This window comes from Euleptes europaea, chromosome 5 (assembly GCF_029931775.1).
Source record: "Euleptes europaea isolate rEulEur1 chromosome 5, rEulEur1.hap1, whole genome shotgun sequence".
Classification (NCBI taxonomy): Eukaryota; Metazoa; Chordata; class Lepidosauria; order Squamata; family Sphaerodactylidae; genus Euleptes; species Euleptes europaea.
Window position 1 is genome coordinate 50,854,105 of NC_079316.1, and position 288,358 is coordinate 51,142,462.

The 288,358-nt window shown below is 43.0% G+C and overlaps 3 protein-coding genes across 5 annotated transcripts; 1 reads left to right on the plus strand and 2 right to left on the minus strand.

The window, feature by feature from the left end:
• Positions 1 to 20,760: 20,760 nt before the first annotated feature.
• PLEKHB2 (pleckstrin homology domain containing B2) lies at positions 20,761 to 35,181 on the minus strand. Its single transcript, XM_056849493.1, is given in 8 exon segments — positions 20,761 to 21,002; positions 23,920 to 24,046; positions 24,362 to 24,460; positions 27,857 to 27,896; positions 28,750 to 28,852; positions 30,606 to 30,758; positions 32,239 to 32,284; positions 35,162 to 35,181. Coding segments are annotated over 7 exon segments (696 nt in total). The 5' UTR covers positions 32,276 to 32,284; positions 35,162 to 35,181; the 3' UTR covers positions 20,761 to 20,865.
• An 8,912-nt stretch (positions 35,182 to 44,093) lies between these two features.
• FAM168B (family with sequence similarity 168 member B) lies at positions 44,094 to 59,864 on the plus strand. 2 transcript variants are annotated; one of them, XM_056849490.1, is made up of 7 exons: positions 44,094 to 44,197; positions 49,762 to 49,842; positions 54,919 to 55,002; positions 55,672 to 55,814; positions 56,776 to 56,953; positions 58,056 to 58,180; positions 59,167 to 59,864. In XM_056849490.1, the coding sequence occupies exons 2-6, from the start codon at positions 49,773 to 49,775 to the stop codon at positions 58,166 to 58,168; spliced, it is 588 nt and encodes a 195-aa protein (XP_056705468.1). In that variant the 5' UTR covers positions 44,094 to 44,197; positions 49,762 to 49,772; the 3' UTR covers positions 58,169 to 58,180; positions 59,167 to 59,864. The 2 variants fall into 2 exon arrangements, with proteins under 2 accessions (XP_056705468.1, XP_056705469.1); XM_056849491.1 differs by having other exon boundaries at positions 56,779 to 56,953.
• Positions 59,865 to 69,648: 9,784 nt separating this feature from the next.
• Positions 69,649 to 198,953, minus strand: ARHGEF4 (Rho guanine nucleotide exchange factor 4). Of its 2 annotated transcripts, XM_056849594.1 has the most exons (13): positions 197,759 to 198,953; positions 195,027 to 195,347; positions 193,978 to 194,107; positions 139,233 to 139,366; positions 96,962 to 97,141; positions 94,351 to 94,545; positions 92,925 to 93,104; positions 88,613 to 88,845; positions 86,544 to 86,673; positions 83,101 to 83,232; positions 74,353 to 74,596; positions 73,128 to 73,205; positions 69,650 to 69,961 (listed from the first exon to the last, which is right to left on the minus strand). In XM_056849594.1, the coding sequence occupies exons 1-13, from the start codon at positions 198,794 to 198,796 to the stop codon at positions 69,804 to 69,806; spliced, it is 3,153 nt and encodes a 1,050-aa protein (XP_056705572.1). In that variant the 5' UTR covers positions 198,797 to 198,953; the 3' UTR covers positions 69,650 to 69,803. The 2 variants fall into 2 exon arrangements, with proteins under 2 accessions (XP_056705573.1, XP_056705572.1); XM_056849595.1 differs by lacking the exons at positions 139,233 to 139,366; positions 193,978 to 194,107; positions 195,027 to 195,347; positions 197,759 to 198,953 and adding an exon at positions 120,749 to 121,327 and having other exon boundaries at positions 69,649 to 69,961.
• Between the last annotated feature and the right edge of the window lie 89,405 nt (positions 198,954 to 288,358).

Consider the following 288,358-nt stretch of genomic DNA (forward strand, 5'->3'; position numbering starts at 1 on the left):
CCTGTGAACGGCCTCCGTCCCGGAGGCAGGCGGGCGGGCAGGCAACATGCCTTCCCCTCCCCTCTCCCGGGATAGACCTTGGAGCCAGGCCCACACCTCCAAGCCCAGGGATACGCCGGACGGACGGCTCCAGGGGGAGGCCAGCGGGGGCACTCCATATGCGCCTCGCGCTCCGGGGGGGCAGCTCGGTCTAGGGCAGCTGGACCTGCAGGGAGGGTTGTACAAGAGAAGGGGCTGTTGGCCTCCCTACCCGGGGAGAAGAGGGGGGATTTTTAAGAATTAGGATGGGGAAAATGTGCATCCTGAGAGAGCAAAACCCAAGGCAAAACTCCCTCCCATCACCTCTCTGAAGAGGGGCAGCCAGTCTGCTCTGGGTATCCCTCCTCTCTCTCTCTTGATGCACTGGGGCTGGATCGGGGCCAGTGCGCAAGCCAGGGGCCCTCTCTGCTCTCTCTCACAATGCACTGGGGCTGGATCAGGGCCAGCACTCAAGCCAGGGGCCTTCTTTCCTCTCCCCCTCCCATGCAGATGGGCTGGATCGGGACCGAAACGTCAGCCAGGAGCCCTCTCTCCTCTCTCTCTCTCTCGATGCACTGGGGCCGGATCAGGGCCAACGTGCAAGCCAGGGGCCTTCTTCCCCCCCCCCATGCATCCTGTGCATCCCCAACCTGGTAAAAGAATTGAACAAAGGAACTATGGAAATCTTGGAAAAGGGGGAGAGCAATGTGTGCGGCTCGGCATGCTGCGAAGGGAAGGCAAGGGAGAGTGTTTGGCCATTTATGCATGGGAGCATGGTAAATAGAAAAAATATATAAGGAAACCAGAGGGACTGGTGTTTTTTATTTATTTATTTATTTTGGTATATTGGGGGGGGACATACTCTGGGAAATCGCTTTAATGCAAGAGGTTTACAGTGGCCATTTATGCATGGGAGGTTTTGCCTTGGAATTGCCACTCTATAGATGCACCTTTCCCCCATCCAAATTCTCAAAACTCAGCAGTCAGCCCCCAGGCAGAGTTTTGAGAATTCGGATGGGGAAAATGTGCATCTAGAGAGCGGCAATTCCAAGGCACTCCTCTTGAATCGGCACAGGTTGGAGCTGCTCCATTCCCCCTTTCAGCTAAATACTTCTCTGGGCACATGGATGCAATTCCTGCCCCCCGCCCCCACAATCCTGCCTATCATTAAAGGGCAATGGGTTCCACACTTATAGAAAATAGAGGGAAGCTTTGAGGAAAGTGCTGCCTTGCCCCCCCCCCCCATTTGGAATCTGACTGTTCCAAAAGCAGAACAGAGCGAGGGTGGAAGAAAAATGGAGGAGACCAGAGGGACTGGTGCTTGTTTTTGGCGCTGGGGCCGTGCCCAGAAGTGAACCACATGAGGTAATCTGCTGGGCGGAGTTGGGGCGGAGTTGGGGGCGGGCATAAACAATGAGCTTGCTGGAATACAGCGTTTTTGTTCCCATGAAAAACCAAAACTACATCGAGATTGACGGGAATAAATCGCGGCCATGAAAAAAAATTATAAAACGCTTTATTTATTTATTTTTGCTCCGTGGCAAGAGAGCATCAAAATTGTCCGTGAAAAGTTGGCCTCAGGGAATCTTCCTTCCTTCCAGCTGACACTTTCTCTCCACACACTCTCTCTTTTCCATCTCGGCACCATGAGGGCATGACATGCATCCTGCATCTCTATCCATCATAGTTAGTTAGACTAGATTAGAATCCTGTCTCTACTCTATCGTGTCTCGAATGGAGTTCCTTACAATGAAGGAGTCATATTAGTTTGCAAAGATAAAGAGGCTCTGTGTAACTTTGTTTTTCAGCAGCACACACAATTATAGCTTAGCGTCAACTGTTGGATTTATAACACTTTATAATGCTCCTAAATTTTGTTATAGTTTCCTTGATTGACACTTTCTTGACAATGCACGTGTTGTGGACTATTCTGACATTTAGCTTCAGACCATGGATATGTTTGGCTGATTTTGACAGACAAGATTGACATTGTTTACCTCGTTGCTAAAATATAATTAATGCTCACCCACAAGCAAATATTTGCTCATTGAGCTTTGGGGATGATATAATTGCAGCTCTTGTTTTCCACTGCCCCAAAGTACACAAATGCACGTTTCCAGCAACAGGCACTGAGAGCAATGGCATTTAGGGGGATTTAGCCTTTGGGAGCTCACACCTGGTCTTTAATCCAGATAGAAGCGATTTCTCATTCAGAGTTACTGGTTTTATGAGCTTTAATCTGCCTGCTTAAGTGCCTGAAGCTATTAGTGCTTAATTAGAAATTCCCTAACAGGATTTGTCAGTCACATAACATTACATCTAGTAATAGTGTAATATTTTAATGCCATAAATAATTATAATGCAATCAAGTACAGTAACACTGTATATGTTAGAAGACTGGCCACAACACCCTGTCTGTTCTGTGGTGAGTGCTTGCACTTTACAGACAGAAGTAGAGGTGAGGTGAGATTCCATAGGCCTCAGGTTCATGAAGAGGACTGAAGAGGATACATTCCTGTGTTCAGAGAGTGATTAAAGGGAAGACATGGGCTTTGGAGGGGAAAATGGCATATTATGCATGTGTGAAGACCGTTTTCATCCTCTATACTTCTATAGTAGCCAGTGTAATCTAGCAGATAGCCTATTCAATAGCAACAGTCAACAATGGCACAATGGCTTTGGAAGGTGGACTCTATGGCATTATACCCCACTGAAGTCCCTCCCAAAAACCCCACCCTCCTCAGGCTCCATCCCCAAAATCTCCAGGTATTTCTCAACCCTAAGTTGTACCAATGCCATTGTTCACTGCCTGGTTTGTCTTGTCCATATGTATATGAAACATAGTGATTGAAATATTCCCCTACTTGTTTCCTGGACAGTCAGATTTTTAATTTCAAGGTTGTATCCACCATTCATTAGTTTAAGAAGTTAATCCCTACATAAGAGCATGTATATTGTTCAATGGCATTTCTGGCATGTGATGATATGCATTCAAAAAAAATTCTATCCTACTGCTGTATCAGAATGGCCTGTAACATTAAACACTACTCGAACACATTTTAAAGCACTCCCATTTGATTAAAAAAAAAAAAGACTACAGATGACACTGTTGAAATATGTATATGAATAGAGGGACATGGTAGTATAGCAAATATTAGGGCCAGAAATAGTACTGCTGCCATAGATCGTGCATTCACCGGAGGACAGCACTGAAAATGTTTGGTGGAAGAGAATTATGAACCACTCCCCTGTGTGTGTGTGTGAAGTGCCTTCAAGTCGCAGCCGACTTATGGCGACCCCTTTTGGGGTTTTCATGGCAAGAGACTAACAGAGGTGGTTTGCCAGTGCCTTCCTCTATACCATACAGATAACTTTCCATGTGTGTGGAGGTTCCTGTGCAAATGGCCAGTGCATGAAGGCTCTGTTTATATAATGTCTCCTTCCCCTACTTTCTGAGGGATGAACAGGGGCTTGCACATTGGCATATACTACTTTGGTGCTAACCTCGCACCCTCCCAGATGTGACAACTACTGAAACCACCTCTGTTCCCCACTCACTTCATGCACCAGTTTACAGAATTGTGTGACTATGATCAGATTTTTCACAGACTAACCTTATAGTTTAAGCTTTCTTGCCACTTTGAGCTTAAAGAGATAAGTGTTTATATATCTGGAAGTGAAACATGCTAGTGTCAGGGTTAGCTACCCCTCTTTGGAAAAGGATGATTCCCATCATCCTTTCAGAAAATTACAGCATCACTCACAAGTCATGCTGAAGTTTCAGGTCAAACAACTAACATCTAATGGGATGTTGCCATAAATCTGCACAAAGAAACTTGCTTCACATTTTTAAAGCAACTTTCCGCTGACTTATGAACAGCAGAATTCCATAACTTACTTTTGGAGATGCTTCTTGTGAGCCATTGTCTCCATCATTTCTATATACTCTATGGATGATTTCCTGCCACTACAATTTGGCTATTTTTATTTCTCTCTGCTTCACAGAATCCCAACCTATGTAATTATTTCATGCTTATTATTCCTGTTTAGCACATAAAAGGTAAATTCAAATTCTAATGCTGACCTGAACATTCTGAGGGAATTCTGTTACATGGTTCCAGATGAGGAGATATCTGGGTGGATTTTTCCAGGGAGGGGGAAGGTATATGAAACAGCAGGAGTTGTGTTCCACAGGGTGTTTCTCTCACAGATGGTTAGTGAATGAGGCTAATAACTCCCATGATATATGATGAATAACCTGTCGGGATCTGCTCCTTTGAGGGCTGCTAATTCATGTTGCAGCACAACTACACTGCTGAATGTTTACATCACTGGGTTGCAAATGATATGTTATTGACATATCAGCAGTGATTAGGGTTGCCAACTTCCAGATGGGAGCTGGAGATCTCTTAGAATTACAACTGATCTCCAGAGTATGCAGATCAGTTCCCCTATGGAAGATGGCTGCTTTGAAGAGTAGACTGTATGACAATATATGGTAATATTCCCTGCTGAGGTCCCTCCCCCAACCTTGCTCTCCCCAGGCTCTATCCTCAAATCTCCAGGAATTTCCCAACCCAGAGTTGGCAACCCTAGCAGTAACCCAGTGCAAGGTATTGGAGAATTAAATTTGCTATTTGCTGCTGGAAGAAGTGGCAAGAGGAGACAAAAAAAATGAGCCCCAATCTGATATCCTCACAACAATCCTCCCATCAGGTAGGCTGGGCGTGGAAAGACTAACTAGCCTAAGTTCACCCAAGTCACAGAGGATGATCTAAACGTTTGGTTTCCTGCCACAGAAAATACTGCCGTGATTACATAATTTGCATTTCTCTTGAAGGAATTAACTCATTGTCCAAATGTATATGGCCAAACCTTCAAAACAAAAAACAAAGAAATGGGAAGGGTTGCCACACAAGTTATGTATACCAAATGAATGACATCTGATTATTTTTCTAGGTTGGAAGGCTGCATACTGCCCTTCTTCATAACCCTGGATGTTCCATCATTCTAGACCTCTGGATTATTGATGAGTAAAAACGAGCCAATTTGCCCAGAATTCTTTAGTAAATGAAAACTTAAATCCTTTAAGCTGTCTGATATGACATTTAAGCTTTGGAGCAGGATGACTGAGTGGTGCCTAATACAACCTGCTTTAATGCCAGATTGTGTGTTAACTTTCTATTCTCTCTTTCAGTCAGTGTCAACTTTCATTATTTTATTATTTTCTTCCCCAATGAAGGTAGGTATGTATTCTAAAAATATTTCGTAATACAGAATCCTGGAAACAGATGAGAACTTCCAAGGCAATCTTCTCCAATTTATAAACACTCTCACTTTCTATTTCTCCGTAGTAATGTTGCTGAAATGCATATTTAGCTGCTTTGAGATACAAACGTCTTCAGATTGTAGTGTGCTTTTAGCTGCCTTATGAATTAAGCACCATTTCCTCAAGAAGTTCTTTTCCAGCTTGAAATGTAAATCATCTGAGCATTTAAAAGTCAGCAAAGAGCCCTGGAGAATGTAGTTTTTGTGCAGTGCTTAAGTCTTCAGTAGGGAAATCAGATGTCTTAGAAACTACAAGGTTTCTTGCATGTGGAATGCTGTTGTGAGAATGCTCAGCAGTGTCTTGCATGGGAGGACTCCCTGGACATGTTGTTTCATATCATTTCCAGGATTCTTGATGTCCCTACATACTCAAGTACTAACTATTCATGTACCCAGAAAAAAACTGTTTCACCATTTCAGGCAGTGATAAAGGAGTAGGGGGCTCTTGCGGGAGTTTAGGAAGCTCACGGGGACAGGGGAAGCTTTTGGGACCCATAATACTCCTTAGGATGTCATAAAGAATGTAAGAGGATGTTTTGGAAGATCCCTTATATTAACTGGGGATAGGTATGTCATATATTAACCTACTTCCAATGGCTCTGCATGCAGCAAATGGATGCTTGAATGAATGGATGTCACAGGTCAGGCCAGTAGATGCAACTCTGATCCCCTCTCTGCACATTTATTTCTACCTAAACAACTATGATTGACTCAATAAAGGAAGCCACAGCCTTCAGTTTGCCTGACCTGAGCAAGGCTGTTAATGGTAGGACATTTTGGAGGTCGTTAATTCATAGAGTCACCATAAGTAGGAAGCAACTTGATGGCACTTAACACACACACAGAGATGGGATACAGTGATGCAACAGAGAGGGGAAGATGATCCTTAAGGTATGTGTGTGTGCATGTATGTGTGCGCTGTGAAGTCAGAGCTGACTTATGGCAACCCCATAGGGTTTTCAAAGCAAGAGACGTTCAGAGAGGGTTTGCCATTGCCTGCCTCTGCGTGGGCTGAGAGAGTTCTGAGAAAACTGTGACTGGCCCAGAATCACCCAGCAGGCCTCATGTGGACAAGTAGGGAATTGAATTTGGTGCTCCCATTTAGAGTCCGCTGCTCTTAACCATTACACCATGCTGGCTGGTATGTAGTGCCCACAATATTGAGGAGATACCATAATCTAAGGGTCCTTTCCCAAGGGAACACACCATATGCCCAATGAAATGACGTGGCCAATTTGCTAGAATACTTAACCCAACTTCAGTTCTCAATTTGGGAGCTTGCGTAATTATTTTGATGTAGGCTACCTGGGGGGGGGGGAGTATACTGTGTCCTTTGAGTGACCCATTATCCCCCACATGCCTGGAGCCTAGGACTCTCAGGGCAGGGGAGCCACAAAGACTTGAGCCCCTGCCCCTCTCCATAAATTAAGCTCTGGTCATTGTTTTCATTTGCATTAGAAGGCTGCAGTAAACTGGTGCCCTTTGAGATGAGCTAGCAATCCCAGCTTGAAATGGAATTGAGCTGAAAAGCACTCCAATCACCTTACATAGGAAAAACAAATCCATCCCTCCCTTACAGAACAAAAGGGCACAGCTTCAACAACAATTAGTTCCACTGATAGCTTATCTGAATAGCTCCAACATTGCCATGAGATATTGATCAGAGCAAAGAGCTATTCCAAATAGTGACATCTGAAACAATTGGTTTTAAAGCAGTCAGAAGCAAAGATATTGATTTATCTGGGGATTGTTTTGTCCTTTCATGGTATTTTTTGTTTTGCTTTTGTAACCTGTCACTGACTTTTATATATTTTGCTGAATTTTTGAGAGCATTAATTTAGAAAGTGGTGGTGTCGCCACCTTTGCAGGAATGACTGGCTGCCTTCTGGGAAAACTTGTGAAAGCAATATGTTGTGCCAGCCATCTGTGATCACAGACACTTTGACCTAAGATTTAAAGGGGCATTCTGAACCTTACTGAACAAAATACAGATCAGGTATTCTCTGAAATTTTCCCCTAAACTAAAATTTCCAGCTTCTCCAAAACTGTTAGTATATAAAGCATTTTCGATTGTGTTTTTTTTAACTATCCGTAGCCTTAAAGAACATCAAGGTGGCATGTAGAATGATCACTGAGAGCGCAGAGAATTATTCAGCCAGTCTACAAATATTCTTAAAAGTTCAGCCAAGTTTAACAACTGGAAGAACCAGCCATTGCCTCTAAGATCTAATGGTGCATAGAGTCCCTAACCACTGGTCCTTTTCCAGAATGTGCTGACCATTTCTTCTCCTTCTTCCTTCACCTTTTTTGCACTGATGTGTTTTATTTCCCTGAATCACTAATTTAAAAAAAAAAAATCCATCCATGCTCAATCATGCTGAGCTAAAACACACATACAAACAGAACATTCCTGGCATGGGGAATATCCTCTATGTCATTGGCAGTCTACTCAAGAAAGCAAAATGTACAGAATTAGAGGAGATATCAATCAAATACTGAGTAAAACTAGAAGTTGAAACAGCAGCACAAAGCTTGCTTCATATCCAAACAGAAGTAAGTGCAGCTACTAATGTGCCTGATCTTTTGGAGTTTGTTTTTCCAAAAGCACTTGTGAGCAATTAGTTTGGCATAAGGAAGGCTCCAAGCCTCTTCTTTTCTACCTAAACGGAAAGTGAGTCATATGCAGTCATTGCAAAGGATGTTCAGACAGCTGGATCAAAGAAGTAAAAACATCAGTGGTAAATGATAGCAGTAAACTGGATCATTACAGTTCTTTATGCACAACACATGAAGTGCTATACAGGAGTCAGGTGAGGATGGTGTCAGCATCAGCTGGTGCATCAGTATATCCAAAAAGCCAAGAAATAGGGAAGATCAGTGCAATATAGAATAGTTTTTGTATCAGTACATTGGAAAGGGGAAGCACCCACTATTCTTATTTGCAGCAAGTACAGTAAACATCATCAGTACTCTGCATAAATCCTTGGAATCTTTACTTGCACTATAAAGGTCAAGACAGCATCACTTCATAAATACAAAGAGAGTAACAATGTCAATAAAGAGACAGAGGAGGGGAGAGGGGAAGTTAAAGAAACACAGATAGGATAAGAAAACGTTGTTATATTATATAATTGGTTAATGGACAAATGTAATTGAATATGAATGAATTTGAAAAAAAAATTATTAAAAAAAAAAGAAGACAGCATCACTTCAACTCGGCCCATTCAACGGCTCTGCATTTGCAGACAACAGGAAGAGGCTTTGCAGGCTGTCAGAGCAACAACAAAAAAGTCATTACGATGCACCTGCCATGTCCCAGCAGTTCCCTATTATCAAGGTAGAACATTAAATTAGCCTAACTTCTGTTGAAATCCACAGGGTTTGCATGACTTAACTTTCTTGTGATTTGGGCCCCCCAAAAAATTTCGAAACAACTAGGGATGAAATTGTACAGTAATAGGAAATGCATGACTGACGTAATCAGGTCCATTCAGAAGTGAGTACCATTTTATTCTGTGGGGCTTACTCCCAGGGAAGTGTCAGCGGCCAGCCTTAGAGTGACAAATAGTGAAATCCTATGCAATGAATCAGTCTAGGTCCGTGTTGGCGAACCTATGGCACGGGTGCCACTTCCGGCACGCGTAGCCCTTTCTGCCGGCACGCACGGTTCCTCCAAGCCGCTGGCCTTTCCGGCTCTGCCCCACCCCGGATGGGGGAGGCTGTAGCCCAGGGGTGGGGAACCTCCGACATCATTGGCAGTGGCCCCCGGACTCTCCCACAGAAGCTGCCGCCATTGCCGCCGCTGGAGCGTGCGCGGCCAGCCAGGCGGGTGGGAGAGCGGGGAACAGAAGCTGAGCGCTCACACTCGGCATGGCCGGCGGCTTCTCCGGCGCCCTCTGGCCTGTGCGGGCGGAGGGGCATGGCTGGTCGGTGGGTGCGAAGGAGGCGCCCTCTGCCCCACCCTGCTCGCCTCTCACAAGCCTGCCGCCGCGCCCCACCGAGTGGCAAATCCAAGGCAAAACCTCCCATGTATAAATGGCCTCTTTCTTTTTCTGTCTCCCTCTGTCCTTTTCTTTCTCTCCCTTGCTCCATTTCTTTCTCCCTTTCTCTCTCTTTTTCTTTCTTTCTCTCCCTCCCTTCCTTCCCTTTCCCCCTCCCTTCCCTTCTTTCCTTCCTTCCTTCCTTCTTTCCCTCCAGCGGCTTCTCCGGCACCCTCTGGGTCTGTGCGGGCGGAGGGGCGTGCAGTCCTATTCCACCTTTGAAGTGCCCACAAGCTATCCTCCAAACACCTTTCCATTTGTCTTGATATGTAGAGAGAAAACACTAAGGAACTAGTTGCCAATCTCCAGGTACTAGCTGGAGATCTGCTATTACAGGTGATCTCCAACCAATAGAGATCAATTCCCCTGGAAAAAATTGCCACTTTGGCAATTGGACTCTATGGCACTGAAGTCCTTCCCCAAACCCCGCCCTCCTCAGGCGCCACCCCAAAAACCTCCCACTAATGGCGAAGAGGAACTTGGCAACCCTAGCCTCTCCCTCTGGGCCCCCTCTGGGGGTGGTATTCAGGTTACATTGCCGCATTGGCACTCGGCGATAAATAAGTGGGGTTTTGGTTGCAGTTTGGGCACTCGGTCTCTAAAAGGTTCGCCATCACTGGTCTAGGTTCATTAACTTTAGTGAGTTTGGACTAGAGTGATTCTGCATAGGACTTGAGAGAAATAACTGATTTAATTAAACATAAAAACATAAGAATATGAGGATATTAAATTGTCTCTGTTGTGAGTAGGTGTTTGCTTGAAAGTCATTGTAGGTAGGGCACCATTCTAATGCTGCTGGATTTTTTTTTTTTTACAGAATTTGTACAAAATGTAGAAAATAAAGTCTCTGTCCACCCTGTGCTTCTTGAATTTAATGGCTTTTTGAACTCACAGTTAACCGTTTCACCCCATAAACATAAGGGCCCCTCTCATGAATCTGAATAAATGAGCTTTAGTCCATGAAAACTTGAGCTAGAATTTTTTTAATGGTGATCATTAAAGTGTGACAAGAAGTTTGTTCCAGTCTACCTCAATGGAGTAACACAGCAGCCCTTCTCCACTGGACACAAAAGGTTGGTCATAGTTCATACAATGGCCCTGTTTAACCAGACCAACTGGTTTAACCATACCAAATGTATCTCAAGAAGATTGTATTTCTTTCTCCGAGGAAAGCTTTCAGAAGTATGCATTTTCCGATTATGCCTTCAACTTACTCAAATAAACCAATATACTGAGAAAATCAATATTGGGTTGTGTCTGCGGCAAAGCGATCATAGAGGATGTTCTTCCCTGTATCCTGTTCTGTCTGCTATACCATAATCCAAGGAGATAGATTTGTCAGTGTTACTGAACAGTTATTCTGGAACAACAGATTTTGTAAAAATCTACTTCTATAAATACATCACTCATAAAATGGTGCTGGTTGCAATAGCAATCCAGGATATTGGAAGTAAACATCTTCAGTCTATTGTAGTAGCCTGTCATGGAGATAATTTGATTTAAAGCATTAAATGTCATGTAATGCTGCATCTAAAGATGCCTGACCATATTTGCTTTGACTCCAAAATCTGTTTCCTGTTGAAAGCTGTATTGGCTTCTGTAGGAATCATTTTTCTTTACGTGATATATTTTCTGTTTCTTTGATATTATTGTAATGACCAGTAGTTTTGAACTATAATAGTTTTCATGTTATTTTCCTCTACTGACCAAATTAATTTCACCCCAAGAGGTTCTGGCCTATGCGAGGAAAAACTGTATATACATTTGACAGATTTGGGCCCAACATAGAGTAGCCAACCTCCTGCTGGAGCCCTCCAGAAATTACAACTGATCTCCAGACTACAGAGATCAGTTTTCCTGGAGAAACTGAGGTGGACTTTAAGACGGCACATCCCTGCTGAGCTCCCTTTGCTCCCCAAACTCTGCCTTCGCCTGGCTCCACCTCCAAATCTCCAGGAATTTCCCTACCCGGAGTTGGCAACCCAGTTCCCAGTTCACTTTTTGGTAGTGTGCTCATGAAAGCACATATTTCTTGCTAGTAGGGTTGCTAACCTCCAGGTACTAGCTGGAGATCTCCTGATATTACAACTGATCTCCAGCCAATAAAGATCAGTTCACCTGGAGAAAATGGCCGCTTTGGCAATTGGAATTGGAATCTATGGCATTGAAGTCCCTCCCCTCCCTAAACCCTGCCCTCCTCAGGTTCCACCCCCCAAACCTCCCGCTGTTGGAGAAGAGGGACCTGGCAACCCTAGTTGGTAGTTCAGGAAAGGGTGCTGTTTTTATGGTCCCCGGGCTGGATTTCTGCGTTTAGCACTAGGGTTGCCAGGTCCTTCTTCGCCACCGGTGGGAGATTTTTGGGGTGGAGCCTGAGGAGGGCGGGGTTTGGGGAGGGGAGGGACTTCAATGCCTTAGAGTTCAATTGCCAAAGCGGCCATTTTTCTCCAGGTGATCTGCTCTCTATCGGCTGGAGATCAGTTGAATTAGCAGGAGATCTCCAGCTAGTACCTGGCAGTTGGCAATCCTATTTAACATCCAGGTCTAGACATTCAGTTCCCAGTATTTCATTAGGAACTACAGAAGCAAGCAGGCGATGAGTGCTGCCAGCTTTGATGGGGAGAGCAGTGGTGAATCCAAGCCCCATCTCCTTTCATGTCAAGGAAAGCTTGTGCTTGGCCCTCTTCCCTCATCCTCAAACATGTGATCAGCGCTGTAAAGCTCTCAGCTGTTGGATGGATAGGCAGTTGTACACAGGGATGCCAAGAAGGGATGTCAGGGGTACACATTTCTGGGGATCCATCCAGGTTGCCCCAGGGGTTTAGGAAGCCCCTTGAGGATAGCAGCAAAACACCTCTTCTAAACAAACATCCTGAGTGCGATCTTCTGAATATGAAAGAGGCCTGAATATGGTTTGGGAGAACAAAAATAATCTGTCTGGTGGCTCATGGGGACCCTCAGCGCTGCTTGCAGATCTGACTGTATGCACACTACAGTGCATGTGCAGTCCACTGATATACTAAAAGGCCTCTGGTCTAGGACCATTGTTACAGTCACATGATTCAAAACTTTGTAATAAACAGGGTTGCCAACCTCCAGGAGGGGCTTGGGGATCTTCCGGAATTATAACTGGTCTCCAGACTACAGCAATCAGTTCCCCTGGAGAAAATGGCTGCTTTGGAGGGTGAATTCTATTACATCATACCCTGCAGAGGTCCCGCCCCCTCCCCAAACAATGCACTCACCAGGCTTCACTCCCCAATTTTAAGGAATTTCCCAACCTGGAGTTGGCAACCCTCAAGAGGAGCTCTCCATTATTGGTCTGTTTCTAAATGGTTTAGAATAAAACATTTACCAGTCCATATAGTATGTAGCTTTACATAGAAGAGGGATTTCAGTCAAACCAAAGTACGTGCAGATAGCTATGGACTGAACAAACACAGCCTACTGAGGACGGGTTTGCCAGTACGAGTAAAGCTGAATGCTTCCCACACACAACAGCTTCTGTGTTGGGTGATTTGGCGTGTTGGCGTTAACAATACCCAGTAAAAGAGTCACTGAAGCACTACCGCGTGCATAACACGGGCGCTTGTATTTCCAGCGCACTTGTAATGCTCTACAGAAAGGGGTTACAGTAGCTACCCCCAAAGGCATAACGGAGCATGTGGGGAAAATGCTTGGCAGGCACAACCGCTGAACAGAGCCAGCCAGCAAACTTGGAGAGCAATCAACGAGCTTGAGCTTGTGCACCTGCCAGCTGCATTTCTGTTGCTCAGTGGCCTGCGTACGGTGCACGGTTAGCACATACAGATGAGCATTCTCTGGAAAGGGGGGAGACATTCTCAAGCCAGATGGCAGCATTAGAATGACCTTCACCTGCCCTGGATCCACGTGGAGCTGTATGGACAAGCAGAGCTTCAAAGAAACAATTTTCAAAAAGCGATGTCCCTACCACAAAGGAAGAAAAACCTCTTTTATTCTCAGACTTCTCCATACACCAGAGTTCAAAGTCTTGAAGTAGTCTTCCTGGGGCTCTTTGTTTATTCTTCTGTAATTTTGGTATTACTGTAGCATAGGGTTGCCAGGTCTCTCTTCGGAACTGGAGGGAGGTTTTTGGGGTGGAGCCTGAGGAGGGCAGGGTTTGGGGAGGGAAGGGACTTCAGTGCCATAGAGTTCAAGTGACAAAGTGGCCATTTTCTCCAGGTGAACTGATCTCTATCGGCTGGAGATCAATTGTAATAGCAGGAGATCTCCAGCAACCACCTGGAGGTTGGCAACCCTACTGTAACAGCAAATGTACCCCTATGAGTATGCTTGGCATTGGTCTCTCCTGGGCAAAAGCTACAACCAAAGGAAGAGGCAAAATGTCCTCCGTTTCATCAATAGGATTGATGTGTAAAGAAAAAAAATCCTTTTTTTTTTTACTAACGATTTAATCCTGACCATGTTTGCATCCTTGCATGGGTATTTCAAGTTCAAGTTTATTTGTATAGTCATAGGCCGTTACAAAGTCCTACAATATTTACAAAATTCAAAAAGGCTGATTAAAAGTTAGTTAACGGGATAAAAAGTAAAACAATCATACAGTAAAAGAATGCATGGGTATTTAGCTTTTCGGAACTGAGAATGCAAGCAGCAGCTTGATTTCTAAGGCAATTCCTACAGATTTCTTAAAATAATTTTTGTATTTCATCCTCTTCCAAACAACTCCCATTTTATCTTAACAACCATGTGAGTTACATGTTGCTGACTTGTATTAACTGGCCCCAGTTCAACCTGTGGATTTATAGAAAATAGGGATTCTACAAGTGGGAACCCATAAGGACTTGTAGGAGGCATCTTATTTCCCTTTCTCCCACTATTTCCTCTTTCCTTTCCTGAAAGCACCCATAGCCTCTCCTTTTCCCCTGCTTCCTTCTCACCCAACAGTCAACTTACCTGCCCCTCTATTGTCAGCTTCCCCTCCCCCAGCAGCCTCTACCCAGGAAAAGTATGGCCCAGTTGTGTGGTGGTAGCCACTGGGCCAGGCCCACTTACATGGTAGGGAAGCCTCAAGGACTTGTGAGGGGGTACCTTTCTTTCCCTCTTTCCCCTTTCTCCACACTATTCCTTCTTACCCTTCCCCTTGCAAACCCCATATCCTCTCCCCATTCCCTGCCTCATTCCCGCCTTCTCATCCATTCACCAACCTACCCTATCAAAAAGTGGGGAGAATGTCCTTTAGGACCTCCTCCTTCTCAACCAGCATTACTTCTGTCTTTTTAGAGTATAGTTTCAATTTGTTCACTTTTAGCCAGTTAATTATTGTGGCCAGGCAGCGATTCAGTTTCGTGGATGCTGTGGACCACCAAAAAGACAAATAAGTGGTTTCTAGATCCAATCAAGACTGAACTCTTCCTAGAAGCTAGAATGACTAAGCTGAGGCTATCATACTTTGGTCACGTTATGATAAAACAAGAGTCACTGGAAAAAACAATACTAGGAAAAGTTGAAGGTGGCAGGAAAAAAGGAAGACCCAACACAAAATGGATCGACTCAATTAAGGAAGCCTTGGTATGCAAGACCTGAGCAAGGCTGTGAACGGTAGGGTGTTTTGAAGATCATTAATTGATAAGGTCGCCATAAGTTGGAAGCGAGTTGGCACCACTTAACACACACAAACAATTATTTAAAGTACTTTTAAGTTTTCTGTAATAGTCTGAGATCTTCAGGACTAGTTTCGTAATGGGCCTTGAACCAACAGGCTGCTTACTACTGTATCTGCAGCTATTTGCATCTCAGTTACACAGGAGTCCAACAGCAACTTAAAGGCAATCAGAAATTATTTCAGGACCAGCTTTTATGAGTCAGAGATTACTTCTTCAGATGCACGTTAGTGTATACCCATTAATATATACTCAGCAGCTCAGGGCGGGGGTGGGGTTGCAAAGAAAGCTTGGTATAAAACATCCAACCAAAAGAGAAATCAGTTCATCAAATGAGATAGTGGAACAAATTAGTAACTATAAGGGGTTGGCTATAAAATGTTAGCACCTGTAGGGAGTTAAAAATCAAGGTCCCTGTTAAGCCCAGAACGGAGAAGTAAATTGTCTTGATTCTAATTCAGCACTTTCCTGTTAGATCCTACATGTGAGGTTCTTTTGAAGAATAGATTGTGTTAAACTGACATAAATAAAATATTTTAAATACCAGAATTTGTAAGCTTATTTTGTGCTGGTGTTTTATTTGCTGGACAAATGCTCCCCTCCTTTGTGTTCCATCAGTAAAATGCAGGAAAGCTGCTGCAGATGAAGTCCTATTGCAGGCATTGCTTGCTTTTGCCTGCCATCTGGTGGCTCAATTCAAACATGGATTGGAGCTCGCTATGTTGACTCATAGAAAAATTCCTAAAAAGACCATTGAATACCATTTTATTAGGTCCAACTAATTTTTTTACAAAATAGGGAGAGAGTTTTTGAATTCCCAAGGACATCCGACTGAATGTTCTGCACAAAAATCAAAAGCAGGGGGAGGGGTGCTTTCAGCCTGATAAAGAAGCCCCTAGTTGGATGTGACATTTGTAACTCTTTAAAATGGAATACAGGATGCGTTGCAGACTTGGATTAGGTGGTGGTGAGTGCAAAGCACTGATGCAATCCAGTCATTGTTTACAGCAAAAACAAACAAAAAAACCAGATAACCATTCATTTAGTGATTTTTCTTCCTCCAATGCAGGAAAAAATATATCTCCTTTAGCTGGAACAAAGCGCTGCTCTGCTAAAAACAGCATCAATGTTCATTATCCCCAATATTCCCATGTGGTTTGGTCTTAAATATTTAATACAAATGAAATGCTATAATTGCATGCTATATCACAATACTGAAGTCTTCCTTTACAAAAATGTCCAGGCAATTTTTTTTGCCATGATGTGTTTCCTTTTATGTTTCCCATTTCTTTAATCACATCTTTTCCCATTCTTGCAACAGACAAGTATGTGAAGTGACCTTGACAGTGTCATCCTAAACAGGTCTATTCAAAATCCCACTCAGGTCAATCCAACTGGGCTAACTCCCAAGAAAGTGTTCTTGGGATTGCACTGGGAGCAATCCTATTCACAATGCACTCTTAAGAACATTTTGGATACACATGCTTAAGGTTGCTTTCTTACAGTGCCATCTTAGAGTTACTCCAGTCTAAGTCCATTGAAGTCAGTGGCTTAAGAACGTGCCACACTACATACGATGGCACTATTACTTACCAAAGAATCCATAAACAGTAACTCCTAAACTGTAATTGCAATGCTATACAATCTGTGTTACAAAGTATCTGCACTGGAACTGTTGACTCAGGCAGATGATTGTTTTCTTTTCTTCCTATCTTGGGATCATTGCCTGTTGAGAGCCAGCATGGTGCAGTGGTTAAGAGTGGTGGTTTGGAGCGGTGGACTCTGATCTGGAGAACTGGATTTGATTCCCTACTCCCTCACATGAGCTGGGAAGGCTAATCTGGTGAACTGGATTTGTTTCCCCACTACTCCACATGAAGCCAGCTGGGTGACCTAGTCACACTCTTTCAGCCCCACCTACCTCACAGGGTGTCTGTTGCTGGGCGGGGGGGGGGGAGAGGGAAGGTGATCGTAAGCCTGTTTGAGTCTCCCTCAAGTGGTAGAGAAAGTCAGCATATAAAAACCAACTCTTCTTCTGATTGTTTAACTGCTCCACACATCTTGCAGCTCCATTTAATTCCTCAGTCTAAAAGTATGTTGTGGCTACCCATATACTTTCTGTCCATTCAACAGAAGGTTAACGTTGCCAAGTTTGATAGTGGTGATCATCTGTATGAAGAAGCGGGAACCCTGAAACCAATTTTTTTCCCCTCCCTCTACAACCGCAGCATCTGATTTATACGTAACAGTTTGAAAAGCACCATGTATTTATTTTATTTATTTCTGAGTCCAGTGGGGACTCAAAAGTGGTTTACTATTGTCCTTTCTTTCATTTTATGTCAACATGCCTACAAGGGAGGTTAGGTTGAGTATATGTGCCTGGCCCAAGTCTCCCAGTAAGCTGCCATGGCAAAGTGGAGATTCAAACCCCTATCTCCCAGATCCAACTCCAACATTTTAACCCCTACACCCCTCCGACCCTGCTTGGGCAATTCTCAATACAATTCTCTATCGTTAATTACTTCTAAACATGGTATTTCAAGACAATCGAGTTTAATGAGATTCTCTAATAATATTCTCCAGGTTCTTTTCATGTGTCTTCTAGCTAACTGCCATGCAAATAAGTTCCCAGAAATGTTCTCTCTTTTTTTTAAGTTCTTTAAAAAATCCCAACATTTCAATGCTGTGATATACTTCTGTTGATTTAATGGTGAGTGCCCTTCATACCCATCCCATTCCTCCTTCTTTCTCCCCATAATAGAATCCTTTGGCCTCTCCTCTTCATGGAATCTTTCTGCACAGAAAATAACCCAGAAAATATACTGCTTAATTTCTACCAACATAATAGTCAATTACAACAATTTATGCAGCAAAATAACACTATTCCCAATTCTAATTCCCATTCCTCTTGGATTTTGTAAGGATATACTGAGTTAACACAAAGCTTGATGTAATAGTCCTGGGGACGGGGGAGTTGTGGAGGATTTCAACATCCGGGTCCCCTTGCACTGTGTAGCTTAGAGCTCCATAGCTGCCATGACAACCATAAGGCCATCACATATACATTTCTGGCTAAACACATTCAGATTGTCATACAGTTGATGAGAAGAGGATGATTTGTGGATATGTTAAGCCTTTAATTAGACTTAAGGTGACTTATTAGCTGGTAAGAATTGGAATCACAGTAACTTGCAGCCTCCAGAAAGATGGCAAACTGTTTTTAAAATGGTCTGCTCTGAAAATTGTTGGGTCCAATGGAATTTCAAGCTGGCTTCAGCATATTCCCAGCTGACACAGCAAGCTTTCGTGCCATACAGTCACTGATTTCTGGAACAGGAACAGACCCAGATGGTTGGCGATGGCTCCCAAATGTCCTGGATTGAATCAAAGCAACCACCTGCCTTTCAGAGAGAGAACTGCTAGACATGGAACAGTTGGGATAATGGATAGACCACAAGTGGCGGAATACTTAGGACAAATCGAATCAGCCTAAAGACCGTTTGAAAGGCTGCCATCTACATGCCCTTCTAGAATTAGATGTGAGTTTTATTTATACTTACTGGAAAATTTGTACCCTGCTTTCCTGTGCTCAAGGTGGCTTCCATAATCATAACAGCAATCTACAAAAATAAATCTGTACATCTGTCTATTAGAATACCACAATGTTTAGATAATTAAAATGACCAAAAAGATGTTTCTTTGTTCCCTGCCTGCAAATAAATACCAGGTACAATCAGGCTGAAAGACTCCTTTTAATAAGGGACATGTAATAAATTCTCAAGCTTACCAGCAGTTCCAATACTACGTTTATTTTCTTTTTCATGATCAAATACAAATACATAGAAAGTAGCAATTTTAGGTATTCCTAAACAACTATACAGAGCAGCACAGAAGATAAGGGGCTCGTTTAAAAAATTACTCTTGACAAAATATAAATCAGAGTAGAAGCTAAGCCTGGCTCTAACACAGGGATACAGTGCGATCCTAAGCAGAATGTATCCCCTTCTAAATCAACTGAACCCACTGTATTTAGAAGGGCATAACTGCTTAGAACTCCACTGCACGTTTCAGTGATTCAAAGGCTTCACACATACTTGCACAGGAATTAATATGAGGGCCCTACACTTACAAAGCACTAAAGATCTTCAGTTCAGACTTCCTTCAGTTCACAGTATTGTTCATTTGCTCTAGACTGGTGAACAATCCATTTGTAAAAATAAACATCTCAACAGACTTTCAAATTCAACAGTTGTTGGATATGACTATGGTTTCTCCGTACTGTCTACTGAATAATGGGTAACATGATTACAAGGCTTAGCAAAAGTAATGGAAGTCTTCCCTCAAATGAAACAAATGAAACATGTGTGGCTCTTTTGCCTTGCGGGCCGCACATGTTTCATTTGAGGGAAGTCTTCCATTACTTTACTAAGCCTTGTAATCATGTTACCCATAATTCACTGGGAACAAAATATAATTGCATTGAACTATTTTGACAAATGGCTACACCAAAGTCTTCTTCATGCTGCTGTAAATGTTTGCCTCAGAGCACAACACAGGTATTTTAAAGAATCTTACCTACATCTCAGTTTTTAATAGGATATACATGCAATTGAATGTATAAATATAAAAATATCCTATGAATAAAGCTTTGGCACCCTACTCCACTGAAGCTAATCATGTTCTAATGAGAGCTTGCTCCACCTTGTTAATTGATTTGTGTCAAAAGCAGAAAGGGAAGAAGCTCAAGTAGACGAGTATGCAAGATCCGACATTACCAGTACAACATCTTAACGATCGAGAACAGATTTCATTGTGCTACACCAGAAAAAAACAAATAATCTTCTTGTTTAGCAGGTGCAGATGAAATGTGAGGAGTCGTTTTGTGTAAACTTCCACTCTACAAGTAAAGGGTTGCAAAATGTCTCTTACCAGGGGATTTAAAAATGCTCTGAACACTTTGAAACCCAGTATGACCATAGACCTTCCATTATGTATTTATTTAGGATGGGGAAGGACTTTCATACCCAGACTGAACCAGGTTGCTAGTAGATACTACCTCTCCTAGCAAAGAAGCCCACAGTCTGAAGGATCCTACCTGATATGGGGTTCAGATACTGATACACAAGGAACTAAACTGAGCTAAGATTTCTAGCAAACTGAAATTATTTACATTGTGACAAACCTTCCTTCTCTTTTCCAAACAGGGATGCTATTGTTTTTTGAAGAAACAGGAAAGTGCAAACTTTCTTGTTTAGCCTTTGGGAAGAGTTTGCACAGTAAAGCAATATATGCTGGGGAGTTTTGCCATTTTTGTCAAGCCAATAAGCTACAGAAATGTAAGACCTTTTAGAATATTGAAAAATGAATCCCATGGGTGTCTACTGAACCACCATTTCAACTCAAGGAACAGTAAAACAGTATCTGAGTCAAATAACCTGGAGTTCAAAGTACAGCACATTTTCCTATTATCATTCTGCCTTATTTTGCAGTTACTACATTCCAAGTCTGCAGCTGAAGTGATTTTAACAAGATAGTTAATTTTGGACTATAAAAAAATCAGTCATGTGTTGCAATTTATCCTTCATTAGTAATCCTTCATTGATATTACTGCTACTTACTAATCAATGCACAGAATCACAAACTCAACTGACCATGAGCCATTGGGGCAGTTAGGACTTAGTTAACAGCAGTCCTAGTGAGTTGCTAGCAATAGTATTACAAGAACTTATTACAAATCTGTAGATTCAACAGGAGTACTTTGAAAATATATATAATTATTATACACAGAATAAATAAAAGGTTTTGGATCTTCCTCACTTTATGGCTCTAGCAGAAACCTAGAATACCCAGAACAATGAGCCCAGGGCCATTCCTGTCGCTGCTCCGGCAAGCATGCCCAGGGCAAGGTCTCCATCACTATCCCGGTACCGTTCTCGAATGATGAAATGGTTTGTAGGAGGCTGCCTGTAAGGACCTGGAAAGAAGATATTGGGGGGGTATAAATGAGTTTTACCATCTTTGGGAGGAAAAATAAAATCTCAGTTCCTTTCTATTCTCTTACACAAAGAATGTACAGTCTCCTTAAATATAGAAGCCAAACACACACACACACTGGACTTCGACTTAAATAGGAAAAGAAGTATCTTGTGATTCATACCAAAGACTACACATCTGTAGAAATCTGAAAAAGGTCAGTAATCGAGTTCTCCAGCTTATACTAGATTGCTCCCCAATGAGTTGGGGGTGAGGAGAATCAGAGTTGGAAGGGACCTCCAGGGTCCTCAAGTCCAACCCCCTGCACAATGCAGGAAATTCACAACTACCTCCCCCCCCCCCCCAGAGAAAGAGAAGAAGAATCACTGGACAGGTTGGACAGAAAACTATGAAGTTGGGCCTACAGTTCAGCCGGCAGCAAACATCCTGCAACCACCAACGGTTATAGGAAGTTCTTTGGACTAAGGATTCTCTGAGAAGAGAGTTCTTAGTCCAATAAGTAGCTTCATACAGATTGTTTCCCAGCTAATCCAATCTACTGAGTATTTTTGCTCTAACTTATGCATTATAATGCACAGACCACAGGCAAAGAGACATCCTTGCCGTATTTTTTTTTTATGTACCACGTTTTTACATTTTCCTCCTCTGCTATATAAGGTGGTTCGAAAACTAGATTGGTTCTAAATCCAGAGTCTTTGTGACTGCCTTGAACATGTTACTGGATCCTGTCGCCTAAGAAATATTTAAAATGCAGTCAGTATCACAATGAGCAACTGTTCAGTCATGCTCCTGTAACAAGGTATATTTTGCTCCAAGCTCAGATTACAATGTTGTAAAGTGAAGGGGAGAAGAAGGGATGGATAAAAACCCAGGTTATTTATACTGCTAATACTGGAGGTGGAAAGTGGCTGTCATCTGCATTTCTGGGCTGCAGTGGAACCTAGAATACACACAACCCGGGAAATAACTATGCCTTATGCAGAGGGCTTGAACCAGAGGCCTTCTGGTCCCTTTTAAACTAGTGCTGATGAAACCCATAATTTTCTGGCTCATAATATGTATTTGCCTAGCACACAACGCTTGCATATATTAGTTGAATGTAATCTCCCTGAAAACTACTAAAATTAGCTCACAATGAGAACAAGTAGGACAATTTTATGCGCTAGCTTAAACCTGTTTTAGTTTGTGTGGAAACTTCTTGAATCTCCAAGAGAGCTAAGAAAGCTCCCCTGCAGGGCTCTAAAATTCTACAAAATGTACTGGGGACTTGGGGGCGGGGGGAAGAGGCTGTGCATCCCCTGACCAAACTCTGTAAAACTTTTAATCCCTCACACCCTATAGCTCATATCAATGTTTTATTATTTTTCCTCCTATTTGATTCTAGAGGAAGTTTGCATAACCTGTGCATTTAATGCAAGAGAAAATAGAAGACATTCTTTTAACCTGCAAAATACGTCAAGAGAACCTGGTTTTGTACGCATGGAACAGGAGACAACGTGACATAAGACTAATAAAAAAATTGTGAGGGAACATTATCTTCTCGTGCCACAGAACTGGAAGTCAGGCAACTCACACAATAAGGCAAAGTTCAGACACAACTCAGTAAAGCAAATGCAGCTACAATAAAACAGAAGTACAATCCTATCAACCACCACATGATCAAAGACATTTGCCTTGCCATATTTTAATTATGCAGCAGCATGGTCTAAGGTGGGAGGCGATAAGCCAGTCATGGCTCAAGAACTCAATCTGTGTTCTTTGGCTAAACAAGTAAAAAATACTTGGCCATTTCACATGTGAGGGTCTCAATACGGAATACATTAAAGAACATTGGTTGGGTCCACCCAACTTTTTCCACTCACTCTCAGTTCTCCTCCTAAGTACAGCCGACATCCCACATGGCTTTTTGGGTAGTGAAAAGAAAACCCTTTCCTCCCTTTTTCATACCAGCAGCAGAAAAGCTGGTTGGATCCAGTGTGATGAAAGGAAGAGCATGCCCAACTTAGCTCTACAGAACAATCATGTAGATTGTAGAGTAAACACGGGGTGGGGGGAGACACTCTCCCCCCTCCCCCAATCTTTTTGCTGACAATATCTGGAAGTAAATGAGGAGAATCTCTCATTATAAGATCAGGATTCTACTTTTTTAAACCTGTATATTCTTCAGATGAACTATCCTATCCTACCCTTTCTTCTTCTCTCAGATGCAGCAAAGGCAGTATACACGACTCTCCCCTCCTCCATATTAAAAGGTAAAGGTCCCCTGTGCAAGCACCAGGTCATTCCTGACCCATGGGGTGATGCCACATCCCGACATTTACTAGGCAGACTATGTTTCCAGGGTGGTTTGCCAGTGCCTTCCCCAGTCATCTTCCCTTTACCCCCAGCAAGCTGGGTACTCATTTTACCGATCTCGGAAGGATGGAAGGCTGAGTCAACCTTGAGCCGGCTACCTGAAACTGACTTCCGTCGGGATCAAACTCAGGTCGTGAGCAGAGCTTGGACTGCAGCACTGCAGCTTACCACTCTGCGCCACGGGGCTCCTCCATATTACCCTCACAAAAATTCAGTGAGTCATGTTGGGCTTAGAAAGTGAGACTGGTCCAGGGTCATCCCATGACCTTCATGTCAATGTGGGAATTTGTCACTCCTACTCTGACAATAACAAGTACACCTCTGTAGCTAAACTAATATTACAGCTTTATAAGTTGGGGCTAAGGATTTACAAAGAAGTGCCATGCATATGACTGACACGCTGGCTGATGTGATACTTTCCCCCCCTATACTGATTCACTCTGAAGTAAGAAATGAAAAAGCTTTTTTAAAAAAAGGTTAAAAAAGATAGAACCTGAAGTTTTAAATACACAAATTACATCGGAGAAAATACTATAAGTTACCTTGGTTTGGATATTGGTAAGGGATGGCATATGTCTGTCCATTGGAAGTAAAGATGACCTGAGCCCCCGGAGGTGGATAAGTACCATTGTATTGTGGGTAGCCATAAACCTGAGGAAATTACAAACAGTGTACATGTAACCAAACATACCTGAGGATTTTTTCTTCTATGGGGTGCTGCAATTCATGCTCTTAAACTGCAGACCTAGTTTAAGGAGCATACCTATTCAATGTACAGTGATATGTTGTTGGACGATACATGTTAATCATTTTATTCCAGCTAAAAATTATGGGCATGACGCATACTCAGAACAATTCAAACAAACTGGTGTTCCCTGAAGATGCTGGTTATTGGTTCATGACAGGTGAAGCTGTCAGCAAGCTTTACACATAGGTAACATTACAAACTACCACGCTCTACGGGTTTAAAATTTGCTCTCCCATTTTACTTGCCTCAGATGATGGTGTGGCATAAGCTGTGTATGGAGGGGGAGCTGAAGAGATTGACGAGTCATCGTACGTCACTTCAGAACCAATATAGGCCTAGGTAGATTAACACAGCAGTTATTCCCTCTCAAAATGGATAAACACCTCCCCAGGTGGTAGCTAGAACATTATATAATGAGCTATTCAATAAGAAACAAGATAAATTAGCCTCTTTTTAGTACATTATGGCTGCAATCCTGAAGGGGGGGCTCCTTAGGAGCCGGCATGACCCCATGTAGGCATAAGTGCCCATTTAACCCAAGATAAAGGGCACTTACACCAGCACATGGACGCCAGCCCCAGGATGCCATGCCACTGCATGGGGCTTGGGCGTCAGTGTAGCCTCCCGGCATATTTCCCCATGCCAGCATCCGGGGAGGTGTTCCTGGGGTCGGAGTGGCCTCTAAGCAGCTTCCTAACCACTTTCGGGCCGGGAACACCCCCTTTGCCCTTATTGTGAGTTATACCACCTTTTTTAGGTGGCGTAGCCCCATGGAACATTATGGGGTGGCTTCACAGGCTCACAAGTAAGAGCAGCTTTGTGGCTTCAGTGGGGGGGAGGTTGGATCCCGCTTTGGAGCCGCCTAACCCCCTCCCCCCAGGAATGGGCTGAAAGTGTCTCTCCTTTGCAAACAAGCCACTATTACTAATCACCAATACTTATGACCCAAAGCTGGACAAACGTAAGGCACAGCCATCCAGTTTTACCATCTATTCCATGTCAGGAAGATCAGAAATCAGAAACCTTTTAATTAGACACATTTTTAATCTCATACTTCTTCCAAGGAGCTCAGTGTAGCATCCATGTTTTTCTCCCCATATATACACTGGGACAAAAAGGAAACAGAACTGCAAAGAAGGTGCCACACAGAAAGTCCAGAGATCAACATTACTGGGACCCTAAGTAGCAGATCTGTCCTGATAATGGCAATGCTTTCCTCTGGCGCAAGGAGTCTTCTGTTGACTCTTGTGCCATTAAGAAAGCACCATTAACTGAATGGATTCCTGGTGTCCAAACTTGCAACTTTTCCCTCCCAGTATTCCCTCCCTATCCTCCTTAGCCACTCTCAATATTTTTTTTCTTGTTCACCATGCACAATTTTTGGTTACATCACAATGATACTTTTGCCATACAATAAAATTCCAGTCCAGTAGCATCTTAAAGACCAACAAAATTACCCAGGGTATAAGCTTTCATGAATCAAAGCTCAGTTTGTCAGATAGGAAGTTTTTTTGCCATGTTACTGTTCTTCAGCATTCCAATCACAGATGGATTTGCAAGCATGGCAGGCAACCATTCAGTCCTTTTCCCTGAGCAGCAAAGAGAGCATGACTGAGCTGTACCAGCTTTCTGTCCCAGATTTATAGGCTCTGGAATAGTTTATAGGCTCTGGAAAGGCAGCTGGAATAGTTCTACTGATATAATGAAAGTTCTGCGGCACAACACTTCTTAAACACACCAGGTCAGAGACATTCTAGTCCTACCTCAGGTTTTTTGGGATACAGGAAACATGATGGCAAGAGGTGTGAACATATACATGCCTAAGTAGAAGCAAATGCTATTATCTGACTGCTCATTAGGGAAAATTGCTATGTTAACTGAGTGGCACATGTAGAAATCTAAGTAATTTATACTTTTATTTTCTGTAAATATGACAAATAATACAATCTTATATGCTAACTGAGTTACAAATTATGCATTCTAGGTTTTGGCCTGAGAGGAAAGTAAGTATTGCTGCATATACAACAAAACCTTTGTTACCCAGCATTCATGGGGAATGGGGCCTGCCAATTAATGAAGGGCATTGGATACGCAAGCTTATTGCCTTGCCCCCTGTTCAAAGGAATTTGCAATAATCAAATCCTATCCCGTTGGGAGTGCCATGGCAACAGCTCCCATGCCTGACCACACACTTCCCCTGTCCTCTTAACCCACACAGCTGTCCTATGAAGTAGGCAGAAATGCTGGACAGTTGACCAGAAGCCCTCTGGAAGGGCTGGTTCCTGAAAGATAAGGCAAGATGAGGGGGAAAGAGGCACCCAAGGATGAAGTCACCTGTCCACACCAGCTGCCAAAAGCCCAGGAGGCATTAAACCGGGCAGCTAGAGAAGTGGGAGTGGGGCACATGCACTCCCATAGATGCAGGGCTACGGTGGCTGATTTACAGCATCATAGACAGGTGGTAAGAATTAGTTAGGGGATGCACACCTCATAACACATATACTCCAATCCTAATCTCCCTCTGCAGATGCTAGGGACTCCAGAAGACTAATTTCTCCTTCCTTCTCAATTTTACTTTTCTCTCTTTTAACTGTTACTCCATTACCCTCAATATCCCATGTGTCCTGAACAACAATTAATATGCTCGGGGCTTGGTGAACAGCTGGAGAAGCATGCATAATTAATGGTGCTGCAAAGAGAGCTATTTTTAAGAAGCCCCCTCTATGCTATTCCTGTTACTCCCAGAGGAAGGCAAACCCAGACTTTACCCAATGCCAGTTTCAAAAGGTATTTGTTCTGAAAAACTGTCTTGAGCCTTTTTAAAAAAAAACACCTTTGTGCAAGCAGGGAATGGAACTGCCTTTATTTCATAATGTGTTGCTTGTGAAGACTCCTGCTATGCAACTCTGCCCTGGGCTATTTTTTGTTCTCTTTTTCTACTCCTATTGTAGGTAGGTTACCACTCTTTTACAAAAGATGATGTTATTGCACCACACTTTTCAGCCAACTTTCTCTGCAGTTTCCATGCCCAAAGGCAGTAGAATCTGGTACTTTACTCCATCAGGTAGAAATAGAGATACTCAAAATGTAACCATCCTTCCTCTTGCAAAATAGACTCAGGAGGCTAAGCATGGATAGCGTGTTCCTGAACCCATTTCTAAAATTTTTAGGAGGTTCCAAATATTCCCCAAATATCTTTGCCCCACAGTTCAATCTCATCCAATGGCTGACCCTTGCAAAACACAAAGCCTCATCCTTCAAACTGGAAAATATCCCTGGTTAACAGGGTAGATAACCTTCCAAAGTATCCCTCCCTTTTGGAATTTAAGCTGCCCCTTTCATCAAGATGAGCAACAAGTGCTACTAAATGCTGTTAGCACCATCAGAAACGTCTAGTGTGCTGGCATTAGCTCCACTTGAGCTAAATGACAGATGCCCACAGATGTTCATTCTTATGGCCTGTCAGCACAGTGATGGATGATGTCAACCTCAGCACCAATCTCATCACTAGCTCAACACTTCTCCCAGGAGGCATAACACACATCTGCCAGCCAGCACTGGTCAAGCATAACCCATCTAGCTGCTTTTGAAAGATTTCTCTCCTGGAGCCAACCTAGAGTGCAAGTTCTCTTTCCACGAGGCAAAAGCATTATCCACAAAGAACCACTTAACGGAGCAAGGGAAAAGACGACCAGCATACTTTCCTTGTCACTATGAACAAAAATACTTACCCCACTTGTTCTGGAATCTTGGAGAGCAATTTCCCAAGCCCTAAGAGGAATGAACAAAACAGGGGGGGGGGGAGTTAAAAGCCACTCAAATGTGTTTGAGCTTACACAGCTAAATTGTACATGAGAAACTACACTGACAGCTTTAGAAAAATTGTGATAACTACTCCTGAATACAAGCCTAGAAAATGGTCTAGGGGGGAGAGAGAGAGCGCATATGCTTTGCATATGTACAAAGTCTCTAAGTTTAGACCCTGCATTGCCAGGTGAAGAAGAAGAGTTGTTTTTTATGTGCCAGCTTTCTCTACCACTTAAGGGAGACTCAAACAGGCTTACAATCACCTTCCCTTCCCCACAACAGACACCCTGTGAAGTAGGTGGGGCTGAGAGAGCTGTGACTAGCCCAAGGTCACCCAGCTGGCTTCGTGTGGAGGAGTGGGGAAACAAACCCGGTTCCCCAGATCAGAGCCTGCTGCTCCAAACCACCGCTCTAAACCACTATATTAAGCTCTCAGTTAGCTGGAAAACACCTTTCTGTGCTGAGATCCTTGAGAAGCACTGCCAGTCTGAGTAGATGATAATGAACTAGATGGACCATTGGTCCAGTTCAGCATATGTTCATATACCCGAAGTAACTACAGTTTCCTCCTTTGTATCAAGGTGTGCCAATAAAATCCTTAAGAGCCATAAACCCTCAACATCTCAATAGTACATTTTAAGTTTGACACAGTAATTTAAGTATACACATTACAACCCTACATACACTCAGATCTACATGGCTACAAACCTAGGTCTGTTAAAGGAGCTACTATTTAGAAGGGAGGTTCTCGTACTTGCAACAGCAACAACAACCAAGTAGAAGGAGCCAAGCAGTGCCACAGCCCCTGGACACTTACAAGCAGTCATCAGCACTTTCCGCACAAAGGTTGAGCACCTTCCCATCACGGCAAACAATCTGCAGCAAACAATCTCTAGGCTTCCCCTCAGGAGGCTGCAACCCTGGCCAAAAGAAGAGGCAAAGAGAGATACTTTAATTTTTGTGAAGAAGCTAACTGTTTAATAGTGTGATTCTATACAGATTTACTCCAGTCTGAGCCCACCAATTTCAAGGGGCTCGGACTGGGGTAGCTTTGCGTCAGATTGCACTGTAATTTGTGTAAAGTCAGATCCTCAGCAAAGCCTTCACTAAGGGAAGAGGGGATGAGCCTGTCAGCCAGCAGCTAAAGTGGAGTCCATAGCTGGCAAAAGGAGCAGGTTCATCTAGGGCTGAGTTTCCACAACAAAGTTCTTACCCACTCAAGAATTAAAGGGCAAGGATATGATGCATTTTCCAGGCATCTCAGTAGTTCATTAAGTTGCCATATATGGAGGTTTTCCTGACCACTATTCCATGCAGAGCCTTAAATAATTCCTTGCACAGAGCACACCTCTTCTGAGCAGGGAGGAGGAGTAGTCCACTGCTGCGCTGGGGCAGAATGTCACAAGGGTTTTTCAGAGCATATAATGACAGCTGCAGACTGAAGTGTTTAGCATCTCTGTTCTCCACTGATCAAAAAGCAGAATAGAAACTAGTCACAAATACCAGGCAACATCTCAACTACTGTTCAAACTCCAGGGACTTACATGGGAGAGAAGAGAAAATGAAATGTGAAAGTTGTCCCCACAAAATCAATAACCTGAGCTGCAAATAACTCCTTGGACAGTTACTAGCCTACCTGCCCATATATTTTCGTGAGACAGCCAGATGTCTTCCAACTTAAGAAAGGAACTGTTCACAACTGCTTGGAGGCAGTTCTTACTTGCTCAGGACAACTGAACAATTGGCTGTTTTACAAGCCTACATTATCCACTAGGTCAGAGTTGGAAACAAGCAGTAAGAAGGTCAAGCTCTTTTACATGGCCACTTGAGTCCCATTGAAGGGAGGTACTGCATTCCCCAATATTCATAGAACCTTCTTCCAAAAGAAGACACACAGCCAGATGATGCTGGCTTTTGTAGCAGATTCTCTTCATAAAGCAAAATACCTACATTTCTACTAGTATAGATGTTAACGCACAACAGAAAGCAGAGCTAGTAGACCCTCACGGGGGGTGGGGGGGAGCTACACATGGAATGTTCTATTCTTGAAAAGTTAAATTATCTGACCTAAGAGCAATATGGACATAAGAATTTTTTGACAGAATAAGAATTTCACAAATGACTTTCAGATCCGAATTATCAGATGACTGTTCAATAAACACAGCCTAGGAACATCCTGTTTTCTAAAAGACAGAAAAATGGACTCCAATAAGTTCTTCATATCTAACTAATCATAAACAGGAAATTCTATTCATATATGCATATTATGCAGGCTGGTTTTCATCATAGGCCAACCAAATACAGCTAACCAAAATTCAGCCATCCAGTTAAGCATAGACAGTCCTGTGGTCAGCACAGACTGAATACCTGCACCATATATGTTAAACTAGATTTTTAGAAGAGTCAAGATGAATTCTAATTACTTCTAGAAAACTAAGCAGAACTATTCTATAGAGGGCCACCCAGTAACCTCAACAAATCTACATTTTGTGGAAAGTTGGGGGTGCCTTGTATAGCTTACCTTTAGGGGAAGCTATCACACCAAGTAGCCGCCATTCTCTGGCATAAAGGTATGTATTATGGCACAAAGCTAAGTGGTGGTTCTAGACAGAGGCAATAGGTGCTTGCTTGTGGAGGGGAATAAAAAATAACTACAAAGCATGTCGTATTCACCTCTGCATTCATTTCCCACTCTGACATTGATGCAGTCAATTTTCATGTGGATTCTGTCTTCAAGATCCCGCCGATGATGGTCATCATAAAACAGTAAGTAACCATGAGACCACAGATCAAACCAGTTCTTCTTCCAGCGCCGTAATATAGTACCTGAAGGTATGAAGAAAACTATTTTGGTAATCACTGACAGGAAAATAGTTTTGGTCTAGCATGAGGTTCAAAAACTCTTTCAAGCTCAGGATGTGATCTCCTCAGATTTCAGGGGCTGATATTTTAAACAATAATGCAGTTTTCACCAAGAAATACAAGGACTATTTGTGAAACAGAAGCAACAGAACTCCCATATCTTAAAAACAGTATTAAATTCCACAAAGACTATTAATTTTGTACTTAGTGATACTTCTTGTTGTGCTGAGTGTACCAGAGATCCATGCTTAAACTGAGTACTCTGTGTATAAGCAACAGCTGAATATAAAGAAAGATTTCCTAAACTCTCCTTGTAGCATCCACTTAGTTTATTCTCGCTAATGTCTTGTAAGACATCAGGCAGAAAAGGATTACTTTTGAACAAGCAGTCTAGGGACAGAGAACTCGTGTGTTAAGTTTGCACCAAAACTACTACTCTTAAGGATTTTAGTATAACTCACAGTATTTTTTTAAGAACCAGTCCAAATAAGAATCTAGTTTATGTTGTGTTTTCTAACGCACAAATTGCATGTTACACTGGAGATTTGTGACTGGATCTCCTGATATATATTTATTTTTAAAGAAATACAACCATGGCGGGGAGGGGCTTCTACTGATAGGAAGAAAGTGGATTCTTTTGAAATGTGGTATTAGAGAAGAATGTTACGGATACTGTGGACTGCAAAAAAAAAAAAAAAAAAAAAGGGTTATAGATCAACTCAAGCCTGAACTGACCCTAGAAGCCAAAATGACTAAACTGAGGCTATCATATTTTGGTCACATTATTAGAAGACAAGAGTCACTGCAAAAGACAGTCATGCTAGGGAAAGTTGAGGGCAGCAGGAAAAGAGGAAGACCCAACAAGAGATGAATTGACTCAATAAAGGAAGCCACAGCCCTCAATTTGCAAGATCTGAGCAAGGCTGTCAAAGATAGGACATTTTGGAGGACTTTGATTCATAGGGTTGCCATGAGTCGGAAGCGACTTGACGGCACTTAACACACACACACTACCACACTGTTTTCCTGTGGGGTAGAAGGGTGGTAGCTCAGTGGCAGAGCCTCTGCTTGGCATGCAGAAGTTCCCAGGTTCAATCCCCGGCATCTCCAGTTAAAGGGACTAGGAAAGTAGGTGATGTGAAAGATCTCTGCCTGAGACCCTGGAGAGCCACTGCCAGTCTGTGTAGGCAAATCTGACTTCGATGGACCAAGGGTCTGATTCAGTATAAGGCAGTTTCATGAGTTCATGTGTGCTCACGTTTGCTTACCATTACTGGTGTGCCAATCACCCATGTATTTAATTTAATTAATTTATTCAATATATAACCTGCACCTTCTTCTCAACAGAGGACTCAGAGTGGTTTACAGCATGCACAAACATGTAACATCTAGTTTGGCCCAATAACAGTACAAGAAAGGAAAGCAGTCAGAATCCATTACTCACTTTGCCGATGCAGCCAGCCGCTTTTCACCAATGCCATAACGCAACTCTAGAAAGAAGAGAAGAGTGGAGATCCTTCAATATAGTACAATACCAGTGGTACAAAAGGGTCACATATTCAGGTTTGCTGTTCCCTTAGCACGTGACAGGCTTCCTCCCAAGACTTCTGCCACAAGGTGGGTTAGAGACGGAGATCTCCATAGAAACACGTTCATGTCTGTTACAGGAAGTTTCTCGTTATAATCGCACACTGGTCCAAAGACCCCATAAAACTTTACAGCTTCAGTTTCCTGCACTGAGAAGCCACCAGAGTATGGACATGCAGCCTTAATGAAATCACAACACATAGGACTCTTCTGCTTGTAAACAGCAAGCAAATTAATGGTCCCCAAAACAGACCCTATCATAAAATAAGCAAATGCAGCTGAAATAAATTCTTTTTCAGCTACTGAGTTTTCCTCTTAATTGCAGCTACAGCACACCCAAACAGCTCACTGGATGGGGTTCCTAAAAACACAGAAGTTGTATTTTGGTAAGAAACTGACAATACTACTAGTTTGCCCAGACACTGGAATTACTACCTTCACTTATTGCAGACAATGGCTAGTTAAAATACAGGCTGAAATTTGCTACCTAGCAATAACATGTAGGATTGGCCTTCTATCAAACAATGCACACATCAGTGTACTCAGAAGTAAATTCCCCTCTTTCAATGAGGCTTGTAAGCGAGCACACTGGACTGCAGCCTCAATGGGTAAAAAAAGGGGGAGGATTCAGCTGGTAAACACTAATAAACAAGCCAGCCAATGAAAGCAAGAGGAAAGTGTATGCAATATCAGTGGAGCACTGACCACACATGTGGGATTAAGACTGCAGTTTCAAGAATGCCAAGAATCAAGTTCCATCAAACTCAACAGTACTTACAGCAAAGTAAATATGTACACATGAGTAGTATTTTCTCTCTGTTAAGTATACTACAGCTTCTTTCTACCAAATAACTACATATCGCCCCCAAAACACAGTGTTGGTTATCTTTTACAGGTATTTATGTGGTCAGAATATTGAAGCCTGGATTGGCCCCCCTCTTTCTGCTCTCCATGTCTGATAAAAAGGTGAACATATGAAGCAGCACTAGGCCATACAATCTTGGGCAGGAATCTTTCCCAGGCCTGCTAGCAGAGATCCTTTTAACTGGAGATAGTGGGGACTGAACTTGGGATCTTCTGTACAGAAAACATGTGCTTTAGCACTCAACTGTTCAGCCATTTTACAACCTCCCAGTTTTAAGCACAGCTTACAACAACATTTTTAGGAGACAGATGAAGTAGGATCTTCAGAATCAAAAGAAGGGGAAGTTAAGAAGTTCTGGCTGAATCAAATTGAAAGAACATTGCACTTGAAACTGTTTTATAGACAGGAAGACATGAGCACACATCACACCCCAAAATACATAACCCTGAAGAGGAAATGACTCTATTCAAGGTAAACAACCCACAAATTCCTTCAAGCTACTCCAACCTGTCATCAGGTTGCATCTTCTTCCACAAACCATAAATAGCTGATAATTTCCCACCATTGCCAACCAGCTCAGACCTTAAATCATTACTTTCATTGTCACACTAGTTACACAACTATTAAGGCAGTTCTCCTATGCTGGGTTCTATTCATACTTCAGAACGGTGCTGACATGCTCTGGTCCAACAAATTTATACCACAGAACTTTCACACATAGTAAGCATTGCACTTTAGTTTTCAAGGAAGTAAAAAAATAAGCAGCAATATCACTACCATTTGGAAATGAAAGAAAAAGAAACAGCAGTTTCATAAACTCTACCAATAGGGCTGCTGGCCTTTTGTTTTCCTAGCAAGTATCCTGTGTCTTTAACAAATGCATAACAAAGAAATTCCTCAAGTGAATCTCCCCCCCTACATTTCTGCTGGTCATGCAGCTGCTAAAGGTCCATCAGACAGAGATCTTGAATTATACTCTACTGTCATTCTAGAATTAGTTCACCTTAGAGCTAGCCATCCAGAACTACAGGGAAACTAATTTGGAAAAAGTATTATTTTATGAGCTTTCTCTCCCCCAAAAGCTGTTGAGCTGGAATTTGTTCAGCAGTTTCACACCACGCCCCTCCACCAGCTTGAACAATTACTTGTTATTCCTCACTCGTTACAGCTAACTTAGCAAAACAGGGGACTCCCCATCTACGTTAACTATCTTAGTGTAAGGTATCTGAAGAAGTGAGCTGTGGCTCACGAAAGCTCCTACCCTGCCAGAAAATATTCTTGTTAGTCTTTAAGGTGCTACTGGACTCTGGCCCTTTTCTACTACTGCAGACAGACTAACACGGCGACCCGCTGTGAATTATCTTAGTGTAACTAAGTGAATTGTGTCAGCATTTTTCTTGATTAGATATAATAATTACACACCTCACGCTGAAATCCAATTTTGTTCTTTAAGATGCCACGGGATTGCTGTTTATGTACCCAAATCGAGGTTCACGAAATGGGAAGAGCCATGAAACGACCCCCCCCCGCGCCCCGAACTACCCAAGATTTAACTCTTCATCCTCCAAAGTAACTGTGAAGGCAAATGGATAAGAGAGAACGGTAGGGGAATGGGGAGGCAGGGATGGAGAAGCACTTGCTACAGGGATTACGGACCACGACGGCGCGACCTCCCTCGATTTGACCCTCTGTTGTCTAGACAAGCTGCAACCAGCGGGCAGCGGCCTCCCCCACCTCCACCCCCCAAGGCTCTCCCTCCTCGCCGGACTACTAAAGAGCGACCCCAGGCACATCGCCTTCCGCTTCCAACTGACCTGGAAAACACTCCAGCCCAGACCGACCTCCCCGTAAGCCCCAATCCCAGCCACTTTCCACCCAAAGGGAAAACGCAAGGAAGCTCCCTGTCCTCGCCTACCTGTTGCACTTTGTAAAACACGTACAAAAGCCAACAGATCCTGCTTTTCTCCTTGTCAGGGGTAAGGAGGGGGGGGGAATCATACGCTCCTCTCTCTCCCAGGTCTCTAACGTCAGCTCTGTCCCATGATCAACTGCGTCAGTAAATGCAACTGCACATGCTCGCGGGGCTTGATGGGAAGTGTAGTTTTTGAAAGCGGAAGAGGGTTAAGCGGGCAAAACTTCACGCACATCCTTGGTGAAAATTCACAGTGGGTCGCCGTGTTAGTCTGTTTGCAGTAGTCAAAAAGGGCCAGAGTCCAGTAGCACCTTAAAGACTAACAAAAATATTTTCTGGTAGGGTATGAGCTTTCTGAAGAAGTGAGCTGTGGCTCACGAAAGCTCATACCCTACCAGAAAATATTTTTGTTAGTCTTTAAGGTGCTACTGGACTCTGGCCCTTTTTGATCCTTGGTGAAGGACGTTACTTCCCTTTTTTTAAAAAAAAATATTATTTTTCAAATTGGTTTACAATCTTAAATGTCTTTCAATTCACATAATGCACAATATAAACGATTTCAATCTTATCTCTAAGCAAGTGTGTATATTTAACTTCCCCTCTCCCCTCCTCAGTCCATTTAATAACCACATTTCTCTCTTTGTATTCAGTTCTAATTCATTATAATAAACCATATCTGTCAATATCTTAAAATACATTTTTTTAAACTTTGATAACTTAATTACTTCAAACAATTTGAATTAGTTCAAGTCATATGCCTTAATATTTCCCAATTTAAATTCAGTTACACAGTATGTTGTCCATGCCTAAGGACGTTACTTCCTGATAGGATTTCCAACCTCCAGGTGGGGCCTGACGATCTGCCTTTATACAGTCAATCCATTTCTGCCTGAATTATAATGGACCTCCAAACTACAGAGAACAGTTCCCCTTAAGGAAATGAATACTTTGGAGGGTAACATCTAAAGCATTGTATCATGCTGAGGTCTCTCCCCAAACCCTCCCCGCCCCAGCGCTTTTAGAGTATGACTGCGGTGGTTTGTTTTTTTTAAGAGAAGGAAGGGGGAGAGGAATAGCATCTCCAAACAGGCTACCTCAATTGCAGTAAAATTTGGCCACATTTTGAGAAAAACCTTCACCAGTTTCATCTTTATGTACGAAAGCTGATAACCCTGCCAGTTAGGGTTGCCAGGTCCGCCCTGGCCACCAGCAGGTTAAGGGCAGGGGGTAGGGTTGCCAGATGCAGGTTGGGAAACTCCTGGAGATTTGAGAATGGAGCCTGGGAAGGACACGGAGCTCAGTGGAGTACAATGCCACAGAGTCCACCCTCCAGCACATCCATTTTCTCCAGGGGAACTGATCTCTGGAGATGAGGTGTATTTCCAGGGGATCCCCAGGTCTCACCTGGAGGCTGGCATTCCTACTGCCAGTCTACTCTAGCCTTTGGTACGACTGGCTAAGCACTTATGGAAGGCTAGCTGTGTGACAGATCAGATCCCCAGCAGCAGAATGTACATACATAGCTCCAGTGCAGCTGGAGCCAGCCTGGTGTAGTGGTTAAGAACGGTGGTTTGGAGTGGTTCTCTAATCTGAGAACCGGGTTTGATTTCCCCACTCCTACACATGAGCGGCATAGGCTAATCTGGTGAGCCGGGTTGGTTTCCCCGCACTTCCACATGAAGCCATCTGGGTGACCTTGGGCTAGTCACAGCTCTCTTAGAGCTCTCTCAGCCCCACCTACCTCACAAGGTATCTGTTGTGGGGAGGGGAAGGTGATTGTAAGCTGGTTTGATTCTTCCTTAAGTGGTAGAGAAAGTCAGCATATAAAAAACCAACTCTTCTTCTATACAAGACATTAGACTCCATACAAGACATTAGATGACTATGAGTAAGAGTGGACTCAGTGGTATGTCTCCTAAGAGATGCATCCTTCTATGTAAGAACCCCCAAGTGGCAGGAGGGAAGATGAGGTAACTGCAAGGGCATGTGTAGAACTGCGTGCTGTTTGCTGCTACTACAGAACACTAGTCATGACTGTCCTTGTGTCTCCTGGCTCTTTTCAGGCAGCCATCCAATATGGGTAAAGGCCAAGATTCCCAGTGCAATGCCAACCACATGACCAACAGCTCAGTGCGCACTGTGAAACTAGGCTCTTTGCTGTGGGATTGCCAGCTCTAATTCAGCTCCAGCACCACTGTATGCTGCTTGAGAGTTGTTTGACCTGCATGATAGGGACAGTCTGATATTGCAGTTTTGAGAAGCACAGAAGCCTTACCAGAATTCGATAGTGTTTTGTTGGAGTTAAGTAGACAGGGATTTGTTTTCAACCTCTGCTCCTGTTTGATTTTGTGTGTGTGATAAGTGCCATCAAGTTGCTTCTGAGTTATGGCGACCCTATCAATCAAGTAATGACATCCAAAACGTCGTTAACCACCTTGCTCAGGTCTTGCAAACTAAGGCTTCCTTTTATACAGTCAATCCATTTCATGTTGGGTTTTCTCTTTTCGTGCTGCCTTCAACTCTTCCTAGCATTATTGTATTTTCCAGTGACTCCTCTCTTCTCACAATGTAACCAAAGGGTTATTTAGTCATTTTAGCTTCTAGGAAGAGTTCAGGCTTCATTGGATCTAAAACCCACTTATTTGTCTTTTTGGCAGTTTAGTCATTTTAGCTTCTAGGAAGAGTTCAGGCTTCATTGGATCTAGAACCCACTTATTTGTCTTTTTGGCAGTGCACAGAATCCATAAAACTCTCCTCCAATACCACATTTCAAATGAATCAACTTTCTTCCTGTCAGCTTTCTAGGTAGTCCAACTTTCACACCTGTACATAGTAATGGGGAATACTATGGCATGAATAAACTTGATCTTGGTCGTCAGTGACACATTCTTACACTTAAAAATCTTTTCTACCTCTTTCATGGATGCCATTCCCAATCTCAGTGTCTTTTGGATTTCTTAGTTGCAGTCTTCCTTTTGGTTGATGATGGAGCCAAGGAATAGAAAATCTTGAACAATTTCCATTTCTTCATTGTCAACCTTAAAGCCAGCGGGGTGTAGTGGTTAAGAGCGGTCATTTGGAGCAGTGGATTTTAATCTGGAGAACCGGGTTTGATTCCCCATTCCTTCACATGAGCGGCGGACGCTAATCTGGTGAACTGGGTTGGTTTCCCCACTCCTCCACATGAAGCCAGCTGGGTGGTTAGTCACAGCTCTCTTAGAGCTCTCTCAGCCCCACCTACCTCACAGGGTGTCTGTTGTGGGGAGAGGAAGAGAAGATGATTATAAGATGGTTTGATTCTCCCTTAAGTGGTAGAGAAAGTCGGCATATAAAAACCTACTCTTCTAAGTTGTGTAATTCCCCAGTAATCATTACCTTTCTCTTCTTTATGTTCACCTGCCATCCTGTTTTGGCAGTTTCTCTTTTAACCTTTGTTAGGAGTCATTTCAAGTCTTCACTGTTTTCTGCCAGTAATGTAATGTAATCTGCACCAGTTTTCACTCCACCTTCATCTAAATCTAATCCGGCTTTCCTTATGATAGTTCTGCATTTCAATTGAAGAGATAGTGAGATAAAATACATCCTTGTCTGACACCTTTGCCAGCGAGAAACCATTCTGTTTCTCCATATTTTGTCCTAAGAATAGCCTCTTGTCTGGAATAAAGGTTGCGTATCAAAACAATCAGATGCTGTGGCACACCTATTTCTTTTAAAACCAACCATAGCTTTTCTTTAACTACACAGTTAAAAGCTTTGGTGTAATCTATGAAACACAAGCTGATTTTCTTCTGAAAGTGTGTTGTATGCTCCAGTAACTAACATAAATTAGCAATATGATCTCTAGTGCCTTATCTTTTTCTGAATCCAGTGTGAACATCTGACATTTCTTGTTCCATATATGGTAACAGTCTTTGTTGTAAGATTTTGAGCACCACTTTGCTCTGCACTGTAATATTAATCTGTTCTATATCTAAAGGAAAACATATCTGCTAGCCACAAAAATGCACACATATTGAGAAGGCTTAATTAACTTCTTTCAACCCATAGCCATACCATATTACAAGCTACTGTTGCTTTACTATTATATCCAGCTCCTAGTTCCATATTCAAGTTCTATTCACACAACCAGTGCATTCATGGGAGACATCCTTGCCTACCGTGCATTTTACAATGTATGGTTGGAAGGCAAATGATATAGTAACCTAGAAAAATCTGAGCAGGTTAAGCCTGGTCAGTGCCTAGATAGGAGACCTCTTAGGAATCTAGGTTCTATGGTGCCTGTGGGTTCTATGGTGGGGGAAAGGCAGTGCATAAATATAATAATATGAAACACATATGTATATGTGCACTACATGTTTCCAAGCCTGGAACTCTAAACAGTAAGAGGGAGCATCATGTATGTACTTTCCAGTGCAACTAATAATCTGATACATCCATCTGATATCAAGTTGGTGGTCACTGAACACAATCAAGAGGTGGTGAGCCTTGGTGGTGTTCCCCAGTTATGGAAACAATTGTCTGTTAGGTTTTGACAGATTCATTTCAATCCCTGGCATCTACAGTTAAAGGATCTCAGGTGGCAAGTGTTTGGGACAAACCTATCTTTATCTCAGGCACTGGAAAGCCATTGCCATCCAATTAGGCAATCTAGCTGCTAAACTAGATTGCTGTAATCTAATGGTCTAGCTCTGTATAGAGCAGTTTAGTATATTCGCATCTTTAACATGTATATGTATTATATAACATGAACACATGAAGCTACTATATTCTGAATCAGTCTCTTGGTCCATCCAGAGCAGTATTGTCTACTAAGAATGGCAGTGGCTCTGCAGGGTCTCAGGCAGAGGTATTTCAGAGGTACTTGCTACCCAATCCTTTTTTAGATGGAGATGCCAGGGATTGGACCTGGGACCTTCTGCATGCCAAGCAGATATTCTACCACTTAGTCATAGCTGCTCCCCAAAATGCTGGAAATGCTGAGAAAGATTATTTGAATATTTGGGGTGAGGTGCCACCAATATGCAGGTGACACCCACCCGTTTCTCCTTTTCATCTAATCCAAAGGGAGCTCTGGATATTCTGAACATCAACTGGCATTCCATCAAAATAAGATGGAGGTATTGTGGGTGGACTCATTGGGCCATGGAGGTGGCATTCAACCAGTCTTGTATGGGGCTGCACTTGAATAGGTTTGCAGCTTGGGGTTCTTCTAGATCCAGCTTTGCACAGATGGTATCAGTTAATAGTATGGAATGCGTTTCACCAACTTCAGCTGCATCCCCTTCTGGGAAAAGATGATCTGGTCACAATTAATTATACATGCCCTAGCTATATCCATGCTTGATTACTGTAATCCATTCTGTGTAGAGCTGTCACTGAAAAATGTTCAGATACTTCAACTAGTTTAGAAATCAGTGATCAGGTTTTTTTACTGGGATGTGTCACAGCAATCATATTTCAGTTCTGAAATATCTTTCCTGGCCGCAAGTTTGTATCTGGGTTCAATGCAAAGGTGGTCTCACAAGACCGAAACATTTTGGGATCAGGGAATTTAAAGGACCCCCTGCTCTACAACCAATTTGCCAGAATGAAGAATCTCTTCCCTAGCCGCCCTCACCTTTAGAAGTAAAGTGAGTGACTACTGGAAACAGAGACTTTTCAGTAATGGCACCAGCAGCTTAGGAATTCTCTCTGTAGGCAAGAATTTCTTATTTCTCCTTAGGGAAATTTGCCTGGTACCATCACTGTTATAAGCACCAGGATAAATCCATCATATTCACTTGGGCATTTCATAATAATTACAGTGCAGTCTTAAATAGATTTATCAATATAGCTCATTCTCAACATGGTCCCAACTGTGGATACTTAAATCTGGATACTGGGGCCATGGATGGACAAGACAGATCTTTCTACAAACCTGAGAAAAGCCCCAGGGTTGTATAAAAACCTGAAATCTTAAAAACAAAACATTGGGAGGGGGTTAACCCCCCACAAATGATAGGAGTGCCTGTAGCCTTAAGAAACAAATGCTCTCAATGGCTGTTGCTTGGCAACCACAACAGTATTGCCAGCCTTCAACCTTGGTTTCTGTCAGTAAAAGGCAATGGGATTGGGCAGGGACCTTTTGGCCTTTGTGGGATGACTCATCGGGACCAGGCCAGTCAGCAATTACCAGGCAACTTGCTATCTCCTGACCTGCATGGCTCACCCAGGCCTGGCTGCTTGCTAGGGTTGTTAGGTCCCCCCTCGGCTCCGGCTGGAGGTTTTTTGGGCAGAGCTGAGGCAGGGATGACGTGCGCGTGACCAAGCCACTTCTGGCTTACACCCAGAGTTTGAGTAGTAAAAGGCTTACACATCACTTCTGGTTTACACCCAGAGTTTGAGTAGTAAAAGGCCTGTTGCAATGTGGCACTTCTGGGTGTAAACTGGAAGTGATGTGATCATGTCATTGCGGCCATACGTGCACGCGATCCCCGCTTCCAAGTCAGGCACTGGTTTGGCAGGCAATTGCCCGCCAATCTAAGCGACTTGGCAACCCTACTGCTTGCTAATGTTCAACAGCAGCCATTCCATGGCAGCCAGGGGTGCCCTTTTGTTGGCCCTCCAGAGTAACTGGTTGGCTACCATGTGAGGCAGGATGCTGGACTAGATGGACCACAGGGCTCTTCTTTTGTTCTTATGGTGTAGAGGTTCGAGAGTCAGATTAGGATAGGAGACCCAAGTTTGAATCCTTGCTCTGCCACAGTGCTCATTGGTTGACCTTGGGCCAATCACACACTCTCAGCCTCACAGGGTTGTTGTAAGGATCAAATGGAGGCAAAAAGAATGATGTAAGCTGGTTTGGGCCCCCATTATAGAGAAAAGCAGAGTATAAATGAAGTAAATGCAGAAGAGGGAGGATTGGTAAATGGGAAGAAGAAAATGAAGCACAGAAAGGTGAGGATATGTGGTTTGCCATGAGAGGAAAAGAGAACATAAGAACATAAGAAAGGGCCTGCTGGATCAGACCAAGGCCCATCAAGACCAGCAGTCTGTTCACACAGTGGCCAACCAGGTGCCTCTAGGAAGCCACTAACGAGTGCAGCAGCACCATCCTGCCTGTGTTCCACCGCACCCAAAATAATAGGCATGCTCCTCTGATACTAGAGAGAATAGGTATGCAGCATGACTAATATCCATTCTAACTAACAGCCATGAATACCCCTCTCCTCCATGAATACGTCCACTCCCCTCTTAAAGTCCTCCAAGCTGGCAGCCATCACCACATCCTGGGGCAGGGAGTTCCACAATTTAACTAAGCGTTGTGTGAAAAAATACTTCCTTTTATCTGTTTTGAATCTCTCACCCTCATGCTTCAGCAGATGACCCCGTGTTCTAGTATTATGGGAGAAAAACTTCTCCCTGTCCACTCTCTCCAAACCATGCATAATTTTATAGACCTCTACCATGTCTCCCCTCAGCTGCCTTCTTTCCAAGCTAAACAGTGTGGGGAGGGGGATAGAGTGGAAAGTGAAGTCCCCCCACCCCACAAGACCTTGTGGGTTCCCCATTGTACAGCTGGGCCAAGCCCAGCAACTGGCACCATGCAACTGGGCCTGGCCCAGCTACATGACTAGAATCAAGCAATTTCCCCAGGAAGAGGCAGCCAGGGGAAAGAGAGGGCAAGATGAAAGTGGGGCAGATAAAGGTTGGGTGGGTGCTGGGTGGAAAGGAGAGAAGAAAGCAAGAAAAAGGGAGAGGATATAGGCTTGCAGGGAAGGCAAAGAGGAAATAGTGGGGGAGGGGGAAATGCGATGCTCCCTGCAAGTCCTTCTGGGTCCCCCACTTGTACCCTCCTAAGCGCAATGATTTCAGTAGGCAGAGGTGGGTGTAACTCTGATTACACGCTTTTAGGGAACAATTATAAGCAGATCTATTCAGACATGTCTGATTTTATTCAGTACGACTTACTCGCAGGCAAGTGTGCTACTTTAGTGCTGATAGAACCTATACATTGTATGTTAGAAAAGAGCAAGAGTCCAGTAGCACCTTAAAGACTAACAAAAATATTTTCTGGCAGGGTAGGAGCTTTCGTGAGCCACAGGTCACTTCTTCAGGTACAGCTAGAATGTAGATACAGTCATTCTGTAGATGTAGATACAGTCATTCTAGCTGTATCTGAAGAAGTGAGCTGTGGCTCACGAAAGCTCGTACCCTACCAAAAAAATATTCTTGTTAGTCTTTAAGGTGCTACTGGACTCTTGCTCTTTTCTTCTACTGCAGGCAGACTAACACGGCGACCCACTGTGAATTGTAGTGTTGTTGTTTTCTTGTTTTAGCGCTTGCTGCTTTTTAAACGAACGTTGTGCGACACATTGAAGGGGTTTTATTTTTTTTAGAGCGGGAAGGCAAAATGCAGGTTATAAAAACGTCGAATTAATAAACAAAAGAACACGAATGGCTGCGTTTGTTGACGGAGATCCCACACACACACTTTCCCTCACTTGTTGTTTCCTTCAGGCGGTGTTACTAGTCTGTGGGTTTGTTTGTTTTTTAACTCATTTTCGTTTTTCCGATTTTAAAAGCTGTTAACCTGAAGGGCGGGAGAGATATTTCTTAAAAAAAAAACAACCGGGAAAGGCAACCCACTCCCACTACTTCCCCGAGTGCACACTGAGGCACCAGAGGCAGGGCTCGCGTTATCCTGAAACCACGTGACGGGGGCTGACCCTTCGCGTTACCCCCCCCCCTGCACGTGATGGTGGTTTTCCCTTGCCTTTGGGGGCTTCAGGCTCGCAGGGCCGCCGTCCATCCTCTGCACCCGGCCGACGGGCGGATGTGACGTCCTGGGCCGCTGGGTTGCTGCGCAGTTCTCCGGAGAACAGCGAACGAGAGAGAGAGAGAGAGAGAGAGACTGGAAGGAGCCGCCGGGAGGGACTAGTCGTGATCGCAGCCGCCGCGGCAGCCGCTCCAGGCTCGGCCCCCTCCCGCCTCAGCCCCCGAGAGCGAGAGCGCCACAGCCGAGCCGGCGCCGCCGCTGCGACAAACCGCCGCAGTCTGGTAAGCGCAGGAGCGGAGCGCCGCCGCCGCCGCCGCGGCTCCTCCCCTGCACCGCTGCCCCCTTCCTCGGGGGGGGGGGCGCCAGTCGTTCTCCCTCCCGCCGCCCCCAACCTGGGGCCTACCGCGAGTCGCACCCCGGCGGGGTTCGCCGCTCTGTGCTCGGTGTCCCCCCCCCCGGTCCTGGTCGCAGCCCCTGCGCAAGGCCGCGGCTGGGGATGCGAGGCCCTGCGGTGATGCGAAGGCGCACACGCCGCCCTGAGGCGAGCGGCCGCGCTCCGTTCCTTTTCGCCGCTTGCCAGGCGATGCTTGGCGGGCGCGCGTAGCCGCTCTGGGCGCGGGGGGAGCTCTTTCTCCGGGCTTCTCGGGCCTGGGGGTCGGTTCGGCAGAGGGGCCCGCTGTGCCAGGGGGAGAGGGGCTTAGGCGGTGCGGCGGCGGCTCGCCCTCCGGGCCGCGCTGACAAAGAGCAAAACGAGCAAGCGGGCTTAAACCGAGCCTGCCGCGCAGGGAGGAAAATTGCACCCGTGGTGGTTTTCGGGAATGAGTTCGTTCAAAATACGGGGGGGAGGCTGGTTGGGGTTTGCATCCGTTAAGCCTGCGGTCCGTTTCTTTCCTGGGGGTGGAATCGGTGATATTTCCAAGGATACGTGTGCGCTGTTGGGCTACGTTGCTGTAAATCTGGGCACGCAGGTTTTGAATGAAAATTGCTGATCTGTTACCTTGTCAACCAAAAAGGGCTAAAATCCAGTTGTGCATCACTGAAACATATTCATGGTGTACAGGGCTATGCGAGGCTTACTACTTGGTTACAAAGATAGGTTTATCGTTAGCATTCTGAGCATGATGAGAAGTTGGTTCTTGTAGGTTATCCGGGCTGTGTAACCGTGGTCTTGGAATTTTCTTTCCTGACGTTTCGCCAGCAACTGTGGCAGGCATCTTCAGAGTAGTAACACTGAAGGACAGTGTCTCTCAGTGTCAAGATGCCTGCCACAGTTGCTGGCGAAATGTCAGGAAAGAAAATTCCAAGACCACGGTTACACAGCCCGGATAACCTACAAGAACCAATGAACTCTGACCGTGAAAGCCTTCGACAATATCATGATGAGAAGAGTTGGTTTTTTATACCCCAGTTTTCTCTACCTTTAAGGAGTCTCAAACGAGCTTACAATCATCTTCCTCTCCCCACAACAGACACCTTGTGAGGTAGGTGTGGCTGGGAGAGTTCAGAGAGAACTGTGATTAGCCCAACCAAGGTCACCAGCAGGCTTCATGTGTAGGAGTGGGGAAACCAACCAGATTAGTGTCCACTGCTCCTAACCACTACACCAATCTGGCTCTCGTATGAATGCACCACACCAAGATTATAGAACAGTCTGTCAAGAATATATATTCTAAGTGTTCTCAACAACCATACAGAAATACTAAAGGTACATTAGATATGATTCAAAATGTTTGAGCTTAGTTTTGCCATCAAGATACCATGTGTTTGTTGTGTCATCAAGTTGTTTCCAACTCACGGCGACCCTATGAATCACTGTCCTCCAAAATGTTGGTAAAAGTCTTGCTCACGTCTTGCAAACAGGGCCGTGGCTTCCTTTATGGAGTAATTCATCTCATCTTGGGTCTTCCCTGCTGCTTTCAACTTTTCCTAGCATTATTGTCTTTTCCAGAAAGTCTTGACTTCTCATAATATTGGCGGTCTTTATTCAGGCTTTGTTTTGTACCTAAGCAGTTTTCTAGAAACACATTTGGGTTTTTCTGGTAATGAAAGATCTGGAGCTGTACTTATAAATGGAAATAGTGTGAGAAAAGTTCAGCATTTATTGAGAATTCAAATTATGAGCCCAGTTTCTAGTAGTTAAAACTACCTGCCAGTGTTAGAAATCCAATTATAAAATGTTCCTTTGGTATGATTATCTGGCTTTTCTCTGTAGTCCTCTTGACAGAAACCTGAGATTTTATAAGACGTTAGGCTGGCTTGCAACTGATTGGTTGCAGAGTACCAGACCAGTGTGAGAAGAGGCTCTATAGTGAAGCTTAATAGCCAAGAATCGGCTTGCATTGTCTGGCCTAAATTATTACTGTGTGTGTACTATCCCAGTGTCATATCCGTAACTTAGAACAGGGCTGGAAATGTTCTGTGGTGGAGCAAGTATTGTTGTCTTAGGAACTTCTTTTACTCCCACCTTTCTTTGAAAGGGAGTAGGGTGAGAAATTGTTGTAGTCTTTTGGGTGCAAGAACATGCTTAAACAATCACAAAATTCCCTGTTTGAGGGAGTCTTTTGAGAAGACTTGCAGTACAATCCTACATGTGTCTACTTAGAAGAAAGCCCACTGTTTTAAAATGGGGCTTACTTCCAAGTAAGTGTGGATAAGCCATATCTTTTGTAATGTCATGCTATTTACGTGATATTCGAAGTGCCCTTCAATTTTGTTTGGCTCTGGCACAGCCTTGTGAAGTGGCTGCTGGGGGAGAGCAAGGAGTGCTTCCTTGCTGTTCTGTTCCCAGCTTTTCTGCTATGTGCTTCCTTGTTGGCAACTGTCTGAACATGTACATTCAATTTCAAATAGTAGAATGGCCTATTGCCCGGTACTGCAAGCCAGCAGAACAATCATTCTGATTTTCCTGATGGCTATATGTTACCTGCCCCTTGTAACTTTTCATCTTGCAAAGAGATTTACTGATACTGCAGGTTTTTTTGGTGTATAAGGAAAGCAGGATTCCCTCATACTTAAAAAAAAATAAAATCAATGTTACTGTCTGGATTACTGTTAAAATCCAGTCAAATGTATTGGCTTTTTATATTTCACAGAGACATGAGTTTAAATATGAAGTAGCATAAAGTGTTGATAGTAGTACACTTTTATATTTTAGAACACTTTTTAACTACTCAATATATAATCTTCTAGAGAGGTTGTAATTTTAAACATAAAATTTCCAGTGTATAAACCAACTTCTCAAGCAGTGTTTTGTATTAAACAAATGTATTTCACCCTTGAGGGTAGAAGGAGAGTTTGATTTTTGTATATCCTAGTTGTATCCATCAAACACCTGTAACTTTATTGTAAAACTGCAGGATAAACCGATCTGACTTTATTAAAATATTTTGGTACTGGGTTCTTCTTGAAAAGTGCTACAAGTTACATGCAGTGTTCAAGTTGTGTACTGGTAGTTTCCTAATTTTGAGTTTAATGTGTCAGACTTGGTGAGATTATCCTAGTGCCAGGTACCCCACCACGCACTTCTTATTCTCTTCAAAAGTAAGCATGTACCGCACTTGTTCTGAATTCTTCTATGTGTCACAAGGCTAATCTGAATGCTTCAAAATGTGAACATTCTGTTCTAAAAGCACCAACTGGTTCAATATTGAGAGCTGCTGAGACAAAAATACTATAAAGGGAAAAATGAAGGCACATGGGCGGAGCTGGCATTTGCAGACCTGGTAATCACTACTAGTATATTGCAGTCTTTTAATGCGGATGTGATCTTGTCATTGCTTACTCTTGAACAGTGTCATTGGTTTTCAATAAACTGCCTTTTGGTACCTTTATAGTTCAATCTCATGTAGAGTTCATTCTAAGTCTATTGGGATCAGTGAGTTTGGATTGGAGTAATTCTGAATAGGATTGTGCCATTAATCTCTGGGGTAGCAGCTAATTTAAGTGTAATAGTTTTCTGATTGTTCAAATATGGTAGTTCCATATTTTCACATGTGGCTGGATTAAATCAAGCAGATGTTAACCTTCATTCCCAAAATGAAAGTTGTAAGTAGTCATTTGAAATTGGCGGCTTGGAGCTTGTATTTATATAATTTATGATGGGTTGGTAGAAAATTTTCTGTGGAAGAAAGGGGTGATCTTTGCCAATTCCATCCTCCTACTGCATACCTCTGACTCCCTCATGATGTTTCTGGGGGTTCCTGTCCTACAGAATAAGCATTTTGGCCTGACAGGAGAGGTCAGGAATTCACACTCTGCTGATGAGAATTCCTTCAATCAGCAGGGATTTTCTGTGGGATCCAAGCCAGTAAATAATAACTTAAAGCTTTTTAAAAAGATCCAGAAAGCAAATTACTATTTAAAACCAAGAAGGGCTGTTCAGTGACTTAGGAGTGTGGATATATATCCCTGTTGTTGACTTTACACACATTCAAAGGGGCTATCCACTTACTCCTGCCTTGTAGTATAGTACAAGGAGCATGCCGTGACATTCATGGAGAGCAGTATCTGCAAAAGCTGAATATCCATGTATACCTGAAGCAAGAGAGTCTAAATATCTGTCCATGGCTAAAAAGTCTATTAACGTTCACTAGGTACAGACCCTGGAAAACGCTGGGTGTTAAGAGGACAAGTATTTTCTTCAACTGTGTTGCAATGGAGGGGCTAATGTTGTACCTTTTGTTCATTTATTGGTCACGTTTGAAGCTTGTGTATTTTACCATGAAGCTCTTGGCTGAAATCAAAGGAATTAAATGGATGGTGTGTGGGGAAATGAATGCAGAGGGATTTAGTGTAGTTGGGGAGAAAATAAACATTCCTTACTGACAAGTAGAAAGTATAAATTCATAACAAAGTTAGAATGGTATATGATAAAGAATCCCAAATGGCTAATTTTAGACACTTTGGATGTTTTTGTCTTTTAGCAAACAGTTTATTGAATTGATGTTTCATGTAGGGTGTTGAATTATCTAAAGAAATAGACACTGAGAATTTGACAGTAAGCGCTGCATAACTAAACCTGTCACTTCAGGGTTGGTCTCTGAGCTATAAAAGAGCTAAAAACTCCTGTTACAAGCTGCAATATATGCAGAAACATATTGTGCTAAATATCAGGGTAACAGTGAAGATAATCTTCCTTCAGATCTATCAACACACCAGTGACTCTTAAAAGAATCGGATCATCTGTTCCATAGGTTTGTTGTTGAGTTAATTCCCCAACCATACTCCTAAAGAATCTTCTGCATAACTACTGTAGACTTTACAGTTGGTTTGCTGTGCAGGGGCAATTTTGTATCTATCCAAAGAAGTATGGAGCATATCCTTTCCAGGGAGCTTTTTCCCTCTTAAGGGAATCTTTGTTCTCTGAAGTAAAACAAAACTATGATTATCACTTTTAGGAACTATTGTCAAAATAAGGTAGTAGGTGGTCTTCATTTGGGTCTGTGTGCATTTTCGTGCAATGGTTTAGGCCATAAGGCTGCACTGAAAAAATATTTTTAATATTAATTTCTGTGAAAAAGTATGGTAGATCAACAAGATTTCAGTGTATCATTTCAGGCTGCCATAGGAGATGTCAGAAATCATACTCTGCTGGTTGAAGTTCCTTACCTTAAGGGCAAAATGGCCTCGGATCCACCCTTCTTCTGAACAGTATCTCATATAGGACTAGCCCATATTGATCAGAGGATGCAATTAACAGTGTTAAAGCAAAGAAGAGCATTTGTTGCATGTGCAAGGAAGTGAGAATGTTGCTGATAAGAGTTGAAATTGGGGTACCTGTTTAATATTTTACTTGAACAATAGTGGATACGAACTTCATATTATTTTCCCATTTTCTTTCTTACAGTTACTGAAATCATGAATCCTGTCTATAGTCCTGGATCTTCAGGGGTTCCCTATGCAAATGCCAAAGGAATTGGTTATCCAGGTATGCAAATCACTAAACTTCTTACCTTGGTGGTGGTAAACAAACTGGATATTGAGTCAATTTTCAAGTTACAGTTTGGATGGAGTAGCAAGTTACCTTCTAGTCAGTGGATATCTGAATAGCAAACTAGTTGAGGCTTGAAGGTAGCCACATACTGCTGTTGGCTGCATGTGTAGCTCTGGAGAAACTGGTCTTGAGGGATGTTACCTCAGGTTGCATTCTTCTGGTATAAAGGGTATCCGAAACAGAAGAATTCCAGGAAGCTGGTTGTGCTTTCTTTTGTGGTTTTTCCAAAAGGGCAGGTAGATAACATGTGAAAATTGGTGGAGCTACACTGAGGCATCACGCTCCCTTGATGAGCAACTGTGCTACTTGTCTGTGATCTCAGAAGGCACAGAAAATGCCTCAGAGCTAATGTTGGTGCTTTATTTCCTGGGTCCAGAAGGCATGGAAAGGGCCACGCATACTGCATTGCTAAAGGTGGCCTTCAGCTGCTTCTGTTCTTGCAAAAGCTGCATGACATTGATTGAAATTGCTGAAGTAATTGTTTTGGCTTAAACTAATCTTTCCTGTGCAGCATCATACAAGAAATACTATTTCATGCAGCTACAGTTTGATCTTTTGCACTTTAGTGTACGTGTATAGGACTGTTGTTTTGGTGTTCAAAATAACCTCCATCAATTTTCACTCAGTTTTGTTTCAAGTAACTTGGATCAGAGGATGACTTGATAACATGGCTTAACATTATGCTTGGAGCTATAAAATGGTTCACTTGACAGGTTAATATTCAGTATCTGATCTTGCTTGTATCCTGAAATGAACTAACACTAATAGAAAATGTACTGCCATGTACTTAATGCAAGCTAAGGTTTCATCATTTTTCTTCTGGTACATGACTGTAAAGGATTGTGCTGCTCATCCTTTGTTTCTTCATGAAGAACTGTTGAATTTGCAGAAATACCCTGCTATTCTTGCCTCACTATAAGCATTAGTATTTCTTGAAAATACTTAGTATCTACAAAATGTTAATTCCTCTTTGTTTTTAAAGCCTTCTATAAACTGCTGTTAGGATCTGTCAGAAGTTAAAATAATAATTGATCCTTGTTGACTTCCTGAATTTCATTTGCTTTGTATTTCCTAGGCTTTTTGAAAATGAGTCACTAGTGTTTCCCCATTTTTCTTTTTGTCATCAAGTCACAACTGACTTATGGTGACCCTGTAGGGCAGGGGTGGGGAACCTTTTTCCTGCCAAGGGCCATTTGCACATTTATAACATCATTCAGGGGCCATACCAGGTGTAAATCTCCTGGTGGGGGTGGGGGGGGGAGAGGCTAGGGTTGCCAGGTCTCCAGCCACCACCTGGAGGTTGGCAACCCCAGGGGAGGCCACACAGAGAAGGCCTGCAGGGCGCCCCTGCTCCCCCCTCCAGGCGGGAGGGCAGCCAGCGGTGGGCCCGAGCAAACGAGGAACCAGGGGGGCGCAGACCACAGTCGATTGGCAAGGGAGGAAGGAAAACAGAAAAAGAGGAAAAGGGAAGGAGGGAGAAAGAGAGAGAAAGGGAGAAAGAAATGGAGGGGGAGAAAGAAAGAAATGGAGGGGGAGAAAGAAAGAAATGGAGGGGGAGAAAGAAAGAAATGGAGGGGGAGAAAGAAAGAAATGGAGGGGGAGAAAGAAAGAAATGGAGGGGGAGAAAGAAAGAAAAGGAGGGAGGGAAAGAAAGAAAAGGAGGGAGGGAGACAAAGAAAGAGACAGAAAAAGAGGGAGAAAGAGAGGGAGAGAAAGGAGAAAGAGTGACAGAAAAAGAGGAAGAAAAGAGAGAAAAGCCTTCCCTCACACACACACACACACGCCGGCCCCGCGCCACTGGGCCCCAGTCTCCCCACTTCCCCCACCCACACACACGGCGGCGCACAGAGCCCCACGCGACCAGACCCCAGTCTCCATGCTCTCCCCCCCACAGAGTCCACAAAAGCCCCCCGCTCAAAGCCCGATCGGCTCCCACATGCATGCTCTGCTGCCGGGAGCCGCCGGCCTCTTTCCCCGCCTTCCTCTTGCTGCTCAACAGCCGACAGGCAGCGAGAGGGGCTTACAATGTGCCGCGGCATTCCTGCACGCAGCGTCTGTAGGGGGCAGCCTTGGGGGAAGCATCCCTCCCCTCTCCTCTCGCTGACCAACAGCCGACAGTTGGTGAGAGGAGGTCCAAAGGGTGCCGCAGCGCCCCTGTAAGCCGCAGCCCCAGGAACACCCTCGGGGAGGGCCGCCCTGTGCCCCGCCTCCGCAGCAGGGCCCCAGAGCTCCTGAGGGCCACAAAAAATGTCCTCGGGGCCCGCATACGGCCCCCGGGCCTGAGGTTCCCCATCCCTGCTGTAGGGTTTTCAAGGCAAGGGATATTCAGAGGTGGTTTGCCATTTCCTGCCTCCGCATCATGCCCCTGGTATTCCCTGGAGGTCTCCCATCCAAATACCTGCCAGGGTTGAGACTAAAAGTATGTGACTGGCCCAAGCAAGTTTCCATGGCAGAGTGCGGATCTGAACCTGAGTTCTGACACTTTAACCACTACGCCACGCTGGCTCTCATCCCCACTTACAGCGCATTCCTGAAAGGGGGGTATATCTATGGCAACTGGGAATGGTGCAGCCGCACTGCCTCCACAGAGGCTTTCCGGCTTCCGAAAATAAAATGAAAGGACTTTAAAATACAAAAGAAGGAAAATGCCCCCATAGAAAACAACGGGCTTCCACTTCTGGGATTTAGTTGCCAGTGCAGCTCTGGCAGCGGCATGGCTTCCCAGCACCAGGATAAATGGACAGTTATGCTGGCATGGGGTCATGGCAGCTCCTGTGCTGAAGGCAGCCCCCCCTTTAGGATTGCACGGTTAGTAGGAAGCTATTAACACTACTGTCTGAAGAAGTGAGCTGTGACTCATGAAAGCTCTTACCCTGTCAGAAATTTTGTTAGTTTTTAAGGTGCTACTGGACTCTTGCTCTTTTCTAACACTAATGTGTAATCTTAAAAATTATGCCAATGGATATGGTCCCATTGACTATAATATAAAACTAAAGAGTTTGTTAAACAATATGCAGTGCAGTCCTATACATGCTTACTCAACATCAAGTCTAAAAATCTGTGTAACACTGGGCTTTCTTTTAAGTAAGTGCAGATAAATGTTCTACCTTAGAGTTGTTAGCATCTTAGAGTATTTGGAATGCATTGATTTCAGCCTTGAAACAGGATGTTTAAGCATGGAGACTAGTGCAGTGGTTAAAATAGTGGCTGTATGTTTGTAGTTCAAATATCATCTTGGCCATAAATTGACTTGACAAGTTCAGACTATGTCTCAGACCCTTCCTACTGTAAGGGACAGGGCAAATAAGTCCACAAAGGTCACCAGCTAACAGCTGGTTACTAGATTACCAGTGTACAAATTGATATTCGATACGTTGCTTAAAAAATTAATACATGTTTTCTGTAAAGCTTCCACACTTAGTCTCATGGAAGAAATTCTTGCTCACTTCTGGTGACCAGAAAAGTGCTATTTAACATGTCTTTATTAATAGTGGCCTACTTTTCAGACTGTTGGACAGATTGAGAGTTTGTGTTGAACACTTTTTCTTGAACGCTTAAGGAAAGCATTAGATAAATAAGTTTTTATGATAGTCCAGCTTCTCATATCACTGTGCATTCTTGGTGTGTCATATTGTGGAGATGTAGTCCTTAATCTTTATACTTGCACACTTCACAAGTTAAAATAAAGTTCTGTGTGGAATTATCAGTATGAGTAAGCAAGTCCACATTTGTGGAATTAACAGCAAACTGCTTGGCAAGAACATTTCCCCCCAAAGAGTCTTGAGTGGCTTTTCATGTTGCAAGCTGAAAATAGGTGCACCTGTTAACCACGTGTTAATTTAGCAGGCAGCCACTACTGGCCACGGCTTCTGGACATATCCACTTCAAATGCGACTGTGTGCTTTACTTGTGCACATGGCCTAATCTTATTCAACACCATGTGAACAACCCTTAGGATGTTCTTCAAATGGCAATTCTGTTGCACAATAAAACAGGGTTTATTTCTGAATATTTTTGGTTAAAGCAGTTTGACTGTGCAGTACCCCTCCATCATAAAAAAATGCATGAAGCAGCTTGCCAAACCAGTTCTATAATTACTGCATAGATATCTAAAATTTGCCCCAATCACTTTGAGATCTGTGCTTTCTGTGCAACCTGGAATATTTTTTAAATAGCTTGTATGTATACTAACTGTGTGGGCTGAATCCAGGTTTCTGCTGATGGAACGTGAAGGAGTGGTCCCTTAATAAGACGGTGCTGGGGATCACGGGATCTGTGTGCACAAAAACTGTGTGGCCTGGGAGCTTTAGTAGGGAGGAATTGGTGACATTTATGGGGGGGAAATAATTGGATCCAACCCTGTATTTCTGTGTTTACATTTTATCTTAAAAATTAATTGATACCATTTAAACCTCAACCTGGGAGAGTATAAATTAATCCAATAAATATTGTGTTATTCCATTAGATTCTCTGGAATTAGTATAGATGTTTTGTGTAATTTCTGCTATACAAGCTGTCAGCCAAACAGCTTCACATATAGTTTTGGTAAGAAATGTTTTGAGAGGAAATGGGTTATCAACTGTTTTGACTTCTTTTGCTGCCATTAGCATCTCTTGGCATCAAGAGTGTGCTAGGCAATATACACAGTAATGGAATATTACCTGCTCAGAAGGCGGAAGACTGAATCCCATGACCTGCATTTACATGCTGAGATGTTTCTCTTTAAATTGCAAGTGGGGAGCTTGCAGGGACTCATGGATGAAAGAAAATGCCATTTCCCCCCTGCTCTGTCCCCTAACCGTCATGTTGCACCCTTTCCTCAGCCCCAAGCCACCCTGCTGGTCAGCTCATAGGGGCCACCAGCTTGGGGCTTGATCCACACTTATGGGGCAGGTAAAGATTTAGGAAGACAATGATAAAGTTGTTTTAATAAGTGTTTGTCTTGTTTAGAAAAATACTGTTTTGGTAGCACTGTCGGTAATAAAGTAACTTTTGACTGCTTCCTCTCAGCTGGATTCCCAATGGGCTATGCAGCTGCTGCTCCTGCCTATTCTCCTAATATGTACCCTGCAGCAAATCCTACATTCCAAACAGGTATGTATGCAGAAGCATTGTAAGAAGCTAAGGATACAGAGTGTACTGGGACAAAAGATATGAGAAATTATATATAGTGCATACAAATATGTATTCTATGCTTGGAAAATAATGATTGACATCAACTTTCTTCCACTGTCAATCCAGAGAGATGATTTGAAAACCCACCACCACCCCATATAAAAGCTTATGTAGACCATGCCCTGTGTGTATTTGATCAGTATCATGTGCGGTGTAAGAATTGGTTAATTAAAAAACCCATGGGCTAGGGTTGTTCCATTTTCTTTCCCACGCAAGCTGCCAGCATCCTGCCAGTAAAACTTGGTTGATGAGGCTTGAAGACATGTAGTTAAACTCCTTTCTGATTCCGGGCTGACTTAGCTTGAAATCTGTGGCTTTCTTATCAGCCTGTCGTTCATTGCTCACTGGTTTTGCTGCTCATGGGGCTATACAAAATTGTCTTCCTTAGATATTATTATTTGCTTTTTCATATCCTGACTGTTGTGAAGATGTTGCATTGAGTAAGTCTGTCATGAGATTCCCTATGGTACACATAGGAGAACTGTGTAATAAATACCTTGTAGACCATAAAGGACACATGGCTAAATTTGAAGGCAAGTGACTGTCAGTACAAAAAGATTAAATGTGGCTGTTTTATCCTTGTTTCAGGTTATACGCCAGGCACACCATATAAAGTCTCCTGTTCACCCACCAGTGGTGCAGTGCCTCCCTATTCTTCATCACCCAGTCCCTACCAAACTGCAGTGTATCCGGTTCGAAGTGCCTATCCACAGCAGAATCCATATGCACAGGTAAAAAGCATAAATGAGAGAGTTTTCATTTGTTCTGTAACCAATGGGAGGGTACAGTATTCTTCTTCATGAGTGCTTTGTGAATGTATAGCCAGTAGTTGACTCATTACATGTGAATAGTGTATTTTTCCTCTTGTTCCTTGTGTTTTGTTTTAGAAAGCACATCTGTGGGCTATCTGAGTTTGGGGTCATCATCATTCTTGGAAAAATATAATTCTGTTGTATCTCTCCTACATTTCCCATGACCATATCACTGTAAATATTTCAGAGAGAAGGTAGATAACTTATCATTCTCCATGAAATTTAGTTTTCTGCGTGCAGGGCAGTTTTGCTTGGGGGGCATACAATCACCTATAGCCAGAAGTAGTGCTGGTCTATTCCCATTTGGAGTGGGGGTATCCTGCAGTGATGGAATGTACATAAGATAGTTGTGGCAAAGTCAACCCTTTCTACAAACTAATGGGATAGGAACACCAAAGGCGTGTGTTAGTATAAGTAGCTGAAATACACATTCTTCCCCTGTTTATCCCTTCCTCTTACTCTCTTTCCACTACTTTTCCTTCTCTTTGTCTCCTTCAGGTTTTAGATTGTAAGCTCTTTAGGGCAGTAGCTGTTGTGTTTACTCTTAAGGGCCATAGCACAGTATAAATGGTCAAATAAATTCTGACTCAGTCGTTCATGCCTGGGGACTGAAAGCACACTTAGTCTTGAACATAGCATGATAATCAAGTTGCTTTTCTTTTTTAAAGATTAAGTATCCCTCTCAAGACAAAGTGCAAAGGGTGGGGTGGATTCCTGATCAGCTCTGGTTGCTAGGGGGAATTTTATATCTACCCCATTTCCAAAAGGAATGCCATGTTCTGCCTCTGATTTCATGTTTGTGTAATTGATGGCATTTTGAGGGAGCTGTTACATGTATGCATGTTCATCAGTGTGAAGAAGTTTTTTTTTTCCCCAACAGCAAGGCACTTACTATACACAGCCTTTGTATGCAGCACCACCCCACGTAATTCATCACACTACAGTTGTGCAGCCCAATGGAATGCCAGCAACTATGTATCCAGCACCAATTCCACCCCCTAGAGGAAATGGTGTCACTATGGGAATGGTGGCTGGGACCACAATGGCAATGTCAGCAGGTACAGCCATCTTTTTGTTGTTCTCTCACTGGGCATTCTGGAAATGCAGCTCATTTTTTGGCATTAAAGATTATTAATCTCTATTAATGTGGTCAGCTAGATGTCACATAAATTTTCAAGCATATTCAAGTGTATACTGTCTCGGAGCATGAATACTGCATTTTTTATTTACATAGTTTATAGCCACTCATATTAATCCTCTGTGTATTATCTTATATTTTTAAATGCTGTTTACTCTACCAGCCGGCAATCTTATCTGTGATGCCGAGTTTCATAAAACTGCTAACTCATTGTTAACCACTTTTTTGTGTGAAACCTGCCCATCTACTTCAGTCAGCCTTTGACACAGCACTTGAGACCGTGAATTGTAGGCCTGTTGAGTAATCTTATTTTAATACTATTCATTTGGTGTTTGAAATATATTTAGACAATCAGGAAAATATTTTCTGGTTGGAGATTTGCCCTTGTATAAGCCTCTGCAACAAAACTTGCCTGTTGTGGAGGGGTGGAGCGTGGTTTTAAGAGCAAAAGGAACATTTAGCTGATCTAGTATCAAACCCCCCTCCTTCCCATGGCTTACCTCCATTTGTTCTGTTCCCCATTGCTGCTTTTCTCCCTCTTAAGATCAAGATACGCCCCTATGTAATTATGGTAGACCCAAATTTAAAAGAGGGGTCTGCTGCTATCACATTGAGTTAAGCCCTGTATTCCCTGTCTGTGGTATAGAAATAGCATGACCTTGTGTTACAGGGTTGTAAAGAATCCTGATACATGTGAAATGCTAGGCTTTATCTGAGTGTTCTGGGGAAGTGGGAGTCCTTTGTGCAAAAAAAACAACAACATAGTTACGTAAAGCTCATTATTTTCATTGGTGTGCTGCTAGCTGTTTGCTATTGATAGTGTCTTTTAAATGCACTGGGTAGGAAGGCACAGTGAATCCAATTCTCTGTGCAAAAATGTTTTGGAGACCCTGGGTAGTAGCAAAAAATATCAACTGGCAAGCCATGTTCCTAACAATATATCTTGTCAACTTGGCTGCTTTTCATTTATGGATACTTGTTGTAATATTTAATTCAATACTGAAATATTTTTCTATCTTCAGGTACCTTGTTGACAACACATTCCCCAACTCCTGTAGCCCCACACCCTGTTACGATGCCTACTTATCGGGCCCCAGGAACTCCAACTTATAGCTATGTGCCCCCACAGTGGTGATTACCAAGCAGTGTAAGTAATTGGCACAGCTTGTTTTATTGTGTTGGCCTGTTTGTAAGTGGGCAAGTAATTGTAGCAGATTCCTCATGAGAGAATTGGCATAAGACATGACTGACTTCTTGCGGGGGGTGGGGAGTAGTTGTCAGGACTCATGCTGGAATTTGCCATCTTTAAGTGACATATATGTCCTTGTTTTCCAGGACGTTGCTTTTGTTGGAAAAATGCTCTCCAACAACTGTTACTGATATATGGTGGACATTCTTACATATGATGATAGTTTTGATTCTGTTTAAAATAATTGGGTGAGGACCCTAGGGTCTGAGGTCCCCCCCCCCCAGAAATAGTTTTACATGGGCTCCTACAGGATGCAGAATTGCTCTGTCTTACAAGGAGGTGCTCACTATGTCCTCTGCCCAACAAGCCAGCAACACTCCCAGCCAGCTAGTTTAACTAGCTATGAAAGCATGGGCTCAGCAGTTTTCATTTCTCTACTCCCAGTCTGTGTCCTCAAGCTCATTCATCAAAAATTAAAGGACATGAGTTTTCTTGCATTCTTAAAAAAAGACAGTAGATACATATGAGCAGTTGTAAAATAACTATATTTTAAGTAACTGTGATATTGGAGAAATATTTAAGAGTGGTCCAGAATCTTTTTTATTATTGAATGGTTCATCCATGTGCACAATTTCATCACATTAAAATTTCCATTCAAGTGAGTCACAGGTATATCTGGGCCTTCTAGTACAGCTTGGGTGGGTGCATTTCCAAAGTGAACCACATACAGTGCATTCAGTGAGGCAGAAGAACGGCTGTGCTGGCTCTAGAACACAAATGACGTTGACTCCTTTGCTTGGTAAGCCTGTGTAACGTCGCTGGTCTTGGGACTGAGGCTGCTAGTAATGTGCTGCATCTGAAATGGATCTGTATTGGCAACTCTTGTGGCAGTAAACCGGACTGAGAGGCTACTTAGGCTTTTTCTCGCCCTCCTTTGAATGCAGGTTTGAAGATGGGAGATATGCAATCAAGTAACTGAGGTTTAAAGTTGGTGCTGAAGCCCTCATGCCTCCAACCAGGACTTCTTTCTTCTGATGCTTGCAACCCTTTGCTAAACACTAATTCCAGATCACTGAAGGTTTCCCAGTGCTGCATATCTTACATCTTGGAACTCCAGCAGTTAGTCTTAAAGCAAATCCTGTTTTGTGGACTGTCTTGCAATTTTTTAGCTAATTATAATGATTAAAGGGAGTATAAATTTATTGATCATATCTAGTTGAATGCATGTTTAAGAAACACACAAAGCTTGCTCAATCTACCTGCTGTGACTGATGCAAAAACCGTCATATGCAAAATCCAAAGGAGCCGAGAAGTATTTTACAATTTGTTTTACTAATGCACTGTTGTAATGTATGCAGGGTCTTAAAAAGGTAGACTTGTGAAAGTGATTCTTTTTTCATAGAAAAACCATACTATACATTAGGAAGTGCTTTAACCTTTTAAGGTTGATGAAGGCACCAGTTGAAGGGGGCACCCTAAAAGTGATATTTTCCTTTCCTAATTCAGTGACTAGAAAAGGAGTTTGTAGTTTGTAGAAATCTTACAGAGGATCTGTTTACCATGCTTACCTATTCCATTTCCATTTTTTTTCATTCAGTGTTACATGGACATTCTTAGGGATAAGAATTAAATTGTACAAGAAATGTTGTAAGGTCATCAGTGAACAAAAGCAGCTTGTTGCTGTCTGAATCATCAAGGCATACTTTATTAGATTATTAGGTGGGAAATCATCTACATAATGGTTTACCTCCTAGAAAAATCACTGATTCAGATTATTGATGTTATGTCCCGAAGACTTCCATACTGCCAGTAGAATCAGATTCCATCTGGCTTCAAAATTTCCCCCCAAGAGAATGTACTAGTCCTTATCAGCTGAAAATGTTGTAATTTAGGCCAGTTTGCTTTTGTAAAATGTATTAATGCCAGAATATTTCAGTCAGTAGGAGGGAATTCAGCTATGTGTTCTGAAGTAAGCTTCCATGTTTAATATTTAAAGGGGAACAAACAATTTTAAACAGCTTTTTTTAATTGGCTTGGTTTCCTTGCAGCATGGATTATGAACAAAGTGTAGCCAAAGGGGTTGTCTGGATGCAAGAGAAATTTCCCCAGAAATTTGATACTAAATTAGAAAATGTATATCAAGTATAGAGGTATTCATTGGTGACAGTATTTTTTGGTGTAAAACTTCGCATAACTTCTTTTTTGCCTCCTAAAATTGCGTTTGGAAAATTGAATTAAGGAAGCAGATGCAGTATTTCATTGCAGAGAACCGCTTCTGAACTCTGCTACAGCTTGAGTTTTTACAGAAGTACCTCAGTCAATGCTCTGGGGATATAGGGCTAGTCTTGGAACCTGTTTGTGTACCAAAATCATTATGATTCTGTATGTGTGTTGTAGGTTTTTTTAAGTTTCATTGCTAAATGCAATCAAGGGCTTTCTTTAAATTGGCATCATTTAGGAATACAGTAATAGGACATGATTTTCCCAATAATTTTTGCCTACAGTAAATTTGTTCAGTAAATGGTTATAAATGCCATTCCCTTTTAAGGTTAATAATTTCTGCATAGTATTTTGATAGTACATTCACAAGGCTTTTTAAATTGTGAAATGTGAGTATCTCCTTTTCTTTATTTTGGGAAGATATATTGGGGGTGATTAGGCTTTTAATCAGATTTCGTAGCTACTCCTGTGTAGTGCGCATGCTGATTTTAATGCTGCTCTCCCAACCTTTTCTGGGGTAGGAGGCTTTTGCACCTCACACCCCAGTAGAGGTCAGAGCCTTGATGGCTTAATTTTTTTTTGTAATCATTCTTCATATTTTTTTAACTTTAGGTTTTATAGCTTATTTTCTATGGACACCCCCCCAGATCCAAAAGCCTTTAGCACAACAAAACAAAGTTACTTTAAATCTTAATCTTGAGCGCTTGTTGCCATTTAGAGCCTTCTGTACAGAAGACGGAAGAGCTTCTTTGCCCTACCATTTGAGTCTGTACTGCTTAGGATGAGTCTGCTTAGCTATTCTGTTTGAGAAATCAGTTCGCAAAGTGCTCCACAGACTAGTAGTGATCATTTGATATGGACAGGAGTCCGGTTTAGCAATTTTCGAGTTAAAAAACCCTCCAACTCTTGCCATATAGAATAATTGGGAGTTTTGGAACAAGGCTATACTGGGGGAGTGAAATGAAAACCAATGAAAGCCTCACCTCTTTCAGCCCCTCAGCTTAAATACCCTGAACTCCTGCTCATTCAGCACTTTGCGAATGGTGAGGACAAAATTATAATTTATTTTTCTCCTATTTCACGTTTCTAAATGCTTCCTCTTGCTCTCTGGACACCATAGTAGTTGCAGCCTTTAGGTGATCTCACGTGAGCACTTTCTTCTAAGTTGTGTTATGGAATTCATCTGCAAGGAAGGAATAGTACTGGTTGCAAAAGATATACTGCACCTTCCAGAAATTCTAATCTGTGGGTGGGAGGGAGAGGAGAGGGCATTTTACTGGAGGTGGCTCTGTGCTTCCAGTAGTAGACTCACTAGGGAAGTAACCAAAAGCACAGTGATGAGGGGTGTATATAGCTTGGTATATTGTTGCAAATAATAAAAAGCATGAATATAAAACTGAAAGTTTGTACTTCAAGTGGGGTGACAGGCAGCAGGGGATGTTGTCGATCTGCTGCTGCTGCTTGTTCCATTCCCTGTTTAGAGTTCCTGTGGGGAGGATGTGTATGCGTGGGCGTGTGTGTGGGTGTTGTAAAACCTCAGATTCATAGGATGTAGCTGTGTTGGAACTCCCCAAAAATTTCAAGGGGGAACCTAAGGCAGTAGAGACAAGGCTCAAATCAAGCTGCTGTCAAGTGAATGCAGCCAATATCCTTATCAACTTAGAACTGAATTAAAAAATCAGCAATAACAGAGAAAGCAAAAATTCTGGGCTTCACTTCAAACATTATGTATTTAAACAACATTGAAGGTATTAGTTTAGGAGAAGGTCATAAAATAGGTAACCCCCAGTGTAGTCTTATACTGAATTCTAGTCTAAACCCATTGAAATAAATGCGCTTAGATTGGAGTAATTCTGTATAGGATTGGACTAAGAGTAACATAAGTGTGTCTCTGGAAAAAAATGCATTATGTGGAACTACTGTTTGCCCAAGAAACTAGTAGATGTAGTCAGCAGGTGTTAGCACTAACCAAATAAGAGGAAGCTAATAAAGCCTCTATTAATCCTGGCTATAAGTGTTTAACTAAAAACTGATGTTGAGGATACACAGAAATCTAAGAAGTACTCTGAGAAGCTTATAAAGTAAGCATAAAAGGTGTGTTTGGTGTTGTGATCGTGATAATGGGGGTGGGGTTGGGAAGGAAAGGGATTCACAATGGCTGAATTCCTTAAACCGAAAAGCCACTTAGAATTCTAATCTCTCTGACTAAAACTCATGGTACAGCATTGCATTGAAACATTTCGTTGTCAGTTGGCTTCTCCAACCTGTCTTAATTTCTGTGGTGAAATTAGAATTGGCAAGGCAAATCATTTACTTGGTTTCTTTAACAAGAACTTCCCCCTGCTTGAGCACTATATTGTAAAGCAGCTTTAACTTTGCCCTGGTTAAAATGCAGGAATCTTAGAGGGGTTCTCTTGTTATAAAAAGAACAGAATATTTGTGAAATCTGCTTAGATGGAAACATCAAATTGACATTTTTAGACAAATATCCAGTATTTAGTGGCTGCTCTGAAAATAAAAAAGCATTGGTTAAAAATAAAAGCTTTAATGTTCCTGCTGGTCACTCATGTCACTATATGAACTCCCCAGTAGATGTGAGGATTAGCACAACCTTTTTCACTGGGTAACCCTGCTAGGAAACAACAAGGGATGTGAACCTGTCCAAGTAGTAAACAAATGCCTTTTCTGTCTTTGCATGTTGGACACGGCACCCACAAATCCAGAGCTTTGTGTGAGTATTGATGCACACATGGAGCTTCTCTGAAAAACGCTGCCTTTTCCAGTTGAGTTCAGTGAAGGGAAAGATTTTGTGTTGCCAGTTGCTTTCAATAAGTGAAGCTTTTCCCTGCCCACCCCGATTGAGCTCCATGTGAGCAATGAAACATCTATGAAGAATCCTTGTGGTCAGGGTGCACAGAGAAAGGTTAAGGTTATAACAAAGTTAGAAGCCTATTTTGCTTTAGTATCTCACATTTGGGGTTTTAAGCTTTGTCTTTTTCAGGCTATTTGCAAGGGTTTCGCAGCGAATAATAGGAAGTTAAGGTGGGAGAGACAGGAACATCCGACCCTTTCTAATGTGATAGGAAAAAATTGAGCATCAGTGTCAGAAGCCAACTTAACATATCAAAGTATTCTGAACAGATTAACCTCTAATTATCCAGCATCAGTGTCTGTGTGACTTGTTTCCAATCTGGTGTGACTTTTTGAGCACTTAGCAAGCAAACTGGGGAAGCTTCATTTAGCTTGCTGCTGTACAGACTTGTTTTTAGTAGAACGGATTTGTTAGTGGGATTTTATTGTAGTGCTATTATTGGCTGCCCTTGTGGGGTGAAAGGGGGGGAGTGCATGCAACAGAGGTTCAAGAGGCCCCAGTAATAGTGTTTGTTATAAAATAGGCACAGGTTTCCTTTTTTGATAACTTTTTTTAAGAAGAAAAAACTGTCTTAACAGTTGTATTGGTACTTTTTTCCAAGTTTAGGTCAATGTTGTCTTCCAGAACAAGTTTAAAGCATCACATCCGCATTGAACTATTGCATCAACACTTAGGAGTGGCAATTCCATTCTGAGCCAATTGTGTAAAATTCATTTTTATTTTTATGCAATCCAATGAGTAGATGAGCTCAGAGTTAAATTCTTAAAAGCACGTTTATGTAACAGGAATTGTTATGTATTAATACTTCAGTTTTCAATAAAGATTGACTGTGTTGCTTAATGTGGTTTTCTTATTTATCTGCCACAGCCCCCCCCCCAACACATACTTTCATACTCTGTACAAGCTGATCAGTGCAGACGGCCAGCAGTTAACATGTTTTTATTTTAAAAGTTTGAGTAATATGCAGATTTAGCCTGCACCACAGTGCAATCCTAAGCAGAGCTACACCCTTCGCTTAGAAAGTTGTAGCTCTGCTTAGGATTGTCCTGGTCATGTCCTGCCACCTAGTATGTTGTGGCTTGCTGTCCCTACAGATCAACACTACCTCAAAACCATTGCTAGTTTATTCAGAAGGAAACCACCGTGGCTTGTTGGTTATCCAGCACAGTTAACCTACTTCTGCTGACCAGATCAAACGTTCTGTATATTGTACTGATGCATTGTTCCAGAGAAAAGCACTGCACAGAAGCGTCAGCAAAGGTAGTGCTCTTCTGTAGAGGTTGGATTTCTTTCATGTACAAGCTTAAAATACAATACATCTTTCCTTATTCCGTTAAATTTTTGGATGGCAGCAAAACGGTTATGGGCAAGCACAGCTGAGGTACAATGGACTGAGTTGCTCAAATCAGGTTCCCTGTCAATGGGATAAGATATTTAAAGTAGCGGTCAAATGAAGACTCAGATCTATGTAGTAGCCCTGTTTCAAAGGCTGCTACCAGAGGTGTGCTAGTTTGCTCCATTGGCTTGTATGGGAGGCAAAGCCTTGCTTACTACCAAATAGGAAAGTGGTTCCTCTGCCTGGGTTGGATTCTACTGTGGTGTGTGCTGTTTCAAGGGAACAAGCATTTGTCTGAAGTATTAAGTCCCTTCATAAGTGATTTGAAAATGGGCTGGCTCCCTCCACCCTTTCCTCATCTCAATCTAAGGATACATAGTGGCCTTTTTAATCTACTCGGAGCCAGGTGCATGGGTGTGCACATGTGCTTTCTTTCTCACAACCCTTTCACAACAGCCCTATGAGGTAGGTTAGTCTGAAATAGTGACTGGCCCTGAGCTTAATGGCAAAGTGGGGATATGAACCCCAGGTTCCCCAGTAAGAATCTGGTATTCCAACACTAGGTCCCCATCAGTATTCCAAACTAGTGTGTTTCAAACAATGTATTTGTGGTAATGTGAGGGGCTGCTGCATTCTTTCATATCAAGGCTTGTCATCAAGGATTCTTGCAGAATAGTATATATAATGTTCAATGCACAGTAGATCAGTATAATGATGTGGGCTAATATGCTTCATTGCCCTTGCCACTTTTTAACAGACTGTGTCCTCTTAAATACATGCGCTCTTATCCGGCATTGTACAAATATAGCCCATGTCAACCTATTGCACCCATGCAGGTTTTTCTGCATTCCCCCCCCCCCCCCCAAGTGGGTTTGTTCCTAACTTTGCAGTACGGTCTATTTTAGTGCTGTCCCCCTTACCTTTTTTTTGGCCAGGGGCAGTGCTTTGCATATTCAAATAAAATAGTAGATAACTTGGGAGTCTGCAGCCCTCCCCCAAATCCTGATTCCTCTCAGGTACACGTATGTATTAGGAGTCACGGAACAATGTAGGGGAAAAGGAAAGGAGCTGCAATAAAACAATGCAGCCCCACTCACCTAGTTTGGAAGGACCCTCTTTGATCCCCTCACCATCCTGAATCATTGTGTCATGGCCACTTCCCTCCTTGCTTCCCATTCCAGCACTGGTTCTGATCCCAATACCAACCCATGGAGAATTACTCTTTACTGTGTCTGTTTACTGAATGTGTGGGAAGGATTGGACCTGTGTTTTGTTGATGATGTTTGAATTGAGTCTCTTTTACCTCCCAGGTTTTCTGTTGACATGTCTGTCTATAATGTTTGTTTGGGTTTTTGTTCTGTCTTGAATGTGGTCCAAACCACCTTAAAACAGACCTAGTAAAGAGAACAGGGTTAAAATTTCAGAGCTGCTAATGAAGTGGAAACAGAATAAATCAATCCCAGAAAGTTGGGGCGGGGGGAAGAGTACAAACATTTCTATAACTTCACCCTGGAATTGATGTCACATTCCCTTCATACGCCACACTCCCCAGGGCAGGCACTGCCCCAAATATGTCCCAGCATTTGCTGATGCAGGGCTGGCGACTATACTATATCTGCATGGGGGTGCAGAAATCCATTCCTCCCACAACAGCAAATGTCCTGTGCCACTTGCCGCCGCCCCTCCACTCCCCACTTCTCCCCTTTCCCATTGCACCTGTCCAAAACGTGCAGACACAATAGTGACTTCTGGAGACAGCCCCACCCAATTTCCTTACTGAGCCACACTAGCATTACAGCATGGCTCGGCAGGGAAAGCCCTTCGAAGGACGGGGTGGAAGTCAAACACAGAGGCAGGTGTGCTTCCTGCCTCTCATTGGTTAGTTGACAGGATTCTACATTCAGAGTAGAAGTTGGCTGTTATGACAAACGACACCAAGAGACAAACCGCTTTGGATTATTTCTTTTGTGCAGCTACCTTTGGTCAGCACTCTTAACTTCCCAATGGTCCTGGAGCCTGACCTTCAGAACAAAAGTCCCACTGGTAGAATCCACAGAGTGGCTGAGGAGGAGAGTTTGTATGAACACTTTCTCCTCCTTTGGTATTTTACAGTTAAAAGTGTCAACTGAAAAACTTTTTAATTACTGACTTGATGGGAGAGGGTGTTTTAAGAAATATTTCATTTGCTTGGCATATCATCACTGGGTACTGCTTTTGCCAAGTAATAAGCATACCCATTTCCGCAAAGGTTTTCTGCCCTAGGTTCAATGCTGTTGGGAAGCCGGGATTTTACTGCTTCCCCACGAGATTGTGGTGCATTCATGCAGCTCCCCGGGGTTTTCCCTGCTTTGTTGCAAAGTTTTAGGAAAGATCACAGTAAAACCTGGATGGCTGCTGTGAGGGTGGAAAGTTTGGATTTTCCTGCCCACACAGCAGCCATTTCCTTGACTCCTGTCACCATGACAGCCATTTCCTCTCTCTACTAATGGAGGCCTGTATATTTTTGTTTTAAAAAGGCAATTCAATATTGCTATAACAGCATGTGTAACTGGTTCTCTGAACTCCCAGCTTTCATTAAAAAAAAGTCTGTAGGCATTTCAATTGAAGAGATATTAGGAGAAAGATGTAGCTCCACAATGGAAGGAGTTAGAGACTTTTTTTAAAAAAAGTTGGGAATTCAGAGAACCTGTACATGTTTTTATAACAGTATATAGATATGATACTCAATTGAAAAAGTCCCAGTGGCCCAGGGAAAGGGATGGCCACCACCAGGGGATTGTGCAGAGAAGCTGCAGGGAAGCCCCGTTACCACGCGCTGTATCAGCAGATGCAGCAGCAATGGGGAAATCACACAAGCCTGCCCATGTGTGGGAGCCACCCATGAAACTACCAGGTCGGCCACTGGGCTGGAGCCTGTAAGAGGCAAAAGCTGGGAACCTGTTGCTGAGCTGTTCTATTTTGGGTCATATCCTCTCCCCCCACCCACCCTTGTGAGAATGGGAGCAGCTTCTGTGCATGCCAATCTGTGCCAAGAAAGAGTATCTGACCATTTCTAGCACAAAGTGCAAGAGTGATGGGGACATGCAGCATGGAGAAGGAGAGTGTGACCCCCATCCTTGCCCACCTCCACCCTGGTTGCTGCTGCTTCTGCAACAGGGGGGCTGTCTTAGTTCTCATGTGGAAGCAGCCACAGTGGGCTTTATTATTGCATTATTAATGTTATGAGTGCTTGAGGTCTCTAATTCTCCAAGCCAATTGCTTGTAGTATTTGCCTCAATAAACTTGAATTTCACTGTACCCAGATTCTCAGTATTCCTTCCAAGCTGGTAGAGGAGCTTTGCCAGCAGATCCCTTAAAGCTGCCTGTGTGGGGTCCACCACCCCGATTGGGGGGTATTCCTTTAAACCAGGGACAGGACCTAAGTCAGCAGCTCCTTTAGTACAGAAGTGAGAAGCAGCAGAAGGAAAACTTCTTCCATATACTCAGACTAAAGTTGTGTGGATCTTGGGTCAAACTGGACTGTGACACAGATCTAGAACACATGTCTCTTCCTGATCACTCATGGTAATATGCCTGGTCATCTGCTCAATAGTGGCCCACTCTCCAACTAGGCGACCAGATGCAAAGATGATGTAGTTGTGTTTCACATACAGACAAAAGTAAGTCACTTTTACAAGTTTCTTTATGAAATTAAATGTAGCCCCCTCCCATGGGAGGGGAAAGATAGTGCAAGAATGAATCTGTACATGCTTCTGGATTCAGGTGACCGGTCTTTAACCAACTACAGTTAGATGCAGCATCGCTTTCCTTCGGGCTGCTGAGTGCTCACTTCTCTGCAGTACTTTCATATAAGAGTCAGTTGGGGTTTGCCTTCCAACTTCACAGTACCAGGAATACCCCAAATTATGGGATCCAGTCAGTTATGGCTTCTAACTATCTCACTATTATAAGGCAAATCTTTTTCCTGTATCTAAAAGGATTAAATGGGTATTTTTGCCCATGATTTTGAGGTGCAGGTGCTTAAATGCAACCCACCCATACAAACATAGGAGCTCTGCATTCCAATCTTGTAGCACCTTTGTCTTCTCTGCAGACGTCAGCATGGGTGGCACAGCATCCAGTAATACTGATTTTTATGAGTGTCTGGTACATCTTAAATTAATCTTTAGACACTTCTGTGTGGCATATCTTTAGGTGTATAGGCTTACAAATGTTGGTCTTTTGTCGGGAGAAAAATAAACAGGCATCAAGTTAACATCTGACAAGACAGATTACAAACTTTTACAAAATACAGTTATCTGCACTTTTACCATAAATAAACATTAAAAACATTGAGAAAAATTTTCATTGGCCAGAAACTATGGCAAAGTGTTGGTAGAGAGTAAAAGTAATCCAAAGTTAATTTAGGCACATTTCCCCCTAACCTCCCCCCCCCCCATGTACATTAACTCAACTAGATTGTAAAAGTCTTCGTTGTTAGACATGCTTCGGGGTCTGTATTTGATGTTCTGGTTCATCATCAATAGTTGTGTCTTCAGCTAAGGATGGTTAAAGGTGGTTTCCTATGAATGTTATCTGAGTGCCAGCCAGGGATGATCTTTTCTTCGGGATTTCTGTGAATAAAGGGACTGGTGGAAGTGAGAGGAAGGGAATTGCTCACCCCAGCAAAGTGTATAAACAGCAGCAATATTGACCCAGTGTTCTCAACAAACACCAAGCAGGCAAAGGGGACTGCTCACTTTCTCATCATTTCTGCCTGGCTGAAACTGAAAGCAAACACCATTCCTTAGGGGAGGCACAGCCCAAGATGAATGTGACAAACTGAGGAAGATTTAAAAAAGGAAAGGGGAAGGAGGTTCAGACTCCAGTCTCTTGCTTTCTCTTCTGGGTGTTCAAAAGAATGTGCAGGGTTGATGACTCGTTTTCAAAAAGAAAGAGAGCATGAGAGACACACGCACACACACACACAACAAAAATGGTCCATGTCATCGTCTACACTTGAGCCCTTTCAGTCTGGCAGAGAAAATAAGGAAATAAAGGGTAGGTGCTGTCCCTCTGAAAGCCAGGAGGGGGAGCTAGTGCTTAGTTTTGCAGGGCTTGATGCATAAAGTGCTTTCTCAGAAGGTCTTCAGGCACAGGACAGCTGCTTCCGGCTATTTTCGAAATGGAGCCAGCCTGCTGATGTTCTGCCAGAAGTTTGAAGGCTTGCGCTTGGGCTCTGCCAGCATGAAGACTTGTTGCTGGGGGAGGTTTGTAGGCAAGGTAGGGTGCTTCTGGCGCATCAGGAAGTCATAGTACGTCCTGGTGACCACTGTTAAAACAAGGAAGTGAGCACGCTGAGTCACCGATAGGCATTTCCCGCACACTGGTTGGTGAAACTGACGCTCAACTGGACGGTTGCTATTGTTGCTTCTTAAAATCCAACTTCATAAAGACTTTTTAAAAAGCTATTTCAGACTCCGTTGGTGGAATAAAGCTTATTAAGAGATGCGGTCTTAAGTTTGTGCATATTGTTTTTAACAAATGTCCACTGGACTGCCTCGGCAGTGCTGAAGTAGTCCTGTGTCTCTAGGGTGCCTTGATCGGCTGGGAAAACTACCCACTCCAATCCAACGGGGTCGTTCATTAACAGGGATGGGTTAGGGTTAGTCATGTCATAAAATGGATAGTTTCAGGTTGGTAGCCGTGTAGGTCTGCATGAGAAGAGCAAGATTCGTGTCCAGTAGCACCTTAGAGACCAACAGAATTTCCAGGGTAGAAGCTTTTGAGTGTCACAGCTCCCTTTGTCAGATACAAGGGACAAAGGGAGCTTTGACTCTTGAAAGCTTCTACCCTGGAAATCTTGTTGGTCTGTAAGGTGCCGCTTGACTCAAAACTTTATGATAAAATGGACTTGACCATGGAGTTGGAGACAACATTACTGAGGATGTTTTCAGTCACTGGTTCCCACTATTATGGGGCTGGAACGATCTTTAACATATTCTCATCCAGCCTATATTTTAAGAATATTCATGTATTTCATTTTACCATGTTTCTACAGAGGCACAGGCTGGTGTAGTTCCCTATTGCTGCTATGGCTGCTGATCCTACCCAGCAGCAACAGGCCTTCCAAATGGGAGGTTTCCTGGCATCTTCCCTGCCCCATTCCCCCAGCAGCCACCATCTTCCCCTCACTGTGCCAATGGGGCTTTTCCAGGTTTTTTTTTTCTTTTCAAAAAACACTGACAATTGAATATTGTTATAATGTTGTAACAACTTGTGTATCAGGTTTGCTGAATTCCAAGCTCTGGTTTTTTTTTTTTTAAAGTGAGTCTCTAACCTCTTCCCCTATAGATATATGCATAATATATTCCCCCTTATATTGGCACAACAACTTGGCTAAAACTTACTTTTTAAAAAACGAAAGCTCGGAATTCACAGAACCTGATACACAGGTTGTTATAACAGTACAATGATAGTCAACTGCCAATTTTTTAAAGTCCTTTGCGGGGGGGGGGGAGAATGGCTGCTGTGCAGAGGAGAGAAGGGGGAATGGCTACCATGTAGGTGGGAGCAGGAAAATCCAGATTTCCCCACTTCCCAGCATAATTGATCCTGAGGCAAATAATCCACGCAAAAAAGGTCTGTTAATGCTTCGCTATTTACTTCTGATAAAGCAAAAAAAAAAAAAAAAGTGTGGGTAGGCCAGGAAACAATGTGCTCGAGATCATGTACAGCACTAGAAATATCACACACCAGCACTGCCACGTCAGAGCCTTGAGCATCTGTTTCAGAACGCAGTTTCCACCAAAACGTTCCTGTTCACCTACCCTCTTAACTAAGGGCTTGGTTTTTAAATACTATTTTAGTCTGGAAACTTATTTTAAGCTGTCAGTTGTCTGTTTTTATGGTCTATATTTTTATGCTGGGCTTTTTTTAATGCTGGACTTTAATTATTTTTTATTTTGTAAGCTGCCTCAGGAAAGGCAGCATGGTATCGCCCAATCTCGTCAGATCTTGGAGACTAAGCAGGGTCAGTACTTGGAAGGGAGACCACCAAGGAAGGCTGTGCAGAGGAAGACAATGGCAAACCAACTCTGTTTCTCATTTGTCTTGAAAGCCCATTGCTGGGTTTGCCATAAGCCAACTGCACTTTACACACATACATAAGCTGCCTCAGGAAGGTTCCTGGAGAGGCAACCTAAAAAAAATTCTAATAAATAAATGTTTTGATGCTTGAGCAATGTACTCTTCATGTGCGTTATGTTGTTTTGAACAGATTCATTAAAAACCAGATTGTTTTGGGTACCGTATATACTCGAGTATATACGCAGGGAAGGGGCCGCCACCACCGCCTGCCTGCGCGCCTAGAGCCCAGTCAGGTAAGCCTGCGGGGGGAGGGGGTGCATTTCCCCCTCGGCTTATACGTAGGTGCCTAATTTTTCCCCATTTTTGGGGTGAAATTAGGTAACTCGGCTTATACTCAGCTTATACTGTGTCTTTCAGTGCATAGCAGGAGATGAAAGGCACCTATACTCATCATTAATGTCAGAGTATAGGCTTGCATTTCAGTTTGACCTATCCTATTTTAGTGGCACTGCAATTTTGTGGAAGCTAGCATCTTATGCTATTAAAACAAAATCCAGATTCATATTTTTTGCAGACAATATAGGTATGTACTAAAATGCAAGAAGATCCCAACAGCCTTTTGATTGCTGTGCAGCTACAGAGGCTGAAGGGGTCAGCCTTCGTGGTCCCAGCTTTAAGGGCAAGGGCAAAAGATGGGCAGCAGAGCAGCAATCGCTGAATCTTGTGCCTTGCACAGGCACAATACTGCTGTCCACGTGACCCCCCCCCCCGTGTGTTGACTGAATGTGCAAGGAGGAACAGTGGGTCGGGGGGGGGGGTATGAGCATGCTGGCCATGCCCTCCCCGATTCAGCACAATATCTTGGTTGTCTGCATGGTCCAAATGTGTGGCAGAAGTGTCTGTGTGTACACCTCTCTCCCAGGCCTGGGGATGCTGCTTTCTGAACATTGCCAATCGGGGGCGGGGGGGGGGGAACGTATGCTCAGACACTTCCTCCATGAGTAAATGCCATGCTCACGAGCTGAAGATCACAGGGAGGGGGTGGGGGGCAGGATGTTCCTGTTCCTCCCCTGTGTATTCAGTAAATGCACGGAGGGGTTGTGTGTAGAGAGCTAACTGGGGAGCTGAATGGCACTTGTATTGGGGACCTGGCCATAATACAACGATGTGTTTCCCTGCCATAAAGCACAGCCAGAGGCTCTGCTCTGTTTACCTGGGTCAGGTCTGCAGCTCACTTCACCTGAGGCCACAGAGGCTCATTTGTGCCACTACAGCAAGCTACACAGGTTTGGACTGTGGCTTACAGAACCTGATTATTCGAAGTATTCTTATTTTCCCATGTTGTTGTGCTATGACTGCAGGGGGGCAGGGAGTGTGTGAAAAACAAGGAAGAAAGCTATCCCGGTTACCTTTTGGTTTTCCAGTCTGGTTCTGTTTGCTGGCGTTAAGCATAGCTTGTTTCTTCTGAACCTCAGTGATGGAAAAACCTTGAGGATGAAAGAGAATTCGTTAACCAACTCTTAGGAACACTTTTTCCTCGTACGGGGGTGGGGGGTGGAATCAAGTGAAAAATCCCAATTACTCCAGCAGATTGATTCTATGCATACTTTCTCAGAATTAAGTGTATGAGGCTGGATTTCAAATAAGCATGCAGAGGATTACAGCCCTAGGTAGATGGTGATTTTGCAATCTTAGCTAGCAGGGAGGAAAAGATATAGGCATGTCTAGAGAATTTTCACAAAGGAAGGAGGGGTGATTTTTGACATACACACCCCATGGCAGACTCCTCGTGCTGTTCCTGGGGGTCCCCTGTACCCTAAGAGTAGCACTTTGGGGAGAGCATTTTGGACTGCAGTGAGAGGGGGAAGTCACACAACAGATGGAAATTCCTTCTGCCTAAGGAAACCAACTGGTGGATCCAAGCCATAAATTGCAAGGCAAAACCCAGAATTATTCTGGCTCAAGCTACACAAGCAATGGACTCCACAATCACTCAATGGATCCATGCAGCAGCTCCTTGTATTATGTCTACATCATAGGCCTCTTTGAGCAGCCGCCTGTTTTCAAAAAGATGTTTCTTCGTTGCCAGAGCGACCAAGATGCTGTACAGGTGATGCAACCTCAGTGCTGGGCTACATTTTACACTGGCCAAGATTAGTGGAGTGGCAGGATTAGTGCCCAACAGAATTAGGCACTGGGAGGGGGAAAGACACGTGGGAATGGGATGAAGGGAGGTAGACTAGACTTGTCCAAGAGGGCTTAGCAATCTGGGTCTAAAAGAAGGAGAAGGGAGTATCTCAATTAAAGGGGCAAGGAATGGAATGCTGATCCGGGTGCTAGAGTAGCATGTCAGAAGTCATGTGCTCCCAGGTAAACTTAGCGGAATCCCAGGCCCAGCTGGCAGCTTCAGGTCAATGCATTAATAAGACTAGGAAGACTGGACAGAACACATGGCCTAGCAGTAACACACAAGACCACATACAGTCTTTGATTTGCTACATCAATAGTGTAGTGGGAGCACGTTGAAAATTTAGATCAAGGTGGGATGGGTAAGATGTTTCAAGGGGGAAGAGTTCTAGCTGCACCATAGGTGGGAAGTGCCACAAGTAACACTTTCCTTCTGACTGTGCTTACCCGTTTCCTGGTCGAGCTGAACCTGCTTCCTTTCATTCTCAAATGCCTTGAACCAACGCTGCTTCTGTTCGGGCTTTTTTGCGCAGAACAAGTGGACTTCCTCTGTGTCCTTACAGTGCAACTTGAATGCATTTTTTACAGTGATATTGAAGTCTTTATCTTTGCCGTCTTCCACATCCAGGATCTCCATGTTGTCCATGCTGATTCGGCTCTTATAGTACAGGATATCGCGTCGCAGGAGATCCTAAAAGAAAAAAACAAACAATGGGTCTTGACACACAGCTTTTCTGATGTATTATCACCCTGCCAAAAAGACACTGGGGTTACCATGCACATGTTACAAACTAGCACCTACAAACTGCTTAATAAGATTTACATCTCTTACATACATGTGCAAAAGTCCATTTGTTGCAGTGTTTGGAAATACTGTCGTTTATGAGGAGGGCAAATACATCTAATTCTTTAACCTACATGTTGTACATCCTGAAAGGCAAACTAAACAATTTGACATGACTTCAGAGCTCCTTCCCACATCACACGTCCTTGTGACATAGAAAACATCTGTTCAATTAATGGCAAAGCTGCTAACAATATCTGGGAAAAGTCATGAGCAATATTAACAGCCTTCAGCTGTCACAGAGGGTCCTTCCTGTTATGTGATTTTTTTAAAATAAAAAACGACATATTTAGGCAATGAAATCAAGCAAATAGATATAGCAAAGTGTTCCAGTAAATTCAACATTTTCTCATTACACAAAATGGTACAACTACAGATCTTACACAATGTAGAGTAAGACTAATAGATTTTCTTGACCTTCCAAAATGAAGTCAATACAAAATTATGTGACATAAGTCATTTATGCAGGGGACGTTTGTGTTTGGTTTGCTGCACAGTTTTCTGATCTGAATTTTCAACCATCATATGCATGAGGGCTTCTCCCCCCAACCCAAAGAAATTCCAGGAGTACCTTGTGATCAATTATGTACCCCCAGTGAATCACGGAACTTCTGAGTCCATCCCCCTGAAAACGTAGCCTTGTTGCAGTTAACTTGGAGGGGGTGGGTCAACTCTTACTGCTCCCTGTCTGTGCATGTGCTTTTGCAAAGCTTGGTATTCCTCCCTCCTTTCTTCAACAGCTCCCTGCCAGGAGCCACTTTCCAGCCTCTCTTTAGTTAGTGTCTTCCTGCACATTTCATGAAGTTTTCACTCCCTCTTTTGTGCTTTGAGGGAAAGGGTCTGATGGGAGGGAGAAGCCCGAATGGGCATGGGGAGAGAAAACCAAAGTTAAGACTATGCATGGAAATGGCAGGGATTTGCCTTGCTCTTGCCTTGAAGCAGAATTTAAATTCATTATAAAACAGCATCATAGAACTGCAGGGGAAGAACGAGGCGGGAGTGAAGTGACTTCTAAAGGTTGGTAAAATCATGAATAATGCAAAGGAAGCCTTGAAGCAGTCCAGCAGGGATTGTAAGCTAAATACCCCTGCATAAATGGCCTTGGTAGTGTCTTGTTAAGTCCACAGCAAGTTCACTTGAACATGTTACACAAGCATCTTATTTATGCATTTATTTACAGAATTTGTGTCATATTTTCTGCTTGAGGTGGCTTACAAGTATAAACAATATCATAAAATCAACATAAACTATCACAATAAAACAAGCCATTAAAAACAGCATAGAACAACCACTGAGCACCTTAAAATATCCATAAAACAACTAAAATGGTAAAGCTTCTTGTCAAGAACCTCCAATCTAGGGGGCTCTTGTTATGGGTCAGGCAGTGTTCAAAATTAACAAAACACCTGGGGTGCAAGTCCTTGCACCTCAGTAAGGTAGCTGCCACCAGTCCCTTTCTCTAACCCAAATAGCCAGAAGCCAAGAGACAGACTTCCAACCTTCCTGGGTTTGACAAAAGAAAGTCATCCCTGTGAGGTAGGCCACCTGTGGTGTGAGTTCCCCCAATTAATTATCTGGTAGGTATAGCCCTTTGATCAAGGTACTGAAATTAGATTGAAGCCACCTGAAGACAGAAAAACTGCACAAATATAATGAAAGGAATGTATTAAATTGGGCAAGAATATTTCTAAGAGAACAAAAGCAAGTGAGGTGTTTAAAATAAAAAATCCTACAGCAAATAGCATTAGCTAAACAGTAAAACATTAATTCAAGGAACAAGACACAAATTTCAAGGTTCGAAATTCAAGATGTTACCCATCAAAGGTCCATGGAATCATCCATGTATCCAAGAACAAAACTGAATTGAAAATGCAATATTTTTAAGCCCATAAGATGCTGAGTTGGCTAGGGCCCTTAACCAATCAGTCTTTGGTTGATGATCCTAACTAAATGCATCAGCTTGTTATTGACCAGGTTATTGAAGGGGTCATCATGAGTTAAAAGTGGGAAGTCTTCTCTGCAGCTAAGAACCTCCCATTCTCTCCCATGTGACAGACTTTAATTTCTCTGTTAATTAAATGGAGTCTGTAGTGAAAAACTGACAACCTGAGAGGGAGTCAGTGTAAAAATCACCAAGCTCCCCACACCTGGAGTTCTTATCTCCGTTGCTAATAATTGCAGCTGGCTAAATTTCAAGCAATGACATTGCAATTATTTTCCTCTTTGTGAACTTTTTCCCATGTAGGAAGAGCCTAAATCAGAGAACAAATGTTTGAAAAAAAATCAGAATAAGAAACTTAAGGGGCTCAGTTTCTTTACACTCCTTAGTTAAAAGCCTGGGTAGAAAGAATTTGGCCTGGTGCTTGAAAGACTGTATGGGAAGTACCAGATGATCCTCAAGGGGGAGGGGCATTCCAAAAGCAAGGTGCTACAGCTGACAAGGCCTGGTCTCTAGTTACTACCCATCTTCCATCACTGATGATGGGAAAACTTCCCCAGATTCAATTCCAGATTAGAAACTGAGTTAATGAGCATCGTGGACTGTAATCCACATGGTGGAGCCAGTGTGGTGTAGTGGTTAAGAGTGGTGGTTTGGAGCGGTGGACTCTGATCTGGAGAACTGGGTTTGATTCCCCACTCCTCCACATGAGCAGCGGAGGCTAATCTGGTGAGCTGGATTTGTTTCCCCACTCTTACACACGAAGCCAGCTGGGTGACCTTGGCAAGTCACAGCTCTGTTAGAGCTCTCTCAGCCCCACCTACCTTACAGAGTGTCTGTTATGGGGAGGGGAAGGTGATTGTAAGCCGGTTTGAGTCTCCCTTAAGAGGTAGAGAAAGTCAGCATATAAAACCATCTCTTCTTCTTCTGATCGTCAATTTATACCTGAAGGCAAGTATTATGAGTGACTTTGTCCCCCCAAAATTAATTAAATACAATTTACAGCTTTTGTAGAAAATGTCTAATTTGCATCCTGATTTTCTCCAGAGGTCAGCTTCTTTCTTCCTTTCTAGCTTGGGCAAAACCAACTTGTATAGATCAGATTTCAGCTGGAAATCCCGCTACACTGGAAGAAAATGTCTTGAGACTTAGATTGTTGTTCTAGAATGAACTGACTGTCACTTCTACTGTGAAGGTAGGGCTGCCAGGCCACCCCACCATGGTGGATGGCCTCCTGCCAGAAGCCTTATTTACCCAGTGATGCTCTGTATGGTTTCTCTATTAATCAACATCCTACTTCTAGCCATGTACTTTGCAAAGATGTTTCCATTTACACGCCTGATCAGTAACACACGTTGGGGCTGGCAATGGTAGAAATTCTTGCATCCTGCCAGCTGTTAACCAGGTATGAAAATGAAATTTGTTTGAAGCTGTCATTCCCAAATGCCTTTTGAAAGCCAGATGGTCTTTGCTGAACTCAAATCCTCCATCATCCCTGTTAAGTCTTTTTCAGATATCTGGTAAGTGGTAAGCTGGTTCTGCCAAACATAATGCCAATTCAAACAGCTGGCATAAAGAAGATATTCTCCAAAAAGTGGGGAAACGGTTGACTAAACATGACTGGCAATTCTTCAAGGAGATAGAGGGGGGAAATGTGACTGCAATCACACAATCTATACTAACTGGGGTACAATCATCAAACAATATATTCCAGGTGCCAAGAGAACAGATTTGTCACATTTGTTTGCTACAGCATCAATATAACACAAAGTGGTATGAGATTCAGTGGGCATCTCAACACTTCGCCATGCCAACTTCTTTCAACTACAATTTACAGAATTCTCCCCATGATCTCTCTCTCTAGCTTCATCTGAAGGAACTTCCACTATTTTTAAAAAACCTTCCCTTCTAAATTTATTTTATTTAGTTTATTAGATTTATATCCCACACTTTTCTGACTATAGTCTGGCTCAGGGCAGATAAACAACCAAAATAATACAATCAGTTTAAAATAACATACAATATAACATATAAACTATAATTAAAATGGTTACTAATTTTAAAGTTCCAGTTAGTGCCCTTAACATTAAATAACAATGACGGTATAACCAGTCAAGGAGGGGGGAGGGAGGGGAAGGAAAGGCAGAAACAAAAATACCAAAAAAACAACTGAGGAAATGGAAATAAGGGTAGAGGTAGGGAGGGCAGCTAAGATGTATCTGTTGCTGTCCTCAACCATAGGCTGTGGAATTCAGCCAAGTCCTGCAGGGCCCGGTTCTTTCTTGATAGAGTTCTACTAGGCTGGTTGAGGACAGCCAGATGCTTTTTGGGCCAGGGACCACCAGTAGGTTATTACTAGCTGAGTGTAACGCTCTTTGGGGGGTATTGGGAGAGCCAGTCCCACAGCTATGATGGTCCCAGACCAGGAGTCGGCAAGCTCATTAGTCAAAAGAGCCAAATATCAACAGTACAACGATTGAGATTTCTTTTGAGAGCCAAATTTCTTAAACTTAAACTATATAGGTAGGTACACTTTTTATTAACTTAATACACTTTAATTAAAGTTTTAAGAATTAAACTATAGGAAAAGTTGAGGGCAGCAGGAAAAGAGGAAGACCCAACAAGAGATGGATTGACTCAATAAAGGAAGCCACAGCCCTCAATTTGCAAGATCTGAGCAAGGCTGTCAAAGATAGGACATTTTGGAAGACTTTCATTCATAGGGTCGCCATGAGTCGGAAGCGACTTGACGGCACTTAACACACACACACAAACTATAGGCACACTGAATAAAACTTGATATCATACTTAATAATCTTATTTATTGATAAAAATTAAATTGTAAGTAAGGTATTCCCCTCCATGGGTGGAAGTTCTTCTGTCTGTGGATATGCTCCAGTAGATCCAAGCCAAAGCCTGATGTTTCGATGTCCCTTGAAAACTCAGGGAAGAGATTATACAACATTAAGTTTAGTCTTCACTGCAGTCCTATGAACTCCTTCATTTGCCTTCCCGAACTCTTCGTATCCACAAGAACCTTACACAGTTCTAAAGAATGTTTACCTGGCTAACTGAATATACCAAATATATGAGAAAAGCTGCCAGCTCCTCCGCATCAAGTACAGCCTCTCCTTTTAAGTATCCTTGATTACGCAAGATTTCCATGGCAACCGAGTGTATTTGATGCCTACACTTGCATCAGTTGCATCCTTCTGGAATAAACCCCTTCAGTGATCTTGCAGCAACGATTCCAGATTCTTTGAGCACATGGGTTGCCTACATTTTTCAATATACTTTCCCAAAGACTTGAAAAAGCTTATTTGGAGACTGTTGACAACATTTGAGACACTGATACTGAACAGATAAACTTATTGTAAAGGTATTATTTCAACTTTATACAAATTTTTTAAAGATCTCTCCTTTGGCTCCTTTGTATACTAAGAAGAGGCAGAGAGAAATCTATTCTAATATCTCTGAGGATGACTGGACATCTATTTGGAAGATGTCTCCTCTTAAAGCAGCTTCTACCATCATTAAAGAACTAACTTATAAAATCAGTGGTATCTCACGCCCTCTCGTCTTAATTCATATCATACCAGGGCACTCAGGTCTATACTGGAAAGGCTGTGGCAACCCAGCTAATTTTCTGCACTGCTGGTGGACATGCCCAAAAGTTAGTTTATTTTGGGACAAGATCTTGCAAGAGATAGAATTAATCATGCAATACAAAGTCCCTCATGATGCCTTAATCGTCTTATTGAAAAATTTGATATAGAACAACTCTCTACCCAAAAAAGGGGAACTGATTTCGATTCTGCTACTGGCAGCAAAATTTCTGATTGCCTGATACTGGTAAAAAACTAAGATGCCTTTCACTGGGCAGTGGTATGAGAAGGTGTGGAATCTTTTAATTTTAGATAAGATATCTTCACAATTCAAAGTAGCAAATATCTTTCTCTACAAACCTTTTAAATAGATGGAGAAGGGGGCATCATGAAGTAAACAATGCCTACGAAACTATCATATGATTTACATTTATTAAGTTCTGCTAAGTGATACAACAAATAGAATGATTTCTGTAAAAAGCACCAATGTATAATGGACCAAGTATTGGAACATATCTCGACTGTACTAGTATAGCCTACTGTTGTTGTATTTTTATTTTTTGTTATTGTTGATATTATAAACTAAACTTAAAATAAAGAGTTATAAATATTAAAAAAAGCTTATTTGGATGTGAAATGCTCCATGTTGGCTTAAGAGATGAAGAGTAAAGGTGGAGGGGCTTCAGGAGTCCTATGGTGCTCCCAGTGACATCAATAGGGTTGTAATAGGGTTGTAAGCAATCAAAATTTGGTTTAGGATAGCCTAAGTTATTCCCCGCCCTGACCTGGATGGCCCAGGCTAGCCTGATCTCGTCAGATCTCAGAAGCTAAGCAGGCTCAGCCCTGGTTAGTATTTGGATGGGAGACCATCAAGGAATACCAGGGCTGCTGTGCAGAGGAAGGCACTGGCAAACCACCTCTTTTAGTCTCTTGCCATGAAAACCCAAAAAGGGGTGGCCATAAGTCAGCTGCGACTTGACGGCACTTTACATACACACACGAGTTATTCCCCAGTTTATCAGCAAATTGTTTGGTTTATCTGGGCCTGAATGTGATACAAGGTAGGGAAGGGAACTTGCCCAACTGTAGTAGGTACCAGATCTCCTGATGGGACAGATGGTTATTGAATGTTGTTTTTCCCCATTCCTTTCAAGTTGATTTTTCTTTCATGTGAAAATTCAGTGACAACATCCAGTGCACATCATGAGTTTCAATGCTTGCCGAATTTGAGCAGGACTGAACTCCTTAAATCATCCAGGTAATTTAGAGGACCATAAACAGTGTTCAATTGGAAGAAGGCTCACTAACATACTGTCAGTTTATATTTTATATATCAGAAGATATGTCCATACAATTAGCTTCAGCTTTCTACACAAAATGGTACTTGTTCCTGCCAACATATTTCAGTAGTGAATTTAGGGTGCCCGGCAGTCTATGGTGCTTAATATGACTCACATTTCTTGTAAACATTTCCAAAAGCTCATCTATTGCAATGGTTGGAAATGTTGCCACAGGAGGAGGGCAAACCTATCACAGGCTCTTGGACTATTAGTATCCATAGGCTAAAAAAAGGCTTAAGGCTGAGATCATTTTCATTTTGCTTTGGCATGACTTACTACCTTTGATGTTCATCCTCGCAAATAAAATTACCACCAGAGAAGGAATAATGCTAACTGGAAAAAATAAGGTATGAGATGCACTGGTTTGGTCATCTATATCTCCTTTTTCCAAATATTCCTCAAGAAGTTAATGAGAGCCTGTTTTAACTCTAATCTGTGGGCTCTAATCTGGAGAACAGGGTTTGATTCCCCACTCCTCCACATGAGCAGCAGATGCTAATCTGGTGAACTGGGTTGGTTTCCCAACTCCTACACATGAAGCCAGCTGGGTGTCCTTGGGCTAGTCACAGCTCTCTTAGAGCTCTCTCAGCCCCACCTACCCCACAGGGTGTCTGCTGTGGGGAGGGGAAGGGAAGGTGACTATAAACCAGTTTGATTCTTCCTTAAGTGGTAGAGAAAGTCGGCATATAAAAACCAACACTTCTTCTTCAAAAATGTGTTGGCAGCCATTAAGATTCCTGCAGCAAAATAGCTAGGCTTTTTTCATGCCCTTCCTCTGATGGCTCCATGGGATCCCACCCAGTATTTTGCTTTTCAAGCATAGTGGTTCACCCACCTTGGAGATTATTATCATGTGATGCACAGACTGGACAAGGAATATCCTAATATTAAGTTATCAATGAAGCCTTATTAGGTGCAAGCACGAAGAACCAGACACCTACTGAGAGGGTGAGATCCACCTACACTGCTATACAGATTTAAATGCCCCTGAATGATTGCCATGAACATTTGTATATGCAGCTGGAAGCACTGTTAGAATTAATCTGTTCATACAACCATAGAAATTGCACTGCTTTTTAGAAAGAATGTGGGTGGCAATTCTGACGGATTCTTTCAGTAGCCGTCTGTTATCGTATAAAAGCTAAATGCGTAACTTTCCTCCAAGACCACAGGAGATTTGCTCACAGCAGGGCTCTTTCTTTAACTGCCTGCTCAGAAATGCACAGAAGGCCAGCATGGAAGAAACTAAGGTCATGCAGGCACATTTGCAATAATATATCCTTTCCGTGATTTATATGAACAGTGACGCTTAGATTAACGCTATCGCCTTCACACACTGGGTGGCTCTTTTCTTTAGAGGAATGTTTGAAAGCCAAATGCAAAGCACCATCTGAAAAGGTGTAATTATGCTGTCACCAGGCACGTAAACTGGCAGAGGCAGAGTTGATGCTGGTTTGCTTAGCTTACCTTCTTGCAGCAGACAAGCTGATGATCAAAGAGGAAGAACATTCTCTGGTGGCTCTTGGCTTGAGGCTGGGAAATTTTAGTTAATTCTCCCGAGTAGATGAGTTCAGAACTCTTGACAAGGACATCTTCACCCTGTAACTCACAATACAAGGGACATGTCAGGTTCTCCCCCACAAATATGAGAATTAATAGTGATTTGACTCACCGTAGAGATACTCTGGAGTCTAGCAGGGTTGTTGTTGTTTTTAAACCAACCTCCTAGCCTTGCATCCTCAGATGTTCCCCAGCTAAAACTCAAAACACTCTCACACACATAAACTAGCAACCACATATGAATACCCCCCCTTTTTTTTGCACTCTAGGCATTTCAATTCCCATCATTTTTCATGGGAATTTTTTTAAAACTGCAACATAAACAGTCATGGGTAGGTGTGGCGATCCTGGCCTGGTTGAAAAAGCTACTGACATTTTTAAAGGATCAACTTCCATTTTAAGAGACATTCCCACCTAGTGCGCAAAGCTGTCAATCCCACTTGATATGTGTGTTCTTTGACTGCTACTTGGGAAGACACACCTGGCTCTTAGAATTCAAATAACTCCAAGAGTAGAATGTTCCCTGATAACTAACAGGTTGTGTCCTGCAGATTTTCCACAGAGGGGAGAGAGAGGAGGAGTGACCTCGGCCAACTCTCCTCCTCACTGTAGCCCCCAGTCTGTGTAGCTTTTTCTCTGTGGGGACCTCCTGCTAATTTACCAGGTCAAAGGGGGCTGCTGTAGGAAAGGGAAAGTGAGAATGATTTACTTGCACCAGTAGAATGTCCATGGGATATAATCCGTGTTCTTTTATGTGCTGAATTCCAAGTGATAGGATTTCCTAATCAAGTTTTCCTAATCATGTGCCTGTCCACTGACTTAAATGCTATCATGTTATATGCTACTGGCAAGCAGATATTCTGGTTTCAGATTTTCACCACAATCCAACAGTGAACATTCTGCAGAACCCTGGTTTTACTAGGATTAAATGCTGGCCAACATGTGGTAATCTTAAGAGAAGAAGTCATCTCTTTCATTCGGCAGGATTTGTGAAGCTGCAAGGCAAAGGTGGAGATTTCCCACCTCTGCCATGAGCCAACAGATCTGTCTGCTTGTGCTGGATATTCAGCATTCAGCAAAGCCACAGTGAGTCATATCACTTCAAGATCGAACGTGCAAAATAGTATTAAAGCAGATGGAGCCTAATTCAATCAAATACAATTTCAAAACAAAACTGGGCAGATTTGCTATAGTCACTGCATTTCTAAACAGACAATTTCATAACAGAGCTTTTCAGCCTCAGTCCTAAGCACATTTACTTGAAAAGAAATCCTGCTGATTTAAATACAACGTATTCCAAGTACACATCCATAAAATTGCAGCTTTATAATGTAATTGTCTTTCACACTGATGCTGAACAAATACCAGGTTCTGCCGTTTCAAGGATGCTTGAAAACAGCTTAGCTAAAAAGCAGGTCTACTGTAGTTTCATTAGTCATCATTACAGAGAGTTACGATTTAAAAAAATCTATTATGATGAGTAAAACATATTTTACATCTGTGTTCAGGGTTTGGCTTGTGTATGAAGCCACTCTGCCACAGGGCTAGTTTCTAATCCTGCGTAGTGGAATAATCACCAGATGCTTCATGGGCACAAGTAGCCCCATCTGTACTAGGGCTGTTGATTCGGTTCGGCCCGAACTGAAAATCAGCCGAATTTCCCCTGATTCGGTGGTTTTTAGTTCGGGAGGAACCGAACTCAAAACTGGCGGGCAACCGGGGAGCCGAATTCAGCGAGTTCGGGAGTTCGCGAATAAATCTGGCAAATTCGGGGCCGTCAGTAAGCATAACCGTCAGTAAGCAGCATTCTCCTCCCCCGGCCAATCGGTGGCCAAGCTGGGTCTTCTTCTGGCCAATCAGTCAGGATTGAGTACTGGAGGAATCAGCTGATGTGCGGCCCGGCCAGGGAGAGAGAGAGAGAGAGCGAAATCCTCGTGTGTGTGTGTGGGGGGTGCTTGTGCACATTCGCTCCTTTCTGTGGCTGCAGGGGGCGTATTTTTTGGGGTACAGACACAAAACTTTCAGTGGAGCTTCAGATGAAGCTTCTTAAGATACCCCCCAAGTTTTGTAAACATTGGGTCAGGGGGTCCCGAGATATGGGCTCCCCCCTTTTTCTTTCCATGGCTGCAGGGGGCGCATTTTTGGGGGTGCAGATCCCGAACTTTGAGCGGAGTTTCAGACAAATGTTCTTAAGAGACCACCCAAGTTTTGTGAACATTGGGTCAGGGGGTCCCGAGATATGGGCTTTCCCTTTTCCCCTTTCCCCTTTCCCCTATTGGGATGAATGGATCAGCCGATCCTGTGCATCTCCAGAGCAAAACGTCCCGTACCTAATTGGAATCATCTTGGATTACAAGTCCTCCCCAGCCCCTCCTGATGGAACAGAAGACAGCCACAGTAAGACCCCTTTGGGGGCTTTAATCTATAATTTTTCTCCTGTGTATGTGCGTGTGTGTGTGGGGAAAGCAGAGTCTGTGTGTGTGTGGGGAGGGAGCAGTTTCTGTGGATGGGTGGGAAGCCAAAGGGGGCTTTCGTCGGTTCTGCCTGGGGTGTGTGTTCTCCCTCGAGTCTCTCGCTCCCTGGTTTGAGGGGGGAGGTTTCAGTTGTGTGTCTTCTGGTTTTCCCTGTTGCAAAGGTGTTGTTTTACTTTGCAGTTGCTTTGCAAACTTTTCAGCTGTTGTCGGCGCTGGGAGCTTTGTGCGTGGGCGGCAAGCTCTGCTGAGAGATGCACATTAAGGGTGGGGGGACCCCTTTCAGGGTCCATATCTCAGCCCCCCCTGACCCAATCTTTACAAAACTTGGGGAGTCTTTCAATAAACGTCCTTTGAAGCTCTGCTGAAAGTTTGGGACCTCTAATCCCAAAAATGCCCCCCCAGAGCCACGGAAAGGCGCTATTGTGTTTTTAATGGCTTTATTCGGCCGAATTTTTTTCCCAAACTTTGAATTCCTGCCGAATAGAACGGACCCGAAGTGGGGGAGTTCGGACTTTGGCATATCCTGAATCTAAACAGGCCGAATTCGGCCGAATCCGAACTATACCGAATTTTTTTAAATTCAACAGCCCTAATCTGTACCAGTGTATGTTCAGCATATACAAGCCAGGCAAGGAAGGAGGTCTTCAGGGCACCAATGGTTTTGAGCTGAACCAGAAGCAACGTGGGATATTCAGGAGCTCTCTGTAGTTCTGGGTTCCACATACATATGATTGGTTGCACAGTGGAGCAGCTGCAAATCCATGTTATTAATTTGTTTTTGTTTTTAAAAGGAGAGATAAGCATGAATCCTTTTGGGACTGGGGCACTGCTCTTTCATGACGGAACATGTAGGGCTTTTTTCTTTTCTTTTTTTACCTCCCAATCCTCTATGGAACTCTGCCACTGAGCAATTTTGTCTGTGTTTTCCAAGCGCCTCTTCCTCTCATTGATGAGCCGTGCTACGTTTTTCATGGCATTTAGAGCATCTTCCACATCTTTAAAGTCCCTAGGGTTGAAATGGATTCCATTAGACATGTCAACACTCGATAGCCAGGATGGGGAGGGAGTGGGCCTCTATTGCAAAGTGCAGAGACTAGCAAACAAATCCATGTGGGGGAGGGGAATAACATCTACCCCAATATCAAAAATATATCTGATGTAATTACAGAGAGTTGGATCCCACCAGCTTTCCTATGGGTACAAGATAGAGGAAGAACACTTCTTGACCCCCTCACCCTCGCTGGGGATTGGGGTAGTTGTGCAAACAAAAAGGCTACAGAAAGGAGGGGAGTCAAATGAGATCACCCCTCCTCATTCTCATGTCAACATAAAAACTGGCAGGATCCACCCCTCAACTGTAAAGCTTTCCCCATCTGCTGAATGGAAATAATGTGGAACTGCAAGACACAATTTATTTCACTGACGCTTGGTGTAATGGTTCAGAGCAGTGGACTTTAGTCTAGAGAACTGGCTTTTGATTCCCCACTCTTCCACACGAAGCCTGCTGCGTGACCTTGGGTCAATCACAGCTCTCTCAGACTTCTCTCAGCCCCACCTACCTCACAAGGTGCCTGTTGTGGGGAGAGGAAAAGATTGTGATTGTAAGCCTCTTTGAGACCCCTTAAAGGTAGAGAAAAGCGGGGTATAAAAAACAACTCTTCCTTTTCTTCTTCTTCTTCTACAACATTTCAGCAATATACATCACTGGTGAAGCACATTTTCACATCAGCTGTGCACTAGACTGCAGATCAGAGTAATGACCATCAGCCCCTGTGACTCTACACTGCGGAGGATCTGGAGTGGTGCTAACCTGGAATCTTGCCCCACCATTCTATTCCCACAACTAGAGGCACAAAAGTACCTCATTATCCTTTACTTGTTCTTTCTGTCACCTCTAAGCAATAGTGGAGGGAAGTTCAGCTGATGTCTCAATAAGTGGCAGGAGGGACCTTCCATAACTAGCACCCATGGCTGGGCCTGCTATTTTTCGCTTCTGTCTTGGATAATTTTTGTTGCATCAACTGCAGAATGAACCCCCACCCTGTCCATACACACACATCTGCAAAAACGTTCCTACTTGATTTTCCATCAGGTTCCTAGAAAAAAGCTGCCTGTGTGTGACCTGGAAAGACAGCTGATGCAGGACTTTCCTTAATCTAAGACAGTCACCACATGCTATAACAAGGAAAGGATACCTACAAAACCAAAATGGGCCCTAGATAGGGTTGCCAGCCTCTAGGTACTAGCTGGAAATCTCCTGCTATTACAACTGATCTCCAGTAGATAGAAAATGGCTGCTTTGGCCATTGGACTCTATGGCATTGAAGTCCCTCCTCTCCCCAAACCCCGCTGTCCTCGGGCTCCACCCCAAAAACCTCCCACTGGTTGCAAAGAGGGACCTGGCAACCCTAGCCCTAGATAACGACATTGCCTTGAACCAAGAGATCCATGAAGTGGAGCTTATGGAACAAGTGTGTAACTGGCCACTCTCGGCCACTCTCAGCCTGACCCTGGCTAGTATTTGGATGGGAGACCTCCAAAGAATACCTGGGTTGTGCCATGGAGGCAGGCAATGGCAAACCTCGTCCAAGTGTCTCTTGCCTTGAAAACCCCACAGGGGCACCATAAATTGGCTGTGATTTGATAGCGAAACCCCCAAAACAAACCAGAGCTTGAGAATTGCTACCAGGGCCCAAGGTCACCCAGCAAGCTTGCATGGCTCAAGTGGGGATTTGAACTTGGATTTCCCAGGTCTTAGTCCAATACCTTAACCACTATACCACACTGGCTCTCCCAGCTCTGTTACAAATATATTTTTTCTTGTAACAGTTACAGTTTCAGGGGGAAACCTGTTCAAATGGCTGTAGAGGACTTCTGTACACTAGTCATAACAAAGAAGGAATGGGCTCAGATGAATGCATCCCCTGGTGTTTAATCCTAAATACCTATGTTGCGGGTTCGTGTACTTCAGCAGTTCTGCAAGCTGCAGTGGGTACTTGCAAATTTTCTGCACTGGAGTCAGGAGAAAGCCATCCAGAGAGATGTCAATCATCTTCTGAAGCAGGCGACAGGCTTCAAAGAAATAGACATATTTGCTCACTTTGGTGAGTCGGGAAAGCTCCGCGCAGGCATTGGGGTGGTTGTTGCAGTACTCAGAGTAGATCTGGAATTCATTTTGCTGAATTGGAAGACAAAAGATGATATTATAAGAACGCAAGTTTAGCCTTGCTGAATCAGACCAGTGGTCCATTTAGTCCAGCATCCTGTTTCACACAGTGGCCCAAAAGCTGTCCTGAAGAACTAACAAAGGCGGCATAGAGGCCAGGGCCTTCCCATGATGCTGCCTCCTAGCATTGGCATTCAGAGGTTCACTGTCTCTGGATGTGGAGGTTCCCTTTAATCGCCATGGCTAACAGCCGTCGATGGACCTATCCTCCATGAATTTATCTAATCCTCTTTTAAAGTCATCTATGCATGTGGCCATCACTACATCCTCTGACAATTAATTCTGCAGTTTAATCACTCGTTGAGTGAAGAACTTCCTTCTGTCCCTCCTAAATCTATTGCCTTCCAACTTCACTGAGTGCCTTTAGGCTCGACTATCCACTTTCTCTACCCCATGCTTAATTTTATAAACGTCTGTCATGTCCCCTCTTAGTCATCTCTTTTCTAAACTGAAAAGTCCCAGACTCTTTAGCCTTTCCTCATAGGTGCTCCAACCCCCTAATCATCTTGGTTGCCCTCTTCTGCACTTTTTCCTGCTCTGCAATATCCTTTAGAGATACAAAACAGAGAACAATGCAGAGTAATCCAGATGAGGCTGCATCCTAGATCTATACATTATAATATTGGTAATTTTATTTTCAACCCCTTTTCAAATAATCCCCCAAATGGGGTTTTTACTGCTGCCACACATGGAGTTGACATTTTTATCAAGCTATCTGCTATAAACCCAAGATCTCTTTATGTCAGTCCTGGCTAGTTCAGACCCTATCAGCGTACAGTTCATATAGCTTTGACTTGTTACTTGTTCCACAAGGAACATGGTACCTAACTATCCTTTCTTGTACTTTAGGTCACTTCTAAGCGGCACCAGAGGGAAGTTCTTCATACAAGCAAAGGCTTCTAGCTCCTCTGCCTATGTTACAGGTAAATAAAGGAAGAGGTGCAAAGGAAACAAAACTTTTAAAAGAAACACAGAAGAGCTATTCGTAACAAGCCAAAAACTCATCAGAAGTTTTAAGCAGGCATTGATAGGCAAACATTGATAGGTAGACATGAGAACTGTAGTCAAAAGGTCAGCAGACTGAATAAAAAGCACAGCTGAAGAGAGTTCAAAACTAGATCTGCTGGGGGCACGATAAACTCTGTGCAGCATGCACCATTGAGACGGTCATACATTTCAGCCTTTGGAAGGATTTTGTAATCAAAGCAAAGTCCTTTGCTTTTCCAACATTTTTAGACAACTGTGCCAAGGACTCTTGGTGGGCTGCTGAGCATTCCTGAAGAAGCATTCTGCAATTGGTGGGTGCACTGGTACGGATTTCACGGCAGGTGTGATGCTCTCAGCCCCTTGGAACTCTGCTGAATGAGCACAGGATATAGACTAGCTGTGCTGCTACTCAGTGCACAATCAGATGCTGGTTAGGACTGAGCTGCCCTTCTGTTAAGTGCCCCCGTCTTGTGAGTTGGACTGCACACAAACACTGATTTCTTGAATAAACCCAGAGGAGTCCAGTAGCACATTAAATTATCCCAGCATAAACCTCTGTGGACTAGAACCCACTTCTTCAGATGTAACAAAAGGCTTCTCACTTGGAAGCTCTTTTCCGTAGGAGGAATTTAAAAAATAATAATTAAAAACACTACTGTTGTTTTTCATTGCTCCTTCAGCAAGGATCTGCCTAACAAGGAGAGATTTGTTGCATCTGAAGAAGTGGGCTCTAGTCCACAAAGGCTTATGCTGGAATAAAACTTCTTTTAGGCTTTAAGATGTCACTAAGGCTCCTGTTTATTTCTGCCCCAACAGAAAAACTCAGCTCCTCCCACCCATGGCTTCTCATATGTCATTCATTATGCACAGATCCATTAATAGTTTGTGTGCCACTCATTGTAGTGCAAGCACACTGAAATGATTTCCAATGAGCACCCTTTCCACCAGATACCCACACTCCTTGTCTAAGCAATGAGTGAAAGATGGGGGGCTGAGGCCAATGCCAAGGTTCTGCCACACTAGCTGCCTTTCTTAGGGTTCCAACTTCCTCTCTCTGAACTTGTGCCTAATTCCTTGGCGTGCCAGATGTAAGCCTTTGAGCCTTTTCTGAAACTGTGCTGGTCTTTCTTGGAGTGCCAAATTCTTCCCTGTGCCCACTTTGAATACTTATTGCCTTTTGGGGCCCCCAATGTCTGCCTCTGCCCATTCTGAAAATGAATATTTTCATTGCCTCTAAAATTAGTACCCTTTCCGCTATCTGCTTGGTATTTGGCAGGGAGCATCCTGTGGGTGAAGAGTGCAGTGCCCAGAAATTTCATCCCAGTTGGATACAAAATGAAGACATTGCTGCCAGAAATGTTTTTTGCTCTTAATTGCCTAGAAAACTGGGACCCTTTCTGAAATTCGCCTGAAATTTGGCAGGAAGAGCCCTTGGAGGAAGAACTCAGCACATGAAATTTTCATCCTAATTGGATGGGAAACAGACAAGTTACAGACAACTGTATGTGTTTCCCTCTGAAAACTGATTCCCATTGAAACCAATGGAAAAAGTAAAAGTAAAAACAAATTAATGCAATAATGGGTAAAATGAAAATAAATATTCACTTCCAATTCTCATCTCTTATTACTCTCACCTGAACATGGCAACTGAAAAAGATTGTGTTTGAATTGACATTGGATGATATAGTAACTAATCTGTGATGGCTCATTCACACACATAAATAATTACTTGATGCTGCAGCCAACCAACGATTGACTTGCTGGAAGGTTCTCATGTAACCCCGTGTTGTTGTTATAATGAAAGAATACCTCAAGACCAGTTCAAGCACAATATTATCCATTGAGATCTCTAAATGCAAATGTGTATCTTTGCCAATGCTGTGACGTTCAACCCTAGGCAAACATTTATCAGATATTAGTCAATTATTTGTCAAATAATATGTCACATTCACAATTTAAATAAAAATTACTCTATGAAGTAGAAATAGCTGTACAATTTGCTAACAGATTCTTAGAGGAAAAACCACCAAATTATTTCTAACCCTTACTCACAGAAAGGCTATTTTTAAACAAAACTGCTGGGTCTTTTATCTAGGAAGCTCAGATTTTAGCTTCACAACATCACTGTGAAATAGGATAGCTGAAAGAGTGACTTGCCTCCTAAGGATTTTAACCTGGATGATGACAACGTTTGTTGTCAGTGACAAACAACAGAGCAACTGATACAGCTCAAGAAAATGACAGCATGGCAGCTCCCTGGATTGGGCTTAAGTGTTCTAGTGTTGGCACAACACCAATGCCATTGGCTACAGCTGCTCTTGATATAGTGCAAAGACATAACATAAAGACACCAGCTACAAAAAGAGGAGAAGGCAGAGATTTGGATAGCCCATGTCTTAGCCAAATGATTCTCAGGTTAAACCTGGAATCGAGGTCTAGGCTGTCCTTTCCTAGTTATAAGTGCTCACATGGTGTGTGTGTGTGTGGGGGGGATCTGCCATGAAGGTAAAGTGTGCCATTGATTTGCAACCAACTCATGACCCCATGAAGTTCCACATCATGGGGTTTTCAAGGCAAGAGATGAACAGAAGTGGTTTGCCATTGCCTTCCTCTGCATAGCAGTCCCAGTCTTACTTGGTGGTCTCCCATCCAACTATCAACCCTGCTTAGCTTTCAAGTTGTGACAAGATCAGGCTAGTCTGGGCTATGACGGCTAACTTTGTCATACTTGCAAGAATAACCAGAAATAAGCGGAAATAATTATTTGCACCCTAGGAAGAAAAAGTTTTTTTAACACACACACACACACATAATCATCAACTGGCTTCAGGCATGTGTGTGTGTGTGTTAAGTGCCGTCGGGCATAGGTTGGTGAATAGCCAGACCACCATTCAGCCTGTTCTGACATATAGGTAGGTGAAAGTGGTCACATTTTTTGTGGGCTGTTGACATTTTGGAACCCATCCACAAGGCCAAACTAGTGCAAAGGATTTGAGTGAATCAACAACCTTTTCATATTTGATCAAAGAGCAACAGTTACTTACATATTCCAGGAAGCAGGACCCAATCTCACTCAGGTGTGGGTAATCTTTGTTGAATTTTTTCTCCAATGCCTTAACAAATTTTTTCTGGCACTTGTAGATCTCTTCAATATTCCCAAAGATGGTTTTCAGCTGCTCCTCGGTGAACATATCTGCTCTTTTACGGCACTGCTTTATATAGCCCTAGAGAAAAGTCACATTTTATGGGCAAGTAATTTGGGAGGCAAAATCAAAAAGGAACCACAGCCTTGACAAATATGGCCAAACCGCTTGGTGGAGCACTGTCCAAGTTTACTTGCAGACACAAAATGAAACCAGTGGTTACTATGAAAGCAAAATACTACCCAAGAGTTCTCCAGTTCTGTTTTCAACACGCGCACTGACAGCGTGGAAGCTAATATCTCTGCTGACAAAATGTCAAAAACCAGAGGTCGCAATCGTATACATCTCTACTGAAGTTAAGTCCCACTGCTTTTGCACATCTGAAGGTTGCATTCAAAAGCAACACTCAAGAATTGCAAGGATCTCAGCAAGATGTAAAAAGGCATGAAATACCCATTCATATCTTACTCTGATCTGATAGCTTATAAAACCTAATGAGAACATAAGAAACATAAGAAAAGCCATGCTGGATCAGACCAAGGCCCATCAAGTCCAGCAGTCTGTTCACACAGTGGCCAACCAGGTGCCTCTAGGAAGCCCACAAACAAGACGACAATTCTTTGAGAAAAAATAATCAAGAAGTAGGACAAATTTATAGAATTTCAGCAGTGGCAGAGACACACATAATCTCACGGTTTTAGCAAAAAACCCTTTGCACTGCAGAAGTAGACAGTGTGGTCTTAAACAGATTTATATCCATCTAAGCCCATTCACTTCAATGGACTTAGAAAGTGTAAGTCTGCTTAGGAGGGCACTGTAACTGTACTATAGTCAAATTCAAATTTATTAATACGGTCAACTGACCAATCACATGCTAACACATCAACATTTCCTCAATAGTTTTGCACCGCAGAATCACAGACTGCCTGTACAAATGGTGTAAGATCAATAAAAACAACCCCTGGTTAAAATTATCACCTTAAAATAGATACAATTGTAAAATATTCTAACTATCATTCTCTAATAAAGTTCTGCATATTTTAATAGCAACAGCGCAGAATTTGGCAGTTTGGAGCGTAAGCTGAAGATCTTCTCCTAATAGGAGCTTCTTTGCCAAAAGCTCAACTGACTCTTCAGGAAATTTACCAAGCGGGGGGGGGGGGGAATAAACTTTGATCTAGCTTCATGGTCAACTTAACTAGCTTCAGTGATGATCCTCCATGTTCCAGTCTTTTACTGTTGTTCTAAATTATGGTGTAAACTGTTCTTTGCCCAGGATGCTTCGGCTGTTTTGTGCTATACATGTTTATCTGCATGCTTTTATTACCTCACAGATGTCCTTCAGGTGTTTGATGTAATCTCTCTCTGTGCTCAGGATCTCATTGATAACATTGGTCCTCATTTGATCCTTGGTTGTTTGCCCCACCCCATAACGGTGGACAGCATTTCGGGAGTCTTCTTCCCTGCCGTCCTCTAACTTCAGAGGATAGTCTTCCATTGGTTCATCCTGATTCACTCGGAGCTGTGCCAAATACAGGAAGATTCCCATGATATAATTACTTCAGGGGCTTTCTCCTTACACCTCAAATGGAAGTTTGTGTTCGGGTAATTCTACCGTCCTGACAATTATGTTTCTATTTCCTTTCAATGTCACTAACATTTCAAGAAGGCATTCTAATAGAAACTGAGTTCAGAATCCATTTGTAGACCTTCAACAGGTCTCTCAAGTCTCTCAAACTGGCCACGAGATGGCAGTGTAACAAGTGTAACAAGAACAGCAACCAGACCAGCCAGTGTTTTTAAGGGGGTCAGTTTTATCCAGTGATCTAAATCCATGCCTGAGGGATTTTTTTTTCTCCCAGTGAAACTTTCAAGACAGCTCCTTCACATTTGATATCTGTACTTCTCCCATAAGAAGAGAATTAATGTTCATGAAATTCAGTTTGCACACATTTGGAGATGTCCAGAAGGACAACTAGCCAGACATTTTGCTTCAGCCATTTCTTTTGCCATGTATAAAATGCAAGTATAGGCCTTTTGTGTATTACAGCAGTTAAACTTTTGAGTTAGGTACAGATGAGCCTCAGCATATATTTACTCTCTGTGCTTTGTTTATTCTATTTTGCTGTTTTATGGAACTTATTCCTCTTTTGTTACTGTTTTACTTTTTGTTTTGTAAACCATCCAGAGTGTTTTTTAAAGTAGAAGGGTGAGAGATCAATCAATCAATCAATCAATCAATCAACAGAAGTCTTGCAGCAGGGCCCTACACTTCTCTCATACATGCAAGCTCCATGCCACAGCTTGCAGAAGAGAAGATTAAGTATGTAAATGCACCTGGGAGTGAGCACAGGGGGCCTTACTTCTGGGTAAACATGCACAGGACTGCACTGCACAACTCAAGAGTGTTGGTCATTGCCAGAAATGACTGGCTGTCTATGTTAGACCTAACACTGATGCATAGGGTTGCCAGGTATAAGCCTGGCAATCCTAGGTGGTTTGGGGACAGGACATGAGGAGTGAGAGCATCACTCAGCATGGTAAGTGCCACAAAGATCTGGGGACATTCCTAGAACATTGTTCAGTGTGGTGATGCCAAATCTGGGTCTTCACCCAGAAGTGATGTCGCTGCGACATAAGGCTGCCAGGTCTCCTCTCTCCTCCAGCGGGAGGCTATGGGGCTGCGATGGGGATTGCACGTGCGCGTCACTTCCGGTTTACAACCGGAAGTGCCGCCTCGCAAGGGGCCTTTTCCTCTTAGTTTGAGTGGTAATGCGGCCCTTTACCACTCAAACTAAGAGTAAAAGGCCCCTAGCGAGGCAGCACTTCCGGTTTACAACTGGAAGTGACGCGCATGTGCGTCGGCGCACGTGTGCACATTTGCCCCCTGACCCTCAGGTGGTCAGCGGGCAGAGAGGCAAATTGCCGGGGTTCTGCCCGCCACCACTGGGAACCTGGCAACCCTACTGCGACACCATCTCCTTCCCTGTTTTTGCTTCCACTGCCACATCGAGCAGCAGAGGGGAACAGGAACATACAGGCGGAAGGCTGCCTGCCACAGTGGGCAACTGGATTCCCTCTTTCTCATGGTGGCCTATCAGGGGCCCCTGTAAGGCCCAGAAGCAGGGCATGGCGGCCAGAGCCTTCCTCTGGTGTTGCCTCCCAGCAACTGGTATTTGAAGGAAAATAGACTAAAGTGGTTCCATCCTGAGATCACGACTAATTGCAATGCAGAGGGAATGGAGTTGTTCACCAAGTCAGCTCTATGAATGGAATCCAAAAATGGAATTTTGATTGTGAACCCCCCGAGCAGGGAGTGACCTTGAATTTTTATTTTATTTTAAGGGGGTACAGCCGCTAGCTCCTTCATGGGCTTTAACAAAAATAGTAATGAAATAAGGGCAGCACTGCTCTGCTGATTTATTTCTTAAAAATGAAAATGTGGCTCAATTCTATGCTGTGAGCAGCAACTACTTCTCATGTGAGTGTCTCACACAAGCTGTAGTTCCAACCCCCAGAGATTCTTTATTGATTTACACACAAAAACCCTGCTTGCCCCTCCTCTTCCCTTGAATATGGGCTGCCTTCTCAACCTTTCCTCCCACTCAACCTGAGGAAAAAAGAGAAGGGAATGTGAAACACATGCCTTGCTCACCCTTCCAGCGCAATCAATGACATATATAAAGGGAGAAGCTATGCCGGCTTTACCACTCAGGTTCACAGCCACTGCCCACATGAAGGGAAGAAAGATGCAGTAATGGTTCAATCGGCACACATACCTACTGGCTGCTACAGATGGAATATTTTCAAATGTGTCAGAGCCTGGCAACTAGCAATTACTGGAACTGCAGGAAACATTCAGCTAATTAAAATGTCCCAAAACAGAGCTTAGCATTAACACGTAGAACTGAAAACACACATTACATACACAGTCTTACCCGTACAAAGCTGGCTGGAAACCAGCCCTCGCTGTCCATTATCCTGCCCCACCACCATTCTTTGTTAGTGGCATCCATTACTTCAATGACGTCACCAGCCTTGAAGCCCAGCTCTTGGTCATCCATGGTGACATGATCCCAGAGGGCCTCTGCATAGACCACACCTCCATCACAGATGAGCTGGAATAGAGCACCCAGACATGTTCAGACATTAGCTATGAAGTAGTCTTCTGGAGGAGAGAGACTGAGGCAAGAGACTATCACAAAGTGCAGGTAAACACCCAAGGCTTTTGGATACCCTGAGCTAGGAATGCAGGCCATTGGAAGAAGTGAAATCCCCTCTGCCTACCCCCAGTTTGTAACACATCTGGTTAAAGCAGCTGGCCTAGATTGATTTATTTTACTTCATTTATATCCTTTGTCTCCACTGATGACCCATCATTCTCTCCTCCACTTTGTCCTCACAACAATCCTGTGAGTTAGGTTAGGCTGAGAGACTGTAACTGGCCCAAGATCACCCGGCAAGCTTCCATGGCAGAGCTGGGATTCAAACCTGAGCCTCCCAGATCCTAGTCCAACACTAACCATTACACCACACTGGCTGACAGATTTCGTCCTAGGATCAACCTGAGAGGAATTTTCAGGTAATTTGGTGAGCATTGCCACAGACTTTGTATTCCACTAGCACCAAGGCTGATCCAGCACACATTATAGCTTAGAGGGGCAATCCATCAAGCACTTCTTCTTTGGCACTCTGGTTCATTTCCACTGTGTTTGTGTAACAGAGGCACTCAATGGATTATGCCACAGGGATGAAAGAAAAGAATGTGAGCAATTGATTACCGTTTGGGAATCTTAACCCTCTTCTTCTGCATCAAAGATGCATGCAACAGTTGCAACATTGGAGGGATTAATATACAGATACTGAAATTTCAAAGTTATATGAAACAAAGTGCCCCCATCCTTGGGCGTGACTGTCTTTCTCTGCCTCGTTTATCTTTACAAACAATTCACTTCATTTACCCACTTGATCCCCCCCCCCAAGTCTACCTGTTTACATGTACAAAATCACAGGCCTCATCATTCATTTTCTTTCTCCTGATCACTTTGTTGCCCTGTTCACACATTACAGCGAACTCACATACATCCTGCATGCATGTGTGTATATCAGTTTGTAAGAAAGAACCAGAGCATGTTTACTTTACAAATGAATTTGGGGGCCAGTATCTGGATAAATGTGGGGTTTCAATCACTCATTCAGCTGCACATGCATTGAATGTAACATGAGAGTTACTCAATGCATATATAGGGGGCAAATCAAACGTACAGTGTACACAGATTGTGTGTGTGTGTGTTAAATGTAACTTGTGAAGAGATCTTCTGCCTAATTAAACTCCTGTGGATTCTAAATCAGCTGGAAGGAGTAATTTTTATCGTAGTTCATTTTCCTTTGGGCAGACCTTTTCAGTCCTTTTTTTAAAAAAAATTGTGGTAAACTTAAATACTGTGGCAAAGAGATCTGCAGCAGGATTTAAAAGCATAACAAAAAAAGATACATACTGCACAGTAACTTATACATTCAAATAAACTTTTTACTAAGTGTGGGATTAACACTTGCAATTAATCAGAGAACTGTAATGGTGCCATTTCCTCTGCTTCTCTCTCATGGTTCAGTTAGCAAGGGTAATAAGAATGTACTGCAGAAAGCCGTTTTACCGTACAATCGTACCATTATGCCATAAACCAATTAAATCTCTGAGACAAACATAACTTAAGCCACATTTGAGACTGATGAAGTGAAGAAAATCTAAAAATATAGCACATTTTAAAGGAAAGGCACATGATGGATAGCCAGTATAGATAAGGTTCCACTACTTTTTTTAATTAAAGAAGAACTTATACATAAGGTACTTCATAAGTAAATATACTGTTCTAATATTAGACACATGATGAAGGCCTTTCTGGACAGCCACTTTATTGTGCAGGCCACATGCTATTGCTACCCCTTTCTTATAGGTCATGCAAACATGTTTTCCCTAGTAAATGCATTTGTTGTGGAAGGAATCCAAGCAAAAAAATTTCCCTCCTTCCAGATCTCAATTTGTTGTTGATGTGGGCATATGTACTGCACGACAGATATTGTGAGAGTGTCATGGTACCTGCTGGCTAGTGATTAGGGTCCCCATTACAACGCCTGCACAATTCTTCTGCACACAAACAATCCATGTCACAATGCTCCAACAGAAGCACTCCTCAAATCTTCTAAAATTGAAATCATGATAATAAGCTGGCATCCCTCAGCAAGGCTACCTTCTCCCAACAGCACACTTCACCATTTCACGAGCCTAAGGCTGTGTGTTCCCCCTCTCCATTGCTGGGGCACACGCAAATCATACAAAATTAGCATTGGGGAAAGATGAGCCTTTTCTTTGGCATCTAGTTTAATATGTGCAGGATTGTGTTTTGGGATGGAGTACTGAATTGTGAGCCAGCACCTGCAGTCTGAAGGAGTATACTCTACTACAGGTTTAGCAATTCAATAAGATCTGAATATGAAAAAGTGCAATACATATTGGTCTGTGGTAGGGATGCCAGGTTCTAGGTGGGACCTGGGGGTGCCCTGTAATTACACCTCATCTCCAGGCTACAGAGATCAGTTCCCCTGGAGAAAATGGATGCTTTGGAGGGTGAACTCAATGGTAATGCACCCCACTGAGGTCCCTATCCTCCCCAGGGCCCATCCCCAAATCTCCAAGAGTTTTCTAATCTAGATCTGGGAACCTTTTTACCCAGAGCCACATAGTTTCTTTTAATACATTTTGGGCTGTGCCAAGCAATATCATTTGTTCCCACGTGGATGAGCAAGAAAAGATAATAATCTGTGGGCTTGATGAGTCTTTCTACCCTTTCTGTCACATCCTGGATGTGTGTACCTGGTAGACAGCATACCTCTCGCAACTACAAGTCTGGTCAGCGCACTTCAGCTTCTACTCCTCTCAGTAGAGAATCCCCAATTACCAGGACACAGCTCCTCCTATATTGGGGAATAGAAGCGTGAGTCCTATCATCCACAGGGGCCTGAGAAATTTCCTTCAATCTTTGGGGAAACTGAGGGAGTAGCCCTTGTTCCAGTGGTCCAGAATCAATATTTATGGGGAGATCCTGAAGCCGATTGCTTAACAACAGAGGCTCAGAATGTCTGCTGATTTTCCTGCTCCTGTGGGTTATATTCTTCAATGTGCCCCCCTCTTCCTGTGTTGGGTTCTCCTCCTCCTCTTGCCCACTCAAGAGTGATTCATACATTCTGTCCATGAACTCTCCACCTTCCCTTATAAAATGGTGTGTGGAAAAGCATGCCTCTAGTCCCTGTATCTTCTCCTCCAATAGGGCTACCAACTTACACTTGCTGCAAGTGTAATTGCTGTTACCCTCAGGTTTGAATACGAATATGCCACAGCCTTTGCATGTCACTGCCTCAGCTCCTTCGCCAGCCACACTGCTGCGATCCATTGCCTCACTGCCTCACAAGACATCCTGCTTGCAGAAGCAAAACAAAACTTAACACATATAGGATGTAGAGCTTCTTACAGGGCCCCCAGGCCTGAACCCCCAGGCCTGTTGCTCTTTGGCTCCTGCCAAAGGCTTGCACCTCTAGCGAGGAGGAGCCTTACACAGTTCAAGGCTCACCCAGCAGAGGGCAGGGCCAGCAGGCAGCCCCAGGCAGAACAGACCCTCCCCAATCAACAACAGTCACCTTCCGCATTTAGCTGCAATCAGCACTCCAGCAGCTCTCTTTCCTGAAACCAAAGTCAACCAAAGGAAGAGGCCTTCTGCTTATTTCTACCAGCAGGGTTGCCATCCCTGGGTTGGGAAACTCCTGAAGATTTAGGGGATGGAGCTTGGGGAGGCTAGGGCTTGGGGAGGGGAAGGACCTCAACGAAGTGTAATTCCATAAAGTCCATTCTCCAAATCAGCCATTTTCTCCAGCGCAACTGCACTCTGTAGTCTGGAGATCAATTGTAATTCTGGGAGATCTCCAGGCCCTGCTTGGAGGCTGGCAACTATATTCTACCAGGTTTCCAGTTGGCAAGGAATGTGCCTGCAGTCCAGATGCAACATGTATGTCACTGATGCAAACTCTGGACTCTTACTGCAGGTGCACCAAGAGCTCATTAGCATTTTTACTCTTCAGCAGCTGTTGTTAATGAGCTGCGGCGGCATTCTGCCGCAATTGGCTTGCTGTGCCTTTAAAAACCCAGCTGAAACCCTACAGAGTTTCCTCTAAGTAGATGTGGGCTTACTACTGAATGTCAAAAAGTATATATAAAAAAGATACAGTAGAGGTTGTTGCATGAGATCATCTGAGCTAGAGCAGAACAAATATTGCCAAGAGGGAGAAGTAACAGCCACTCTAGGTTAACATAAATTACACCGAATCTAAGTCAATTATTCGTATGCAAAGAAATGCAGGTTGCCAAGTTATACATCTATACGCATGCTTTTTCATCAGTTCCCATTTGTCTAAAGCGGTTCACCTCAGCATAATTGCCTGTTAAGTTGGCAGGCTGCAGAGAAAGCTCAAGGCGATATTTAAAAAGATAAGAGATTGAAATATTTTGTTAGATGTGTCTTTTCTCTACATCTCATGAATCCTGGATGAAGACTGTTTCAGGACACATCCTTCCTGTTTAGCTTTTTGCTCTTTAGTGTGTAATCCTATGCAGACATGCTCCAGTCTAAGCCCACTGTAATCACTGGTTTTAGGAGCAACTCTGCATAGGACTACACTGTTAATCTATTAGCACATCACTGTAATATCCCAACATTACTAATGCTATTCATGATTGCAAAGAGCTGAAAAATCAGCCCTAATTCTACCATATGCATAAAGCAATTTTATATCTAATATGTGAGTGCTTCCATACACATGGATGGGAATGCAGGCAGCTCAGCCGCAATCCACAAATTCAAGGGGATGATTTCTGCACAAAAAGAGGAGCTGCCTACATCAAAATGGCCAAGTAAATAAACCAAAATGGTTGCAGCTGTTGTAAATATCTGTAATAGGAAACACAAATGAGGTACTTCCATTTCACTTTCTTTTTGGCCTTTACATTGTCCATTCATGGCAAACTCTCAGCATGGATTTTCAGGATCAAGCTAGATGTGGCACAAACAGATCTCTCATGGGTTTCCCACCACATGCTTAATGGGGGGTTAACTGGGGGCAGGTGTGTTACAAATGTTACAACCCTTTCCAACTTCAGTCACATATACACAGAATGGTATTTGCCCTAGAGGGAGACCATAAACTTACCATAGCAAGCAAGCTGAAACTATGACTTGCTGAGCCATCACAGAGGATGGAGTGTGTACCAACAACCATGACAACTATGCCAACGTAACATCACAAAAACTACTGGCAGGTCAAATCATTGCTCCAGGGCTAGCCTTTACTAAACAGACACAATGGCTCCAATGTTTAAGGTTATGGGGCAGGCTGAAAAGTTACACTTGACCAGGAACTATGCATCAAGGTCAAAATTGTACAAAAATCTCAAATTTATCATTCACACTTATGCAGTAAATGATTAAAAAGAAAAAAGAAAGTTAATTATCCTTGATGGTGACACACAACTGGAAGGCAATACCAAGAACTTCTGAAGATTAGATGAAGCATCCCTAAACTGAAGGACCAGGCCATAAAGCAGAGAAGGGACAATGGAAGCAAAACATGGAAAGTCAACTTAAACTGCTCCATTGCACATTGATAGCTCACAGCTAGAATATTATGTGTACCACATTTTAAGAACGTTTTCTGTTACAATGGAATATAGAATAAAATGCTGCATAAGAAAATTATGGATTCTGCCCTCCTGTTTAGTTTTCAACAGGCTACAGATACCAAGGACAAGTATACTATTCTTATAAAGGCCAGAAGAAGAAGAGTTGGTTTTTATATGCCGACTTTCTCTTACCATTTAAGGAAGAACCAAACTGGCTTACAATCACCTTCCCTCCCCCTCCCCACAACAGACACCCTGTGAGGTAGGTGGGGCTGAGAGAGTGTGACTAGCTCAAGGTCACCCAGATAGCTTCATATGTAGGAGTGGGGAAACCAACCTGGTTCACCAGACTGGCGTCTGCCGCTCATGTGGGGGAGTGGGGAATCAAACTTGGTTCTCCAGATTAGAGTCCACTGCTCCAAACCACCGCTCTTAACCACTACACCACACTGGCAGCATCTCTTCTTTTCCTCACGCATAGCATCTTATTTAATCTTTTGGCTAGTGATGAAAAGGGAAGCTTGTGAAAGTGGAAGCAGGGGACTGTCCGCAGGCAAGAGACTAGCTGAGTCTTTCAGCATCTCCGTGTTCTCTCTTGCAACCATTCCACCTCTTATCCAAGGAAGAATGTCTTTCACATTCTATGCTTTGTTGGATTTCTGGTCAGCAAGGGCATGTCGACTGACCTCACCGGTTACCCTGAAATTTCCCTGGGGACTTGCCAGAGCTCAACTTCGCTATCTTTTGGAAGTATCACGGGGTTTAAAAAATTGCACAAGCGTTGGCAGGCAAAGTGAAGAAAATGAGATTTTAGCACTAATGCTTTGTTTTAATCCAATTGTCTATGGATACTTTATGCAGCTGTTGATAATTCATTTTTCCCTCTCAATGAAAGCAGCTAATTAATATTTTATAGGCAACAGCCATGAAAATTAAAACTACTATTCTAACATCCTCACTGTATGCAATGAACACTGAAGACAACAAGATATGTATAGCCCGGAGACCTCCTGTGTACCTCACACCCTCTGGGAAGGAGTGAATGCCATAAAGATATATCCATAAACAACATGTTGCAAGTTTGTACTGCTTATTCAAATGAAACTATTATCTTCATTTAATCTCAAAATAATACCAATAATGAGACACTATAATTTTATTCATTTGATTAAAAGCAAGGGTATTAATTAATTACCAGTGCTTTCACTGACAGCCCTACAAAATAAGCATATTTTCTTCCCAACATGTTTAAAACACTTTGATAAATATGTGCTAAAACCCTATGACACAGAAAACTTAAATTGTCTAAAGCCTTAAATCAGCTTAAATGTTTAAGCTTATCTAAAACCCATAAAGGGCCCTAAACTGCCACACGTGATCTTCTGCCCTGAAGTGGCCTCGGTGTAGCTTAATATGCTATTTCCCACCCACCCACTCCCAATTCTTTCCATTCAGCATTTGGGATTAAGCAACGGCAGAGATAACAAACAGTGCCAACAAGCAGAGTCATGCCCTTCTGAGCCCATCAATTGACCTAGAAGAGCATGACTCTGGTTAGGATGGCACTGTAAGGTGTCTGAAGGCAGTACCCAATGGCTGACAACATGATAGCCCCTGATGTTTTGTCTAATGGAGCCTGGGGCAATGAGGAAGAAGCAGGGGTGCCCAGCCCCACCTACCAGCCCCACAACAAAAGCTGTTCCTCTTTCTCACACAGCTCCATCAGAACAACCAGCTGCAAAAGTCTTTTTTGGGAACAGATTTATTAGGGGAAATTATTTATTTCCTAATTCCAGTGGGACAGCCATATTTGCCCTGACCTGGATAGCCCCAGACTAACCTGATCTCATCAGATCTCAGAAGCTAAACAGAGTTGGCCCTGGTCAGTATTTGGATGGGCAACCTCCAATGAATGCCAGGGTCATGACATGGAAGCAGGCAATGGCAAAGCACCTCTGAAGGTCTCTTGCCTTGAAAACCCTACGGGTCGCCATAAGTCAGCTGTGATTTGGCGGCACAAAAAAAAGCCATGTTAGTCTACTACAGCCAAAACAACAGAAAGTTTCATAGCACCCTAAAGAATGTATTGCAAGGGAGAGATCATGTGAGCCTCTTTCACTTGATGCATTTTACTACGCATATGGAGAGAACATGCTATACTAAATTCTCCCAATGCACACAATCTCATATCCTTTTGGATAAAATGGCAATCACTCATATCTGGAGGATCATCAGATGTAGTGCCTACATTAGTGTCCAACTTAGTGACTGAAAATGACTTTGGACTTCAGGCATCTGAGCAAGTGGGCTCTGAGTGACAAAAACGTGTGCCACAATAAATTTGTTAGTTTGTTCTTAATTATTTGCTGTCTTCCTTTTTCTAAGTATGACCCAGTGCTGAATTTAATAATAAGTACATGGAAAAGTATCAAGTGGGCTGAGTTCTGTTGTATACTTTCTGTGGCACAAGCCCTCAAATTGAAGGGCTTAAGGTAAAACTGCCACACCAGACAAAATTAATTGTAAAATAATTGCATGAAATCTAGAGAGCTTGCAGAGCCTTTGTCCATCATCTTCCAGACCTCTTGGAGGACGGGAGATGTGCCACAGGACTAGAGGAGGGTGAATGTTATCCCTATTTTCAAAAAAGGGAAGAGGGACGACCCAGGAAACTACAGGCCAGTCTGTCCACTATCCCAGGGAAGATTCTGGAGCAGATATTAAAGAGATCAATCTGCGAGCATCTGAAGGACAATTGGTGATCCGGGGAAGTCAGCATGGATTTGTCCCCAACAGGTCCTGCCAGACCAACCTCGTTTCCTTCTTTGATCAAGTGACAAGCTTACTGGATTGAGGGAATGTAGTTGATGTTGTTTACCTGGATTTCAGTAAGGCTTTTGACAGGGTTCCCCATGATGTTCTGATGGGTAAACTAGACAACTGTGGACTGGACTTTAGGATAGTTAGGTGAATAGGGAACTGGTTGGAGATCTGTACTCAAAGAGTGGTTGTGAATAGGGAACTGGTTGGAGAACTGTACTCAAAGAGTGGTTGTCAATGGTATTTCATCTGTATGGAGAGAGGTGTCCAGTGGGGTGCCACAGGGTTTGGTTCTGGGTCCAGTACTTTTCAATATTTTTATAAATGATCTGGATGAGGGTGTGGAGGGACTACTCATTAAATTTGCAGATGACACCAAATTGGGAGGAGCAGCGAACACACTGGAAGATAGAGATAGAATTCAACGAGATCTGAACACACTGGAAAAGTGGGCAGATGGGAACAAGATGCAATTCAACAAGGATAAGTGCTGAGTTCTACATCTGGTTAACAAAAATGAGGGACACACATACTGGATGGGGGATACACAAGATTTTAGGGTACGGGTGGACCGTAAGTTAAATATGAGCAGCCAGTGTGATGAAGCGACAAAATAGGCTAATGCGATATTGGGGTGCATCAACAGAGGCATAACATCCAAATCACAAGATTTCATAGTTCTGCTATACACTGCATTGGTCAGGCCGCACCTGGAGTATTGTGTGCAGTTCTGGAGGCCTCAATTCAAAAAAGATGTGGACAGAATTGAGGGTTTACATTGAGGGTGGAAAGGTACCAGCTAGATATTAGGGAATTTTTTTTACAGTAAAAGTTGTTCGACAAGTGGAATCAGCTACCTAGGGAGGTGGTGAGCCCCCCCTCACTGGCAGTGTTTACACTGAGGCTGGACAAACACTTGTCAGGGATGCTCTAGACTGATCCTGCATTGAGCAGGGGGTTGGACTAGATGGCCTGTATGGCCCCTTCCAACTCTATGATTCTATGATCTCACTACTTCACTTAGAACAATCTTATTAAAGACAGAAGTTAAAACACCCTAGTATATTGACAGTGCAATCCTATATGCAGCTACTCCAGTCTAAGCCCACTGCTTTCACTGCATAGGACTGCAGTGTAATTAATTTTAAATTCAGTAACAGTTAAGTAGCACTACACAAACAATACACACACATAATGGTACTGGAAGTAGGGGTGCTTCAGGAAAGATTTCTCAAAATTATTGCAATCCACAAAGAATAGGTTTAAATCCAGGCCAACTCTGCTTAGCTTTCGAGATCTGATGAGATCAGGCTAGCCTGGGCCATTGATGAATAGTAGGTAGGAGAAGGGGAGAATGGCTTGGTATCAGTGATAAAGGACAAGGGGTTTAAAAACTTCCTCCTCCTGAAAGTTCTTCCTCAGCTGATCTCTTCTACTCTCAGAGGCGTTGGCTGAAACTGTCATAATTTTTTAGAACAATTCTCTATGATCAAGAGGACTAGAAACATTATCTCTTTTTAAAGTGAAAGTTCATATTCACAGGAACCTTATGCAGATTCTGGACAATACTACAATGCAATGTCAGCCTTCTGTTAATACTCTAAAATAATTAGCAAGAGTGTCCATATTTGCCTTTACTCCTTGTAGTGATTGTAGTAATTTAGAGGCATCTTCTGATGAAGAACATAAGAGGATGTCAATTTACAGAGTGTTCCTGATGGTTGTTGCGGCGGTCAAGATAAAGAACATCTAGAGAAATAGGAGAATATACTGGTTCTTGTAGGTTATCCGGGCTGTGTAACCGTGGTCTTGGAATTTTCTTTCCTGACGTTTCCAAGACCACGGTTACACAGCCCGGATAACCTACAAGAACCAATGAACTCTGACCGTGAAAGCCTTCGACAATAGGAGAATATACTGTTTGGCAATAAGATTACATTTCTTTTTTCTTTGTGGTATCCCTAATGTAACTGAACCCCTAACTTATTACTGTCCTGGTATCCTACATTTGTCTGTTTTTTAGATACAAAGGCTCATGACTAATGCAGCATCACGTCAGCATAGCAGGAATCATAAGTGTGAATTGACAAGTTAAAGCAGACCAGGAGCAAGCCAGGCTGAATGGCCCCTGCAGTGCTACCAGCCAACACTTGGTGGCAGAGCAGGGGGAGGCAGCAAGAAGCAGTTGCCCATCATTTGGCACCATTGGCCCGGGGTAAGCTTGGTGGCTCCTGCAGCACTAGAAAAACTATGGGGGTTTAGCTCTGCTTGTTCCTGCCTGCCACGAGCCCTCCATAGCGGTGGCTCACCAGGAATTTCCCCTGTAAATTCAATGGCCAGTCCGCCCCTGGCAGGAACCCTCCAGTGCTTTCAGAGAGACCCATGATTGCCTACTCCATGTTTGTGAAAATCCAGGTTTAGCTATTTGTTAGTTTTAAGGGACGGCATGTACGTGTATTGGGAATGTTAAAAAACATTTCAAGATCTTAAAGATCAGAAAAGCAAGCCAAAGCAGTTTAAAAGACCACAGCAATTAGCTCCATTATTTATGGCTTATTGTAGACTTAACATGCTCAGGGCTGCAGCACAAATATGTGTAGTTCTCATTTTGTATGTTGTGTCAGCCATGTCGTGAATGCTTTTACTCAAAATAACAGCAGATTCAAAGAATAGCTGATAGCATCATTTATTCATTTCAAAACGTGCTCTTCATGCATCCATCCTGGTTCCTTGGGGCTGGGGAATAAATCAGGAAGACAGCAGATAATGATCACGACTCCTTTTATAGAAAAGAGCTTAGCCTGGGAGCATGGACTAAAATCAACAAATAGCTGCTTTAGCATTCTTTCACACTTTGCAAAAGTATTCTGGGAATGGCTTAAACAAATGGCTCCTGGGACCAATTTTGTCATGGGGTGACAAGAAGAGGAACATTCCTCCACAGTGAGTATTATCCACAGAACGGCCATCATATCTTGGTCCATCCTGAATGCAACAGATGTTGTGATCCATCTGATCATCCTTAGTGCTTTGCACTTATCAGCAAACGCACACTAACCCATACACAATTTGTATACATAGGTATTCAGATTCTACTGTGCTCTCAATGTCCTTCTCTTTAAAGTGTTTTCAGGTGACGAACACCAGCAAAACTGCAAGTATCTGGTTCAATTCAGTCCAGATCCTGTGTCTTACCATACGCAGAGCTCCACATTTGGAGTTCTTGTATTTTGGTAAGTTAATGACAGGGATTTCAGTGAGGCTTGCTTCCACATAAGAGTTCTTCAGCCTGGGCATAAACATTAGTACTTCACACAAAAAAGTCCTTCATTGTATAGGAGCCACATACCTAAAGAACCAGCTCACACATACCAGCTCACACAATATGAACAATTGTGACAAAACAGTTCCTCCCTTTAATTCCTCCTGTCTATGCTTCCCATGATTCTCCAGTCCCTGACTCCAGTCCCCCACAGCAGTGCAGAAGCAGGAGACATTTTTGGGGAGGAAGTTGCAGCACTGCATAACTGGAAGTAACATTAAGACATCACATGACATCATGCAGCACTAGTCCTGCCCCCCAAAAGCTCCCCTACATGAAGCTGATGATCACTCAGCTCAGAGTTGCAGTCCTTTCCTGCTGTGGCCCCAGTCTTTTGGACCTCTCTTCTTGAGAATAAAACCTGAGTTCAGTGGCACCTTAAAAACACAAAATTTATTCCTGAATAAGCTTTCCTCAGTCAGAAATAAATTTTGTTAATCTTTTAGGTGCCATTGGACTCCTGATTTATTTTGCTGCTACAAACTAACGCATCTTCCTACATGGAATGATCTTCCTGAGGGTATGAAGGAAACACTCACTAGGAGGATTTTGTTAGAAAACTTGCAAATCCATGCTATTTAGGAAAGAATATGATGTTTCTGGCCCTGACCTGGATGGCCCAGGCTAGCCTGATCTCATCAGATCTCAGAAGCTAAGCAGATGGGGGACCACCAAGGAAGTCCAGGGTTGCTGTGCAGAGCTAGGCACTGGCAAACCACCTCTGTTAGTCTCTTGCCATGAAAACCCTAAAAGGGGTCACCATAAGTTGGCTGCGACTTGACGGCACTTTACACACACATGATGTTTCTGATGTTTTTCCCCTTGTAATTTTGTGTTGTATCCATCCAGTGGGATATTTTCTTCTGACCGCGGATGGTCAGAAAATACATGCATCATCAAAGCAAAGCCCCAAAGTAGTCGGGAGGGTGACAGTGAGGAAACAGCCCTGCATAAATGGCCACAGTGTTCCAACAGGCTGGGGCCACAGCCAAAAAAGCCCTGGCTCTGGTTGAGATCAGCCGGACACTTTTAGGGCCAGAGACCACCAGTATACACCTTCATAGCCCTGGATTATGCTTTAATTAAAAAAAAAATCACTATTATAATTTTATTACTAAAATTACTAAAAACCCTACTTAAAGAAGAAAAGCAGGGTATAAGTGAAGTAAACAAAAGAGTTTTGTGGTTCCTTTTTAGGATTTTTTTTAGGATGGCATATAGGAGGGGGATCGCTGCCCCAGCCCAGCCCCCAAAACCTCCCACCAGTGGAGAGGGAGCACCTGGCAACCCAAGGTAAGCTGCATTGCTCCAAAGCAAAATTCAAAAACAAAAACCATGTAATAACTTTTATTAAAACCAGTGTACAAACTTTCATGTCCTTCAGAAATCTTCATCTGGCTATACATTAAAAATAAACAAGAGAGGAGGAGGGGAGAAAAAAGATGTTTCAGGCCTCTTATTTGCATCCTGAATAGTATGCCAGGCAGATGTGAATAGAGTGGTGCTGGTGGAGCAGGTATCAAGTTGTACCTTTTGCCTTCTAGGAAGAAGGAGGAAGGGTATTGGCTGCCTCCAGTTGCAAATATAAAACCAGTGATTAACCAAATGTCCTTCAACTCCAAAAGGAACACACTAGACCCTTAAATAACAGAAATTAGGGAACAGGGTTAAAAAAACCATAATAGCCAGTATATTAACTCAAGAATAATTTTAGAGAAGAGATGTTAAAGCACATTAAAGGTTCAAAGTTAACCAGAGTCAGAAAACTGACACATACATGTTCCTCATATATCCACAGATCTACAAACGTGAAGAGTGGCAGTATGTACCCATATTCACTGTTAAGTGGGAAATCACAAAAGTGTCTGTTTTGCTGCATGTTTGCAAGTTGCCTTATGCGGGCCTTTGTAACAGAGCAGAGCCAACCTTTTTCTTTTTTCTTTTTTTGCAGAAAGCCTCCCTGCTGTTGCTTCCCCTAAGGTGAGAATTAAATGTGATTAATGGGAATGCTACCATTGTGTAGTCTGAGACAAAACCAACTTCCCTTGCCTCTCAGTCTCCCTCCCATTGTCCACCTACTCCACAACCCTAGAGTTCCTGGTGCTTTCTTATTCCCTTTGTATCTGCATTGATTGTTTTTACACAGAGCATCAAGAACATCTGCATGAGTTACAGCCTCTAAGGAGAGAGGCATTAATTTTTTGGGGGGAAGGGGGAGAGATACAAAGCTTTAAGACCAGCATTCATCTCACAAAGAGAGACATACAGTTGGTGTAACTAGCTGAAGAAAGGTGGGGCTTAGAGTGTGCATGGTTTAGGGAATTGTGAATTTACCAGCTTCCCCAAACCACAGGAAGATGCCACAGGACAGGGGAAAAGTCACAATGAGCCTGGACATTGATATCAGTGGAAACATTTGTGTCTGGAGAACCTTTAGAGTTGCCAGTTCTGATCTGGGAAATACCTGGAGATTTTGGGGGTGGAGCCTGAGGAGGGGAGGCTTTGATGAGGGGAGAGACTTCATTGGGGTATAATACCATAGAGTCCACCTTCCTAAGTGGCCATTTTTTCCCAGGTGAACTGATCAATGTCACCTGGAAATCAGTTGTAATAGCGGGAGATCTCCAGCCACCGCCTGGAAGTTGGCAACCCTAGGCACCTTCAATACTGAGGAAAATAAGTTGCAACCAGGGGTGAAAGGAACTTAAATTTCTTACCAATATTTCTCTTTCTTGGGAACTTAAAGCAGAAGATGGATGGCACCTCAGCCAGTTTCTTACTGATATACTGTACTGGCCTGTACTAGCTTGTTTTCTGTGCTTTTTGCAAGCCTGAACTGACCCTAGAAGCTAAAATGACTAAACTGAGGCTACTGTATATTGGTAATATTATGAGAAGGAGCCCCGTGGCGCAGAGTGTTAAGCTGCAGTACTGCAGTCCAAAGCTCTGCTCACGACCTGAGTTCGATCCCGACGGAAGTTGGTTTCAAGTAGCCGGCTCAAGGTGGACTCAGCCTTCCATCCTTCCGTGGTCAGTAAAATGAGTATCCCGCTTGCTGGGAGTAAAGGGAAGATGACTGGGGAAGGCACTGGCAAACCACCCTGCAAACAAAAAGTCTGCCTAGAAAACGTCGGGATGTGACGTCTCCCCATGGGTCAGGAATGACCTGGTGCTTGCACAGGGGACCTTTACCTTTTAATATTATGAGAAGGCAAGAGTCACTAGAAAAGACAGTCATGCTAGGAAAAGCTGAGGGCAGCAGGAAAAGAGGAAGACCTAACAAGAGATGGATTGACTCTATAAAGGAAGCCACAGCCCTTAATTTGCAAGACCTGAGCAAGGCTGTCAAAGATAGGACATTTTGGAGGACCCTGATTCATAGGGTCGCCATGAGTCGGAAGCGACTTTACGGCACTTAACACACAACACTTGTTTCTTATATGCCATTTTAAGTCAGAGGAATATTCTAGGTTTGCCCTTTTTCCCACCTGTGCTGAGTAAACCCCCATCCTCAGCCCCAATCTCCTGCCCTCAAGAAACTGAGGAGTACAAGAAATAATATCTGGAAAATGGCCTCCAAGGTGACACTCTAGGAATTTCTCTGTGTCTCTATTAGACCATCACATCCTTCCCCAAACGCCTCCCTCCCTAGGAACCACCCTCAAAATCTCCCAGCATTTGCTGAGGCAGTCTTGGCAACCCTAAAATACCCCCCAAAGAGATGTTGTAAAATCAGGAACTCTCCTGTACCAATCACATCCCAGTGGGAATTGACTAGTCATTTAACTTACAGGGAAACTGCCCTAGAGAACCAATGGTGGAAAGCAAAGGCAAACCCCAGCAACTCCGCCAATGCCTCAGAGAACACTACTTGGCTCAGATACTTCACTGGTGATGGCGATTGGTCAACTCCTGCTGCACTGCCACTAGTTTGTGGGAGGGAGGGAATGGGTAAACCAACTTTGATTGTTGAGGCAGCTGAGCATCATGGTCCTCCAGCACTAGCTTGTAGTTCATAGAATCATACAGTTGGAAAGGGCCGTACAGGCCATCTAGTCCAACCCCCTACTCAATGCAGGATCAGCCTAGAGCATCCCTGACAAAAGCTCTTCCAGTTGCTGTTTGAAGACTGCCGGAGAGGTGGAGCTCATCACTTCCCTAGGTAGCCGATTCCACTGCTGAACCACTCTTACTGTAAAAAAATATTTTCCTAATGTCCAGCTGGTACCTTTCCACCGATAATTTATACCCATTATTGCGAGTCCTATCCTCTGCTGCCAATAGGAACAGCTTCTTGCCCTACTCTTTCAAATACTTAAAGGGAGGAGGAGGAGGAGGAGGAGGAGGAGGAGGAAGAAGAAGAAGAAGAAGAAGAAGAAGAAGAAGAAGAAGAAGAAGAAGAAGAAGAAGAAGAAGTGGTTTTTGTATGCCGACTTTCTCTACAACTTAAGGGAGAATCAAACCGGCTTACAGTCACCGTCCCTTCCCCTCCCCACAACAGACACCCTGTGAGGTAGGTGAGGCTGAGAGAGTGTGACTAGCCCAAGGTCACCCAGCTGGCTTCATGTATAGGAGTGGGGAAACAAATCCAGTTCACCAGATTAGCCTCCGCTGCTCACGTGGAGGAGTGGGGAATCAAACCCGGTTCTCCAGATCACAGCCCACTGCTCCAAACCACAGCTCTTAACCACTACACCACGCTGGCTCCCATGTCGCCCCTCAACCTCCTCTGTTCCAGACTAAACATTCCCAAGTCCCTCAGAGTTTCCTCATTGGGTTTGGTCTCCAGGCCCCTGATCATCCTCATCGCTCTTCTCTGCACCCACTCCATTCTGTCCACATCCTTTCTGAAGCGAGGCCTAGAGAACTGCACACAGTACTCCAGGTGCAGCCTGACCAATGCAGTGTACAGCAGGACCATGACATCTTGCAGTTTGGATGTTGTGCCTCGGTTGATGCATCCCAAGATTGCATTAGCCTTTTTTGCTGCTGCATCACACTGGCTGCTCATATTTAACTTACGGTCCTGTTCCATTCTGTTCACATCCTTTTTGAAGTGACGCCTCTAGTACTGCACACAGTACTCCAGGTGGTTAATATTAAGTCAGGTATGGCCGAGCCCCTAGTGTAGCAAGTGCCACTCAGTTTGGCTTGTTCCAGGGCCATCCTAACTTCCCAGTGCACTTTTGCCTCCCAGCCTTACACCGCCCTAGATGGATTTCGGCAAGCCATAATCAATCAGTCTTCGTTCTCCTTCTGCAACATGGGGATGATAACCAAACTGGCCTACTTTGCAGAGGTTGTTGTATTTGCTACTGAGATCTTCTTAGATATGAAAATTAAGCCAATCTAACTCTAAAAAAGATTGCCTGATTAATTAGGGGAATTTTTTTGTTTATCAAAAGGTTTTAAACAGCTTTACTACAGGTACAAGGTTACTGCCCTCTCCATCATGAGTCTAGATCTAAGACTATTCAAGAAACTCTAAGAAATAATACAGGGCTACCTGATAAAATCAGTATCCAACGACTACTAGAAGATAATAACACACAAACTTCGAGATGTGTGGCCGAATTCTGTGCTGCTATCTATAAGGCCCGAAAGGATGTAATGTACAAATAGATACAATTTGAATAGATAAACATTTTAGAAGCTAGTTTGCTTACCTTTTTAGATATGGGATTTTATTGATATATTTTATTTTGTGGACTTTTCGGTTGTCTGATATTGTTTTATTACAATTTATGTAGCTCTTGATTAGAGGTTCTACTTTTGGTCAAATAAAGATTGATTGATTGATTGATTGATTGCAGGTACAAGGGAGGAGCTGCTTCAAATTTTTCTTCACGCCCAACAGAATGCAAAATCTTACCTGTAGCCTGGAGTGGTAGAGTCCAGGAAATTTACCACTTGACTGTGTTGCATTATTATGAATTGGATCTGAGGTACTTTAAATGCCAGCAGCATCCCTTGGTTAAAGAGGGAACTAGGGTCCTCTGTATGCTCTTGCTGCTGTTCAAAGAACAAGAGAGGTACCAAAGCAAACGGTGGTGACAACAGCCTATCTGTGCCTTTGAGAGACGGTCTGCCAAAATCATGCTGCTGCCCAAACTCATGAGACTCTTCACAAGTGGATATTCCAGCTAGCAGTGGCAGCTGTCATCCTTGATCTCTCATACCCTCCAGGATATTTCCAGTTGCAGCATCTCTTTCTTTAGAGACATTAAAAAGTTAGTGGAATTAATCTGCATCCCAAACACACTGTGCTATCATTGAGGAAACCAAAAAGTGCTAAGTTTCAAAACTACATTTCCCACATTCCCTGGCACCTTAAACACTGACATAACAGTGTTCGCCCCATGATGTAAAAGAGGACAGTGCAGCCGAGAAGGAAATCCTCCACCTGGTCATCACCATAAGGGATTAAATGTAAGAGAGGGATGTTGCCACCACTGGAGCAGCAGCAAAAAGTAGAAAGGAAGAATTCATCTGTGGCTGAGATTAAGATGTAAATTGGCAAAGAATTTGGGGCTGCAATGTTAGCCTTGCCCTGACCTGGATGGGCCAGGCTAGCCTGATCTTGTCAGATCTCAGAAGCTAAGCAGGGTCAGGCCTGGTTAGTATTTGGATGGGAGACCACCAAGGAATACCAGGGTTGCTGTGCAGAGGAAGGCACTGGCAAACCACCTCTGTTAGTCTCTTGCCATGAAAACCCTAAAAGGGGTCGCCATAAGTCAGCTGCGACTTGACGGCACTTTACACACACAATGTTAGCCTTAATATTGAAGGCCAGCATTATGAACTGCAACAGTTCATATTCTGAGCCTAGGAACAGCAAACTTTGGAACCATTATTATTTTAGAGAGGTACAGAATGAATTCCTTCCCTAAGCAACTACTCCTATAAGTTACTTCTTACCTCCTTAAAACACTAGCAATGCTCAGAGTCATAGTAGATGAAGGAGGGCTCCCCCTCCCAAACTCTCTTAAGCATAATTATAGTGCAAAATCTACCCTGAGGCATGAGCAATTATGGCTGGACTGAACAGGGTGAATGAGGTGGGAAGAATTTACACTGCCCCTTTTGCAAGGTATGAACCGCTACAGACTTTTTTTCAACCAAAAGAAACTATTCTGTCGCCAGCTAAAATCCCCACTTTATTTTCTGTTTTAATTTCTTAAGTATTGTAAATCAATGATCACGTCGGACACCTACTAGTCCAACTCCAGGTATTGACCATACAATTCAGGATTGTCTGCTAATAAAGCAAGGAAAATAACTTCATTTTGATGCCACACCACAAAAATTGTATTTAATCATCCTCCCACATAATTAGAAATTAGATCTTCATGTGAGATTTGATTTTAGCGAGACATAAAACAACTTTTGTCAAGATCAGAAAAACAAGGAATGGGAAAAAGATGGTGTTAGTGAATCCCCAAATGTGAGTGAATTTTAAGTTGGTAAGTGGAACCATCTTTATTTTCTGCTAGGTTAATCTCTGGCTAAGAATGAACCTTTTTACCCTAACAGTTTTCTGCTGGCTCTGCTTTTCTAAAAGATTAATTGCTAAAGAAGACAAGGCAGAACTGGTCTGTGTCTGTCCTTGAGTGCTGATAAGGAGGTACAGTGTAGAAATTTAACTAACCCTCCCTGCAGCTGCAAGAACTTAGATAAAGTTACTAAGTTGCATGTATACGTCAATACTTGCTTATGTCTAATTGGATGAAATACTTTTTTCTTCCCTAGTAATGCTATGATGTCATTAAACCTATGCAAATTGTATACATAATGAACTTAGCAGAACTTCCCTTGTCTTCAAGTTGCTACTTAGACTAGGGTTGTTTATGCATGGGTACTTTCACTCACATTCGCCCCCGTCTGTCTTGGTTGTTACTTGGAGTTATGCATGAGTTTTCCATCCATTAGAGATGACCTCACTGCCAGCCCTCACAAATCCCAGCACTTCTCATCCCTCTATTAACCCGATTCATCCATCTCCCCTGAGCTCAGCCCAGGTGAAATCCCCATGCATAAGGCAAAGCATAGGACACAGAAGCTTGGTTTCTCTCACAGCAAGCAGCACAGCCAGTTACAAAGCAGTGTGTCAAGGTGCAGGGATTCAAATGCTTCCTGTTTTCTCAGAGTTCTTTCTGAGCAAAAGAAACGCTTTTAAAAACTAGACTTGCCCCCCCCCAAGTTCCTTTCAAATAACTCCTTTTTTTGTTTTTGTTCTTAAAATGCTTTTTATGCGGCAATTGGGTTTTGGGGGACGACGAATTCTAACCACTACAGCCAATTACAAAGTGGCCTTTCAAGGGGCGGGGACTCACAAGCTTCTTGTTTTGAGCTTGGAGACTGCTCATGCATAGCTTCACAAGAAGAAAGTATATGTCCAGCTAGCAACAAACCTCAGGTAAAACTCCCATGCATAAATGATCTAGGTGAACTTCTCAGCTTGAACTTTTAATAAAGGATTACTTTAACAGCTGTTATGTATGGAGTGCATCATTTAGAACCCCTTTCTGGAACCTACAATAAATTTCCCCATCATAAGCATTCTGGAGACCTCACAAAATCCAAACCCAAAAGAAATAGCCCTTATTTAACTTTTGACAATACTATTACATGTTTAACATCTCTGTTCAAATATAACTTTTTTGGACGCGGGTTTTCTGGTAACGTTAATTTAGAGCAGAAGCTTTTCCCCACCATGGTAAATGCAGCTAAGGAATGGCAACTGGGGACAGGAAAAGCCACAAAAGGAAAGTTTCTTTTTGTATGTTTATGCTTAAATGAAATAAAAATATTAACACACACATCCCAAAAAAGGGAAAGTTACATAACTCTTCCCTTCAGAGAGACATTTGCCCCTTTACACTGCAACCCTTTTCTGTCCAGGTTGAGAATCCCTTATCCGAAATGCTTGGAACCAGAAGTGTTCCATATTTTGGATCTTTCCATATTTTGGAATATTTGCATAAACATAATAAGATACCTTGGGGATGGGAACCAAGTCTAAACACAAAATTAATTTATATTTTATATATGTTTTATATACACTTTATACACATAGCCTGAATGTAATTTTAAACAACATTTTAATAATTTTGTATACATTGAACCACCAGAAAGCAAAGGTGTGACTATCTCACCAGAATACCTATTTCGGCTGTTAAACAAGAGCAACAACAAACTAACAACGACAGGCTTTCAGTCCCCACCTACGATGCTGTATACACTGTATTTTTTTTTAGCTGAGAAGAAACATCAGAAGCAGTTGAGGGACCAGGAAGTGGGGTCCTCTAGGGATGAGGAGGCATTCTGCTGGATGGCTTTTTAAAAAGTTTCCTCCAGAGCCATCTGCCTCATTAACAATGGTTTTTGTCTTAGAAGTCTCTCTTTTATTTTATAAACTGTCATGATTTCTTGTTCTATTATGAATTCACGCTGCTCTAATCCTTCAATAAGCCTATCACACATGTCGGCTCAAAACCTCCGCTTTTGGGGTCATTCCGATTTCAGATGTCCGGTTAAGGGATACTCAACCTGTACTTGAGTATTATTGGCACAGCAGCCACAGAATTCATGTTGTTACTATTTTCCTTGGCTTTTCTCAGTCTGTGAAACTTTTAATTTTAATTGTGGGACTGCTGGCAATCTGGGTTGGCAGTAGATTCTCAGATCTATGTTTCAATCTAGATAAGACGATCTTCATGTATACGCAAGCTTCTGTGTACTTCTCACATGCAGAATAAGGAACAGGGGGAGTGTAAACCAGATTCACATGCACATTTCCATTCACACTCTGGTGCAACAAGGCACACAAGCAGTGGATGAGAGACCATGCTATGAATCAGGAAATCCTCAGTTCAAATTTCCCCTCTGCCACGAACTCACCAGCTGGTAAGATACAAGGTAATGTATGTGAAGCACTTCGAGCATTTGCAAGCATGCTAGTAAAGCTTTAAGTAAACAGACGGTTTTATAGACTGGAAGTGGATGGGAACAGATGAATCTGCCATGCCCAAGTTCAAACACAGCAGAGAGAAAACAGTTGTGTGAGTATTTTAAAAAATTCTGATTGTTAACATAAGCTGGCCCTCAATATGTTATATCTGCTACTGCAAAACAAAAATGTGATTGGTTTCTGTCTTTCTGACCTATGCAGCATGTACATTTATTTCTGTTTAGGATGTATATACTGCCTTTCCAAGTATGTTGCTCAAGATGATTAATAAATAAAAGCTGGCCTTTGGAGGCAATGTCCACTCTTCCCATTCTCCTTGTTGAATTTCTCATGAAATCACTTTCCCCCAAGCATCCCTCTGAAGTTATGTACCAATGTACATAATGAAAATGAAGATTTCAGCCAAAGAACAAAAGTCCAATTCTGGATTCTTCTCACACACCCCGCCCACACACACACACACACACACACACACACAACTTCATACCAAACTAAGAAAACAATTATCCTGTGGCTTTCTTTTTTTATTATTTGTTGTTATTTTGTCTTAACTGTTGATTGGGATCATGAGTTGACAAGCTATGCAGAAAATCAGTCAGAGGTGTAATTAAGAGTGCCTCTCAAGGCAACAGGGATTTGCATCCTTATGCAAGAAAGCCAACTTGCAAACTATGTCTTTTGTACTAAAAAGATTGAATTCAGTGTTACCAACCAGACCCATAAAACCAGTAAGTACAGAGAACAGTGTAAGGAACATGACACACAGAACAAAGGAATGGTTCTAATACTGGATCAAACCCCAATTAGGCATTAACATTAAGTGCTGGAATACACAGGAAGAATGCACCCCAAATGGCAATTGTCAAACTGCAACTGCATACGTCAAAAGAAAGTCTTGCTGAGTTTCTGAAGGTTTAGAGATTTGACTCAAAGGCTGAAAAAGCAGTGCATTAGACTATTCCCTCTGACAGCAAGTTACAGGATTTATTTGCACTGCAGTGTTTCTGCAAAAATTAATGGACTTTGAAGCTACCAGCCTAGATGCTTCCCCCACCCTGTCCATACATCAACATTTCAACTTTCTGATCGAACTAGGCTGGCAACAAAAATGTATCACCGCCACTGACAACAATCTAATAGACTTGGCGAGGGAGGGGGCTTTTCTCCATTTCAGCCTGTTTCAGCCCCTTGGAAGTTAGCTGTCCTACAACAACACCTTGACATTGAATTTCATCTAGAAAGAGAAGGAACAAAAGCAGTTTTTTGGTCAGGATGTCCCATCAGCCATTTTTCTACATGCCTCTGTACACGAGCACTCTGAAATCCTTAGGAAAACAGGATCAGAACCAGTGAAGACATACATTCCACAGTGAATGCAAACATAGATTCCTGATGTCCTCTAATGATCTGGGATTCATCAATTACAGCTAACTCACATCCCATTGCACATATTCTCAGAGCCCCAGCAGCCTCAAATAACGAGCACTCCTGGCTCTAATGGACGAGGCTTTTCACAGCAGCTGTAGATGGGTAGCCGTTTCCTTGTTCAATAGTTCATCAAGTGTACCATGTAAGAAGGCCAGTGTACATAGATTAGAGTCTGCTGAGCAGTCCTCTCAGCTTAAGAGGCGATATATGTGTCTGTGTGCAGCATCATTGTGATTGTGACCCATTGTGACAGCTGGCAGCTACTCAGTTAACCACGCCGGTCGCAGTACTTCTTCCCTTTCAGTGATGCGACGGTGCTTTGGATTACGAGGCACAGGCAACAGGACCACAAGCAGGACGAGAGATACTGTGCACCGATTAATAACAACGGGAGACATGCTCAGACACAAGGCTACGACGGAAGGCACGGCAAACCCGGAATCACACAATGACGAGCTGACCTGCTGATTTGTAGCCCAATCCTGGGAGCCCCCGTCCACCATTTGCCACGCAACCGCAGTCCGGCTGCTCAGTGAAATGCCAGGAGAAACATGAGCACAACATTAATGATGATGAGAAAGAGCAGAATGACAAAAACCACCACGCGCTGGGTCTCCGGGTTCATGTTGCACCACAAGAATGTGTGAAGTGCGCTCCATTTGTGCCTGCTCTGGTTGGACCCCTTCGCCATGTCTGGCAACGGCCTCAGCCCTAGAAAAACACTGGTTTTTTTAAGCACGTTAGCAGCGTTGTTTCTGGAAGGAAGCGTGGGGGAAGCCGAGGGAGGGGGACACAACAAAAGAGGTATTCAGCAGCTGTCTGGAGGAAAACCTGAATGGATTCAGCATAGCCATTATCAGCTTCCAAGCATAATGCATGCACATGCAAGAACATCCTCTTCCCCTTCCAAGCAATCCTCCTTATCTTTTAAAAAATGTTTTATCTCAGCAAAGCTCCAGCTTTCCACTTCATCTCCAGCAAAGTAACTGCCTCCATTGCATTAGCTGAGCGAAGACTTTGAGCTCCTATTGCAGGGATGCCTGCGTGAGTCCAGAGTTCTCGGCTGTGATATTGGCTTTCCAAAAAGCTAGTCAGCTATTTGCTAGGCACTGTAGCTAGGATACATGCAGGCCCCTAGCAACCAGGGAGAATCAAGGAAAACGTGGCTATTTCAAAAAGAGCTTCAGAGGTGGATGAGGCAGGTTTTTTAAAAAAAATTTTTACAGCTATAACACGGATAGACGGAAAACTCCACCCATTTGAAGATTTATGTAGGTGTTTCTCCCTAGATTAGTATTATATATAAGCATGCATATACAGATAGAAACTGATAAAAGGGGAGAGATGAACTCTCAAGGTAGGTAGTGATCTGGTTTTGAAATAAAAGAGATCTTAAGTCAATGTAATTCAGTCTAGTCAAGGGATGACTTGAGAGGAGCTCAGGCAAATCAAAGTCATTTAATTCTGGAGGAAGATTTCTATAATGAGACATTGGAACCTATCCTATTCATATAATGTAGATGCTTAAAAATGTGATTTTCACATTAAAAAAAATTCAATTCACATGACACTCAGAAAAAATTGGCAAACTCCTCCAAATTTACCATGGTCATGACAATAGAATCATTTACCACAAAGGAATTGTTTGGTGGAATGTAAAATCAAAGTTTGTGCTTGTGATCAACAACAACAACAACGATGCTGATAACAACAACAACAACAACAACAACAACAATAATAATAATAATAATAATAATAATAATAAACAACTTTAATTTATATCCCGCCCTCCCCCAGCCAAGCCGGGCTTAGGGTGGCTATTAACATAATTAATATACATAGACCTTTAATTACAAAAATTAAAATATTATAGTACGCTGCAATTCCTCTAATTCTAATTTTGGCAACCAATTTATCCCTGTAGGGAGAGATGTTATTGCGGTGAATATGGACTGTTGTAAAATATTGTCCATATATCATCTCTGGGCGGGGTGGGGGGGAGGTCAATGGACCAAGACTGGATAGGGCCTGTAGGAAGTTGAGAGTAAGGTCTCTCAAGGCCCAAAGGGAGCCAAGGGGAAGGGAAGGGGGGAAGGGGAGCGGAGGGGAAAAGGAAGGGGAGACCTGCATTCCGATGGTACCATTGCTGTTCTCAAGCATAGCCCTGATGGAACATTTCTGTCTTACAGGCCCTGCGGAATTCAGCTAAGTCCCGCAGGGCCCGGGTCTCACTAGACAGAAAGTTCCACAGGGCTGGGGCCTCAGCTGAAAAGGCCCTGGCCCTGGTCGAGGACAGCCAGACACTCTTAGGTTAAGGGATCTCCAATAGATTATTATTTGCCAATCGTAAGGCTCACCGGGGAATCACCTATAGTACAATCTGTGCAGGGGGAAAAGAACTCAACCAGGTATTAGAGTGGTTGCATGAACTGACCCTCTCGGGGGTGCCTTTCAAAATGTAACTGAATGAGAGGCCACTTCTCTTCTGGAACAATTAAACTAAACTGACAGAACCCTTCACCCCCTTACAAACTTAATTTACTCTTTCCTCATAAATCTTTATGAGTCCTGTTTAAACTCATGTATATTTGAGCTAACAAGAATGAAAGGGGTGGAATGCATGGGGCCAATGCTATTTGGAACAAGTCCATTATCAGATTGTGGGAGAGAATGCATCTTCAAATTTTTATTTTTAAAACTGCATACAAAGCAAAGCAAATCCCTTGGTTTAGCCCAAAGGAATGTGCCATGGTCAGATTAAGAGAAGTCCCCTTGGAATTTATTTCTTATTTTAGCAGTCCCAAGGCTTAATATGCACTCCACTTCATCCACCCCAGGATAGATTGCTACATTCCAGATCTCCAGGAAAGTTTGGACCAGGGGTGTCGAACTCATTTGTTAGGAGGGCCAGATAAGATATAAATGTTACTTGCTCGGGCCGGGCTATGTGTACTAAATAAATACCATAAAATGTAATGCCAGATACTGGAGATACAAACTTTATAAAAAACACAGGCAAAGTCAACAAATGATATTGTTTTTTACTTAAAACACAAACAAGATTACAGCAATAATATTCTTACAGCATTTTCTTTCATTTAACAGTCTTATGTTTGTATTTTAAGTAAAAAAAAGTTTAAAAATACAATAATTGATTGATTTTGCATTTGTCTTCCCTAAAGTTTGTATCTCTAGTTCCTGGTATTAATTTTTTTAAATTAAACTGGGGGTGGGGTGGCTGCCTTGGCTGGGGAGCCCACAGTGGACTCACCAGCCCAGATCTGGACTGGGGGGCTCGCCAGCCCAGATCTGGACTGGGAGGGGGTGGCTGTCTTGGCTGGCGAGCTCTCAGCGGGCTCACCAGCCCAGATCATAACTAGGAGGGGGGTGGCTGCTAGGGTTGCCAGGTGCCTCTTTGCCAACGGCAGGAGGTTTTGGGGGCAGGGTTTGAGGAGGGCGGGGTTTGGGGAGGGGAGGGACTTCAATGCCACAGAGTCCAATTGCCAAAGCAGCCATTTTCTCCAGGTGAACTGATCTCTATCGGCTGGAGATCAGTTGTAATAGCAGGAGATCTCCAGCTACTACCTGGAGGTTGGCAACCCTAGTGGCTGCCTTGGCTGACAAGCTGTCATGGCCCAGCCTGGGCTTAGTGCCAGCGAGGACTCTGAGGAGGAGGAGGAGGAGGCCTGTGGAAGCAGACCACAGCCAACTCCAGACACCCAGTCTGAAGAACAAGTGCAGGCAATCTCAGAGACACAGCAGCCTTCTAGCTCAGAAGTACCCCCTGACCTCAGGGCAGTGGATCAGCCTCCGAGCCCCAAGTCTCCAACACCCCTGGAAGCACGCAGGAAGTGGCTGAGAGAGAAATTGAAAGGTAGATGACGCAGCACGCCAGGAACTACAGCTGGAGAGCGATTGATTACAGGCACAGCTGGAGATGCAGCTAGCACATTCTCAGGGCGTGGCATAAAAGGTTTTGGGCAAAGAGCATTGGGTGTGGACACAACGAGTTCACTTCACTCTGACCTGTCTGATATCTGACCTGATTACTCTTGGAATCCTGACCTTAGACTGTGTCTGACCTAGCAATTCTTTCTTGCTTCCTTTTGACTCCGGGCACTCCTGACCACGTTTATCCTGAAGAGAGACGCTGAACCCTGACACCAGAGATAGTTGTAACACGAGCCCAGAGCCCTGGGAAGACCAGAAAGGGAGGGGAAGGCTGCTCGCTGGGCTTCCGAGGCTGGAGCGCCCCGGGAAGCCTAGAAAGTGGGGGTGGAGGAAGGCTGCCTTGGCTGGGCTCCCGAGGCCAGAGCAACCCGAGAAGCCCAAAAAGGGATGGAAGTGAGTTGCTGGGGGCGCACGAGGCCCAGGTGGCCTTGCTGCGCTTTGAACGGGACGGGGTGGGTTGCTGGGGGTGTGTGAAGCCCAGGCGGCCTCGCTGTGCCCAGAAAGGGACGGGGAGTGTGGGCTGGCTGCTTCAGCTCCGTGGGCCAGAGAAAAGCCCACCCCTGGTCTAGACATTATACATACAGAGATTTGATTTTGCTTCGCATTTCCAATTTTATGCACACAGATAGGTCAACACATCAACAGAAGAAACTGACATTACAGATTGATGCACACATTCACAGGGTTGCCAGGCCCAACCAGTGGGAGATCAGGGTGTGCGGGGACATGGGGAAGCATCAGCCAATAGTATAATATCACTTCCTGGGAAAACCTGGAGGAGTTTTTGGTGATTCCTAAAGAGGTTTGACGTCATTTCTAGGGGGAAATGACCATTGGCCAATGGCGTCATGTCACTTCTGGGAAACTCTGAAAGTGACTTCAACCCACTCTAGGAATGGCTGATTCCAAGAGTAGTGTGATGTCACTTCTGGGCTTCTCTCATGCCCTCCGATGAAAGTGCAGAGTAAGCATGTTTTCTCCCACATGAATGACATTGTTGGCCCGCATCACTCGCACTTGCTCCTGTGGACAGTTGAGCAGTTGGACTTCCTGAGAGCCAACTTGCCGCAGTTCAATAACCCAGTTTTGGACTTTGAGGGTGACTGAAGTGAGCATGTGTTTGTATCTGCATCCTCTCTCAGTCTGTATTGCGAAGTCAAGGTGAAACACTCTTCCTAACATTAAAATGTCACTTAAAAGCAGCAGCAGGGCACTTACCCAGTTTGATTGGAAGAACCCCCACATTCCTAATGCCATTCCAAATTCACCTGCACTGACCTCAACTGAACCCAAGTAGCTGTGCAGCACAGGGGGATGTCGGAGGTGGTGCTCACTCAGCCATCAGCCACCCCAAACCAAAATTGCATGCTGAAAACAATACAGCAGCAGCAAAACTGTTCTTCATCTTGTTGGAGATGAAAGGGATAGAGTAGGACAGGGACCTGTGTGTAGAGTAGGACAGGGACCAGCAGAACCCACACAAGAAGGTTTGGTGTATGTGGACTGGGCTGGAACAGCTGCCAGGGGAGGGGGCCAAGCTTTCAGCTCTACACTAGACTGGCAGCTCAGGCAGTTGCCAGGCCTCCCCTTGGACAGGGCCCGGGGGGGGGGGGCAGAGCCCCACCATGCTGAGTGGAGTGGGTAACCAGACAATCCTTGAACTGATTCCCTTGCAGGAACAGACTCCCATGGACCCATCATTTGCTAGCAGATTGGACATGAGCACCAGACAGGTGAGGGTATTTTGGATGGCATAAACCTTTGCCGGGGTGGTGGTGGCGGCAGAGGTCCACCCCAAGTGCTAGAGTGGACTCTTTGGCAACCCCTAGGGGACCAGTCAGCACATACCAAAGAGCTCTTGGCCCCTTGTTGTGGATGCATGTGTATTTTGTCATTCCGCAGGTGGCAATCCAACAGCGAGAGCTCTGGCTTGTGCCACACTGTACCCTGGCCACACTGTACATGAAGCTGCCATATACTGAATCAGACCCTTGGTCCATCTAAGTCAGTACTGTCTACTCAGACCAGCAGCGGCTTTCCAGGGTCTCAGGCAGGGTTCTTTCACATCACCTACTTTCCTAGTCCCTTTAACTGGAGATGCTGGGGATGCAACCTGGGACCTTCTGCATGCCAAGCAGATGCTCTACCACTGAGCAACAGCCCCTCCCCAGTATTTTGACTCTGTTCAGTAAAGCACCCCAGGATGCTTCACCTAACTCCCAGGACCAACAATTTCTATCTGCGCATCTATCTCTGTCAGGACCCAACTACATGTTACATTTTCCCCAGCAATATCCCTGAGTCAGGTAAAGAGGAGTGTTCTGAAGTTCCACATTTGCCAATTCAGGATCATGGCTCATGGACGGAGGAGGCTCAGACCTCCCCCCCCCCCCACCGCCGCCGCCATGCTGTTCTTGCAAAATGAAATTGTTGGGGCAACACAGGGGACAGCATATGTACTGATGAGCTCACATGACATTCTCACACCAGGGCAAATAGTGCTTCCAGAGTCTAAGCCTTCTCTGACTGTATCATTGTTCCAATCAGTCCCCACACCCTTTCCCACTTGATCCAGGCATGCCCCAAGGAAAACGAATGGGCAGTTACGCCCTATAGGCCTTTAGACCAAGCCTGTAGGGCAAAATCAGCCATAATTCCCACGTAACAGCATTTTTAAAAGACTGCAAATGACTTAAAAAGAGCATAATTAACATTGGGAAGGGGACACCCCATTTCGACTCAATGCTGCAAAATGTTCAATAATATACTGCAAAAAAACAAACAAAAAACCAAGAACAAGATGCGATACTTTGAAGTTAAGCCATTTGCTAGAGGATTCCTTAAATGTTAGTCTGGCTGTGAATGGCAGATGACAGAACGTTTAAATGAGCCAGTCACATGCGTGGGGGCCAAATGTATTGGTATTTCCCATGGAACAGGCACACACTCTGGTGGGAATGACAATTCTAGTGTCAGAAGCCACCTGGATGGTCCAGTCATTTAAATTTTATTTTGGACAGGAAAAAGCTTCCATGAAAAGCAGTTCCTAAGAACTAGGATAACACTTTGGGTTTTTTTAAAAAGGCCAAAAGGAACTTTCTTCGATTGAAGTCCCCATCTCACCCCAACCGACTATTGCCCCACAGGGGAAGACAGACAGGAACCAATGGGTACTTGTATGTTTCCTTCTACTGGGCAAACGGCAGTGGGGCGGCTCTTATGGTTTATATTACTGTGCACCGTTATGTAAAACCGAAAAAACAAAAACTTTAAAGATTTTTTTCCCTAGTGGCATTTACCTGATAATAATTAGCACTGCTCTGCATGGCATCTGTTAACATTTTTTTAAAAAAACCTCAGCACCTCCAGCGTTATGTCTAATTTGGCCCATTCTGACCAATAAATCCAAGATATGAAAAAAAAATTCCACTGTGATGGTTTCTTAAAAAATAATATCAAATAAATTGAGCGGAAAACATTCAGTCTACTCCTAAACAATAGATAATTATCTGGACAAAAGAGGCCTTTGTCCAAGATGAGTTCATCCTTCATACGAGCCCCACTGAGATGAACTGATTGTGTCCTAAATCACCACACTCTTTTGTGCTAGATTGTTTGCCACCTTTAGAGAGGCCTTGTGTCCGGCTGCAAAGATTTGTGCAATTTATTAGTCAGAATCAGAGAATAAGCAAAACAACCAGCTCTCCAGTGAGTGAGTGTAGTTCACAGTGCTACACTGGGGTATGCTGAGCTGCTGTATCTGTACATGAAAAATTAATAACACTAATAAATAGAGCCTATGCTTGTAAAGAAGGCAGGGAGCTGAAAAAACTAATAAAGTTAGAATGTCTGAACTGTGAAGGCACAGAGTAGGAGAGCCTCCAGCAGTACCACAGAACAAATAAACATAGTGTGTTCTCTTTCATCCTCACGATAAACCAATATTACAAGATCCCAAAGATAACTGACATTAAAAAACACATTCGGGCTACGTGCAGATAACAGCTTGCCAAAGACATGGAGGTAATATTGTACAGCTGTCATTGCTCATGGTGTACACATTCCTTTTTTGCATTCTTTGGTCCAATTAGCAACATAGTTTTTCACAGCACTCCATCCTCTATATGAAAAATCTGAAACCAAGCCAGTAGCATGATCAGCATGCCTTCAATAGACATGTACATATTTTGATGTGACTATGCACTCACACAGACACACACATGTTCAGGGCAACACTTGTAAACAGAGAACTACTTATAAAGTTTTGAACCGATATCAGATTACACATCAGACTACAATCAGGGAAAGCCATGTTCAGATCCCTACTTCACAATGAATCTCACTGGATGAACCTGGGCTAGTCTGAACCTCTCATGCCTCAAGGATTGATGTTCTATAGTTCTGTACTTTCAGTTCAGTTTATTTCAATTCCAGGACAATGACCACAGTCCACAAGTATTGCTGTGAGGACCACATGGGGGATGGGACCAAACACACACACACACACACACACACATGCAAGCTCCTAGGAGAAAAGAAAAAAAACTACTTAGATGAAAAAGATTATGGGTACATAGCCATATGTGCCATCCAGTATGGCCAGTGTAGTGTAGTGGTTACAGTGTTGGACTAGAATATGGAAGAGCCAGGTCTGACTCCCTACACTGCCATGGAAAGTTGCTGGGTGGCTTTGGGCCAGTCATACACTCTCATCCTAACCTGTGGCTCAGTGGTAGAGCATCTGCTTGGCATGCAGAAGATCCCAGGTTCAATCCCTGGCATCTCCAGTTAAAGGGACTAGGCAAGTAGGCAATGTGAAAGACCCTGGAGAGCCGCTGCCCGTTTGAGTAGACAGTACTGACTTTGATGGACCAAGAGTCTGATTCAGTATAAGGCTGCTTCATGTGTTCATGTGTTAACCTACCTTACAGGGCTGTTGTGGGTATAAAATGGAGGAACAGATAACAATGTAGGTTATCTTGGGTCCCCACTGGGAAGAAAGGTGAGCTGTGAAACAGTACAAGCTACCTCTACCTCTGAGTAATGCTCTGCCTTGCAGGAATATTGTCTAGACCAGAAGCTGTTTCCAGACCTTAGCAATATCACAACTCTGTTGACTTACAGCAAACGTGGGGAAGCACCTGCAACAAGCTACTGATGCTGACCAGCAGGGCTATAATCATAGTGGTGTATTCCACACAGGGACAGGATTCCTTGTTGCTGGTCTGGCTGCAGATAAAGCAGAGCAACAATGGGGCCTCCACACAGCTGACTTCCAACACAGTTTCCGTGCCCCAATCTTTTAGAAGTGGCTACCCCCTTCCCTGGGTTTTTGCAAATAAAAAAAAAGCACCACTAAAATATAGTTATATTGGTATACCATTGTAACTACAAGAGTAGCAAGTTCTCTGAATTCCTAGCTTTCATTTGTTTAAAAAGTAAATATCCCTTCTGCGAAGATATGCATTTTCCCTTAAATCTGCACAAGGGAAAGGGCTAAAGAATTAACTTTTTAAAATGAAAGCTGAGTATTCAGAGAACCTTCTAAACTATACTTACAATGTATGTGTGTGTTGAGTGCCATCAAGTTGCTTCCGACTCATGGCAACCCTATGAATGAAAGTCCTCCAAAACGTCCTATCGTTAACAGACTTGCTCAGGTCTTGCAAACTGAGGGCTGTAGCTTCCTTTACTGAGTCAATCCATCTCATGTTGGCTCTTTCACTTTTCCTACTGCCTTCAGTTTTTCCTAGCATTATTGTCTTTTCCAGTGACTCTTGTCTTCTCATAATGTGACCAAAGTTCGAAAGTCTCAGATTGGTCATTTTAGCTTCTAGGGACAGTTCAGGCTTGATTTGATCTAGACGCCACTTGTTTGTCTTTTTAGCTGTCCACAATATCCACAAAACTCTCTTCCAACACCGTATTTCAAAGGAATCAACTTTCTTCCTGACAGCTTTCTTCATTATCCAACTTTCATACCCATACATAGTAATAATGAATACTATGGCATGATTTAACTTTGCTCTTGGTCGCCAGCAACACATCTTTACACTGAATAATCTTTTCTAGCTCCTTCATGGCTGCTCTTCCCAGTCTCAGTCTCCTTCTGATTTCTTGGTAGCAGTCTCCCATTTGGTATAATGATATTCTAGCACCGATTTTTTAAACAAGCCCCCTCATTGGTGGCAGAGGGAAATGGCTTCCACAGGGACAGAGTCAGGCAAAATGGCTCCCATGTGGGCCAGAAAATCAAAATTTATTCATCCACACAACAACCATCCAGGCTTTACTGCAATCTTTCACAAAATTTCAGAGCCAAGCAGGTTTGAGAAAGAATGGAGAAAAGCTGGTGAAATTCCCTGAGGTTCACAAAATGCATCACAGTGCTGTGGATAAGTGCGCGGGGGGGGGGGGGGGCAGGGATGCTTCCCAAAAGCACTGAACTTGGAAAAGGCCCCAGTATTACTAAGGGATTAATAGTGCCTGTCTGCATCCTATAATGGTTGAAGTCTACAATTTCCCCCATCTCCTGTTGTCAGCTACAGCTTTTCATTCCGGGGTAAGAAAAGCTACCCCATGTTGAAATTCCCTCTTAGCACAACTGTTAAAGTATTGAAATCTTGACCTCCTATAATGTTACCTTCCACCTCTAACCTTCTCAGTCTGCATTGTTTATCTGATCAGCAGCTGTTTCCTGGGAGAATTGGTGCCATAATAAATCAGTCCCTGAGGCCACAATTTTAAGGATGTCTATTGGACTGTCAGACTCATGGAATTCACTGGGACTTACTTCCCTATAAACATGCATAGGTTCAGGGTTCCTGCTGCTAAAAATGTCAGCTGGATTCACACATTTCTGAGGTGATGAAGTTCACGCATAATGACTTGTCACCTCATTTTCACATGGTGGGACTATTTGTGTGAAAACTGCCCCATGTGAAAAACGGAAAAGTTACCTCATCAGATGAAGTGCTTGAAAACTTGAAAACATGGTGGGAGATTCACTGTGTATGAATCAGAATTAGCACAGCTGCTTCTCTGGAGTTTGTCTCATTGTTACAGAATAATTCAAAGGCAAATTTTGCGAAGTAATCATTGAGCCAGGCATACTTGTTTAAAGAGCCTGAAGCTCGAAGAGGTTTTAAATAGTGGGCTGGAACATTCAAACATGATTCTGCCCTTCAGTCTGAAGTGTCCAGATACAGATGAGTCTGTCAGTCATGTAGTTCATCGCCAAATTTTGAATCCTGTACTAAACGTTTTGTGGAAATGATTTTTCCGCCTTTCCCTTGGCAGGGCAATGTAGTTTTGGAAGTCCCTCCAAAAGCTTCTCCTGATGGCCAGAGGTGGTGGGGAGCAATTTCTGCCAATTCCACCTTCTGGCTGCAGTCTCACCTGTGCCCCTATTTCACACTGTTCCAGACTCCATGGCCATTTATTCATGGAAGGTTTTGCATTGGATTTGTCACTCTATAGATGCACATTTTCCCCATCTGAATTCTCAAAACTCTGCATGGCGGCTTCTGAGAATTGGGGGGCTAGAGAGGTGGAGAGGTATCAAAAATCCCTTCCACAAAGATGCTCTATTTGCAGTAGTATAGGATCCATCCCTAACTGTTGAAGAAGGGAGATGATGAACCGGAAAAGACCCTGCATTAAGCTGGAATGGCGATCATTAACCATCTGGTTTTCAAACAGGTGTTAAATAGGTGTCAGCTACCCCTTTAGGCTGAGATACCAGTATGAAAGCAGGCAAGGCTGGAGCAATGTTGATCCATTTTAAATAACATGCAGCCTGTGTAAGACCAGGCATGTCATCACTTCACTGCGGGCAGCTGGATTTGTGACAGCTTTAAAAAAAAATCCAAAACGGGAAACACGCTGTGAGCAATCCAGAGAAAACTAGGTTCAATTACATGCCATTTAAGGTGATTTCAAGGGATTTAAGCACAGCTAGCATTTTTAAAATTGCATTTATTGGTAGGTTGATCCCAGCAAACATTCACTAATTTAGTTTTGTTTTACAGGGAGAAATGGAAGCAGAATGGCAATAGACCTTTCAGGTAGGTAGGTAGGTAGGTAGGTAGGTAGGTAGGTAGGTAGGTAGGTAGGTATGTAGGTGTATGTCAGCAGGGACGCAGGAGCATATACAATAGAAATGTATGTCACTCACCAAGGAGTGAAATTGCATGGATCTGCAGGAGCCAAGGAAGAAACCAACAAGTAGTAATAAGGGCATGGAAGGCAATGAGGTGAACAAGTGCCTAGGGGGGAAAGAAGGCACTCTGGAGGTCTGTGCTTCTAGCAGTGCATGAGGGACTGTATTTGTAATTTTTTTAAAGAGCGATCCCTAAATTTTATTTGGTTTGTTGGATGGACAAAACAAATAAAAAGAAACAGACCAATTTAAACACTATACATTATTAGTGGAACTAATGACACACTTCAAATGTCCTGTAATATTTCTGACCCAGAATATAACATGAGAACAGTCTAACCCAAAATGCACTGAAGAAGCTGGTGAATTTCCTTCACTGTCTTTGAAAAACAGATCTAAGACGTTCAGTAATTATGGCTAAGGGCCTCAAAACCTGGCAGTGTCCTGGGCCTCTCTGGACCTCTGAGAGGGCCTGGTGAGACCAGTATTCTGGCTGGCAGTGGCTGTCTAAGGTTCGAGGAAGAGACAGCAGCCTGTTATTTGATGTTAACTGGAGATGCTAGAGAATGAACATGGGACCTTCTGCACACATCACATGTTATCTTGGAGCCACAGCCTCTCCTCAAAAGTTTCCAACATGTTTTGGACCAGGGACAGATGGGAGTTGTACTGAAGCTTGTCATTCAAGCACAGTCATTTTCCAATATGTGCCTGCGGCAGCTGTGCAATATTTATTGCCGTTTTATCCCACCCTTCCTCCAAGGAGCTCCGGGTGGCGTAGATGACTCATCCTCCTCCATTTTATCTTCACAACCACTTTGTGAGAGAGGTAAGTTGTGACAGAACAAGTGATCCAAAGGTACCTAGTAAGCTTCATGGTAAACAGGGATATGAACCTATACGCCAGTTCTAGTTTACCATTCTAGCCACTGCACTGCACTGGCTCTGCAAAACATACTAATAATCATAACACCACTGTTATTAGCAATAATATTTCCTTGCTCAAACAAGTCTGCTTCTGTTTTATGGATAACTTTTATGCTATTTATATCCAATGGCTTGTTTTTAAGGGCTTGTTTTTTTATATTATACTGTTGTTTTAATTGTAAACTGCCTTGCACAACAATCTGAAGAGGTGGCACAGAAATATCCCAAAGAAATAAATAAGGTAAAATAAATCAAATCAGCATGTGAATTACTGATCCCTCATTACAAATGAAATTATATCAGCAGCTGTCACGTGATGGTGGGGGCACCTACTGAATGCTGGACACTGACTTATAATATAGTCCTCATTCTGTATGGATACTGTATTTGTATACAATACTAACTATTCTGGTAAAAATAATAATAAACCAATATAAATTAATAAAGCAGGACACCATTGCTCTTGCATGCTAGAAGACTGGTAATTTTCCAAACACTGGGGCTGCTTTACTGAGGGCTTACCTCCTGGAAAGCTTTTAAAGAAGAGCCCCTGCTCAACTGCAATATGCATAGTTGCTGACTATTTGGGCTGTTTTTTCAAGGGATACCTTCTCCTTGAATCACTTTTTTATGGATCCTTTTCCAAATGGCGTTATCTGTACCTGTGTATCCTTAATTGTCCTTGACATCCATTTGGAGTGCCTATTTGAGGTCTTTCTCCCCTTTGTGCATTCTTCGTCAACAGCAGTACTGTTAAGGTCAGGTTGCCTAGGATGCCTTCATAAAATCTTAAAGCTCTTTATGCACTCAGTGACAGATCTGGTGTGCCTTCTCATATACTTCACTGTGGGTGAAAACGCATGGACACTTTAGCCTCCTTTATTCCCTGTTTCAGCCAGGGTTTAGCCAGGATCAAACGCACGTTCGGCGAAACGCATGCGTTCGATCCTGGCTGAATCCTGGCTGAAACAGGGAATAAAGGAGGCTAAAGCGACCGTGCGTTTTTGCCCTGTATGTGCTCACTGGCAGATTCAGTGTGCCTTTTTATTATACAGGTTGAGTATCCCTTATCCGGACACTGCATGTCCAGAATAACCCAAAAACCAGATCCTTTGAGCTGGCATGCAGGGAGATCTGTGCAGCCCAGCCTCTCCTGACTTCAGAGAAGTCAGGCGGTGAGAATCTGACTTGCAGCCATGCCACCTGGCCTTTCCGAAGTCTGGGAGAAGCCCAGGCGGCATGGCTGCGAGTCAGATCAAACTTCGACTGCGGCAGGGAAGGAAGCTAAACTGAAGTCTAGGCTCCCTCACAGTGTGTCCAGACTTCAATTTGGCTTCCCGCCCTGCTGCAGTCGAACTTCAGATCCAAAATACGGACAGATCCAAAATACGGACTGCTTCTGGTCCCAGGGTGTCCGGATGTGGGGTACTCAACCTGTATTAACTATTTACATCCCACTTTCCTCTCCAATGAGGACCCAAAGTAGCTTGCGACATTGCTCATCCTTCCCCCAATTTTATCATCACAACAACAACCCGGTGAGGTAAGATAGGTTGAGAGTGAGGGACCGACCCATGGTCACCCAACCAGCATCAGTGGGCAGAGTATTGGCTCAGACCTGGTTCCTAGTCTGACACTCTAACTGCTACACCATACTGATCTTATGCCCTGGATGTGGCACATGGGCAGGCAGGGAGGTGCCTAGAGTTGAAAAGGCACACGTGGGAAGTGTGGCAGGTGCTGGCAGGCCCATTGTGCAGGTCTGGCCGGAAGGTCACTTGCCGAGGCCAAGGCTGATTATGAGGAGCTGGAGACGTCTTGTCGGGGGAGGGTGTTCCCCTGGGATGGAGAATACGCTGAGAATGGCATGGGCCAAGGCCCCTTCCACAACTCCCAGGTGGTCAGCAGTAGTAAGGTATGGATTTAATGATGGGAACAGTGAGGAGCTGGGAGGAGGACTCTCAACGCTAAAGAGGGAAAGGAACAAACAGTCTAGGAAGGCATGCAGAGAGTTGAGGGAACCTAGGCAGCCAGGCTCCAGGAAGTGAAGGAACTACCTTGAGCAAGACTGTGAGTTGGACTGTGAATAGACATTCTTTCAGCATTACCTGACTGCCTTGTCAATTACTACCTGTGAGTATGGAAGGTTTCTCCCTTTGTGTAATTAATACCAGATTCTTCTAAAAAGTGGTTAAGTATATTGTTAATTGCCTGAGGTTCCATTTGGAGAAATTACCCCTTCCTTTTATGAACACTCGCTGAGTCATCCTGAACTACTGTGATGACAGCTGCTCTCTGACAGAGTACAAGCTGAACATCTATGCCTTCCCCCTTTTTAAAGTCTTAGCTGCTCCCTTTATGTATGAATTAATGCTATATAAGAATAAGGTGAGAGGCCTCCCCAACAGCATTCCCACCAAACTGCTTAAGACTTTTTAAAACCATGGAGATTGTGGGAGTAGCTTCCAAAAGGGAAACTTACAAAAATACAAATGTGTTAATGGATGGTCCATGCATTTAATTAATTCATAAATTTATAAAATGAATTATGCTCCACCTCCGGTGACCTGCTCGAGGCAGCTAGCGATACAAAAATAAAATAATTACAAATTTAGGTTAATACAACAGGTCTGTAAAACAACTCAATCAAATTAAACCCACCAGCAAGAAAACCATCTCAATCTAACAATCATAAAACTAACAACAAAAAAGAAAAATGAAATAGTACTTCTGCAGCATCAAGATATGTGAGAGTTAGTCAGAAAAACATGAAGCAGGTAAGGTCATAAATACACTAAAATAGTCAAACTAAAAGATGGGATAAAACTTCAGCTAAAAACTTTGGTAATCAAAAATGATTTAGCATGGCTTCTAAGTGGTGACAGGGTAGACAAAGTGTTCAAAAGGCAGGGTGCCATCACCAAGAATGCCCTTTCTCTAGTTGCTACCTGCATTGCTACCTGCATCACCAGTTCAGTCAGGGGAACAGAGAGCAGGGCTTGAGCGATCTTAACTGCATGAGGAAACATGAGACAGGAGCAACAGTTATACCACATAATGTACCTCTCAGCCACAGCCCTCCCACATAAAATACAAACAGAATTCATATAGTACCAACATTTACACCCTCCAATGCAAATGGTCATTAACTCACATAATGAAATGTATACATATTTTCTTAGCACAATCTAATGGGGCATGTTCATGAGCAAGTGAGTTTAGGAATGTAATCATAAGCAAAATGCTTTTCTATGTATCCAAAGACCCAAGGGCATCAGTGCCAGTATCAACACAAATACACTCTCTTCATTTTTCCTTAAATTTCCCAGGTCACTCCCATGACTATTATAACGGAAGGAAGGAATTCAGATGAAATGGACAGATCTTCACATGGGTTTAGAAACTTTAAATTAAAAAAAAAAAAGAAATTTGACAGTGTAATCCTAAAAACTCGTTCTTGGTTGTAAGCTCCATTTAATGAACCTAAGAAGGATTCTAACAGCCCATTTATGAAAAAATGGGCCGAAAGTCCTTAGGAGGAGGTGTGACCTCGCCGCCAGCTTAAGTGCATGTAATTGCGCGATGACATGTACTTACACTGGCAGCGAGGCCAGTCCCGCCGGTGGGAGAGCGCCACGGGACCGCACCTCATCCCTCCGCCAGTGCGCCTCTCTGTGGCGCTGGCAACAGCGTAGAGAGGCTGCGCCAGCGCAGGGGGGCATTTCGGGGCAGGGCTAGGGGGAGGAGCCGCCGGTTAGGCGGCCTCCTATCCCGGTCCGGCCGATTATGCCGGCGACGGGAACAGCGGTGCTGCGCCTGCTATTTAGCAGGTGCAGCCTCACTGTTTTCAATGGGGCTTTTGGCCCCGTTGAAAACAAAAAAAGCCAAGAAACTGCTTTTTTTGTTCCCGCAGCATGTGCGAAACGGCTTAGAAAGAGGCACCACTGCGCCTCTTCCCCGCCAACTCCGCACACCGCCTTTTCAGGAATGGGCTGTTAGTAGATTTGCTTATGATTGCTTTCTGAACCCTAGCCCCTACTGACAATTTAAACAATGCCTGAAAGTAGATTTTCATGAGGGAAACACATCTCAGAAGAAAAAGTTTAAAGAATATGGAAGCCCACAGTCCCTAGGGCATTGTCATAATCTGCATAGTGAATCATGGATTTATGGAAGGACTGGAACAAGTTCACAATTAATGTTGGGAAGGGAGACCTACACTGATACATGCCTCACTGGCAATCAGCGAGAAGTATGAGGAGGCCCATCTCATCTCATCTCTATCTTTCTGACTGACTAGCAAAACTAATCTACTGATGAGTACAAAGGAAGTAGAGTTGTGGAGCTCAGCAACCGTTTTCTTTGCACATTAAGAGATGCATAAGATTCCTCCACCACCTTGTCTAGCCATTCTACACTGGTAAGAAGGACAACCACCACCATGTGCACCATCACTTTGTCTTATGCAGACCTTCCTCTTTGTTCACTCCAACAAAGAAGAATACAAGACCTATAGAATGGACTCCTGCTTTGGCGGGAGACTTCCCATTCCCTGCTAGCTCTTCCTGTTGCCACTCAGCTGGCCAGCTGACAATGCTGAGAGAAATGAGGGTGGCAATGGGGTTGAGCTGATGCCATTATGTCACTTTCAGTGCAATCCAGAAATGATGCCATCATGTTGGGAAATGCTCTTGCCATAGAGTTTTGGCCAAATGCTAGAGTGTTGCTCCTACATAATGATGTCACTTCCATGCTGTGCCAGAAGTGACATCATTGCATCTCTGACACTGTTGCTGGTGAACCCCGCCCCCAAGGAGAGTCACTTGCTGCTTGCCACCTTCAGTCACATCAGATATTATCATGCCCTAGCTAGATATGCCATGCACAGCACGTTGGAACAGTCCCCCTGGTTCTCAGCAGAGATCAAGCTGTGCAATGTGGAACCCAACAGTTTTAAATAGATTAATAGATCTAATAATTTCTAAGCCAACATTTTTGCTCAGAATATTTAAAGTTAATTTTTTAAAAGACATACAAATTACTATAAAAACAATCTATACAGTCTTAAATCATCTCCAGAATATCCATTCCAATTTAATGGTTTAACAAATCTCTAGGATAGCCATACAATTTAATGCTTAAAATATTAAAGTACACTTTTTAGAAGGCTACTATTAACCACAAAGTTATAAACATTTTCCCCAAATGCTTAAAAAAGAAAAGAAAACAGAGGAATTACTCTCTAAACTTGGTGGGTTCTGGGTTATGGCAACTGAACCCATCCTCCATGAATCACCATAATTCCTTCTCTACCTGCAAACTGATCTTTAAAGAATATCCAAAGTGTCTTATGTGCTCTTTCACAGGAAACTGCCTTTGTACATGTTTCAGACCAACATTTTTGGAGGTAAATGGGTCATTAAGCAGGCATCTTTTAAAAACAGAGGGCCTAACTAGGCAAGAAGTCATAAGATCCACAATCAGTTTGCCCTAGCAGTGTCAAATGCTAATGACAGCTACATGCCCCCATGATTCAGATCTGTGGGAGATGAACCTCTTTTCCACCCTCTCATGCTTTCCCCAAATGTAACTGGGGTTTCCAACCACCAACTGGAAAATTCCTGGAGAGTTTGGGGGTAGACTCCAGGGAGGTGAAAGATCTCAGGGGGTGTAATGCAACTGAGTCCAAAGCAGCCATCTTCTCCAAGGGAACCGATCTCTGTAGCATGGAGATAATTCTGGGAGATCTCTAGGCCCCACTTGGAGGTTGGCAACCCTAGAATAACCCCCAGTTGTTATTAGCCCTGGAAGGGGGAAGAACACGCACCCACTTTTTGAGAAACTTCATTTTTTTTATCACTCATTGGTTGTATCATATTCCAGTGAGGCCCCCACAGTTGCACTACCTCATTAATAGCAAGTTGCTCTCCTCCGCCACCTGGGTGGCCATAGCGGTGACTGGAACTCCGGAAATCACCATACAAATCTTCCTCGCTTCCCGCATCATCGCTTGTCTTCTCCAGTGACCCGTCAGCAATTACTGAAACAACAACAACAACAAAAAATTTCACTGTTCTTGGTAAGAGCCAGAGTGGAAAGATGCATGGTAGTTAACCTAAATTCAGGTGTCAAGCTATGCATGGAACAGGTGCAACAGTAGAGGTTTACACATATCCTTCCCCACGCTCGTGGGGATGCTGTGCTATTCTGTTGGAGGAAGTGTCAAAAACATCTTACATAAAACATATTACATAAAGTGTAGCATGAGGCAGTCTGGGGTTCACCTGTATGAACATATGTGCAAGAAACAGTTTATCTGTACATATGATAGTGACCTATTCCCGACCACAACTGTGGACACACAGTTCCAAAGAATGACAATACAATACTAAGTATGTATCTTCAGACGCCAGTCTCATTTGCTACCCAGATATGGGGGACTTGAATATGGCAACCTTACAGAGGTGGGGAATATATCTCACAAGGTTGAAGTCTGCCCAGTAGATCAAAATGTTGGGAATGAATGCAGCAATCAACCTAAACATTCAAGCTTTAAGAACATAAATGACTGAGTTAGGGAGGGGAGGAGGAAGAATGCCTCCTTATATGAAAATGTTCCTTTTCCCCCAGCATGATACTTTATTGTTTCTTTCATGTTGCGTTTTATTTTTCCCTTACACACCACCTCGGCTTGTTCCATTACCAAGCTCTATAATTTTCAGCTTGAAGACAAATCTCTCCCTTCATCTTTAAAGCTTTCTGGGGGTTTTTTTTCTCAGTTGTGCTATGATTTGCACTTAGATTAAAAAAGAAAAGAAGGTGGTTATTTACAAAGTATTCCATCTCTGCTAAACCCCTTATAACCCATGTATCTTTACCAAGCACTCATTTGTTTGTGTACTCTTGTTCAGGACTCGGTGACATCCCTTTCACAGGCAGTCTTGCAGAATGTTATTTCATCCTGTAATAGCTACTCAAGCTCAGCAAAAGATAGCAGCAGATGCAGGTTTATGCCAAATGTTCTGCTGCTTGAAGCAACACTCAAAGTTTGGGATGAAAATAAGTAACAGAGAAGAATTTTCACTGCCTACAACATCCAAAATGCCAAAAGCCTCAGCAAGCGGTGTGTGTGAACTGTTAATTTATTTTTAAAACCTTAGAAATTCCAAATGCTCTTGATAATTCACCAAGGATCTGAAGATATGAACCTGTCAACACTTTTTTTTAACCTATTACTCACTACTGCTAGGACAGCAATCCTGTTTACACTCAAATAAATGGCAAAACTCAGTTTCCTTCTATTTGGGTGCCCAGAGAATTGAGCCCCCTGACCCAAACTTCACCAAACTAGTGGGTTCTTCTGAGGAGAGTCACCAGCAGCTGTGTTGCAGATTTGGTGCCTCTACCTAAAATAACTGCCTCCCCAGAGACCCGCAAAGATCTCCCACTGAATGCAATTGGAGCAGAACAGTAACTGAGCACACCCCCATTCAAGTAAATTATGGGAACTCAAGTGTGACATTGGCCATTATAGTCATGGGGATTTTTTTTTTGTGGGGCTCTGGGGGGCTGTTTTTCAAGGTAGAAGCACTAAATTTGCAGGGTAGCTGTAGGCAAGTCTCCTTAAAGAACCCCCAAGTGTGATGAAATTTAGTTCATAAAATTGGACCCCCAAAGGGGATGCCCCATCTTCTATTGGAAACCATTGTTGTAATGTTGTTAATGTTATTTTGATGGGGGGGGGTTCTTACCCCATATGTTATTTTAATAGGAAGTCAGGCTAGAGGTTTTCTTAAACAAATATGAAAGAGCACAAAATCTAGTGTACTATACACTTTATCAAAAATGTTCACAATTTATGTAGTATATAGAATTTTAAATATGCAAAAATTATGTATTTTTTCTCTAACAGCTAAAGGGTGGCTAATGAAAGATGTCATATCTGTTAACACTTCATATGAGAGCCAGTTATTTCTAAACATAAAGACAAGGAAAATGTTTCTAAAAAAGCATGCTGGAGAACCTCTTGTCTGGAGCTGAAATCTATTGTGTGTGTGTTTGTGTGTGTGTGTGTGTGTGTGTGTGTGTGTGTGTGTGTGTGTGTGTGTGAGAAACCCTGTAATAGATTTTTCTGCTGTTTCTTCTCAGTTTTCTTCACAGCTTTTTGGTTCCTTTGCTGTCCACTGCCACAGTCCATTAATGGGCATGTTCCATTGTCATAATAAAGCTGTTTGGGTGGTAACCATAACAGAGTGTTTCAAAATATCCACTCTGGCCTAAATATATGCAGGAATGTTTTATCTCTCAATTTCTGCTCTTCACTGTACCACATCAGTCATTACAAACAGTATTAACTTACACACAGCTATGCAGATGGAAGGATTTGTGGGCCCACAAACCTGAACAAGGCTCTTAAACGTACTATTAGGAGTTCTGAACAACAGCATCTATCTGTATAAATATTAGGCAATCACCATGATTGAAAGCCCTGTGAGAGCTCCAGTGTGAACTCAGAGCTCCAGTACATGCCAGGATGCCCCATCCTCTGATTTGATTTTAAAACTTTCTAGGCAGAAGATTGATTGGAGTGGAATAGATCTGTACAAGGAGCTAAGTGTGAAGAAGAAGAGTTGGTTTTTATATGCCGACTTTCTCTACCACTTAAGGAAGAATCAAACCGGCTTACAATCACCTTCCCTTCCCCTCCCCACAACAGACACCCTGTGTAGGGTTGCCAGGTCTTTCTCCTCCTCCAGCGGGAGGCCGTTTGGTTGAAAGTGAGAGTGCGCACCGACGCATGTGCGTCACTTCCGGTTTAGAACCAAAAGTGCCACCTCGCAAGGGGGCTTAAACCTCTAAATTTGAGTGGTAAAGCGGCCCTTTATCACTCAAACTAAGAGGTATAAGGCCCCTCGCGAGGCGGCACTTCCGGTTCTAAACCGGAAGTGACACGCACGGTATGCACGCAGGTGCACGTTTGCCCACCGACCCTCAGGTGGTCGGCGGGCAGAGGGGCAAATTGCCAGGGGTTTGCCCGCCACCAGCGGGCACCTGGCAACCCTAACTCCTGTGAGGTAGGTGGGACTGAGAGAGTGTGACTTGCTCAAGGTCACCCAGCTGGCTTCGTGTGTAGGAGTGGGGAAACAAATCAAGTTCACCAGATTAGCCTCCCCAGCTCATGTGGAGGAATGAGGAATCAAACCCGATTCTCCAGATTATCCACTGCTCCAAACTACTGCTCTTAACTACTACACCACGCTGGCAAGCAGTAAAAATGAACGTGAAACCTTTTCTGCAGAATACTCCACAAGTCTTGGGATCTTTGTGTATATAGCCTGAGGTGTATCATATTATTCTCTCCCTAGAGGGGAAAACCTATAATGGCAGCAGGCCGTAAAATAGTGTAGAAAACCATTATTTAAATCTAGTCTTACTGCCTAGTGATTTAAATCGATTTGATTTAAATCAAATCCACTCTGACTGTTCCACTTAAGAATAATATCCTGTTGGCATACAGTTTGCTACGTTCCAGTACTAGCACTCTATGGTTGTACAGGAGCACTTCCACTCAGTATTTATTAATGCCATTCTTTCTGCTCCTGACCTTGTTCATTTGTTTGTGGATTCATTCTCTTCATGCACTTCCTCCTTTGGGAATTAATTAGATTTTGGCCAATCAATTTGGCCAACAATTTGGCTCTCTTAGTTGTAGGACCAAAACTTTGGAACTCCCTCCCCAGGGAGATTTCTTCGTTTTATTTGGCAAACCCCCCAAAACGGTTATTGGTAGGGCTGCCAACCTCCAGGTACTGGAGGAAAAAATAGACACCACTGTACAATTATCAACAGATTTGGAAACTAGTACAGGAGCGAAACACGGCTTAAACAAAGTGCAAATAGGTTTATAAATAGCTATGTGCAATTACATACGGTATGAGACATTATATACAAAAAGACCTACAGGAAGTCATTCATAAACATTCATATTTTTAGATGTCCCAAAACCGGGTACACATTCTTCCACAAACTAATTTCATGTAGTACAATGGATGCCAATATTACAGCTGATCTCCAGCCGATAAAGATCAGTTCACCTGGAGAAAATGGCCGCTTTGGCCATTGGACTCTATGGCACTGAAGCCCCTCGTCTCCCCAAACCCCACCCTCCTCAGGCTCCACCCCAAAAGCCTCCCGCCAGTGGCAAAGTGACCTGGCAACTCTAGTTATTGGCCCTCCTCCCTGTTTTTAGTATTGTTTTTAATGTGTTTTAATTTAAGTATTATATAATTTTACTGTTGTTTTATTTAATCATTTTATACTTTTAATGTTGTTTTTAATTGTTCTAATGTTTTTGCGCCCTGCCTTCAAAACCCTGATTAGGTAGAAAGGTGGCATAAAAATGTTTTTTAAAAAACTGAACAGCAGTGGTAAAAAAAAATGGCAGGAACCAAGGCTGCTAAGAGGGGGCATCTTGGGGAACAAAATTCAAGGACTCCTGGTTAATATGAGGACATAAGGAGTTGGGAAAGTTATATGATAGATGACATTTTGGTTGGGTTTGGGTCACATGAGGAAGGATACAGGGAATCTTGGTCTGGGGTCCTGTTTTAGCTCTCGGCAGCCCTGGCAGGGTCACAGGTAGTTATGAACCCTTCGTGCCAGGGACCGTTCAGAACATGAGCAGGCATCACAATAAAGTAAGTAACTGTTTCAGGGGTAATAGCTTTAGTGCTTGACAACCCAGAAACAAAGTGCTACTAAGGACATGCCACAGGATTTGGTGCAGACTGCACAATATAGTCACAATATTTGCTCGAAAAAAAAGCAGTAAAATCAGATTTCACAGACACAAGGCATGCTTCTAATGAAAACCAACAGCAAACAAGTGTAGACTGTGAGATCTGGGAACGGTTTCCTGTGCCCAGCAGGAGCTGTGACATTAAAAGCAGGGCATTTTGCTTTTATTCAACTATTTTTTGCAGTGTCTGCTTCTCTTTCCTGCAGAAACTTTGATGACGTTCATCAAAGCATAGCAGAATCAAAACCACAGTTCCTTGCTTATGATAACTCTTTGTAATAAATAGACTCCAAGTTTGTTGGAACTGTAAATGTTGCTTGGGGTTGTAATCCTTATCTGATTGAATTTCCAACTGAATTAAAAGCTGTGTGAATTCTCATTAATATGTAGCAGACTTTCTAAAAAAATGAGCTGGTTCTCTTGGTCAAACAGCTCAGATTGTTGCATATGTTTCAAAATGTCAAGCATACAAAGGAGTCAATCACATTGGAACTTGTGGTTCCTCAAGAAGCAAGATATATTTCCAAACGAAAAATAATTATAGCCGAAAGATGAAGGTGGTATGACTTCTCACTTATATGTATGTTCTTCAAAAGGTGAAAAGCTCAAAATCAAAGTAAAAAGAGAGTCAATCAAATGAACAGCTGTCCCCCTCCCAAATGACCAACTGTCCCCCTCCCTAAAGTATAAAGGCTCAAAGAAATCAACCGTAGGCAAATATAATTTGAAAAGTTTTGCAGAATCTGTGTTTGGTTTACAGATCCCTTGGTGAATCTGCCCTGGGACACAGCTGCAAGTTTTGGCATATTTCATGGTATGCAACTGAAACACAAAAGAGTGCGAGATTCAATGTGGCAGAGTGGCTACTAGCATGTCAGACTTGCAATATATCAACCTGAGTTAGAATCCCTGCTCAGCTATTAAAATCTTTAAGTAACTTTGGGACAGTCACTCCACCTAGTCTACATTACCGGTATGTAGCTTTAAGGATAAATGGGATAACCTCCCACACCCCAGTCCTGAACTCCTAAAAGTAATTATGGGATACAACTGTTCTTAATTATAATTCAGACAAGCGGTCCTTTAGGCTGGATCCACATTGTTGAGCACTGCGCCTGTCACTGCACTATTGGAATCACCTTCTAGATTGTCTTGTCGGTGCAGAATCATTATAGAGCAATATCCCTGTATTTCACCTGCTCTCAAAAAAATATCAAATTGTAATGGTACTGCTGGTGAGACACAGTCATGGGTCGTGGCCACTGGTTCAAAGAGAAAACCAAAAACTGTCTCTGACAAGTACAATGTCTTGATACTGCGTGCAAAGAAAATCTGCCCAAACTGTAGCTAAACCCAAGGAAGTGAGACTTCTCTACCTTCCCTCTTCACTAGACCAGTCTTTATTGCTGCTGAGTTTCTGGCTTGATTTTTCTTCACACACATTTCTCTCAAGAGCTCTAATGACCTCAAAAGCGTGTCATTTTCTCTTATTTATCACAGATCCAGCCATCTCCTGGGAAGAGAAGCTGTCAGTTCTCATTGTGTTCAGCCCAGTGGCAGCGAGACAAAATGCTTGCTGCTGTTTTTGTTTATCACAGAGCAGAACATCCCAAGGGAAAATACATAGCAATGCCCATCTCTTCACAGCACAATGCTATACTCACCCTTAAATTCAAAAGGGTATCCAGGGGTTTCTTCATCCCTGTGCTACTCAGAGCAACCCACTCGTCTGGGATACATAAAGGCAAACATCTACATCTGGGGTAATCCAATTTTTTTTATTGAAAGGTGTCTAATTAATATACTGCAAGCATCTAGGAGTGGCACACTGGCATTTTGATTCTATGCCATCAGTCTCTGGCAAAAAATTATTCATATGTAGCATGCATATGTCAATTAAAGTTCACTTACAAATAAAAATGGCCACTGGTTCTTGTAGGTTATCCGGGCTGTGTAACCGTGGTCTTGGAATTTTCTTTCCTGACGTTTCGCCAGCAACTGTGGCAGGCATCTTCAGAGTAGTAACACTGAAGGACAGTGTCTCTTCAGTGTTACTACTGTCCTTCAGTGTTACTACTCTGAAGATGCCTGCCACAGTTGCTGGCGAAACGTCAGGAAAGAAAATTCCAAGACCACGGTTACACAGCCTGGATAACCTACAAGAACCAATGAACTCTGACTGTGAAAGCCTTCGACAAAAATGGCCACCTTTGAATGCTGGCTGTCAAATACTTCTGACAATTATACACTAATTAAAAAGGCTATTATTTCATTTCTCATGTACCTCCAGGGAAAGTTAACGTGAGCAGGATTGAGCTCAGTGGCTGGAGTCTGGCTGGGAAATAAATAACGGTTGAATTTGTGATAAAATAATTTATTTTTGCAGGACTGTAGATACCAGTTTTAGATGATAAACCAACATCATGCAGGCACCCTGCTTGCTCCACATTTACCTAACTCCTGACTTCAACGCCTCCAGTTCTCATACAGAGCATGATGAAAAGTCTGGCTTGAAACAAACTTTGATTACCCAAATAATCGGAATTTCCCCCACAACAAACTGGGATTCTAAATCTGGATTATATTGTGGTTTAGAATCCAGGGGCTGGGGGGAAAATAACTAAAGTTAACCCAGGCACCTTTTCCATACCTGATGAATAACTGGAGTTTGTTTTAAACCAAGAATGCTTCCTCACAGTTCATGCAAGAGAGGGGAAGAGACAGCCCTGAGCTCACATCAGCAGCATACCACCAGGGTAATCTTACTATCTAAGTATATCAGGTAATCTTATAACTCCTCCAATTCCTCTGGAAGCACGTGCATTAAAATGGTTGTTTTAAAATATATTTTAATATTATATATATAGGCTTGGATCCAGTGACATTTTTCTGCTTGCACTAGAGCTCTAGCACAAATGGAAATGCAAGAAAAAGACTGTGTTAGCCATTTGCACCAAGTCAAATGTATTGCATTCTCACTTGGGTTTCCACTAGCTCACGATCTTGTGCAACCACTTTCTGGTCAATATAACATATAGCAGGGATCCCCAACCTTTTTGACCCAGTGGTCACCTTTGGAGTACTGACACAAGGTAGCAGGCATAAGCACAAAATGGCTGCCTCAGTGGGTGGAGCCAGTCACAAAATGTTTACTAAGGAAGCAGAGCCACACACAAACAGAGGAAGCCCAAGTGCAAGGGAGAAGAGGGATAATTAAAAATAAGAACATAAGAACGGCCCTACTGGATTAGACCAAGGCCCAGCAAGTCCAGCAGTCTGTTCACACAGTGGCCAACTAGGTGCCACTGAAATGTTATTTTAGCAAGATCTTCAGTGGTAAATCAGAAGCCCTGCTGTGCAACAGCCCCACCCACTTCCTAAAAACACTTGGTGGGCACCAAGAAAGGTGTTGGGTGGCACCATGCTTCTCCTGGGCACAACATAAGAACATAAGAAGAGCCTTGCTGGATCAGACCAGTGGTCCATCTAACCCAGTATCCTGTCCCAGTAGTCCATCTAGTCTAGCATCCTGTCTCACACAGTGGTCAACCAGTTCCTCTTATAACATACATGTTACCATGTTGGGGAGGGAATCACTAGGTGTTGCACAAGATCTTATGCAAGTGGAACTGCACTACATCTGCTTATGTTTCTGCTTGTGCATCGCTGGATCCGAGTCACTGTATTTTCTTGTTTCTATGTGAATGTTTTTAATTACATTATTGGAAGCTGCTTTGGGCCCATTGCAGGAGAAAGGCAAGGCATGAATGAGGCAAATTCATACATAACCAAGGCTGTCACCCAATTAACTAGATATTTAATTCTAGTTCATTCCTTGCAGGAATTTTAAGTATGTAATTAAATCTGCAAATATCGTTTCAGGCCCTTTCTTATGAGCATTTCACCTTTTCTCACCCACAGCACTGAAGACTCTTTCTAAGATGGTACCATGCTTGCCTCCTGTATACTTGGGCATTTTTACAAACAGAAGTAAAATGGAAGAGGGTGCTTTGATAAAGGGAATAGGGTTGTAGTTCATTGCTCTGTTTATTTTATGTGCTGACTTGTTCTTACTGCATTTTTTCTAATTATTGTAATACAGTTACTGCATTGTTACCCTATTTTAATGGCACTGTTTTCTAATTTTGTAATTAAGAACATAAGAAAGGCCCTGCTGGATCAGACCAAGGCCCATCAAGTCCAGCAGTCGGTTCACACAGTGGCTAACCAGGCGCCTCTAGGAAGCCCACAAACAAGACTACTGCAGCAGCACCATCCTGCCTGTGTTCCACAGCACCTAATATAATAGGCATGCTCCTCTGATACTAGAGAGAATAGGTATGCAGCATGACCAGTATCCATTGTAACTAATAGCCATGAATACCCCTTTCCTCCATGAATATGTCCACTCTCCTCTTAACTAATCCATTTTAACTAATAGCCATGAATACCCCTTTCCTCCATGATTATGTCCACTCCCCTCTTAAAGCCTTCCAGGTTGGCAGCCATCACCACATCCTGGGGCAGGGAGTTCCACAATTTAACTATGTGTTGTGTGAAAAAATACTTCCTTTTATCTGTTTTGAATCTGTCACCCTCCAGCTTCAACAGATGACCTCGCGTTCTAGTATTATGGGAGAGGGAGAAAAATGATGCTGGTAGGGAAAGGTGGTTGTATGGGGTTGTCACTAATATAAATAGAATGAGTAACAGCCCACATCTGTGACTTGGTGAAAAGCATGGAAGTAGCAATGGATTCAATGCTGTTCTTAGAAAAGCAAGGCAGAGATGTGGTTACATGTGCTTTCTATTACCTCTATTAAGTGTGCCACCTGACCCCCTATCTTGATCATGCTGACCTCGATACACTGATCCACACCACTGCAACTTCAAGGCCAGATTACTGTAATGCATTACATATGGGGCTGCCCTTGAAAACAGTTCAGAAACATCAGTTAGTGCTGCTGGCCAGTTCACACCAGCATAATCATATTACACCTGTGCTTTGGCAGCTTCAGTAGTTACCTGTTACCATTAAAGCCCTTCATGGGCTGGGACCCACATATCTACACACATGAAGCTGCCTTATACTGAATCAGACCCTTGGTCCATCAAAGTCAGTATTGCCTACTCAGACCGGCAGCAGCTCTCCAGGGTGTCAGGCTGAGGTCTTTCACATCACCTACTTGCCTAGTCCCTTTAACTGGAGATGCCAGGGATTGAACCTGGGACCTTCTGCATGCCAAGCACAGCCTGTCCCCGAGTGGACTGCCTTTCCCCATATGATCTCATATGCCAACAAAGGTCATCAGGCACCTCACTTTTCACAGTCCCCTCTAACTGGGAAGCTGTTATTTACAGCACACATGTGCTTGTTTTCAGTGGCTGTGCCCACACTTTGGAACAGTCTGTTGGATATGGTGCAGCAAGCTCCCACACTCTCTATCTTCTTTAAAAGGTTCAAAGAGGAATTATTCCAATTCACCTATGGTGGAAGTAACTAATGAATATCTCTGATGGGCAGCTGGTGGTGATCTAAAGTATAACTGCAACTCCTGCAACAGATTGTGTTTTAGCTATGTTTTTAACTGGGTATGTTTATATTTTGTAAGCTACCTTGGGCAGTGTGGAAAGGCAGTCTATAAACATTTTAAATATATACAGATTTCTAAGCAGGCAGATTCTGGAAACATCTCATTGCAGCTACTAAACTCTGAGTTCAGCAACCTAGCAGTTAATTTGGGATGCTGATTGTATTTTCAGAGAAACTGAACTGTAATGTCCAAAAAAATCCAAGAAGAGCTTCAAAATTATATGTATTATTTAATTTACATTTGGGATTAGCTTCAAGACTCTGAGGCTAGGGAGATTAGGGTTTTCATTTCCAACTTGTTTAAGCAATCTGTGTTTTGGAAACACCAGGTCATAAAATGTCTGTGTCTTCTGCAGTCTGATCAGCCTGCAGAGTGATTTTCAGAGTCATTGGAGAAGACAGCTTTCTGTATGCTCTGATGATTTAGGCCACAACTAATAGACTTGCTGCCTTCCACCTACCTTCATGTGGATGAACATGACAAATGATCTGTTAGGAGAGCACTGACTCTTCCTGGAATCCTCCCACTTTCAATACAAATGCATGAAGTACAGGGACAGCAAAGCTTTCTATGATATAATCCCAAAGCTGCTTAGGGGGCAAGATAAAAATCAAATTGTCCCTGTGCATGTTTATTTTAATGCACAATAACATCTGGCATGCTGATGCCACAGCATATTATAGTGACCTTCAGCATAAATTGCTGAAAAGGATAAAAAAGGAATAACAAAAAGATACCTTGTTGATGGATAGTTTATTGTTCTTAAATAATCTCAAGGAAATGATAAAACCCGCACCTCAGGTAAAGTAGCATTTTACTTCTTCTAAGGCAGAGGCTCTATCAGGGATGCTTTAGGCTGATCCTGCATCAATGAAAAGAGCTCATCAGTAAAAAGAGCCAAGCTTTCCACATGCTTATAACTGTGGAACATAACCCACCCTTTCCCTTATGGCTGTTTACATCCAATGCTGCTCAACCACATCTGTACCATCAATAAAAGATGCACCACTCAAGAATATCACCCTTTTGTTCTATGCACACACATGTGAGAAGGCACAATTTTGCTCATTTTAGAGGTAGTCTGGAATCATATATGGAATTAGTCCTAATAAAACATGATCAGCAAGATCAGAGCAATACCCAAAAATCCTTATTTGAGACATTCTCTAGGTGGTTTTCAGATGCCTTTCCAAGGACCTAGTGGGGATTGTTTGTCCAAGAACCTAGTGGGGATTGTCCAAGGACCTAGTGGGGATTGACAAAACCTGTTCTGAGAACAGCTCTTCTTCTGCCTCCCAACATCCTGTTCAAGACTAGGTCATCACTCACAAGTAAGACTTTAATCTCCAGGTGCTTTTACAAGACACCTTTTCCCCTTTAAAATGTTAATGGAAGGTGCCAGCAAGTTTCCAATAGCAAGACCAAACAGAAGCTGAACCTTAGTGGGGTACAATAGACATATTCACCCTCCAAAGCATCATTTTTTTCCAGGGGAACTGATCTGTGTGGTCTGGAGATGAGCTGTAATTCCGGGGGATCACCAGGGCCTACCTGGAGGCTGGCATCCCTACCCTCATCTCACATACATACATACATACATACATTCATTCTCTCTCTCTCTCTCTCTCTCTCTCTCTCTCTCTCTCTCTCTCTCTCTCTCTCACACACACACACACACACACACACACACACACACACACACACACACACACAGAGAGAGAGAGAGAGAGAGAGAGAGAGAGAGCTCTGCTCCTTTTTTCTCCATTCTTGTATGCCATGATCTTGGTCCCTTGAAACACCACAACTACCTCATGAAATAGGCACTTCCTGTTGTAGTTGTTAGTGTTTAAGCGTGATGAAAACCTCTCCACCCCCTGATCTGTCAATCCTGCCAACTGATCTGGACCTTCTAGGATCACAATGAGAACTGCCCCCCTACTGCATTAGAGCTTGTCTTTTGCCAGGGATTCCAACTCAAAGTGATAACCACCCACTAACTGTCAGGTCTGTGAGTACCTCTAGAGAGCAAAAACATCCTCCTCCGTCACAATCCCAAATTGCAAATCAATTTGCATTTTGCAATTTACATTTAATGCTATATACTTTTTCCCTGTTGAAAGTTCATTGTTAGTATTTCAGGGGTTTAAAATTCAAACTGTTTCTGTTAACTGGTACCTAATTTTAATAGTGCCATGGAGGAGTTTTCACATTCTAACTTTTTTTTTTAATGCTGCACAATACCCAGCTTGTGGCTGAATAATTTTTTTTGTTCAGCAAAGACTTCCACACCAATTATGTCTCTGTGTCCTAATTTACTGGGGAATGGGTCATGTTTCTAAAGCTCATGTTTGTAAAGCTGAAATAATGCACTACATCCTGCTCAGATCAGCAAAAATAATGGGAAAAATACCAACAACATCTGTGATGGAGCAAACGGAAAAGGATTGCTAGCAAACGACAAAACTACAAAAAGAGTACTGTCTTCACTAGAAACACCTGGCAACAGGTCACTAAACTGATAGCATAATTCAGTAACTACTATCTCAGTATAAAGTGGCGTGTAGGGCCGGGCGCCGCTCCCCAACCGACGATGACGACGACCGCTAGCCTCTGGCCGCTGGCACAGGCCGCGGTGGCGAGCCAGGAGGTATTCCGGCGCCCTGGGAGGCGTTCCCGGGGCTTACCGGCACCGGCTGCGGGGCGGGGCCAACGTTAGTCGGCCTCCCAAGCACTTTCAGCTCGGAAAGCCCCTTTTCATTTTTGCTTTTAGCTGGCGTATCTCCCATGCAACCCTATGAGGGTTGCACAGGTTTTTGGCGCTGGGCAGGCAACGCCGCCAGTTTGCCTCCTAAGCCCGGCGTGGGCATTCCTTTCAGAAATGTGCTGAAAAACTAGTTCATCTGGAGAAGTCCACACATGATGAAAACATAGCAGAGAAACACAAGCCTTCTTCGGGAAGCACAGCATATTACCTGTTCATCTCCCAGTTCGTATCACAAGAAGCTCAGGTGCTACATGACTTTAATGGTCTGATAAGGGAAGATGGGGGGGTCTGGTTTTGGAGACATACTTTTTGTGTTAGTGATGGGTAAAGAAAGTTGGCCTGATAGGCTGAGTTATGATGACCCCGCAGGCCTAGAGAGGAATGCTCCTATTCTAAACAGCTTATCAAGAGCAGCTTTCAGCCTGTCAATGTGGAATCTAGTGCACGGCTCTAATTGCCTCCAGTTTTACCTCAGAACACTCTGTGCATCTAGCAAGAAGGAATTAAGGAGGAACCAGTTTAAAAGATAAGTATTAATGGCACCGGCTGGCTGGCAGGGCTTGGGAGTTTTTCAAAAGAAAGATAGCCTGACTCACTGTAAGTAACGAAACCCCACATTATTGTTGGGAAGTTGAGTTTTTCGGCTGAATGAAAAACAGATTTTAAGCCAAGCCTCCCAAGAACACAGTTATTACCAGTCTTACGAATTTTAGCTGTTATCAACCCTTTGATTAACCATTTCATGCAGTGATCTGTTTCTGAGGGGAGGTGCAAGCCAGGCTTAAAAAGACTAGCGTTTTAAAGGAGAAAGAAGATTAACCGTCACCATTTTGCTAACAAATCACTGATTAGTGTCTCGTTCTTGGTTCTATAAACCAAAGCATTCATATGTTTAAAACAGCATCCTGTTCAATTTCTGCAGAAGCCTTCGGTTCTAAATGGCCAGTATCTCATTCAGGTAATCAGGACTAGCCATTGATTATGACTGTAAACAGTACTTTACTCCCTAATTAAAAGATTAGATGTTTGCATAATGCCATTTAGAAGTTCTGAATGTACATGCTGGTAAGTTCAGGTTAAATTATGATTCTCAACAAAAGTGGTTACAGGTCACAAGCCAATGAATGTTTGGTCTCTGCCACGCTAAGAAGTCAGTTATTCCAGGGTTCAGCATATAAGGTCATTTTTTTCTCCATTTGGGGACCCATAAAATTGGACCCCCTGACCCAATCTCCACCAAACTCAAAGGTTTGTGTAAGGAGAGTCACCAGCAGCTGTGCTGCAAATTTGGTGCCTCTATCTTGAAAAACAGCCCCCTCCCAGAGCTCCACAAAGGTCCACTATTGACATAACATTGAGTTATGTCAGACCTGAAAATCACAGAGATAAATATTTCCCAGCATAATAAAACAACTGGGAAATCTTTGTGGGGCTATGGGGGTGATTTTTTGAGATAGAGGCACCAAATTTGCAGTGTAGCTGCTGGTGACTCTCGTTACAAGAACTCCCAGTTTCATGGAGCCCCATTTTTTTCTCCATTGGAAACAATGGAGAATGGATAGGGCACCCTCTTTGGGGGCCCATAAAATTGGACATCCTTGGATCTTTATCAAACTTGGGGGGTTCTTCTAAGGAGAGTCACCTGAAGCTATGCTGCAAATTTGGTATTGCTACCTCAAAACACAGCCTCCTCAGAGCCCCACAAAAATTCCCCTCCAGTAAAATGGAGCTGAAAAAACCGAAATCAATCCAAAACAAAATCTTTTTCCCCCCAGATTTGCCTTTTCAGCTCCACTGAAACGTTGCAGGCATTTCTCATGCCACGTGTGTGTGTGTGTGTGTGTGTGTGTGTGTGTGTGTGTAACGAGAAATGCCTGATATTAAAGGTGGATTTAGAAAAGGAAGAGGCACTAGAGATCATATTGCGAATTTACGCTGGTTACTGGTTACTGACAGAAAATAGCAAAGACATGAAACAGCTACTGATGAAAGTTAAAGGAGAAAGTGCCAAAGCAGGACTACAGCTGCACATCAAGAAGACAAAAGTAATGACTACTGGAGAATTTCTCAACTTTAAGATGGACAATGAGGAAATTGAAATTGTTCAAGACTTTCTATTTCTTGGCTCCATCATCAACCAAAAGAGAGACTGCAACCAAGAAAACAGAAGGAGATTGAGTCTGGGAAGGGCAACCATGAAGGAGCTAGAAAACATTCTTAAGCATAAGAATGTGTCACTGGCAACCAAGATCAAGTTAATTAAAGTCAGATCTCAGAAGCTAAGCAGGGTCAGCCCTGGTTAGTATTTGGATGGGAGACCACCAAGGAATACCAAGGTTGCTGTGCAGAGGAAGGCACTGGCAAACCACCTCTGTTAGTCTCTTGCCATGAAAACCCCAAAAGGGGTCGCCATAAGTCGCCATAAGTCGACATAAGGCACTTTACACACACATTCCCTATTACTATGTATGGGTGTGAAAGTTGGACAATGAAGAAAGCTGTGAGGAAGAAAGTTGATTCCTTTGAAATGTGGTGTTGGAGGAGAGTGTTATGGATACTGTGCACCGCCAAAAAAACAAATACGTGGGTTCTAGATCAAATCAAGCCTGTACTGTCCCTAGAAGCTAAAATGACTCAACTGAGGCTATCATAATTTGGTCACATTATGAAAAGACAAAAGTCACTGGAAAAGACAATAATGCTAGGAAAAGTTGAAGGCAGCAGGAAAACCCAACATGAGATAGATTAACTCTATAAAAGAAGCCATGGCCCTTAGTTTGCCTGACCTGTTAACAATAGGACATTTCGGAGGACATTGATTCACATGGTCGCCATGAGTCGGAAGTAACTTGATGGCACGTAACACACACATATTTGCATACACACTAATGCACATATGCTCTTGTACTCATAATTCAGTGCTCTGAAAAATGATCCATAGAATTCAACCCGTTATCATTACCAGTGTTTAAAGTGTAGGAGAGATCGACCCATTAGCTCTACCTACTTGCTTTAAGAGGTGTATATATGTGGTTACATTCTTAGACATGGGATATGGATAGCTGGATTATTTCAGATGTTTAGCAAATTACAGCTATTTCTATCAGGGTTAGTCATGTGCTTTGCATGTTCAGTTGCCACTGCAAAACCAACTTCTTAGTTTTATTAAAAAATAAAATCAGTTCAGAGCACAGATCTAGATGGGATGATTACAGTGAATGATCAATGCAATCATATTGTGCATTTCATGGCCTCACACATTCAGAACGTGAACCCTATTAAGTAGAACATGCCTTGAAAATGATGGTAGATGAAAGATACGTAATTAGCCTAAAATGATCAGAGAAGTATTTGCCGCCCCAATCATGTACAAGTGCATTAAACTAAAGCAAATTCTGCTTAGAAAAATTAAACCTATTCCCTGAATACGAAATGATTTTATATGGAAATCTTAAAGAATAGCAGGGAATAATATTCAAAGAAAAAAATCCTGCCTGCAGCCAGGTACTTATCTTCCGATTGGCTAAGGAATCAGTTCCTCAAAAATTTGCTCCTCAAAATTGGCTTCTCAACATAGTACTGTGTTAAATGGCTTCACCGCAATCTTTCACCTTGAGTAATGGAAAGCGATTGACTGGTCATGTCTATCACTGGATTCTGTTTTTATCCATTTGAAGCTTCTGTGAAATAACCTTGGTGAAAGGTTTGCAGTAATTGGCCTTCACCTAGTATTATGGAAGTATTACCAGACTCTGAAATACAATTTTCATTCTCTTTTAATGCCGACATGTCAAAAATAGCAATTGGCTTGCAGATAGCCAGAAGACTGTAATGTGCACATTTCAGACACAGCCTGTCTCTCTGTATCAGACAGTTCAAAAGTTGAGCAGGTAGGGAAAGGGTCAGCTTCAGAAAGAATTCCATTATTACTGTAACACACAATCTACATCCATTCATGCAGAAAACCTTTGCAAACTTTCCTACGTTGTCTGCTTCTGCCTGTACTTAAATGTTTCGGCATTTTCAATTCTATAACCTGGACACTCTACACTCCTCTCCAATTGAATTCACAGGAATCTCATATAATGGTCTCCTTCCAGGCCTTTGTCTAATATAGTTTTACTATTCTGTACTGCCCAAAAGTTTTATTCTTTGTTAATACACTTTTTAAGTTTGGCCTCTTCCCACACAATGCTTCAGTTGCCATGCATTTGAAATGAAGAAAGAAAAACTGTGCTAAAAAAGAAGAGAACGATAAGGAATGAACAGGCTACTGTGTGGTAAGTGGCTTATCTTGGAGAACTGTCAAGGGAGTTTGATACTGAATACATAAACTAGCAGCCATGTAGGGTGCGCCTGGGCCCACTTGCTCACTGCATAAACTCAAGATAGATAATGACGTCCAAATGTCATTTTTTGTAAGAAACCCATAGTATTTTCAGGGAATTGAGTCTTCCAAAGTAGTAATACTAGCTCAAAATACTGGGCATCTCTTAAGCATAACATAAATGACATCACATTATGCCTATTGAGCGCAGGGAACTGGATTTGATGCATGAGAGTGTTGGATAGAGTAGCCCTCATAAAACAAGTGGTGGAGTCTCTAACATACTGTGCCAACATCTTGGTGTTCTCAGGACCTAAGACGCGGTTGGCACTTAGGAAGTGTTTTCGTGAATTTCTTTGTCTTGAAGAGATAATTCGTTGGTTGTACATCACATAGCAGAAGTCTGTGACACAGTAAGAACCAGTTAGGGTTGCCAGATGTCCAGAACAGGCACAGACAGTATAGCACTCAGGATAACCTTCCTATAAGAGCCTCCAAAGGGTCCCGGTTTCCAGTAACAAAGAGATTCTAGCATGTTTGTATAACACAAATCCAGCATATATTTTTCAAAGGAGACATGTATGCAGTTGATGACAATGAACTTTAATATTAATTTTTATATTAGTATCACCAGAAAGCACCAAAAAGAATGCAGTGGAAGTGTGTTTGAAAGCCATGTTTTCAGTGTTCTAATGTTTCTTTCTCCAAAGGAGAGAGCACAGGTTTTAAACTAATGTTCTGGTGCCCCGTTTGGCTTCCTCTGTGTTGCACTGTGCAATAAAGTGCTATTTTGTTTCATAATATCCAACAATTTATTCTGAAGGGAAAAACAAGACCTAATGCATTATAGACATTTTGTCTATAATAACCGTACAAGGTGTAGGCTGGGTGAGTATAACTGTTTTAAGAAGAAATAACATACTCTGTAGTTTACATTCCTTCCTTATATTATCTTTCTCCAAGCATGCATTAATTTCAGGTTTACTAAAATAAAAAAAAGTAAGCCTTTCAAATCTTTCACATCGTCTTTCCCAAAGAGATCCATGTTAAGCACTTCTTGGAACCAAACAGCAAATTCATAAAAAAAAAAAAAAAAATCCTTGGAATAGTAAAAAAGCAAATGTCATTTATTAGGAAAATATCACAAAACAGCCTAGTCTGTACCATCCCATGTGCCTTGCAAAGCCCAATAACTTCAACAGACTTAGAAGGGAGTAACTCAACTTAGAATTGCACAGTTGTCTGCAATACATCTGTACAAGCTGAAGACCAGAGGATTTAATATCATCCTTGAAAAACAACTTTTTCTCCTCACTCTCCACACCCCCAGCTTAACATTCAGTCTGATGAACAGCTCTAGAGAACTCAAAAGCTTGCACACCATTTTGTGATATTTTGGTTGGTCCTAATAAAAGGTATGATCTGACTCTTATTTTGGATTTTTTTTCCTGAAGACCAACACAGATATCTATATCCTTGAAACTGTGGTTACTATCAGAGCAGTTTATACCTGTTACAGCCTAAAAATTAGAATTATGCTGTTAAGGAATGACAGCAAAGCAACCACATCCACTAGGAAATGATGCTTCTGGTAAACCAATCTACAATCCAGTTACTGAAGTACAAGAAGCTGACTGGTACCTAGTAAGCGCAAATTACAAGGTTAGCAGTTTCTTATCGAATTTCTTCCTACCAAAAATTGTGGTAGGCCTCAGAACCTTGACCCAGACAACTTTCTGTTTTGCTATAAATAATTAAATTTCATTGTGTTGCAGAAAAACCACACCAAAACAATACCAGGACACTCTTCTTCATGTCTACAAAAAACATCCTAAATCAGACAGACATAGTTTACACAAATACAGTTAACGTGGCATTTGGAATGGCCAACCTCTCTACTTAGTCATCAAGATCTTAACGTCATGGAGCCTTTAAAATCCTGCAACAAAAGAAATAGCAGCTGAACGTTTTTACTTAAATCACAAGCTTCCAGAATCTGTAATGAAGCACCGCGTCTGCCATATGGTGACCCCGTCTTGCTGACCTCAGTCATGTAAGACCCCCACTGGCATCATTTCAGCAAGTAAATGTCAATGCTCTACAAAACAATCTTCTGCTGAATGTATACTCACTGTGGCAGAGGGAGGTGAACTGAGCCTGCTTCTGAAGCCATGGTGAGCAAAGATGCTATTTCTTATGGGCATCAGACTGTCATTAGGCAGTCTTAGTGGGTGCTTTTGAGACAATTACCTGCTGTCAGTGTTCTATCCCAAGCTGTTACTCTGTATATTGAAAGTAACATTATTTATGTGACCATTTCTGCTTCTACACTGTATCAGGAAATCATCAGCTGAAAGAAAACAGATAAGAATAGACAGCAGTCCCTATACTTTGTTATCTTTAACCTCATGATGTTATTCCTGTGGGGCTTTTTCTGACTTCCATCAGAACAAGGCACAGCAGAATGCCTTAATGCATCATGCAATATGTAAACAAAACCACAGACCAAATCTCTGGAACCTAGTAGCTGTTAAATACATGGTCAAGTTTTTGAAACAGTACACATATCCACCTTTTCCAGTAAACGTCCTATTATTTTTACAAGTCCTCTTTACTTGTTCTTACATTTATTCTAGGTAGGAGGTCAAATTTTATGGAAGAGAAACTAAGCCTTGGGAGAGAGTGACTTGTCCAAGGGCAAAGCCTCCTGAGGGATGCTGACACTGGTGGCAAAGACTTCCCACACATGGATACGGCCAGTCCACATAGTGAGCCATTGGGATAGCCTGGGGGCTTCATATCTGCAACACTACCTCACCCTGCATACTCTCCAGTGGCAATTACGTCCCACCAATTAAGGCCTACTTTTGGTACCATCCATCAAGTCTGAACTTTGGCTGCACTGGCTAGGGCTTTTTCTGTGGCACTGCCAGGATTGTAGAATGGCCTTGCTGCTGTTAGAAGGTTCAGAAGGCTCAGGTTCAAATCCCCACTCTGCCATGGAAGTCTGTTGGGTGACTGTCCGCCAGTTACTCTCTCTCAACCTAATCTACCTCACAGGGTTTTTGTGAAGATAAAATGACAAGGAGTGAGCAATGTTGTAAGCAACTTTGGGTCCAAGATGGAGAGAAAAGATCGGTTAAATATCTAAATAAATAACATGCATACATGCATACATACATACACACACACACGTGTGTGCGTAAAGTGCCATCAAGTCACAGCCGACTTATGGCGACCCCTTTTGGGGTTTTTATGGCAAGAGACTAACAGAGGTGGTTTGCCAGTGCCTTCCTCTGCACAGCAACCCTGGTATTCCTTGGTGGTCTCCCATCCAAATACTAACCCTGGCTGACCCTGCTTAGCTTCTGAGATCTGACGAGATCAGGCTAGCCTGGGCCATCCAGGTCAGGGCACACATACATACATAAAAAATGACTTTCCATAGCCACTGCAGGATTAAATTTAAAGGGCTTTTTATTATGCAGTTTGCATTTAAGATGGATTTTGTCTGTTTTAATTCTGCTTTGTCTGTTTTAGAGTATTTATATGTAGTGTGTTTTATTGTAACCCACCTCAGGCCCTTTGGGAGAGAGATGGGACAGAAATGTTTTACATTAATAAATAAACATTTAATCCCCCCCCCCCTCTCAAACACCACATTTTTGCAAATACAAGATCTTACCCAGAAGGCTGCTTCACTGTAGTTCCAAAGGTCCACTGCTGTGGGAATGTTATTGCATTGGCTACTAAACGGGAATATGTTTGGAAATATGTACTGAATTGTGACAAGTAGCCTTTTTTTTGTATTTGTCTCTTTTGTTAGAGAAAATATCTTTGTTTCCCCAGTGTGGCACTCTTCATTGTGTTTCCAGACAATCACTCTGCAGAATGTTGCATTTAAACAGCTTGGAGGACGGGGAGTTGTATAATGACTGGTGATGTCTTAAAGGTTCTGAGGGCTCCCCAAAGCAAGAGGGAGGTAGGAAGAGAGATGGGGGGGGAGCTCTGTCCTAGGTGAAAATTTGCAGTTTCCCCAAACATAACACATTGCCTTTAACTGTGCAATCCTGAAGGGGGGACGCAAATGCAATCCTGAAGGAGGGCCACTTAACGGCGGCGTAGGGCCACTTACATCGCCCCCCTAGGCTGCAGTGACAGCACGACCTTGGGACACTGGCTAAGCCTCCCACCGGCATTCTCCCAATGCAAGTCCCCGTGCCAGTGTCCTGGGAGGCATTCCCAGGGTGTTCCAGGGGTGCGGAGCTGCCTTTAGGCATCACTGCTTGCAATGGGGCCTTTACCCTCATTTTAAGGTTTTTTTGTATTTAAACCCCTTTCCCCCCATGGCAGCCAGGAAGCCTCTGTGGCCAGTGCTGCGGCCGTGCCATCCCTGGCCGCTGCAGTTCCCAGGATCGCTCTGCCTATCTCATTCAGTTACCTGCTATATTTTTCCCATCCCTTGCTGGCAAATTAGTCTGAAGGAAATTATGACTCACAAATGTGTGGGACCAACATTATTATAAAAGACTATGGTATTTCCTTGCCAGTGGCTCAGTAGAGAGGTTCTGTCCTTCTGTGGTCAAATGGAAGTCACCACACAGCGTCTATGTCATTGTCCTGGTTTGCATATCAAAACAGAGAAGAAAATGAACACTTCCTACAGATGCTTCCACAAGAATAAAGACCACCCTGCTGAGATGAATTCCCAACTTTAGGAAGCTGCCTTCTACCAGGAATCCTCTTTGCTTCTGAACTTTCTTAGCTGACTATGCTCTCAGATGTTATAAATGGCTCCCAATCACACAGTCAAGAAGCGACTTGTGAACTTTTATTTATTTTTTCAGTTCAGTTTTTTCAGTTCAGGGTTAGGGTTAGGGTTAGTGGCAAAAAAGGCTAATGTGATATTGGGGTATATCAACAGAGGCATAACATCCAAATCGCAAGATGTCATAGTTCTTCTGTACATTGCATTGTTCAGGTTGCACCTGGAGTATTGTGTGCAGTTCTAGTGGCCTCACTTCCTAAAGGCTGTGGACAGAATTGAGTGGGTACATAGAACAACAAGGATGATCAGGGACCTGGAGAACAAGCCCTACGAGGAAAGGCTGAGGGACTTAGACTGGAGAAGAGGAGGCTGAGGGGGGACATGATTGTTCTCTTTAAGTATATGAAGGCCTGTCACTTAGAGGAGGGCAGGGAGCTGTTCCTGTTGGCAGCAGAGGATGGGACTCGCAATAATGGGTTTAAATAATGGGCAGAAAGGTACTAGCTGGATATTAGGGGGGAAAATTTACAGTAAGAGTTGATCAACAGTGGAATCAGCTACCTAGGGAGGTGGTGAGCTCCCCCTCACTGGCAATCTTTAAGCAGCGGCTGAACAAATACTTGTCAGGGATGCTCTAGGCTGATCCTGCATTGAGGGGTTGGACTACATGGCCTGTGTGGCCCCTTCCAACTCTACGATTCTAAACCTTATGCTTTGTTGGTGGGTAGGGCAGTGTTTGCTTGCTAAAACAGCCAAGCTGGAAAGGGTTCACCACCCTTATCCCACCACCGCTGCTTGGTTTGGATTTTCCCTCTGATAGCTCAGGAGGAGGCAGCTAACATCTTGGGGCAGTTGAAGAAGCAGAACACCTTGAACTTGCCCTGCTCTTTCCTTGTTATAGAACAAGCCTTACTGCATCATTCTAATCCCTCGCCATGACATCAAGCCATATTGATATAACTGTGTCAATGCAATTTCCATGACAACAGACTAGCATGTTCCAAATATAGATGTGTAAAAACTTCTGGGAAGGAAGAGAAGCTACAGATAAATAGAAAAGATTCAGATGGCAAGTGAGATAATATTGTTGTCTTTGTTTATAAAAACAATATCAAACACTATATAATTTTATACCTTGAAGAGCTCTGCAAGCCAGGTCATCTGGCCTCCCTCCTGCCATTATGAAGTTTTGAAACAGAGAAGAGTTTAACCCATTTTAGATATGGGGATACTTCTGTAACCTTGTTCAAAAAAATACATATAAATTGCTTCAAAATCCAACTAAATCTTATTTAGTCTAGTTAGTGAAAAACCACTGGTCATTAGGAAGCACAGCTGCCAGTGATGGTTTGAGCAAAATCAGCTCTTTCCATCTAGCCATCCAAGCAGAAAGTATAAAATACAGTCTGAGACCTTTGCTGATGCATGCTGGTGCCCACAGAACACGTTTATTCTCACTTATCATAGAGCTGTATGAGGAAGAAATCCTGTCATAATGGCGCTTCTGCTGCTAAGTTTCAAGCACAGTCTTGCTTGAAGGAGGTGCACAAAGCTGAGTAATATGGAAGGTCAAGATGATTAAGCTTTCAGAATTCCTCTCATGGACACCATCACTAAATTGCTTTTTAGTTAACAGATAAAGAGCCCCAAATCCTCAAAGAACTGGTTTGCTTTGCTTTGTCTACTGTCAAAATCAGATTCAAAATTACAAGGATGGGGGGGGGCATGATTAACTGCAAATATTACCTTCATTTATTTACTGGGTTATTCAGTCGGCATATTATAATTGCTATGCTATTATATATGTCCTTGAGTCTTTGCACCTTATGACTTCAGTCATGTATTTAAGCTCATGTTTGCTTTGGGGGATAAAATGAGAAATTGTCATGATCCATGGACCATTTTTCTTTCATCCGTCCTCCAAGTTCAGATTGAAATATATGGTTCCCCCTTCCCATTTTATCTTCACAACAACCTGTGAGGCAGGATAGGCTGAGAGACAGTGCCTGGCAGTGAGCTTCATGGCAGAGTGGGGATTTGAATGTGGGTCTTCCTACCTAGTCCAACCACTATGTCACACTGGCTCTCAATAGATTTTATTTGCATGAGTAAGTTTACTTTTCAACAGTAACAACAATTGCTTAAGAAAGAAAAGCAATGTTATTTCAAACTATTTTCAAACTATTTCACACAGGACATGAAAAGGAAACTAAGAAAAATGAACCAATGGCCTTCTACTCTATAACTTTTCATTAGACTTGGAAATCAAAGTATTTCAAGAGACACAAGAAGTCCCCTCTTTGTGCATGTCAGTTGTGAAGTCACAAAGTTGAACTAGTTGTGGCTAGAACAGAATGTTCCATTAGATTTGCTTTGGGGAAGGGTCTACATTATCACAGCTACTGGAACAAACATGTATAAATTCTTTATGCATTACATGCCTGATCACAACAAAGTTGCTATTGATGAAGAAAGCTGCTGTTTAAAATAGGAATTTCAACATAAGTATGGCCTTTGATATAGTTTGGATTCTGATAAATTACTTCTATAGAATGCAGAAAGGAAACAAGGAACAGTTGTGTTGTATAAGATTACTGTTGTTTTGTTTGTGTTGTGAATGCTGTGAACAGGGAGGAAAATATGGTCGGTGTATTTCTAGCCTTGGATTTACGGTAGTAATGGTTTTGGTCAGTTTGGGATAAGCATTTTCAGTGGTGTGGTCAATGTTGTATATAAATAGGGTTGCTAAGGCTGTAGTTTTCTGATGCCGTTCATGCAATTTCCAGTGTGATGAGATTTAGGCCACAGGCAGTTCACATTAGGACATCAAGAGATGAGTGTTTTCACAAGTCTCTCTTGAATCAAAACCTACATACAAATTCAATGGGTTGTAGCCTATCACTCTGTTTAACTATGTATGTAGCTTTCCTCCAGCTAGTAATTGTGAAACATGATCCACGAAACCCTGAGATTCCACACTGTTTGTAGATCTTTTCCTAATAACTACAAAAAGAGAGGTAATAGTTTCTGAAAATACTTCCTGGTCTACTAGAAAGCCTTTTACCATTCAGTTTGGAAGATCTAGAGCTCTGGTATTGCTTATTGGGGCATTATTTAGGGTGGGCAGAAGGGCAGCTCCTCCTGTCCTGTAGTTTATGTCATATGTGATTTATCTCTGATCACTATGAGGTTTAGAAAGTAATCCCACCATATAGTCTTAAAACACACTGCTTTCTTACAATATAATCTTTAATTTATCCAAGAGTGACCCTTTGATTCTTCCTGTGACTCTCCTTTCCTATGCCAGAGGAATATTTCCCCTGGGCTTCAAAGACGCACCCCTGATTGCTAATGCCAAATATTCACCAACAAATAAAAACACTTCTTCAAAATCATGATTTGAAGACCTCATGTATTTGGGGCTGCCATGTAGCTCCAGCTGGTTTGCCAACTATTCATATTTATTTTCACTAGCAACTGACAAACCTGTTAAGCTGCTTGATCTCAACCTAAATTGGCATATTCCCAAGTATTCCCAGTGAAATTTCTAATTTCATAGGTTTTGTTCAAGGGAATATGTTTGCATAGTGAAAAATCAGGACTGATAGCTATAGGGTTTAGTTTAGTTCCAGATATTCCATCCTTTCCCATAAAGTGGAGACTACTGTAACTTGCTCTACGTAGGGCTGCCCTTGAGACTGACCCATAAGCTCCAGCTGATGCAAAATGCCGCAGAGAGGCTCCTCAAAGGGATCTTGCTGAGAGATCACATTACACCAGTGCTAAAACAGCTGCACTGGCTCCACCTGAAGTATCGGACCAGGTTTAAGGTGCTGGTTTTGACCTTTAAAGCCTTCCACAGCCTACTAGGACCATCATACCTACAGGACCGCCTCTCCTGGTATGCCACCCCAAGAGCTCTACAAACAATAACTTGGGTGATCCCTGGCCCAAAGCATGTGCGGCTGTCCTCAACAAGGGCCAGGGCTTTTTTGGCCCTGGTCCCAGTGGAATAGTCTTCCTAGTAACATCAGGGCCCTGTGGGACCTGAAACAGTTCTGCAGGGCCTGCAAAATGGAGCTATTCCACCAGGCCTATGAGGGCAGTCACTAGCTATTCTAAGCTATCCATCGTACTGGCCTCCCTATCCCTCTACCTATCATTTGTGTAGGTGATTCTGATTAATGCCATCTTGTTTTAAATTGTTTAAATTTGTTGTGTTTTAATTATTGATTTTAATGTTTTATGGTCTTTGTTGATTTTAAAGGTTGTCACCCGCCCTAAGCCCCCCAGTCTGACTGGGGGAAGGTGGGCTATACGTGTGAATAATAAATAAATAAATACAAAAGAGAAATGGAATTTAAAGACAGGAGGTGGCTGTAGTTTGCCACGTATATGGTAGCATCCTCGGCATAAGGTTTCTTACATTTCTTTTTAGAAGTGCTTTTTATAAGGCAATAGTAGCATTCTGGCACCTTGCACATGTGCTACCACATTGCCATTGTACAGTGAGGCCCTACTTGATATCATACTGACACACAGCTACTGCCAACCTATGTCTCCTCATAGCACATACAAGCAGCAGCCAGTGATGGTGAGTGGAAGAGTGTGATGACAGTGTGGGAAGGATACGTTGGTCTCCCCATAATGTCCAAACCCCTTTAGGACACAATTGTACAAAGACTGTACAAGATTCAGAAGCACCTTTGACATATTTTCAAACTTTGTGATGCACATGCAATGTGTTGCTTACTTCATGAATTCTCAGTCTGTCCCTACTAGCTCTGAATTATCAAAGCAGGGGGGAAATGCAGCTTCCTGAATCATTTACACAAAAAAGGACAATGTGTCTCTTCTGACTGTGAGGCTGGGTTAGCTACTGCCTCAGATCACTTAATTCCTTTGAAGTGGGGTGTTACGGATATCAAATAAGTGAGTTTTAGATCAAATCAAGCCTGAACTCTCCCTAGAAGCTAAAAGGACCAATCTGAGGCTATCATACTTTGGTCATATTATGAGAAGGCAAGACTCACTGGAGAAGACAATAATGCTAATAAACATTAAAGGCAACAGGAAAAGAGGAAGACCCAATATGAGATGGATTTACTCAATAAAAGAAGCCATGGCCCTCAGTCTGCAAGATCTGAGCAAGGCTGTTAAGGATGGGACCCTTTGGAGGTTGTTAATTCATAGGGTCACCATAAGTCGGAAGTGACTTGACAGCACTTCAAAAACACACGCACACACACATACTGATAGAACAGGACAGAAACGCAATAATAATGACAAGTGCAATCCTATGCAGAGTTACAACCTTCTAAGTTCACTGATTTCAATGGATTTAGAAGCATGTAACTCTGCTTAGGATTTTACTGCATGTTTGCCATAATTAATAGCAACTATGTTCAACATTTCTATCCTATAATTATTTCCACAGCATTATCTCCTTGATTAATCTCTGAGTGCCAACAACCAGGCACACTTACAGTGAAATATTTGCCTGTATAATTCCATTCTTTTTCAGGACTGATGGCTCTTCATTTATCCGAGAAGCCACTGCACTTCGATATACGTTGTTGCACATGAAGATCAAATCTAATTTATGGTCCCAGAAAGAGCCCAGTTATTTTAAAGACAGATGAAGAATTAATTACACCCTTTAATGATCTAGAAAATTGTGAGCTTTTTTCACCTGCAGGCATGTACAAAAATCCAAGAAAAAGGGGGATTAAGAAATTCATCCAAGTAATTTATCATGAGGGAAAAGATGGATCCCACTGATGCCTTCTAATTCACAATATGCCAACTTAAGCATGAAATACAGTGTCTTTACTGGTATATGCTTTGGGGCACCTGCTGGTTTATTTTTGTCTTTGAAAAGGTGCCGAATACATCTTTCATCCATTCCCCGTTGTTCTTTCTTTCCAATTTCCTGTGAAGACCTGACCCCCATGGCACAAGGTCAATCAAATCATGCGCTGCAGTCCATGAACAATGCTACCCACACCAGCGCTTCGAGGTAAAGTCTAGCCAAAAACAACTTAAAGGGAAAAAATCTGACAGACTAAACAAGAAATAATCTAGCCATTTCTACTACTCTTGTAAAGCAACAATTGCCTAATTACGATGAATGATGAAACACTATCAGTTATTTTCCCGAAAGGCACCATAATGTTAATCATTCATTTTGCTAGCTAAAGGCTCTTGCTGCCTGCATTCAGACATCACTTCTAACCAACGTTAAAGTGTGATGCCCCAGTGCATCGATCCTATCTTCTTCCCTTTTAGTGCGAAGAATCCTAGTTAGACACTGTATCTCTGGTTGCCAGTGATGATACAGATGCAGCTCTACATATGTTTGCCACAGCTAACTGGAGTTAATTTCTAACTGGGATTCTCTGTATGAGAGAGGATGGAATAGGGAGGGAGGTATAAGGCACATTAATGGACCTGGCAGCATGACAGGTTCATGCATATTCGTTTGGAAGTGACATTTGAATGCACATTTGTCTATCAGCTGGTATAGGTTTCCCAATTCCTTTGGAGATGGTTTATTTCTTAGGATCATGACGATGGTCATAGTATTATACAATCAGAAGAAATAAGACAATGTCAAATGTACCTGGCAAGGCAGTTAAAGTTGATGACTGCACAGTATCTATGGGCTCTTTCTGTTGCCTTAAATTAGATTTGATCTTCATGTGCAACAACTTATATCCAAGCATCTATGACATAAAAACCCAAGTAATCAGTATATCTCACAAAGAGCAGGAGTGAGCCCATTCTAAGGTATGTGTGTGGAGCAGAGAGCTCCAGCTGACCCAGTCATTCATCTGGTACCATGGTTTCTAAAGAGTTACCTTTTCCTACTGCAGATTCAATTATTTAGAAACATTTTACTAAATAATCAACAATAAAAGCAACAAACATCAGTAAAAACCAATCATTTTCTATAATGTACTAAAACTTACATGCGCACACAGACTTCATGCTACTGATGTTTGTTTCCATTACTCAGATTCATGAGGTTACCCAGTGTGCAAATCAGATCCTACAGGCATCTGTTTTCACCACTGGGATGCAGAATTTACACAGCTCATACAGTTCTCAAGTTGCTAGTCCTCGATGAGAAGTTATCTTCAGCTTTATTGCACCCCCATAGGATGCAGACTGAAGACACAGAACCAGTATCAGAAAGAAAGAAAAACATTTTTTGTCGTATAAGCAGTCATTGATTATATAAAAAAAGTCATACAGTTGAGCAACAATTGAGGATCAGCATCTGAGCAAAGGGGAAAAATAAGCATTAAGACAGAATCCTCTGTCCTAGATCTAAAATATAACCCTCTTAAGTTAAAAATACAGGCAGAACAATGTAGAAGTTTCCAGATTTGTTGTTCCAGTTGTTTTGATATCTTTTTACCTTTCTCCAACATCCTATTGGCCTATTCTTTTTAGGATTCACTCTCTCACACATCTCTCCTCACATCCTGCATGTCTCCAAAAGTCCCTAAAATGTCTGATTCCCTCTTCCAGAGACTCTTTTTTTAATTCCTCTGAAGCTGCTCTCTGTAACTGTGGCAAATTACCAGAAAAGAAAAAAAAACCTAGAATTTCCTGCTAACTTCTACTGAAATGGAAGCCTTTATCAGTCACCATTGCTTATGTGCAGCTTGTGCTTATTGTATCTGGCCAACCTTTTATCCTTCTGGGCTACATATATTAACATATGAAATTATATCAGCTAAACTTAGCCGGGAATTTGGAAGGGATTGAGGGGAAATGGCTCTTTAAATTTTTGATTGCCTGGCTGGGTGGTTTCATGTTAGCCTCTGAGAGTTCACAGAGTGAAAATTCAATATTCATCTTTATACATATATCCAATGTCATTTCATCTCAGTGTATACCACACAGTAACATAGTCCTTCTCCTTACTAACTCCTCCTCCTTACTCAATGTCATCCAGAGTTGTCATTGACAGGCGTCTACTTTTCCACTCATGGCCCTACAAGGAAATTCCAATTGTAAGGTCAACCTTGGCAACCTTTATAAGGGCAGAAAGGTGGGTTATAAATTGTGTAAAACAAAAAATAATAATAATAAAGATGCAATATGATTCTTGTGTATAAGAAAATAGTTTGTCAGTATAGATCCTCCTACCCTCAGATTGCTTGAAGATAACCCAGTGAGCTGCATACATCTTGGAGTACAGCCTCAGCTATCAGGATTGTCTTTCAACATGTGAAATGGTAGGCATGGTTTACCAAAGTTTTCCACAAGTATTGTATACATCCACAGAACTCATTCCAAGAGATATCCAAACCAATAGAACTTGTCTTGAAAACCTATGAAGATGGCATTCATGCAGGCTACCATAAAAACTGAAAGAGGGTCACCGAAGATCTTCCAGTCTCTCTTTATCCATTCAGTATTTTATAGTTATTTGTTCCTCACTTTTCGCCCCAGCAGGGACCCAAAGCAGCTTACAACATCATTTTCCCCTCTCCCACTCTGTTCTCACAACACCAATCCTGTGTGGTAAGTTAGGGTGAGAGAGAGTGACTGGTCCATTATCACCCAGTAAGCTGCCATAGTAGAGTAAGGATTTGAACCTGAGTGCCCCAGATCTAGTCTAACACTCCCAACTGTTACAGCACAGGGGTACATCTCAAATAACTTTACATGCTTATTGCAGACGGTAATTGTATTCATGCCTGTTTGTCAAGGTTAATGTTCACCAGAAAAGATACTACATTTGATCTTAATCAAAAGGCTCCAGAGGAACCAACGACCAGGCACCCTTCCATCATGCTGGGGTCCATCTCCAGCTGAGAATTCCCCTCTCAGTTACTAACTGCCATCAACAAGGCCAAAGGGAGATAAGACGGCAGCCAGGAATTCTTCCTCTGTAGCTGATTTTTCTAAAATTTAATTTTAATTGTTATTTGTAGTAGATTTTAATTCCTGTAAGCTGCTTTGAAGGTTAATTTTGATTGAAAAGTGAGCTGAGTTGGGGACTACAGGCAGGGGTGAGTTTAAACTTTGTCTTTTTTAAAAACGCTGGGAAGCCTAACTAAACTGAGAATTTAATTGAGGTTTGCTGGGAGAGGGTTGTGATTGTTGTGCCAGTCGGTGATTAACGTTGATTGCTGCCTGAAAGCTTGATTGCTACCTTGTTAAGTGGGGTTGTTGTGATTGGAGTTTGTGTGTGAGAGGTGGGGGCTGTGAGAATTTAAATTCCAAGGCTCCTGCTCAGCAGAGGTGCAAGCCCTGTGGCTCTTAGCCTGTGGATTGTGGCTGGGGATCTGTAGGGTGAGTATAAAATCTTGTTATCTTGGCAGAGTAACTCTCTCCATCCAGTTGGAGTACCGAGCAACTTGAATATCTATGTGAATTAGCAGCAGATAGCTGCACGGCAAGGAACTTTGGCACTCAGTTCTTATTTGGTACAGGAAGAGTGCAAGAGAGTAAAGGGAAGGTTACAACACCAAAGAATAATATAATAATTAATTAATAAAATACCAGTTATGAGGGTAGAAAGCCAACAGGGGTCGGGGGGCTATCCAGTGTGCCGCATGGAGCGTCACATGTATGATTATCTGCCTGCTTGACAGAAGTCATGGGTGTGTGCTCGGTGCAAGGAGCTCCTGGCTCTCAGGAAGCGAATTCACTTCCTTGAGGCCAAGGTAGCTCAACTGGATGAGCTGAGGCAGGCAGAGAGAGAGGTGACTAAGGACTCTGGGAATGAAATAGTCACATCCCAGTCCCAAGGTGACGGCAACCTGCCAGTCACGGATGATGGAGCCCTTGGGGAAGGAGGCCATCTCACTGAGATAGGGGGATGTGGTACCTTAGAAGGGACCGCTTCCTTCGTGGATGAACAGATATCCTCTTGTACCGAGGATATGCCTCAGAGGGGAGGGGGGCTTCTTGTAGTGGGGGATTCAATCCTTAGGAATGTAGGTAGCTGGGTTTCTGTCGGGTGCATGGATCGCATGGTGACTTGCCTGCCTGGTGCCAAGGTTGCGGACATTACCCGTCATATAGGTAGTCTGGTAGATAGTGCTGGGGAGGAGCCAGTGGTTGTGGTGCATGTTGGCGCCAACAATGTGGGGAAATGTAGTCCAGAGGTCTTGGAATCCAAATTTAGGTTGCTAGGCAGGAGACTAAAAGCCAGGACTTCCAAGGTAGCTTTCTCAGAAATGCTACCTGTTCCACATGCAGGACCAGCTAGGCAGGCACAGTTGGTGAGTCTCAATGCATGGTTGAGACGGTGGTGCAGGGAAGAGGGCTTTAGATTTGTAAGGGATGGGCTCCACTTGAACCAGGATGGAACCAGACTGCTGGCGCGTAATATAAAAAAGGTGGCAGAGCAGCTTTTAAACTGAACCTGGGGGGAAAGCCGACAGGAGCTGAGAAGCATCCAGTTCGGGCAAACTCAATGCATACGGACAAAGGGAAAATTGCTTCAGATTGCCCACATAGGAATTACTTAGACATGAAAGGGAATGGGAAAACAATGATGGATAGCCACTTAAAGATGCCCAAAGGTGCATGCCAGGTAAGTCAAAAGAGAGAAACAGTGTGGAGGTGTTTCTATGCTAATGCTAGAAGCCTCCAAGCAAAAATGGGGGAATTAGAGTGCATGGTTTTAAGAGAAAACATAGATATAGTGAGCATTACAGAAACCTGGTGGAGGGGAAAGAACCAGTGGGATACAGACATCCCTGGTTACAAACTGTATAGAAATGACAGGGAAGGGCGTATTGGAGGGGGTGTTGCTATATCAAGGAAGGCATAGTGTCTAATAAGCTAGAGACCATAAAAAGGGCAGACTCATCCACAGAATACTTAAGGGTGACAATTCCGGGCCCCAAAGGAGATTTAGTACTGGGGACGTTCTATCGGCCCCCTGACCAAATGGCTCAGGGTGATCTTGAGATGGAGAATGAAATTAGGGAAGCATGTAAAGGTAATGAAGTAGTAATAATGGGAGACTTCAACTTCCCTCATATTGATTGGATAAATGTATGCTCCAGTCAAGCCAAAGAGACATCCTAAATGACTGTGCCCTCGAACAGTTGGTCATAGACCCAACCAGAGGGGAGGCAATCCTGGATTTAATACTCTGTGGTGCTGCCAGTGACTTAGTGCGGGATGTGGATGTAGTTGAGCCAGTTGGCAATAGTGATCACAATGGCATCAAATTTAATTTATATGCAAATGGGAAAGTGACTGGGAAATCTCACACAATTACCTTTAACTTTAAAAGAGGGAACTTCTCTAAAATGAGGAAACTGGTAAAGAAAAAATTGAAAGGAACAGTTAGGAGGGTTAAATCTCTTGAAAAGGCTTGGGGGTTACTCAAGTCCACATTACTAGAGGCTCAGCTAGTTTGTATACCGCAGGCCAGGAAAGGTAGTAATAAGTCCAAGAGGTCACCACCATGGCTAACGGGTAAGGTGAAGGAAGCAATTCAAGAGAAAAAGTCTTCCTTCAGAGACTGGAAGGTTTGCCCAAACGAGGCGAACAGAAGCAAACACAAACTTGCACAAAGGAAATGCAAGCAGATAATTAGAGATGCAAAAAAAGATTTTGAGGGGCATATTGCTAAACCCATCAAAACAAACAACAAGAAATTCTTTAAGTATATTAGGAGTAGGAAACCAGCTAGGAAAGCGGTTGGACCATTGGATGACAATGGGAGACAAGGAACTCTAAGGGAGGATAAAGCGATTGCTGAAAAACTAAATGAATTCTTCTCATCTGTCTTCACTGTTGAAGATACAAGGCAGATTCCTTCTCCTGAACAGAGATTTTGGAGAGGGGAAAATAAGGAACTGAGGCAAATAGTGGTAACAAGGCAGGAAGTCCTAGAACAAACTGCAAACTAACAAGTCACAGGGATCAGACAGTATTCATCCTAGAGTTCTTCAAGAACTCAAATGGGAAATTGCTGAACTTCTAACAAAGATATGTAATATGTCCCTTCAATCAGCCTCTGTACCAGAGGACTGGAGAATGACCAATGTAACACCCCTTTATAAAAAAAGGTTCCAGGGGGGACCCAGGAAATTACAGGCCAGTTAGCTTAACGTCTGTTCCGGGTAAATTAGTGGAAAGCATTATTAAAGATAGAATTGTCAAGCATATAGAAGGGCAAGGTCTGCTGGGCAAAACCCAACATGGCTTCTGTAAGGGTAGGTCCTGTCTCACTAACCTATTAGAGTTTTTTTGAAAGTGTCAATAAGCATGTGGACAGGAATGAGCCTGTGGATATTGTGTATTTGGATTTCCAAAAAGCTTTTGACAAAGTCCCCCACCAAAGACTGCTAAGCAAACTTCATAGTCATGGGATAAGAGGACAAGTCCTCTTATGGATTAAGAGCTGGCTGAAAAATAGGAAGCAGAGAGTAGGAATCAATGGTCAGTTCTCCCAATGGCGGGATGTGAGCAGTGGGGTGCCTCAGGGATCTGTGTTGGGACTGGTGCTTTTCAACCTGTTTATCAATGACCTGGAGTTGGGGTTAAACAGTGAAGTAGATCTGCCAAGTTTGCAGATGACACCAAATTATTTAGGGTGGTTAAAACAAAATCGGACTGTGAAGAGCTCCAGAAGGATCTCTGCATACTGGAAGAATGGGCATTAAAATGGCAAATGAGATTCAATGTGAGTAAGTGTAGGGTGATGCATATTGGGGCAAAAAATCCCAACTTCTTATATACACTAATGGGATCTGTGCTGGCAGCGACAGACCAAGAAAGGGATCTTGGGGTGGTAGTGGATAGCTCAATGAAGATGTCAACCCAGTGTGCGGCTGCTGTAAAAAGGCAAATTCCATGCTGGCCATAATTAGACGAGGAATAGAGAATACAACTGCTGATATCATACTGCCCTTGTACAAATCTATGGTGACACCACACTTGGAATACTGTGTACAGTTCTGGTCACCACACCTAAAAAAGGATATTACAGAACTTGAGAAGGTGCAGAAAAAAGCAACCAAAATGATTAGGGGACTAGAGCAACTGTCCTATGGGGAGCGGTTAAGACGCTTAGGGCTGTTTAGCTTGGAAAGAAGGCGGCTGAGGGGAGACATGACAGAGGTCTATAAAATTATGCGTGGTTTGGAGAGAGTGGACAGGGAGACGTTTTTCTCCCTCTCCCATAATACTAGAACACGGGGTCATCTGCTAAAGCTGGAGGGTGAGAGATTCAAAACAGATAAAAGGAAGTATTTTTTTCACACAACGCATAGTTAAATTGTGGAACTCCCTGCCCCAGGATGTGGTGATGGCTGCCAGCTTGGAGAGCTTTAAGAGGGGAGTGGACATATTCATGGAGGAGAGGGGTATTCATGGCTATTAGTTAGAATGGATACTAGTCATGCTGCATACCTATTCTCAGGATCAGAGGAGCATGCCTATTATTTTGGGTGCGGTGGAACACAGGCAGGATGGTGCTGCTGCAGTCATCTTGTTTGGGGACTTCCTAGAGGCACCTGGTTGGCCACTGTGTGAGCAGACTGCTGGACTTGATGGGCCTTGGTCTGATTCAGCAGGGACTTTCTTATGTTCTTATGACAAAATACAATCTGTTTCCATTTCTTGTGAAGTTATAAAATGTAGACAAACAATTGCTTTAAGTGTTTGTTGTTTTTCACCTGCATGCTGCCTTTCAGAACCTGACACTGACCATCTGCCTCGTTTTTCTGGAGGTGAAATGTCAGATAAAGTATAATGATGTGGTTCAGGGGTTGGCAAACTCATTAGTCAAAAGAGCCAAATATCAAAAGTACAACGACTGGGATTTCTTTTGAGAGCCAAATTTCTTAAACTTAAACTATATAGGTAGGTACACTGTTTATTAACTTAATAAACTTTAATTAAAGTTTTAAGTCTTAATTAAACTATAGGTACACTGAATAAAACTTGATATCATACTTAATAGTAATCTTATTTATTGATAAAAATTAAATTGTAAGTCCCTGCCATTTTCCCCTCCCCGTCCGGAGTCCTTGTCTGGAGACCTGGTCTACCGCCATAAAAGCCTATTGGTAGATCTGGCCTCCTGCTGAGTCCCATTGGGAGGCCAGGTCTACCCATTGGCTTTCTTGGCAGTAGACCTGGCCTCCGGAGGCCCATAGAAGCCAATGGGTAGACCTGGCCTCTGAAGGGGGACTTTTTCCCCTCCTCGGAGTCCAGGTCTACCGCCAAGAAAGCCAGTGGACATGGCCTCCCAATGGGACTCAGCCAGAGGCCAGGTCTACCAAAGGAAGCCCGCCCCGCCCAACAGCTGATAGGCGGGCGGGGGGGGCAGGAACCGCCAAGCCACCTGCCCAGCAATCGTGCGGCTAGAGGGCAAGGGAAAGGGGGACCTGGCCATTCTCCACAGCGGGGGGGGGGGAGAGACAGCACGCCCGCTCGCCTGCTCTCTCGCGCTTGCTCGCTCTCTCTCTCAGGCGTGCCGGCTCCGCAGCCCGGCTGCCAGCGCGAGCGGGCGTGAGAGCAGGGGCTCCGAACCAAGTTCAGAGAGCCGCACTCAACGGGCCAAAGAGCCGCATGCGACTCGGGAGCTGCAGTTTGCAGACCCCTGATGTGGCTAAATGCATCCTTTTGCATGTTTATTATCATATTGGTCACGTTGCTTCCAGCAGTTTCACAGAATGCTGGTAGAAATGTCAATACTGCTTCAGCATTTTTTCGTTCAGCGCAACTGTATAGAAAATTTTTCGTAAAACAGATTTTAAGGTACATGTAAAAGTCTGGTGTAAAGTTCAAAATGTTTTTTTCTCAAAATATTCAAAATATTACAAGTCCTCCCACTCATCTGAAACTGGCTTACCAATCATGTGGCATTAGTTCAGATGTTATAAATGTGGAGTTCCTTTTGACTTCTGAGAACTTTTGATGATTAACAGCTTAGTCTATTTAACACAAACTAGAAAGATCTGAGACCAGATTCTTCAAGGAGTGTGACCTTTAAGAAAAAAAATATCAACCATCAAGAGTTCTTCCTCTGGCAACAGCAGAGTTTGGACCTAACCTGAAAATGTTCTAAGCTTTCCTGCTTTGAAAACAGAGATGCCACGGGTGCCATGGCATGCATCAAGGCATGGATGGCAAGCTAAGCAAACTCCAGTAGGGAAATAATTGCCACGAATAGTGAAATGAGATGTAGGGAAAATCATTATGCCTGAAGTCACTAGATGACAGATGTCTCATTTCCTCAGCACTGCATGAAACAGATAGGTGCTCGATCTCAGCCAATAAAAAGTTATGATAAAAAGGTACTCAGAAGGTAAAGGCCATTAAAAAACTTCAGCTCCTAAACATAAGCAACAAAGTAAGCAAGCTCTTTCAACAGCCAGATTTTGCTCCAAGCCAAAGCAGAAAGTTATAATCATATCCAAAATCTCTGCCTAGGCAGAGAATGCATATTATACTTTCTTAAATAGTTCTCATTCAGTTATCATATATAATCACAAGGGAGGAAACCAGTTTTCTTACCTATTAAGCTCTAGGATAGTCTTTCCTAAATCTAAAATCTACCCATCATACACAATACACATCATTTCCAAAAGGTGACACTATGCTTCCTGGGACATAATAAGCCATAAGGTTAGTTAACCTTTACAGTGTTAAAAGAGAATCATTATAATTCCCGTACAAAGCTTTGAAATCGCAACAGAAGGTTTGCACAGAAGGGAGGAGGGACGAGAGTTACTTTTAAACAGCTCTTAATTTATAACTAGATAAACTACAGCTTCAACTCAACCCAGGCTCTTCAGCACACAGAAAACCCACTGGGAAATTCAGTCCCCTGTTATGCCTGGGCAGCCCCTTACCAAAACTAATCACAGGGAGAAACTTTGTTATTACAGAGTGGACAGTAAAGCTGATTAATAACAGCAATCAAAAACCCTCCGCAAGAAATTAAATATTTAGCTAGCAATAAAAATATAATTGTGCAAAATTCTCCCAAATATATTATGGTCACAGACAATACCTCAGAAATTAGCATGACATTAAATGAATGGCAAATGTAGCTGACTGAGCCACACTGGATAAAAATAATAAAAAAATAGTTCTCTAATAAGACAAAACAAATGTAATAAAACAAAGCAAATCTAAATCAGGCTGTGATGCCAACTTCCTCAATAGTATTTCATGTCAACCTTCCACAGCAGAGAAGACCAGCCACCCTGTAGGATTTTACAGCAACTTTGCAGCTAGCGGCTGAGAGCACAAGCAGTGTTTTCGAAGCCTGTAAATCCTTACTTCTGAATTCCCTGAAGCGTGATCTGCCACTTTTGCTTCTGCTACTGGCTTGGACACTGAGGCAAGGCACAAGGAGCAGATGTAAATCTTTTTTTAAAAAAATTATTTCCATTCAGAGACTATGCTGCTTAATTCCAATTGAAAGAAATGCTCTCATTTCTCTAAATGTTATCTGCCAAGGTCAGTGCAATAGCAACAACAGCAATAATTTAGCTTTCCTTACCAGAAGCTGAATGCAGACTCTCCAAGCTCCAGTATCGGGAAAGGATACCTCTCATCCCACCTCCGCCCCACACCACTCCACTGCTATCTGAATCCGAACCTGGGGACAGCCCAGAGCTGCCACTGCTACTGCAGTTTTCCCCACTGTGTGCACCCCCAGACTCGCAGCTGGAGCATTGCTGGGTCCTCATGCAGACAGGCAGAAGGGAGAGCCAGGAGGCTCTACTGTTCTGGAGGAAGAGGGAGACGGAGCACTGTGTGACAACTCCCAGGGCAGCGGCACCAGGTCCTGCTGTCTGAGGGCTGTGTTGAATTCCTCTCTCCTTAGCTGCCAGTTGCCTGCACGATGCAGCCTGACATCATAGGGGTCCACCAGGGAGGTTCCCTTCACTGCTGCTGAAAGAGCCTCAGCTACAGTTTGCAGAAGCAGGTTTGCTGTCTAAGCTGATTCCATGGAATTAAACAAACCAACGGCAGGATGGAGAGCTTAATTCCAAAATGTCAAATTTAAAGAAAAATGCATCACCACAGAAGAATGGTGTGCTTTTAAAAAAGACCCTAATGAGACAGATCTTTGGCCAGTAAAAAAGACCAAAGGCTGCCATACTATGTGAATACGGCCCACTGAATAAACGGTACTTACCTTTGAGTAAATATGAACAGGATTGAAACGCACATGTTTCCACAGTTTGGCAGTTTTCTGCCAATTTTAAATGAAAGGTTTAATAAAAATCAGTCCCATAGAAGAGGACTGCATCTCCAGAATGTGAGCACCAGTGCAGACAATATTATTTTTTGCAGTACATACAGAATTTGGTGATGTTTTCTATATAATTATTTAAAAGACTTCACTCTGAAGGGGTTTGTAATCAAGAAATTATTTGTGATCTTGATTTGTGCCTTGCCAGTGTGGTATAGTGTTTAGAAAAGAGGACTAGGATCTGGGAGATGCAGGTTTGAACAGCCACTCTACCTTAGGAGCATGCTTGGTAACCTTGGGCCAGTCACACATTCTTAGCCTCACCTAACTCACACAGTGTTGTTGTGAGGATAAAGAGGAAAACAATGTAGGCTACTTTGGGTCCCCATCAAGGAGAAAGGTGGGGTATAAATGAAGCGAATAAAAATAAGGAAAACTAAAAGTGAGGAAAATATTTTTAGGGAAAGGGGGTACAAGATGGTTCACAGTTTCATGCAGTAAAAACAGCCAGAATGGTGTAGTGGTTAAGAGCAGTGGTTTGGAGTGGTGGACTCTGATCTGGAGAACCGGGTTTGATTCCCCACTCCTCCACATGAGCGGCGGAGGCTGATCTGGAGAACTGGATTTGTTTCCCCACTCCTACACACAAAGCCAGCTGGGTGACCTTGGGCAAGTTACACTCTTTCAGTCCCACCTACCTCACAGGGTGTCTGTTGTGGGGAGGGGAAGGGAAGGCGATTGTAAGCCAGTTTGATTCTCCCTTAAGTGGCAGAGAAAGTCGGCATATAAAAACCAACTCTTCTTCTTCTTCTAAAAGGACAGCTTCCTGTGTGAAGGCTCTGGCACCCATGAATAAAATGGGGTTGCCCATGTCTCTTGTTCTAGCAGAATAAGGGAAGCTGTGCTAAACTGCTGTGCAATCTGCATGCTTCAGACATAGGGTTGCCAACCTCCAGGTACTAGCTGGAGAGCTCCTGCTACTACAATTGATCTCCTGCCAATAGAGATCAGTTCACCTGGAGAAAATGGCCACTTTGGCAATTGTACTTTATGGCACTGAAGTCCCGCCCCACCCCAAACCCTGCCTCCTCAGGCTCCGCCCCCGAAATTTCCCTTTGGTAGCAAAGAGGGACCTGGAAACCCTATTCAGACACCCTGGATGAGCACAGCTGAGACATGGTACAACCTCTGTGTGGGAATCTCTGGAGATGATAAGACATTTACTAGTGTGGTCCACTCTTTCTGGGATACCTCCTGTACCTCTGACACTCGCATCATAGCCAAATTTTAGCAGGAGAAACTCTTCCCATCACTATACCTGAGAAAAGATTAAGCTGCCTTTCAGGAAGCTATTAAAAACACGGAACACTGCCAGAAGATAGGTAACAGCCTTCAGTTTTGCTAAATTTCCAATTGATATTTTTTTTACACTTCTATTGTCTTTTCAGAATTACTATAGATAAAAGAGAAAACAGAAGCCAGGAATATTATTTTCTTGATAGAGCCAAGACAACTCCATTCATAATCACTCTAAGCAACAGGTTTCAGGAGAGCTTTTTTTTTTCAAAACCCCTGATAAAAAGGTAAACTTCTCACTCAGACATCCATTTTGTTTTAATGGTATACAAAAGCAAACATTTCTCCTTGCAGTAATCCATTGCTTTTCTCAGTGAAACAAAGACAGTACAAAATTGTATTCACTAAGCAAAGAATTCAGCTGTTTAAGCAGGGACATGCTCAGAGCAACAAGACTCTGCTAATATTTTCAGAATCAACAGCTTCTCCTGTGGGGCCCAAAGAGGGCAGACACACAAATGTCAGGCCTAAATGAGCCATGACAGAATAGGCGGCAGGTCTGAAATCTTAGGAGGGACACCTGTTTCCCATCAAATATAAGCAGATTTCTTTCATCCGGATGTTTTTTTTTTCATATCTCAGTAAATCAAAATCTGCAAGTAGGATGGAAGCCTCCATCCAGCCTTAAACATGAGCAAAGTCAGTTGGCATTCCCAGCAGACAAAATAAATCTCCCCAATAGCTTTTTTGGCCCCTTTTCTGATGAGCAGCATCATTCATAGAACCTCAGACACGCTTAATGAGGTTGTCTGTAATTTTTAACACTTGTTATTCTCAACCACACTCAAAGGAAGACGTTATTGTCTGAAACATTCTCCCTCTCCCTCTTTATAAAAACATTCTGGAGAACTAGAAAGTATGCACAATATTTTGTGAAATTTTGGTTGGTTCTAATAAAAAGACCATCTCTTTTCATATGTCCCTGTGTGCCAACTATGGTCAGCAGGCAGCCATCTGTTGGTAGGGTTGCCAACCTTCAGGTACTAGCTGGAGATCTCCTGTTATTACAACTGATCTCCAGCCGATAGAGATCAGTTCACCTGGAGAAAATGGCCGCTTTGGCCATTGGACTCTATGGCATTGAAGTCCCACCCCTCCCCAAACCCCACCCTCCTCAGGCTCCACCCCAAAAATGTCCCGCTGGTGGTGAAGAGGGACCTGACAACCCTAAGAATCTGGGATAAAACTGTTCACAGTGATTTTTTTGCACTAGTGGTGAGGAGGTTTGTGTGTGTCAGGGAAGCTGAGAGCAATACCCCAAAGGGTCTAGACTCTATGAAGAGACTAAACTCCTAGCAGAGTCACTCAAGACAGAATGGCCACAGCTGAGACACCAGACGAAGATGCTTCCACCCCCTTAAGGGATCAATGGCCACATCCGCAGAAGAGAACAGGCAGTTCCAATGGGGATGGGGGCAGAGGAATCCCTGAAGGTTAGCTACTGGGCAGCAGCAGTAGTGGAAGGTGAAACTGGTGGAGGATCTTTCATAGACAACGGCAGTGCCACTACAGCTAACCCTGGTTAGTACTGCGCAGAAGGCACTGGTAAACCACTTCTGACCAACGTTTACCTTGAAAACCCTATGATGAAAAAACCAAAATGAAAAAAGATATAGTGCTGGAAAATGGGACCCCCAAGTCGTATGGCACTCAATCTGCTACTGGGGTAGAGCAGAGGACAAGTACGAGTAGCGCTGTTCTTAATTATGCGATTGGACTAAAGCCGAAAGGACGTTCAGTGGTTGACATGAATAGATGCAAAAGGAAAGTCCGAAGCTGTTCGACGCATATAATAGGAACATGGAATGTGAGAAGCATGAATCAGGGTAAGCTTGAAATTGTCAAACAAGAAATGAAACGTATGGACATTTCAGTCCTGGGAGTAAGTGAATTAAAGTGGAAATGTGGTGTTGGAGGAGAGTGTTACAGATTCCGTGGACTGCCAAAAAAACAAATCAGTGGGTTATAGATCAAATCAAGCCTGAACTGACCCTAGAAGCTAAAATGACTAAACTGAGGCTATCGTATTTTGGTCACGTCATGAGATGACAAGAGTCACTGGAAAAGACAGTCATGCTAGGAAAAGTTGAGGGCAACAGGAAAAGAGGAAAACCCAACAAGAGATGGATTGACTCAATAAAGGAAGCCACAGCCTTCAATTTGCAAGATGTGAGCAAGGCTGTCAAAGATAGGACATTTTGGAGGACTTTCATTCATAGGGTCGCCATGAGTCGGAAGCGACTTGATGGCACTTAACACACACACACAGAGATAATATTACCCAGTTTGGGTCCCAATGACTCTTTAACTAATACATCATCTAAATTAATCTACAGCATTATTATTATAACGACTACCTCTTCAAAAAACACCAATATATTTTATTAGGACTAACCAAAACATAATGAAACAATGTGCATGTTTTTCAGTTCTGTCCAAATTGGATGTTTTAAAAAAAGGATAGGAATGAAAAAGAAAGATACTTTATTTTTGCCATGATGTTAAGGTCTCTTGTCTACCACTTGTGCAGGATGTACTGCAGACTTGATGAAATTAGGGGTTGCAGAGAGGACCTGGTATCAAGTTGCACCTTAGCATAAGGAAATAGCAGCCTCCATTTGAAAATATAAAAAATTAGTAATTGATGCCAGTGACTCTCTAGCACAGAACAGGTCCTAAAAAGACTGAGAGCAGAGTATTATAATGGGTCTGGGACATGCATTTCTGAGCATATGACAAATGAGAGTCCTTCAACACACCAAATTCCTTATTAAAGTTAGTGACCTCGGTCCTATGTCCTTTTCCACAGAGAAGTTTCTTCATAATGAACTTGGAAAGCAAAAGTCTGCTGTCTCACTACCGTTACTCCTAAGGGCTGCCACATATTGACAGTCAATCTTCCCCTCTTTCAGGGAAGCTTGGAGGAAAGCAGGCCTATTATTCTGCTTTCCCACAGCAGATGACAGAGAAGCAACACAGGAATTTTTCTTGAGACTCCGTAAGGCCTGGCAAACATGACAACATTAAGAGCCAAGAGCCCGGGAAAGCTGAATGAGAGACATGAAGAGGCCCTGGAGAATGCTAGGGCCTGGGGGCAAGGAAGGGAGGCAAAGGCAAGCCAAGCATCTGGGTAAGACAAAAAAAGAAGAAGTGTATTTACATACATACCTGGAAGCCTGACTATATGTCAAAAACAAACAAAAACAAAGAGGTGAAAACAAACAAAAATCCAGAACAGACTAGGTAACCAAATTTTTTTTAAAAAGAGATAAAATACCTATAGAGTTATCACAGTTACAAAAAAACGATAATTAACCAAAGATTGTTGTTTTGTGATACACGGTTTTTAATATTTGTAATCTGAATAAGGCTTATAATTTTAGCTTTTTTGTAACAGACAGTGATAACTCTGTTATCCCCCCCCCACCTTTTTGGTTACCTAACCTTAGTAGATGTACATGGGGCAATAGGTTGTAAGTATGTGTGTGTAAAATTTGGAAATATAAAGAAATTAATGTGTGCAGTTATTTTCTGTGTGTATCTATAATGTGTATATGTATATGATCTTTATGTGCATCATGGGTACCTGAAGGATCAGCTCCTCTCATACTGTGCAGCCTATTCACTAAAGTTATCTACCCAGTTATCTATCCCAGGTTGCCCCCCCCACCTCTACTCAGTTGGTGAGGACTCCCAGAACAGGGCCTTTTCTATGGTGGCACCATGACTGCAGAATAGCCTTCCTGAAGAAATTCACTTAGCACCATCATTGCTGTTTTATCAATGGTTATGAAAACTGTTTTTTTTTTGTCATTGTTATTAAACTTTTTGGTTATTTTTATGTTATTTATATTCTGCTGGTATGTTTTGATGCTGCTATTTATATCTCTTTTTATCTACTCCTAGTATTTTTACTGTATTTGTTTTATCTTATTAATGTTTACTTCTTTGGACCCCTTTTTGTAAGAATGGCAATAAACATTTGAAATAAACAAATGTGTTTAAATACTAACAAAAGAAAGTTGCAAGAAACCGAAACAAAATCATCATAATGGGTGAAGTACTTTGCAGTGTACACAAAAATGATACAGATTATTTGAATGTCTAGATAAAAACTTGACTTTCTGGCATTCACCTTTGTATTTCATAAAGCTAAGTGCTCCTCTTTAACCGCTTTGTAGGATGCCCTCAAAACATATTTTCTTACATTTGAAAATTCATCAGTCTGTTGTTACTTCTTGTAACTTAAATTGTCGGATTGTTGTTTTTTCTTGAAATTCTTATGTTTAAAAATCATAACAACTAATATTTAGTTATATTTTCCCTTAAAGGTAGCCCTTCACTGAATAGTAATGGATTTTGTTAGTATCAATCTGGACACTGATTCCATGTAAGCAACCAACAGATTTTTCATGGCTGTTACCTCCAGAAGAAGCTGTTTGAAGTCCTATATTATCTGGGGAAACAGCTGCAGCAGAGATGCAGCGGTTTTGCACAGTAGGAGTCTGCCCTCTCACAACCTGCATTTTGACATTTGAAGGGTCACACAGGGCAGGAAATGAAACAAGTTGCTTTAACTTAGCTTCTTTTGATAGGGTCACAGCTTCGTTTTGTGAACTTTTCCGCTGCCGACCTAATCACATATCAGTTATCCTTTTGCTTGCAACTGAGCCATGAGGCCACAAATGTACCATGTTATATCAGCAGGGAAAGCTACTTTGTAAATCCACTGACTGCCAGAGCTCCCTCGCAAAAAGGCTCTTTTCAATTGCCGAGTGACACTTTCATTTACAGAGCTTCAGGAGTCATTGGTGCACTCTGCCATGACTTGGTCACGTGACTTTGTTCCATTACAGAATGCTGTCAGAGATTCCCTCAATCTTTCTCGGGAAGGTACTGAAATGCGACTGGTTCAGTCAATAGGAGCGATGTAATTTATTACTGAGACCATAATTTTCCTGACCTCTTCAAGGCTGAGAGCCTTCCCTCTGAGAAAGTATGGGTGACTAATGCATCATGGCACCAAGTCTTGTTGACATTGATAGACTCCATCTGGTGATTAGTTCTGCCCATCAAGACAGCATTTTGCCAGGATTACTTCTTATTCTGCATTATTCTTCAACTGACCTCCCAGTACTGGCAAGTTAGAATTTCAAAGATACATTCTGTGTAGGTGTTTGCCTTTTACATGATGTGTTGCCATTTTTTTTATATTTTTTTATATATATTTTTTGCTACTCAGCAAATATCAATACTTTAAATAAATCTTGGACTCACCTGCACTGGCTTTTCACTACTCTTATATTAACCTAAGCCAGAAAAAAAGGCAATCTAAAATTCTGGATTCACCCCAAGCAAATCTGCATCCAGATCTCTGCTCAGTCCTTAAGCTGAAATTTGTTTTAAAATTTTCACTAGTTATTTCTCCAGCACTTTCAATACATTACCAATACTGCCATGGGTGGCTCCAACACTCCTTCCCAAGCAACAGCATACTCAGCTATGTTGTGCATTCAATATTTGAGACATCAAGAATGCTTCCTGGAAAATACACACCTCTCCCCACTTATTAAGGTGTTTTGCTTCATGTTCAGCTTCTAGTTTTTAGATTTCTGTTTGTTTTCAGATCTCTGCTGTCCAAACCTTATTGCTTTGTTTATTGCATATCCTATCCTGTTGACTGTATTTGACTTACCGTTTGTAATCAGCCTTGAGTGTCAGTGAGAAAGGTGGACAATAAATAATGTAACTTTGTAACTTTATTAAGGTTTGACCAGCCCATAGGCCATACGACAAAGAATTTAAAAAACAGTAATAACAGCAAAACTAGATTTTGCAACATCAATTGTGCAATTTTTGCGATAGCCACTTAAATAATATAAATAAATAAAGTAAGTAAGTCAATAGACTTCTCCCCACCATCCTGCCCATGCTGAAGTGGGATATGGACTCACACCCAGACTGCAGTGCAGCTTCCCTGAACAAGGAGTACACTTCTCTTCTTGCTGAGTTTGATCCTCCTACATTACATTGCTTAGCCATCAAGATCTAAACATGCCAAACAGTGACTGAATATAATGTATGAGTGAATTGGCACTTGGCATCCTACCATTAGGGGTGCCAACCTTGCTTGAATAATATTTACCAGATGGATGTTTATTTGGAAATATAGAACTGTAAGTAGAAATTATTTTTGCCTTGTATGTGTGTTTATGAGGATAATCATTGAGATGTTTATAAAAATAAATCATGTTATGTTCAATATAGGAATGGAGCTGAAGAAAAGACTTTGAAATGGCCGTCCCCCATCATTTCCCATAAAGTGTTGCTTTTGGGATCAGTGTACCAGTTATTGGACTCTTTGAAGAAATACTTAGAAATGTATACCTGAAAGACTATTGCTTTGTTACATTGACAGGGCATCAAACTTGTAATGTATATATTGTATATATTTCCACCCATTTTTGTCTATGTATTCCATTGTGTTGATTGACTGTCATATATGTTTAAGCACGAATAAGAATTTTGCTACTTTTGTACGTATAGTCTCCAGTGCAGTTTTTTCTAACCTCCAGTTGGTGGCTGGAGATCTCCCACCACTACAACTGATCTCCAGGTGACAGAGATCAGTTCATCTGAAAAAATGGCCACTTTAAAAGCTGGACTCTATGGCATTATACCCCATTGAAGTCCCTCCCCTTCCCAACCCCGCCCTCCTCAGGCTCCACCCCCAAAACCTCTAGGAATTTCCCAGAGTTGGCAACAGTACCTGCTATGAAGACATCATGTCAGGGATTTTAGAAGTAGGTGATTACTCAGAAAAGAAGTCCCACTGACTTCAATTCCAGTAACTTACTTCCAGATAAATATACTCGGCATTAGAGCTGGTTGGGAGCAGAACAGCATGCTGAGTACAGAAACTGCAAAGTTGCACTAGTAAGATTTAGCAAAAAAATTCTTATATAGAAGGTGTGGCTACTCCTTTTTGCTGCAAGATTTGACATTATGATTGAATTTCGAGGCCTGCTAAGCAAAAGGGCCAAGAGGGACTGTGAGAGTCCAGTTATGTTTGCTGGTATGGCAGAACCCACCCTGATGCATTCCTTCTTCAGTCCAGAAGGCCACTCTCTAATTTTCAGAGGAAATTTATTTGCTGAGGTTCCTTCCTTGTTTCGTTCTTTGCTTAGCAGCCACAGATGGCCTCTGTTTCTGGATCAAAGCCACATTGTGGGCTGCTTCATTTGGTACAGCAGAGACATGGATGCCACGAAAAACTGTTCTGCACAGAGGGGGCTTGAAGCAGCTGCCATAATATTATTTTGCTTATGATGTGGATCCATGTTAAACTGGGAAAACTCTCCCTGGCAATGCTGCACCTTCGCGGAGGGGCTGTTGGCACCAGTGTGAGCACCTTCCAGACAAATAGCACTAAGCCACATGGTGAATCTCTGACATTACAGCAGCCAAGAGGAAATATTTTGAGTGGTGTCATAGTGCTGCCATAACGCATGAAGGGGTCCTGGCTCGCATTATTATGTATGATTGGCGGGGGGTGGGTGGGAAATCAACATTATGAAATCTATGAAACTTTTCTTTGTTTTACAAATCTGCAAATCAAACTCTCTGTGATAACTATCTTCCAAAAACGAAAATACAGTAGAAACTTCATTAACTAGACAGAAAAAAACCAATATTTCGCACAAAAGCAATGACAGCAACACAAAACAATCCAAGAGCAAATGTCCACATACACTCACATCACTTGTAATTTTGTAATCCAGCTTTATTACTCTGCTCGTTGTATGTAAAATAGGGTTTCACTGTATTATTTGCCAATCCTGTAGTGCTGCTTAAGTGTCTGTATTAGTGTGTTGTTGTCTATGTGTGTAGTGTGTAGTGTGTTGTCGGTTCTATGTATGGTACTCTTTTTACTGCATTGTTTTTAGATGTAATCTGCCTTGAGTCTTAGCGAGAAAGGTGGACTATAAATAAAATAAATAAATAATACTTCCTGCAGTTTTCAGGTATAAAAGGCCTTTATAATTAAGAGTGCCCTGACCTGGATGGGCCAGGCTAGCCTGATCTCATCAGATCTCAGAAGCTAAGCAGGGTCAGCCCTGGTTAGTATTTGGATGGGAGACCACCAAGGAATTCCAGGGTTGCTGTGCAGAGGAAGGCACTGGCAAACCACCTCTGCTAGTCTCTTGCCATGAACCCCAAAAAGGGGTCACCATAAGTCGGCTGCGACTTGACGGCACTTTACACACACACACACACACACACAATTAAGAGTGCAGCAACTTAGGGCAGTGCAACTGAACTGGTGCAACTACATCATATAAAATCACATCTGATGTGGTTGAAGATGGGAGCATCAACTCTGAATGTCATTTTGTCTAAGTCAGAAGAACCTTGCAAGCCCCACTCTTTGTGCCACCAGTGCAATACTGCAAGTACAGAGCAGACCTGTGAACTCAAAAGCAATCAGTCACAGGCCACAGGGGCAACAGGATGCTTGCATGGAACAAGATACCAGCTAGCTTGCAGCAGGACAAGCACTGCTTTGGCATCAGCCTGGTAACAGCTCACAATGGACTGTGCTAATAAACTAAACAGCAATCTAACACTGCTCCTCACAGATTACTTGAGTTTCTTCCCACCTATTGTCAAATTCTTCACATTAGCTGTGGTCAAATGGGAGTTTTTAAAGCCTGTGCCTAGGCTAGCTTGATCTCATCAGATCTCAGAAGCTAAGCAGGGTCAGCCCTGGTTAATATTTGGATGGGAGACCACCAAGGAATACTAGGGTCGTGATGCGGAGACAGGCAATGGCAAACCACCTCTGATCGTCTGTTGTCTTGAAAACCCCACAGAGTCGCCATAAATCAGCTATAACAGGATGGCCAAAAAAAAAAAATGGAGCTGAGAAAACACAAAAAATATTAGCCGCACAATGGACCTACACAACTTCCTCACTTGAGAAAACACACGCAGCAAACACTGCTAAATTATTAAGAGGCATACATATGCCGGACAGGGATCCCAAACGTGGTGACTGTGGGTGCCATGTGGCCCACTGATGCCTTTCCTGGTGCCTGCCAAGTGTTTTCAGAAAGTGGACAGGACCAGGTGAGACTTTTGCCAAGCAAGGCTTCTGATTGGCCACTGGAGATTTGATTGGCTGTGCAGATTAAAAACAAACAGACATTGCTTTGGCAGCAGCTGCCACCACAGCACAAAGATCTTCACTGTGTGACTGAAGGTAAGCTGCTGCCGCCGCCATTTTGTTACTGTCTCCACCTCCTGTGGTGGCCATTTTGTGACCGCCACCACGCTGTCAGAATTCTAAAGGTGCCCGCAGGCTTTAAAGGGTGTTGGGGACCCCGGACGCTGGAGTACACTGGCCTCTCGTTGACTTCACAATATTGTTTACATTAAAATAAAATATTGCCAGATTCCCCAAGGCTAGAAGAATATCAACAAGGGCGGGAGGGACAAACTGCCGTTTCTGCCTGTTGTAGTGGCATTAAATTATCTCCAGTACAATTAACTAATATCTTCACCATCCAAGAATGGAGATTCAGCAGCATCCTCAAGCATTCTACTGCGCCATTCAACTATTCTCAAAGGTAGGAAAAACACATAAAACAAATTGCCTTGCGCACAATGAAAAAGCCTATAGATCCTTGTGTGTGTGAAATGCCTTCAAGTCGCAGCCGACTTATGGCGACCCCTTTTTGGGGTTTTCATGGCAAGAGACTAACAGAGGTGGTTTGCCAGTGCCTTCCTCTGCACAGCAACCATGGTATTCCTTGGTGGTCTCCCATCCAAATACTAACCAGGGCTGACCCTGCCTTACCTTTGTATTACTCTCGCTCAAGCACCCCTTCAGCACCAGGAGCACATGTCTACATAATAGAAGGGGAGGTGGTAGCCTTGCCACAGAAGAAAAGGCTGAACCAGTGTTCACGAGTTTTTCTAAGGCCTTTTATGTTTGGCTGCTTCCTCATGGTCACCCCCCACACACACTGCTTCGGGGCTTCGCTTCGATTATGCATGCATTTTCTCACCTCAGAGGTCACCTCGCTCTCCCCCCACGTTACCATGCATTTTGCCCAGGTTTTCTGGTTACTGGCTAAATGCAAATCCAGAAAATGCAGGCAAAATGCGTGCAAACATGAAGGGAGAGCAAGGCGACTTCTGATGGTTGGAAAATGCATGCATAATCAAAGCAAAGCCCCAAAGCAGTGTGTGTGTGTGCAGGGGGGTGACCGTGAGGAAACAGCCATGCATAAATGGCCTAAATCAGGAACCATGCACATTCCATCACTGCAGGGCAGCACCAGTTGGCTTTTAACAAAGGAAAAACCCGCAAAGCAGAGGCACTGCTGAGGGAGAAGGAAGAGAAAGCCTTACTGGTGTTCCTGACCATGTTTTAAATGGAACACATGAGTAGTCACCCTTTGAAGATCTGTTTAAAAACAAACAGTGTGTTCAAAATGGCCAGGGGGAGATCAAATTACACCAGTCATTGTGGGTGATGTCACAATCATCTAATACATACCTGGGGCAACTTGCTACCACATTCCATTTAGCACTAATATAAATAATGTCTTAAACTAGAAAGAAACATGCATATATTGTGGCTTCAACTGTTGGGAAATGTGTTATTTCCCCAACAGCAGTATTTCCTTGAAGACAAGCATCTGGATCGCCCATAATGAAAAAGTAACAACTACATTTTTGTTGTACTATTCACTTTTAAGCTGTAAAAGCTCTAATAGGTTGATCTAGATTTACTAAGAATTAAATGCCGTGGAAGTAAATGTAAACGTTGCTTGCTGTTAAGCATATTAGGGATTGCGGGATTAATCTCCTTTGCTGCAATTTAAACTCACTGCCTGTCCTTTCCTCAAGGAAATTAAGTAAACAACTATCTGAAAAATACTATCCCTTCCCTAAACATCCCCCATCTTTTCTATGGACCAATGTGCATTTTATACTTACCACATGGAGGGCTTTGGAACCGCCACATGGCTGCTGTTGCCTGCTGTGTAGGGATGGCCTTCTATTACGTGCTACAAGTTCTTGCAGCCTACCCTCTGCTTGCATATGATGTGTCCTAAATCATTAACACCCCACTCCTGTGCACGTTTACTAAGAATCAGGCTTCACTGAGTTAGAAGTTTTGCTCAGAGAAGTGCAGATAGGAATGTAGCCTTAGCATCTTTCTCAGTCTTCTCCATTTAACCTTCCATCTTTTTAAACAAATGAAGCAACACAAACCAGACACAACACATTACCAAGACAGAACCAAGAATGTGGGATAGAGATAAAATCAGGCACACACTGAAGGACACAAAGAAAAAAACATTTGGGGGGGAAAGCTTACAAAGTCCATGTGGTAACAACATTTTCAAATGTATCTCAGCAACAGAGTTGCCAGTTCCTCCCTGGCCATTAGTGGGGGAGGAGGGATCTTACCAGACTTAAAATGAGGCCTAGGTAGGGTTGCCAGGTCCCTCTTCGCCACCGGCGGGAGGTTTTTGTGGCAGAGCGTGAGGAGGGCAATGTTTGCGAAGGGGAGGGACTTCAATGTCATAGAGTCCAATTGCCAAAGCGGCCATTTTCTCCAGGTGAACTGATCTCTATCGGCTGGAGATCAGTTGTAATAGCGGGAGATCTCCAGCTAGTACCTGGAGGTTGGCAACCCTGGCCTCGATATCACCTGTGTGATGACGTTACTTCCGGAAGTAATGTCATCATGTCGCCAGCGATGAGGGAGACGCTTTGGTATTTGGGCAAAAAATTTATGGGAGAAGCTGTTTTTACCATAGGGTCTTGGCCTTATACTAGAGTGTCTCCCCTGTCATCGCCTGTGTGATGATGTCACTTCTGGAAGTGATGTCATCATGCCAGTGACATTGAGGCAAAGGCCTCATTTTAAGACCCCCGCTGGCCAGATGGACAGCACTGGGTGGGGGGGCCTTCTGGCAACCCTACTCAGCAAGCAAATTAGTTGGATATTTACAAAGCAAAACCATCCAGTGCATAATGTCACAAGAATCTTTCAGTGCCTGCTCTTTTGTGCTGCAGTTTCCATTCTGTGCAATTCCTGGACTTAGCTGTAGTATTTTTCCCCAGCCTCCCAAAACTTGTGAAGATTCCCAAATGGTCATGCTGGGGTCACAGCATTCAATAGTGTGATATTTACAGCTAATTTCAAAATGTTCTGTATACCCCTAAAGATACTGCATTCAATTATTTCTTTTTCCAGGGAACACCTCCAAGCTTTCCAAAACCTGGGGCACCACCTATTGGCCAATCTTAATATACATTTTTATTCTGCTAAAATATATCTAGTCTTTCTATTTAAACAATGTCAATCTAAAAGCTAACAGAAAATTGAGATGATTTGTAATCCATTCTACTGTACACTTGAAGGGGAGGCAAGAGAGAGAAACAGCTATTATAACAACCACATTTATGTTCCGTACATTCCTAAGAATTTTTGTAATGAACTTAATAAGATTTGAGAAGTACTATTATCTGCTGCTAAACCAGAGGGTTAATAAATTTCCTCTCCTAATACATTTTGGTAATTAGAAAGGGTTTGCAAGAGGCAGGAAAATGTTTGTGGGGTGGGGAATACATCTCTACTACCGTAGCTAACAGACCGATATGCAACATTGTTGCCTTGGCAATAGCAACATTCCTATCCTACTCCAATTTAAAGCTTTGGCTTTATTTATCCTCAGTGGCAACACCACGTAGCCAAAAACTGATTGGCTACGTGGCACTATGACAACCTCACATTTCTACATTAATCCCGCTTTAGCTGGCGTTACTTGGAGAACAAGAACTGGTACCAGAGAAGCAGCAGAAGATATGAAAAACAAGAGCTATGAATCACTATGAAAAGAAGTGTGTGTGTGTGGGGGGGGGTGTTTGGTGGGAATTGTGTCCTTAGAAAAGTCCCTTTTTGTCTCAGATATTTTCAAGAATGACCATTTGGCATAACCCTAACTGTAACAACTGCACATGCATGATAGAAGCAATCATCCCATGGGTCCTGCCACAGAGGATCCCAAATTCATACAGGTGCCTTCTATCCCAACTGACAAGATTCCACGGATAGAATTGCACCATTTCAACATAGTGCCACTTTCTGTCCACTACAGTATTGAAGTATCACACTCAGTACTTATAATACACTGTAAAAGTATGGATACTTTATAGTGAAGAACAAGTGGGCAACAGACAACTTTCTCTACCCAAAATGCCACATAAAAGTATTTACACCCACGAAGTGGAAAGCACTCTGCAAGGGGTCTTGAAGTCAATTCCACACACATTTCTCTCAAATCTGAAGACCACCGAGCAGGAGCAGCACCCAGTAACTGTGAAAATCTATGTGGGAAACTTAGTAGACTGGTCAACAAATCTGCAAACCTCCCCTCATCTGCCAGCTAACGCTTCTGCTTTCATTTGCATGAAATCTTCAAAGGATGCTTGTATCTATAAACTACCTCTCTTCTCTGAAAATGTTGTCAAAGAGACATACAGGGTGATCATATCACCCTTAAATCTCCATGGAAACATCTCATGAAAATAATGTATTCTCCCTAAATACTTCCCAAGTGACTGAGAACGTCACTGCACGCCAATCTCAGCCTGTAGCTTTAAAATGTCGATGCAGATCGAAAAAAAATTGAAAACTTCATATGGAAGTGTAAAGACAGTACCAGTTCAGGGCAACAATTCGAAATGACCATTTCGAAATGAACCAGTAAATAACAAAATGCTCTGAAACCAGGTGTCAACTGCAGTGGTGCTCCTACCTGGAAAGGAGATGCGCTGCCTCAGGCCCATACAGTCCAAACCTGTGGGTGTACTCTGGGAATAGAGATGTAGCTTGAAAGGGTGAGCATGGAAGGCCACTGGTGAAGTAACGGATGGTCGCATTTTAACCTATGGGGAAAAAAAGTGGCAGCCATGAATTAAAGAGTCGTTTAGCTTGGGCAGGGGGGAACCTCCGAAAAAAATTCCTTTTGTCAAATCACAAATAATTTTTTGCTCCAACAGATATTTTTGTAAGGTTATAAAGACAGCAAACAAGTTTTAAATCAAAACAGTGAACATTATGTTTGAGGAATGCAAGGAGTTCTATATGCATCCCTTGCACAGAACAAGACTTATAATGAAGTAACTCAAGAAATAACAGGACACCTGTCATTTAATACTGGTAGCACTCTAGTAGAATAATACACTAACAGTGCATTCCTAAGGAGAGTTACTCCAGTCTAAGCCCATTCATTTCAGTGGGCTTAGACTGGAGTAATTCTGCTTAGGAATGCACTGTAAGGTATCAATCCGCAGGGCCAACAAAACGGAACTCTTCTGACAGGTGTTCCTCCAGATTTAGGCCACTGGTTTGGTCTGTTACCCTCTGTGTAACTGCCGGCCAATTTGATGCCTCTGAGTCACAGTGCTGAATGCTGTAATGCTGGAATAAGTGTTGGTTTTTAATTTAAATTGTTGTGATATTTATTGTATTGTAAACTCCCCTGAGCTTTGGAAGGGAAGTATAGAAATCTAATAAATGAATGAAAAATGAATGAATCAATCAATATACTTGATACTCAGGGTGTGTTAACTTTTCAAAACTTGCCCATCTCGACTGCCAGCATATCATGCATGACAGAACAGATGCTACAGAAAACTCTCTTTCTTGAAAGAGACTCCATTCTCTTGATGCACGCTTGACTACATACACAGTTAGACACAAAGAAAGTGGCAGAAGTGGTTAAATTGTACAGCTGGGAGAAAGGGGGCAACAGCAGAGACAGGCAGCCTGCAAGAGAACACAGGATGGTCTTTGGTTCCTTACTTTTAACTGATCCTCTGGGGGGTTACTTGGTTCCATCTCTCTGTCTGACTGTGTTTCCTTCACAAGCGTCCTTTTCCGGTTCCTTTCCATCCAGGCATCATCAAAGCTAAAACGCTTGTACAAGGGTCTGCGTCTCTTCCTCTGGGTGCGCTCGTTTGCTCTTGGCTCCTGGACATGGAAGGGAAGCATCCAGGCTTTGTTCTCAACGTGTGAGAATGAGTGTGGAGACAGGGGCGTCTGAGGAGACGTTTTTCTGCCATGGAGACCCCGTTTCTCACCTGGCCGCTTTTCTGATGTAATTTGACTTTGCTGGATGCTCTCCTGTTTCATAAGCAACAGGTGGAAACAAAAACAAAAAAAACTTGATTGGTTTGCTTGTTAGGCAGCCGATGGCAAAGCAACTGAGCTGAACCTGGAATTTCTTGTTACAGTCTAGCCAGAACATTTGCCACTCTGTAGAGTAATACCTCCTAAAGACCTAAACCTTATTAATGAAACTTCTGTTGTAGCCTCTACTGAATCTGACGTATAAGTGCACAGGCTGCAGGCCAAAGGAAACTCAGCTATGCACTGACCTGTTTAAACTTTGTGTAGATAAACATAAACACATAAACAAAATAAAACTGATCTACTGTACAAGAAGATGTTTCTGGACCCAGGCCTCCTGCTGGAAAGGTAGACAGCAGTGGTGGCCCATGAGCACCATTGATCAATTTCGGCTGGTGAGCCAGCTGTGGCCATTTCTGGGCCATGGTGGTGCATGTCTTGGTAATATCTAGATTGGACTACTGCAATGCACTCTACGTGGGGCTGTCCTTGAAGAGTGTCCGGAAGCTACAATTGGTACAGAATGCTGAAGCCAGATTTCCTATAATAAAAGCAGCACCTGTAGCTTGAAGAAACAAATGCCCTCAGAGGCCATTACTAGGCAACCACACAGTATTGCCAACCTTCAAGCCTTCGTTCCTGCCAGTAAAAGAAAGGGTGGCAGGGGCAGGGCCCTTTCTAGGGCTGTTTTAGTCTTTGAGGGAGTGCTGCTTGGGGATAGGCCTACCAGCAACCAATAGGCAACTTGCTACCACACAACTTCCATGACTCACCGAGGCCCAGAAACCACCCTACAAAAGCCATTATAGTATAGTGGTTAGAGTCTCAGGATCTGGGAGACCCAAGTTTGAATCAACACTCTGCCATGGAAGCTCTCTTGGGTGGCATTCTCAGCCTAACATATTTCACAGGGTTACTGTGAGAATACAATGGAGGAGAGGAGAATGATAAGCTACTATGGGTTCCCATTGTGAGAAAGATGGGGTATAGATGAAGTAAATAAATAATAAATATATCTGAAGATGTGTGGCAGATAAAAGTAGGCTGGTGGGTGGGTGGGAAGGAGAGAAGGAAGCAGGGAATGGTAAGGGTGTGGGGGTTTCCAGAAGGAGTGAAAGAGGAAATAGTGTGGGGCAGCGGGTAAAGGCAGAAATGAGGTGCCCCCCACAACTCCTTGCAGGTTTCCCAACTCGCAACTGGGTTCAGCCTGGAAGCTAGGATTCCAAGGTAGTTTTGACAAAAATAATGGACACACTTAATTAAAAATTGTTGACCATGCAGGGACCAGCTGGCTTGGCAAGGCCAACCAGGAGGCAGAGAAAGGGGCATTTCTCGAAGTGTTATTGCAGCTGTGTGTGCGTCATGCCACACCAACGCTGGCAGATAGATCCCCCGCAGTTATTTTATTCCCATCCAACTCACTGATTTTAACTTGCCTTGTAGGATTATTGTGAGTATAAAATGGACTTTGGGTCCCATTAGGGAGAAAGCTGGGGTATAAATGAAGTAAATAAATATTTACACCAGGGTTGACAGCTTCCAGGAGGGGCCTGGAGATCTGCAATTTCAATTGATTTCCAGACTAGAGAGATCAGTTCCCCTGGAGAAAATGGCTGATCTGAAGAGTAGCTGCTCTATGGAATTATACCTGCCAAGGTCCCTCCCCTCCCCAATCCCACCCTGCCCAGGCTCGGCTCCTCCCTAAAATCTCCAAGAATTTCCCAACCCAGAGTTGGTAACCCTACTCACACCATTCAGACACATCCCACCCCCATTGCCTCTGGAGTGAGGGCAGCAGGAGTTTCAGAGGAAAAGCTACTGCTGCTGGTTGCCAAGGGAGGGAGGGAAGCAAGGGAAGAAATGCAGAAACAGTTCTCAGGGACACAAATGCCCTCTGAAGTGATTTTGGGAACTGCTGCACAGATTTTGGAACAAGGACAGCTCCACTACCTCCCAACCGTCTGTTCAGCCAGGAATGTCACCACAATTGAGCTGACAGTTATAGGGCACCCTCCACACACTCTTTTAATATATTCCCATGACCCAAACACACAAATGGAAACCTGAAGGCAGAACTGGTTATGCACTTAATTTTTCTGATGCACACTTGTAAACAGATCCTAGATTCTTTTACAGGTCCTGTTCGATTTAGCTGTAGAAAAGTTACATGGATGATCAGTTCTGATGTCACCTTTCCTTCTGAATGTATTCTTAGAATTACTTTCAAAAGATGATTTCACAAGTGCCGAAAATGACATCAGAGCTACTACACAATTCCATTCCACTGACTGACGTGCAAATAGCTACCTCTGGAAGGAAAACAGAATTGTACATCTTAGCAGGGAGAAATGCCACAGTACTCAAAACCCTCAAACCATGTCCCCACCACCACCAAAGCAACTCACCTCATCTCTGATGATATCACTCGCGGAGGAAGCAGTGTTTAAGCTGATCTGTGACTGGCTGCTTATTCCACTGTCTTCTCTGTGATAGTCATTATCTAATGAATGCATAGACACCAAGAAGCTAGACCTAGGCTTCAACGTCTTTGGCCTCTCTGGAGCTTCCAAATTGCTATCAATCATAGAAATGTTGCCCAGAGATATCATTGAAGTGGAACTCAATCTTCCAGGGTAATGGAAACCCTTTCGAGAACTGGTCCTAGGACTCTGGGGTTTGGGGCTCATAGGCCTGCATGGCATATCTTTCCGTTCATACATTGACAGCTGGGGGCAAGAAGGAGTGAAGTGAGAAAATGATGACTGCAGGTCAATTGGACTAACTGGGGATTTCAACCAAAACTCTTCAAAAGAAGCATCTTTGTCATTTCCCATTGCTTCTTCTTTCCCGTTGTAGTCGGGGCTGCGAGGACACTTTAAACTAAGTTCACAAGATACACCTTTTCTTCTCCTCCTGGCATCCACAGGCGTAAAGTCACTGGTCCCAGAGGAATCAGAATGCCCAGCTTCTGTAGAGGAGCCATTAGACACTCCTGAACTCAGACAGACTTGGCCACTGTGGCACTCAAGCTTTTCTTTGGATGATCTTCTAGCAAAGCTGCCAGGGCTCCTGTGTGTACAGGAACTCTGCTGTGTTGGAAGGGAACTAAAGGAAGACCGCTTCAGACCATCTGCCTCCTTGCTTTTAAGAAAGGCTTTCCAGGATGCTTGGTACAACTTGGCTTTTTCCTTTTCATTTTTCATTGAAATCTTTGGACTCTGTTCAGCATTTTCCTTCTCCAGAGATTTAGATTCAAAGAAGCTTGACAAAGATCTGTGGGCCAAGGCCAATCTAGTCCTGAATTTTTTACTCTCTGTGTTTTTGTTCATTTTGAAGTCATTCTCAGATGAGGATTTCCTCAGTTCAGGGTATTCTGTAGACTCACTGTCATTATTCTCAACAGAAGTTAGAATTTTTCCTTCACAGTATTTTGGTTTGGCCATTTTTGGAGTAGGGCTCACATCTTCCAAAAGTGTCCGGCTAGAGCAGGAAGCCTTTCTCAGGCTAACTCTGTTAAATGCTCCAACAGGTCTCTCATAGAATAAGTCATCATCATCTGAATACTCTGCAAGGCTGTGGTCCTTACTTTGGAAAGTGGAGTTGGATGAACTGTTTTGCAAAGGCTTTGTGTTGTCTTCTACCTCACCCTCTTCCTCTCCACCTGTTTCCTCTGCCTTGTTTTTGGTACTGCCTTGATTTTCAGCTGTCATTGGCTTGGTTTTCCTAAAGGAGGCCATTTTTGAAAAACCTAAAAATTTAGAATGCTTGGGAGACTTCTCTGTGACTCTAGTCTTACTGTTTTTCTGAACTGCCTTATAGAAACTGCTGTTACTACCCTGGAAGTTAAACACATTTTCATCCATCTCCTCACTGTTTGTGCTACCAGTGCTGATATTATCTAGACTTGCTTTGGAGGTAATGTCTTGGTTGTCTGTTTTCATTGGAGCATCATGGACACCCATGCTTAGTTTCTGTTCATGGTCTCTGCACCTGGAATCTCCCCACGAAAAGCTTCTGTTTAGCTCTGTGCTTGAAGAATTGTCACAATGCTCCATTTTTTTATCACAGGTTTTCATCACAGCATCACAGGTTTTGGTATCTTCCTTCTCGAAAATGTGTTTACCAGGCACATCATTCTCTAAGGTCTTATCAGTAGCAGCAACTTCAGCACAGAGGCCACTAATGCTATTACTTTTCTGCCTTCTTGCCATAGTCACACAAACATCTTGCTCTACATCTGTGGCCATAATTTCATCCATCACCTTAGGAACCCTTGTTTCAAACTGTAAACTGTCTTGTGCTGTCTCAAAGTCAGAATCAGCATTCCTTTTGCAGGGCTCCGTTTCAGCATTTATGACAAAAGAGTTTGCATTTCCCTCCTCACTCTGGTTTTCTATAGCGCTTTCCGAACTTAAATGACGTTGAAAGGAATCTTTCTCCACAGTTGTTCCTATAGAATTTGCACAGTCGAACAATGGTGGGAAATCTAGATAAGTGTCCTTGCCTTCTTCATTAGTGGGTTTTTCACTTTCTAGGGTAATAAAGAGCCCATCTCGACCACATGATATGACATGTGCTGGAAAAATGTCCTCTCCATAATTGGACTGTGCCTGTGGAGCTTCCTGTAACTCTTGATCATCTTTCAAGGGGATGAAGGGAGAGGCCGAATTCTCATGCTGCAGTGTCTCAGTGCTTAATCCAACCAGATACTTCTCACCTCCCATATTCTTTGTTTGAGGCCCTTTCTGTCCTAGGGATTGTGCAGATTTTAACTCTGAAACCTGCTCTGATTTTCCCTCATGACCAATGCAATGTGATTTGGATGCTGATTCAAGGGCAGAGACATCTTCCCCATCACCAGAATAACAATTCTCCCTTTCCATACCCACAAGATGATCATCTAGTCTCTCCTGATCAGACATAGGACACTTGAAGGCACTGGACTTCCTGCTCATATTCTGAAACATTTTTTCCCCTTGATGGGCTGTGAAGTCTTTTCCACATGATGTTAGAACACCATCCACAATTCCCCAATCTCTCCTCAACTCATTCACCCCTAAAAAGGCCTCATTATTTTGAGATTCAAGGCAGTTTCTTTCCATGTCCAATTGTTTACTAATAGTGGAAGCATGGATGTCACTGGAATTGTCACAGTTATCCATGATTTGCACACCAAGGTAATTTCCTTGGAATTCACCATTATGGATTTCAAAGTCAGAACTAAGCTCCTGGGGGAGCCCATGAATTCCTTTCCCACCCTCTAATCCAGATTGATTTGTCCTTAGTGTCACATTAGCATTTATATTTGTTGGTATATACTCCAGAGTGATCTCCTGTTTAGAATCACGCCCAGACTGTTGTGATAGTGCCACAGACTTGCTCTCAGGACACACATCTGCTCCTTTTGTTGTAAAGCCACAGGTCTTGAGTTCATTGTGTAAATTTGTACTGCTAACTTGATAGGTGTTTGCTACATGTGTTAGCGGGTTCTTATTTGAGTCCAAGTGAGTGTTAACAAGTAATCCTTCAATACTTGTATTATTTTCCATCTTTAAGAACTTCTGTGAACAATCATCAAACCTTTGCAAATTTTCACATACACATTCGTAATCTGACACTGCTAGAGCCAATCTGGAGCACGACCAACTTAATTTACGTCCCAGGCAAATACAGTCACTGGCATGTTCTTTGACCTCGTGAGTACTTATGTTCTCAGGAGTGCTATGCCATAATTTCATTTCTAGGTCCCCTGGCCTCTGGGGTGGCACATGAAATTTAGATTTTAAACATGGTAAACCTGTTGCCTTCAGCTTTCTGCCACACAAGTGCGGAACTGTGGTTTGCTCACTGTCCACGATACACTTCCTAGTACATTGGCTTCTAGGTATGTAATCTTCTTGATACTTAGCATTGAATGCCTCACAGTTTCTTTTCCAAGTTCTGTCGGTTTCTAAGTGAATATCAGGCAAACTATACCTTGAAACAGTTTCTGTGTGAACAGGTGTGCACTGAGTCTCAGGGAAAGTCAGTGAGCTTTCAGAGTTTGCTCTAACACAAGCAGTTTCTGTGTGAACAGGTGTGCACTGAGTCTCAGGGAAAGTCAGTGAGCTTTCAGAGTTCGCTCTAACACAAGCAAGCTTTGTTGCTGCTATCCCTGTGTTACCTTTGGCAACAGCACCTTCAGCCAAATGTTTTGAGCTGACTTGGAATTGTACCTGTTGATCTACAAGTTTTGTCTCCGCTACCAGTGTAGCCTCAGTCTTTAACACAGAGTCTTCTTTACTGGTTTCTAACCCAATGTAGGGAACCGGAACACTGTAAGGTAACATTTTTTCCTTCCCATTGTCCTCTTCTGTTTTTGATGCTTCTGTGTGTATCTCCAATTCACCTTTGTTAGGAGATCCTTGTAGAACTGTATGTAGATCCACTGCTTTCTTTTGCATATATCCAAGTTGTCTTGTGCACAGGGGCTTGGAAGGAACTGTTTCCGCTTTTGGTTCAAAAAAGTTAAGCCAGGGTTCTTCCATTTCTGAAGAAAGGCAGTGTGAACTCACACTTGTTTCTCTAGTGAAATCGCTAGCAATGGACTCCGAGTCTGATACACTTTCATAAGGCTCTGTCTTTATGTCTGATAGTGATTCACTCTGGTGTGACTGGGTCTCAAAATAGTCTTCATCTGTTTCCTGGCCTGATCCACGTATCTCCAGCTCTAATGTGCTGGGGACAGAAGAAGTCTGGTCTTCATCAAGCTCCCCTTCACTCGTGCAATTCTCTACAGGCTCTGGGGCCTACACAGAAAGAGAAAAGTGTCTGTCAAAGATAGATCTTCATAACAAAAATCTTACTATATAGAATTAGTGTTCTTTAATATTTAAATATTCTGGCTTGGTTCAGACATGTTTGGACCAGGGTGGACGTAGCCTTAGACTCAAATGCTCCTCCCTTTGCAGGTGGCCAGCTAATGAGTTATCTGCACTTTTGCAGCATATAGCTTGTTATAGTTAGTTACAACCAAACCAGATAACTTGTATTGCAAACTAGGATTCTGAACAGTTTGGTTGGAAAGTATGGGAACCATAGTTTGCCAGTTCAGATGTGAGAGTAAATGGCAATTGGATATAAAAACAGAAGCATCTAATTCAATTACCACATGAGCCCAAGAAGAAGAGGGATGAAGGAACATGTGAGTTTAAGGATCCTCCAGTCTCATTCACATGGGGGCAAACATGGGTTACCATTATGTTTGAACCAAGCTTGCATGTAGATAATCTTGTATACGGTGTATTATTATAACCATTGTCTTACATTTGCAGATGAATGCACATGCCCACTTACTTGCCAATAACCCCCTCCCTGAGTAAAGTACGTTCATCTTCTATGTAAATATACACATGGGAGGGCAGGGTTTGTGGAGGAGAAGGACCTTAGTTGGGTATAATGCCATATAGTACTATGCAAAGTACGTTCATCTTCTATGTAAATATACACATGGGAGGGCAGGGTTTGTGGAGGAGAAGGACCTTAGTTGGGTATAATGCCATATAGTCCACCCTCCCATTTTCTTCAGGCAAACTGATTTATGAAGTCTGGAGATACTGGGTGATATCCAGGCCCCACCTGGAGGTTGGCAACCCTATATTTTGTTATGGTCTGCCATCTGCATCATGATCTTTGTACATTACCCGTGGGACTTTGGAAAGAGTACCATATTGCTTGAGTACACCACAATGTTCCCTGGATTTTAAACATTCACCAGAGTGATATTCTAGCCTTCATGGTTGCACAGAAAAATAAGAAAATAAGTGGGCTCTCTGCTGCTTAGGGAACTATAACGATGCTGCTGCCCCCTCCCCACTCAGCCTCTGTTCACATTAAAATACAGTACACTAGACTGCCTAGTTAGGCTATCATCTTTATAACTATACATTCAAGTTCCTCAACAACTCAGTCTCAAATTTAAAATAAATTTGGAAATGTAGTTTAATGCCTCCCTCTAGTGACTAAATTAAAGATGCCTTCATAGGCCATTTATACATGGGAAGTTTGTGCTAGGTTTGCCGCTCTGCAGATACACAGTTTTCTGATCCGAATTCTCAAAACTCTATGCATGCGGTCTTTTTGCCATGAAGAAATTCCAGGAGTACCTTGTGATCAATTATGCATCCCCAGCAAAAATGTGGAGCTTCTGAGTCCCTCCCCTTAAAAATGCTGCTTTGTAATTGGCTGTAGTGTAATTTAAAAAAATGTCACCAGCCTACACAAGCCCTGCAGCAGAATTCTTTCATTTTAACTGAACCGAGTGGACATTTTACAGCCAAAGCAGAGAAGGGTCCAGACCCCCACCCCCAACCAATTTGTTTCTCGCTATCTCAATGCATGGACCATAAGCAAATTCCCGTTGTGAAACTGACCAAGGGGATCAGCCCAGCTCTGTTGGCTCCCTGATGTTTGGAAGCACTCGCTGTGAAATTGACCAAGAGGAGGGGGGAAGCAGCCCAGCTGTGTTCACTCCCCAATGTCTGGAAGCACCCGTTGTTGACCAAGAGGACGCTTATGAGGGAGATAGTCTTCTTTCTTCTGGTCCCCTCTCTGACTTTTCCTACAGTCTCTGAAACCCTGAAGATTCATTTGTTTTTCATACAGAAAAGGTACTTGGCTGTTGCTTTGGAATCATCAGAGATGCACTATAAGTAACAACTGGATAGGGAGGGCATCGTTCCAGTTGCCAAGAAACCATCAAGTACGTCATTCCCTCCATCTGGCCTGGTGTTACAGTGAGAGAATGACCTTGTGGGATTGTGGGCTGTAGATTCTGGCAGTGCCCGAGGTCGCAGGCAAGTATCTGTATAATCGAGCATTGCTAGTGGCTAATACAGAGCTAGTGTGGTGTAGTGAGAGCCACTTATAAATCCCTGCTTTGCCATGTAAGCTCGCTGGGAGATCCTGGGTCTGTCTGTCTGTCTGTCTGTCTGTCTGTCTGTCTCTGTCTCTCTCAGTCTCTCTCTCAGTCTCTCAGTCTAACTGACCTTACAGGGTTGTTGTGGGGAGAATAAAATGGAGGATGATATAACCCACTGTGGATCCCCATGGGAGAGACAAATGGGGTATAAATATCTAATTAAATAAATTAAGTGCGAACACAGCCCACAGAAATGATGGCCGACCCCATGCGTAAAACACCAGTGTCAGCCACCAATTGAAAGAACAGACTTATACCATCACAAGACATAACAGTCACATGATATTGAAAGGGTTTAACTTTTCAACAAGGCTACCCAAACTAGACTGAAAAACAGGGTGAGCCAGAGCTTCCTTGGCACACCCACGTGTGGTGATATTTTCACAAGTGATGAATTAAGAGAAATGGTTCTTCCCCAACTGGGAACCTGTTTGCAATGTGACTTTCTCAATACTAGCCAAGAGTAGGTGTATCTAATTCAGTCATGCATCCTCCACAAATTCCAGACATCACAATCATCTTGCATAGTTTGTAGTTCCAAGAGAAGTTCCAAATAATCAACAGCTCAGTTATTATTCTACAAGAATTATTGTGCAAAAACAAAAATACATTCCAGTGTCCATATAATTCAATCCGTCCAAGGATCATGGTTCAGTCCATGGATCATTTGGCACCGGGTATTCTGCTTTTCATGGCTAATTCTAGAAACATTTACAAGAACCTGAGGCAAAATCTTTAATTGTACAGTGTAGGGAAAGGATGTATATAGAAGTAGCCACAGTGCACTGTGAAGCACAGTTGTCAAAGCACATCCTGAAAAGACAGTGCTAACAGAAATGACTATAACTTAGGGTTACCAGCTCCGGGTTGGGAAATACCTGGAGATTTTTGGGGCGCAGCCTGAGGAGGGTGGGCTTTGGGGAGGGGAGGAACTTCAATGTCATAGAGTCCAATGGCCAAAACGGCCGTTTTCTCCAAGTGAACTGATCTCTATCGCCTGGAGATCAGTTGTAATAGCAGGAGATCTCCAGCTACTACCTGGAGGTTGGCAACCCTACTACAGCTGCCAACCCTGTGGGAGTAAGGCTCACTGCACTCAGCGAGACTTACTTCTACGTCAATATAAATAGGACTGGGCTGAAAAGGACAAAATCCTACAGCTTAATCTCAAATAGCAAAATGGTTTGCAGGAACCAAAATACGGAAACCTAGACTTTTCTTTCTCAAAGATCCTGTCTTACCAGGTATATTATGGAGAGTTTGCTTGAAATTTAATCAGCCTTTTTGCTTTTTGCCAATTTTGGGGATATATTGGTCTAAAAATATTAGCGCCTGGTCCAAAGGAGGCTCCTGTGCAGCAAGAAAATGCACTGCAGCCATGTGACGAGGCATGTGCACTTCATGCCTTTGTACCACACAGCAATGAAAGGCCCTATTCACATTCTCCAAGACAAGAACTAGCAGCAACTGCTCTAACTGCTCACTTCAGGCACAGTACTTTTGTATTGGTTGGAACCACCGATACATAAAGATGCCCATTTTCTTTTTCTTTCTGTTTTGTTTTTTTGTATGTTACTATTGTGAGTCTTTTCATTCCATGCAGTTTTACTGCTGGCATTCCTGGTTTGTTTTTATACCCCTTATGCATTGTATGCCAAAATAGTGCAAAAACAACAATAAACATTCTGAAAATAATTGATGTAGAGAAATAGAAAATGTCACAAAAAGAAAGGCTCACAGGTTTGACTTGCACAACGGAGAAAGAAAACTGAAATGCAGATTTTTGAGTTGAACCAGCAGGGGTGAGAAAAATTGGACCATCCCTAATTAGAACTAGAACTGTAACTGACTGGAAAGAAACAAATTTTAATTTAATGGGCAATCAATGTAAGAGAGTCATTTGATGGTACTGTACACCTGTAAGGTTAGGGGAAATGTTTAATGTACCTCAAAGCAAGAGGGTGCTGGAGATATACAGATTTCCTTTATGTTTGGGGGACTTCAGAACACAAGAACATAACAATGTATGAAAAGCCTTGATGGATTAGACTAGTGGTCCCTCTAGTCCAGCATCCTGTCTCACACAGTGGCCAACCACTTATTCTGGAAGGCTAACAACAGAGCATAGAGGCTAAGGCCTTCCCCTAATGTTGCCTCCTGGCACTCTTATTCAGAAGCTTGCTGCCTCTGAATGTGGAGGTTCCCTTGGCTAGCAGCCACTGACAGACCTATCCCTCATTAATCTGTCAAATCCCCTTTTAAAGATGCCTGTGCCTTAGGCCATCATTACATCTTTAAGCACCCATCATAGCAGCTCCAAGGGGACTTTTTAAACCACAGAAAGGAGTGAGTGGTCTTGAAACTTGAAATTTCTGAGCTTGCCCAATTACTGCTGACTTCTAGAACAAAATTCTAAAACATTCCAGGATGCCTCTCTTCCAATGGATCCTGAAACATTATTATTGGCTTATTTGAGTATTGTAAGAAGGGTTTTGTTTTTGTCTAAAACTAAATTGTTAATACTAACGTTCTGGAAACAAAAGAACACATACATCATCCTTCAGTGGTTAATTAAGATCTGGGAAATCACAAGCACGTTGAAATTAACCTACATAATAATATTCTGCAAAGGTTTATAGCAAGTCCTGAAGTACTAAAATTCTCAGGCAGACTGTTAAAACTCTCTTGGAATGCTAACAAATATGTGCTCGAAATTTCTTGTTGATTGTTTTTTCTATTATGTCTATTATTTTTTAAATTTTACTAGCTGCTTTCTCTGTGAAATAATGTTAGATACAGATGTGAAAACAATTCTCACCCATGCTGTTCTAAACATACCATCACTCCTGGAGATGGAGAAAGTCTTAAATTGCGGCAATGCTGGAAATTGTGATTTTGCTTCTTGCTCAGGTGGCATTTATTTCCAGGTACAGACATCAATTTTTCTTTCCCTTGGTTCAGCGATCCATAAGCCCTACAGCCCTTCTTTATCCAGTTTCTGTCACCAGTGATCTGGCGCTCCCATTGATCTATTACCAATGATATCCTATTGGGCGCTGCTTTGAATGCTGCCTCCATTTGCGATCCCAGCTCCACAGCCCTAGCCAGAGTCAAAGAACCTATTTGCGAAAACAAGGCTTCCCTAATCCGCCAGTCTTCTGCTTTCTCGATCAACTGATCAAGCACCAGCTCATCCTGCAGAGATCCAAACTCACACCCTGATGCCAGTTCCCACAGTGCTGAGGCAAAACTCACAAAGGTCTCCCCAGGAAGCTGCACTCGCTGCCGGAAACAGAGCCTCTGTAACCGCTTGAAGACACTTTGCCTGGATCCAAAGTGCTCTTGAAACTCATTGATGGTTTCAAAGAGTGTAACAGGTCCCAGCTTTGTAAGAGTCTTCTGATTTCCCCCACCCAAATGGTGGGGAAGACGATACTCCATGTTCTCCAGTCCAGAGAGGCTGCACCCTAGGAAACTCAGGAACTGGCTGCTCTCCTAGCTCTGGCAGAAACGAAGGAGGCAAGAAAGGCTGCAAGGAAGGCCACAGTGTGGTACAAACATGCTACCTGGCTTTCCAAATTAGGAGCATAGGCTTAGTCAGCAGAGACACATCCCCTGCAACTGACTTGACCTGTAATTTGCTTCCTCCGCCTTTTAACATTCATTGTTCCCTAAGCAGGGCTGCAGCCAGTATGTGTCATTGGGTGCATTCTCTCAACTGGAGGCTGGAGCACTGTTTCACCTCACTTAAGACATTTTTTAAAAAGATCTTTTAATTTGTGACACAGCAGTCTCCATTTAAAGAACAGGAGCTTGTTTTTAGAATAGCAACCTTTATGGTTAGCTGTTCCAAACAAGGGGAAACTAAAGGCAGGGACTGCCAAATTCTTCAGCCTGGACTGAATTTTTTCCGATCATTACATTGCTGGTCCCCACTCTGGAGGTCTAGCATCACCTAGAAATGCTACTGTCCCAGCTAATCAGAAAAGCTGCCTATAGCCTTGCAGTAGGGTTGGAGACAGAAGACAGGAAATAGGCAGGGAATAAGGAAGGCAACAGAAAGTACCGTAATGCCTGAAATCATTATATGCTATGGGAAATGTATTGGAAATGTATTCTTTGATTTGAAATATATTCTTTGTACTCAATAAAGTATATCTGCACTCATGAACACGCCACACTCAGCATATTAGAGGTGGCTTCTATAAGTTACACCAAGCACTTGCATATGTTACAGGCCTCAAGTATAAGAGGCCCACTGTTGCTCCTTAGTTAGAAGCTAATTAAAGAATTCATAGACGGCCTTAGTATGTTTTCATAAGCTGGCTTCCCACTCATAAGAGCCAGCTAGGAACCTCGTTAGTTAGCCTTGGCAGGCACCAAGGTCCAAGATAAGGATAGCCATGATTTAGGATCAAACAGAGAAGCACCTGACACTGGTGGGTCTTCTCTGCTCATTAGAGAGCATTAGATCACCACTTTCTCTGCAACACCTCCGATTCTCTAATAGGATATGCTAATTCTGGGGTCCCTAGTATTGGGTATTTGGGTCTCTGCGTTATGTATTGCGTCTTTGTACCACCCATTACCAAAGATTATATCCGTGCTTGCACTCCTTTGATGTTTTGTGTGAATTGTCCTGCGCTTTGGGGCAATTTTCACCTGTTTGTGTATTGGCCAATAAACAACTGCTTTGAATCTTCAACCTCCTGCTGTTTTATTGTCATTGGGATTGATACAATAATACAGGCATTTCAGTACCGCTACTACAGAATGGTAAATTTGCATGTTGAACATTCTTGGAATTATAGAGTCAGAGTGAATTGGAAGGGACCTTGGAAGTCATCTGGTCCAGCCCCCTGCTCAGCACATTAACAGATGGCCACCCAGCCTCTGCTTAAAAGACCTCCAGTAAAAGAGCTACCCCATATCCTGAGGCAATCTGCTCCACTGTTCTTACCATTATGTTCTTACCATTATGACATTTCTCCTAATATGTACCTGCTTCCATAATCAGTTCCTATCCTGTCCTCTGGAGCAAAAGAGAACAAGTCTGCTTCATCTTCTACATGTCAGTCCTTCAGATATTTGGTCATGTCTCCCCATCTCTTCTCCAGGATAAACAATCTTTTCTTCTAGGCCCGGGTTCTTACTTTTCCTTCTAACTTCCTAGAACTGACACCTTAAAATGTCTTGTTCTGTCTGACCTCAGGTAGATATAAATGTCATAATAAAACATCACCAGATTACACCCCCCCCAATCCTGCATTCAAGCAAAGCCTACATGATCTTCAACAGCACAGGGCCTAATTTTTATTAAACAAAAACTAAGCGACAAACTTTTTTAAAAACAAAAAAGGCAATAGCAATATCCTAAACTCCATTCTTACACAATATTCCAAACTATGTGTGAAAACTACCATCTAGAAGCCTACCAATGTCATTTGGAAGGGTGTCTTTTTTCCTCCACCCACATAAGACACATCATTTGTCTAAATATAACCCAACTTCAGCTCTTCAAATGCAGTGTCACAACTCCACATCTGCAAAGCAGGAGGAACTGACAATTTGTGGGTTCACAGTAGTTTCTTGTTCTCTCATTAATGCATGGAGATGGGTTGTCTGCCAGAGTGTTGGTGTAAAATGTACATGTGATCAAGAGTATTGGGAACGAGGCTAGGAAGATTAGGAATGCAGGCATCTAGAAACTGCACCATTCAGAACGTTTAGGCAACCTTCCTTCCTTAGGTTAGTTTGCTACTTTCTTCTTCAGCATACAAACGTTGCATCCATCTGTGATTATCCACTTGGACATTTATCCATCAATATTGTGTCTTTCCTGAGGCAAATATTGTAATACTAGACTTGGGACATGCCCAGTTGCAGGGGGGAAGTTGAACCCTGAAAAATGACCAAAACTAACACGCTCATAAAATTGTAATAAAATATCCCCAAAACACCTAAACAAGCACACTAGCATACCAGATATAGGTGACAGACAGTCTCTGGTAAATAGGAACTGTTGCTGTATATCAGTTTTATACTAGTTTAACTATCATGCTTCCCACAAAGAATTCTGGAAATTGTAGAATGCTGTTTTGATACCCTCAATCCTTTCCACAAAACTACAGCTTGAAGGGTTGCCTGAGGAAATGGAATGACTACCGGTGTATTGCATACATATGCCCCTACCCACAGTTATGTACAGTCCATAGTAAATCCCTAACAAACACAAAATAACTATAGCCCATTACCTTCAATGAAGGAGTGCTACAACTAGAGATCATGAACTATGTAAGTTGTCTTAGAATAACAAGTAATTTTAGCAAGATTACCCTGGTGAGGTAAAAATACCAGAAAAAATAGATTGCTTCATATTGCACTAAAACTGACAGACATCACCATCTCTAGCCTTCTACTTATTTTTGCAAGTATGATATTCACAAATTAGGTGCCTGATCCAAAACCAGGACCTTTCTCTTCTGTGTTGTAGGGTGCCTAATTTGCTAATTTGCATTAATAGCAGAATTACATCAAAGTGGCTTTTTATCAGAAAATCATAAATTATTCCCTACTGTGGTGGAGAGGGGATGGTAGTCAAAGCTTATGTAAGCTAAGTGCTGCATCACTGCAACTGAAAACAAAAATTATTTTTCAAAAGGTGGCCGTTGTCTTAGCATATTTATACCTGAATATTTCAAATAAACATTTCACCAGTGTGGTTGGATTCCTTTTTATTGCTTTTTTCTAAGTTAAATTTACTTGATTTCATGGCATTCTACTAACACTACTCTGTTGTCCTACAGCAGTTTTCTACCTGAAATGGTGACACCTGTCTGAATCCTAAGGGTATTTCTAAGGAATCCTAAGGGAATTTCTATCCGGGTGCTTCATTTTCCTGAAATAGTTGTACATCACATCCAAGATCATGGGATGTGTATCATGGGAGATTAATTCTGTACAACAGTATGCTGCCGAAGCCACAGAGAGGACTGAGTTGGGCATATGATGTCAATAGTTGCAATGCCACAGTGACAGGCAGGGCACTGGTCAAATCTTAGAATCACAGAGTTGGAGGGGGCCATACAGGCCATCTAGTCCAACCCCCTGCTTGATGCAGGATCAGCCTAGACTGAGCATCCCTGACATGTGTTTGTCCAGCCTCTGCTTAAAGACTGCCAGTGAGGGGGAGCTTACTACCTCCCTAAGTAGCTGATCCACTGTTGAACAACTCGTACTGTAAAAAAACATCTTGCTGGAAGAATAGGTCAATTTCTGGTGATTGGCTCTCTCAACCCTTTCTCTCATTGGTATTTGGCTAGTTATGTTGCTGGATAAAAGCCTTCTACCCCCACCCGCACCCTAGGGGCCAGACCTATAAGTTTGCAAAGACACTGGACTGGAGCTAGGTTTTGAGTTAGCTATAATTAGTTGATTGTCAGAATGGGTGTGCTTGGAGCTGTTCTCTGGATCTCTTCAGGGAATCTATCCAGGATGGCTGCTCTTCCTGTGGAAGGGGGGTTGTTCCTGACATAGGACACCGATAATCAGGCCTGGTGGTCACCTAAAAGAATCAGGCAATAGTAAGGTTTTGTCATTCTTGGGTCAGGGAGAGATGGGTCAGAGAACAGTCTGGAAAGCACTCGACATGTTATTAAAGGCTTGAGTTCTCCCCAAACTCCCCTAGCATCCTATCCCTGGTAAAAGTAAAAAGCAACAACATACCCATCAAAAGCTACCAGCACAGTCTCGATAGCTTCAGTAGACAGTAAAGCCCACATCATGCTATATAAATGACTTTGAGGTTGATTTTCTAGCACCAATTCAGTTGAACCCTAATGTATGCAGACTTCAGAAGCAAATTGCTAGACTACAACGTCCTTAATTTTGTGCTCTCTTCCAAAGTTACAGTAGCAAAAATAAAGCTTTATTGCAGGAAGTACAGGACTTGGAGAGAACCATATATGCTGATGAGATTAAAGGCTGAAAAACCAGTTCCCAACAACTCTGAGGGAAACCATATTTCTCCTCAAGGGAATATGCTCTTCCCCCTCACATTCACTACCGATGTAAAAGAGATTTAGGCAGAGATGGGACTGGCCTATACAGAGTATGTCTCTCTATTAATTTCTTTATAACCAAAGACATGCATTTTAACTACAGCCATTGCTACGAGACGGACACCTGGTTGTTGATCTTTTAATGGATGCATGCTTTCAGTTCAGATAGAAGAAATGTTACCAATACCAAACGGAAGCAGAACTGATCTTCAGTATAATTTCTTTCTTCCTGCTGTAACAATTTTAATAAATGGCTTCTCTTCCTGAAAATGTGGAAACATCTTCACACAACACAGAAAGTTTAACACCACCAGAGATCCACCAAATCCTTTCCAAGGGGTGTTATTCAGTGGTTTTTATCCTGTTGTGAGCTTAATGAAACAAACTCTTCTGTGCCTAACTATAAAGTATTTATTTACCAAATATTATAACAAACTGGCTTCAAATGAAAAGTACCCATGTTCTGCTGATGAATAATGTTGCAATCTGCTGCAAAGCAACCATAAAACAACTGATAGAAATGCGGTAAAGCAAGCCGTCTTCTTCTGTGTTTCCTCCAATCCCATGATATCTGATTTGGCCTTACAAATAAGATCAAAAGGAATACAGGTAGGCATTATCCCACTTGACCTTTTACACAGCAGATAAACGCTGAACACCACAGAATGCAACTTCATTCAGCAATACCTGCTTTACCCTATTAAGTTGCCTGCAAATTAAAGGATACAGGATAATTAGTTGATTTGACGAAGAAAGAAGCCTGTCTACCATGTTCTACAACACCAGAAGAACTGGAAATTATTTAAGGAGGGCAAACTATTGTCTCTAAGTATTAAAATTCCGATTAGTTTTTGTGTATCCAACGTTCTGCTTCCTATGAGTCAGTTCCTCTATATACGGCTTATTTTTAAAAGGCTTATTTTAAAAGAAAAGCCAGGTTGAATGAACAGATCCAACCAATGGCACTGGAACCCTGTGAAAAGCAGAGCTTTGCCTCTCTAAACCAAATGCATTACCCAACAATCTGAGGCCTGGACTATGCATGCAGCAGAATGAGGTGGCAGAGTGCTAAGGAGGTAGAATCATAGAATAATAGAGTTGGAAGGGACCACCAGGGTCATCTAGTCCAACCCCCTGAACAATGCAGGAAATTAACAACTACCTTCCCCCCACACACACACCCAGTGACCAGAAGATGGCCAAGATGCCCTCCCTCTCATCATCTGCCTAAGGTCACAGAATCAGCATTGCTGACAGATGGCCATCTAACCTCTTAAAACCCTCCATAGAAGGAGAGCTTACCACCTCCCGAGGAAGCCTGTTCCACTGAGGAACTGATCTGTTAGAAAATTCTTCCTAATGTCTAGACAGAAACTCTTTTGATTTAATTTCAAGCCATTGGTTCTGGTCCGACCTTTTTGAGCAACAGAAAACAACTCGGCACCATCCTCTATATGACAGCCCCTCAAGTACTTGAAGATGGTTATCATATCCCCTCTCAGTCTTCTCTTCAGGCTAAACACTTTAGATTGCTTCCACTTTAGACTGCTTCCAGAATTCCCCTGCATGAAGGCAGGGGTGGCCCATCCAGCTAGGAAGACCTAGGAGACTACCTGGGCACCAGTGGTGGAGGGACACCAGTCAGCCATGACTTTTCCACCACCCCCGTATCTGGTCACTCCCCACCTGGATGCCCACTCTCAAAATTGGGGCCTGCCACACAAAAGGCATTCCTTCCTGTCGTGGGCATCTGGCAGGCAGCCTGCTCCCTTCTTCTCTCCCTCTGTTGGGTGGGGCAGGGGGTAGGGCAGGAACAGGCCCAGCCCTCTTCCTTCTTACCTCCACTGCACCTCGCCACCTAGCCTGAATGTGGAAGAGGCAAGGAGGCAGGCAATGGCTTCTCATCATGGTGTGAGGGTAGGGTTGCCAACATCCAGGTACTAGCAGGAGATCTCCCATTATTACAACTGATCTCCAGTCAATAGAGATCAGTTCACCTGGAGAAAATTGGACACTTTGGCAATTGGACTCTAGGGCATTGAAGTCCCTCCCCTCCCCAAACCCCACCCTACTCAGGCTCTGCCCAAAAACCTCCTGCCAGTGGCAAAGAGGGACCAGGCAACCCTATGTTAGGGGCAGGTGGATGGTTGCCAATGAACCCTGCCTCTCCCCTAGGGTTGCCAACCTCCAGGTGGTAACTGGAGATCTCCCACTATTACAACTGATTTCCAGGTGACAGAGATCAGTTCCCCTGGAGAAAGTGGCCGCTTTGGCAATTATACTCTATGGCATTGAAATCCCTCCCCTCCCCAAACCCTGCCCTCCTCAGGCTCCACCCCCAGAATCTCCTGGTATTTCCCAACCCAGAACTGGCAACCCTACTCTCCCCACAGCTCCCAGCCACCAGGGGTTGCTCTGTGCCCTGCCTTGCTTTGGCCAGCCATTAGGGAAGGAAGACAGAAAACAACAGATTCTTACGATGGTGGGGGAGGGGAAAGGGAGCAGTGGCTTCTCACCAGTGTAGGAGGGAGGAGAACGGGAGCAATTTTCCCACCTCCCCAAGGTATGGGGGGTGGGCAGCTTGGGCATCCTAGCCTAGAGCACGCAAAATTATTGGGCCAGCCCTGCATGTAGATGGGAAAGTAGCACATTACGTGAATGGCTGGGTTTAGAAACTTCCATCAGAATGTGCCAATTATTTATTTGCAGGGCTGCAAATAAGGAGACAGAGGAGCCCCGTGGCACAGAGTGGTCAGCTGCAGTACTGCAGTCCGAGCTCTGCCCACGACCTGAGTTCGATCCCAACGGAAGTTGGTTTCAGGTAGCCGGCTCAAGGTTGACTCAGCCTTCCATCCTTCCGAGGTCGGTAAAATGAGGACCCAGCTTGCTGGGGGTAAAGGGAAGATGACTGGGGAAGGCCCTGGCAAACCACCCCGTAAACAAAAGTCTGCCTAGTAAACGTCGGGATGTGACATCACCCCATGGGTCAGGAATGATCCGGTGCTTGCACAGGGGACCTTTACCTTTACTTTTTTAAATAAGGAGACAAGAAAATATTTTATAAGGAGACAAAAAAAATGTGATTTCACACATACACACACACAAAGTCTGAAGCAATATGGCCTATTCTTCTACGTTGTTATGCTGCACAGGCTGGGATGGTGTGCCATAAACCATGAAGATCAGCTATACACAGCATAGTATCTATAAGGGCTATGGATTCCATGCGTACAAACTAAGCTTAGGTAAATGCTTGAACAGTTTGCAGCACGGTTTAATAAGAGGCTGAGACTGTGTAAACTTGCAAGGGGATCTCCCCCCCCCCAAAAAAAAATCAGGATAGAATGTGGTAGAATTAGAACGCAAAACTCTAAGGCGGTAAAATGTCAACTATATTTTAATACCACTTCATTTGAAGTGTTCCATTTTTAATGCTCTACCATGTTAAAAACCCTGGACATGAAGAAGTACATCAGAGAGAAAAGTTCTAGCCTATCCCTGTACATGTCATGCTGGTTTTCCGCTTGCAGGGAATTATTGATGTACCAGAACTCCGAAAAATGTGATCTCCAGCATGCGATCTGAAGCGGCACTGTCCATTCTATCACCTCAGCAATCATATGGTTGCCATACTCCAGTGCCCCAAATTCAGGTAACCTAATATGCAAGTTAGGCAAACTGCTAATTATACAAAACAATCATATTAATTGTTATGCTACTACCTACCACACAAGCTGCTTTGTAACTCCTCTTTCTAACCATCACAAAGAAGCTGGATAAGGATCATAAAATACTTATTGCTGACCCTTTGCTCATGCCAGGATTTGCTCCATCTCTTCTAAGACTACAGCAAAGCTTGTATGGGAGACAGAATGATGGAGCAAAGCCCTGTGGTCTGTGGTCTCCATCCGTGCAAGGCTCTGTTACTTTTAAATTAATATGCAAGAAGAAATTCCCAGGTTGACAGTTTTTGTTGGTGTTTCTCCAAGTTCTTAAACCCTTGATAGTCTTGAACCCTTGACATATGAACATATCCCTTAGCTGGTAGCATTTAGCCTTAGTAGAAATGGGAAGTTATCAAAATCAGACAGATTTTGGCCATCGAGTCACAGCTGACTTATGGTGACCCCAGCAAGGGGCTTTCAAGGCAAGTGATTAAGCAGAGGTGGTTTGCCATTGCCTTCTTCTACAGTCTCTTTGGAGGCCTCTCTTCCAAGTACTGACCCTGCTCAGCTTCCGCGATCTGATGAGATCCAGCTATACCATGCTGTCTTTCCTCCCATATAATAAACACAACCATATAAATGAAGTTGTCTTATCTGGAGGTGATATTTTTATGTCCCAATTTTTTCTTGTGGCTGGAGAGGCATTTGATAATATTGTTGTGTACTCAGGGAGAGCAATAGCAGGTTAAACCTTAAGTACCACTGTATTACTGTATTTACTTAAATGCAAGACTAGATTTTTCTATGTATGCCATCAAAAAAAGAAGAGGTCATCTAAAATTTGTAGAATTAGAATTAGAAGATGAAGATGAAGAAGAAGATGAAGAAGAAGAAGAAGAGTTGGTTTTTATATGCCAACTTTCTCTACCACTTAAGGGACACTCAAACCGGCTTACAAACACCTTCCTTTCCCCTCCCCACAACAGACACCCTGTGAGGTTGAGAGAGCTCTAACAGAGCTGTAACTTGCCCAAGGTCACCCAGCTGGCTTCAAGTGTAGGAGTGGGGAAACAAATCCAGTTCACCAGATCAGACTCCACCACTCCAAACTACCACTCTTAATCACTACACCACGCTGGCTCCCATTCTAGGTATAACTAGATATAACAGTTATACCTAGTAATATGTTTTTTGTGTATGTATAACATTTTTTAAGATGGGTCGTCTTACATTCACAGTCGTCTTCCTTTTGAAACATATAGTAGATCATTCATAGAGGATAAAAATAGATTGAGTAGACATGTTTTGTTTTGAAACATGTTTATTTTTATATGAGTTCTCCCCACCAATTCTTTATTGCTGATAATAGTGAGGGGGCAGCTCTTTCTCAGCTGTCGGAGGTACCCCATCTCTTCTGCCACTGCACTTACAACCAGCTGCACTCACAGCCACTTTGCTTGTGAGTCCCACTAGGCCCTTGCAGGCTCAGGCTGGCCACTTCACAAAACAGCTTTGAATGCAGGATAAAAATAGACATGTTGCAAAACACTCCTTGTGTGGTATGTTTGGGACAGCGAGCAGCTTCCCAGCCTGATTATAGAGATCTCAGTAGCTGTAACGGTACACAGAGTGGCTTGTACTGAGGTACATACAGTGCACATGCATTCTAATTACCAGCCTGCTGCAGCTGCATTTTAAAAGGTTATAAATATTAGGTACCTATTTACATAGTACGATCTATGTTGGCAAAGATGCTGTTTTGATGCTGCATATGTAAGATGTCTTTATGATGATGTTTGCATTGACTCACTCAGGCTGCTATAGGACATCCTGGTTTATCACATAGTGTCAGGGCAACACTAGAGGTCATGATGTATATTTTGAGACCATATCCTTGAGTAAAATATTCAGACTTTTCTTTAATGGGAGACACTGATGATATTAGTTGACAAGATATGTACTCCTACTACTTAACAGATCCACGTGTATTAGTCTTGAACATCAGAAAGTTCGTTTTTACAACAGAATATTAGTTTCTTTTAACTGAAAATAAATATATGTTTTTCTTAAGGTAGTATGTTTTACAATGCCTCAATACTCAGCATTAGTATTCTCCAGTTCCAGCTTCCCAAACTTCTGTGGTCATAAGTTTTTCAACAACCAGCAGGTGGCACCCTGTCATAGCAGTGCCCCTTGCCAAGATCAGTTTGAGCAGCTTTCCATGTTATGAATTCGTCTTGCAGTCGTAACTGTTTGCATCTTAACTGTTTCTGCTTGGGAATCAGGCACGGCATGTCCAAGAATCTAAAAGCAACTGGATATACCTTTGTTGTTTCATGAGACTAGCAGAGATGCATGTGTTGTACCAATGATACTGGCCCTACAAAAGGTATTAATATCTCTATTTCATATCCATTCTCTTGTGCGAACATTGTCCTACCTCTGGAAACTTCTTGTTGTTCAAGCACACAGAGGGGCATTTTTCACAGTAGATTTTGCTTCTCTTTTGCCATGGAGCAAAAAAATAAAAACGATTTAAATTATTTTTTCATGACAGTGGACCTCCCCCCCCCATCCCGAAGCAGTTTTGATTTTTCACGGGAAGAACTGCGCAGTATTCCGCACTGCTTACTTCTGCTTCCTTGTCCTTCCCCTTCCATTCCGCTCATGACTCACCGCCCCAACTCCGACCAACCCCGCCCACTTTGTCCATGATGCTGCTTCGCTCCATCTGGCCTCTAGATGTCGCTCCCTCGCTGGTGATTTGACAACACTCTCCCGGACGTGCCCGGGCAGTGACTCGAAATTGTCTCACCCCCCCCCCCAATTGCCTACTTTGGCATAGTCATTCCGTTAGTATTGCAGTCGGTGGGTGCACGTTTACAGGTGGTTGTATGTTGCTGCCACCCCATTAGGGGTGATTCCAATAGCGCAGCATTGCCAACCTCTCTCCTCTTGCTGTACAAATTGTAAGCAAAAAGGAAAACAGCAGTGCAGAACTAGAGTTAAAAATTCCAATTTCTTGATTTTTGCGTGTGTATAAATGCTTCATGCAATCCCACAAGGCCTTGTGCCATATGTACATGGACTCTCCACCTCCCTCGGACTTGCTAAGCCGAGGTCCCCGAGTCCGATTGGTCAGGTACGTAGTATGCGCCAGCTCTCTTTCTGTTTGTGGCCATGGATATCCCTCTTCCCATTGAATACTGTTACTCCCCTCTTCCAGGCTGCAAAGTTGGCTACTACCATCAACTCATCGTGGGCATGGAGTTCTGCGTTTTAACCATGCGTTGTCCATGACGATTGTGGCGGAGGGACAGAAGTTATGTGGCCTCCAATGGCTCTCTCCCCGCGCGTGCTTGCAAAGTACAGTGCTCCGCCCTCCTGCACCGAGAACCCCCTGTGCAAGCGCTCATCGGCAAAAGGGGGGGGAATGGATCGGTGGAGGTGGACTAAGGAAGAGCTGCGCCACCTCCTTTGCTTTATAGAAATGAGAGATCTGGCATTCAAAATACGGGAGTACCCACGGGAGTTTGCCCTGCGGACCTGCAGGGAGTTCGCGGTCACCATGGAGGGGTTTGGGTACGGCAGGAGGTCGGCGCAGGAGTGCCTTAACAAGTACAGGCAGCTTTGTGCGGACTTCGAGCCAACTTTGAAAGCCTCCAGGCGCCCAACTCTCTAGGACAAGGGGTTGGGCGCCTGCAACATGATGATCCAGCACTGGGATCCAGCGATACGCCCCGCCCCACCCACGCGGTCGGGCCCCGAGTCCGCGTGTACAGGTGCGTGGCGTGCATGCTCTGTCTAATTGTTGGTGGCCATGTCTTGACCTCTCCCCCCTTGACATGTTTACTCCCCTCATAGCTCTTCTTGTTGAGGAAGCCTTGGTTGGGACCAAGCCATTATTGAATGGGTGGGCGAGTACTCCGAGATAAAGGGTCTAATATAAGTAACCTAATAAAAGACATGCTGGATCAGGCCAGGAGTCCATATAGTCCATCATCCTGTCTCTGGAAACTTGCTTAACAGGCGCCTCTAGGACACCCCCAATCAAGAGGACCGATCCAGCATTGTCCTGCCTGTGTTTCTAAAACATGACCGGGGCAATCATTTGACTATTCATGTATGGGTGTTTTCAAACCTCCCGGGGCCTACTGGAGATGTTCTTTCCTTTTGACTACTCAGATCATAACCTCCTCTTTCTCTCCCTCCCGACAGAGGAAGAAAGCGCCGAGGGGAGCGTGCCAACTGCAGCTGCAGGGACAGAGGAAGCTCTGGAAGGATCAAGTCAAGCTGAGGAGAAACCACAGAGAGAAGAAACCTTTCAGTATATTCGGTTCCCCTTTTGTGGCTTCTCTGCCACAGTTCAGCCCTTACAATCACAAATTTTTCATCCAGCTTTCAATGTCCCTTGCTTGTCAAATCCCTCACCCTTTTTGCCCAGACTTGCACTTAGTAGGGTTGCCGGTGTTATGAGAACCCATAAATGCATTTGATCTCCATACTCCAGAGATCAGTCCTGCTGGAGAACTTGAAACCTTGGGGGTTGGCCCTTTGTCACTACACCCACAGAAATCCATCCCCTCCCCAAAACTCTGCCCATCCTGTGCTCCACCCATTATCCCCCATAAATTCCCTTAAGCTTGACCTGCAAACATTCCCCTTCACCCCCACTCTTGGACTTGCCAATCTTAGCACACTTAGCACTCTGAAAGCATCATGACCATTGCTGTATCAAACTGTTTTTTGTTGGCGCATTACCTTTTTTGAGCATCTCAACTTGGCACGCCTGGCATGAAAATCGCTCTCTTTTACAGCTCGGTCACGAGACTGCAACTGCGAAATATTCCTCGCACGGCTCCAGGCACTGGAAGAAAACTTGTGGCACTCACGTACGTTTGTTGAGTGGTGGGAAATTGTGGGTTTTGGCAAAGATCTCCTTCCCCCTTTAATTTCAAGGGTTGCGTGTGATATGACAGCGACTCAGATTGACATTGCTATCTGCTTGCATTGAGGTAGATGTGGGGGAAGAGGTAAGTAAGGGGGGAGAGGTGAACAAAGACTGACAGAGGACATAGGCCATGATTTGTGAAACCCATCTCCTCATTGTGTGTCGTGTGTACAGCCATGCTGGGCTTTATTTCTCAAACTTGTAAACCACATCCACATTGGTAATCGAGAAACTCACCCCTATGCTGGCCCCCTTGTTGCTGACCAAACATCTCACTACTTTTTGTCTCCCCCTCTGCAGCAGAAGACATTGAACAGGGCCTTGGTTGCCTGGAGGGACAGCAGCACGTGGCCCACAACCATTAAAGTTTTATATCGTTGCTGTTCTGTTAAATAAAAGTTGCTGTTTTCCCCAGTGTTATTATAATGTATATGTTACACAAACTATTTACTTATCCAATGTTCAATAAGTTATTGTTTGTTACTATTTTGAAAACAACAAAATTAAAAACATATTTTTGTGCAGTTTGTGGTTGACTACAGTTTAACAATGGTCGCTCAGCTGGGCTGTAAATTTATGTTTCGATATTAAGTATTCAGTCACACCACTTTCCTCACCTCAAGGATGACACCAAATCAGTTAGGTTGGTTAAATCAAAATTGGACTATGAAGAGCTTCAGAAGGATCTCTGCATAGTGGAAGAATGGGCATTAAAATGGCAAATGAGATACAAAGTGAGTAACTGTAAAGTGAGGCAAATTGGGGGGGGGGGAAATCACAACTTCACATAAACACTTATGGGATCTGTGCTTGCAGCGACAGACCAAGAGAGGGATCTTGGGGAGTTAGTGGATAGCTGAATGAAGATGTCAACCCAGTGTGCGGCTGCTGTAAAACAGGCAAATTCCAAGCTGGCCATAATTAGACAAGGAATACAGATTGAAACTGCTGATATCATACTGCCATTGTACATATGTTTGGTGAGACCACACTTGGAATACTGTGTGCAGTTCTGGTCACCACACCTAAAAAAGGAGATTACAGAGCTTGAGAAGGTGCAGAAAACAGCTGCCAAAATGATTAGGGGACTAGAGCAACTGTCCACGGTGGACCGTTTAGGACGCTTAGGGCTATGTAGCTTTGACAGAAGGCGGCTAAGGGGAGATATGACAGAGGTCTGGATAATTGTGTATTGTGTACAGATAGTGGGCAGGGAGAAGTTTAGCTTGGAAAGAAGGCAGCTGAGGGGAGACATGATAGAGGTCTATAAAATTATGCATGATTTGGAGAGAGTGGACAGGGAGAAGTTTTTCTCCCTCTCCCATAATACTAGAACACGGGGTCATCTGCTAAAGCTGGAGGGTGAGAGATTCAAAACAGATAAAAGGAAGTATTTTTTCACACAACGCATAGTTAAACTGTGGAACTCCCTGCCCCAGGATGTGGTGATGGTTGCCAGCTTGGAGGGCTTTAAGAGGGGAGTGGACATATTCATGGAGGAGAGGGATATTCATGGCTATTAGTTAGAATGGATAGTAGTCATGCTGCATACCTACTCTCTCTGGTATCAGAGGAGCATGCCTATTATTTTGGGTGCAGTGGAACACAGGCAGGATGGTGCTGCTGCACTCGTATTGTTTGTGGCTTCCTAGAGGCACCTGTTTGCCCACTGTGTAAACAGACTGCTGGACTTGATGGGCCTTGGTCTGATCCAGCAGGGCCTTTTGTATATTCCTATGTTATTATGTTTTTTTTATAATTTTGGCAAGCCTGGAGTTATCCACATTTACAGCAGCTGCACACAGTGCTGAAATCTTCACTGAGGTATCCGCCACCACCAACACAAGATGTGATTGAATGCCCCAATTTGCATTACCTGTGCTATTTTGGAATGCAAGCACACAATTTTCACTGGCTCATCCCCGTCCATATGCTTACCCACCCCCCATGTACTGCTTATGCTGACTCATGGATATTGTATTTCAAAAATTACTTCCCAGAAAAAGATACCTGACTGTAATAGAATGGGAATGTGTACCTATTTTCTGGGGCCTGACCAAGCTGAGACCTTACTTGTGTGGACCAAAATTTGAGTTGCAAACTGATAATGCCCCTCTTTGTTGATTGGATCGGGTAAAGAGCACAAACCAGAATCTTTTTGTGATAGAGTCTTACCCAGCAAGACTTTGATTTCACGATAGTACACATTAAAGGGAGAGACAAAACAGTTGTATGTGGATTCTGAAGCTAACAGAGGTTTGGATGTGTAACCTTATTTTGCTTTTTGTCTTTGACTGTCTATTTGTGTATGAATCCATGAATGTAAATGCAGCTACAACACCAAACCAACTCATATGTGTTTAAGAGAACTGTTTTATATCCAAATTCAGCGTGTTGTTTGAGTTTCATTGACCATGGTAGATTAGCCCTTTCTTAGGATGAAATTCAGCTCACATCTGTAGTTTAATATTCCCCAAGGGGACAGACGTAAACGAAAAACCACCTTGGTTTCCTTTTGCTACAAAAGATTTGGTCAGGCTGCGGCCTAACAGGGATTAATATCAAACCTTTGAGGACTCCATACAGAAAACAAGCCCCCTTGCAAACCCCCACCCAGCCTCCCTCTGCAATCCCCCCACTCTTCCTCAACTCGGCACCCTCCGGTCTTCCTTTCCAGTCCGCCCCCGAAGTTTCTGAGCAGCTGGGCTGCCGGCCGTGGGGAGGGCCCGGCTGGCCGGTGACCCACAGTGGCTCCCTCGCTCGACTCGCTCCTGAAGCCAGGGCGGAGAAGCCGGCACCAGAGAGACCTCTGGCCCTTTTCTGCGCTAGCCCAACCGAAAAGCGGATCCTCTCCGAAAGGACGAGGGCCGCCGCTTTTGGGGGGGTATTAAGCCTTCTGTATCCAGGAACCAAGAAAAAACGGGGATTGGGGGGGCTGGGGAAATGGGCCAGCAGAAGAGACGGAGGCCGCGGCTTTCCCTCTCCCGCCGCCCAGAGGCCTGGGGCATCGAGGAAGAGCTTCACTGCCCACCCCCGTCTCCACACACGCATTCTCTACCCCCTTCTCTAGATGCAAACTTTCCCCATCCGAATTCTCAAAACTCAACAATAAGCCCCCCTCTTCCAACACAAACCACATTCATGGCTGCAAGTTGCAAAACCCCACCGGCATTGGCCAAGAGGGGGTATGTGACCTGACCACTGGATGTGATTGGCTCGAATCCGCCAGCAATCAAGCGGGACTTTTGAAACAAAGGAAATAAATGAAAACAGTCACCCAATGCTGACCAATCCCTATACTGTGTAGCGGGGTCAGAACACTGAGCAAGGAAGCGACACCTGCTGGCCGCTGCACAAATTGCAGCAAAAGCGGCGGTGCTGTCAACAAAGCACGGACCTCCCCCAGCCATTCTTGGGGGAGTGGAAAGAGGCTGTCATGGGCAGGGACAAATGAACCAAAGCAAACAATTCTTCATGGGCATCTGAGCCACAAAACGCGCACCAATAGGAAAGAACGGCTCAAAAGTGGTTTGACTTGCCGCGGTTATAACGCGGCTTTTATTGCTCAATCCGAAAAAATTCGGAGCTGCCATGAATAATCCAAAATTTGCACCGACGCAAATCAGATTTTAAACCGCAGCAAAGCTCCGTGAAAAATGCCCCAGAGGATCAAAGGATTAAAACCTGTTCCACTGACCTCCAGTTTAGTTTAGCAATCCAGAATCCCAGTCCACAAGTATGTACAGTTTACAATATTTAGGCTTAAGACAAAATTCCCTTGTGATTCAAATGGTAACATTCAACACCTTAGTGATGTTGATAACAGGAATGCTACCCAAGAAGTGTCCAGTGTTACCATGCCATGCTCATCAAAGTATCTTTTGAAGGTCAATGGGTAATAATTTACACTACGCACTTTTGTTTCTGTCTTTTAAGAAGTGTCCATTTAAACATGCATTAAAGGGGAAAAGATAAAACGGTATTCCTTAGTGTGCCAGATCTCTGGAACAGTTTGCAGCAATCCAGACCTTTGATCATAGGGTTGGCATCAGGGACGGGCATCAGTGGGCATCTGCTGAGGCCCACTCCCCAGCAGGGTGCCCCCCCTGCCAACACCCAAAAGGGTCAAACCTTAGGAAATCAGACCACATTTTTAATTCCAAAAATCTGTGTATATGTTTACAGTGTAACCTGCACATACTTCATGATTGAAATCCATGAAATCAAAATCGATCAGAACATCCTTTGCACAAACTATTTATTTGTGTGGGGGGTTTTTTTGAGTGATTGTTTCCTATATAATAGAATGTGGATTATCAATATTCTGTACATGTAGAGAAATTGAGCTGGCAAAGGGAGAAATGAAAGAATGTACCATCTGCAGATTTGTGTGTGTGTGTGTGTGTGTGTGTGTGTGTGTGTGTGTGTGTTAAGAGCCGTCAAGTCGCTTCCGACTCATGGCAACCCTGGGGCTTACCGCACTTTGTATTTCCAGCAATGTATTAAGAGTTTGGAAACGTTGTAAACAAATCTGTTCGCACTTTCAATGTTTTCCCACCGATTTATTAAGAGTTTGAAAGTGTTTTAAAAAATGATGTTCGCACTTACTTTGGCCCCTTAAGCTGTGAAGATGTCTTCCAACTGTTTATTGGCCATGGTATCCAAAAACCCTTTACAAGCGGTGTATTGGTTTGCTCCGTTTAAGTGACGTCAGTACTAATGGGGTCTACTCCCACTTTTCCCATGTGCCCTGTGTAACGACCTGGGGTGCTTCTCGGTGCGGCGGCAGGACCTGCGAGCCCGGCGAGAAGCCCTCCCCCCCCCAGCCCAGCCCAGCCCAGCCCAGCCAGCTGCCCTTCTTTGGGGTGCTTCTCGGCGCGGCAGCGGCAGGCCCCGGGAGTCCAGCAACAAGCCCTCCCGTCCCCCCTTCTCTGGGGCGTCTGGGGGTGAGGTGGGGTAGTCTACCCCAGAGAGTATCTCCCCTTCGCCTGTCCCCCTCCCTGGGCTTCTCGGTGCGGCAGCGGCGGGCCCTGGGAGTCCGGCGAGAAGCCCTCCCGCCGCCCCCCCCATCCCAGCCAGCCATGCTGGAGTAGAAGAGTGCGGTAGGAAAATCATCAGAAACAATTTATTATATAACGTTGTCCAACTTTAAAAAATCCCCTAGAAGGCTGAGTGCGGTAAGGCTCTCTATGAATCAATGTCCTCCAAAATGTCCTATCTGACAGCCTTGCTCAGATCTTGCAAATTGAGGGCTGTGGCTTCCTTTATTGAGTCAATCCATCTCTTGTTGGGTCTTCCTCTTTTCCTGCTGCCCTCAACTTTTCCTAGCATGACCGTCTTTTCTAGTGACTCTTGCCTTCTCATAATGTGACCAAAATCTGCAGATTTATGGCCATACAAATACCTTCAAGGTACATTCCTTAAAAGTATTTTCACAATTGACAGTAAGAGAGGCTTTTTATTTCTAATGTGTGTTTTCAGAACATTTGAATATGCTGAACATGTCATGTAATATGGCCGCCCTGCCCCACTGGCGGGTTCACTCTGACATGTAATATTAGAAACAGCTATTTTAATTCAGAACCAAGGATGGGATATTTTTAAATTTGATGTTACATCAGATCTGTGGGGATGCTGTACCAGCACTGCCAAAAGACAGGCCAGCATAAAATGATAGAACTCAAATGTGGAGCAAACCTGGCAGAAGACAACAGGGTCTTCTCTGCCATTTTTGTATAGCAGAGGATGGGGGTACACCAGTCTGCTGTTTGTCTTATACCTGGTCAGAGCTGGTTGTCTTTGTGTTTCTGTCTTGTCCAGAACCTGGTGGGAGCTGGTACCTAGACTCCATGGCGGTGATGGCAAAGAAACCATATTTCTCTGCCACCATTGAATTCGCATGACATAGACCTTCAGAACTCTTTCGGGTGGTCAGAGACCTATTGTGCTCCATCCTACAGTAGGAGGTACATTTTGCTAAACACTTTGCAGATCATATCTCTCACATCCATTCTGACTTGGACTCTACATTAGTAGTGAAAGGACTGGATGGTCCCAGGGCACCAATTTGCCCTGTTGTGTGGGATACCTTTCCACTTATCCAGTCTGAGGCTATAGACAGGATTCTTGAAGTTTGGGCCCTCAAACCTGCTTTTACACACCTTACCCCTCCTGGCTACTTAAATCTGCCAGCTGACTTGGTTATCCTTGCCTTGAAGTAGGTAGTAGGGCATTCCCTCCTGAAGAAACCTATACCCAGGAGAGTTTAATAACTACCATCTAGTCTCAAATGTACCATTCTTGAGCAAGGTGATTGAATGGAATGGTGGCTGGGCAACTTCAGAATTCCTGAATGAAGCAGATTGTTTGGATCCATTCCAGTCTGGTTTCAGGCCTGGTTATGGGACTGAAATGGCCTTGGTTGCACCTTTTGATACCATTAATTGTGGTAGGCTTTGGAACTGCCTTTCAGGGCTAGAACTGGGAGGCACTGTTCTGCGGTGGTTTTGGTCTTACTTTGAAAGTAGGTTTCACCATGTGGTTCTGGGGAAGTGCTGCTCCATCCCTTGGCCTCTGGCCAACAGGACCCCATGAGATTCCATCTTGTTCCCCATGCTTTTCAACATCTACATAAAGCTGCTAGGAGAGGATATCTGGAAATTTGGGCTGAGTTGCCACCAATATTCGGATGACACACAGCTCTATCTTGCACCTCCAGCAGATGCCAGGGAGGCTGTGGAAACAGTGAACCAGTGCCCAGAAGAGGTTTTGGGATGGATGAGGGCTAACAAACTGAAACTTAATCCTGATGAAATGGAAGTGCTACTGTGGGGGCGGGGGGGGGAGGTTTGATGCCACAACTGGGATATTTCTTGTTTGGATGGGGTTGCATTCCCCCTACAGGGGTGAATTCGTAGTTCGGGGTTGCTACTGGACCAGGGCCTCCTGTTGAATAAACAGGTGGCAGCGGTAGCCAGGGGTGCCTTTCACGAATTTTGGCTGGTGAGCCAGCTGTAGCCCTTCCTGGGCGGGAAAGATCTTGCTACTCTGGTGCATACCCTGGTAGCACCTAGATTATATTATTAGATTACTGTAATTATCTCTATGTGGGGCTGCCCTTGAAGACTGTCTGAAAACTACAGTTGGTTCAAAGTGCTGCAGCCAGCAAGTTGATCTGGAGTGGGTCATAGGAATTATATCACTCCACTCTTGTTCTATCTACAATGGCTCCCGATTTGCTTCCGGGCTCAATTCATGGGACTGGGTATTGACCTTTAAAGCCTTATATAGTTTGAGGATAGAATTCCTGAAGGACTACCTAATGCCATGTGAGTCTCTCCATCCATTCCTGTCGTCTTTAGAGGTCCTGCTTCAGGTTCCCCCAACTTACGAGGCTAGATGGGTACCAATTTGAAAAACAGCCTTCCCAGTCGTGCCCATCAAAAAGGAAGGCCCTCCCCAGGGAGATTCATCAGTCTCCTTCTATCATCATCTTCTGCCAACAGGTGAAGACTTTTTTTGTCTTATTTGGTGTTCCCTATTAACTGTTATTGGCCCTCCTCCCTGGTTGTGTTATGTGTGTTTGTGTTTGTTTAACGGAATATATAAAATTATATATAAAATGCTGTTTTAATGCCTCAAATATTTTAATGTAAAAGATTTTCATGTTCTGATGTTTGCCACCTTGGGGACCCTATTTGGGCGGAAAGTAGCGTAGAAATGTTTCAAATCAACAAATAAATAAGAGAGTAATCAAAAGAGAGAGGCATGTGTTTCAAATACATTCATTCCCCATAAAATGCACCTCACTGTTTCAATGATAACCACAAAACATTTCTAGATATCCACATAGATGTGTGGTATGCTTTAGAAGTGAAGTGTAGCTATTTACACAACAGCATATAGTCGGAATTTGGCCAAATGAGATTTTTAAAAGGCCAATTATATTCCTTCTCAGCACTGTTGTACTTTCCCCCAGAAGAAAGGCACAGAATGTACAGCCTCTGGATTATTGTGAAATAAATAGGGCATTTAGTAGCGATGTGCAACAAAGCAGAATCCAGAAATATAAAAATGAGAACATTTCTGAACACTTCATATAAAAATAAATCTTTAATGCTTTAAGCCACATCCAGTTTGCATATTTCTCTAAAATTAGGGTTAAATTGGGAAAGATATGTCGGGTTAAGCAGTTACTTGCAAAACTCTTTGAAACAAATTAAGAGAACCTAACTGACTTTGTACAACCCCACATACAGAACATGTTTCCCTAATTTCAAATGGCCTGACACTGGCTCTATCAAGGAGAGGCCACAGTCCAAGCTGAGACAAAACCTGTCTTTCCCACTATTACAACTGATCTCCAGGCGACAAAGATCAATTGCCCGGGAGAAAATGGCCACTTTGGCAATTGGACTCTATGGCATTGAAGTCCCCCTCATCAACATCATTACAGGTAGATGCTGCATTCTTTTGGTACTTGGGCCAAAAAGTGTTGCCTGTCCCTGAACTATAGAGACTAGGCAAGCTGAAGGACAAAGCTCCAATCTTCCTTAGCTGTAATTTTTTCACCTCTGCAATAACAAGAGGAGTCTACCAACAAGATATTTGTATCTTTGGCTTCTGATCACCCCTACATGAAGGTGTGATCCTGAAACTCATTTAAACTAGAAGCAACTGCAGTTCCTTATCTGTTTTTATCACCGTTTTAAATTATTTCTTTTAATTGCTGAAATTTTTGTATTGTTTTTATTGATGTCACCCACCTTGGATCCTGACTGTGTTGGGTAGGAAAGGTGAGGTATACAAGCAAAATGAATGAATGAATGAATGAATGAATAAATAAATAAATAAATGGAGTTTATCTGACTTACTAAACTGCATTTAGGATCATGGTGCAAAACAAATTCCAAAAGGAAACAGACCAAAGAGGATTGTAGCCAAAAGATCACAATTTCAAATATTGCATCACTATGAATCTATCTATCTATCTATCTATCTATCTATCTATCTATCTATCTATCTATCTATCTATCTATCTATCATGAAATCCAGTGTTCTAGTGATACCAAAATCCTTACAAATAATGTGCTCAAAAATTGAAGTTACCCTGCTCATAATGCCTATTTTCTTTCAAGTTGATCAACCATAATCTTGAGTTGTTGATATGTTCACAATTTAAAATGAGCTGCAGTTTGAGTATATGGGCTAGTTTTGCATCTGAGCAGTCTGTAGCATTCATTATCATACAAGACAGCCGGCTGATAGGTGCTGCTGGAGTATGCTCAGAATCATGGAACGAGGGTGTTTGGAGGCACAGCACACATATAGTCTTTCACAGTTGCCAATCCAATGCAATATTGTCACCCACAGAAGAACCAGTTTCCAATGGCAGTACAATAATATACCTGTTTAAAGTATTCATTACCTAATTTAGAATGTTCAGTAAACACCGGGAACTACCTTCTCCCAGCAGGATCACAACTTAGGCAAGCAAAATGAGCAAGCCAGTCAAAAAGAGAGGCAAACTGTGTGGCTCCTTCTCTCAACCCTTGCCAGATGAGCAAGTCAAACAACCCCTACAGAAATGGCAAAATACCTCTTTGAGTGTATTTTTCCCTAGGCTTTGCTGGGTGGGTTGGGCAGGTACAGGAAGGGAAGTCAAACTGCCTTGTTCTGGACTGATGCCTTCCCCACAAATGAACAAGTGCAAGAATATACACGCACAAAGAATTTCCAGCCTAATTTAGAATGTTTGAAAAAAGCAAACATTTTTTCCAGTGTTCAAGGATGATGTTTGCAATCAAATTATGATTTGGGCAGAGGAATGCCCACCCATCACTAGGTATAATTAAGTCCATGTCATGTTCCTATGTTCTAGACATATGTCCTTACATCATTACGGTCATTATTTTTATTGTTAGTTTTCTTGATTAACACAATTTTGGATATCAGAATAAGAGGTCAAACTCTGAATCAAGCTACTAAACAAGCCTGGAGATCATTCTCTGGAATTAGCCAAGTAAAGAAATGTTATTGGGACAAGAACATAAGTTCTGTTCAGTATTGCCAGATCCCGTACCTTTAAGAGCTGCATAGGAGGGAGAATTTCATGTTGCATAGTTTGTCCCATCTCTGCAGAGCTGTGCTGGGAAAAGTCACAGAAATAGAGCCAGGGTGATCTAGTGGTTAGACTGGCAGACTACAATCTGGGCCTGAGCTAGATGTGAGGTTTAACCCATGTCTGTCATAGGGACTTGCAGTCAGACTGCAGCTGTGCATTCCCCCATGGGAGATCCATTCTGAAGCGCTGAATCAGATCTGGACCTCAGTGTAGGTGGTAGGAAGGGCTTCCCTGCAGTGAGGGGGGGCGTGTTTTCCGATTGGGGGTGCACCTCAATCAAATACTGCATGTATAGTCTCCCTAGGTGGCAAAAAAACACCCCCAGGGTTATTCCAGGTCAGTAAAATGGCACAGGGAAAGACTGAAGCACCTCCTCCACCAACGCTATGGTCCCAATTCAAACTGGCCCCCTGAAGTACTTCAGAATGGCGTTCCCACAGCTGCAGTCTGACTGTAAGTCCTCGTGGTGCTCAGTTTTTGTAAGTCACTTGGGGTCCCTACTGAGGAGGAAAGCAGCATATAAATACAAAGATTAATAAATATTTTTTCCATTTGATGTACCACTTATAGGCACAGTAGTCTTCTTAGGGCCTGGTTCAGGCAATTTGGTTGGACATGCTTATAACAGTATTACAGCTTTTTAAAATTGTATTAATGAACCTACTATCTGAAGACACTGAGTATACATTAAGGTCCCAGTGACTGCATCTTTGCTAGGATGTGTGGTAAAGAAACGGAAACATCTGACTGAATGAGTTCCACCTCTTCTCCTGGAGCCACTCCTTATGAAGGCAAGAATGTGTGTCTTTCAAGGGCCAGTCCAATGTGATTTGTTCCTTTAATTTATGTTCAGTGTCCTACAATGTGAGGCACTCCCACGTGAAACCAGTTTCTCAAAACCTCCACTCCCTGCAGTTTCCTCTTAACAACTAACTGCAAAAGCTCTGAAGACTCTTAAACACTGAAAAACAGACATGGTCCATAAAACAGTCCCTGAGCTCTGCACTGCAGGCACAGCTTCTGCTACAAAATAGACCAGACTTGTTCACAAAGGGAACTATTCATATAAAAGCCTTGCATCAGCCGTTTAACGCTGTCAGGAGATGAAATCCTCCAAATTCCCACGGCCCCGGTGGGTCATATGCAACACTTTGTTAAACAGTAGCATAATGTAACTCCATAATGGGGAAAGATTAATATTCATATGGCATTCAGTGGGATTAAACTGCTAAGCAGCAATTTATATGTTGGCAAGTATTCATTTCCTCTATACTCTACTAGACAGTTAGCACAGCTTATAGTTGGTCACCAACTGTTGGTGCTATTGTGAGTTCTGTTTCATTGAGAGATCCATGAATGAACACCAGATTCACCTAGTGATCTACTGCTTCATCATTATTACACTCGCTGTCCTTTTGTGGCAGTGCTCCTGAGCATTTACACATCATAAGGGCTAGAGCCTTGAATTTTAACAAATGCTAATGGTTGGTTGTCAGAATGCAGAATCCCACAGCAAATAACCAAGCCCATGCTTGTGTGGTGTGACTGCAGCTGCATGGAAAGCACATACAGCCCAGCCCAATCCCTCTGGAAGGAGAGTTTGGGTCAGTTTGTTGGATGTTTGCTTCTATAGCCAGCAGAATTAAACATCATTTGAATACTTCAAATCATTGATATAAACAAATCAGGTTCAAAAGTTAGGAACATCGCGAAGACCTTCTTCCTTCAATGTGCCATGAAGCAAAAACTTTGCTTGCACAGGTCCAAGTAGGAGCTCCAGCAATACAAAGTGATTTTGTTTTGATGGGATCACAGCGGTTGAAGAACTAACATACATAGCACATAACAGTGATTTCAGTTTCTCAGAAGGATAAACATCTGGTGTGCACCATTATTTCAGAACTGTATGATCCTGCCCAGGCAACTTGAAAGCACAGAGGGGTAGTCATTACAAATTAAGAACATGCATGTTAAACATGGAAGCTCTCTGAGAACGTTAGATTAACTGGAGCACAATCAGCATTTTTTGCCTTTAGCCTAGATTGTGGATGGCTGACTGGCAGGTATTTTTTCATGCGCATTCCGTGTTTGCTCCAAAAAAGCAGCTGCTGGCAAAGGTGTGGTCAAAGAACTTGTCCGATAGAAATAATCCTGGGGCACTTTCATACAGCCCAAATAAAGCACTTTCAATTCACTTTCAGTGCACCTTAACAATCGTTTGCAAGTGGATTTTGCCAGTTCACACAGCAAAATCCACCTTCAAAGTGCATTGAAAGTGGATTGAAAATGCATTATTTGGGCTGTGTGAAAGTGCCCCTAATGTTCAACATCTGTTCCTTGTTGATAGGTGGTGCAAAATGCAGCTTGTCCTGCTCCTAGGCCTGTCAGTAGTAACTCTGAAACATGCAAATCACTGTGGGAATTAAAGGTCAAACATGGGTATCAATCTACTAAAAGAGCCAAGAGACCTTTCATTGGAATTAGCCAAGTGGAGCTTTGTTACTGGGAGGACAATAGAACCACTGTTTTAAAAGTGCAACAAACATCAGGGGGGGATCATTATCAGTACCCAGTTTACTACAGCTGTACCAGCTACATTAAAAATGTAGGAGGTGCCTTCTCTTGAAAGGTTTTCTTTGCAACAATTCATATCTAGAGCAGCCCTAGAGAAATTCATAAAGTTAAAGGGACTTCAATGCAGGCCTGTTCTGCACTAAATGATTTCTGTACTGCAACTGTCAGGGCCAAGTTGAGCTCAGCTGGTGTTTAATCCCCAGATCATGATGAGAAAGCGATTTCAGAGGTCACTTTCCCATCAAGTGCTACCCCATTACTGCACAAATAACAGAGTAGCAAGATGTAGTGAGTAAGCTGCAGCTCAACTGATACCCAACATAATAGAATAATCGAATCACGGAGTTGGAAGGGACCTCCATGGTCATCTAGTCCAACCCCCTGCACAATGCAGGAAATTCACAGCTACCTCCCCCACACACACACACACACCATGACCCCTGACCATGCCCAGAAGATGGCAAAAAAAACCTCCAGGATCCCTGGCCAAACTGGCCTGGAGGGAAATTGCTTCCTGACCCCATAGTGGTGATCGGCATTTCTCTGGGCATGTAAGAACGCGCCACTAGAGCCAAGCACTGACACAGCCCTTGCTGCCCTCCCTCTCATGATCTGCCTAAGTCCACAGAATCAGCATTGCTGTCAGAGGGCCATCTAGGCTCAGCTTTAAACACTCCAAAGAAGGAGAGCTTACCACCTCCCAAAGAAGCCTATTCCACTGAGGAGCCACTCTGTCAGGAAGTTCTTCTTAATGTTTAGTTTAAAACTCTTTTGATTTAATTCCATCCTGTTGGTTCTGGTCCAACCTTCTAGGGCAACAGAAAACAACTCCGCACCATTCTCTATTTGAAAGCCCAATTTCTTGGAGATGGCTATCTTATCACCCTTCAGTTGTCTCCTCTCCAGGCTAATCATAGAAAGCTCCTTCAACCTACGACTTAATCTCCAGACCCCTCACAATCTTTATTGCCCTCCTCTGGACACATTCCAGATTGTCTACATCTTTCTTAAATTGTGGCGCCCAAAACTGAACACAACTCTAGGTGAGGTCTAGAGCAGAGTAAAGTGATACCATCATTCGCGTGATCTTTTGCCTTTTTAGCTACCACATCACACTGCTGATTCATGTTCAGTGTATGTTCTACTAAGACCCCTAGATCCTTTTCGCACACACTGCTGCCAAGACAAGTCTCCCCCATCCTATAATTATGCATTTGATTTTCCTACCTAAATGCAGAACTTTACATTTATCTCCGTATAAATTAATTTTATTTGTTTTAGCCCAGTTTTCCAGCCTGTCAAGATCATCCTGTATCCTGACTTGGTCTTCTACCATATTTGCTATCCCTCTCAATTTAGTATCATCTGCAAATTTAATAATCATTCCCTCTATTCCTTTATCCAAATCATTTATAAAGATGTTGAACTACACAGGTCCCAGGACAGATCCCTGAGACGCTCCTTTCCAAGAGGATGAGGAACCCTTAACAAGCACTCTTTGGGCATGATCTCTCAACCAGTTACAGATCCACTTCACAGTAATAGGATCCAAACCACTTTTTAAAAACTTACATAATACCGTTACATATTGACGGATAAGATTATGCATTGAGCTTTGACCTGTTTTTGACTTATGCAAACAGCTTCAGGGTTGCCACATCATTCATGCCTCTCTATTTAGGATTCTAATTGGTCTTTTTGCATATTAACGTGTGGTTGAATGCTGAAGATCATATATATTGAAGTATGGGTGCCAAACTCAGCAACAAATATCAGGGCCAAACTAGATGTGAAGGCATCCTCATGGTGGCCACGAGGCTGCTGCTCCCATTGTAAAGTCTTTTAAAAATGTGACGAGGGCCTGTGGCACGACACTCTTGTTCCCCTCCCCCCATGTGCCTTTTCAAGTGCTGAAATAGCTGTGTGTGTGTGTGGGGGGGGTGCTGCGGCCAGTCCAGCGCAGTATTTTAAAATGACTTTAAAAGTGGTGGCAGCATCCTCATGGCAGCTATGAGAATGGGGCCACATCTAGTTGGGCCCTCAGAGTGACAGGCAGTGGACTAACCCTTATTCTTGCTTTTGTTTAACTCCTTAACTTTTAAACAAACACTTATCACTTTCCAATGAAAAGGGTCTTCAAAAAGGAGTGGGCTCTTGTCCACGAAGCAGTTTGCCTTTGAGTAGTCGAGACTCCTTTTGCATTTTAGGATTAGAGTCCAGCTAATCCACAGTCTTAATTGTATCTCGATTCTGAAACACGTGTTTAAGGATTCCCCCTTTCTTTCCTAATCACTCAACATTACACTGGAAGCAACAAAAACAACAAAAAGGCTGAAAATCTTCCTTCATCAGCCTTCAGTAGATTCCGTTAGTATTCAGTGCCAGGTACATTTTTTCAAACATCATCCCTTTAAGAACAAGTCAATGGGATAAGGGATGCATTCCAGATTTTTTTTCTCCAGCATCTTACAACTGTTACAGGGAGCCCCAGTAGTTAAGGATAATTCCAAACAAGATCTAAGCATAGCATCTAGCTCTCCTCCTCCAGCCCTGAAGCCAAAACACACTCTGCAAGTCTGCAGCTATTGCATATTTACACAGTTATTAACTTGTTTGCCATTATGCAGACTGGCATGGCCAGATCTACAATGAAGCAAGTAAGAAAAGTGACTTCAGGTGGCAGATGGGGGAAGGGGCAGCACTTCACCTCCACCATGACACCCTTGCCCCCTTCGCCCTCATGGTCGTTGCCACTGTGCCATCCACAAGCTGGAGTCACTCTGTCCTTCTTCATTCCTCAGGTGTCCTGGAAGTCGACACAGCAAGATGCACAAGCCCAGTAGGGCAACTACATTGAGGAAGAAGAAGAGTTGGTTTTTATACTCCACTTTTCTCTACTTTTAAGGAGTCTCAAACCAGCTTACAATCACCTTCCCTTCCCCTCCCCACAACAGACACCTTGCCAGGTAGGTGGAGCTGAGAGAATTTTGAGAGAACTGCGACTGGCCCAGGTAACCCAGCAGGCTTCATGTGGAGGAGTGAGGAGTCAAACCCGGTTCTCCAGATTAGAGTCCACCACTCTTAACCACTACACCACGCTGGCTTTCCTATTTTGGGGGGAGGTGTTGCAGCTTGGTGCACTGTCTTTAAAGATGCCTGGAGAATGAGAGGGAAGGGGTGCTGGCTGCTGCAGCTCCTGGGTGGGCAGATTAGAGGTGAGGCTGTGTGGTGCAGTAGGGTGGGGCAAGTTGGCAGTGAGAGGTATTGGGAGGTGATAAGAAGCTGGGGGCATCAGCAAGGGTTGGCATCTCAGGGCACAGTCCTTGTCAAGCCTCCCAGCATACTGGTTACTGGTGGGCATCAAATGACTTTTTGTACCAGCGCACCATTTCACAGCCTGGAGGAAAGAAATTCTTTGCCAGTTGCTCCCTGTGTAGCTGAGTTAACCACCACTGTATTTGCGCTGGTAAGATTCCTTATTCAGCTGGGAAAGATGTTTCCCTTTTTAGGTCTTACTGTTCTTAAGGAAAAGCTCTTGGCATGTTTGTCTCCCTGGGCAACCACAAGACTCTTTTCTCAGGGTTACCTGCAGCGATCTTTCATAATGCTGTGCAATCCTCAGCCTATTCTTCACACCAATGTCCCATGACCACTAGGAGAGGGGAGGTGGATTACAGATCAGGCTGAGCACTATACAAGGGCCCTAAGCAGCAGCTCTACCTCGCTGTGGCCTTTCGGCGTGAACATCTTAGCCTAACAAGTGAGTCACACAGTCTATAATGGTAAACAATGTGTTCCCTGTGCCGTAGGAAGCTGCATATTTTGGAATTAGCATTTCAAAACTTCACAGGATGTGCTGGCATGCTGCTGGCGTGCTCTTTTTCCTCCTCTGGAGGGTTGCTTGCTGAATGCAATACTATATCAGGGCAAAATTGGCTATTTTCACCCTTTGGAGTCTGAACAGCGTCACCAGAACTTGTGGGGCAGTTATAGGGCTGTCATTCACTCCCATCTTCTGTTGGAAAAGTGCTCACAAGCCTCTTCATTCTTACTAAGGATATTTGAAAGCAGTACTCTCCCCCCTCTTTAAACACTACCGAGATAAATGGATCGCCCCATATTGGCGAGAATTCCTGCCCCCATAACAAGAGACAAAATAGTCCCCTTTTTGCTGATGGATAGAGATCCAAATATAACATTAGCCGTGGCCAAATATCTCTCCGTCATATTTTTTTCTAAGAAATAACTGCTTAGGACCTATGGGTCATAGGAGCAAAGAAGGAAAGGAAAGCAATATTCCATGCAAGGATAAAAAATACCCTTATTTTTGTGACTCCAGTTATGCTGTATTTGATGCGATCACTCTTTTAAATGTTTCCCAAACATTGGGCCTAGACCTAGGGTTGCCAACTCCCTGGAGAAAAAAAATGTCCTGTCACTTTAATATCAGTTTAATCTGCAGCAAATGCCAGCTGATGCCATAAAAAGCTCCAGGTATGATTTCATTAAACATCTCTTAAAGGGATAGGACATTTTCCTCAAGGTCTGTTGGCAACCCAACCTTGAGAATTCTCCCAAGTTTGGCATTTACACTCAGGGAGCCTGAATTTTCTTCCAGTAACTATGCTGCAACACAGTCTGAACTTCAATGAGAATGAAGCCTAGATATTAAGACAGCTACTGTATGTGCCTGATTATTAAAGAGCAGGATTCAGAACCCGCTTGAAAGACTGCTTAAACATATGCCTTGTCTAAATTCTCTCCCTCTCAAGGGTCAAGAGGAATAGAACTCTACACCTATGTTGACACAGCTCTGCTCTTTACAGTGCAATCCTACACATGTTGACTCAGAACTGAGTCCAATGGGATTCATTCTCAAGTACACAGGCGTGAAACCCTAGCCCACACCTACTCCAACCCCCCCCCCCAAGTTACAGCCTTTTATTTTCAATGCAAACAATTGTCACAGCAACAGCCAAACAGGACAGAGTGGGCAGAGGAACCCTTGGTAGTCAAATAGGGCTATGCAAGAAGGATGGAAACCTCTTTTTATGCAGCAGAAGCTTGGTATATAAGTTATTGCTATGGCATGCAAGCACAAATATTTCTCTCCTTTCTTGTATGGTCTAGTTTCTCCTACTAGGGTTGCCAAATCTGGATGGGAAAATTCCTGTAGATTTGAGGATAGAGTAGGGTTGCCAACCTCCAGGTACTAGCTGGAGATCTCCTGCTATTACAACTGATCTCCAGCCGATAGAGATCAGTTCACCTGGAGAAAATGGCCGCTTTGGCCATTGGACTCTATGGCATTGAAGTCCTGCCCCTCCCCAAACCCCATCCTCCTCAGGCTCCGTCCCCAAAAACCTCCTGCTGGTTGCAAAGAGGGACCTGGAAACTCTAGGGTAGAGCATGGGGAGGACAGATGAGGGACAGTACCTCCCACTTAGTGGCAGTATTTTTGCTTCCTCGAAGCACTCCAAATTTTTACTAACTCCAGCTAAAAACTCACAGTTCTCTTCCTCTATCCATTTCCCTCTGAAAACAAACCACAATACTGACCTAAGCTGGCTCTGTACCTCTGCTTGGGGAGTGTCATATCCAAAGACTACTGAAAGGCTTTAGGCCATCATGAAATCATCCCCCATCTTTTAAAAAAAACATTAAGAGTCCCTAGCTTCTCAACAATTATCCTTTCATAATGATGGACCCATTCACAGTAATCAAAACTGACAAAAAATCATGTCATGTCACCATCCCTATCACAAAAGAAGGGATGGTTCCTAGCCCATGCGAAATTGCACCTAGACTGTAGACCTAAGGCCTTCCCTATGTCTGGATAACTTTATCAGGGGGTTGCTTTTGCAAAACCAGCAAGGATGTTCCATTCTGACTGACATTAATTCCCCTTTCTCTCCATCATCTTAGTCACCTATATCAGGAATGACCTAAAAGTGAAGCAGACAATTTCCCAGTCTGTTCTTTCTTTCCATGAGTTATGGGCTTCTTATTCCTTCTGCTGAGGCTTGACCCCATCCACTATCATCTTCACATGGCACTTGTGTGAAAAGGTGCTATAAGGAGTCCCCCCCCCTCTTGTGGTTGCTAACTTGAACAGATCGACTTCTATACCACATCTAGACAGCTTTACCAGTTCCTTGGACACTTCTTCCAAATTTCCACTATCATCACTGTCTACCTTGCAAGCTGCCAACAGAGTCAACTGCAGTACTCCACAGTCCAGCTCATTAGGGACTCATCCACTTTGTGGGACCACCTTCAACTGCAGCTGGTTTTCATGTCAGTTTTTGGGTCATATCACTGCTGACTCTTGATTCTCCCTCAGGGTTGCTTCTTTTATCTGCTGGTAGGATACTCTGATTATTGATAGGATATTGCTGCTATTTGTTCCATTTAGATTAACTTGCCTCAGTTTCTCTCCAAGGAAACAATAATCCCACTTCTGTGGTTCAATTCAAACTCACTATTTCCCCAAATAACAGCACTGAAAGATATGGTTTCCTTTGGATGAGAGATCACTGGAAACTTATGATGTCCTTCTAATAATTATTTTATTTGCAAATATACAAGCTGTACAAGCAGGCTTCTACAAGTAGGAAAAAAACCTCACTGATCTTGCCTAAGATTCTCTGCAAACCACAGTTTCAGCCCCCTAGGACTGCACCCCAATATGAGCTAGCTCTCCGGCTAAAAATACCCAACTCTCTACCTAATTCACTGCCTCTTATCAATCTACCTCTAAATTCAAACTGCAAAAAGCCTCTGGTTTCCATTTCCTGCTTTATAGGTAATCTAATACTTAGACAAGATTCCAGGCTACTAGGAAGACATCCTCAGTTTTTATATAACCTCAAGGTTCTTTTTGTCAAAGCCCATGGCCGCTCATTGGCTGCCCATTAACAGCGACTCTAATTGAGACAGGCCAAACTCACAACACTATCATCTAACCTCAGCCTGAACTGGATAAAGTTTTTTTTTTGGGGGGGGGGGAGGAATGCAGTCTAAAAGACCTGCATCAGCAAACTCTAGAGTTAAAGTGCTGTGTTGTATTTATAACAAATCAGCACTAGCAAAACACTTTGCATCACAATCTTAATCATGTTTATTTAGCATTAAATTCTGTAGGCTTACCGTATATACCCATGTATAAGCCGACCCGCGTATAAGCCGAGGTGCCTAATTTCTCCCCAAAAATTAGGCACCCGCGTATAAACCGAGGGTCGGCTTATAACCCCTCCCCCCCCCCGCAGGCTTACCTGACAGGGCTCCCGGCGAAGGCGGTGGTGGCGGCGGCAGGCCCCCCGCAGGAGGCTTCCAGGGCGGGGGGAGCCGGGCGCGCCCGGCAGGAGGCTTCCCCAGGCCGTTCCAGGGCGAGGGGAGCCAGGTGCGCCTGGCGGCGGCCGCGCAACCTTCCAGAGGCCGCAGCAAGCTTCCCCCGGCCCTTCCAGGGCGGGGGGAGCCGGGCGTGCCCAGCGGTGGCAGCTGCGCCGCCTTGGAGCGGCCGCAGGAGTCTTCCCCCAGCCCTTCCAGGGCAGGGGGAGCCGGGCGTGCCCGGCGGCGGCGACCACGCAGCCTTGGAGCGGCCACAGGAGTCTTCCCCCGGCCCTTCCAGGGCAGGGGGAGCCGGGCGCGTCCGGCGGCGGCGGCCACGCAGCCTTGGAGCGGCCAAAGGAGTCTTCCCCCGGCCCTTCCAGGGCAGGGGGAGCCGGGCGCGTCCGCAGCAGGCTTCCCCCAGCCCTTCCAGGGCGGGGGGAGCCGGACGCGTTCGGCGGCGGCGGCCACGCGGCCTTGCAGCGGCCGCAGGAGGCCCTCACAGGGCGCTCCTGGCCGGGGGAAGCCACATGGGCCCGGCAGCGGTGGCGGTAAGTTTCCCCCTCCCTCCTCCCCTCCCTCCTCCCCTCCCCTACCGTATTGACCCGCGTATAAGCCGAGGCCAGCTTTTTCAGCCCTTTTTTTGGGCTGAAAAACTCGGCTTATACGCGAGTATATACGGTACATGGGAGTTAGTTCCAGGTATATATCCTTATAACTGTGGTCTTTTAAGCATCTGACACTGGCAGTCTTTTTCTCTGATTTAAAAGACTTTTCTCCAGGAGAGAGAGTAATGTGGGTACATTATGCAACACAAGTCATCACTATATTGTGAAGGCAGAAGGGGAGAATTCGGCCATAGCGTGCAACTCCTGAGGTTAAAATGGCCACAGCACAGAGGTGGGGGAGGGGCATGCGATGGCGATTGAGAGAGGCAGCTCAGCAGGGGTAGGGGAAACAAATTACCCCTCTTACACTCTGGCACAGATCTCAAGGCCTGATACTTAAGTTACAGTACATTCAAACCCACAGCCAACCAACTGCAATGCAGGAAGGGGGATTAAACACTTCTACAGCATAGCCAAGGCTTCGGAGTTGGATCAGAGCTTGTTCCGTGCAGAAGAAGGGAGTAGCTGTATATTTTCCTTCTCATGGCAAATAGAAATACTAGGGGGATGATTTGCACTGGGGAAATGATGCAGAGGAAAGGGTTAAAAAAACCTCACCCGGCACTTTGCTTTGATCCCAATCCAATCCAATCCAATCCAAACCAATCCAATCCCCTCTCTCTCTCTCTCTCTCTCTCTCTCTCTCACACACACACACACACACACACACACACACACACACACACACACTGACAGCTACTTTTAGCCTTTTAAAAAACCACAAGAGCTCCTAACCAGAGATCTCCTGGGTCATAACTAGTGCGGCTCTAACTTGGCCTTGGAAAGGAATGTTTCCCAAGGCAAATAAACTGGAGTAGAAACTGAGGGTGGGGTGAGAGTTGGTTTTCCCTCTAGCATCCAGGCGTCTTGGCTGTTGCGTTTGGAGCTGTTTTAATTTCTCTACACTACACTTGCTCTCTGTTTGTGGTCTGTAGGGAATGACTGGGACAGTCCTGTCTTTAAGTGAGTGACTTGATGAGCTGACTACAGCCCCTTCCCACATTATGGTTCTATGAACTGAACACCAGAAAACGTGGCATCTACTCAAATGCTACCAGCTGGCACTAAGTGATCTGATGCTATATTTGCTCCTTCCACAGTTGCTACTCCAATGCTATAGGAAGTAGGAGGACATGTTGTTATGTATCCTGTATGTCTAAAAGAAGAAGGCTCTGTGGTATAAGAGGAGGATGCTCATGGAGCCGTCCCCCAGTGCAGGGAGGATCACAAGGGACAGATGTGCATTGGCCTCAGCCAGCATTCAGTCACGTGTTTCCCTGCTCACAACAGTTCTGCTCGGAAGGGGGCACTGAGATGATGATGCTGTTTATGAAATATTGAGTGTTGGAGTCAAGAGAGTTTTAAGTTGCTATAAACAAACTACTTTTAAAAAAAAGGATATGTTGCTGTGTATATGTGGGAGGAAGTAAACAGACAAAATATTTTTAGAAAAATCTTCCCCCCCAAATGTGGTCTGGAAAAATTAGTTTCTTTGAGCTGGAATAACATACTCAGAATATAAAATTAATTCTAACCAGGTTGTACTTTGAGTTGAAAAATGTACTCCACGAGCAGTTTCCCATTCAGCTACAGGGAATGAATGAATGAAGCACAATCCCAAGTTTTGAGGCACCAATCACTTAACTTGCCATACTGGAACCTAAAACTGGCTCAGTCCCACCGATTTACATTGAATTCATTAAACTATTTAAATGCAAGTATGCCGGGCTAAAGGGTTTCAGGCTAAAGGGTTTCTGGATAGCATGGTCTTTTTTAACAGATAAAGAGGATCTGTTCTCTTAGCATCTGCATATCAGGCAAAATTTCAACAGGAACAGCTTTTTGCTTGTATGAAGACGCAATTATAAGATCTGATGTACTTGGTAAATTTCTGTCTGCCATAAAGCCACCAAAGGCACAGAGTCTCTGCCATGAAAAAAGTAGCAACCCTCTTTGTGGTTCTGCTGAAAAGCAGAATAGATTAAGATTCTGGGGCTGAGCTCCCTTTATAAGAAGGCAAAGAGCTTACCAGTACTCTCCTCATGTGTCTGACCAACTGTTGTGAACTTTTGGGATGCTCAAAGTATATACAATAAATTTCTGTAAACTAGGAACATTTAACCCCCCCCCCCAACAAAAGCTTTAAGTCTAGCAGAAAATGTCCATTCCTTAAATTCCTTAAATGGTCCATTCCTTTCATTCCTTAAATGGTCATTTCATGCTTCTTTCAGGTGTGCATCTGAAATATTTACACATAGGTAAATTCAGATGTGTACTGTGAATGCAACAAATGTATACAATACAGTTACAGCCATAAGAAATTAGTTACATTTCCCTTCTGCAGTAGAAAACTGAACATGAAAACACAAAGTTGCCTTATACTAAATCAGACCGTCGGTGCATCAAGGTCAGTTTTATCTACTCACACTGGCAGCTGCTCTCCAGAATCTCAGTCAGAGGTCTTTTACCTCATTTACTGCCTGTGTGTGTGTAAAGTGCCGTCAAGTCGCAGCCAACTTATGGCAACCCCTTTTCATGGCAAAGAGACTATCAGAGGTGGTTTGCCAGTGCCTTCCTCTGCGCAGCAACCCTGGCATTCCTTGGCAGTCTCCCATCCAAATACTAACCAGGGCTGACCCTGCTTAGCTTACGAGATCTGACGAGATCAGGCTGTACCATGCTGCCTTCCCATTTACTGCCTGTACCTTTTTTTAAATTGGAAGTGCCAGGGATTGAACCAGGGACCTTCAGCATGCCAAGCAGACGCTCTTCCATTGAGCCACAGCCCCTTCCCAATAGGAGTGCATCTTCATCCTTGGAATATTGTACTATCATCATGCATTTGCGACGAAATTTCCTTGTATGGATAAATTAAATTATTGCTATAGCACTCTAAGAGCACAGTATCCAGCGATGTGTGTATGCATGGCAGGTGTGCTATATGTGTGAGAAAGTGTCCTTAGACCAACCATATTATATTCCATCACAATCCAAGGATAAAAGCTTATCCAGGGAGATCAATGCAAGCTGAGTCTGCTGGGGGTGGTGGTAATCCACTCTAATCAATACAAAGCCTTTTGGATGCAGCTTCTCAGAGAGTCCACTTATCAGTGCTATCTGGGTTCTATTCTGCTTCCTAATTGGAGCCACAGTGGCCAGAACATCACTGCTTCTTATCCCAGAAACCTCACCTCAATAACTGTTTCGGCCTTCTACTGTTGCAACACAATTGAGTAAAATGGGGAGGAGAAGAGGTACCACAGGGGGAACACTTTAATTCTGCATGAGGTTTTGTATTCACACCATGGCTAGATTCCAATACAACGATATAAATCAGTTTGCACCAGAGTCCTGTATTAATGCTGCTTTTACAACACAACTGTTACAACTATTTCCTCAAAGTAGTTAGAAGAACTATTCTTTTTGGAGGAAATTCCTCACTGGGAATTAAAGCCTCCACACTCACTAAAAAGCCTGTTCCACTGAATACCTGTGGGATTTGCTTCCTAGGGCTGGGTTGAAAATTGTAATATAACAGCACAGGGAATGTCAGTGCAGTATACTCGCAGCCCTTGATTAAATATCACTTTCTCTGCAAGCCTCATTTCTCCCCCTCAACCCTAGAAGGAAATATTTGGATAGCGGAATGATGAAAAGCTGGGTTAGCCTACAGATGACTGTGATGGGAGGAAAAGCAATAGAAACTAAACACTCTTGATCAAATTCTAACATGCTCAGTTCCAGAATACTGAACTCCTGGTGACTCAAAGATATTTTAAAAGAATGTACAGCGCCGAGTTCTGCATGCATATTTTTGTTCTGAGGGTTACTTAAAATACAAGAGAGAACATTTAAAAGCAAACACTAAAGCAGTGGATTGAGCAACAGAATGAATCACTCAGACAATGAATCATTACATCTGATTAAATGTTCTGCCAGCTAATCTCTGAAGCCACTCTGGAGCCACAAAGTTAATTTTTTTTCCATTACAAAATAATTTGCCTAAAAGAAACCCTGTAACTAGCATTGTTGTTTAACATAACTGACAGTCTGTTTCCAGATCTTGGAAGTTTTAATCCTGAACGCAGCTTGCACAAGCAGCCTGCTCAGCTCCACTCCCGAGAAATCTAGTTTCTGCCTTAGTTTCCTCCTTGACACATACTTAGAATAAGTTTTAAAACTTCTTACCTTGAAGAAGCTCCGGAGAAAATACATTATGCTTAGCATTTTTGGAATAAGGAATGAGGAGCTGTTCGATCTTTAGAATATCCAAGGCCCGTGTGAATTCCTACACCCCTGCTGTGTCTTTAGTTACATGCTTTCTTGTTGCTATTTTGGACAGTCTTAGTACAAGAGAATCATATGAGCCATGCCAGGAGCTTATGCTAAGGAGTTGCATAACAATTAGGGCTTATCTGCGCTGGCTGTACAGTGCAAACAGGTTTGTTCACAGTTTGCTGGCCCCAGAGCACCTACTGAGCATGCTCGGAACAACAGCATTGTGTTTGCTAAATGTAAAATAAGAAGGACCATTGGTGAGCTCATCCAAGGAGCTGGTAGCCAATGAGGCTGAAAGGGAAAGTACATGGTCATTTACATCCCATCCTCCCTCTGTCCCTCCCCTCCCAATTTTGCTCATGCCAAGAGCAACCTCAGTCAATGGGTGTTTAACTCTTCCTTTCATTTCTCCCCACATTCAGCTTAGGACAAGGAACAGCCATTGCAAGACACCAAAAGTAAAAGCCATCAAGACATAACCACTAAAATATCCCACATCTTTTCTCAGACACTAAAAACCTAGTTGATTAGAAAAATCTTATCTTGTTTCTGAACATTATCTCAATTGGACATCGGTGAATGTCCAAAAAGATGGAGCAACCACTGAGAATGCAAGAATACCCAGCAACCCACAGCCTGGAAAACGAAGCTTGACCCAGGATACTACGCAGACAAGTTCTGCACACGTTATTTGGAATCCGTGATGAAGCCCTGCCTTTCTGCCAATCAGGGCCCCAAGGTTGCTAATAACTGAAACTACATAATAAAGATACATCACGGTGTAGTGGTTAAGAGCGGCGGATGCTAATCTGGTGAATCGGGTTTGATTGCCTGTTCCTCTACATGAGCAGCAGACTCTAATCTGGTGAACTGGGTTTGTTTCCCCACCCCTACACATGAAGCTTGCTGGGTGACCTTGGGCTAGTCACAGTTCCCTCAGAACTCTCTCAGCCTCATCTACCTCACAAGGTGCCTGTTGTTGGGAGAGGAAGGGAAGGCAATTGAAAGCCGGTTTGAGACTCACTAAAAGTAGAGAAAATTGGGGTACAAAAACCAACTCTTCTTCTTCAATTAAAAAACAGAACCAAAAATATGCATAAAAACAAAATACGGCAAATTAAAACATAATGCAGGAAGGAAGGAACACTGAAAGAACATCGGACAAAACAAAAAAGTCTTTACCCACTATCAAAAGACAGTGATTCAAGGAGAATGACAAATATTCCGGGGGGAGGGGCAGTTCCATCATTTTGGTGCCTTGACTGAGAAGGCCCTCTCTCAGTAGGGTTGCCAACCCTCAGGTACTAGCTGGAGATTTCCTGCTATTACAACTGATCTCCAGTCTATAGAGATCAGTTAACCTGGGGAAATTGGTTGCTTTGGCAATTAGACTCTATGGCATTGAAGCCCCTCCCCTCCCCAACCCCCCCTCCTTAGGCTTCACCCCAAAAACCTCCCGCCAGTGGCAAAGAGGCAACCCTATCTCTCAGGTTACTACACATTTAGCCTCAGAAAGTGGGGGCACCTGAAGCAGGGCCTCCAAAGATGACCAGAATGGTCAGTCAGGTTCATCCAGGAATAGGTAGTCCTTAACATATGCAAGTCCCAAACTGTATGGGGCTTTAAATGTTAAAGCCAGCTCCTTGAAATGGAGCTGGAAACAAATTGGGAGCCAGTGTAGATGGACCAAGACTACAGTAATATGGTCCCTTTGATCCACTCCAGTCAACAACCCAGCTGCAGTGTTCTGTACCAACGGAAGCTTCTGAATACATTTCAAGGGCACCCCACATACAGCACATTGCATTAATCTAATCTAAATGTTACCAGGGCATGCACTACAGTGTCCAAATCTTTTCTGCACAGGAAAGAGGGGAGATTGGAAAGCTCCACTCTGTGCATGCTCATGTGCAATGTAGCATAGGATCCAAGACAAAATATTTATTTCTAACTACCCTAATTTTCCTAATTTATGTAGGAGGAAGGGGGGAATCAGTGAAAATCACACCCTTCCCCTCTGCTGGCAGCAGTGCCTTCTTTCAGGAGAAAACATAGATACCAACCAAGCTTTTATTTGATGTAACAAACAAGACACTGAAGATAGAAGAGCAATTTGCTTTAGGCTAGTGCTTTTCTGCTATGCTAATCCTATGATAAAGTAAGATGCCTGGATCCAAGCCCCCTGGCGGCCTCCTGTGGCACTATGTCTCTAGTAAACCATTCTCCATATGTATGTGGAATAATAACATTGGGTTATTAATAATAGACCATTTGCTTTCCTGAGTCTGTCATTAATTCGTCAGTAAATCAAAGTTAATAATTCAAGGTGCTGGTGTTGACCTTTAAGGCCCTGTATGGCTTAGGACCAGCATACCTGAAAGACTACCTACTCCCTTACGAACCTATCCAACCAATACAGTTAACTTCTGAGGGCCTGCTTCATTCGCCCCTGCTTTCTGAGATTAGGTGGGTGGCAATTTGAGACAGGGTCTTCCTGTTCATGACACCAAAATTTTGGAAGTCTCTCCCCAGAGAGACTCACCTGTCGCCTTCTGTCATTGTCTTCCACCTGTGGGTAAATACATTTTTGTTTTGTCTGGTGTTCCTTCAGTGATCCCTCATTCCTGCCCTGTTTATAATTGTCATTTACCTTGGTTTTAATTGTTTGAATGATGCATTTTTGTTTGATTTTAGATGGTTTTAAAGATGTGGTTAATCTATGTTTTTAATCTGTTAGCTGCCTTGGTGGCCCTGATGTTGTAAATAAAATCAACAGGTTAGTAAGATAGTAGATAAATATCATCTGCGTTGCACCACAGGGGACATGGAACTGCTTAATCAACTCATCATTCAAACAGCTGAAGCCAAAGAAAAACAGAAGAATCATTTTGATATTTTTTTTAACAAGCAAGTGAACACCAAACAAGGCATGCTGGTTCCGGTCCAGGTATTCTTATATGCAATAGAATGCAGCACACGTTTATGTATGTAATTTGTTTACAACATGTCTATCCTACCTTATCTCCTTGGACTCAGGACAGCATACTTTCTTTCCACAATATAGTTGCTCAGCATTTTCAAGTTCATGTCTATAGTAAGGGGAAATATGGAATCATTGTTCCACATACCACGTATATGGCACTGCCAAAACCTGGGTACCATAAGCAATGTGAAGGAAGTCCATGTCTAGAACCAGGGACACCCTGGTTCAAATCCCCACTCAGAAACTCATTTACAGCCCATTCTTGGCCTCCGAGGATGAAAGTTCTCAGGAGGCCAGGAAGGGCCTGCAGCAGAGTTGCCCCCCCCCCAAGCTGGTGCCTGGGCTACGTACGCCACCATGAGTGGCCCCAACACCAACGGGGAGGCCCTGATGCTGGTTTCCTATTGCTGCCATGGCAGTGCCACCCAGGGATGACAGCTGGGCCTTCCGCCGGCATCCCACTGGCACCAATCCCTGCACCAGCATTCTGGGGGCATGCCAGAGTCCTGGGGGGCATTCCTGGGCGTGCCAGGGATGGAGCTGCCTATAGGCAGCTTCCTGTCCCCATTCGGCCTGGAACACCGACATCGAGAATGGTGTTGCTGCAACTGCTTTTTAGCAGGCACAGCACTGGTGTTCTCTATGGGACGAAAAGCCCCATTTAAATAAAAAAAAAAGCCTTTAAAGGGCTTTTAAAAAATTTTTGGTGGCCATGAAATGGCTTTGAGGCGCCGCAGTGGTGCTGTGGCCACACCGTCCCTGGCCGCCAAAAGGTTAGGAATGGGCTGTTAGTGACTAGTCAGCCATTTTACAAGTTTCAAAATCTTTGCATTTGTTTGGAATCAGACGTTCAAGGAGAATTATGTGTCTCCCAGAGAAAGAGAAAAAGGCACCCATGAGTTTGGGAGGCACAAAAGCTCCATTAAATGTCTGGTTCAAAGCCTTCATATCATTGCCCAACAAACACAAGGACTTTGTAACATGTATGAGTATTAAAATGTGAGAGAAATAACCCATGTGTTCTGCCCTTAGCTCTTTGGAGGAAGAGAGGGTTAAAAACGTGATAGAAAGATAGAAGATCCCCTCCCCAGGTATTGTATCCTTTTGGGACAACAGATTTAATTTGTTCATCACCTTTGCTACAGTAGAAAAGACTGTATGCTGGCAGTGAATTTATTGGCTTTGGGATAACCAATAGAAAACACAGAAGTGGAAGGAAAAAAAGATTGCAAGTGAAACACAGCTTCATACTGCCCTGTGTAATTTAACATACTGTGTCATTCATTAAAACAAGATGGCATTTAAACACTGCCAAAGTGACTGGGAAAGAGACATGGTGCAGTCTCTTTTCAGAGAACATAACGCTCCCCAAACTGTACCCTCTCCAGCCACACACACACACACACACCGTTTGCCTAGGCCCTAGGCAGTTTTGGGCTTTCATGGTTAGAAAATTAGACAAGGATCTGCGAAACCCAGCTTTGAATCCCCATTCTGCCATGGAAGCTTGCTGGGTTACATTGCGCATGTCACACCAGCCTAGTCTACTTCACGGAGTTATTGTTGTGAGCAAGAATGATATTGTAGGCTGCTCTGTGAATGGGATAGTTGCTCCCGCAAGTTTCTTGCAGGTCCCCACTTGTATTCTCATAATTTTACACCATCTTTTTCACAAAACTCCTAAGGAGATCCTGGCAAAGCCTTGGGGAGAGCTTTCTTAGCTATAGAGGAGAGAAGGAATGGCTGCCAACTAAAACTCATTCTCAAAGGTTCTGAAAGGCTTGAGACATCATGTTTCCAGGGGAACACCATCAAGCAAAGAATCGTTAAACAGCCATTATCTTGTTTCACAGATAAATCAGAGGCCTACTCTTGTCTAAACGGAGTGCTAGTAAACAACAACAGCCCCCCCCCAAATACAATCGCTTATGCAGAGCAGTCTTCACAGATGAAAAATAAAGTACAAAGCCGATGTTGCAATAGATCTGAAATCATAACACTGAAGATTAGCAGTAGTTGTATGTGAAATTCACTGGGTATTAATGCTGAATAAAGAGCCTGGAGGTGGGAATCGTCTGGGAACTCTCTCCCTGGCACAGAAAACTATTCTGAAAGGACATAATGAATGGAGCAGAGAAAGCCATTTCACTTACAGGGAGAGACACAGAATGACCTTTCATTTGTGTACACTCAAAGATATTTCCCCCTTCGTGTGTATATCTCTCACTTCAAAAGCATCACTAATTTCCCAATAAATCGGCACTAGGACACATAAAAAGAACTACTTGATAATTAAAATCAGTTTTTTTTAGCAATTCTCCAAAATAGTGAAATGAGTTCTTATTTTAGAAGTCACACACGAGCTTCAAACGTTTAGCATAGATTAGGGGGCAGCACCTGAATTTAGAAAACCCCATGCAGGAAAGCATCTAATGAGTGGGAAAGACAAAAACAATATTTCAAATATGAAATTGATTAAAGTCCAATCCTGAATGCGGAGTATTGAAAATATACAATACAAAATTTAAAATACAGCAAACTAAAGCGGCCATTTCCTTATTCAGTTCATGCCATCAAATTGCAACATAATAGGGGTCCTCAATCCTGTGCCTAAGGGAAGTTTAGGAATTTTGAGAAAGGGTAGTAGGTGCCGCCACATAGGAGCTATCTTAACCAACAAGTAATGGCTGAGCTGCCCCAGGCCCCATGTGAGGGGGATTTTTGCTCAGGGCCCAGAATCACTAAGACAGTCCCTGCCACTACAGTTTGGCTGCCATGGGGCTGGGCCAATCACAAAATGGCTGCCATATGGGCAGGGCAAATTACAATATGTTGAAGGGTTGCAAATCTAACATTGAACTAAAACAGAGGCAGCTGCTTCCAAATGGGTGCTCTTTGCAGATACTAAGGCAATGCCTTCTGGGCTCTTGGTCCTCCTTCCTTCATAGTGAATTAACTGTTTTATTTGTGTTTTTTATAATGTGTTATAACTGTTGTTATTATTTTAATCCATAAATATTGCCTTTAAATAAATATTGTTTTTTAAAAAGATGAGTGATCCTATTATCTGGTTGCAGTTTCCAAAGAAAAGGAAGGGTTTGATCGCTACACAATTATCGAAAAACGTTTCAAAGTCCAGAGGAATAAGAAAGTTAGTATGTATATAGGAAGGCTGAGGGCACACAGCTGTGGCATGTCTACCCAGGATGAGCGCAGTACTTTGCTTCTCAGTCAACTTGAAGAGAGTGACCCTCCTCTCTCTTCTCCCCCCCCACCCCACCCTGCCATTCCATTCAAGACCACTTTATTCCCAAGACTCAAGAAGCAAGCAGGTGCCAGGACACATATTGGAGGTTGCCATGGCACCACTGGCTACTGTGTTGAGAATCACTGCCTTATTACTGCTGAAAGATGCAAATGTCAAATTTTGGCATCCCTCTTGAGGAAAGAAGAGCCACACACAGTGGCTAAAGATGTCTCTATGTGCCTTCTTGATCAAACTTGGTGCACAAGTCAAGAGGTATCATTAACATATTTATCAATTTTGGGGGGATGTGACGGCACAAAGTGATAGGATATGGGAGTCCTACTATTAACAATAGAAAAATGAATTGTGCATTGCACCATTTGTCTAAACATTGTGATAAGCAAGATATTAAATGTTAGAATTTTTTTAAGTGAGGAAGAGCAAGCAGCCTCCCAGATTTCAGAACAATGTTATTCCTTCCGTGACTCTTGTGACATTTCAAAGAGAACAGCTTTAAATTTGAGTATTTGTTACATCAACAACATAGGACAATGATGGTTTCCTAATACTGGGGCATGCCTGCTAATTTGGGCAAATGTTTAAATGGATTTTTACCAAACTTCAGATCCAGGGGAGGAAGGGTAAAACCTTAGTGAATATAAATCTGTGAAAGATTTTGCATTTTCTAAGAGCAGGGGAAAGTATTTCCCCCTTGAAAATTCTAAAAATTAGTAAAATGGAAAAAGTCAACACATGTTCTTCCTCCAAATTTCCCCCTAGACTTGAAATTCCAAATTATCTGGAACCAGCCCTCAGAATATGGTACTGACAAAATAAAATCATGGAAATCTGTCTGTCACTATAACAAACCCTTCTCTCTTTAGGCTCTCTAGAGAGTGGGTTTTGTTGGAAACCTTCCATTAGCATTACTAATGACACATCTCAGTTCCCTTGAGCTCTGAGCAGTGGGAGGGAAACACCACACTGAAACCCTAACAGCAACCGAGACACAAGTTAGTCATTCGAGGCAGCTCTACAATGAGCTTTTCATTAAATGGAGGTTCCTGTCAGATTATTATGGGTGACCCAGGTTTACCGAACAGCTAATCCATGGTAATGAAAGGTTTCCAACAAAAAACCTCTTTCCAGGGAGTCTGTGCACTTCCACATTGCCAAGCAGCCCCATAGAGCAAGTGCCAACCACTAGCTCATACTCTGATAACAAAATGCTGAAGTTGGCTTTGGGGGGAAAAACACATTGATGTAGTCTGCGTTTACGAAAGGGCCTCGGGCATTTTCCTTAAATGGCACTGCAGCAAAACCTGGGGATTATTGTTGTGCCATGGCCCGACATTTACCTATTAACTTTCATGTCTATCCAAAGAGCATCCCGTGCATTGCGTTATATTGTTGGCCACCTGAAAAGGAGGCACAAACGTTGGGTGCTGACCTCTGGCTGGATCCATGCCATCTACTGCGTGTTGCCAGGCAACTGTAACCGCACTTTCTGCTCGACATTCATTTCTTTGTTTCACATTCATTTTGAATAGACCCCATATTGGTTACTATGAGTTTGAAAGATCTATTTACGCTGCTCTTGGTCAAGCCACCTACAACTAGTTTTTGAATCAAGTTACTACAAAATACCTTATGCATGTCTTGAAGGATTGCCTTCTGCTACCTTGCCAGTCAAAGAGACAATGATCTAGATGGTCTTATAAACACACACCCCAGAATTCAGTGTTATATTCTTAAATAAATAAAGTAATGGATGGACTAAAATAGGTGGCATAATGTGGTGACACTTGGATCTGTTAGTTGATTCTGAGCAGAACTGACGGAGGAGGAAGAATTGTCCTGTTCATTTGCTAACAAACACTACAGCAGGAGTCAGCAATTTTTTTGGCCCAAGATCCAAAAGTACCCCACAACATGTACCTGCAAAGATGTTGGTGTGCCAGCAAACAAAATGGGGGGGGGTGCAAGGATTGTACTTGGCCAGACATGCCATTCGCTCAGGGATTCCCCTTGGATTCTGCTGTTGGCTGTACTGGCCAAAAGCCATGCCTGCTGCCTTCTCCGGCACGTCCGTCTGCAACAGTGCTGCCAGTACTGTGCCTGCTTGGGTGAAGAACTGGCCCTGAGAGCCAAGCAAATGATATGGTGTACCGCTGTTGGCATGCATGCTGGGGGTTGCTTACTTCTGCTCTACAAAATACAGATACAGCTGGTGTAAAACTGTGTGGAGTGACCTATCGATTAGAGAATGGCTTCATTTGTCTTCTAATAGCTCATTCTATCCTATCACCAGATTGGAGAGAAAGTAAACAGAGTAGGGGAGTCGTGGAAGTCTCCCCTTGCGCTGATCCAGACCTGTGGCTTTGTATTTCCTTAAATGGAGATTCTGATGATCTAAGGTCTTTTCTTCCACTCATGTACTTTTGCACTTGCCAAGGGATGGCAATGAAGTGAAGACAGACTGTATAAAAGAGTCCACAGTCAATAGCTGCCACTTGCTAAGCTATTAGTACTATTTTAATTACTGTCAGTATTATTTTAATTACTATTTTTAAAAAACCTGGAAAAAACCGTGGTGTAATGGGGTAAAGGCTGCCATGGGAGTGGGGGAAATATGATTTTTCTGGGACAGATCCAGTTGGAGATCTCCTGGGTTTACAACTGATCTCCAGGTGACAGAGATAATTTAATAGTAATTAAAATAGTACTGATCCTATGAAACGTTGTCCACACCAGCAGCCACCTACAGAGGCTAAAGTGGTGACTTTCCCTAAGATCAAACCTAGATGACTTCCACATAGGGGTGTCAACTCTGGATTGGGAAATTCCTGGAGATCTGGAGGTGGAGCCTGGGAAGGGATGGGTTTGGGAAGGAGAGGGACCTCAGTGGGATATAATGCCATTGAGTTCACCTTCCAAAGAGGTCATTTTCTTCAGGAGAACTGATCTCTGTCACCTGGAGATCAGTTGTAAACCCAGGAGCCTTTACCCCATTACACCATGTTTTTTTCCAGGTTTTTTTTTTTTAAATAGTAATTTACAAACTATTATCATCTCTATACTAATAGCAAAGTCAGCTAAATCTGAGGGTACTTACACCTAGTGACTGGGCTGTGAATGGGCAAGAAAGATCTCTCTACAAACTTGAAATGGGCCCCAGGTATGCAGAAAAATGTGAAATCTAAAACAAATACAAAAATGTTAAAAGGAGTGGCTGCAGCTTTAAGTAACCGATTCCCTCTGTGGCTGTTGCTAGGCAACCAAGATTCCAGGCTTGATTCTATCAGAAAAAGGCAGGGGGGGGGGGATGCAGGGCCCTTTCCAGGCCTATTTTGGCCTTTGAGGGAGAACTGTTTGGGGCCAGGCCTGAGTCCTAGGGTTGCCGGCTCCAGGTTAGGAAATTTCTGGAGATTTTATGGTGCAGACTGAGGATGGCAGGGTTTGGAGAGGCCTTGACCAAATATAATGCCATAGAGTCCACCCTCCAGACCAGCCATTTTCTCCAGGGGGACAGATCTCTCTGATCTGGAGTTCAGTTGTAATTCTGAGAGATCTCCATAGGGCTGTCAAAAAAAAAAAAATTGGTACAGTTCTGATTCGGCCGAATTTGGCCCTTGTGGGTTCGGTACGTGCCGAAGTCCGAACTCCCCCACTTCGGATCCGTTCAATTCGGCGGGAATTCAAAGTTCGGAAACAAATTCGGCCGAATAAAGCCATTAAAAACACAACCGCGCCTTTCCGCGGCTCTGGGGGGGGCATTTTTGGGCTTAGAGGTCCCAAACTTTTGGCAGAGCTTCAAAGGACGTTTATTGAAAGACTCCCCAAGTTTTGTAAAGATTGGGTCAGGGGGGGCTGAGATATGGGCCCTGAAAGGGGTCCCCCCCACCCTTAATGTTGTGCATCTCTCAGCAGAGCTTGCCGCCCACGCACAAAGCTCCCAGCCCGACAACAGCGGAGAAATTAGCAAAACAACTGCAAACACAACCTTGTTAAACAACACCTTTGCAACACACAACTGAAACCTCCCCCCTCAAACCAGGGAGCGAGAGACTCGAGGGGGAACACACACCCCAGGCAGAACCGACGAAAGCCCCCTTTGGCTTCCCCCCCACCCACAGAAACTGCTCCCTCCCCACACACACACAGACTCTGCTTTCCCACACACACACACACATACACAGGAGAAAAATTATAGATTAAAGCCCCCAAAGGGGTCTTACTGTGGCTGTCTTCTGTTCCATCAGGACGGGCTGTAATCCAAGATGATTCCAATTAGGCACGGAACGTTTTGCTCTGGAAAGATGCACACAGGATCGGATCGGCTGCCCCATTCATCCCAATAGGGGAAAGGGGAAAGGGGAAAGCCCATATCTCGGGACCCCCTGACCCAATGTTCACAAAACTTGGGGAGTTCCTTAAGAAGCTTAATCTAAAGTTCAGAGGCTTCCGGTGGTGCCTGGGACGAGTACGACGTTCCCTCAGGTTGTCCTGGGGGAAATCCAAGTTTGCGCTAATTTAGGGGTGATATATGCACCCCAATCCGACCCTTGCAAGTGGGTCGGACAGCAGGAATTCCCTGCAGCCCGCAAACGCAGTGTGACCTCCCAAAGACTCTGAGGGAGCTTTTATAAGTCCCCCAGAGCTTTGGACGCCGGTCCTGCGAGGGCAATTAGGGAAAGGAATCGCCAAAACGCAACTTTGGCATAAGGCTCTACCCTCCACCACCTTAACACCAACATAAGGACTATTTTAAGAAAAGAACCTCACCTCTCGATGCCTAAGTGAGTACAAAGAACCCTTCGTCTTTTACTGGCATTACCGAATAACCGGGGGGTAGATGAAGATATTCCCAGTACCTCTGCTCCTCCCTTATTTTAATCGGGAAAGTTTGATTTGTAAATTCCATCAGGATTAGCGGCAGGAGCCTTATCAAATAGATCAGCTTAAATCAAAACAAAGAGTTGGAAGGACGCTTAGATGACGGACTAAAATCTCCACCAATGAGAAGCAACTTTGAGGGAAGGGGAGGGTGAATTTCTTCCTGATTCTCTGGTGAAAAAGAATTTCCTGCCACGTTGGCAGCAAGGGATTCATCAGACCGGAAGTCCCTCTATACCACCCTCTCTATCATCTGAGTCACAACAACAGGATACAAGTCGTAGGACCGGATACGCGTCGCACTTGAGTAACATAGAAATAATTCCTGAAGGAAACAACCATCGAGATGAGGCGGTAGAAGGTCCACGGCAAATTCAACTTCCGGAATACTTCCTGGTAGATCCGACCTAGAGCGTCCAGTAAAACTCGTTGGTATTTCAAAACTTTATTAAGCTGTTTTAAAGCCAAATTTGGCTCTTTTCAACCCGAAAAAAATATTAAGCTGATCATTGAATTACCCTCTATTAATCACCATCTGGAGGGCCCTGTCTGAGGACATGACTTTTACCAGCTTTATTCCAATGTAAATGTCTGGAACCCGACCCCGTTCTGGCTCACTGCATAGCCCTGCCTATACTAAATTGAAGGAGTCAGCACAAGTTTCAGCTATGGATAAGAAATTACAGGATATGTTAGCCAAACAAACAGAGGCAACAACCAAGCAGTTTGAACAGATGTCTACACAGATGGCACAGCTAACTTCTATGATGACAAATCTTGGCCAAGCATCTCAAGCTATTAACCACAAATTGGATGTGGTAACAGGAGACCTTAAAGAAGTAAAAACTCAAATGAGTACTATGCAGTCAGATATGCAAGCAATGGATTCATCAATAAAGAAAGTGATGGAAGAGCATAAGGATACAAAGAAAAAATTAGCAAGCCAAGAAAAACAGATTGAAACAATACAATTAAATCAGACAGCAGTAAAAGATCAAATAGCCATGATGGAGATGAGAGTGAGAGAGACCAACCTTCGTCTGTGCAATTTTCCAGATATGATGGGAGATAACAAAGAAACTGTAGTCCCAAATCTGGCTTACCTGTTTCAGATGGACGAACAAGAATTGAACCAAGCTATTAACAGAGTATACAGAATACCATTACCTGCTAGAATGAAAAGATCTAAGCCAAGAGACCTGATGATAGTGTTCTATGACACTAGGATTAAGGATAAGATCATGAAGATGCATTATGACAACCCGGTGTCAGCAGGAGACATTCCTCTAATTTTATTAAAGGACATACCAAGACATCTACTCTCACAGAGGAATAATTACAAAGAATTTGTGTCTGTTTTGAAAGCTAATGGTATCAAATATCGCTGGATTATGCCACAAGGCTTGGCTTTTACCTACAAAGAAATGAAAATGACAATTACATCTACAGCAGATGTGGGAAAATTTCTGAGGAAATATAAATCAGATCTTAAAGGATTAACTGGGGATCAAAAGGAAGAGGAAGAAGAACAAGAAGAAGAAGAAGAATCACAGGGAGCAGCAGGAGGAACTAAATTATAGACTGCATATTTTGCTTCAATAATCATTGTACCATGGCAAAAGTAATTTCTTGGAATGTGAACGGTTTGAATGAAAAAACTAAAAGGGCTAGAATTTTAAAATATCTACAGAAATATAAATACTCCCTAATTTGTTTACAAAAGACTCATATAGCAAAAAAACACAAAAAATATTTGGATAGGCAAATGCTTGGACAAGCATTTGTGGCATCGGCCAAAACAAAAACTAAGGGAGTAGTAATATATGCTCATTCTAGCCTCAGTCCTGAATTACTATATAAAGACAACGAAGGGAGAATTGTAATTATAAAAACCAAAATATTGGGGCAAAAGACGATTGTGGTAGGAATATATGCTCCCAATGAAGGAAAAACAAAATTTTATGGACAATTGCATGAACTGATCTCTCAGTATGCCAATGACCAGATTTTATTGATGGGTGACTTAAATGGCGTTATTCTCCCAATTTTGGATAAAAAATCAAAAGCAAAAGACGAAAATGAAGGATGTTTACCCAAAACCTTCTTCACCATGGCTACAGAATTGGAATTACAAGACATCTGGAGAACAATGAATACTACAGCCAAAGAATATACCTTTTATTCAGCGAGACATGACTCACACTCCAGAATAGACATGATTTGGTCTAGTAAATCAATTTTTACGCAACTACGTAAAATACATATTTTACCAAGAACTTTTTCTGATCACAATCCGGTTACATTTGAGTGGAACAATAAACAAGCATTTAGATGACGATTGAATGATAAACTTTTAAAGGAAAATAAGATTCAAAAAGAATTATATGATTTGATTAAAGATTTTTTTGAAGTTAATCTTAATGGAGAAACTACGCTGAATATAGTGTGGGATGCATTTAAAGCAGTTCTAAGAGGATTTATGATACAGAAACATGCAGCGTGGAGGAAAACTCAACTACAATTTACCAATAATATACTTTGGGATTTACAAAATTTGGAACAAAAACTTGTTATGGCGTTACAAGAAGAAGAGAAAAACGAAATACAAATGAAGATTTCTGTATCTAAACACCAATTAAATTTGGTCATAATGGAGGAAATGAACAAAAACTTAAAATTTGCCAAACAAAAATATTTTGAACATGCTAATAAACCTGGGAAATTTTTAGCAACACAACTGAAAGACTCATTTCAGAAGAAGATTATAACAAAAATTCAAACTGCTAAAGGACCAGTTCATTCAACTACAGATATACAAAAAGAATTTGTTTCATTTTACACTAAACTGTATCAGAAAGAAAACATTTCAAAACAGAAAATAGATAAGTTCTTAAGTTCAATACAGATGAATATTCTTTCAATAGACCAACGAGAATGGATAGATGCTCCAATCACAAGGGAAGAAATACAAGAAGCAATAATGAAACAAAAACCGGACAAGACACCTGGACCAGATGGAATTACTGCATTATTTTATAGAACATTTAGTGACAACTTAGCAGACTTTTTTGTATTACTTTGCAATACAATTTTGGATAAGGGAGTAGCCCCAGAGACTTGGTCGCATGCATACATATCGTTAATACCCAAGGAAGGAAGAGATCCAGAAAAAACATCAAATTATAGACCTATTTCGTTGTTAAATGTGGATTATAAGATTTATGCCTCGGTCTTATCGAATAGGATAAGAAAATTTATTAAAGACCTTATACATGAAGATCAGGCGGGCTTTGTTCCAGAAAGGCAAATTAAAGACAATATAAGAATCTTATTGGACTCATTAGAATATTATGATCAGAATATTCAACGATCAGCCGCCTTTGTATTTTTGGATGCGGAAAAAGCCTTTGATATGGTCTCATGGGACTTTATGGAAAAAACATTGGAAAAATTAAATTTTGGAGACCGTTTTTTGAAAGGTATATCGGCTATTTACACATCCCAACAAGCGAAAATTTTGGTGAATGAATCAATGTCAGAAAATTGTCAAATTAAGAAAGGAACTAGACAAGGCTGTCCTTTGTCTCCGTTATTATTTTTGTTGGTGTTGGAAACATTATGTTGTAAACTAAGGAGCATGGAGGACATTCGCGGTCTAAAAATTAAAAAACATGAATTTAAATTGAGAGCATTCGCGGATGACCTCCTGTTAATTCTGGAAAACCCAACACAATCAATGAAGATACTACAAGAAACTCTGGACGACTTTGGGGAGATATCGGGATTTAAAGTTAATCAAGAAAAAACAAAGACAATATTCAAGAATTTACCAGAAATAGAGCAACAGGAATTCATCTCGTTTACAGGTTGGGAGAAGGCCAACAAAGTTAAATATCTGGGAATCTGGATCTCAGCGAAGAACAAAGAATTGTTAATTAACAATTACTTTAAACTATGGGGTAAAATAAAAACTGATATGATTATTTGGTCAAATAAAAAGTTGTCACTACTGGGACGTATTTCAATAATTCAAATGAATGTGTTACCAAGGATGCTCTTCTTATTCCAAAACTTGCCTATAATATCACATGTTAAATACTTTGATATTTGGAGGAAGGACATTTTAAACTTCATCTGGCAAGGGAAAAAACCGAGGATTGCTTATAAATATTTGGTGGACCTTAAAGTTAGAGGAGGTTTAGCATTACCAAACTTTCAACTTTACGCTGAAGCGGTAGCCTTAACATGGTTAAAAGACTGGATAACCTTATCAAATACACGTTTACTGGAGCTCGAAGGCTTTAATAATATTAGTGGATGGCATGGCTATTTATGGTATGACAAAATTAAGATACAAGCATCATTTAGGAATCATATAATCAGGTCCTCTTTATTGCGTATTTGGATGAAATATAAACATATTCTGGAACCAGCAACACCGATGTGGATTTCACCGCAAAAAATGTTAACACTACGTCCACTTAGACCGGACAAATTTATAATTTACCAGGAATTAATTAAATGGGAGGGGAAAAAATGTTCATTAAAGGAATTTCAATTTTTTAAAGAGGATCTACAATGGTTGCAATACTGTCAGATTAAATCAGTTTTTGTACAAGACATGAAAAATGGATTTTCTAAAGAAAAGTCCCCTTTCCACAAGATGTTATTAGATAATAATTTGAAATTGATCTCGAAAATGTATAATCTACTTTTAACAATATATTGTGAGCAGGAGACAATTAAACCAACTATGATCGACTGGGCTCAAAACATGGGACATGATATTGCTTTAAATAAATGGGAAAGACTATGGTCAAAAGATTTGAAAGGAATAAATGCGCAATCAATTCGAGAAAACATTTATAAAATGATGTATAGATGGCATTTAACACCTAAGAAGATTGCAAAGATATATAAAGTGACATCCCCTAAGTGTTGGAAATGTAATAAGGAAATTGGTTCTTTCTATCATATGTGGTGGACTTGTGATAAAGCTAAAGATTTTTGGGATATGATCTACAATGAATTGAGATTAATAGTACAAAAAAATATACCCAAAACACCAGAAATGATGCTATTAAGTATGATACCTGACGACTTGCTAATACAAAGAACTTTTTTGATCTATGCTACAACAGCTGCGAGACTGCTTTATGCAGCAAAATGGAAAGGGGCAGAAATTCCCAAGAAAAAAGACTGGATTGGGAAAATGTTTGAATTGGTGGAAATGGCAAAACTTACAGCCATTTTAAATGAAAAAGACAATGTTCGATTTTTAGGGGAATGGGAGGATTGGATGAAATATTGTGAATATGAATTAAAATTGGGGAAAATGGAAGAATACTTATTAATCTGATCTAGAGGACACAATTAATATTAAGAGTTATAATCATTTATATTAATAGAAGATGTTTTATGAAAGTTAAATGAATTTATGATAGTTAAGATCAGACCAATTACGATGGGATGAATACTTTATTAAGAGGCGGAGAGAGGTGATGGGGAAGTCATAAATTTTCCTCTAATTTGTTTTTTTTTTGTTATGAATTCAAGAAACCATAACAACATAGAGTTAGAATTTTGAATTTCATATTGCTTTTATTGTTGTTTACTATCATGGAAAATTTGTATTATAAAAACCAATAAAATTATTATAAAAAAAGAAGAAGCTTAATCTAAAGTTCCAGTGAAAGTTTTGTGTCTGCACCCCCAAAAATGCGCCCCCTGCAGCCATGGAAAGAGAAAAGGGGGGGAGGCGATATTTCTGCCCCCACTGAACCCATCTTTACAAAACTTGGGTAGTATCTTAAGAATAATTCACTGAAGCTATGCTAAAAGTTTGGGGGCTATATCCCCAAAAAAGCACCCCCTGCAGCCACATAAATGGGAAAGGGGGGGAGGGAAAAGGGGGAGAGCCCATATCTCGAGACCCCCTGACCCAATGTTTACAAAACTTGGGGGGTATCTTAAGAACACTGGTCTGAAACTCCGCTCAAAGTTTGGGATTTGTACCCCCAAAAATGCGCCCCCTGCAGCCATGGAAAGAAAAGGGGGGAGCCCATATCTCGGGACCCCCTGACCCAATGTTTACAAAACTTGGGGGGTACCTTAAGAAGCTTCATCTGAAGTTCCAGTGAAAGTTTTGTGTGTGCACCCCAAAAAATGCGCCCCCTGCAGCCACAGAAAGGAGCGAATGTGCACAAGCACCCCACACACACACACGAGGATTTCGCTCTCTCTCTCTCTCTCTCCCTGGCCGGGCCGCACATCAGCTGATTCCTCCAGTACTCAATCCTGACTGATTGGCCAGAAGAAGACCCAGCTTGCCCACCGATTGGCCGGGGGAGGAGAATGCTGCTTACTGACGGTTATACCCTTGGTCTGTTCCCCTGCAATGTTGGGTCTCAAGAATTTAACCAACAATATTCCCCATTATTTTCACACTCTGGACATCCCACTTCTTCGCAGAGCCTTCTCTCTCGCTAGGGTTAATGCCTTTCCTTCAAGGATGTTATATGGAAGGTATCAACAAATACCAATCCAGGAAAGGACTTGTCCCTGTGATACCCATTCCCTGGACTCAATTGATCATATTCTGTTGGTCTGCCCTCTATATGAAACACCCCGTGGGAAATGGTTAAAAAATTGGCTTCTTTCAAAATATCTCCTATCTACCCAAGCAAAACGTCAATTTTTATTAAATGATTCCAATCCGGAGGTTACTGTAGATGTTGCCAACTTTCTAGTGGATGTGATGAAAGTTCAAAAAGCCCAACGTTTGTAATTTCTATTTTTGGAACTTTCTGGCCTATGTTTTTATCTTAATGACTGCATATTTTATGTACTTTCTGTAACAATTGTAATATTACTTATGCCATTAAAGGTTTCATTCATTCATACTGACGGTTATGCTGCTTACTGACGGCCGAATTGGCCGAATTTATTCGCGAACTCCCGAACTCGCTGAATTCGGCCCCCCCGGTTGCCCGCCAGTTTTGAGTTCGGATCCGTCCGAACAGAAAAGCAACGAATCAGGGGAAATTCGGTTGATTTTCAGTTCGGACCGAACCGAATTGACAGCCCTAGATCTCCAGTCCCTGGTGGTTGGCAATGCCAGGCCTGGCAGCAACCTCTGGGTGACTTGAAACCACCCAATTTTCATGATTCAACTAGGCCTTGCTGCTTGCTACTGTCCAACAGCAGCCACATTATGAAAACCAGTGTGGTATAGCAGTTAGAGTAGGGTCTGGGAAACCCAGGATTGAATTGCCATTTTGCTACAGAAGCATACTGGGTGATTTTGGACCAGTCATATACTTTCAACCTAACCAACCTCACAGTGTTGTAGTGCAGATAAAGAGAAGAGCAGAATAATGTAAGCTTCTTTGGTCCCCGCTGTGGAGAAGGGGGGGTGTAAAAATGAATTAAATAAACAACCTATGATACAGTAAGGGGATGATGATGGGCCAAATATAGGCCCAGTGTGAAAGAAACCTTATTCACACAGGAAACCACATGCAGATGCTTTATTAGCTATATGAATTTGCACAACATGAACTGATTTGCAGCAGCATGTCACATATGAAACAGCACTAAACAAGAAACTTCAAGTTTAATTGGACTCTAATTTCATGCATTGGTACTCTAATCTCAAACATCAGTAAGTACAGCTGTTCAGGGAAGTAAGGCAGGAAGTTTTAAAAATAGCAAGGATGGTTTGAAAGCATCTTCACCACATTCAGTAGAACCATAATGCCAGGTGTGGAAGCTTTCAGCAAGGTTGGAGGCACATGATATGAGTGAAATCCTCAATTAGCTATCCTGTTTGTTTTTCCTGAAATGCAGCTGCAGTGGGCTGTTGGTTTTTACACAGCAATGGAAGGGGAAGGGATGTTTCTCCTGTACACTTTTCAAGCCAAAATTCAGTTTCACTTTTAGTATGGATCAGAGAAAAGTACCTATGCAGCACAGATAGCACTAGGGTTGCCAACCTCCAGGTAGTTGGGGGGAAAATAGTACTAAACAATAAATTATGCAAACATAAATAGTTTTTAGTGCCAAGTGGAAGGTGCAAACATAACACACAGACAAATACAAGTATACTGTCAAGCAGCACACAAAGACAAATATATACACAAGCTTAGCTCTCAAATGAAGCCCCCATATAAATCTTTTTTCAGTTGTCTTATTGGTCCTGTAGGACTCTCTATGTCATGCAGTCTTTGAAATTGACAAGATGACGGCAAAAGATGGAACGCAGTCCGGATTAGCTTGACCTTTTCACCGCCGCTCTGGCGGCTTCATCAGCAGCCGTTGTATATCTAGAGACAATGCTCCTCAGTGCAACGGAAATTATCCTCGCAACGGCTGCTGCTGAAGCCGCCAGAGCGGCAGTGAAAACGTCAAGCTAATCCGGACTACGTTCCATCTTTTGCCGTCATCTTGTCAATTTCAAAGACTGCATGACATAGAGAGTCCTATGGGACCAATAAGACAACTGAAAAAAGATTTATATGGGGGCTCCATTTGAGAGCTAAGTTTGTGTATATATTTGTCTTTGTGTGCTGCTTGACAGTATACTTGTATTTGTCTGTGTGTTATGTTTGCACCTTCCACTTGGCACTAAAACTATTTATGTTTGCATAATTTATTGTTTAGTACTATTTTTCCCCCAGCTAGTCTTGTTAGTATTAAGTGCTTGTTTCTCCAGCAACCTCCAGGTAGTAGCAGGAGATCTCCTGCTATTACAGCTGATCTCCAGCCGATAGAGATCAGTTCACCTGGAGGAAATGGCCACTTTGGCAATTGAACTCTATGGCATTGAAGTCCCTCCCTTCCCCAAACCCCGCCCTCCTCAGGCTCCACCCCAAAAACCTCCCGCTGGTGGCAAAGAGGGAGCTGGCAACCCTAGATAGCACCCTTGATATCGCCTCACACCTCCCCTTCTTAGTCCAAGGAGCAGTATTCCCATAGTTTTTACCTTTTTTTTTTTTTGATAAGGTGATTGAGTAAATAAATAGTCTTTGGGGGCTTTTTATCTTCTGTCAAAGAGGATGGTTGATTAGGGCAGAAAAGATCAGAGGGCTGCGGTGACAAGCACCACAAGCAGAAAGAGGTATAGTCTTAGAAAATGGCTGTGTCAGAATAAAAGAAGCACTTCATTCTTGTCTCCAGTCCTCTTTCCAGTTCAGTTACCTTGGTTGCCACGTCAGAAAATTGCCAGGCCTTAAAATTCTGCAGTTGAATGCCCAGATCAGCGAATGGGAGATTGGCTGCCACTAGTATCTAATTTCGTATGAGAGTTCTTATCAGGCAAGTGTTACCAAGGTGGGGTTGGATGAAGTGGGACTGCAACAGTCCCCGCCAGAATCAAAAGTTTTAACAAATACCCCCAAACCCATAAAAATCAAATTATTGTGAAAAATAAACATAGTAAAGTGGGGGAGAGCACTGGATTGGGGCTTTTTAAAAATAGTTAAAAAATCAGCTTGCCTACACAAGGAAGCAAACGGCCACAGCAAAATATATATATATATTTACTGATGCAGGGGACAGACAGCACATGGCTAGGGTTGCCAACCTCCAGGTACTAGCTATACATCTCCTGCTATTACAACTGATCTCCAGCCGACAGAGATCAGTTCACCTGGAGAAAATGGCCAATTGGCAATTGGACTCTATGGCATTGAAGTCCCTCCCCTCCCTAAACCCTGCCCTCCTTAGGCTCCGCCCCAAAAACCTCCTGCCAGTGGCAAAGAGGGACCTGGCATGTATTGGAAGAAGATCCAACATGAACTGCAGAATATATTTAAAATAAAACTAAGACTGGACCCCAAATATTTTTTATTAAGTATAATTCCACCCGTCTTACCCCAAAATTTGACAGATGTTTTTAAATATGCTACAACAGCAGCAAGAGTGGTACTGGCAAGGACCTGGAAGCAAGTGTTCATACCAGACGTAGAGGAATGGAAGGATAAGCTGCTTGAATACGCAAATATGGCCAGAATGACTTTTATGATGAATCCTACTGATAACGAATCTACGGAACAGTTTAACGAGAAATGGCGACCATTTTATACTTATATGCTTACAGACTAACTGACAACCATACTATTAACCTTTAGACTATATAAATCGTTAGAATATACGAGTAGACAAATGCAACTATATTGATTCATTGAAAATGTCTGATAATTGTAAATGCATAATGTTTTTGATTTTATGATACTAAAACTTTGCTTGTACAAACTATATTAGGCAGAGTCCCTTCCCCTTCCCCTTTTTTTTCCTTCTGTATTTTATAACTGGAAAAATAAAAACTTTATAAAAAAAAAAGAGGGACATGGCAACCCTACACAGGGCAGTGTTGTCCCACAGTCACAGTCCCATCAGTGGAGAGTGGGTGAGAAGTGGGAGGAACCAACAAAAGTGCAGGAAATATTTTACACATGAATACATTTGACTCAAGTTCAATTGCTAGGAAAGATCAGGGTAAAAGTGGTCCCAAGAGAACCAGCAACAAACCCAGGAGAAATGTGAGGCAAATACTAATGCTCCAGTGAATGTGCAGAAAAGAGGGGATAAATCAAAGCCATATAGGGCCAGAACTGACGCATTAACACTGTGTGGAAAAAATCATTGTCTAACATGTATATGAAACCATCTGGAGATCTTAAGCAGAGTGTCACCAATTTTGATGATATACAACAATATCTCTCCTTTGCATCTAATTCCAGGGTGGCATTGGCAACCCTTAGTCAGTGGGTGGGTGTGGGTGAAGAAACCGAAACTTATTCTAGACAAGATGGAAATATCGTTAATTGGTGGCAAAGCCAATCCAGGCTTAGGTTTATAACCTGTTCTGGATGGGGGTTCGCTCCTCCTGGTTTTCAGTCAAGGCATATCCCTGGATGTAGTTCCACTTCTTAAAAGGTATTTTACTGCAGTATCCATAAGTAGTTTGTAGCAGTTTAGGCTGGTGTGTCACCTGTAGCCATTCTTGCAAAGAGGTGACCTGGCCACAGTCATTTGTATTATTGATTACTGCAACGTGCCCATATGCAGGGCTGCTTTTGAAAAATGCCCAGAACTTCACATGGTCCAAAGTGTAGCTACAAGGCTTCTCCCTGGAACCTGCCACAGTAACCAAATTACTACCCCCATGTTATGTCAGCTGCACTAGCTACCATTTTGTTTCTAGGCTCAATGCAAAGTGTATATCTAGGGACTCTTCATTTTAAAAGCTACCTGGAAAATTGTAATTTTAGACTTGAGTTAAGGCTTTTGTTGGGGTCCCCATTTGATTGTAGGTTGTAAATGTATACTTCTAATGTAAAACTACAGCCTATTTTTTGGGGGGTGGTCTGTTGTATCCATGGGCTGGGGATAGAGTTGCCAGTTCCAGATTGGGAAATACCTGGAGGTTTTGGGGGTGGGGCCTGAGGAAAGTGGGGTTTGGGGAGGGGAGGGACTTCAGTGGGATATAATGCCATAGAGCCCACCTATAATGCCATAGAGTCCAAAGTGGCCATTTTCTCCAGGTAAACTGATCTCTGTCACCTAGCGATTAGTTGTAATAGCAGGAGATCTCCATTGGCCCCAATGGTATCACTGTCTACAAGATCCAGGGAAAACTTAGAGCAATGCAAACAAGTCACCAAAAAAGTATTTATTCTCTAGCTTGTCCCTGTCTGGTCTAGCTTTTCCTATACCCATTAGATCAAAACAGCAACCTAACTACATAGGGTTGGGAAATACCCAGAGATTTTTGGGGTGGATCCTGAGGAGGGTGGGGTTTTGGAGGGGAGAGACTTTAGTGCCATAGAGTCCAATTGCCAAAGCATAGAGTCCAATTGCCAAAGCAGCCATTTTCTCCAGGGGAGCTGATCTCTATCAGCTGAAGATCAGTTGTAATAGCAGGAGATCTCAAGCTAGTACCTGGAGGTTGGCAACCCTATAGATTATTAACCCAGGTTCGAATCCCCATTCTGCCATGAAACGCAGTGAGGGGGGAGAACCCTAGGCCAGTCATTAACTCACCTACCTCTTGGGAATGTTATCAGGATTAAAATGAACTGTGTGCATCATTCAGAGCCCCTTAGATGAGTAAAATACAGCTTAATAGCAATGTTTAAGTGAGAGTCATGCAAATCAGTGTACAGCAGCCTAAATATATCACATCCACACCTTCTCTCATATCAACAAGATCTACTTTAAACAACTAGAAAGTTGTATGACTTCATATACTGCATTCCATAGCTGTAGAAGGTTCACAGAAGACAGATTTTGATCTTACCTATCATGGCCCACTGAAGTTCAACATTTTAAACATAAGCCTTCATATTTTAGCAAAAAAATAAAGTGGGCTAAACCCTGTCTTTCATCACATATTTGTTCAAAAGGTTGATGAATGAGAAACGTCTATTAATATAAAGTATTTATTTTAGGTGCTGTTGCAGTCTCGACTGCCAGAATTAGGGACGACAGTGGATTAACCAGTTCTGCTTGAAAGTTCAGTCGTTTCATACTTGGTTGTTGCAGGGGTTGGTTTGTTTTTAACAATCTGACACTGCCATCTAAGAGCACTAAAGAGGAGCCTGAAGTTCTGCTGGAATTATGACTCATCTCCAGACTACAGAGATTTGTTCCCCTGGAGGAAACGGCAGCTTCAGAGCGCAGACTCTATGGCATCACATGCCCACCAACCTCCCTCCCCAGGCTCCACTCCCAAATCTCTAGGGGTTTCCCAAACTGGAGTCAGCAACCCTAAAATAAATTCTTATAAAACACTAAAACAATTCTGAGTAAATGTGCCTAGACTGTGATACCGGTAATCTTTAATAAACAAAAGTACAATCATATCTCGGAGATATTGCAGATTCAGTTCAAGACCACTGCAATAGAGCAAAAATCGCAATAAAGCGAGTCACGTTAAGTTTTTGATTTCCCGGTGTGTATAAAAGTTATGTTTACACTATACTGTAGTCTATTAAGTGTGTGATAGCATTATGCCTAAAAAAGTACTGTAATAATAATGAAAAAGTTTGAAATATTGCGAGAATTACCAAAATGTGACACAGAGATACAAAGTGAGCACCTGATGTCAGAAAAATGGTGCCAACAGACTAGCTCAAAAACACAGTACCTGCGAAGCTCAATAAAGTGAAGCACAATAAAACGAGGTATGCCTGTATACCATCTTCTACTTTGAGAAGGCAGCATGGTATAGCCCAACCTTGTCAGATGTTAGAAGCTAAGCAGGGTTGGTACTTGGAAGGGAAACCACTAAGGAAGAATCTGCAGAGGAAAGCAGTGGCAAACCACCTCTGCTTCTCACTTGCCTTGAAAGCCCATTGCTGGGGTCGCCATAGGTTGGCTGAGACTTGACAGGACTTTACATGCACATAGACATGTCATCTTCTAATTCTTCTTTGTAGTCCATTTTTTGTTACTTGTTAATTTTCTCTGAGTCCATAGCTAGAAATTTTATGTTAAGGGTGGGCTTAGGAGTCCACTGCAAGGGAGGGGGCTCATGAATCAATTTGAAGCAGCAGAAACCCAACTTTAAGTCTGACATATTAAAATTAATTCAGCTGTAATCATAAAAACACTTCCCTAGGAGTAATTTCCATTGCATAAATGGGACTTGTATATGAGTACACCTGTTTAGCATTGCTCTCTCCATCTATTAATTCAAACTGAGTTGGATTTTAAGTATCAGGTACCCAGATAATCATCTAGATTCTAGACTGACGCATGACATTCACAACAGAGAAGTTATATCTGTTTAATCTAGCATTACCTGACCAAAGAAGTTTTGCATTTCACAAACATAAAACAACATACTCATTAGTGGCAATAAATATGTTTCATTCAGCTACATAAGAGGCCTCTGAACATGGGTGACAATAAAGTACAAACTGAAATGTGTTGTTCTGAATTTCTTCTCGAAAGTGACATCTGACACCAGCCCAAGTTTTCACTTTAAGGGGGAAGAATGTGGGGCCTTGAGATTGATGTGATCCTACACAGTTCCTCCCTACTGTCATTAAGTAAAATACTGCAAGCTTTCATTGGAAATTGGTTCTTGTAGGTTATCTGGGCTGTGTAACCGTGGTCTTGGTATTTTCTTTCCTGACATTTCGCCCGCAGCTGTGGCAGGCATCTTCAGAGGAGTAACACTGAAGGACAGTGTCTCTGACATTCAGTGTTACTCCTCTGAAGATGCCTGCCACAGCTGCGGGCGAAACGTCAGGAAAGAAAATACCAAGACCACGGTTACACAGCCCAGATAACCTACAAGAACCAATGAACTCTGACCGTGAAAGCCTTCGACAATATTTCATTGGAAACTTTATCTCATGTTTTTCTAATGATTCCTTAATTTTAAATTTATTTTTAAAGGTAGACATTAGTGTAGGACTACAGCACTATGAGCCCACAAAGGCTCAAAGTTTGGCCCTTAAGTGCTAAGTGGTTTGGCACCGGTACATGACCAATGGTCTTTTGTTGCTCGTTTTCTGGAGGCTGCAGAGAAGAGATGAAGGGGGTGTATTTAGAGATGGGTCTTATTTAAGTTTTATGGTTTTATTGTTCAAGACCTCATTCTAAGAAGGGGGGGAGAGAGAAAGAACGAAGTTTGACCTCAGACAAGACCAATGGTCCTGGTGGAGCTACTCTATGCTCCATCTGTAGAGAAAATAAATGGTTAAAAAAAAAAGCAACTCTAAGGAGCTGAAAGAGTAGTACCTAAACTGGAGTCCATGGAGACACAGCCTGTGCTCATCAAAGAGCATACCAATGATCATGACCCCTTATCAGCCATATATGGAAGCAGGCAACCAACATACTCAGAGGCTTACAAGCATCCCTGACCTCAGCCTGCCCCCATCCACCCACAGAACACAACAAAGGAAAGAACATAGGCAGGACTATGTAGGCAGGACTACAGCATGCTTAATAGGCACCCTGTAATTACCACACCCCAGGAGCTCTGTGGATGGAGGGGGTGAATCCTCTCCTGCAATCATAGGCGTACTCACAGAGAAGAAAACATGGCCACTATATTACTCAGAAACCTCCATTGCTTACTTGGCAAAGAGAAAACCCATGGCCTTTCCCAGGGAGAAGCTCCAGTGCTAGAGTGTTGTTGGTAGCATAATGTCCTAAGGAACAACATTTTGTCAGGCAAGAAGGACGCAGATGCTAGGACAGCAAAAAGAGAAAACACAACTGCATATTCACAGAAGGCATTCCTAGCCTCACTGAGGAAAATCACTCATGTCAGAAACAGGATTGAGGGCGTTCCAATCCCATCAAGGAGGAAGGTGGAAATGAGGCAGCGCTCACCTTTTGTCATAACAGAAAGGAGGAGAACTAGGACACACAACTCACACACTGCAGTGCATTCATAAGAACAAAAGAAAGGCCATGCTGGATCAGACCAAGGCCCATCAAGTCCAACAGTCTGTTCACACAGTGGCCAACCAGGTGCCTCTACGAAGCCCACAAGCAATTCCTCTAACCACAAAGTCAACTAGGCATGTAAGACAAAGATATGCCATGGAACATTTGCAGTCCTCCATTGGGCCTGATGTTGAATCCAGCCAATTTATATCAGAATAAGAAAGACTGTCCCATCCCAAAAAAAGGCACAGCACTGCACTGGCTTACAATACACGGTCCACGCTCCATATTGGGCTAGCTGCCAGATAGCCCTGGAAAGAGTTCCAGACACAGATGAGATTTTGAGCCATCAAACCAAAGTGCTTGGGATGGGCCACTCATGGTGAATTGGCTGCTACAGACTCCAATAGTTTTGCTTAGCACCATTCCATATAGCTATCTTTCCACTGTATTAATGAGGTTAAATACCATGGCCTGCCGCTGTTAATCCTTACAACTCTTGTTCCCTTTCTCCCCACCTCACCATGTATCCTGCATGGGTTTATCACACATCAACTGTGGCTGCCATGCCAGCTCTGACAATATCTGTATTTACACATCTTTCAAACAAACAATATCAATTGTCATTCAGGGTAATATAAAATATGTCTAGAGAGTATTCAGGATCACGGGACATTTCTGGTGGGGCTCAAACCCACCAAGTCAAGACGTAACTACAAGATGTGCCTTATATGTGCTGTGTCAAGGGTGCATGAGCAGACTCACAGTCATTGGGGGAACTCGCCCTAAAAAGTGTTCATTCGCTTGGTGCTATGAGGGAGCATTGTGAGGAGGGAGAAGGAACTTCCATTTTCCCTCCCACCCCACTTTTGCCAGTGGGAAAGGAAGTGGAAGAGATTTCCACCCCTTTTCTCTGGCTCCACGTGCCCTACACATGGAGCCAGAGAAAATAACCAAAAAGCCTCCTCCCCTTTCTGTTGGTGATAGCAGGGTGGGAGGGAAACTGGAAGCTCCAGCTCCTTCCTTGCAGCACTCCCTCACAGTGCCAAGAGAATGAGTGCTTTTTAAGGCAAGTACATCTGCCCCAGCTTGCTGGGGGTAAAGGGAAGATGACTGGGGAAGGCACTGGCAAGCCACCCTGTAAACAAAGTCTGCCTAGTAAACGTCGGGATGTGACGTCACCCCATGGGTCAGGAATGACACGGTGCTTGCTTGTAAATGACCTTTACCTTCTGCCTGCAAGTCTGGTCAAGCACCCATGACCCAACCTGTGTGTCTGTGTATCATGTAGCTTGGCCCTCAGCCACCACCAAGTCAGGAATGTCTCTTGTGATGGGGAACACTTTTATCAACAAGCAGCCACCAGAGGGCAATATGTTCATATTTTTACCAGAGCAATTGATACTAAATCTGTGGTTAACGTCTTTCACACAATTTGTCTTCATGTGTATCCAGGAAAAATATAACTTATCCTGGCCCGCTGAAGGCTGTGATGGTAATCTGCTATCATTCATATCAGCTGAAATTAGGTACTTGACTTGCTGCTGTTCTTCTGTAGCGCACTAAAAACCGACAGTGACCATACTGCATAAATGTCTATATATGATTTGCTTCATTTATGTAGGAGAAGAACCCATTCTTCAGTTTAATAAAATCACTGTAGACTTGGAAATGGAGTGTAGAGATGTACTACCAAAAGGTGGGCATTGAAGTCCCTCCCCTCTCCAAACCCCACCTCAGGCTCCACCCCCAAAATCTCCAGGTATTTCTCAACCCAGAGCTGGCAACCCTAATACAGGCCCAATTCATATTGGAAGCTACCTAGGGAGAGGAGATGGGATTTAATCCTGCAGCTACTCTCCTGCACTGTTTTGCCTGTAGAAAACAACACCTCTCCCTGCATGGTCCCAGTATGGATCAGGTCAGCACATGCCTGAAATGTATCACTAAACTAAACAATGCCAGGATATACACGATCCAATAATTTGGAATCACAGAATGCATCCATATAGAACTGTAGAATGAATACCTTTCTTACAAAGCAGCATGCAGTATCTGCCAAATATAAAAGGTTTCTATAGGGTGTTGCTTGTTGTGTTTTATTTTTATGAGGGGAGGGGGGGTTTGCTACAGAAACCAAGTTAACAGAACCTAGCTGGGAAGGGTGAAGGAACCTATTCTTTTGAACTGCCCTATGAGGAGCGGTTAAAACGCTTAGGGCTGTTTACCTTGGAAAGAAGGCGGCTGAGGGGAAACATGATAGAGGTCTATAAAATTATGCATGATTTGGAGAGAGTGGACAGGGAGAAGCTTTTCTCCCTCTCCCATAATACTAGAACACGGGGGCATCTGCTGAAGCTGGAGGGTGAGAGATTCAAAACAGATAAAAGGAAGTATTTTTTCACACAACGCATAGTTAAATTGTGGAACTCCCTGCCCCAGGATGTGGTGATGGCTGCCAACTTGGAAGGCTTTAAGAGGGGAGTGGACATGTTCATGGAGGAAAGGGGTATTCATGGCCACTAGTAAAAATGGATACTAGTCATCATGATGCATACCTATTCTCTCCAGGATCAGAGGAGCATGCCTATTAGGTGCTGTGGAACACAGGCAGGTTGGTGCCGCTGCAGTCATCTTGTTAGGGGCTTCCTAGAGGCACCTGGTTGGCCACTGTGTGAACAGACTGCTGGACTTGATGGGCCTTGGTCTGATCCAGCAGGGCTTTTCTTATGTTCTTATGAACATAAGCAGCAGAACAAATTCATTGCACTTTAGCTGCTTAGCGGAGAGCATTTTATTTTACACCCTTGATAAATGGCATGCTTCTAAGATTTCATACCATGCTGCTGTACAAAATGCTGACCCAAGTCCTTATATGAAGCCTGCCATGCTGCTAAACAACAAAAAGTAGAAGCACAGAAGTGGAACACTTGAATCTCTAGGACCTGCTGAAGGAGCTCACATTTACAAGAGCCTTCTTCCCTTGCCCCAGTGCATGCAGATGGCACCTGGTGGTGGAATGACAAGTGAACGGCCCTAGCATATGTTGATGCTATGACCCAGAGAAAGACCCTAACTGGAATAGTTTGGAAGCGAACAATACTTAGAGATGGCAAATGATTAACAAATATCTCATAAGCACATTTCCATGTTGTTCATTTTGTCAGATTGTGACTGACCCTTCTGTCAACAGGTCTGAAATAAAACACCCCAATTCAATACTACATCCATTTCAAAATATGGACAAAAACTGCTGAACGTGTTTCTACTGGCAACTTCTTCAGTGGCAACATTCACAAGCTGAACTTTAATTTTCTGGCAGTGTTCTCATCTACAATCAACATGGTCTCACCATGTGGAAGCAATTTTTCAGCAACTGCCTTAGAGCCCAGCTGACACATGAATTGTGCTGACAATTCACTGCAAACTATCTGTGATCTGGGTTTATAAGTTCTGAAATCCGAATGTGTTTATTCGCATTTATTTAGGAGATCTCTGTGTCTCCACTTCAGAGTCCTGTTCAAGGCAGCTTACAATTAAAATAATAAATTATCAATAAAAAAACAACTCAATAAAACAAGCCATTAAAATGTACATAATTTTTGATACGGAGCTGGAAAGCATGCTAAAGTTCTGTGCATCACTCTGTGAACAGAATTCACTGAGTGTAATCAAAGAGGACAAACCAATTGTATCCTGCGCTGCATTCAGACATCTCTAGTGCCTGGGACTGTTCGTGACAGGCACAAACCTGGTTAAATGTCAGGGCTTGTGTGCTCCCTCCCTCCTCCCTTCGAACAGTTTGCTAACAGCAAAGACAAAAAGGCAGTTCACTCCCTTAAGCTGTATCATCCAAATGTGGGCACCTTAACCAATGAGGTTTGCTTGCTTCTCAAAATGGGAATCCTTAACCAGGATTAAACTGTGCTTAAGAATCCTGTTTACTGGGATAGAAATGATTCTCGGGTTGTTTAGGTGACCACATTTAAGGGCACTTTTACACAGCCCAAATAATACACTTTCAGTCCACTTTCAATGCACTTTGAAGGTGGATTTTACTGTGTGAAGGTGCACTGAAAGTGGATTGAAAGTGCATTATTTGGGCTGTGTGAAAGGGCCCTTAGGCATCATGAAACATGTTACTCTTTAAGGAGCCACAAGATTCCTGGTTATTTTTTGCTGTATGGCTACTCCTTTGAAATTATGACTAATTGGAGTTAGTGGAATACTTCCGTGATGTCTGAATTAAGCTCTCGTATGGCCTTAATCCCATTCACTGTCTCTTCGCTGAGAAGCAATGAATTCTGTCCAGTTTCAACAGAAACCTATACGAGTCGAACAGCACAAAGCAGGCTGGAAATGAATGGCTTTGCTCCAAGCTCAGCAGCATTCCAAATAGCTGCAACTGTGCAACAGTTAGATAAGGTGTGTCCCCAGCTTTATTATTATCTTTTCATTCTTCATTTCAAAGAGAAGCAGTGTTGGCTGTTACTGATAGACAGGGTTTGCTTTCCCCTGCCTTTCTAGTAGTTAGGAGGATGAGTACACCCCTCTCTTCTCATTTGAATGCAATGGAATGCATTGTCTTCGATGTGTGGGAGAGGAGGTGGATGTTGAATGGGATTTTGCACTAGTCGGGTTTTTCCCCTGATGGACACAAAAGGGAGGCTGTGTGGGAGGTGTGTGTACATGCGCAGTTCTGTGGCGGTTAGGGAGAATAGTGTGAAGAATGAGAAATGCGCAGTGAGCAATTTCCAGAGATAATCAATGGGTGCATAATGAGCAACCCACTCCTTTGCATATTGATTAGTCAGTTCTGGCATAGCTCTGTTCTCGGGAGTTCGGCGCTCATGCCAGCTGCTTTATGGGAAGACAAAGAAGAAGGATGTCAACTGCAAACCGCTTGGTTTTTTTAACTGGGGAGGGACAATTTGGAGCCATGGTATGTGTGAATGGAGTGCAAGGAAGCTTAGCTGGAAAAATAAAAGAAGCAGTCGATACGTTCGTGGTTATTGGAAGAATTAATTTAAGAAATGTTCAGTGTTCAATGTTTATTTATGTTTACTATTGAACGTATCAGTAAATCAAAGGATTATTAGAAATGTTATTGAAGATAATAGAATAAAGGTGTGTGATTGATGTCTTTCTATCATAGTATTATGAATACCTTTCATGGAATATGTTGTGTGATTAGATTCCTTAGAACTGTATTTTTACACTACTGGCTCTTTTGTTTGTAAACTGTACTTGGATTTTTATTTTACTGCTAACCCTGCTCAAGGTTTTGCTGCAACTGTTAATGATTATGTAGCTGATTCAGAAACCTTTATTGGCATAGTAAAATAGCAAGATTATGTAGTTACAAAATACCATTCTCCACATATTATGCAGGGTGTTTTAATCACAAACAAAAGATAACATTTTTCATTTCTTATTGACTCGTGCATGTAACTCTCCTGGGACTGAAAGTATGTTTAATAAACAAACTTTCCCTAAGATTGTTTATGAAGTTTTGGTTAGTCATGTCATAGGAATGTCTTTGGAGGGTCCAGCTTATAGTATTGTAACAATTTGTTAATGAACAAACATCTGATGTTATTTTGCAATTGAAAGGAAGTCCTACCTTTTGGGAGGCTGAGCATCTTTTCTCCAAAGCTCTCTGTGAAGACACAAATACCAAGAGTTAGAGGGGAAAGAAGCAATAATCTACAAACATCTTCCAGTTCATCCCAGCAACAACTTCTCTTCCGACTTCAGTGGAATCACCCCTGGGATAATTTTGGTATTTTCCCTCTGCCAAGAGAGAACAACAGAGGGCTGCGAAAGGCAGCTAGATTTGCGTTTCCTTTCTTCAATGGATCCGTTCATTCTAGTCTGATGATGGAAGCTGCAAACAAAGGCCGTTCATACAAGCTCATTGTGCTGGACATAATTATACTGTATAGTCTTCATAACTATACATGCCTGAAGTCACGTTGCAAAAGTTTGTGTTTGTCTTGCTCTTTTTCTGGTAAGGCAGAGGGGGATACAAACTGAGAGTTGCATGAAGCTCAGACTACAGATTAATTAAAAAAAAAAAACCCTCTGCAGTCTTTCCTAAACTAGGCTGAGGAGTCTGCCCTCCAATGGGACAGTGCACACCGGCTAGAAGAGGGTTTAGTCATTTTATATGCCTATTGATTCACGTGAAACTGCCTTATAGTGATTCAGCCCATTGGTCCATCAAGGTCAGTATTGTCTACTCTGACTGGCAGGAGCTCTCCAGGATCCCAGGTAGATGTCTTTCACATCACTTTCTACCTGGACTTGCCAGGATTAAACCTGAAACCTTCTACATACAAAGCAGAACTCATCCAAATAAGCCTATAGCAGAAACTAACGTTAAGCTATTCATGGATTTCAATGGGGGGAAAGGGACAGGGCAGCACATAATAACAGAAATCAAACAGTTGCCAGGACAATTCCCTTGTTCCCATGAAGGTTTACAGTTACAGTTTACAGTTATCACACTTTCAGCAACCTCAGCAGACAAAAGAATAGCGAAGCTACACAGCCAGAGTCCTTGGAGAGCCACCTGCGCTCAGGGCATGACTTCCAGGCCGGTGCCTGACACTCCTGGGGACCTGGAGATTCTCAGCAATAGTTTAAGATGGGTCATAGAGATGGAGGTTGGATATTGACCAGTGCTCAAATTACAGAGGATTTTGCCCCCTTCAGCACTACCTCTATTCTGCCTGCATCTCTCTCCACTAGGTCCATCTGTGAATATAAGACTGACTGAAGAGGGTAGTCTCATCTCCAGATTTCCAATGCTTTGCTTACTCTGTCCAGATCTGCCCGTTTTATGACTGCGAATAGGATTTCTCATTAGTAGTCTGGATACCTGCCTGCCCCTCTTCCCCCATATTCTTGGTTTGGTCAGATATTCCTCCAGTCCTGTCAGAGTCTCTGGTTACTGCACAAAAGCCCTCTGTGCCTCACAGTTTGTTATGTAGAGGTGGAAAACCAAGTGGAAAGTACCTCACTAACTACTTTGAAATATCCCATCTATCTGGGGCAATGTCAGGATCCAAAAGAAGCCTGAGCAGAAGGTGAGTAGTGTACATTCTTGAACATCAGCAGAGAAATGAGCAGGAGTGGGTTGTGTGGTTTTGTTTTGTTTTTTTGTGTAAATATTGTTTTGTTTATTAAGAAAATGTATGTGCATATATTCAGAACATAACCTTCAATGAAAAGAAAAGCAAGAATCCAACTTAAATGATAAGCAGCCAGGAATCGTACAGAAGAATATCAGATTCTGTCTATTTGGGCTGGAGATCAGGGGGGGGGGGCAGAGATGATAAAAATGCTTAGGTCTGGCCAGTGTCTCTGCCTTTATAAAGTCTGTAACCTGAACTAAAGAAGGAATAAGATTCTCAGGCATGTCCTTGATTCTTGTACATATGCCTTCATAAACGTGGTTGACAATGTTCCAAGAACTATCCAAATGTTTTATGCGTTATCTGGCAAGACAAAGCTGGGGGTGTGGCTTATGAGGATTGTAGAAGGGGCTAAAATTGAGATGAGTCAGGGCATGGGCCTAATGGGATCCCCTACCTTTTACCACTAAGAACCTAAAAGTAGCCAAGCTAGATCAGATCAGTGGTCCATTTAGTCCTGTATCATGTTTCTAACAGTGGCCAAATGTCATAGAAAAGCCCCCAGTTATAGGTCTGAGACAACTGACTACTCCACAATGTCTGACCACCAAAGATATTCTGTCTCTCAACATGGAGATCCCATTTGACTACCATGGCTTACACCCATCTTTAATAAATCTGCTCATGTGTATGTTAAACTCATCCCTGTGATCACTCTTTGCTAGTGGTTCAGTCATCTTTACCTACCCTGCCAGATTCTTGGTACCACTCAGGATCAAATTCAGGTCGTCAGATCCACGACTAACTGTTCTAGGACACTATCTAGAAATTTCCTCTCTTTTGCTGTGATTTTTTTTTATGCTGCCTCTCAGAAAAATCCGAAGTGATAAGTAAGCATAGGACCAGCTTTCAATTTGAGATCAAGGCAGACTTTAAACTCAGGGTGAAACAGCATTCTGAAAATGCAGGGAAAACGTGAGGGGAGAATGAGGTGACTTCTGAAGGTCTGGAAATACATGCATAATTTTAAAAAGCCCTGAAGTAGTCAGGGGGTGACCGCAATGGGAACAACCAGTGCATAAAAGAAATGAGATGCCTTCAGCAAGGACGGGTTCCCACTTGTGCAGTCCTGAATAAAACCATCATCAACTGCCTCCTAAAGATCGAAAGTGAGGCGGCCAGGCACATTTCCTTTGGGAGGTTGTTCCATAATCATAGGGCTGCCACCGAAAAGGTCCTCTCTTGTGTATCCACCAAATGAGCTTTGCTTGATGGGATAGTCAGGAGGGCCTCTCCCTTTGATCTTAATCCCTGGGTAGGGACATGGGAGAAGATGCTCCTTCAGATACCCAGGTCCCAAGCCATGTATGTCTTTAAAGGTAAAAACGAACACCTTGAATTAGGCTTGGGAGTGGATTTGCCTGTGCAATTGCTGTAATATTGGGGCCACATGCACATTTCCTTATCACATTTAGCACACTTAGCACATTTCCTTTAGACAACCTTAAGTCTAAACTTTAACCATGAGATGGAAGCTAACGTTGGTCTTTTATGAATGGCTGTTTCACTCGCTGTCACCCCTCCGACGACTTTGGGTCTTTGTTTGGATTATGCACGTCGTTTCAGACCATCAGAGATCGCCTTGCTCTCCCCCTGTGTTTGCTTAAGTTTTGCCCACATTTTGAGAGACCTGTTTTATCTCAAATTTGAAAACATGGGCAAAATGTAGGGATCTCAGGGAAAGAGCGAGGTGACTTCTGACAGTGGGAAACGGCATGCACAATCAAAACAAAGACCTGAAGTCATCGGATGGCTGACTATGAGGGAAACAGCTATGCATAAAAGGCCTTAAACGCCTCACCTCACCTCCAGATCACCCCACCTTGCCTACTCAACCTACCCAGCCTACCTAGAGCCATAAGTAAAACCTGGATTGAAAATAGGGTTGCCAGGTGCCTGCTGGTGGCGGACACCCCCCGGCAATTGCTCCCTCTGCCCGCGAGCGTGCAGTTTAGAACCGGAAGTCCTGCCTCGCTAGGGGCCTTTACCTCTTAGTTTGAGTGGTAAAGGGCCGCTTTACCACTCAAACTAAGAGGTAAAGGCCCTTTGCGAGGCAGAACTTCTGGTTCTAAAAGCGAAAGCCTCCCGCCGGAGGAAAAGAGGGACCTGGCAACCCTAACTGAAAAGGTTCTAGACTCTGGTACCCTGGAACGACTATAAATAATGAAATGGACGTCTGAATATTACACTAGTGACTGTGAGACTGTCCATAAAGTGTGTCACACTTTTAAAGGCCTTTTAAACATTTTCTTCACCTTGTCACGCTTTGCCTCATAACTTTGATATCTCTTCCTCTCTCCAGATGCTTGACATACTTAATGGACAGTGTCTGTAGTCCTGTTTACTTCATGCTGAAGTATCACAGAGGATGAAATGTTATGCTATAGATACATTTTGACAAACTTTGAAATATTCTACACATCATTTTGTCACTTTACAGTATTTCAGGAACATAAAAGCAGCCATGCTGGATCAGTCCAATAGTTCATCTAGTCCAATACGGCTTCCAAGTAGGGTATGAAGGCCAAAGCCTCCTTCTGTTGTTGTTCCCACCAGCTGATTTTCAGAGATAAGCTGCTGCTGAACATGGGGGCTCCATTTAGAGATTATTCCTGATAGCCATTGATGGATGTCCTCTATTATCAACCTCCCTGGAGGGGAGGTTGATAATGGAGGGGAAAGTAACCTGTCAGTGAGGCCTTGTCACTTTTTTCACTGAGCCTCACATAAGGGCATATCCACATGGCAGCAGCCTTTCTTCCAGGCCAGACTCAAAAGGCAAAAAATTAGGATTACACAAAATGACTGTAAGCAGAGTCTTCTCCCCCTCCCCCTGACCTCACATCCATACTGCCAGTGGGAAGCCAGTTCTGCAAAATCCATTTTGGTCCCAAACTAGGATTTGCCAACTCCAGGTCGGGAAATTCCTGGATCTTTGTGGGTAAAGCCTGGGGAGGGCACTTTTTTGGGGGGTGGGAGGGACCTCAGTGGGGTATAATGCCATACAGTCATATGAACACATGAAGCTACCTTATGCTGAATCAGACCCTTGGTCCATCAAAGTCAGTATTGTCTACTCAGACTGGCAGCGGCTCTCCAGGGTCTCAGGCAGAGGTCTTTCACATGAGATGCAAGGGATTGAACCTGGGACCTTGTGCATACCAAGCAGATGCTCTACCACTGAACCACAGCCCCTCCCACTTACTGGCCAGTCCACCATCCAAATCAACCAAAAGAACTGATCTCTGTAGTCTGGACATAGATTGTATGTCTAGGCCCTACCTGGAGGTAAGCAATCCAACCCCAAATACAATGTATTTTTGAATGTATTATAGGGTTACCAATCTCCAGGTGGAGCCTGGAGTTCTCCTGGAGTTACAGCTGATCTCCAGACTATTGAGGTCAATTCTCCTGGCAGCTTCCAAGATTGGACTCTATGGCATCCCATCCCCACTGAACTCTTTCTCCTCTCCAAACTCACCCTTCCCAGCCACTTCTCTCAAATATCCAGGAATTTTCCTAGTTATCAATATGGCTAATATAGCATTCAAAGTGGAGAAATGGCCATTTTAAAATTAATACCTCCTAGAACTGTTGGTAGAATTTTTTACATTCATCTTCACCGGGGGGTGGGGGATCAGTAATGCTTTAAGTGTACAGCAAATATTTAGCAAACATTTATTTACCACAGCTGTAAGAGTGGCCTGTTCTCATCAGATCTCAGAAGCTAAGCATGGTTGACCCTGGCTAGTATTTGAATGGGAGACCTTGAAGGAATACCAGGGTCATGATGCAGAGGCAGGAAAGGGAAAACCACCTCTGAACGTCTCTTGCCTTGAAAACCCCACAAGGGGTCGCCATTAGTCAGCAGTGACTTGATGGCAAAAAAGAGCAGCCAGTAAAAAGGGGGGGTCTGTACTGAGTTTTCATCCCCAAGCTTTGGTTCACAGTTGTAGATTCAAGGTTAAGAACACTGAAGCTTTATTCAGCTCATAAGTATTACAAAGTATTTCTGTTACCAAGTACCATTAATTCAAATACAAGTATCTAGAAGCTTTACAAAACTGCCACTGGGATAATATAACATGATACATTTCTATTCACTATACTGAGATACTTGATTATTTTCTTGCTTGGACTCACTAAAACTTTTTTTAGAATGTCAGGATTTAAAAGTGGAAGTTCCAAGACCATATGAATTGGTTATCAAATTCTATACAACTATTATTTCCATATGTATCGAATCTCAGTAAGTGCCTTTTGGTGTTTTATCTGAGGAGCGAATGTCAGTATATCCCTTTTTACAGAGTATTCTAAAGCATCACTTGCAAATCTCCTTCCTCCATACCAGTCATTGTTCTTCTAATGATCCCACCTTACGTATTCTACATCTCTTTATTGCCACAGATTTAAAGAGTGCCTTTCAATTTGCAAAAGAGCTTCATGCAAAATTCTCTTGAGTTAACATTGTGTAAATTACAAACATTGCTTTGAAAAATCAGTCCTAATATTGCCATATTCCAGATTATCAGAAATCCCTGCAGTATTTTGTATCAGAAAGTACACAGCTTCACCTCATTTGTTGTATAAAACCTTAAACAGCGTAATGAAACTGAATAACGACGTTTGATAGCACAACGAAATAACTGTTCTTTTTCCCACTGAAGCACTTGTTTTCCTCATCGTAACTTCGAGGCAAGGTGTCATTATGCTTTCCCTTTGCTTTTTCATCTGGTAGAAAATCTCAGAAAGTTGAATGGGGATAATTAATTAGCACTATAAAAAGCAGATCCTTACAACAGTTTTCTTGGGTACTTTTCAGTTGTTTGGCATCAGCATTCCCTTTTTAGTACATGATCTGAACCATATCAGTGTTTTTCTTAAAATGCCTTTAAAATGACTTCATAGCACAGACAAACTAGAAATTTTCTCTGCCCGATCAGCATTTCTGAAGTTAACTAGTAATGCTCCTCCATGTGTGTTCAGTCTCTTACCTTACAGAGTTTCAAGATAAGCCAACATGCCAGATATGCTGTGAGAGTGAACTTTGCCTTCATGTAACTCTCAGGTAAACAGGTGAGATACATTTGTACAAAATCCCGTTCGTCATTGACCCCAGCCCCACTGCTGCCAGCCCCGGCACAAGCCTCCTCTTGTCTCCTCTGGTTCTCTTCTCCTGACACACTCAGAAACCTGTTTAACTCCATCTTATCAAATATTTCTTCGTTGTCTTCTGCACAGCCACAGGCCAAGTCCTTTTTTGTCTCAAATCAGCAGTTAACTCTTCCTGGCCACCAAAGAATTCAGCCTGTAATCAACCCAAGGGTTGGATGATGCTGGGGAAAAAACTTCCTAGGTTTGAACAGCTTTGGCTTGTTGCCTTTCTGTTATTGAACAACCTCTTACAAGATAAATATAGCACTGGCTAAAGACTGCCTTGTCATACAGCACAAGAATACTGCTGTGGTTGCCAAGAGTGAGGAGAAAGATTCCATTTAGTCAAAGAGCAAACCCAACGCATCAGCCCTCTCTTGTTCATGTGGGGAAAGGGGGATGAAAGGAAAAGCTATGATCTATGAAAACTTTTTTTGGCCAGTTTTGCTTCCTCCACGAAGTCCCAGTTGTGGAAAGAAAGAAAGTGCTTATGGAGGAGGGATTCGGTGTTGGGGTGTTTTTTTTCCTGCCTAGCCACAATAATTCATTGTTCGTGATTATTTCATATGCCAAGCCTGTGAACACTACAGATTTCAAAAGAATAAATGAAGTGTCCTCAATGGAATTGGGCCAAGACATTTTTCAGTTAATGAATTGCTGTTCTACTTAAGCCAAAGCCTCCAAAATCAATTCTTCCCCAAGCAATTTTACAGCCAAATTGATTAAAGTAGTTTTGTGGCATACTTATAGAGCATGTCAGTGTGTGTATCGTAAGACTCACAATTTTATACCTCTTAGAAAATTACTTACATTAAGCAAGATGCTTCATAGGATGGACCTCTAATAATTTCCATTGGACTAATTAATGCATGTATAATAATTTCATGCACATCTTTAGGACTTTCTTTTTCATAGCATTTGCACTGTCCAGTGTTTTTGCATTTCCTGCATTTGAAATTTGATTGTAAACCCACATTGGCTAGACTGACATTCTGTTTTAAAATGGCTTGGTTTCAATTGGCTTTGATGTGAACAACATTCACAAGTGATGCATTCCAGATTTTAAAGCCTTCTTAGTATCACTAGTAGAAAATGCTCTTAGGCTCCCATTGACTTTGCTAGGGCTCTACTGATGAACAGGCAAGTAAAAATTTACATAATAGATATCAATACATGGTTTTGTCAGGGCTCCTCTATGTTTTTGTAGCACATTTATTACAGCAGTATTGATGATCCCCACACTTAATGTCCCAAGGCCACATGAGAGACAGTGGAAATTGTGCAAGCGCATGAGGAGGAATGCTTTGCAACGTCACTTCAAAAAGGATGTGGGCAGAATCGAGTGGGTGCAGAAGAGAGCGACGAGGATGATCAGGGGCCCGGAGGAAAGGTTGAGGGATTTGGGAATGTTTAGTCTGGAGAAGAGGAGGTTGAAGGGGGGCATGATTGCACTCTTGAAGTATTTGAAGGGCTGTCACTCGGAGGAAGGCAGGGTGCTGTTCCTGTTGGCAGCAGAGAATAGGCCTTGCAATAATGAGTTTAAATTACAGTCAGAAAGGTACCAGCTGGATATCAGGGTAAAAAAATTTACAGTAAGAGTTGTTCAACTGAGGAATCAGCTACTTAGGGAGGTGGTGAGCTCCCCTCACTGGCAGTCTTTAAGCAGAGGCTGGACAAACACTTGTTGGGGATGCTCTAGGCTGATCCTGCTTTGAGCAGGGGGTTGAACTAGATGGCCTGTATGGCCCCTTCCAACTCCATGACCCTATGATCTCCTTTTACAGGCTGCTGATTCCTGCAACTTAGGTGGTTGCTAATGCATTAAACTTGCAGAGCAAGAAGCTCCCATATGGACATTGCCCTAGTGATGAGCAGAAGAAATGGGCCATTTCCCATATGAGAGCCCAATTAAGCTTCTATCCTCTGCATGTCCAAAAGGAAAGCAGAAATCTGACAGCGGAGAGGCAATGGGATATTCACAGTGCCAACAGGTAATATTCTTTCTCTTTTTAGAAGTCTAAAGCTGGGGGAAAGTCAAGATGGAAAGCAAGCCTGAGTCAATACTGAGAGTATACAGGCTGCTAGGTTTCCTGATGCAGTAAATAATCTTTGGGTACCAATGTACAAGGAGCACTAACCTTTCACAATTAGGCACACAACGTCAGCTCACTGCAAAAGGGGCCCAAGCAGCTGCCTGAGGCACCACAGTTTGAAGTGAGCAGCAGCACTGGAGGAGGAAAGGGGTGCAGCTTCCACCCATCATCATCTCCCTGACCTGCCCTGCCGCTATCTGCACGGGGTCCAAGTTGACAGTGCTGCTGGGGTTCACCTTCCTCCCAGGTCCCGGCCGTTGGCAGTGCAGGTTGAGGACACCCATCATCCCCCAGACCCACACAACTTGGACCCGCTTAAGGCAGCATGATGCCTGGCGCTGGCCCTGCCAATAGGACTTGTGAAAATTCAGTTGTTGGGTTGATTCGGTAATGGTGGAAGATGCAGTTTTTGAAACATGCAGCGCTGTGAGGGCAAGACACACCTTCTAAAATTCCATTTTGTGTATAGCTACTTGTATACAGGAGCTCTGAGGCTGAAATATTAGACATCACTGATATAGAGCCTTATTCTACTGACACCTGGATATGATACAAAAATACTGTTTTTCTTTCATGGTTTTGATACACACTCCTATGTTTTGGGGCCTGCATTATTAGATTTTTTTGTATATAATTTCCTTGCACAAGAATAACAGCTGGAGAACCTGGCAAATCACTGATATTTTCATTCCTATGTGAGCACTGGTTATTGTTATTTATTTAGCCCTGGAAGAAAAAAGGGGGGAATAAAACCCAACCTGAAAACAGAAGCTGGGTACCCAAGGTTTGGTAGGAAAAAAATGTATATAAATACTGAAAATATAATTTATTCGAACTGCTATGTAAAGGTTAAAAATATTTAAAAACATTAAAATAGAACAACGGCATTGCCTAGGATTGATATCTGTAACCACATACCAAACGCATTTCGGCCTATTGAGCCTTCATCAGTGGTTAATTAAAACCCATGTTAAGCCTGCACACATTTACAGAAATAAATAAATAAATACATATACAAACAGTTCAAATCAAACCAGGCATGTGTATAGATTGTAAAATCTATTACCAATTACTCAAACATCTGGTCAGGTTGGTTCTAGTTGTAATACTGGTTTGTATATGTCTCTCATATCTGATGTGTGCAGGTATCAACTCTAGCACATTCCCCCCAAAGCTCTGTGGTTTCCATAGAGTTTTTTGAGGGACGTGCTAGAGTGTTCCCGGTCACTTGTGGGTTCATCTTAGAAGAGACATTATTGTGTGTGTACGCTGTGCGCTCACGAATCCCCCCCCCCACTCCATCTCCACCAAAGCTCCCGCTGGTGGCAAGGGGGAACCTGGCGACTCTAACAGAATATGCCATTTCTTTTTTCCTCCACCCTCACCCTGATGTCAGGCATCCACTGGTATTGTTG

Excerpts from the sequence above, each read along its gene's own strand:
- FAM168B (XM_056849490.1), top strand. The coding sequence starts at position 49,773 with ATGAATCCTGTCTATAGTCCTGGATCTTCAGGGGTTCCCTATGCAAAT. Across the intron at positions 55,003-55,671 it reads AAATCCTACATTCCAAACAG|GTTATACGCCAGGCACACCA; the intron begins GTATGTATGCAG and ends TCCTTGTTTCAG. Across the intron at positions 55,815-56,775 it reads AGCAGAATCCATATGCACAG|CAAGGCACTTACTATACACA; the intron begins GTAAAAAGCATA and ends TTTCCCCAACAG.
- ARHGEF4 (XM_056849594.1), bottom strand. The coding sequence starts at position 198,796 with ATGGCCAAACCAAAATACTGTGAAGGAAAAATTCTAACTTCTGTTGAG. Across the intron at positions 195,348-197,758 it reads GTGATATCATCAGAGATGAG|GAGAGCATCCAGCAAAGTCA; the intron begins GTGAGTTGCTTT and ends CTTATGAAACAG. Across the intron at positions 86,674-88,612 it reads TACACGAACCCGCAACATAG|GGACTTTAAAGATGTGGAAG; the intron begins GTATTTAGGATT and ends TTTCAACCCTAG.